The 277,934-nt window shown below is 56.7% G+C and overlaps 6 protein-coding genes across 8 annotated transcripts; 2 read left to right on the forward strand and 4 right to left on the reverse strand.

Moving 5' to 3' along the window:
* The first annotated feature begins 3,502 nt into the window (after positions 1 to 3,502).
* Positions 3,503 to 68,923, forward strand: PLCH2 (phospholipase C eta 2). Of its 2 annotated transcripts, XM_055419376.2 has the most exons (23): positions 3,503 to 3,945; positions 5,654 to 5,813; positions 44,730 to 44,876; positions 47,088 to 47,341; positions 47,538 to 47,666; positions 50,947 to 51,117; positions 53,043 to 53,136; positions 53,298 to 53,501; positions 53,731 to 53,851; positions 55,510 to 55,681; positions 56,063 to 56,170; positions 57,184 to 57,342; positions 59,981 to 60,067; positions 60,421 to 60,503; positions 60,867 to 60,964; positions 61,259 to 61,441; positions 61,825 to 61,932; positions 62,427 to 62,551; positions 62,630 to 62,714; positions 63,075 to 63,221; positions 63,587 to 63,666; positions 65,738 to 66,035; positions 67,526 to 68,923. In XM_055419376.2, the coding sequence occupies exons 2-23, from the start codon at positions 5,735 to 5,737 to the stop codon at positions 68,809 to 68,811; spliced, it is 4,218 nt and encodes a 1,405-aa protein (XP_055275351.2). In that variant the 5' UTR covers positions 3,503 to 3,945; positions 5,654 to 5,734; the 3' UTR covers positions 68,812 to 68,923. The 2 variants fall into 2 exon arrangements, with proteins under 2 accessions (XP_055275351.2, XP_088701529.1); XM_088845403.1 differs by lacking the exons at positions 3,503 to 3,945; positions 5,654 to 5,813; positions 44,730 to 44,876; positions 47,088 to 47,341 and having other exon boundaries at positions 47,533 to 47,666; positions 47,845 to 51,117; positions 62,427 to 62,714.
* A 124-nt stretch (positions 68,924 to 69,047) lies between these two features.
* Positions 69,048 to 86,966, reverse strand: PANK4 (pantothenate kinase 4 (inactive)). Its single transcript, XM_055419377.2, has 19 exons — positions 86,833 to 86,966; positions 82,830 to 82,912; positions 82,407 to 82,621; positions 81,819 to 82,002; positions 81,395 to 81,487; positions 80,898 to 81,051; positions 80,631 to 80,812; positions 80,033 to 80,114; positions 79,267 to 79,367; positions 77,032 to 77,187; positions 76,206 to 76,318; positions 75,883 to 75,970; positions 75,021 to 75,172; positions 74,022 to 74,077; positions 73,846 to 73,895; positions 73,336 to 73,440; positions 72,908 to 73,008; positions 72,732 to 72,800; positions 69,048 to 72,118 (listed from the first exon to the last, which is right to left on the reverse strand). Exons 1-19 carry the CDS (start codon positions 86,954 to 86,956, stop codon positions 71,905 to 71,907), a joined length of 2,322 nt encoding a protein of 773 aa, XP_055275352.2. The 5' UTR covers positions 86,957 to 86,966; the 3' UTR covers positions 69,048 to 71,904.
* Positions 86,967 to 89,833: 2,867 nt separating this feature from the next.
* On the reverse strand, positions 89,834 to 90,823 carry HES5 (hes family bHLH transcription factor 5). Its single transcript, XM_055419398.2, has 3 exons — positions 90,584 to 90,823; positions 90,327 to 90,492; positions 89,834 to 90,111 (listed from the first exon to the last, which is right to left on the reverse strand). Exons 1-3 carry the CDS (start codon positions 90,821 to 90,823, stop codon positions 89,834 to 89,836), a joined length of 684 nt encoding a protein of 227 aa, XP_055275373.2.
* Positions 90,824 to 120,301: 29,478 nt separating this feature from the next.
* PRXL2B (peroxiredoxin like 2B) lies at positions 120,302 to 123,431 on the forward strand. The gene is made up of 7 exons (XM_055418818.1): positions 120,302 to 120,460; positions 120,660 to 120,864; positions 121,567 to 121,618; positions 122,170 to 122,233; positions 122,314 to 122,389; positions 122,671 to 122,789; positions 123,285 to 123,431. Exons 1-7 carry the CDS (start codon positions 120,398 to 120,400, stop codon positions 123,309 to 123,311), a joined length of 606 nt encoding a protein of 201 aa, XP_055274793.1. The 5' UTR covers positions 120,302 to 120,397; the 3' UTR covers positions 123,312 to 123,431.
* Positions 123,432 to 124,777: 1,346 nt separating this feature from the next.
* MMEL1 (membrane metalloendopeptidase like 1) lies at positions 124,778 to 164,261 on the reverse strand. 2 transcript variants are annotated; one of them, XM_088845049.1, is made up of 24 exons: positions 164,229 to 164,261; positions 162,154 to 162,316; positions 145,950 to 146,027; positions 145,221 to 145,280; positions 143,872 to 144,033; positions 143,637 to 143,717; positions 141,595 to 141,690; positions 141,096 to 141,214; positions 140,559 to 140,624; positions 139,126 to 139,323; positions 138,957 to 139,046; positions 130,952 to 131,088; positions 130,504 to 130,597; positions 129,118 to 129,246; positions 128,643 to 128,741; positions 128,132 to 128,215; positions 127,615 to 127,718; positions 127,274 to 127,332; positions 126,942 to 127,061; positions 126,336 to 126,469; positions 126,172 to 126,237; positions 125,487 to 125,582; positions 124,950 to 125,026; positions 124,778 to 124,877 (listed from the first exon to the last, which is right to left on the reverse strand). In XM_088845049.1, the coding sequence occupies exons 1-24, from the start codon at positions 164,259 to 164,261 to the stop codon at positions 124,778 to 124,780; spliced, it is 2,445 nt and encodes an 814-aa protein (XP_088701175.1). The 2 variants fall into 2 exon arrangements, with proteins under 2 accessions (XP_088701175.1, XP_055274794.2); XM_055418819.2 differs by lacking the exon at positions 164,229 to 164,261 and having other exon boundaries at positions 139,126 to 139,260; positions 162,154 to 162,394.
* Positions 164,262 to 168,840: 4,579 nt separating this feature from the next.
* TTC34 (tetratricopeptide repeat domain 34) lies at positions 168,841 to 192,338 on the reverse strand. Its single transcript, XM_055418820.2, has 8 exons — positions 191,530 to 192,338; positions 183,769 to 184,603; positions 182,122 to 182,347; positions 180,793 to 180,997; positions 179,959 to 180,125; positions 174,920 to 175,190; positions 173,903 to 174,117; positions 168,841 to 171,053 (listed from the first exon to the last, which is right to left on the reverse strand). The coding sequence occupies exons 1-8, from the start codon at positions 192,308 to 192,310 to the stop codon at positions 170,526 to 170,528; spliced, it is 3,228 nt and encodes a 1,075-aa protein (XP_055274795.2). The 5' UTR covers positions 192,311 to 192,338; the 3' UTR covers positions 168,841 to 170,525.
* Between the last annotated feature and the right edge of the window lie 85,596 nt (positions 192,339 to 277,934).

Here is a 277,934-nt window from a genome sequence, read left to right on the forward strand (position 1 = left end):
AATAACCAAAAAGGTCCTAATGTACATCACAGGGAACTCTGCTCAGTGTTTTGTGGCAGCATGGATGGGAGGGGAGTCTGGGGGAGAATGGATCCTGGGGGAGAATGGATACATGTGTTTGTATGGCTGAGTCCCTTTGCTGTCCACCTGAAACTTTATAGTCAGAGCTATGGTTTTTCCAGTAGTCATGTACGAATGTGAGAGTTGGACCGTAAGGAAGGCTGAGTGCTGAACAATTGATGCTTTTGAATTATGGTGCTGGAGAAGTCTCTTGAGAGTCCCTTGGACAGCAAGGAGATCAACCCAGTCAGTCCTAAAGGAAATCAACCCTGAATATTCACTGGGAGGACTGATCCTGAAGCTGAAGCTCTAATTCTTTGGCCACCTGATGCGAAGAGCCAACTCACTGGAAAAGATCCTGATGCTGGGAAAGACTGAAGGCAGGAGGAGAAGGGGATGACAGAGGATGAGATGGCTGGATGACATCACTGACTCAATGGACAGGAGTTTGAGCAAACTCCAGGAGATGGTGAAGGACAGGGAAGCCTGACATGCTGCAGTTCATGGGGTCACAAAGAGTAGGACACGACTTAGCGACTGAACAACCACAACAATATGTATGCCTCAGTCCCTTCACTGTCCACCTGAAATTTTCACAACGTTAATTGGCTATTCTCCAATACAAAATAAAACATTAAAAACAAAAAAAATCAAATTACGTAAACCACATAAGTTATATAAAAACACAAGCAATCAACACTCAAAATTTAGCAGTTCCTAATTATTCACTTCTTACTATAGATAGGATCTGTGTCTGTTCCTTCTAAGGACTGGCAATCCCAGGGGATGGAATGTGCCCATTTCTTCCTGACTCGTTGCTCCTGAATCTCACGGTTGTAGCTTGAAATTGGCCGAGGCGGGTGCACTTAGAGCTCAGACATCTGCGAGCCTGACCCGCAGGGCGTTCCTCCCCTGAGAGCTGGTGGTCAGGCTTGACCTTCACACCCGGGGTTATGAGCTCCTGACAGTTTCCACAAAGAACATAAAAGTGATCATTTAAAACAGTAGCTATGGGGGACTTCCCGGGTGGTCCAGTGGTTAAGAATCTGCCTTGCAGTGCACGGGGATGTGGGTTCAATCCCTGGTCAAGGAACTAGGATCCCTCATGCTGCAGGGGGCAGCTAAGCCTGTGCACTGCGATTGGAGCAAGCCCCTGCACAGGGCATGGAAGACCCAGCACAGCAAAAAAAAAAAAGTAAAGTTATGGATGGAGTGTTACTAAAAATAACAATGAACACATTGCATGTTAACATAAATAACATTTTATGAAAATAACTATGTTTTTCCAAACAAAAAATTCAGGGAGAAGAGTGACATTTTTTACATTGTTGCAAATCTCCGTAATGTTTGGGTAGAGAAGAAAAGACAGCTCCATCTGCCCTACTGGTTTTGGTAAAGAATTCAAAGAAATCTGATTCGGATGTCTGTGTGCTAGTTCAGTTGAGTTCAGTTCAGTCGCTCAGTCATGTCCAACTCTTTGGGGCCCCAAGGACTGTAGCTTGCCAGGCTTCTCTGTCCATGGGATTTCCCAGGCAGGAATACTAGAGTGAGTAGCCATTTCTTGCTCCAAGGGATCTTCCCGACCCAGGGATCGAACCCATGTCTCCTTCATTGGCAGGCGGATTCTTTACCAACTGTACTGCGGCGGAAGCCCAGGTAACAGTGGGTATTCTTCAATGAGTTGCCAAAATGGAACCAATGAGAGCTTCTTTAGGAAGCTGATATGTGAAAGCTGCAGCCAAGGGGAACTTCTCTGGTGGTCCAGCGGTTAAGAACCCGCCTGCCAATGCAGGGGACATGGGTTTGATCCCTAGTCAGAGAACTAAGGCCCCATGTGCAGCAGGGCAACTAAGCCACAACACAGGATCCCTCGTGCCATGACTAAGATCTGATGCAGCCAGACAGATAAATAAGTATATTTTTAAAAAGCTGTAACTGTATCAGCGGCCATCAGGAATGCTGTTCCACCAGTACCCACTGGTCCGGTTTTCACTCGCAAAGGGTCTTCACCATGATTTTGGACTATCTTGTTTTGGTCATTTGGGAAATACTCATTTGATGGATTTTCCACGTGTTGACACGTTTCATTAGATCATATGAACACCACCAATCTCATGAGAAAAAGCCATCACTGATGAGAAACTGTCAGACCCACAGTGGTGGGTACGAGTTCTTCCCAAAAGCTGATGTTCACTTAAGCTCTGACTTTTAGCGTTGGTGGCAGCTCTTGTCATTTCATTTCTTTTCCTCTGAAGTGGTGGACTCACTCCGTTTGTTTTTGAGAGCAGCTGGTAGATGTCTGCACACCCATACGGCAGGGCCAGCTGTTCTTCCAGGTAAAACGCGGTGTCTGTGGGCTGCATCCGTGGCCAGTTCAGGGGCGGCAGCTTTGCGTGCACATGGGAGCCCTTTGTCGTCGTCTTGAACAGAAAATTAGAAAGATGCGAACCAAAAGCTGAGGTTTCACGGGGTATGTTGTTCTTACTGCTCTGTTGAGGGCGTGCTCAGGGAAACAGCCTTTGTTTTATTCAATCCTGAGCACGCGGTGACGCAGGGCATGAGGACATGGCCCCGCAGCCTTGATACGTGCAGAGCTAGCACTATCCCCTGCCCCCATTGGTGCACACATCTGCTCAGAGAAGGAGAGGGAATCATGAGAACAGTTCTGACCTTGTGGGCCCCTGAAAGGTTCTGGGCACCCTGGGGTTCCGTGGGCCGCACTTTGGGAAGCGGTGCTCAGGGGCATGGCCTTGGTCGGCTGCCCCTCTGATCTCTGCTCCTTCGTTTTGCTGCTGTGCTCTCCCTCACCATGCATGTCTCTCCCATGAGAGGTCTCTCTTCTTCCTTCTGATGTGTTGTTCCAAGTGTGTGACCTCCAGCACCCCCGCCCCAGTCCCTTGGGGCCAGGAGGGGTTTTCTCTGTGGCAGAGTGGCTGGGTCCCAGGCTGCACACATGGGTCCTGCCTGAGTGATCCCCGCTCATACCCAGGACTTGCCCTCAACTGAAGCCCTTCCCTCCTGTCTCCGGGTGAGGGTCCTGCTCCATGAAGCCCCTGGACCCAGACGTGTGGGTTCATCACCTGGTCACTCCTGCCTAGCCTGGGGGTCAGGGCACAGGCCCAGATAGGCTGGAGGGTGGCCAGCCAAGCCAACGTGCACAGACAGCCATGCCCACACCCAGACCAGCAGACTCCCCTACCTACAGTGGCCAATGCCCAGCCATGGCTGCCAAGTAGCTCTTACTGGTGCGTCAACTGTGTACCCACCCTCCCGCCCTGTCCCGGCTGGCCTCTGAGGGGCAGGGGTCCAGTGGGCCTCGTGGCCCTGTCCCCACCCACTCAGCCTGATTCTTAATGACATCATGCTGACTGCACACCCGTGGGCAGCGGCCAGTTCCCAGCCTGATGCTGACAACTGAGCTGGGGTCTGGGCAGAGGCCGGAGGCCTGAGTTGGGAGGTGCCCCCTCCTTAGCTGGGGGTCAGCCTGTGAGAGGAGGAAGGGCCGAGCTGGGGACCCTCCCCACGGGGGGCTGGGGTGGCTGGAATGAAGGGCACCACCAGGGCCCTGGCATGGCTCGGGGGCAGGGCTGGCAGTGAAGGCTCAAGGCGCCGGTGCTGACCTCACAGTCCTCCACAGCCTCGCCTTGGCGCGCAGTGGGTGCTGCTGCCTAATTAGGTTCTGCTGTGCCAGCCTGAGCCCCACGCCCGGCCCCGCTCCGGCAGACGTGTCCGGGCACAGCTCCTGGGCTCCCGCCGCGGCAGGAAGCACAGGCCTGCTTGGATCCCCAGCAGCAGCCGGCACGGCGGCTGGAGCAGCACCCGCCTCTCGGGCTGTGTGGCCAAGGGGCCGTGGGGGTCCAGTCGCCCCGGAGAAGCTACCTGCAGGTGAGCCAGGGGTCTGGGCCGTGGCAAGGGGGGCCCAGGATGGGAGGTAGGCCTGTGGAGGGCGAGGGTGGGCCCAGCCCGGCTAGGGTGGACGAGGCCTCTGGGCTGGATGAGGCCTCTGGGCTGGACGGAGGGCTGTGTGGCATTCCCCCTGTGCTCATGGGACGAGCAGGACCCTGGGGAACTCCTGGGGGAGCAGGGAGGGGATGAGCAAGACGGGTGGGGAACCCTGGCAGTTGAGTGTGGGGATTGGCAGATTATTCCGGGGGAGGGGCTGATGCTGATCCTGGGGTGGGGGCGAGGCAAGAGGAGAGCCTGGGACGGGGGTGAAGCCTGCCGGAGTGAGGAGGGGCCCTTCTTCCCCGGGGGGCCGGAGAAGGAACAGAAAGTAGGGCTGCTCTGAGGGGCCCTTGGGAGATGCTGCCCCCACCCTCAGCTGTTTTTTTGCCCCTTGGGCAGAGCGTGGCTCCCAGGGTCTGAGAGCCTAGGTGTCCCAATATCCCTCCCAGGGCCAGGCCTCAGAAGCTCTGTCCTGTGCGCATCAGGAGGGCTCCAGAGCCCAGTGGCCAAGGCCCCCATCTTGGCCTCTGTGGTCTCTCTGTGCCCCCAGGGAGGAGGCTCAGAGGAGGGAGTGGGCACTGAGGAAGCCTATGGAAGGACATGGGCAGGCGAGTGAGGAGCTAGGTAGATGCAGGGGAGGTGGGGGGAGCAGCAGAGGGGCCTGAACAGAGGCCCGGGTGCAACAGAGCCTCTGTGGAGGCTTCAAGGAGGCTGGGTGGCGCCTGGACCCAGCCAGCCCAGGGGCAGGGGCAGCCTGAGAGGCCAGCATGGCCTTGAGCCACTGCCCAGACTGAGTGGTGGCTGGGAGGGCCCGAGACCACAGACCTGGGGGTGACAGTGCAGTGGGACCTAAGGGCTGGAGAAAGGGCAGAGGGGGGCCCAGCTGTGTCTTAGGCTACCCCTGTGGTCTGTGGGGCCCCTGTGTGGCCAGGGCATCGAGCACTATCTACAGCAGAAGGGGGTGGCTGGTTTCTGTAAAAACACCCCCTGTTTTGCCTTTGAAATGTATCGAGCTGTGGGACAAGTCCCAGCAGAGAGATGCAGTCACACTCGGGTGATGAGGCCACTGGTACGGTCCCGGCCTCTGGCTGCACCTGTGCGTGTATGTGCACGCTCAGTCGTGTCCGGCTCCATGCGACCCCGTGGGCTGTAGCCCGCTAGGCTCCTCCGTCCATGGGATTTTCCAGGCAAGCATCCTGGAGTGAGTTGCTATTTCCTTCTTCAGGGGATCTTCCCCACCCAGGGATCAAACCCACGTCTCCTGCATCTCCTGAACTGGCAGGTGGATTCTTTACCACTGAGTCCCCTGGGAAGCCCTTGGCTGTACCGGCTCCTCTCCCAAAGCCTTGATACTCTGGGGCCGGGGGTGGGGGTGGGGGTGGCAGGGTCGCCCTCCTGCCTGACTCCCGCCAGGCTGCCCTGCACCCTGCCCTGGAGAGGGAGTGGGGCTGGACTGCTGTTCAGCCGCCTCCTGCCCTCCTGCCCCAGCATTGACCTGGACGGCTGGACAGGCCTCTCCCCACCAGCCCCGTGACCCCTGCCTCTTGAGGTGTGGTGAGGGGCAGGCCCAGACTTCATCTGGGCAGGGGAAGGGGCGGGGGCCCTCGGGCAGAGGGACCTCAGTGTAGCCCCTCCCTGCCTCCTGCAGATGGCCGGCCTCAGCTAGTAATCCAGGCCAGCCCCGCCTCTCACTTGCTGCCCCACCTCCAAGAGCCAAGGTCCCTCTGCGATGGCGCCCTCGCCCGAGGACCAGGGCCCTGATCTGGAGAGCAGACGGTCTTTCCTGAGCACCAACATCGTACCCGTGGGTGAGTGCGGTCTCCAGCCAGATGCTGATGTGGTTCTGGGCTCACCCGGCAGGTGTGATGTCCTGATTCCACCCGAGGAAAGGGTCAGGCCTGCTCCTCTGGAATGGTGTGGGGTGCCGTGGGCTGCCAGAAGTGGGACCTCTTCTGGGACAGGGGAAGCAGCACAAGCAGACTTATTAGAAAGACAGCTTGGGGGCGGCCAGCGCTCTCTCTGGCTCCGTCTGGCTTGGTCAGACCCCTGCGAGCCCTGTGCTGGCTTGGGGGTCCTCAGCTGGTCTGGGCCTCCTACGACCACACCACTAGTCCTGGCCCTTGGTGTGAATTTCCTGGTGTCCTGTGGCCTGTTGGCTGGGACACTTGTGGCCTCGGAAGTGGGTTGTGTGGTTTGAAGAGCCCGCTATCTTCTCGATTTTAAAAACCACGGGAGATTAGTATCCAGACTGGAAAGTACACAGACCTCATGGGCATAGCTGGGCGCGGTCATGCAGCGGGAACTATGGGCTCCACCTGCCCCCACACCCCAGCTCTCCAGTCTTCCCATGTCCATCACCCAACATCTGTCTGCTGCATCTCGACTTTCAACTTTCGGATTCGCGCAGGTGTGTGGGTGGACCTGGCCAGGTGTGAGCCCTTGCCTGAGGGGAGGGTGGGCGCCCGGTGGTGCCCTGCTCCTCCCTGGGCCGCCCAGGCTCCACATCCCGCCAGACAGACCGTGCCCGCAGCGCTCCATGTGGCAGACTTACAGGGGGTGGGGCTTGTCCCCTCCCTGCCCAGGGTGGTTGGCTGCTGTCTGCCCTGAGGTCCAGCATGCTGGGCTGAGTTGAGGTTGCCACAGCATGTGTGCCGTCCCTGCTCTGGGCCTGCCAGCCCCGAGCCAGGAGCTGCAGGATGAGGGGGTGCTGAGCCCACCTGGGAGGAGGGTGGGTGGGCCACAGGGGCAGTACTCGAGGGCCTGGCACACTGCATCTCGGCAGTATTTCCTTCTCAGGTATGTGGCTGGCCTGGTGCCCGGGGGGCAGTCTCTCGCCCACCCAGAGGGAGAGACCCTGGGGTGCAGATTTCTGGCTGGTTGGCTGGGCCCTCTGCTGTGCAGCTTGTCTGTCTCTGCCTGTTGTTGGGGGGCGGGGGGCTCTTCCTGGCGATTCCTTGGCAGACACAGCAGCTCAGGGACCCTGACTCTCCTGGGATGTCCTGGGTGGGATCTGCACGGTGCCTGGCTAGCACCGGGCCGTGGGCATGATGACGGGTTTGTGTCTCAGTGGGGCGTGCCTGCATGTGTGTGTGTGTGTGTGTGTGTGTGCTTGTGCAGATGAGGGCCTGCTCTTCCTGGGGGGCCATGCCCTCAGCAGGGCGCATGGAGCTGAGAGTGTGTGCTTACTTGTGGGCGTTACACTCCCTGTCCCCCCACCTTGGGCCCCGAGGGAGCCGCCCACCTCATTCCTCCACATTCCCTGGATGCGCCCAGACAAGCCTTCTCCGCCTGAGGGGGTGTCTGCTCGGCGGTCCCCTGCCTGGGCTCAGGGCCTGTCTTTCACCTCAGTCTGGGATGGACACCCAAGGAAGGAGTGCTTGGACAGGGGAGCGGAGGAGAGAGGAGGCCTCTGGGCCCCTGGCAGTTCTGGCTGTTGGGAGGGGCTGTGATGTTGAGGAAAGGGGGCCCCACCCTCAGACTGATGCCCTCCCCCTGCTCCCAGCCCCCCCATGCTCTCCTGTCTACCCCACGCCTGGCGTGCTGATGCTGACGTCAGGCTAGGTCCTGTGCTGGGTGTGGGGCTGAGGGCAGGGCTGGCTGGGTTGGGCAGGGGCCTGATCTGGCCTGGAAGTCCTTCCAGAAGGTCCTGAGGCAGCCCTGGTGAGCACGGGAGGGGAGGAGAAACCCGTGGGCTGGGTGACAGGCTCAGAGCCGGCGAAGCAGGCCAGTGTGTCCTGGAGGCTGTCTGGGATGGTCAGGAGGCTCCTTCTCGCCTTGGACTGAAGCATGTCTGGGCTCCTGTGGGCCACAGTGGCTGCCCTGGCCAGGCCAGTTCTGTCCCCAAGTGGGAACCAGTGGGGTGGGTGGGGCAGAGGCACCCTGGAAATTGGGGCCTGCGGGCTGCTCTGGAGTCCTGGTTGCTCGGGTTGTGGGGCCAGTGACCCACCTGGTGCCCACTCGGTGCCACCCACACTGGACTTGCGTCCATGGTGTCCACGATGGGGGCAGGCCCTGCTCCAGCCCGGGCAGTGCATGTGGCTGGCATGGCTCATGTTCTGTGGCTCTCATCTGCGACCACACGCACCAGCTCCTACTGGGCCTGGGCAGGTGGACAGGGTGGGGCCAGGCCCCATCCCAACAGCGTGGTCTCCTACCCAGGTTCTCCTGCATTTAGAGTTACTTAATCCCATGCAACAGGCAGGAGAGTGGAAATGAGCTGCCCTGAGGTTATGGATCTGGGGGTGCTGTGGGAGGGGCTTGAGGTGTGGGTCTGGCCCCCCACTGCCCCTGGGCTTGCAATGCTGGGGCAGTGGAGTGGGTGTCCTTGCTGACCTGGGGCCGGAGGGTCTGTGGCGGCTGTAGCCTCTGGGCCATCAGGCTGGGGGTGGGGACTGGAGTGAGTCTACACGGCAGGAGCGTGAACTCTTGGGGCTTCAAAGTGTGTTCAGACTGCCTGCTTTACCTGGGAGTTGGTTCCCCCTGTGCTGGCCTTGCTGTTTCTTTTCTGCCGAGGGCAAAAGCAGGACTTGCTGGAGGAGATGGTCTGGAGGCACAGAGCACACCCTTCCCTGAACCTCTGTGTGCAGGCTCTGGCTGCTGCAGGTCACCACCTGTGCCTCTCTTGCCCTCACTCTCCTGCTCCTTCCTGTTGAGCCCCGCCCTGGGAGCCTAGACCTGCGGCTCCCTTCTAACCTTCGCATCTTCTTCCAGAGCATGGACTTTATTGGCTGCCTCATTATGGTGGACGTGGTGCCTCGGCCACCACCCAGCACTTAGCGAGCCTGTGATCGCTGGCAGTTATGCAGGCATCTCAGAGTCTGCGCCTCTGGTTGTTTCCTTGGAGGTGCTGTGTGCTTGGCATCCAAGCTCTTGAAGCTCCCACCTTCAGCTTCCTGGGCAGCCTTGGCATCTGGTGCACTTGCTCCGGCCTCCCCGGCTGCATTTCCTTGCTTAGTGCGGGGCCATGGACTTTTCTGGAGGAGGCAGGACTCATGGACTCGCCTTCAGGACGATCTGCATCTGGGCAAAGTGACTGTGGCTCCCTGGACAGCAGCAGCTTTGGGCTCCTTCATTCTCTGGACACCCCTGGGGGCCTCTGGGCAGAGCCACGCTCCTCTCATGAAGAGTCCTTATCCTCAGGAATCCAGAATGCAGCCTGGTTTAGAGAAGCAAAACCAAACACTGCCTGTGAGTAGGCGAAGCAGACGTTATAAAGTCCAAGTACTGTGAGCTCATCCGCTTCCCTCAGGTGCTCACTTGCGGCCTATTAACTCTTGGTTTACACACAGTTTCTAACAGGTGGCCCAGAGGGTGAGCAGGCCAACTGGACTCCCCAGTCTTAGAGAGTGTGGTGGGGGTGTTTCCTCTAGTAAATGCCCCGCCCAAGCAAGTAGAGGAGCCCTCGACTGCAGGGTTTCCTGGCCAGGTGGAGAGAACCTTTCTGATCATGTCTGATCCTGCAGGCCCCACTTCCTGATGCCATGTGCACTGACGCTTCTTGTCTTCATGAATCCTGGGCTGGTTGTGTGGATGAAGCCATGAGTTGTTTTGGTCCTGGGCATCCACCCAGGGCCTGGGTGTAGAGGGATACCCCAGCCTCTACACCTGGGATGGCATGGGGGTCCCCCATGCTCAGAGCTTCTGCACAGGGGAGATTTCTTCTGGCAAGTGTGGACCCTGCAGCTCCCAACTACCCACGCACCAGAAACCCAGCACACATCAGAGCTGGGCCAGGCCCTGGGACACAGACCTGGCTGTGACGGTGGGTGGGGAGGCAGACAGCCCCAGACCATCCTGCCGGGTTTACAGAGGGGCGGGCACCCCAGGGTGGCGTGGAAAGGGGGCCAGACCACTGAACTTTGATCAGGAGAAGGGAAGGGGCCGCGGCAGGTAGAAGCAGGGGATGGAGTGGCCGGTCCAGTGTGTGCGGCCAGTGGACAGTCGGGGGCTGCAGCTAGGACCCTGGGAGCTGCTTCCTGTGGGAGGAAACCTGGTCTTAGGCGTTTCCAGAGTGAGGCCCGGGGAGCAGGGAGCCTCATGCACTGGACACAGGACACCTCTGAGTTGACCAATGCTGGTGGCTCACTCTGCAAGCACCGTACCCAACCATCCTGGCCAGAGGAAGCCAGCCAGGCCAGTAGCAAGCTCAGCAGAAGTTGTTTGGGTTTTGCTGAGGCCGGAGGGTGTATGAATGTGTTTGTGAGGTGAGGGGTCTTAGGGGTGGCAGGTTGGGAGCTCTCTGCAGGGATGGTGAGGGGGTGGGTCCAATCTCTCCGGAGTCTGGCTAGATGAGGAGAGGTGAGGCAGGAAGGACACCCTTCAGGTGGGAGCGGGTATGGGGGTGAGGGGCATGAAGTCCTGCTTGGCCCCTCCCAGGACCTACTCTGGAGCCCAGGGCCCAGGGCTTCTTTCCTCCCACTGGGCTGGGCAGCCATGTGGGCAGGGGACAGCTAGCTCTCAGCATGTGCAGGAACAGAACTCCAGACCCGAGCCGGTGGGAGAGGGAGAATGTAGTCCAGACCTGGCCCTTGGATGACAGCTTCAGGGTCTGCTTTTCATCCAGCTGGCCACAAGTTGGGCACCTGGGCGGCAGCAGGGTGCCACTCCGCCCAGTTCAGACCCCCTGCTCTCTGAGCATAGTTGCCCACCCCAGAGACTTGAGGTCCACTCTCCACTCCCACCAGGAGTCACCCCACTCAAGATGCCCAGGCCCCGTTCCTGGCCGGGTGCACCATGGACATCCCAAGGCCAGTCAGATGGCTCTGCCCGAATCTCACACTTGTCAGCGTGAGAATTTGATGTCAGCTCAGTTTGAGAGGACAGCACTGCACCCCACGGTCCAGGAGCCCAAGTCCTGCTCCTCAACGTCTCGGGTCCCCACACTTTTCTCCATGCCCGTGGCCCTGCCCGTCTGAGCCACCTGGGTGTCCACATCTGCCTAACAAGGCCTGCAGCCAGACCTCCTGTTGCACAGCCTCCCATCTCCCCTCTCCTGGCCCCTCCCCACTAACCACCTGTCTTACTTATCTTCTGGACCTGACCTGAGAACACCTCCTCACTTTTGTCTCTAAGACCCTCTGTGATCTGGCCCCTGCATCCCTTTCCTATCTCACACCCTCCAGCCCTTCTCCCTCTGCTCAGTCCCTCCCCTCTAAGGATCCCTCCTGCTGTGCTCCCTTCAGGAAGCTGCCTAGTGTCAGCTGTGACAGTTTTCATCAACCAGGATGCAAGGCGAGTTGGTTAGCTCATGCTGGTCAGTGGGCAGAGGCCTCCAGGGCAGGGGTCTTGGGATGGGGGCCCACTGAATTCCCAGTCATCCCACTGGGTACCCTGGGGACTCACAAAGAGTGTCTGTCAGTGGTTACAGGACTGAAGGAACAAACAAGTGAGGGAATGGATGAATGGGCTGGCTGCTGCATGGGAGCCATATTTGGCTCATAAGAGTGGTGGGTGGAATAGGCCAGAGGCTTGGGCATGGGGTAAGAAGAGGGGCAGACAGACCCCAGTGTCTCCTGGTCCAGAGACCCCCTGGGGTGGCCCTGGGGAGGGTCCCTCTGCTAGGACCACCCTCCTGTGCTCTGGCTACCATCTCCTTCTGTCCCACTGTCTAAGGCACACTCCCCTCCCCCACCCATCTACCTCCTTGTCACCCAGGTCCTTCCCTGCCACTCCCGAGCCAGTGACCCCCGGCTAGGTGAGAAGGCAGTGGTGGGCACTGAGGGTGGGTTGGGGTGCCTTCAGGGAAGACGGGGAGGGTGCTGTGCTTCTCCACCCTGTCCTGTTCCCCACCCAGGGTCAAGAGAGGGCACCTCCAGCCACCCCTGGCGTGGGCAGGTAAAGGACTCTGCCCTCCCCTCCACACCCCAGCCCAGCCCCATCCATACCTCCTCCCTGGCCTGCTGACCTTCACGTTCATGCTGCCGTGAGCTGCAGCCGCCGACTGTTTTCTCTCCAGCTGACCTCCGCTCCTGCTCCAGAAGCAGCCCTCTGCCCCACCCCTGCCTGCCCACCTGCCTCCCACCCTTCCTGTCCACAGGCCCTTGCAGGTCCCAGGACTTGAGAGCCTCTGCTGGGGGAGTTGCTCATGTGCTCTACCTCCTTCATCCAGATGCGGACTGTGCTGCCCAACCCAGGGGTTCAGGCTGGCCTGGCCCTGTGGATGGCCACATTATACACGGCTTGGACCAGGCTCCTTGAGTCCTGACCCAGCTCAGGCGCCTTCCCTGTCCTGCCAGACCCAGATGGAAGTGCTCACCCTTGCCAATGAAAAAAAGCGCTTTGGGGGCCAAATACCTGGTCTCTGGCCGGGGAGGCCTGGGGCAGGTGGTTTCCTCTTCCTGCACCTCAGCTCCCTCTCCAAGGAAAATCAGGGTCAGGAATCGATGGTTCCTAAGGGCTGGCAGAGCCTGTAGAGACCACCAGCCCATCAGAGATCCCCCTAGTCAGCATCACCTTGGGGCAGCAAAGTTCCCCGGGGGGTCTGGGGGCAGCTCACCCACTCCCCTTCTGGTGCCCATGGAGATGGCTGGTTGCCACCCAGGCCAGCCCTGGCCCAGCCAGGGCTGCCCCCTGCACTGTGTGTGGAGGCGGGAGATGGGTGAGCTGGCTCTGATCCTGCACGTTGTCTTGAGTTCTGATGGAGAACGAGATGTCTTAAGACCAGATGCTGGTGAAAACTGAAACACTTTCTAAATTTAGCGGGTGAGAATTGCACATTCACCCAATTACGCTTATTGATCTGGTAAGTGTGCTCTTGCTCTGCCCATGGCGTGCACTGTGCCTCTCGCCGCCTCTACGTGTGTGTCTCTGGGCCTCTGCCCTCAGGGGTGACCTTGGGCTCTCACCTGGACCACCTGCTGCTCCCAGAGCCAGGCAATGCTGCCCATGGGGATGGTTTCCAGGTGCCTGGAGTAGCGGGTCAGTCTGGAGAGCAGATGTGCCTGAAGCCTCCTGCAGCCAGAAAGGCTGGTGTGTTTGGGGGAGCAGTGGGCACAGGGTGCCCTGCCTGCAGGGCCCTCATCATCTTGATGGAGACAGACTAGAAACAAGGGCAAAGCCCCTGTGACATCTCAAGGGAAGTTCTGTGTGGCAGTCCCAGAGGGAGTGAGCCTGGAGGATGAGGGAACCAGGGAAGGCTTCCTGGAGGAGGGGTCTCACTCCAGGCCTTGGGAGCCAGGTGGGAGGAGTGGAGGCCAGTGGGTGGGGCCCCTGGGCACCAGGCTGAGCGGTCTGTGTTGAGTGACAGGAGAGCAGAGACCCTGAGGGTTTGGAGCCAGAGCAGCCCACTCAGGCCCGTGTAGGAGAAGCAGGGGTAGGGTGCTGGGAGGGAGGCCCTGAGGCCAGAGGGGGTGATGGGGAGGCCTGCATAGCAGCCAGCCAGGGACACATGGGTAAGGAAGGGTGGCCGGGGGGGTCTCAGTGGGGGCACAGCTGGGTGAGGAGAGAGCAGGCTGACCATCCTGGCTGCTGAGGCTGCCCCCAGAGGATCTGGAGGGCATGTCCACACAGACACCACATGCTGAGTGCAGTAGGGGTGTCCACACAGACCCCGCATACGTGTGAGGCAGGTGAATCCACGCAGACAGCCCATGCTTTGTGCAGCCTCCTCGTTTGGAGGCCCTGAGTCCCAGAGCTTCTGTGGTCCTCTTTGGGGATTCTTGGAGTCTCTGGCTCTGGATGGAGCCTTCTTTCAAGGCTTCCAATTTGCATTTAAGTTTTGGCTTCCTGTGGGAGCAAGCCCAATTTCCCTGTCTCATTGTTACCATTGGTTTTTGCATGTCTGGGTGTCTCCGTGTCTCTCTGTCCCTGGGTCCTGGGCTCTCAGTTGTGTCCTCTGGGCATGGAGGGTGCACCCTTGTGGGGGGTGGCGGCATGCCCTGACTGCTGCCTCTGTAGCTCTGGATGCAGCTCTCTGACTGGAAGTGCTGGGTGGTCTCTGTCTGCAGTTTGCAGCCCAGTGGGAGAGTCATGCCTGGGAGAGCCTGAGCAGAGGCTGCCAGAGCTAGGTTAGCCCCAAGCACTTACCTGGTTGCAGCTCCTAGTGCATGTGTGCAGGGGGAGCTGGGAGCAGGAGTTCAGCCCTTGTCCAGTGCATCGGGAAAGCAGAAACCCTTGGGAGATGGGCTGGCCCTGGCCGGTGCCAGCATGCTATCTCTTAGGGGTCAGCGAGGCCCTGCCTGGGAGGGATCTTGAGGCCCACCCCATGGTCTGTGGCACATCATGGCACCTACCATGCAGCCTGGGGACAGTTGGGCCTCTCCAGGCTGCAGGAGTCTATAAAAAACCTTAGAGACCAATGGGTCTTATATTCAGGGAAACTGAGGCCCAGAGAGGGGAGGGGTTGAACTGAGGTTACATCTGCCTGGGTCTGTGGGGAGCTGGGACCTGAGCCTGAATCTTGTCTCCTGTCATTACTAGAACAGGGCTGGCAGGCGGGATCTTGGCCTCTCTGGACAAGGGTGCCTGGCTGGACCTGTTCTCTGACCAGCCTGTCCCTGCCTCCTCCACTGCAGTAGAAAGGGGCAATGGGGGACTCTCAGGAAGCCTGATCTGGCTGGGAGGTCCCACGAAGGAGAGACCAGGGTCCAGAGCCTGTGTGTCACTGCTTAGGGGGCCCCCAAGGACCTGAAACTGACAAGGAGTGTGCTGGGGCAGCTGCTAGGGAGTGTTGTCCTTTGTGGAGGGCAGGCAGTGGGCAGTTCCCACTGCTGCCCCTGGTGTCCAGGCTCTTTTCTGACTGCGGGGGGAGGGGGCGAGTGTCCCAGTTTCCAAGACAGCGGCAGTTAAGCACCCCTCCTCCGACTGAGGGCCCTCGGCCCCCTGATGTGAGCTGCGGGTGGGGGGGGGTGCCTGGTGTCCTGCCCAGGAACCGCTCTGGGGCTGGGCCGCTATCCCTCCCCCACCAGCTCAGGCACTCCTGCAGGTTTCTGCACGTGCCACCTTACGCCTTGGGTGAGGGGTGGCCCAGGTCCCTGCTTCAAGCACCAGGGTGGTGGTGGATGGCAGTGTGGCGGGAGGGCAACGCCTGGCACACACCCCGTCTCACGGAGCCGAGCTGCGGGCCGGCTCCACAAGTGCGCTGCCTCAGGATGGGGAAGCGGTTCTCGGCCCCGCCCCTTCCCGGTCCCGCGGCCCGGGCCTACCCGAGGCCCGGAGGGGGACGTGGGGGCGGGGCGGGGAGGCTGCCTGCGCGTCCTTGCCCGGAATGTGTTATACTTTGGCCGGGCCCGCGTGGGGCCGGCCGGTTGGCCCCACTATGCGCCCGGCGCCCAGCGCTCTGCGCTCCGGCTCCACGGCCCGCGCCCGCAGCTCTGCGCCGGCCGCGAGCCCGCGCCCCCGGCCCCCTCCCCGCGCTGGGCGGGCAGGGGGTGTGGTGCGGGAGGCACGAGTGACAGCGCTCTCCTCGCGCGGCGCCTCCACGGGGCGCAGTGTCAGCGCGCCGAGCCCGCCGCGCGCACAGCCCGCCGCGGGCTTCCGATTCGGCGGGGCGATGCCGCCCGAGCCTGAGCCCCAGCCCCAGCCTGAGCCCCAGCCCCAGCCCGAGCCCAGGGCCGGCCGCTGACAGCGCCCCAGCCCGGACTGCCGCGGCCCCCCGCCGCCGCCGCCGCTTCGGAGACAATGGATGCGGGAGCCGCCCCGCGGAAGCACAGTAGGTGCCGCGCCGCTCCTGTTGCTGCGCCCCGGGCTCCGTGGACGCGCGGGGGCGCCGCTGCCCTGGGCGGCGGGTCCGGGCCCCAGCGGGGAGGGGGCGCGAGCGGCTCCCCTCATGCCGGCCTCCGCCGCCGCCTGGTGGGTCGAGCTGCTTCTGAGGTCCAGACCTCGGCGAGGGGTCCCTGATCTTGGAGGGGTCGGGCCAGGGTATGGGTGTAGGATGGCACGGGAAAGGTCCTGGGCTCTCTTGGAGGCTGCAGGTGCGGGCTGCGGGATCTGGGGGCTGCCCCCTGCAAACTTTCCTGCCCTGGCTGGGGATGGATGTCTGAGCTGAGACTGCGCCCCCAGAGCCCTGGTCCAGAGGCCACGTTCTCTAGCTGGGTGTGGACGGCACAATAGGGGCCCTGCCTTTTGGGTGCTGGGTGGACATTGCGCAGAGAGGGGGCTGGCATGTCTCCTGGGGCTGCAGGTGCCGCTTCTGGCCTCCGGCCAGCCTCTCCCAGTGCTGGCAAGCTGGGGTGCATGTGGTGAGCACTGCTGTGGCTGGCAGGACACAGCCAGGCTCAGGGAAAGCTCTGCCCAGGTGGTCTGCTGGTGGGGGTGGGAGAAGCAGGCCTTCCTGGGGCCCGGGGCCTGCAAGTGGAGCTAGGGGGCCAGCGTCATTTTGGGGATGTGGACACCTCTGTAGCTGTCAGAGGGAAGAAGCCAGGAAGCAGAAGGCCTTCCCACCCCTTTTTTCCACCCTGTCCTGCTCAGGGACCCTTGAGCTGCAAAGAGTGACCACAGACCCCCTGCCCAGGCTGGCCTTTCCCCGTGGCCTTCTCCACCCCTGAAAATGTGCTGGCTCTGTGTCCTCTCTGTTCCTTTGTGCCTGACCCCTGAGAGGTGACACTGGGGCACCTGGGGCCTGAAGACTGCACTCACAGCAGCATTTCTGATCAGCCAGGGTCCTCTGAGCCCACAGCCCAGTCAGAGAGCTGCAGCCCCAGAGGGGGTTCACAGAGGTCAGAGGTCATAATTTCCTCTTCTGGGTGGTAAGAATAGGAGCCAGCTGGCCTGTCTCCCCTAGGATTCTGGGATAAGCAGCCCCCCCCACCAGTCCCATTATATTCCCCCTGCATTTAACCCATAGCCACATCCTCTGTGCAGCCCTGTGGGGAGGATCAGGGGTTCCAGAAAGTGTGGGGAGGCAGGTGGAGTGTGTGCCTTTGGACCGTGTCTGAAGGGTCCCCACGGCCCCCTTTCCCAAGGTCCAACAGCTCGGTGGCGCTGCCCTGGCCTATGCCTGATCAGAGGCTGTGACCCTGTGCCCATGGTGGGAGAGGGCTCATCCTTTCTCAGGCCAGGCAGTGTGTGCTGTGCCTGGGGTGCCCTGGCCGGAGAGGGGGTTTCTGCTGGCCTTGACCTCGACCTCTTGTATGAGGTGTGTCCAGGGAGTGCAGTGAGCCCAAGGCTGGGCGGGGGTCCCCTGGGGTTGGGCCTGTCACCCAGCCACCGGCAGAGCTGATGCAGCTGCTGTCAGGAGGCCGCTGGGGGCACTTGGGAGAACGACCAGCAGGCTGGCAGCAACCCCTCCTGGGGGTGGCCAGGCAGGGTCTCCCTCAGCTGGCACTTGGGGCAGGTCTGTGGGATCCCTTAGGTGCCAGAGGGGCCAGTGGGTAGGAGAGATGCCTGCAGACCCTCTAGGAGGTTCCTCGAGGCCCTCACTCCGTGCAGCTGAGAGCTCAGCTTACATAATCCCCCACCCTGCACACAGGTTGCCGTAAGCGGCAGCAGCCAGGTTTGACAATATGAGTTGTAATTGGATTTTAATTTTTAATGTCTGCAGTTGATGAAGAGCTGTGGGCCAATTTGTATATATTCTGCTATCTTGCACTTATTTGGACTACTTCATTAGCTGGTAACTATCCTGCCCGCCCTGCCGGCTGTTCCCTGGAAGGAAGGGAGTCTGGGCTCGGGACCCACGGGTGGCCTGCCACCTGCTCCCCTCTTGTCACTGCTGGGTCGACTGTCCCCTACCCTGTCCTGCACCCATGTCCACTGTCGCCCCCAGGCACGGCACGCTGGGAACCGCTGGGAAAGGGCAGCCCTCAGGGGCTCAGGGCACATACCTACTGAACCTGCAGATTTCTTGTGACCCAGCAGGACTTTTGACCCCAAAGGCCACTGGACAGACAGGGCCCTGGGCCTTCTAGGGCTCTACCTGTCCCTCCCAACTGCCAGACCCATCCTGGGAGCCAGGGTTGGGGTGGGAGTCAGGACTCCACTGCCCCAGTCTCCCAGGTGCTGGGGGTGGGCATGCCCTGGGGTGTCGCTGAGCTTCCAGACAGACCCTGGCCCTGGGCAGCAGCAGGACCTACATGCCATCGACTCCACCCCCTGCCGCAGCTCTAGGGGTCCTGGGAGGCAGGACGGCCTTCTCCCTGCACTGCCCGCCCTCCGGATTATTCTTAGGTCTGTTGTGTAACAGGCCCGCATCCACAGAACGGGGAGGGAGGGCTCCTGGGAGATGTCTCCAGCGCAGCCGCCAGCTAGCCAGTTTGTCCCTTTGCAGCCCAGCACAAAGGGACAAAGGAGGCCGCCTGCCTACCCAGCCCGGCCCGACCAGGGGAAAGGGCCCCGGCCCAAGGGCATGTGCTCCCTGGGGCTCATCTGGCCTGGGTCTATGGTAGTTTCCAGCCCCTGCAGCTGTGTGTGTATGTGTGTGTGCATCCCTCTGGGGCAGAGTGGTCTGGGGGTCCACTCTGCTCCCAGTCTGTCCCCTGAGGCCCTTCTTCCTGCTTCTTCCCCGCTCTGTGCTCCCAGCAGCCTCTGGGGTTGATCGCAGGGTCTCCACCCCCGCAGATCACAGCAGACTCTTCATGCCTCTTTTTGCAGCTCCTGCTCCGCATCAGACAGGTTGGGCTGGGGGTTCCAGGAGGCTCAGGCTGAATGGCAAACAAGCCCATCCAGGCGGCCCTGAAAATGTGTGGGGAAAGCCCCAAAAGGATCCCCTCGCCTTCATCCTGTGGGGTCAGCAGCCACTTCACTGCCTCAATCCCTGTGGGGCCTGCGGAGACGTGCATGGACCCTGGCTTTTGTGCAGGGTCTCACTCCCAGACCCCGGGGAAGAGGGTGAATGGCTGGCATGTTGGGGGCACCCGCCATGGGTCCGTCCCACAAGTTAATGGGACCAAGCAGCTGGATGGGTGTGGGGAGTGCAGAGACACGTGAGCCGGACAGGAAGTGTGAGGGAGGGAGGCGGGAATCGCCTGTGGGTGGGTTGAGGGGTGGGCTATGACCTTGGGCTTCGTTATGACTGAGACCTCAACCCCAGGAGGCAGGAGGGCAGGGAGGGCGGTGGTAGGGGTAGGCTCTGAAATGCCCCTGCCCTCTCATGCAGGGAGGGAGAGCTTGGGGGAAACTGACTTGAGTGAGGCACCGGTTCTCCTGCCTGGCCTGCCCTGGTCCCTGAGCTGCCTCTGTCCTCCGAGTCCTTCTTTAAAGGGGCTCCCTGCCAGGGTGGGAGGTTCCTGGGCCTAAGACCGCTGTGGTCCTCGTCCTGGTGGCTCCCAGACAGTCAGACCCCTGCAGAGGCCTCAAGAAGGGGTCTCATTTCCTGAGCCCAGAGGGCAGCATGAGTGCCCTGGGGCTTCTGGAACAAATGACCACAGACTGGGGGACTTCAAATTCCTGGTGCTATTCTCACACATCCTGGAGGTGGGAAGTCTGAGGTCAAGGTGTTGGCAGGAGCTCGCTCCCTCTGAAGCCTGCAGCTGCATCCTCCAGCATCGGCCTCTGTCCTCACTCGGCCCGGTCCTCTGTGCGTGCTGTCCCCCCTCTTCTTATAAGGACACTTGTTGGATGTAGGTGCCCTTGGGTAATCCAGGATGGTCTTGTCTCAAGATCTTTAACCTGATTACATCTGCAAAGATTTTTTTCCAAATAAGATCTGGGATGTAGACACATCTTTTGGGGGCCACCATTTAGCACCCCACATTGGTCGTGTTGTCTGTCTCCTGTACCCACGGGTGGACACCAGTGAGCCAGAGCCTGGATCTCACCACTCTGGGCCCCCCAGGCTGAGGATGGGGCTGGCGTGGGGTTCTCTGACACATGAGCAGGGCTGCTCAGCTGTGGAGCCCTGCCTGGCTGCCTCCTGGTTTCTGACACCCCCGTCTCTCCTTGGCTGAGGGACGGTGATGCGAACTGACTCCAGAGGCTCCTGAGGGGAGGTGCGGAGGGGGCCCTGGAGGTCCTGGTCTCCTGGAGGGTGTGGAGGCTGGGTGGGTCCTGGGCAGGGGCTTCATCCTCTTAGTGAATGGCTGCTCCCAGATCCCACCGGCCACTCGTCACAGCACCCTCTGCGGGGGTCTCCCAAATGCCCCCACATCAGAGCCTGACCCCTGCAGCCAGCGGTTTGGGGGCTCTAGTGTCTCAGTCAGCTGCTCTGACCAGGCCCTTCTGGCCCTGGTGTGGCCCCTTGCAGCCCCAGAACTGTGTGAAGCGGGCTTTAGGTGTTAGCTGAAAGCATGGAAAACACAGACTCAAGAGAGTTATGGGCTACTAAATACATGTTATAAACAGGATACCAGGTCAGAGGTGTGTGGAGACCAGGTCCGCAGGTAGCTCTGCTTCCTGGAAGCACCGTCTGCTCTGGGCTGGCCCTCCCAGGACAGTTGGGATGAGGGGTGGGAGGGCCCCACCCCAGAGTGGGAAGGCCTGGGTCAGCTCCAGTTCTCCAGCCCCTCTGGGGCCTCGGGCAGGGACTCAACCTCAGTGTCTTCACCTGTGAAATGGGGAAGTAATAGCCTGCAGTGCAGTAAAGAAGTTGTGTGTGTGTGTAGCTCTCTGCCCCACCCCAGCGGGGACCCCCTTGCCACCACCCCCAACTCGACTCTTGCCTGAAGAACCGCCCTCCTCGGCCTCTGCTGCTTTCGAGTGCCTAGAGCTGAGCGATGGCTGCTGGTAGCCTGCAGGTCTTGGTACTTGGGTGAGCGCGGCCACTTCTCTGTACCCAGAGCTCAGCGGAGCCTAGCCTCCACCAGGACCCCTTCCCGGGGTGGAGCTGAGGGCCTGGCTCTCCATCTGGAGTGAAGCCGGGGCCTCTTGCACCTCCCGCCTCCCAGGAGACCTTCTGTGTCCTCGAGGCTCCCTTCCTTCCTGGGTGGCCTTTCAGCATAGGGTGTTGCTCTGGGACAGTCACCAAATGGCCCGTTTTTCTAGGAGCTCCCGATCACCTTTCTGAGCAGCGAGGACAAGGGCCTCCTGCGAGGCCTGGTGCAGTCTTCAGAAAACGGAGAGGGGCAAATCTACAGCCTGGTCCTGAGCCCCACCGTCTCCCAGAATTCCCGGATCTGCAGCTCCCCGGGCTGTGGGTTCCTGGGCCGGATGCTAGTTCCCCAAGCTCAGCGTCCTAACCTGTCATACTGGATGTGGGTGATGGCAGGGTGTGAGTTAACCTGTAGCCAAGGTGAGGAGCCTGCCAGAAGGTGGCGATCACTCCACTCGAGCTGGGGCTTCCTTGCTCTCCCCAGTGGTCATGGATTCCTGTCGCTCGGCCCCTGGAAGCAGGACCCAGGGTGCCAGGCAGCAGTTGGTGGACAGGGCCTAGTGGTCCAGGATGGAGGCCTCTGTTGGCCTCCACATCGCCAAGGGGCCACAGCCTCCCAACCCCCCAGGTCCCACCATCTCTGGATGGAGGCTTGCCCCCAGCTCCTCTGGGGGTCTGGAGCCCAGAGCTGTGTGCGCTCAGAGGGGTCATCATCCCCCACAGTTATTTGAAGGGATGTCCATGGGTTGCAGCCTTCTGCAACAGGCCAGAAACTGTCACCAAGAATATGGCTTATGAAGATGGCTTTGCGGGCAGTGCTGGCCATATACTCCTGCTCCCAGGAAGCCCCCTGCCCCTTCCTGGTAGCTTCTCTTCAGCCCCAGGAACTGGCTCCGTGGGTCAAAGCTCACCCCTGGAGCCGTAACCCTCACCGTTCCTCAGGAGAAGGGCCACGGGCAGCCCTGTGGGTTGGCGGTGTGGGACCCTTACCCAGTGCAAGTGTCGCCTGGAGAGGGTGCCCTGCACTCGGAGCAGAGAGTTCTCCTGTAGCTGTGGGTCGACCCTCAGTGGATGACCTCTGCCTCCTATGTCCATGGACTCTGGGCCCCCAGCCTGGCCCCTGTCCCCCACCGGGGCTGCCGGGAGGTGATGATCCAGGCTGAGCTGGGAGGAGGCGCTGGCACCCGGCACTCCCTGTACCAGTGTCTGTTCACACAGAAAACACGTTCCGAGCCTGGGATCTTGTCACCCTCCAGAAATGCCAAACCTGGGCAGTGGGGGCTGTGTTCCCTGCAGCCTGGAGGGCAGGCTGAGCAGGGCCCCTCTGGGAGGAGGCACCCCTGGGGACCCCGTGGGACCGTGTCAGTCACTGTCTCAGCCCCAGGCGCTGTGTCCACCCGGGTTTGCGAAAGGAGAGGTGAGCCCAGGGGACAGCTGGGCTTGGGTGCTGGATGGAGCCTTCAGGGAGCAAATGGGAGCTTCCCAGAGCAGTGCTGGGCTGGGGTCCCCGGGACCCACCCTGCGTGCAGGAGAGCAGCCTGGTGGGGGGATTTAATCTCAGTTTAGAGGAAGCGCTGACCTGGAGTGATCCCTGGGGAGAGGGCCGGCCCGAGTGGGATGTGAGGCGCGCCCCGCCTCATGTCGCCTCCCCCACCTCGCCCTCCCCTCCTGCCTGGAGAGACACCTAAATAATCCCCGTTTGGGGAGGCTTGGCCAGGGCTCTCCAGTCAGGTCCAGGGATCTTGTCCCTCCATCTATGTCTTGGGAAACCCCCTTATGTGTGTTTTTTCCAGGCCTAGAGACCTTGGTCCTGTTATTGCCCTATTTAAAAGTTGAGGACATGGAGGCTGGGTGGGGTGACCTGCCAGAGTTCTAGGGCATCAGGTGGAGGTGGAGGTAAGGCCCGTGGTGGCTGGTTAACTAGGACAGTCTGTGCACACAGTAGGCACTTACTGGGTGCTGGTTCCTCTTCCTTTCATGGAAGGAGTCATGGGGACCGGTCATGCTGGCTGTGGTGTGGGGGTTGGGACCACTGCTCCTGGCACAAACAGGACCCTCCACCTTCGGTGCTGCCCTCTGTCTTTCCCCCAACCAGGAGGAGAGCCATGCCCCGGGATCCAGTCCTGCTGTCCTGCTGGGGTTCTCATTCCTGTGCACGCTGCCCCCTGGGGTGCTGTCGTCCCACTCCTGCTGACCCCAGCAGTGGGCCCTGCCTGGGCGTGCATGTCCCCCTCCCCCAGCTGGGGTGGCTGCTGCAGCTGCCAGCGTCCCAAGGACTGTGGCCCACACTGGCCCACGGGTTGCTGGGAAAGCCCTTTCTGCATTCCTCAGGTGGGGAGGGGTAGCAAAGGGAGCCCCCAGCCCCCGGTGAGCCCGAGGCTTGGAGTCCTCCACACCCAGCACCACCTGAGCCTTTCTAGGGAGTGGGGGAGGCAGTGAGCATGGGATCCAGTCTGCTGGGGTCCGCTCCCCCAGGGGTGCAGGAGGGGATGGTTGGGAGCCCCACCCCAGGTCCGGGCACCTTAGCAGCATGCAGTGCCTGTAGGCCGTCTGCTGCAGAGCAGACCCCGTGACCACAGAGCGTTTCTGAGCAACCGCTTTCCAGGCCAGGCCAGGCCGTGGCCCACTTCTCAGCTGCAGCCGGATTGGCGCAGCCGAATTCCAGAGCAGCAGGTGGCTGTCCACCCCGGCCCTCGGGCAGCAGCAAGGGCTGGGCTCCAGCGAACCTCTGCTTACCTAGATGGGCTTGGGGGTGGGAGGCGGGCAGGGGATCTGCTTCCCCAGAGCAAAGCCAGCCTGTGCCCCTCTGGGCGAAGCTACGTCCTGAGGGACTGAGCAGATGGATGTCACTGTGGCCTGTCCCTATTGCTGTCATCCTTCCAGCCTGTGGGGTGTGGCCTGTGTGGCGACCCCCACCTCAGGATGGCTCAGTGAGGGGTCATTCCATGGAGGCTCCGAGTGTCCAAGTCCCAGCCCCTCATTCTGCCGGGACTGGATCGGCAATGCCCTGGGTGGGCCTGGCCCCTTTACTGGGAGCAGGTGGCTTGATGGCTGACCTAACCTTCCTGGGAATCTTGCAGTCGTGATCCTGGGATGTGGGGACCATAAGGGGCCTTGGAGCGCCCATCACGGATGAGGCCCCTGAGTTGGGGGAGGGAAGGATTTGGGCACCAGTGAGCTTCTCCTGACATTCAGGGGGATCTGGGTTGGCCTCTGCAGTGTCTGGGCCCTGCTGGCCTCTCATGAAGAGCTGCTAGACGGGGTTTCTCAGGTGCAGCCCTGGGGCTGTGGGTGCAGGGAGCCGGCCAGGCCTAGGACCAGTGGGCATCTGGGACAGGGCACCAGAGGCCGAGTCAGCGTCTCCTCCACCTGCCTCAGGCAGACATGCATCCGGCCTGGGAGAGGCCCACTGCCCCCCAGCAGAGTCGAGGATAGCCCCCTGAAAGGCCACCTGTACCTCCCTTGGCCGTGGTGGGCATTGGCTGCCCCTTGGGATGGCGGGGGTGGTGGCAAAGGAGAGCAGGCGGGGGCTGAGGGCCCAAGATGGGGCCGGGCTGGGTCGGGGAAGGTGGAGGTCCAGGCAGCCATGCCTTCCAGCAGAGGCGAGCTCGCCCAGGGTGCTGCTCCCATTACTGGCCTCCCCGCTGGGGTAGGTAGCATCATCCCACGAGGTCTCAGGGGCAGGGTTGGGAAAGGCTGGGGGTCAGAGCCGCAGTCAGGAGTGCAAGAGCACGTTCGGGTGCTCTGTCCATCCGTCTACCCATGCTGCTGCCTGGGGGCTCCTGGCAGCCCCTGGGGGGAGGACAGGGTCCCCCTCCTGCCTGTGGCCCCATCTCCACCCCTTACCTGCTGTGGGTGGGGCAGGCGTCCTCGAAGCAGGTTTGTGTGTGTTTGCATGTGCGTGTTTAGAGTATTTTTAAAGCAACTCTGCAGCTGTGCTCGGCTCGGCTGTATTCTCCGGTGGGTGCTTGGCACGTGGCGCATTGTGGGGTTATTTTGGGCTTGGCATTATTGGGAGTTTTATTCTGTGTCTGTAAGAAAACAGCATCAACACAGGCTGAGTTGGGGGGTACTTGGTGCATCTTAGGAAGCGGAGCCCAGAGTGAGATGGGGCCCTCGGGGGCTATAAGAGGGGCAGGGCTGGCGTCTCCCTGGGCCTGCCCACTACCTCTGCCCCATGGGTTCTGACGGCCCTGCCCGGCGAGTCCTTCCATGGTCCACCTCGCAGGGGCTGCTCTGCAGAGACCTGCCGGCTAGAGCTGGATGGCCGAGGAGCCGGACAGGACAGGCTCTGGCTGGTGCCCGGTTCTGGGGGACTTTTCTCAGGAAGATGGATAGGGACCGATAGAGGCCCAGGGAGGGTCAGTATGACCAGAGGGGGACATTAGGCACAGGAAGGCCACCAGCCCATAACTCTCGGGTCTGTAGCCACAGTCGGGGTCAGCCAGCCTCCTGACTAGAAGATACATCAGACCACAGCGCCAGACCCCTACTAGCCTTTGACCTCCTCTGCCTGCTGCCCAGGACAGAACAGGAGTGGGGTGGGGGCTGCTGGGACACCCCTCATAGAAAGACACATGAAGAGCCACAGCTGGTCTCTAGGACACACCCCCACCCCAAGTCATGCAGCAAGGCCCACCCGGCCCCACCAGTCCAGCAAGCCCATCACACACCCCACCTCTGGGGTACCTGCTCCCACCCCATCAAGGCCCCATGCTGCATCTGTGGCCCCCCGCCGCAGAAGCTGGGGTTGTCCTGTTGGTGGGGGACACGTGGCTGAGTGCTTAATCCTGACCTTGTGTTCTCTATCACGTGCTCTCCCGTCTCCTCAAAAAGACCTAAATTGCCCCCTTGCACTCAGCTGTGCCTGAAAAAGCCCTGGGAGGTGACTCAGCTGTCACCACTGGGCCCCACTCCTGGTGACACACGAGGTCACTGGGGCTGCTTGGCCCATCTGAAACCCGCAGGCTGGTCAGGTGGGGGCCCAGGCAGCGCCCCAGCAGTTGGCCTCCCATGGAGCCCAGACTGCATTTGTGAGTGCCCCTTGGCCCTGCAGGGCGGGAGGGAAGATGGAAGGGCAGGGTGCTGGTCCATGTGGAGGACCGGGCTGAAAGCCGCCACCACCTCTGGTGCCTTCCCCTCACTTGGGCTTGTCCAGGGGTCTGGGTGGGAGGAGGGCCTTGGCTTGCAGCCCACCTAGTCCTCAGAGGACAACCCCTCACATCCTTCCCGGGCTGGGGGAGGGCTGTGCTCAGTGGGTGGAGAGTGGGTCCCAGGGCCATATCAGCTCCCAGGTGGGAAAAGACCGTGGGGTTTGCCCCCATAACTGGGGCACCACAGGGTGGTCGGCACCATCCCTGGGCCTTTGCTTTGGGTCCTCTGTCCAGCCTGGGTCCCTGGCTGCTGTCCCCTTTTCTAAGGAGCCATCTCCAGGCTATTGCAGTGGCTTTTGGTCCTACCCTGATGGTCATCACAGTGGTCAGTCCTTACCCAGGTGGTCTGGGGATAGGACACTCACAGATCTCTCAGAATGGGCCAGGCGGGGCCACCCTTGGAAGCCATCCTGGACCGACGGGCTGGTGGCTTCATCCTAGGCGAACAGGAGTGCGGTCTGGCCCTGAGGGGCTGTTCTGGGTCAGCCCGCCCCGGCTTTCTGGAACTCCAACCTGCGATCGGTTGGCTGGTTGCCCACTTGGTGGTCAGGGGCAGGTGCAGCCATGGGGTGGGGGCTGTGAGGGACCTGGGGTTTGGGGGGCCTTGTGCCTTGGCAGCCCTGAGAGCTGTGATATGGGGTTCCTGACCCCTCTGCCCTCTTTGCCAGCTGCCAACAGTGGGTCACTCAGAAGTATGAGGCTCAGCTGCTTCCTGGGGAACCATGGTCTGCTGAAGTAGGGGATGCCCCATTCTTGAACCTACTGGATGACTTCCCACCCCTGAGGGGCACCAGGGGATTGCAGGTGGTCAGTGAGGACTCCCTGGAGGAGGCAGCTTTCCTTGGAGTGACTAGCCAGAGGCTGACCAGCGTTCCTTCTGTGTCGAGGTGGCACCTGCAGAGGTGGGTGAGTGGGGCTGTTCCCATCCCCACTGCGAGGTGCTGGGGGCTGCTCCCCACCTCTTCTTGAACACCCCCAGTGACTCACCCACCGGATAGGCCAACCCTCTTGCTTTTCTTTTTTTTGTGCCCTAAGAGAAAATAAACATTTGCCTGTGTAGCACTTGATGGCTGCGGGGGCCCACACAATTGCAGGGGGCTGGGGTGCACAGGGTGGGGGGACAGCAGGAGGCCAAGGGCATGGCACCTGGGCTGCAGTGCTCTGTCTGTCCGGGGCTTGATGCCCTGGGCTGTGGGTGTAAATGCATGTGGAGGGAACCTGGGTGGCGATCACCATGTGGCAGGGGAATGACCTGTCACCACCCCAGGTTGTTGTCCCTGGGAGCCTGAAAGCAAGGAAGAGGAGACTGCCTAGGGTCGAGGCTCAGGGAAGCTGAGCAGGAAGCTAATGGACACAGGGGCCCAGACTGCCTGTTCTGTGGGCAGTGTCCGCTGCACAGAGTAGTGAGAGGGGCCCCTCCACATCCCACCAGGCCCTGAACCCTCAGCTGCCTGGTGGGACCCCTGGTCCATTTGGATCTTGGTGTCTGTCTGAACGTGAGGAGAAGTATGATTTCCAGGTGCTCTGATCCTGACTTGTGTGTTCATACCTCCACCAGCTGGGTGTTCACACCTTCCCCCAGCTGTGTGTTCACACCTCCCCCCAGCTGTGTGTTCACACCTTTCCCAGCTGTGTGTTCACACCTCCCCCAGCTCTGTGTTCACACCTTCCCCCAGCTGTGTGTTTACACCTCCCCTGACCTGTGTGTTCACACTTCCCCTGACCTGTGTGTTCACACCCCCCAGCTATGTGTCCCCACCTCCCCCCAGCTGTGTATTCACACCTCTCCCAGCTGGGTTTTCACACCCCCCACTCATCTCTTGAGCTGTGTTCACACCCCCTTCCTGAACTGTGTTCACTCTCCTAGCTGTGCTCACACTTGTTCCCAGACACACTTCACCCCTCTTTCTCAGGGCATTGCCCACTCCTCTGAAGGAGAAGGGTAATGATTAGGGCCCCATGGGAGAGTTGGACTGTGAAGAAAGCTGGTCACCAAAGAATTGATGCTTTTGAACTGTGGTGCTGGAGAAGACTCTTGAGAGTCCTTTGGACTGCAAGGAGATCCAACCAGTCCATTCTAAAGGAGATCAATCCTGGGTGTTCATTGGAAGGACTGATGCTAAAGCTGAAATTCCAATACTTTGGCCACCTTGTGCGACGGGTTGACTCACTGGAAAAGACTCTGATGCTGGGAGGCGTTGGGGGCAGGAGGAGAAGGGGACGACAGAGAATGAGATGGCTGGATGGCATCACCGACTTGATGGACATGAGTTTGAGTGAACTCCGGGAGTTGGTGATGGACAGGGAGGCCTGGCATGCTGTGATTCATGGGGTCGCAAAGAGTAGGACACGACTGAGCGACTGAACTGAACTGAACTCCAGTGTGGGGCAGGGGTGTGGAGGGACAGTGGGTCTGTTTGGCACTGGCTGAGGCCTCCTGGGCAGACTTGTGCTCTCAAAAACTGGTGCCCCCCCATAGACCCGTCTTCATGGGACAGTCCCGATTTCATTCCCCGCATCTGCCTCCTGTGTCCCTGGAGGCTTGCTGGGTTTGAATGCTTGTGTGGATGCAAGCATTGTCCTGCTGGTGGAAAGCAGATTGTCTGGAGTGTCATTGTGCTAATGGCTAACTCCTTGCTCTGGGGCCCCCTTTCCAGTGACTGGGGTGGCCCTTGGCCAGTGGTCAGGATTTGGTGACACACAGGGTGTCCTTGCCCACACGCTGACCATGGCTTTGTAGGGACCTGGCTTCTCTTTGTAAAGGGTCAGTCCTGAAGGCCCCTTGTGGTCTGTGTCTGGACCAAGTTCAGCATGTGCTGCGGGAAAACTGGGAATCTGGCGGGTGCTGCAAGTTTGCAGGGCGCTCTCCATGTGCCTGGAGCCCCTGGGGCTAAACCATGAGCCCTTCCCTCCTGGCCATGTCCCAGTGGCCTCACCTTCCCTCTACAAGTCATCAGGACAGACTCCACCCTTATCGTAAACCCTTTCTAATTCGCTTATTCAGTTTTGTGCTTGGAGACGCATGTGCTAGTGCCCAAGATTTTTAAATGGTTTCCATCCTACCAATGAACGCCCAGCAAGTGGCCGTCTGGATATAGCAATGGAGTAAATTTAGAAATAATTTGTACATGAAATTGCACCTCCGGGAAGACCGGGGCAGGCAGCGTTTAGAGGACGGTTTCAGGCCAGCGCCAGTGACAGGACTGTCTGTTCGTCCTTGGCGGGAGCGGGGTGGGAGCTGATGGCCAAGGAGGGGTCCACTAACCCCCCACCACTCACCCCCCTCTGGCTCCTCTGTGCCCTGAGCTGGGTCCTGGGCCCAGAACTCATCTCACCGTGGTGAACGTGGTTCAGCTGAAATCTCTGCTTCTGTTCTGGCCTTGTGCCCTCAGCCCCCTCTCTGCCTGGTCTGGGCCCAGCCTGAGGAGTGGCTCCCCACCCCTGTCAGGGCGCCCCCTGCATAGTGCAGTGACCTGTCCTCTCCCAGGGTTTGCAAAAGTTGCTAGGCTCCAGGGGTCCCCTACTCTGCATACCCAACCCAGGGCTCCCCAAAGGACCTGGGACTGCTGGCCACTCCACCTTCCCTGAACTGCAAGCTCCCTGAGGGTGTGGGCTGCTTTCACTTCACTCATCACTCCCTCCCCAGTCCCAAGCACAATGCCTGGCACATAGCAGGTGCTTAATAAACATTGGCTGTTGGCTGGGGTGAGGGTCATGATTAGGAGGGTAATGATTAGGGCCCCACTAACTCCAGTGTGGGGTAGGGGTGTGGAGGGACAGTGGGTCTGTTTGGCACTGGAACAGGTGCAGTGTGTGTCAGTGGAACAGGTCAGGGGAAGGGCGAGGAAGGACAGCCCAGGGACACGGGTGGCCGAATGTGGCCGGAGCATGGGGATGCGTGCCACCTGTGCCTCTCTGGCCCAGGAGGATGTCCAAGGCTTGTGGGCCTAGTGGCCAAAGGCTGGGCTTGGCATGCACGTGCTTCTAATTTCAAAGATGTGTGTAGTTTTAGTTGATGCAAGTGGCCAAGTGGCTTTCCGCCCCCGTGCCCAGGGGCACACGGGTGCCAAGATGGTGCATAGCCTGGCGAAGCTGAAGGGGACGCCCAGGTCCTGGGGGCTGGCCCAGTCTGCTACGAGGTCAATGGTAGGCTGCTTCTGGGGTGTTGGGGTTGCCTTGGGTGGGCTGGGCCGGCGGCTCTGCGGCCACATTTAGCCTGGAAACCAGTCCACTGTCTTGGTGCCAGGCAGCCATGGCTCTGCCCAGCTCTGCATGAGGGCGCAGAATCTAGGTCAGGTTGGTGCAGGGCGGCAGCGCCGGGCAGTGAGGGCAGTGCTATTCCCGCGGGCTGTGTCTGGGGGTCCGCGGAAGCCTGGGGCTGGGCTCTGACCCAGTGACCTCACCAGACCCCTCTGGTGATCTGGGCACAAGGCTGTCCCAGGGGAAGGGTGAGTGGATGTGTGTCAAGGCTGCAGAGCCCCTGCCCAAGTGGGGACCGGGCCCCTGGGCAGCTGGGGGCCTCCCCGTGAGGGTGTAGCCTTGGCCATGCAGGCAGAGCCTTCCGGGAACCCCTCCTTCCTCCCCCGTCTGTGTCCTCCTCTTTCTGCCAGTCTGTTTTTCCTGCCTCCTCCCACGGGTTGACCTGAGGTCCTAGGGATCTGGCCATATTGGGGCCTTGGCCTCCATCCTGCCCAGTGACCCTTGAGCAGGCTGTGGCGACGGGAACCTCCCTGGTCAGTGGGACTCCACCTCCCCTGTTGCCCCCTGAATCCACCAACCTCAAACCCAGCCCCTCCTTGCTGTGTGTGACTCTGTCCCTCTCCTGCCTGGAGATAGAGCGATGATATTTCTTTCGAAGGGTCGCCTGGCTCCGCCGGGCTTGGAGCCCCAAAAGGCAGGTTCATGCCCTTGTAGGGGGCTGACGGGGTTGCCAGGCCCAGAGCAGCACCCTTCCCACCCAGGACATCTACATCGGGGTCTCCTGGGATGTTCACCCTGTACCCCACGATTCTGTTCAGTACCTGGTTCCTTGGGTCCCACTTTCTCAGTCATCTTCCCAGATGCTCTCTGGAGCTTGGCCTGAGCTGGCCGCATACCTCACTGCTACCTCACACGCTGCCCCCATCTCCTCCCATGGCCTGTGGTCACTCTGGGCAGCTGTGGCCACTCCAGGCAGCTTGGTCAGGCTGATTGCCCTTGTTCAGGCCTCTCTAGCCAGGCCAAGTACTCCTCTGTGACCGCAACCTCAGGCCCAAGCCCTGGGCTCAGCTCATCACAGGGGTGATCCCACGAGGGGATCAGGGCCTGAGGGAGCAGGAAATCTTCATAGGGGGCTATCTTGGGCCCCAGACAGAGGGGCTGACCCCTGCCTGGCCTCCGTGTGTCACTTGCCTCTGCCTCCCTAGCTACTTCCCAAGGTAGGATGTTGCTCAGCCCGAACTGGTGTGTTGAGTGCGTATCTAAGATGGTGGGGTGCATCAGGTCACCCATGAAGGCCTCCCAGGCTTCTCAGTCCCTTAACAGAAGCCGTAACGTTTACAGAACTCTCAAACCAGCCAAGAAAGCGACACTAAATTGGCTTCATTGTTGAATAATTAATAAAACTTCCCCGGTGCCGCTGCTGGGCTGTGTGTCACTCCCAGCGGCGGGGCTGTCAGTACCGCCTTGTTGCCCAAGGGGCCGCCTTTCCATCTTTAAACAAGCGCTCGACTCCTTGCAGAGGTGATTAAGACATGCGTGTGCGCGCTGGGCCACGGTGCCCACACTGGAGGCGGCAGCAGGGACCAGTGTGACTGTTGGGATGACCCATCTGGAAGGGGTGCTGCCTGGGTCAGGGCCTGGGTCCTGGTCTCTGCTCTGCCTCTGCCTGGCTGTGAACCCTGGGCGAGACCCCTCTGCTTGGTTTTCCTTGTGGAAAAGAAGAGAGGTTGGACCTGGTGCCTTGAGGGCCCTGCTAACTGGGACATTCTGAAGCAGCCTTGGAGAAGCAGAATCAGGGACCCTCTCTGCTGTGCGCTGGTTCCCTGGTGCCCGTGGGCCCTCAGCAGAGCCTCACAGGCAACCGGGCTGTGGCCGCACCCTGGTGTCCTGCAGAGGGTCCTGGGGCACATCTCCCTGGAGGTTCATGTAGGAGTCGGAAGCCGGAACCTTGAGGTGCCCCGTGAAGGTTTCTGAGGGTTTCTCACTCCACCAGTGGGAAGGCGATTCCTCAAGGCTGTCTGCTCCTGAGGGCTGTCCAGCTCCGTGGCCGCTGCAGCCCTGGCTGCCCAGCTGTCCTGCGGCCCAGGCACTGCTCAGGGCTGGGCTCCTCCCACGGTGGCCCCCAAGAGGGGCTGGGCTCGCCCCATGGTGGCCCCTGGCTCAGGGCTGGGCTCTTCTCACAGTGGCCTCCACGAGGGGTGTTGCACTTGGACCTATGGCACAAGATGACCTGGTTGCAGCTGCGACCCCACCTGGTGCCCACTGCTTCTCCCTGCCCTCTAGACCTTCATCCGTGGCCTCAGCTGTGGCTCCACGCTGGCCACCCCCTCAGAACTGCTGGAACTTCCTCAGTTACAGATGGGGAAGCTGAGGCCGGAGGGTCAGGTAGAGGCTGCCACAGGCTGTGCACAGGGGTGCCCACCATCCCGGGCACACACATGTGCGTTCACATAGGCCCTGGTCATGGCCCAGGTCTCCAACCTTGCTCAGGGACAGGGCTGCCTGATGCATTCTGGGGGATCAGAGGTGTAGGACCTCTTCTGGCAGGACCACAGGACAGGGGCTGTGCCCTCTCCCTTAAGTTAACCGTGAAACTCTTAAGTGGGAGGTGGGTTTCAGGTTGTGGAAGGGCACTGGTGGGCCGTGGGAGCTGGGGACCAGGTTCTGCCCTCTGAGACCCTGGGTGGCCCCGCCCCTCTCCGAGTCTCTGTCAAGTCTTTAGAGCCTCCCACGCCCAGCAGAGACAGAGCTAGGTGGAGACACTGTAGGGTCAGGGGTGATGGCAGTATACACACACGACACCGAGCAGGAGGTGACCCATGGTGCGTGTCGTGGGGGGATCAGGGCCAGCTCAGGTCTGGTCAGGGAGCCTGAGGCGGGGAGGATGGGCTCAGCAGGGTCCTGAGGTGGCCCTGGCTATCAGGAGCTGGTAGTGAGTGGCTGCCCTCGTCCAGAGCCTGTTCCTGGGGGCACATGTGCAGTGTTTCCAGTTCGGGTAGGGAAACCAAGGTGACACGTGAGGTATGCCCAACTTGCAGGCCTGCCTGGAAACCAAGGACTCTGGGTCCAAGGCGCAGGCTGGCACCAGTGTCTTAGGGCACAGTCTCCTGGCTCTCCCGGCAGTGCTTGGGAACCGAAGTTTGGACCCAGCCTGAGCTGACAGCCAGATCCAGCCTCAGACTAGCCCCTGCTGGACACAGGGTTTTAGAGCTGGGACACGACCCCGCCCCCAAGAGTGGGGCAGAGAGGTCACAGTGCTGAGCTTGGTCCTCCTCAACTGTTCTGACCTGCGGGGCCAAATGCACCGCCCAGCTCTGGGCGTCCAGGTCTGGGCTCTGTCCCCAGGGCTTGGGAAGCCCCTTCTTCCTTGTAACCCCAGGCCTGAGCAAGGCCCTTGGTTCCCCAGTCAACCCAAAGCAGGTTGAGGCAGCCGGGCCTGATCCCAAAGCAGGAGTGTCACACATTGGAGGGGGGCAGGGGAGAGAGCAGTGCACCCAGCCTGGAGGACAGAATTGAGCTCAAGGGTACAAGCCACCCACCCCAGGCTCAGGCAGTGGCCCTGTGCCCACTCCCCATCTCCTGACTGTCCTCCTGTTTGCTTCTTCAAACAAGAAGGAAATCAAACTCCTGAACTGGGGGCTGGTGGCCCTTCTTCCACGTGCATCCCCACCCACACTAGCCAGGCCACATCACATGCTCCCAAAGGCAGAATTTTGCTTAAATGCCCAGAAAGGAGATTTAGGAGATCAGAATCTTAAGCAAATTAACATGTGCAGCAGGCAGCTTTTAATCACCGCCTTTAATCGCAGGCCCCAGTAGCGGAAATCATCTCGCTGGGCTGAGCTCAGTGGGCGGGGCTGGCGACACCGATGGATTATTCATTAGAACCTGAACTTGAGTTTCATCCGGCTGCTCCGCAGGGGAGGGCTAAGGGGCCTTTGGTCCACTCCAGGGAGACGTGCTGGGCTTTCCGGAACCCCTCCCCCAGAGCCCTGTGGTTCCCTGACACCCCTGCCCCACCCATCCCCCACCTGGCGCGTTCTCCATCTCAGGTCTGCCTTTGGTTTAGACTGTCATCTCCTCTCCCTTGTTCCCCCTTTCCTGCCCCAGTTTCTCCCCTTCTGAGAGTTTGAGGCTGCTGGCCCATCCCCAGTGGGGACTGGACTTACCAAGCCCAGGTGTGGCTGCTGGACTGCCTCTCCCCGCTTTGCTCCCTGCCCTCTCAGGGGGCTAGGCAGGTGACCCTGGGCCCTCCCTGGGTAGGGTCCAGTTGGTGGCGACAGTCCATGTGGCTCCATTCCCCATCCGTACTTGGGGGCCTTGCCTGGCAGGAAGCCATCAGCCCCTGGGGAGGCAGTGGCTCAGAGAGCCCCGAGGAACCCCCAGTCCTCCTGCTCAGGCCCTTTGCCTGCCTGACCCCAGGCCAGGCTCCCTCATCCCTGTAAACCTCCCCAGGATGCCCCTGGGCTGTGGGTCAGCCCTGCCAGACAGGGCTTCGGGCAGAAGCAGCAGCTTTCAAAGCAGCACCCGAGGGAGAGAAACCCCTTGTGTTGATCTGGGAAGTGTTGTTTCCCTGCGATGGTGCTACAGCAAGTCAAACTGGAGTGCTGCCGGAGAGGCAGGCTTTGCTGGGGGTCGGGGCTGAGGTGGGGGCACTGCTCCACACTTGTCCTCCTGAGACTGTGCCCGTGCTTGGCTCCTGGCAGGGCCTGCCCCAGGCAGCATGCTAGGGGACTATTCTCTGGTACCCCACAGCCCCACCACCTCCCAGACCCCACAGACTTCAATAGGCAGGGGAGGGGACAGGAGGGATTTGGCTGCTAAGAGATGGGGCTGTCACCAGGGGCTCATGGACCCCCACTGTTGTCATCCTGCACAACCCCCACCAGGACAACCAGTGAAATGTCACCCCTGAAGTGCTGAACCTTCATGGAGGCCCCTTGTGGGGTGGGGTGACTTGTCCTGGATCCAGCCCACCTGCCTGGGAGGGGGCTGTGCAGTGATGTGGGGGATGCCAGCTGGGACCACATTTGGCTCCTGGGGGAGTTGCATGCAGCTGCCCCTTCTGGTAGGAGGGCTGGCCTGGAGGATGGGAGTGAGGTCAGGGACAGCCAGGGGTGGTGCCCAGAGCCTCTGCTGGAGAAGTGCCTCCCTCACGCCAACACCCACCCCCACCCCTGCCCGGGGTGCTCTGTCCCACCCTCTGTGGTTCCCAGCCTGGCTGTGGCAGTGGCAGTGAAGGGTTAAGGCAGGCGGGGCTCCTGCGGGAGGGGCGGTCCCGGCAGCAGCGGCAGTTCTGGCAGCACTCAGCTTGGTTGATCGTTGATCGGGCATGGGCGCGCAAGAGCACAAGGTTCTGACTCACGGGGCCAGCACGCTGCCTGGGGACCCCTCAAGCTGTTTCAGTAGCGGTGGGAGTGGTGCCTGTAGACCATGGAAGCACCTGGGGACCCCAGCGGGCTCAGCCTGGACCAAGGTAAGGGGTCGGGAGGGGCTGGAGAAAGGCTGCGGTCAGCTCCGTGGGGAGCCAAGGACCGGGTGCTGAGATGCCCATTGGTGACCCTCTGACCTCACGTGGGCAATGCTTGACTCCCAACCACCCCCCACTCTGATCGAAGATCTCTGGGGCGACCCTATTCACATCAACACCCGTACATCCCTCCCTCTGCTTGCCCCTTGGCCCACGTTGTCCCTATTTGTGCTGGCATCCCACTCCCATGGGCAGTGGGAAGAGGTGCCCAGCAGAACCAACACAGTCCCCAGCTGCCAGCCTGCCCCCAGTGGGCAGCAGCCTTGGTAGGGGGGCAAATCTGGGGTGTCCTGACCTGAAGGACCCTGGGGCTGAGCCTGTTCACCCCTGCCCCCATCCAGGGTGGTGGAGGCAGCCCCAAGCCTCTGTCAGCACCATGGACAGGGAAACGGTAGCCTCTGCCAGAGGCACCTGCCCATGTCGCTGAACTCTGGCACCTATGTGGGCGATTTCCTGCTCAAATCTGTCATGCTGTGTTGATCTGGGGGCCTGGGCACTACCCCGGGCAGACAGCACAGGTCAGCAGGGGTGGCAGGAGTCCTCTGAGGCTGCCCGGAGCTGCCTGGCACAAGGAGCTTGAGTGTAGAGGGGCCAAGTGCTGGGTGTCGGGGTCTATCCTGCAGGGATGTGATGGAAAGAACTTCTCCAAAGAGGGTCTCTGTGTGTCCCCAGTATAGCACTTAGTCTGGACCAGGGGTGGGAGAGGCACGGAGGGAAGGGGGCCAGCCCCACGGCTGCAGCAGGAGTGACTCTGGCCAGACAACACAAGAACTGGGATTCTAAGTTAAGGGCTGGGATTCCAAGGACAGCAGGAGCAGCCTTCTGGTGACTTGTCTGGATCCGGTTGTTCTAGACCCAGTTTGTTCTGCCCTCTGATTGGCATGAGCATGAGGGAGGGCTGCGGGGGGAGCCTTGGAGAGCCTGTGTAGAAGTCAGGGACTTTATTGCCAGCAGACTGAACATGGGTCCCTGGTGGTGCCTCTGATGAGCTGTGTGACCTCAAGCAAGGCACTGGCCCTCTCTGAGCCTCTCGTGGAAGAGAAGGACAGCATGGGATTGCCCTCATAGGGTGGCCTTGAGAAGAGGGTGCCTGGCCTGTGTGGCTACTCCAGGATTGCCTGTCCCCTCTCCTGCCCCTCCCCTCCCCAGCTAAGTTACCTTTTATGAATGGAGAACAGTGTGACTGGTGGTACAGATGGAATGGTGGTACAGTTCCCGGCCTGGCTGTGTGCTCATGCCACCCTGGGAGCACCCACTCCCTGATCATAGCTCCCAGTGCAGGGCAGGGCTCCCATGGGTGGGTGGTCCCTGGGGAGGTTCTGACCCAGCGTGTTCCTGCCAGTCTGACCTGTGGGGAGCTCTGGCCTGGCCCAGCATCCATCAGAGCCTCTGGGTGCAGGGTGCTCACCTGCAGACCGTGTGGACGTGGCTACTGCCATGTGGCCCCAAGGCCTCAAGGTCGAGGTAGCCCCGACACAGCCAGAGTCTGCCACCAGTGAGGGAAGAGCCTGGTCCTGGGAGGGGAGTGGGCTGTCAGCAGCAGGACCCACTGAGAACCCACCCTCCGTGCCCCATCCTCTGGGCAGAGGGCTCAACCAGCTCAAGTAGGGGACACGCAGCATGGCCCTTCTCTGCTGGGATCCCTCCCGGGGAGAGAACAGCCTCAAACGTGCAGCCAAGGATGGAGCAGATGGCTGGAGTCTTGGGTCCAGCTTCCATCTGCATGGCTAATGAGCGGATGGCAGTGGTTTGGGGCTCCTGGAAAGTCAGTGGCCTGGCCCCCTCCGGGAAGTGCTCCTCTCCTGGGGTGGGGGCGGGTGGTTGAGGGGCTCGAGGTCCCTCCTGTGCCGAGCCCAGGCTGGCTCCACGCTCACTGAGGGCTGTGGTGGGAGGGGCGTTGAGGAGGGGGATGAGTAATCAGAAACGTCTGTTTCTACCCGGGACTTCACTTTCTGCTCCGCTATGTGGGCTCCCCCCGGCTGGACGGCCTTCCTGTGTGGGGCAGGCTGGTGGGCGTGGGCCTCCAGGTGGGACAGCGGGCTCCCTCCCCAGGACAGGCTGCTTCCTCACTCCTGGGAAGTGTGGGGAGAGGAAGTGGGCTGAGGTTTCCACCCACGCTGGGCAGTCTGCGCGGAGGGGCCCAAGGTGGTGCCTCGTGCACTGGCTGGTCAGCCAAGGGGGGAGGTGAGCTGCTCTGAGTCCACCTGCTCCCATTGCATCAGGGTCCCTGGACCCCCCTAGCTCTGTGTCCCAAGGGTGGGGAACACAGGCATGGTGGCCCAGGAAGTGTCTGAGCCATGAGGAAGTCACCCCCCACCAAGTCCCGGGGGGTTTCCTCAGCCTGCTCAGATCCAAGGACCCACAGACAGGCTTCCAGCTGACTCAGGGTGGTCTCTATTTCACATTGAACAGGACCCAGCCTGGCCCAGGCCTTGGCCTGCCTCAGCCAAGCTCTGTTTCCTTCCGAAACTCCTCCTGGAGGTCAGGGCCCAGTGGTGGACCTGCCAGTGGGCCAGGATCAGTGTCCTCCTCGGTCAGCGAGTGGTATGAGTATGGGGTCCACCGGGCCCCCAGGGTGGGAGGCAGGAGTGGGCTGTTGGGTCAGCTCCCGGTGGGGAGGTTGGGCAGCTTCAGGAAGTCAGACTCTGGGGGCCCGCCCGATCCTGGGGCATCTTCTCGGTGCCCAGGCCCCAGGGCTCTCGAGGAAGCCACCTGGAGGTGGCCGGTGCCCTGGCTGGGAAGCGTGGCTGGGCTGGGGGATGGGCCCGGGCATCCTCTGTTTCTTGGCTCCTTCGTGGCTCTGTGCCCACTCTGCCTGGTGGCCATCCAGCCCCACCAGCTGCTGTGCGGCCTCCCCACGAGGCCTGGGTGTGTATGGGGTGGGGGCAGGACTGGCTCGCCAGTACACAAGGACCTCTCCCTTGGAGCCGCCCCTCCCCAGCCTAGCAGGAGTTTCCTCTCCTCCCCCCAGTCAGACCAGGTTCCATCTGGTGACTTTTCAGGAAAGTGCCCCCCTCCAGTGCTGCTGTGAGCTGCTCTCTCCCCCTCCAGCAGTTCCCGGTGGCTCCCCAGGGCCCATCCTGATGCATGCTGGCCAACATGGCGTCCAGCCTTGACTAGTGATGCCATGAGGGGACTCGGGAGCACCCAGAACACGGGCACTGGGGCGCCTTTGAGGGCTGGAGGTCATGAACTCTGCTAGCAGTCCTCTCCTGAAATCTGTAGAATGCGATGAGTGCCACTATAACCGGGCAGGGGACCTGAGGCTGGCACTGTCCCTGGCTGGTGCGAGGTGACCCTGGCTCTGCTGCGTGGGCAGAGGGAGGCTGAATGTTGGAAACCCCCGGCCCCTGTGGTGCTCAGACGGCTCCAGGACAGTGTGGGCACACACTGTGTGGGAAGGGGCTTCTCCAGGGGGCAGGTGCAGGGCACTGGACACCCCCTGCCCCAGAAAGTGTCCTGTCCACCGTATCCACTGCCACAGGAGGTTGTGGGACAGCTGTGGACAGCTTTGACCCCCGTGAGTGCTTCAGCTCCATCTCTCTGTTGGTCGGTGGACAGAAATTCCCGTGGGCCCTCCTGGGACTGATCCTGGCAGGAACTTGGGCCACCAGCTGCAGAGGGAGCAGGGTGGTGGGGAGGCTGCTGCTGTCCCCACCCCGAGCAGGAGCACCAAGGGTCTCTGGGCAGGTGGAAGGGACAAGCTCAGCCCAACTGGCCTGCTGGATGGATCAAGACTGGCCGTCAGTCTGTCCCCATCCTCTAGGACACTCTGGATTCCCAGCTTCCTGAGATCCAGTGCATAGGCCAGCAGAGGGTGGGTAGTCAGAAACAGCCCAAGATGGCAGAGCAGAGCCTGGCCACTCACCCCCTGCCCCCTCCGACCCTCCTCGCTGCCCAGCTGGGTGAGACACCAGGACCAGGCCCCCGCCCACCAAAGGCTCCTCTTTCTGCTGGAGGATGGAGCTGCCTGCCTGTGGGAGGGGCCCTGCGGGAGGAAAAGGGCACGGCCTGGTGACAGTGTCTCCCTCCCCGGCAGCTGCCCCCGCCACCAGCCCTCAGCCCTACCCCAGGACTGTCGGGGGCCAGGCCCAGGCCTTGCTGACCTGGTGAAGTGACCTTTCAACTCCACTGCCTGGTGTGGACCCCTCAGGCCAGCCTGGGCTCTGTACCCCCAGGCCCTCAGCATAGCTTCCCCGAGGTCTCGCCTGGGAGGGTGGACTTGAAGGCGCCAGCTCACACTGCCTGGTAAAATAAAAATAGTTGGGGAGGAGGCTCCCAGACGTGCGGGGGGATGCGCTGCTTCTAGACGTTTAAATAATCTCCGCCATATGTGAGTGGGCCCATCCCTCCCTCCTGGAGGCGCTGGCCAGGGGCTGAGGCCCCGTGGGCGCTGGAGCCCGGCATACTGGCCCTGTCCTCCTTCCCCTTCTCCAGCCGAGCACTGTCTGAGCGCCCACTGCATGCTGAACTGGGCCCACCATGCAGTGTGGGGAGAGGGTGGAGGGCTGAGGACCCAGTGGGGGCCTGCAGTGGGGGCAGGGCCAGTGCAGCCTTGGGCCCGTGTGTCCCTCTGTCGCTGACCACTCTGAGCAGAGTGGTCGCAGGAATGGGCTGTTCAAAGGTTCTTCAAGAAAGCACAGAAGCCTCAGAGGAGGGAGGGGCTGGAGGCAGGCAAGCAGGAGGGGAGATACAGGTTTGCCCCCGAAAGGCGAGCGGACAAGGCAGGTGTCCCACATGGAGAACCTGGGTGCCGGAAGGGTCCGTGTGCATGCGCGCGCGTGTGTGTGTGCGCTCGCGCCAGGAAGACTGTGGGTGTAATTTGTGGGTTTTGTTGGAAGATTAAATTGATTTTCCAGTCTTCCCAAGAGGGTGGTGGAGGTGCTGGCTGCCGTGTTAGGACAAGATCAATCTTGGCTGTAAAAACAAAATTAAGCCAGAGCCGCCCAACTTCTGACTGGACCGCGAGGGCACTCCCTTCTTGGAGCAGCAGCCGCCCGTGTCTCCTGGCCGCCGTCCTCTTCAGGGCTTGGGGAAGGAAGGAGCGAAGGGCTGGGGGCCGCCTTCTGACAGCCGGGGGAACAAAGGCAGAGGACAAGTGAGGCTCCTGAGGCCTCCACTTCCTGGTGGGTGCCGCAGCCAGGCGTCCCGGCCAGCAGTCCTGCTGTGGGGCAGCAACTGAGGTGGGGCGGGCCCCTGGGGCCTCTCCTCCAGGGGTTGTTGTGGGATCAAGGGCACTGTGCTGTCTCCCGGCCTCAGGAGGTGCCCTGTCCCCCTGTCTGCTGTGGCCTCTGGCCAAGGTTCCCCAGGGCTGCAGCTGGAGGTGGTGGTGCTGCCTCAGGAGGCTGAGCCTTAGAAGGTTGGACAGCCGGGCCAGTTGCAGGCGCCATGTCACCTCCTGGAGCTGGCTTGGTGGCCTGGGCCCTGTGCCCATCCACACTCGAGTGCCAAGTCCCAGCCAGTGCAGGGGCAGAGCAGGACAGGCCTGGACTTCCCTGCCCAGGAGGTGGGGATTGCAGAGGTGAATACACACGGTCGTGTCAGTAGCTGCAAGGTGGATGAGGAGCCTTGAAAGAGTCCCCGGGGTCACAGGACAGTGGACTCCAAACAGTGGAGGGGGTTTCTCAGGTCCTGGGCCCCAAGTGTGACTCAGGGAGTGAAGGGTGGGACTGGCTCAGGCGACTGTGTGGACGTGGAGTCCCAGATGGTGTTGCCAGCCTTGTGCCCTTGCGGGAGGTGAGAAGCAGGGGACCCAGGCCTCCTGGTTTGGTGGACTGAGCCTCTTGGGCTTGGGGCCTGTCATGGCTCCAGCCCAGCTTGGCAATTAACTGGGGCACAGCTTTTGCACCTTGTGCGCTCAGGTGCACCATGGGGGTGATGCTGCGCTCCTGGGTGGAGGCTCCCCTCCGTGTCCTACAGCCTTGGGGCATTCCTGGCTTTGCACAGTGGCTGCAGTCCTGTGCCCACCTGTCTCATGGAGCATCAGGGGTGGTGTGGGTCCCCTGGGCGGTAGAGGAGCCCTGGCTTCAGAGCCCAGAGTGAGGCTGGATTAGCCCGACCTCATCTGCCTGGTCAGTGCAGGATTATGGTCCGGGGCAGCCATGAAGATTCAGGGAGTCTGGGATGCGGGAGTTGTGCCCTCTCCCAGAGGCCCTGCCCAGGAAGACAGGGACCCAAGGCCCCCAGGTGGTGGTAGGAGACCCTTGATCAGCTGAGAGCTCAAGGGCGTGACCTGAGTGGGGAGCCTTGGAAGGGGTGGAAGGGGAGGGCACCCCAAGACTGGGGCCAGTGAGGCTCCCCATTGAGCCAATGAGGACCCCAGCGAGTGTCCCAGGCTGCCTGGTTTCCGGTGCCCTCTGTCCCCGTCTCTGTGGCCCAGGCCTGGCCCTGACTGTCTGTGCTGGGGAGGGAAGGCTGACGCACTGCCCAGGAGCCGTGGGGTTTATGGCAATGAGGACTCAAGGGTGCCGGCCCAGCACTGTTGCTATCCCTGCGGGCCTAGGCGGGGGCGCAGGGTGCCTGGGGCTAATGGGACAGAGGCAGGAGGAACGTGAAGTCCTCCCCGAGGTCAGCTGCAGTGACTCAGTGGGGTTCTGACCTCCGGCCTGTGCCCCATTGTCTGCCAAACTGGCCTGCCCCGGGAGCCCCAGACCCCCGATGGTCCCTGGCTCATGAGAGGAGGGTGTGCCGCCTGCTCCACCTCTCCTGCTGCCCCAGAGCTGCCCACAGAGCAGTCGGCTCCTTCTGGGCCTGGTTGCCCCGAGCCGCCCTTGTCTGGGCCTGAGCTGGCTGGCCTTGACTAGGCCTTGTGTCTGGTCAGCAGGCAGAGGCTGGTCCTTCCTGGGCCCAGCCCTCTTCCCTCAGGACAGGTCGGTCATGAGCCAGGCAGCTGACCCTGGCCACCCCAGCCTCCGGGGCAAGCCCTCCCGCATGGGAAGTGGGGGGACACTGCCTCTGGGGGGCCTGAGAGTGTGCTTCAGTGGGTGGTCCCGTGAGGATCATCACCCCAGGCCTCACAGCTGTGTTCTCCGGGTCCCCAGGGAGGCCACCCATCTGTCCTGCCTGTCCCTACTCAGCCGGTTGTAGGGGCTGGTGACTTGGGGCCTCGGACAACACTGCCAGTCCCTGCCGGTCCCCAGCTGGGAGTTCCCTTGGCCTAAATCCTCTGGCCAGCTGGGCCAGATCCAGGCTTGGATTAGCGCAGGGGATTGGGCAGAGGGTGGGCAGGGCGGGCAGCGGCGCTGCGGCTCTTCCACCTCCAGACTCTGGGTTGCTGCTTCTCCCAGGACCCCTCCGTGGCCCTGGAAGGGGGGCGGACTGGCACAGGGGCCATCAGAGACAGCAGGTGACAGTCAGGCCAATGCCAGAGGTGCCTGGGAGCAGCCCTGCGGGGGAGCTAGAGGCCAGCGAAGAGGGAAAGAGGGAGCCGAGGAGAGAAGGGGGCCCCGTGGAGCCCCGGGGCTGCCCGCCACCACCTGACCCACTGCCTAGGTAGGGTGGGGGGCTCTGGCCCTCCCTGGCTTCCGTGAGCCCACCCCGGCCATCATCGGGGCATGTCCGTCCCCTGGCCGCTTACCCCCAGCCGGACCAAGGGAACTGTGGCCTGCCTGGCGGAGGCCCTCCTCTGGGTCGGCGGGAGCGTGGCTGTGTCCCCGCAGTGGCAGCTTGGCCCACTAGGTAAGGGGGCTGGCCTGTCTGGTTGGTCGTCTGGGGCGGGGACTGGTCTGCTCCTCCCTGCCAGGGCCCCGCCCAGCCCCAGGGTCACTGGAATCAGGAGGGTGGGGCTGTTCCTCTGGGTGTGAAAAGCCTGGGAGCTCCCACCACCCCCCATGCAAACCTGTAACCTCCTGACCGCTCGGTTTCCCTCTGAGGGTCTTGGGGCTCTGACAGCATCCCCTGGTCTGCCTCTCTGACCCCCCCATCTCGGGGTCTGGAGGCTGAACCCCAGGTGGGCAGTGGGGAAGGAAGGGGTGGGGGAGTCAGGGGCAAGGAGGGGCCGAGGGCATGGCCCTGGTGGATGTGCTGGCTGGACACTCTCTGATGGGGTCCCTGGTACTTTGGGGTCAGTGGCACCTTCAGCTCCAGTGGGGCGAGGCCAGCATGCTGGGGTCAGACATGTCGGCCCTGAGAGGCCGACAGAGTTGGTGCCCTTGACTTCAGTGAGACTGGGGGGGATGGGACAGTAGAGTCTGTCCCAGTGGGGCTGGCCTGTGGAGGGCCCCATCCAGGGTGGTCCATTCCACCGGGTCTCTGTCCAACTGGGGGAGTGGGGCCTGGCCCAGTTGTTCTAGGCCCCTGGACCGTCCCTGTCCTCACCCCCAGCTTCCTTCCTCTACCTGCTACCATGTCCCCATGGCCACGCCGTCCCCTCACCTCCACCTCTCAGCAGAGCCCACTGCCCTGTGTACCTGTCCCCACCGTGTGCCCCCACCCCCCCTGCAGCCCACCATGCCTGCAGCTCAAGAACAGAGGTTGGCTTCCTCTGAGAAGTTCCCACTGCTTGATCCCTTGGGGCTGGCACTGCCACAGGCCTCCACACCACCTGAGGGTCCCTCATCAGGGGACCTCGTGGGTTAATGACTTGGTGCTTCCCCAGAGGGCACCTCCTGGTCCTGGGCCTTCTGTAAGCAGCTGTGAAGGGCCCAAGGGGGGCCAGGATGGTCCTATCCCTGGGACTTCAGGAGCCTGCTACCTCTTCAGCCCTGGGGGCCACTGTCCTGGCCAGTATCCCCTCCCCTCGGACATGGGAGAGGTGCAGGCTGCAGACAGGAGGCTGAATGGATGGAGGAGGAAGCGGGTGGGGAAGCAGTTAGGCCCTGTGAGGAAGGTGAGGCTCAGCACCTTCCAGGACTTGTGCCCTTGGGTGCACCCTTGGCCTCATGGAGCCTGGCTGGGCAGAGCTGGTCCGAACTCTGTGTGGACTCTGGCTACTGAGCAGGGTCCCAGATTGGATCTGTGACCTGGGCCAACACCTGGCGTCACAGGCAGCCCTAGAGGAGTCTGAGTTTGGTGCCCTGATGGGTGGGGGTTAGTCTCTGCACCCCATGAGCACTTGGGGATGCACCTGAGGCTGCGGTGAGCAGGGGGCTGCCGCAGCACTCACCGTGCTCCATCTGTCTCTGTGTCAATCTGTCTGTGTGGTGGCTCGGTGGGCCTCCAGTGGAGCGATGTATGAGTGCCATGCAGGCGGGGACGCAGATGGTGAAGCTCCGGGGCAGCTCCAAGGGCCTGGTCCGCTTCTACTTCCTGGACGAGCATCGCTCCTGCATCCGCTGGCGGCCCTCACGCAAGAATGAGAAGGCCAAGAGTGAGTGGGGCAGTCCTGGGGCAGGGGTGGGGGCAGGAGACCCTCCCAGAGCAGCCACTGGACAGTGGGAGGGGCAGCAAGTCCCTGAGCCCTGAAAGTCCCCAGGCCTGGAACACGGCCTCAGCTGGCCTTGGAGAGCTGCGGTGGCCTCTGGATGCAGTGGGGGAGGGAGGGCCCCGGCCTGCTGTCCACCCAGCAGATCCTCTGGGACTCCGTGGAGACTGGGTGGCACCCATGCCCAGTCCTGCGCTGGGTGCTGGGAGGGGCTAAGAGGCAAAAGGACCTTTAGTCTGGCCCCCTGGGCACCCTGAGGACAGGACCTGGTGCCCAGTGCTGGCCCAGGCAACCTGGGGCGTGAGCAGCTGGCAGGGGCATGGAGGCTGCAGGGCTGTCTGGATGGGTCAGGAGGGTAATGAGCTGTGAGGATTTGCGCAGGGACCTTGCTGGGGGTCCTGGGAGTCAGGGAGGGACACGTGAGCCCTTGCAGGTGACAGAGGGGATTTTGCTGCCCCTCTTCTGGCTCTGGCAGCTGGAGAGAAGCAGATGTGCCAGGGCAGGCCCTGAGCCCAGTGGTTGCTACAGGAGCTGCTGCCACCACAGGGCCCAGGAGAGACACACCGTTGAGCCCCCTGGGAGGGCATCTTGGAGGAAGGGGCTGGGACTGTTCTGTGGGCCCCAGGGAGGTGGAGTCACCGTGAGCCGTGCAGGCAGGAGCCTCTACACTCCATCGGGAGGCGCTGTTCTGGCGCTGGGCTTGCTGTGGGAACTTAGCCCATGTGACTCTGGTCTTTGGGTGTGAGGTCGTGACACCACCTGATGGTAGGATAACTTCATGTCATGCTGAGTGACGAGAAGGACACCAGATGGCAAATAGAGGGGAGAGGTGGACAGGGTCATGGTGGCCCCTCTGGGGAGGGGGTGGTAGGTCAAGGCTTAGGATGGGGGAGACCAGCTGACTCTGGCCTTGGAGGGGTCCCTGGGAGAGAGGAATGGGGTGGGAGGCAGCTGTTTCCTGACTGTCAGCATCCCCTAATCTGGGGGCTCCGAACCCCTGCTTCCTCACCAAGGACATGTGAGCCACAGGGAGCTGGATGGAGAAGCAGGCAGGATAGGCCCCCTCCAGGCAGGGGATGCAGGGGAAGCAGGAGCCCCCAGGGAGGGGGCAGTGGGGGCAGAGGACAGAGAAGTGAGTCCACCCTTCACAGTGTAAGTCGGGGAGGCCCACCATTACTGCACTAGATATGGTAATGCCCGGAGTGGTGCCTAGCCCACCTCCGGGAGCAGGCACCAGGCGCTAGGGGTAAGGGCAGCAGGGGCCAGGTGGAGCGTGCGATGCTGGGGGTCCCTGGCTGTGCTGACTTCAGGGCACCTGCTCCCTGAGGAGCTGCTGGCTACCTGTGCCCTGGTATCTGTGAAAGGACCCTGCTGAGGGCACAGGAACAGATCCTAAGGATGACTTCTGAGCTCATCTCTTCCTGAGGATTCAGTCTCTGAACACAGGCTCCACGGAGCTCCAGGCGCTATGGCCAGTAATGAAATTCTTCCTGCAGCCTGATCTGGCACACGCCAAGTGGGACCCCCCCACCCCTGGCTCCCACCTGCTGGCGCCAGAGTTTACCACAGAGATTGTCGCAGGCTCTCGGCCGTGCTGGCCAGCAATTGCCTTCCCAGGATGAGAGGCAACTGGCCAGAGCTTGACAGATGGAATTGGCTTGTCTGGTTCTCCTCACTCTGGACGCAGAGAACAGACCCAGGGTGGCTGACGGGGGGAAGTCAGCCCTTCTCTTGGGGAAGATGGACCTCTTTCACGGCCAGAGGGAAGGCAGGCAGACCCCAGGGTCAGAGTGGAGGGGAAGAGGCAAGCTCACCAGCCCCAGCATATCTGTGATTTTTCCTTCTCCCCAACAGTGGGAAAGACTTCCCTGATGCTGGGAAAGATTGAGGGCAGGAGGAGAAGGGGGCAGCAGAGGATGAGATGGTTGGATAATATCACTGACTCAGTGGACATGAGTTAGAGCAAACTCCAGGAGATAGTGAAGGACAAGGAAGCCTGGGGTACTGTAGTCCTTGGGGTTGCAAAGAATCAGACACGACCAAGCTACAGAACAGCAACACCCCAAGGGACCCTTGAAATGCCCCCTCCCCTAGCCTCAGACAGGAGGGAAACCCTGGGGAGGGCTGTGACCCTGCTGCAACCCCCTACCTCTGCAGTCTCCATCGACTCCATCCAGGAGGTAAGCGAGGGGCGGCAGTCGGAGATCTTCCAGCGCTACCCTGACGGCAGCTTCGACCCCAACTGCTGCTTCAGCATCTACCATGGCAGCCACCGGGAGTCGCTGGACCTGGTCTCACCCAGCGGCGACGAGGCACGCACCTGGGTCACGGGCCTGCGCTACCTCATGGCCGGCATCAGCGATGAGGACAGCCTGGCCCGCCGCCAGCGCACCCGGGACCAATATCCTCGCGTGCGGCGGGCGGGAGGGCCCCAGGACGCACCCTCACTGTCCACCCCGGTGGGCTCCCCACCCCAGCTGGCTCATGTGTTTGGGGAAAGAGGCACTTGGATGGGGTCCTTCACGCCTTCCTGCCTGGGAACGGGAGGGGAGGGGAGGTATGGCTGGCCCTGCTGGAGCCACGTTGGTCCCTAACTTGGCCCCAAAGTGGCTGAAGCAGACATTTGATGAGGCCGACAAGAATGGAGACGGCAGCCTGAGCATCGGCGAGGTTCTGCAGCTGCTGCACAAGCTAAACGTGAACCTGCCTCGGCAGAGGGTGAAGCAGATGTTCAAGGTAAGCCCAGACCCAGGTGTGTGTCGGGAGCAACCCCACCCTGTCCAAGCTGCAGAGGGTCCTGGACAGTGCTGTCTGAGCTGAAGCAAATAGCGAGGCAGCAGCTGGTCTAAACCTTTGGGAGGTGGTCAGTCAGATACCCCAAGTTGCTGCCTCTGGCTGTGCTGGTTCCCTGCAGCAGCTCCTGGGGCCTCCCCTGGCCGATGGACTGGGCACGTGGCAGGTGCCTGGCCGGCAAAGGAAAACACTCACAGGACCTGAACCCTCATCCCACCCCACCCCACGACTCCCCAGCCCCGATGGGGGGCAGAAGCCCTGCCTTGCAGGCAGCAGCGCTGGTCACCCACCGCCTTCCCTGTGGTCTGCTGCCACTGCTGTTAGCAGTTATGAAAATGCATCCTCAGCTGAGTGGCTGCCTTTATTGTCTGTAATGAGTTTCTCTCTTTCCGGATCCCTTGCTGGGATGGGGGAGGAAGGCAGGTGGTGTCAGCAGGTCCTGGTTCTGGGTGGGGCTGGGCCAGCAAAGCCTGCCCTCACTCAGGACTCGCTGTCTCACTGCTGGTGGGGAAAGGGTTCTGTGAGCTTGAAAGAGGCACCATGCCCCAACACACATCACTCATGCATACACACATGCACACAGACACACATGCATTCACACACATGCGTGTGCACATACATGCACACGTGCACAGAGACACGCATGTGCACACACACGTGCACGCGCACACGCACAGCCAGCTGCCCCTCCAGGCGCAAGCCCTGGCAGCTCCCTCCTGGGCTCCTGTGATGGACAGGAGGTCATGCTCGGCTGGAGCGAGGGGAGCTGGCCAGCTCAGAGTGTGTGGGTCTGTGTAAAGATCAGGGGTGGGAGGGGGGCGTGGTGAGCTGGATGATCTCAGATGCTGGTTGAGGACTGGGGGTCTCACGTGGCCCATCCTGAAGGCCCAGTGGGAACCGAGCCTGCCTGGGCAGTGAGGGACTGGCAGGTGACTCAGGCTTGCCACACCCCCAGCCCGTTCTCTGCCTGCTCTGCCTCTGGGAGCAGCTCGGGGCTCAGTCCCTTCCAGAACATGAGGCTGTGCCAGGGGCCAGGCAACAGGGCTCAGATCAGCCACGGAGGCAGGATGAAAGATGAGTGCCCCTCATGGAGTGGGCACAGGCTTCTGGCACCTTAAGGTCAAGTCCTGGCTTGAAAACCCCCCTGCTGGGAGCTCCAGGGAGCCCACACCTCCAGCCCCTCTGGGCACAAGAGGGGCCCACGCAGAGCCCCCTGAGCAGCCCCAGGCCAGGTGGTGTCTGGGCACTGTCTAGACCTGGAGAGGTGGACCGGCAAGAGAGAAGGACTGGCAAGGATCTGGAGAGAGTCCAGTGGGGGCTGTCACCAAGAATGCTGACCTCAGACCCTGGGCAGCTCTGCCCCCAGTGGCTGTTGTCCCCCGTGTCCCCTGAGTACCTGGGGCTCCTGGCCCATCTGTGTGGGGCCCTATGTGGGCACTTGGGGGCCCAGGGAAAGAGGGCTGACCTCCAGCTAGGCAGAGCCACTCTGATAATTAACATCAATTTTATTGTCGAGAAATCTCAATATTGTTTCTACTGCCTGGAACTGCCCTAATCAAAGGATAGATCTGTGTGGTGGGTAAAGAGAGGCTTGAGCATAATTTTGTTAAGTCTAAAATAACAGTGGAATGTGGGTGAGGCCGGTGTGACCCCTGGGCCTCCTGCATGATGAGCACCCTGCGTGGCTCCAGGCCTGGCTCAGCAGCGTGGTTCTGGCCAGCGTGTGCTTTCAGCCACAGAAGTTTCCTTTTGTGGAGAGGAGAGCAGCCGCGGGACCACGTTGGGAGGCATTCTTTGGGCCCAGGGGTCGGGGCCATCCCTTTGGGCCCGGAGGGCCTTATCATCTCAAAGGGTTTTCAGTCGTGCCTTGGGCGTGATGCCCAGCTCAGAGCCCGCAGGGAGGCCAGATGACCCTGTGGATGGACGCTCAGCATATGGGCATCTCTGCCAGCTCCAGCCTTGGTCCCAGGAAGGGCTCCCAGCCTGGCTCTATCCCCAAGAGGCCCTTTGACTTGCAGGGTGTGTCCTGCCAGCTCTGAGATGCAGGGCCACCCTCAAACCGGACAGACATGGGGTCCTCACCTGCATCTGCTGGCCTCAGCACAGGTGACTCTGGTCTGTGTCCTGTTCCAGTCATGTCATGGGCACCCCATCTGGGTGACTGGTTCTGGAGTGAGACAGGTTTGCTGGGCACCCACCTTGGTGCCAGGCCACAGGGTCAGGAGAGGCAGGGCCAGACTTCCCGAGAGCCCCACTCTCTCTGGGCTCGGGGACTTGGGGGTGGATGTGACCCCCTGGCTTGTGAGTGATTCTCCTGATTCAGAGGGGCCTCCTTCCAGCCATCCCAGGTGGTGTGGCCACAGGAGGAAAGACGTGCAGACTGAGCGCCGGGCTGGTGAGCACTGCTGTCCATGGTGCTGAACCTGGTGTCTGTTTTTGCCAGGCAGTCACCTCCCCCACCCCAACCGACAGGCCAAGGACCCGACCTCAGCACTCACGGCCTGACTGCCCCGTAGCACCTCTGGCATCCTCTGGGCAGCTTAGACTTCATTACTGAGTGCCCTTGTCCTCTGAGTCTGCCCCTGGCGTTGACTCTTGGTGTCCCCAGAGTCTGACATTTCAGTGCGTGCTTCCTGAGCTAGTGGATTCATGAAGGAGCCTGTGGTCTCATTAGCAGCCCAGTGGGCTTGCCTGGGGCGGGGGTTCCTGTGGGTATTGTGTGAGCTGTTCGCTGAGAAAAGTGAGGACATTGGCTGAGATCAGGGGCCTGTCATCTCTGCTGAAGAGATGCTGATAGAGGCTGAAGTCGGGGATTTCTGCATGCCTAGTGGCCCTGTGCTTTTCTAATCAATGGATACCAACTGTGATTACACATCACAGCCCAGTATGGGCACTGGGTGGATGTTGTTGGCTGAAGGTGGGGGGATGTTGCCGGGTTCAGGTGCAGGTTGACTTTGGAAGGCTAGGAAAGGAGCAAGTAGGGTGAGATCTGTGTTAATGGATCACATGGTGGCTTCTTGGTGGGAGAGGCAGAGTGAGGATGCTGCTGTAGGGCTTGGGGAGCACTATGAGCCCTCCACGAGCCTGTGATACAGGCAGTGACGTTGGGAGGCGAAAGGTGATTCTTGACTCAGGGTTGCCTTAGGAGTCGGGGGCTTGAAGGCCCCCTCTCGGTCGAGGCCCAGGATGGGACATGAGGGGCCGCAGAGACATTGCATTACAGGAGGCAGACACGGATGACCACCAGGGGACACTAGGCTTTGAGGAGTTCTGTGCCTTCTACAAGATGATGTCCACACGCCGGGACCTCTACCTGCTCATGCTTACCTACAGCAACCACAAGGACCACCTGGACGCCACTGACTTGCTGCGCTTCCTGGAGGTGGAGCAGAAGGTGAGGGCTCCCCAGCAGGAGCAAGGCTCCTGGTCGAGGTGGCCTCCCCTCAGCCTCCCTGGGCATTTGAGACTGTCCACAGTGTGGGAGAAGAGTGGGCACCAGCCTGGCATTTGAGGCCCATATACTGGACCGGCCCAGGCTCTCATTGGCCACCCCGCCGCCAGGCAGGTGGGGAAGGAGGGCAGCTCAGCTATGACCGTGCCCCAGCCCAGAGCTTGATCACAGCCCCGACTTTAGCGTCGAGCATCTCCTGGCCTAGGTTCCATGACCCAGCCTTCCCACCTGGGCTCACACCTCCAGGGTTCTGTGCCCATTGCCAACTCACTCAACATTTGTCCAGCAGACATGTGGGTGCCTGTGGGGGCCAGCCGAGTATGCCTGCCCACTGTCCTAGACTCCAGGCAGCTCCATCCCTCCAAGAGGCATTGCCTAACTAAAGCTCAGGGTCCAGAAACTCAGGGGTCTGCGTGGAGGCCAGGTGCTGCCCGCTCTGGTGGACAGAGGCCGGAAGTCTGTGGAGGGGGAGAGGAAGGTCAGCATCCTCTGAGGAGATAGCACTCACCAGGGGGGTGGAGAATAGGGGTACTCAGACACAGACCACATAGGCACTGCCCCAAGCCTGGTGGGAGAAGGTCATGGGGACCAGGGTCAAGGCCTGTAACTTCCCAGGACTCTTGCAGAGCCACTTTTGGGGTAACTTTCAGGCCCCAGCTGCCTTGCCTTTCTGGGGTCAGACTCCCTGGCCCCAGGACTGCTCAGGGCCCTCATCCCACCTGCCTCACGTGCAGTGTTGGCTCATGGTGATGGGCTGGGGGTGACCACCACTGGGAAGGGCGGGGGGCTGGGTATTGGGAACCAGGAGCGGCTGTGGCCTCATCCTGGGTCTGGGTGGTGGTCACCTTGGACCTCTTGCCAGTGTCCTAACCCTGGGAGCTGCCCCCGCACTGAGCTCCTGGGTCCCCTCCCCCCCACTGCCATCATGCTCTTTGCTGAAGCCTCCCTCCTGCCCTGCTGATGGGGACACTGGGTTCACCCAGGCAGGAGAGGTGGGTACCAGGCTGGCTGAGGGCAGTGTTGTCATGAGGCTGAGGGGCAACTGTCCCAACAGCTGACATACTTGGGGGTGGAGGGAGGGAATGGGACCCAATGTGGGAAGGGCAGCACTGACCTCATTCTCCCTGACCTTTGCCCTAAGCTTTCCACAACTCTCCCTACAGTCTGGGACCCAGATCAGCTGGATGATTTGGCCTCCTGGGTCTGCAGCTGCTCCAAGCTCTGACCCCATCTGTCCACTCCACTATCCATACCTGCCCCAGATTCCTGGGGGTGTCAGGAAGCCCTGCTGCTGGGCCTGTCTCCAAGAGCTGGGGGTTCCTGGGGGCTGCCCTGTGGGGCCCTAAGAATCGCTCAGCCTCTGACATGGGGCCACCTGGGCTTGGCTGTTGTGTGCAACTTTCTTGAGAGGGACTTGGGCAGATGGCAGGAGGGGCCAGGTGAGCCCCCTCCTCTCCTCCAAGATGGGACACGGCCCTGGCCCTCCTACACCTTCTCATACCAGGCCTCACTCCTGCTAGCCCACCCTGGGGTCCTGAGACCCCCAGCACGGAGTCAGTGGGGGATGGCCCAGCTGATGAGGCCAAAGACCCTTCCCCTAGCAGGGATCCTCAGCCAGTGCCAGCTCTTCCAAAGCCAGGGGACCCTCTATCTTCTGCTGGCCATCGAGTCCCAAGTCTTGTGACACTAGGGGTGGCCAGTGAGCCCCCTGGTGGGGGGAGCACTCTACAAGGAGCAGAGTCTCAGCCCTGCCATGTCAGCCCCTGGGCGATGCAGCAGTAGAGGTGGGGTGGGAGGGTTGGCCGTGGTGGAGGAGGACGAGGGGCTGCCTGAGGCCAGGTTGGCCTCAAGCCCCTGCTCTGGCCTAGATGACGGATGTGACCCTTGAGAGCTGCCGCGACATCATTGAGCAGTTTGAACCCTGCCCAGAGAACAAGAGTAAAGGGGCAATGGGCATTGACGGTGAGTGGGTGCCACACTGGCCCAGCTGTGCTGCCAGGCCAGTGGGGTGCCAAGGGGGCCACATGCCATGAGGACGGGTGGTCTCAAGATGAGCCCAGGGCGGGACTGGCACGCGGGGGCTAAACCCCTCACTGCCCTTCCACCCGTGCTCCCCCCCACAGGCTTCACCAACTATACGCGGAGCCCCGCCGGCGACATCTTCAACCCAGAGCACCACGGTGTGCACCAGGACATGACGCGGCCGCTGAGCCACTACTTCATCACCTCGTCGCACAACACCTACCTCGTGGGCGACCAGCTTATGTCCCAGTCCAGGGCAGACATGTACGCCTGGGTCCTGCAGGCCGGCTGCCGCTGTGTGGAGGGTGAGTGCTGGGCTCTGGGACCCTGCACCTCCGCTCGGCCCTGGGGGCCAGGCCTTGGCCATGGGCCGGCCTCTCCGAGGAGCCCTGTGTCTGGCAGGGGCTGGCATAGGTCTCTCTTGGTGTTAACTGCGGAGCAAGAAGACTGCCTCCAGTTAGAGCCCATGGGCTGTGGGTCCTTGCGCCTTGGTGGTCCAGTCCCTGGAACCCACTGAGGTCTGCCTGCCTGCAGTGGACTGCTGGGATGGGCCTGATGGGGAGCCCATCGTGCACCATGGCTACACACTGACCTCCAAGATCCTCTTCAAAGATGTCATTGAAACCATCAACAAGTATGCCTTCATCAAGAATGAGTGAGTGACTGGGACTGGGGGGCTGGCCCGGGGGGCGTAGGTGGGGGAGGGAATCAAGGGGTTCTTCCTGCCCCTCCCCCACATCCTTTCTGGGGAGCAGTGGTTGTAGTGGCCGAGGGGCTGATTTCGGGCTTTCTTGTTGAGGATGAGGGGCAGGAAAGGGGTGGAGGAGGGGCGAGGCGGTGGGTGCAATAGCAGCACGGGCTGGGAGGGGCGTGTGTGTCAGCAACCCCACCCCCACACACTTGGTGGCAACACCAGGTGTCAGACGCCTCCAGCAGTGGCTCTGGCACTGACTGTCCTTAAGAAGCTACTCTGCGTCCAGACTCACTTTGCTGTCACTCAGCTGTGGCTATAGACACTTGAACAAAATCCAGTTTAGTTTCTGAAAATAGAAGACCGCCTCCCCACACTGTTAGTTACCCCAAATCAGCCAGGCTCGCAGGCGAGGGAAGAGCTAATTGAATGAAGAGGAGAAGGAGACTGACTTAAGAACTAGAAACAGAGGGGTTCCTCGGGGAGGACCTGGCCCAGGCTCTGTCTCGGAAAGGGGTGGGCATAGGGGGCCCTCTGCAGCATAGCCTGGCCTCTGGAACTGCAGGTGCAGGGGCATCCTGGGCAGTGGGGCTGGGACGCACATGTCTCCTGAATCTGCCAAAGAGCCAGGGGCCTGCTGGGGTCTCGGGATGGGGCTCATACCTCCTAGGCCAGCATCATGTTTACAGGCATTTGGTTCCTGCCTGAGAACTGAGGAGAGAATCACCTTTGCCCCGGGCCCTGCCTCCCTGATTCACAGGATTCACCCATCTCTTGCTCTAGTTTGTGACTTCTAGGTTCGGGTCACTTACATTTTCTAAAAGGATTATGTTGCCTTTTGGCAAAAATCCAAGTAACTGTGCACATGACTGAAAAGAATAAATCAAACAACTGAAGAGCCTATTACTAAAAGGCCGACACTGCTCTCCTTACCTGCACCACGCAGGTCATAGCTGTGCCAGGCTGTGTCTCCCTCCTTATTGGGCCAACACTGGGCCCCAGGGCCACACGCCAGACAGTGTCTCCAGGATCTCGGTGGTTGGGAATCTTTCTCACAGTCTGTCCATTGCTCCACATTGCACCTCAGTTCAGTTCACATCATTGTTTGACCCCATTTTATGACTTGCTTGAACGTTTCCTTTTGTTTTTCCTGGAGTTTCTAATTGCCTTTGATTTTTTTCTTATGGGGAGAAGAAGTACATGCCTTCTTTGCCCACCCTCAAGGTCCCCTCGTTCCTATCCTCCATACTCAGTTGCTTTTTTAAAAAATATTTTATTTATTTATTTTTGGTTGCACTGGCTGGATTCTCTTGTTCCAGTACACAGGCTCTAGGGCGCTCAGGCTTCAGTAGTTGTGGCTTGTGGGCTTAGTTGCCCAAGGCATGTGGAATCTTCCCAGACCAGAGACTGAGCCCATATCCTCTGCATTGGCAGGTGGATTTTTAACCCCTGGGCCACAGGGGAGAGGCTTCACCCTCCCAGAGTGGCTGGCAGCCACATCTCTCCTGGGCTCCTGTGAAGACCCCCCTCCTCATGCAGTGCTGCAGGTGACCTGCGGTCCTACACGGTGGGACCCGGCCTTCCCCCAGCCTCACCCTGCTCCTTCCACCTTGGGGCCACAGGTACCCAGTGATCCTGTCCATCGAGAACCACTGCAGTGTCGTCCAGCAGAAGAAGATGGCCCAGTATCTAACCGACATTCTTGGGGACAAGCTGGACCTGTCCTCAGTGAGCAGCGAGGATGCCACCACGCTGCCCTCTCCCCAGGTGCTCAAGGGCAAGATCCTGGTGAAGGTGAGACCCTGCCTGCCCTTCCCGGCGCCAGCATCCTGCTGAGCCTCTGACCTCCGACCTCTGACCTAGGGTCAGGGTAGGGCAGGGCCCTGCTCCAGACCGGCTGCGGTTCCACAGCGTCTGTAATAGATTCGAGGGGTCAGGACAAGACCTGCCCCTGCCCTGGCCTCCCATCTCCCCAGGGAGGTCCATCAGCCTGGGGCCCTCGGCATGCACACAGGGCATGTCCCCTCCGTGATGCTGCTGCAGGGCTGGCCCTGCCGCTGGCCCGAGTGACAAGCAAGCTTGGGAAAGGCGCTCACCCTTAGCTGCTGCTCCTGTGGGTACTGGCCTCCTAGCACTTCCCGCAGGGCCCCTCTCATGGCATACCTGCCCCCTCAGGGCAAGAAGCTCCCAGCCAACATCAGCGAGGATGCTGAGGAGGGCGAGGTGTCTGATGAGGACAGCGCGGATGAGATCGATGAGGACTGCAAGCTCCTCAACGGGGATGTGAGTGAGGAGGGGGGCCCTTCTTCCCAGCTGGGGGAGCCACAGCCCTGAAGGGCCAGCTCATGGCCTGGTTGTGGGATGGAGGCAGCAGGGATAGAGGGGCATGGGGCAGCTTGAGGGTAAGCTACACAGCTGCCAGGCTGCTGGGCATGCAGTTGGCCTGGGCCACAGGGGGCCCCCCTGCCCAGCCACCTCCCCACAGGATACAACCCCGAGTTGCCAGGGAGCAACTGTCACCTCTTTTCCCAGCATCGTGAGGCTGGGGCAGTGCTGAGAGGCTGAGGAGTCAGCCTGGAGCAGCAGAGGAGTAGGCCATGGGGAGGTGGTCATGGGGAGGTAGGGGGGCCTCTAATTAGCATCCTCCCTTTTCTGGGCGATGCTGAGGTATTATTTCTCCCTGAGGGGCCATCGGATGAGAAAGCAATTGTGCGGAGCTCCCAGCCCTGCTGGCTAATTGTTTTAGAAAGCCCTGAGGCAGTGGATTCTTCACGCCCTGGGTGGGCCTGCGCATTTCCCTGCCTGGCCCGAGGCGATGGTAAACCCTACATCTACACTGGCCCCCTTGCACCCACTGTACCCTGGGTGTGGGGGTGCCCAGATACCCTGCCGCACTGGGGCTGCTCCCCACCCCTATTCATCTCCTCCAGTGGCTGGTGGTTGGTCCCCGATCTTGAGCCGCCCCGAGCGCATAGTGGTGGCTGGGTGCCCGTGACTCGTCTGCGGGTCCCACGGCAGCGTGGTGCAGCTGAAGGAGGCGGGCGTTGGCATCAGACGGGCCTGGGCCTGCTGGCACCGTCTGGGGCCCCAGGACAAATTGCACGCCTACTGCGCACCCCGGGGGGAGCAGGGTGGGGGTGAGGACCAGCACGGTGCAGGAGTGAGCGTGTGGTCAGGGCCAAGTGTGAGAGGAGGGGTGGGGTGGGCCTGGCTCTGCTGAGACCCCGGAGGCTGTCCACACTGCTGCCCGCAGGCTGCAGATGGAGGCTGATGAACTGGCTGGCTGCCTCTCGCAGGCCTCCACCAACCGGAAACGTGTGGAAAACATTGCCAAGAGGAAACTGGATTCCCTAATGAAGGAGTCCAAGATTCGGGACTGTGAGGACCCCAGCGACTTCACTGTGTCCACGCTGCCCCCACCTGGCAAACTTGGGCACAAGGCAGAGGCCAAAAAGGTGAGAGCCCTGAGGCTATGAGGGGGGTTGCCTGTAGCTGGGAGAGGGGCTGGCACGTGAGGTCTCTGCACACCCATACACACACCTGCACACATACACCTGCACATTCACTGCACACACACACCTGCACACTCACCTGCACGCACACACACCTACATCTGCACACACACACACCCCCATGCGCACATACACTGCCCTGGTGCATATATCCACCCTGGGTCCTCCAGGAGCTCACACCTGGGTCTTCCGAGTCTCATCTTGAGAGATCTGCAGCCGTCAGTGTCACAAGGCAGATGACCACAGTGGGGCTGCCCCATTGGTATGGCTGACAGTTTGTCCATAGAGGTCTGTGGGCATTCCTCTAGCCCCCACCCTCCCCACCTGTGGGCAGGAGCGGATGGCAGCCCCCGAGGCACCTCTCGCTCCTCCCAGAAGAGGATTTGGGCGTGGCCTCGGGGGTCTGGTGGTGACTGGGAGGGGCTCAGAGCCCAGTGAATCCTGGCAGCTGTCCAGCTGCCCCCTGCCTGGAGGCCCCCAGCATCACAGGGAAGCGCAGCTGAGCTCTGGGAAGTACCTTTGCAGGGAGAACAGTGTGGGGGCTGTCAGGGCAGATGTAAAGCCTGGGGGCCAGGCTGGGCTGGCCAGGACCAGCGGCTCTGGTGCCGTCTGGAGGGACCGGCGGACACTGGAGGAGGGTCACATCAGCAGAGTGGCCCGGGGGAACCCCATGGGGGCTGTGATGGGCCAGGTGGCTGGCTCTAGGCTAGGAGGGTGCCAGTTGGTCCTGCAGACCCCATTGTGTGAGACAGGACACGTCTGGCTCTGTGTGGTAGTGGGGGCTGACGTGGCCCTGCTGCCCACACCCCCGCTGCCGAGGATGGAGAGGGGTGCCATCTCCCTGCCAAACTGGGCACCAGGGGAGGGGGTGGGTGACAGTCGAGTCCAGCTCTGGCCGCAGCACCTTTTCAGGATGCTGGGCCAGCACGTACCTCTCTGCTCTGGGCCTAGATTCAGGGGGACTGCTGTGCTGGGTGACCATGGGGTTTCAGGCAAGGGTTAAAGAGCCAAGAAGTGTGTCAGCTTTGCTGGCTGCAAACACTGTGAACACGCCTCTGCCAGCTCATGGGTTTCCTGAAAGCCTCCATTACCCAGGGTCTGTGGCTTGGGCTTTGCACCAGCGCACCTCCATGTAGCCTGCCAACTGGTGGGAGACAGAACTCCCTGGTGGGTGGAGGAAGGGACTGGGGTCAGGAGAGCAGTGGAGTTGGTTGTGGGGTGACTCCCGGGAGCCTCCTGAGACTGCGGGCAGTGTCTCCAGCCAGGTGTCCCCTCTCTAGCACGTGAGCAGAGAAGGCATCCAGGGGGATGGACCTGTGGCTGTCCCTGCCCTGCTTTGCTGGGCCTGAGGGCCTCCTGTCCCTTGCTCCAGCTCCAGGCTCCCTGCCTGGTGACCAGAACCCAGACCTGAAGGGCTCCTCCACTCATCCGCTGGGTGAGGCCAGTGGACTGAGGGAGGAACATGTGCAGGGGCACCCCCAGGGGTGTGTGTACAAGGTCATACACAGGGTGTGTAGGTCTGGCTGAAACCCTTCCCTGACAGGATACATTGGCTGCAAAACCAGCTCCTGCCATGGTGTGGTAGGCACACCCTGAACAAAGCTGGGAGGGTTGTGGGGGCATCTGTGGAAGGGGCTGGGGAGGCAGCTGGTGGTGGCTGCAGCGAGTGGCCTCAGGGACACGGGCACAAGCTTCCAGCTACTCCAGGAGTGTAACTGAGCTTCAGCATGGGCTTCCCTAGATGTCTCAGCAGGTAAAGCATCCACCCGCAATGCAGGAGACCTGGGTTCGATCCCTGGGTTGGGAAGATCCCCTGGAGAAGGGAATGGCTACCCACTCCGGTATTCTGGCCTGGAGAATTCCATGGGCTGTATAGTCCATATTGTAGCCAAGAGTCAGACACGACAGAGTGACTTTCACTTTCATGGATGACAGCTTTGGGCTTCAATGACAGATGACAGAGGTGGACAGGCCACAGTGCTGCCAGGACTGGGCCCCCTCCTGGTGAAGGGGGCAGGGGCTGGGAGGGGAGCTGCCCACACGTTTGTTCTGTAAATGGTGGTGAGGAGACTCAGTCCTGTGGCTTCAGGAGACCCGCTGCAACCCCAAGTGCAAGCATTGGACGGCCACAGCCCTGGGGACTGTCTAAAGAGGTAACACCTCTGCCGCTGTGAGAAGCAGGTCAGGGCTCCTGAGCTTGGGATCCTTGAACGAGGATTACATTAGCAGGCACTCCACGGAATATTCCAGACACACTGATGGTATTCATTATGCAATCACCATCCATGGGGAAGAATCAGAACTGGGCACTTAATGAGTTTGGAGTGGGACATTGTGGGGAGCTGATTTGGCCAGGCCCCTGCTCCTGGCAGCCTCCTCTGTGTACCCCATGTGGGTGGGGACTGTGCCTCCCGAGGGCCTGGGGCAGCGGCCAGCCCAAGGCCCAGCTACCTCCTTCCTCCAGGCCCCTCTCAGCTCCCCCTGTTCCAGGAAGGAGCCACTGGGAGGAGCTGCCTGCCCATGCCCCGTGGCCTGGTCTGAGGCTGGGCTCACTCGGCCCCCTGTCTGTCTCTGCTTCTAGTTCGAGGAGGACGTGGAGATCGGGGAGGAGCCCGGAACCAGCCGTCGGAACAGCCGGCTCCTCGTGGGCAGCTTCTCCAAGCGCAAGGTCTGCCCGGCCCCCAGGCAGGGAGCCTGCCCCTGTGTCCCCCAGCCAGAGGTGGGGAGGGCGCTTCTCCAGCCCTGAGGGTCCCTGGGATTCCTGGCTGCCTTCTCAGGCTGCAGGTGCCAGGTGTGGAGCCTTGGTCAGGGCTGGATGGAGCAGGTGTCTCGATGGTCCTCCCTTGGTAAACAGTGGCCAATGCCCAGAGCTCAGGTCCTCCAGGGCCCAGGTTGAGCAGGGCACTGCAGAGGAGGGGCAGACCTAGCTGTCGCGTGGGCACCAGGGCCCCAGGTCAGCAGGTCCTTCCTTCCCCAAGCCTGAGGCTTCACCCTTTTTGACTCTGCCCTCCTTCTGCACAGAAAAAGAGCAGCAAGCTGAAGAAGGCGGCCAGTGTGGAGGAGGGGGATGAGGACCTGGACTCCCAAGGCAGCCAGAGCCGGGGGTCAGTGCCCATCTCCATCCTTGGCTCTTGAAGAGATGGCTGCGTGGAAAGTGCTGAGGCCGTTGTTCTGGCAACAGCAGGCGTCAGATGCTCAGGCTCAGAGGGGGCATGGAGGCCCAAGGCAGGGACCCCAGGGTGCAGAGCCGGCAGCTCCCTGTGCTCATTTCCTTGGGATTGGTCAGGGTCGATGCTCTTCCGTGGGTTCAGCACCTGCCCCCGCCCCCAGCGTCACCTCTCAGTGCATCCCATGTGTGACCCGAGCCCTGGAATACACGGGCACAGTGGGCGCCTGATGGACGCTCCCCAGAGCTTCAAGGGGAGGAGTGCGACCCAGGTCCGGACCCCAACAACCCCCTCCCACAGGGCCGCTAGGCAGAAGAAGACTATGAAGCTGTCTCGGGCCCTCTCAGACCTGGTCAAGTACACCAAGTCTGTGGGCACCCACGACGTGGAGACGGAGGGTGAGGGGTCGCTAAAAGTGGGGCCCTGGGAGAGGTGGGGCCATTAGGATGGAGGCGTCGGGGCAGGGCAAGGCCCTGGGGGTCCTCGGGCCGGGGCCATTGGGGCGGGGCCGTGGAGGGGGTGGGGCCATTGAGGGCAGGGCCCGGGGAGGGGCGGGGCCCTGGAGGTGGGCGGTGCCACGGAGGGGCAGGGTCACTGAGGGCAGGGCCCGGTGAGGGGCAGGGGCATTGGGACGGAGTCCAGTGGGGGTGCTCCCATACCCGGTGCCCTGACGGTGTCCGTTCGGCCCACAGTGGCGTCCAGCTGGCAGGTGTCCTCCTTCAGCGAGACCAAAGCTCAGCAGATCTTGCAGCAGAAGCCGGCGCAGTACTTGCGCTTCAACCAGCACCAGCTCTCGCGCATCTACCCCTCCTCCTACCGTGTGGACTCCAGCAACTACAACCCGCAGCCCTTCTGGAACGCCGGCTGCCAGATGGGTGGGTGCCTGGGCCCTGGGGCGGCAGAGACGGCTGGGGAGGCGAGGAGGATGTGGCCGGGTACTCTGCAGTCGCTCCGCTTAGCTCCCTCGCCCCTGACTCGGGAGAATCTTGGAGGTATCCAGTCACTCTCACCAGGATGGCACTGGTGGGGGTCCCGGGGGTGGGGGCCTTAGAACCCCAGGGTAAGGTGGTGAAAAACCCAGTCTGGCCAAGCTCTGCCCCTGTGTAGGGGCCACTGTGCAGGCTCTAGGAAAGTCCTGCCGGGTCGCAGGGCCCTGGTTGTGCCAGTGTGACCCTGGCAGACTTGGGCTCACTGGCAGTGCGGAGATGGGACGCGTGCAGCCCGTGCTGACCTGGCCACCCCGCGTCCTTCCTGGCAGTCGCCCTGAACTACCAGTCAGAGGGGCGGATGCTGCAGCTGAACCGGGCCAAGTTCAGCGCCAATGGCAGCTGCGGCTACGTGCTCAAGCCTCAGTGCATGTGCCAGGGTGAGGACACGGCCCTGGAACCCCCACCCTGCCGGGATCTGGAGCCCCTCCCCAGCCCGCCCCTACACGAAGGTCCCCGGGTGAGGCACCCTTGAGCAAGGTTGGCTGGGCACTTGCTCCTCCTCCTCAGACAGACACCTCAGCTTCTCCTGTATGTGCTGAAAGCAACCTGTGGGTCTTTTCCTGCTGTCACCCTGGACCCTATCACCGGGTACCCAGTCACCCATCCAGAGGCAGTGTGGCCTTGCACCCACACTGAGCCCCTGTGGTTCACTCATGGAGGAAACGAGCCGGGCGCACATCACGGGGTGGTCACAGAGGTGACCGGCCCCTCAGCACCCCTGCAGTGGAGTGCTGCCTCCCCTTCCCCTCCTGCACCTGGGATTCTGTCCAGTCGATGGGGGAGAGGTGGGAGTGGGTGCCCTGGGGCTGCCCTAGCGAGCCGGTGGGGGGCTCACCCTGCCTGCTCATCCTCTTGCCCCGGCCCCCCACAGGCATCTTCAACCCTAACTCGGAGGACCCCCTGCCCGGGCAGCTCAAGAAGCAGTTGGTGCTGCGGATCATCAGTGGTCAGCAGCTGCCCAAGCCGCGGGACTCGATGCTGGGGGACCGAGGGGAGGTAGGCGGGAGGGCCTGGGCAGGCGGGAGGACCTGGCTGTTGGCCTGGCCTGCGGTGCTACCCTGCCCTGTGTACCAGATCATCGACCCCTTCGTGGAGGTGGAGGTCATTGGGCTCCCGGTGGACTGCAGCAAGGAGCAGACCCGCGTGGTGGACGACAATGGTGAGAATGTGGGCGGGGTGGGGGTGCAGGAGGGGCGTGGGCACCCAGAGGCCAGTCTGTGCCCCCAGGCCCCATCACAGCTCCTGTGCTGGTGATGCTGGTCTGACCAGTTAGAGAAGGGCCAGGGCTGCAGCCTGTAACTCATCTAACTGCCCAGGCTGCCCCCTCGGTGGGGAGCCCAGTGACAGCCACCTGGCCTTCCAGCGTTGCTTCTCTGTGCCAGTGGCCAGCCCAGGAGAAGCTGCTGGGAGAGGGTGTGGGCCCAGGTGGCCTCCGGGTTGGAGCTGTGATGGGGATAGGCCTGCCTGAGAGGTGGGGATGGGACTGAGGTGACAGACACCTCCTCCTGGTGGCCTCCAGGATTCAACCCCATGTGGGAGGAGACCCTGGTGTTCACGGTGCACATGCCTGAGATAGCGCTTGTACGCTTCCTCGTCTGGGACCACGACCCCATTGGGCGTGACTTCATCGGCCAAAGGACGCTGGCCTTCAGCAGCATGATGCCAGGTGCGCAGGGGGCTGGTGAGGGTGGGGGAGGGCAGAGCCTGGGGCCAGCGCCCCTACTGTGCATCCCCTGAGGGCCAGCAGAGGGCTGTAGGAGGGGGCGAGTTGGCATCTGCCTCACCTGGGCCTTTGACACCGAGAGTGCTGAGGAGGAGGGTTCAAGGCCACAGCACTGTGTGGCTGGATGGGGGAAGGGAGCTCTAACCTCAGCTCCCAGAGGAGGGAAAGATCCTTGGAGCTGAGGCAGTCCTGGGAGGCTTCCTGAAGGAAGCAGAGTCCCCAGGACCTGGCTTGTGGGTTGTAATCAGGGCCTTGGGACCTTTAATTAGAGTGTGGGCCCGGGGTGAGCATGCGCCCGGCTGTTTCAGGCTATCGGCACGTGTACCTGGAGGGGATGGAAGAGGCCTCGCTCTTTGTCCATGTGGCCGTCAGTGACATCTGTGGTAAGGTGAGTGCCACCTACAAGGTCACTTGTCGTAAGGGGCATACCAGCCCAGCCCACCCCACCCCCTCCATCCCTGTCCCTGGTGGATATCTTGATGGGCCTGTGTCTCTGTCTAGGAAGGGGTTGGCGGGGCTCCCGATGCACCTCCGCCAGCCCTGCCTCCATGTCTGCCGGGATGTGGGAGCCATGGTCCTTCCCAGGCACCCCTGGTCCCTCCCGTCTCCCCTGAGCCCCCCTCGGCTGCTTGGGGCCCCCAGTTCTCTGTCCGTCCTTGAAGGCGTCTGCCTGGCTTTGCCCCCTGTCTCCCCCTCACCCCAGCACACTTACCCCAGGAGAGGGTCTGCTCCCACTTCCCCAGTGTGCAGAGCCCAGGGGTCCCCGGTTCTGTGTCCGGGGCCCAGCGGGGCTGTAGGAGGTGGACTGTCAGGCACACATGGGGGTCTGCGCGTCTCCCGGCACTAACCATCTCTCTCCTGCCTCGCTCCTCGGCTGCGGGTGCTGCCGGCGGGCGCCCGCAGGCCTCCCAGCTCCTTCGTGCGCCCGTGGCCGCCCTGTCTGTCCTGTGTCTCCGTGTCCTCGCTGCTCGGCTGCTGTCGGTGTCTCACGGCCTCACTCTGTCTCTTTGGTCTTGCAGTGGGCTTCTGTGTGTCCAAAGTCTACTTTTAGGAGCACAGCTCTGTTAGGAGCTCGAAGGTACCCCAGCGCGGGGGCGGCGTGGCCTGCCCGCCCCCACCTGCATGTCCAGGCCACCCCGTTAGCATCTGTGATTCTTGGTAGCATCTTGCAGACTGTCAACTCATGTGATGTGGGTCGGGATGTGGTTCTGGGTCCCCTGGGCCATCCTCAAGCACAGAGCAGCATTTACGAGGGAGGTCCAGGACTTCAGCCAGGCCTCCCGTGTGTCTGCCCCGAGGTCCGGCCCATCTCTTCCTGCCCCACCCTAGGTCCTCTAGCTGCCGGCCCTCCTGGCACCTGTGCTCTTCCCTCCCGCTCCTTCTGTGTACACTGCCCCCCAACTGCCTGCGTGCCTCCCTGATCTCTCTGTGCCTCAATGCCCCGTGCTGGGGGCAGGGAGGAGGGGAGAGGCCCCAGGGACCAGGAGCTCTGAGCTTGAATTCTGGACCTTCCTCTAAATGACTTTCTCGCCAACTCTGACCAAATTGCTCTGGATTTGGGATCTTGAATCAGGCAGCTGATTCAAGTGCTGGCCACTAACGCCTTCACCCTGAAGTGCCCCGTGTTGTGGGCACCGTGACTGTTTGCAGGGTTTCTGCATGCGAGGACCCAGTTGGCCTGTCCGGTGTTGACCGAGGTACTTGCCAGCTGGTCCTGGGGACCCTGGCTGCCCTCTGCAGGCAGGGAGGCTTTGGGGAGAGGCCTTGCAGGGACTTCCTGGGCCCGGCTGCCCGTGAAGGCCCTGGGCCAGCATTGGTTCAGGGGGCACCAAGCGAGCGTGGGCCCTGCTCCTGAGGCCCTGTGACCAGAGAGCAGGGCAAGACTGGAAGCATGGCCTGGCAGGAGCCCAGAAAGGCCTCCTGGTAGAGGCAGCACCTCCAGGCAGTGGGCCGGGCAGGGGCCTGGGCGAGAGCACGGGGCTGCACCTGGCTGTGCTTGCTGCCTCGGCCACAGTGCCTGGGGTGGGTAAATGGGACCAGGGCTGCTCCATTGGGTTCTCATCCTGAGGCGCTCTGCACCAGCCCTGTGCCAGCCTGCCCTCAGAGCTGGGGGCTGAGGGCTGGAGGGGTGCAACGTGCCGTGGGCATGGGGCTGGGGCCCAGGTCTCTGCTTAGGAGACCCTCCAGCCCTTCCTGGGACACTTGCCCTGAGACCTGCCGCCCCTCCGCCAGCGCCCACTTACTCCACTTGGTACAGGCTGGGTTGAGGCCGCAGATGCAGTCGCCGCTGACCCTGGTAGAGATGCCCCGGAGATCCTCCTCCTTAAGCTCGGCCCCGAGTGGTGCCCCAAATCAAGTTGGTCCCTCAGGTTGCACCCTCTGGAGCTCAGCTGGACGGAGCTGGGCGGTCTCCAGCCCCCAGTGTCCGGCTGTCCCCTATGTGTCTCCTTCTCTTGCAGGTCAAGCAGGCTCTGGGCCTAAAAGGCCTGTTCCTCCGAGGCCCAAAGCCCGGCTCCCTGGACAGTCATGCTGCTGGGCGGCCCCTGCCCCGGCCCTCCGTTAGCCAGCGGCTCCTGCGGCGCACGGCCAGCGCCCCGACCAAGAGTCAGAAGCCAGGCCGCAAGGCCTTCCCAGAGCTGGTCCTGGGCCTGCAGGACACGGGCTCTGAGGGGGAGGCCGGAGATGTGGCACCCTCCAGCCCTGGCCCCACCCCGGAGGCCCCAACCCGGGAGGAGCTGGGCAGTCGCAGCCCCCGAGGTAAGGCGCCAGCAGAGAGGAGTCCAGAGCAGGGGCAGCCCCCGCGGGTGCCTGCAGGCCCTGGGCCAGCCGGGATGGCTGCCACCTGCATGAAGTGTGTGGTGGGCTCCTGTGCTGGTGAGGATGCTGAGGGCCTGCTCAGGGGGCGGCTGCCCAGCCCGGGGCCCGAGGGCAGGCATTCGGCCATCAGCCAGCAGCCCCGTGCCTGGGAGGACTCTCTGAGGGCCTCCCACACTGCCCCTGGGAGAAGCAGAGGGGCCCCCAAGGGCTCCAGGGCCCGGCAGCCCGGGCCGGGCAGCAGCGGCTCCGTGTCCTCGGACTCCAGCAGCCCGGGCAGCCCCGAGGGGGCCACCCGCTGGCCCGAGGGTGCCCGCAGGCAGGCAGGGGCCCTGCAGAGGGAGATGAACGCCCTGTTCATTCAAAAGCTGGAGGAGATTAGAAGTAAATCCCCCGTGTTCTCCACCGGTAAGACCAGACGCTCCTTGGCAGCGTACCCGTGCTGGCCCCGCCCCGTCCTGCATGGCCTGGCCGGCATCCTGCTGTGCTTCAGTGTCCAGAACCGTGGCCTTTATGTGCTCTCTGTGTCCCATCAGCTGGTCCTGCGGGCCCCACTGCCCCCAGCTCCCTGTGTGCCCATGACGTGGCCCGCGGGCCTGACACCTCTGAGGTTGGGAAGTGACCCCAGGGTGGGAACTGGGGAGTCTGAGCTGGGACCTGCTTGCCGAGGCCCGGAGGCCCAAGCGTGGCCTCTGGAAACTAGCTCCAGTGCCAGGCCCAGCCTCCCTCCTTGACCTGACTGCCAGGACCTGGGGGCAGTTTCCATGCCTTTCTCCCGCCTCTCCCCAGCCCTGGCCTGCACTGCAGTCCTCTGGGAAGACTGGCCTGGGCTCCTGGAAGGGGCTCGGAGCTTTGATACTAGGGCTTCAGCTTGCAAAGTGTGAGGGGAGTAGATTGCAGATGACCCTCACCCTAGGGACGGGAACACACGTGTGAGCAGCGCTGCTTTGGACTCTCTCCTTGCCCCTGCCCTCAGGGGTGGTCATGACAGACCTCTTTGTGGCCCCTGCTCACAGGGAGTGGACCCTGGTCACAGGGAGTGGACCCAACCTGGGGAGGGTGCGCTAGAAGCTGAGCCTCCCTCCTGCACGTGCCCAGCCTCCCCTCCTGTGTCCATGGCCAGCCCCACACCTGCTGACCACCCTGTTCTCCTTTCTGTCCCCACGCTGCCTCCCTAGTTAGGAACTGAGAGCAGCCGAGTGCCAGGTAACGGGGCCCGGCCCCCGTGTGCCCTGCTGCCCTGGCCTAGGGGGACCCCTGCCTATGGGCAGAGAACCCAGTTCCTTCCCCAGCAGCAGTAGAACCAGAGGGTGGGCTGGAGGGAGGAGGGCGTGGGGGCAGCTGTATGCACGTGGAGGGGCCTGAATGCAGGCGTCCTGTAGGCATGAAGCCCTGGGCCACTCCTGACACAGGCCTCTCCCTCTCCCCCACAGAGCCCCGCCCCTTCTCCATGCAGAGGTCGGTCTCCTCACTGTGCAGCCTGGAAACCATTGCCGAGGAGCCAGCCCTGGGTCCCGGCCCCCTACTGCCAGGGGCAACCCCCCACAGCCATGCCCCTGGAGGGTCCCAGTGCTCTGCAGGGCCCGGCGCCCACTCGGCGAGCCCCCCAAGGGTGGCTCTGGGAGCTCCCAGGCTCCTCCAGCTCCGGACAGGGAGCCAAGCGAGTGGTGAGCCAGCCCCGGGAAGCAGGCAGTGGGCATGCAGCACTGGGGGCCCTGCTGGGGCCTGCAAGGGGGCCCCCAGCGGCCATATAGAAGGCAAGGGCCACCCCCGGGCTCTGGGCCACGTGCCCAGAAGGGCCAAGAGCGAGGGGCAGGTGCCTTCGGAGTCTCTGGGTGGACGGTGGCCCCTGGCTGGGCCCTGCCCTGCCGTGTCGTTGGACGCCACTGGCGGGGACCGGCTATGGCAGCGGCTGGAGCCAGGCAGCCACCGCGGCAGCGTGTCCTCGTCCTCCAGCCTGTCGTCCAGTGACACGGTCATCGAGCTCACCCTGCCGGGCCTGGGCCTGGGCCTGGGCTGTGACAGCCTTGCAGGGACCCTGGCAGGACGTCTGCCCCTGCGGCCCTGCTCAGCCCCAGTCGCCCGCTTGGACACACCCGTTGTGACCAAGAGCAAATCCAACCCCAACCTGCGGGCTGCCGGCCAGCTGCCTGTGGGTTCAGACGGGCTGCAGCCCCTGACCCTGGCCCCAGGGCCACCCTGGCGCCGCCTCCCCCTGGCAGGCCTCCCGGACTGCACTGTGGCTGCCAAGTCTAAGAGCCTCGGGGACCTGACTGCGGACGACTTTGCTCCCCGAGTAGAAAGCCTGGGCCGCAGCCTGGGCCTGGCTGGAGAGAGGCCGGCCAGGCGGAGAGTGCAGCCGGATGCCCTGACAGAGCAGCTGCGCTGGCTCACGGGGTTCCAGCAGGCTGGGGACATCACGTCACCTACCAGCCTGGGCCCCGCTGGGGAGGGGTTGGCGGGCGCCCCGGGTTTCCTGCGGCGCTCCTCCTCCCGTAGCCAGAGCCGCGTGCGTGCCATTGCCAGCCGGGCCCGCCAGGCTCAGGAGCGGCAGCAGCGGCTGCGGGGTCCACGGGGGCCCCCGGAGGAGGAGCGGGGCACCCCTGAAGGCGCCTGCTCCGTGGGCCAAGAGGGTTGTGGGGATGTGCTGGCCCCCACCAAGGGCGCCACCCACCAGCCCTTAGGTGCTGCCACCACCGGCCTTCTGCTCCGATTCTGACCAGCCTGGGTGCCCACTGCTCCCCCGCCCCCCCCGCCTCACTGAAGTCCGGGCCTTGGCAGGCCAGTGTTTGCTCAGGATGGGAGGCTGTCCACCTGTTCCTGGTGTGGCTGTGCCCCTTAGCCCCTGCCCCTCCTCCCGGGGAGGAAGGGACCCCTGTCCCAGGACCGGGTAAAGCTTCCATGACCTTTTAAGATTTACGAACACATAGAGGGATATTTAAAATTTTTAGAGACAAAAGTTTCTACAATATGAAAATGGTGCCGTGTCTCTTCCCACTGTTCCCAGTCTCAGCCGTGTGGCGTGTGCGGGCGCGCGTCTGCCCAGTCCTGCTGTGCCAGGCCTGGTGTGCTTGTCAGGCACCCAGGGTGACCAGAGCATGGCCGTCCCCACAGACTGCTGGCTGGCTCTGCACAAACCCTGCTCTATACGGGACGTTGTATACGCTTGTAAACTCCTGAACACAACTCCAATAAACACATCTGTGCTTGCCCATGTGGGGTCCTGGCCCACTCCCTCTCTGACCGCGTACCCAGTGTTCCTGTCCCCTTACCTCTGTCCATGGATGGCTTGGCTGGACTTTGCCTGGGGCCAGGGCCACAACCCCAACTACCCTGTAGCCTGCCTCCCAACCCAAGCCCTGCTTGTCTTGTCGGGGGCAGACGTTGGCTCTGCTGGGCACCCCAGACTGAGGTCCCCAGAGAAGTTCTGCGCACACGTTTCCAGAACTGCTCCTCCCTGGAGAAGCTGGGGAGCTGGCGGGGTCATAAGGAGGTCTGTCCACTCTTCCTGCTGAGAATCTGGCTGGCACAGGAGCCAGCTGAGAATCTGGCTGGCACAGGAGCCAGCTGAGGTGTCAAGCCCCTCTGCAAGGGACAGTGCTCCTGGGGTACTGGGGTGGCCCTGCCCAGGCTCAGCTTGGGGAGGCCATGGGCCTGCACCAGGACCAGCTCTGCGGTCTGGGCTGAGGCCCTGGAGGCCATGAGTGCCAGAACAGTGTCTGAAAGGCTGGGTGCTGGTGGGTGTGGATGACCTGGGGTGGGTGTTCTCTTGCCATGTCCCTCGTAGGCCCCAGGGACCTGTGATGGTCACTTGCCCTCATTCAGCAAAAGCCTGGGGGTGGGCAGCTGTATTGGCTCTACTTTCCTCCCCCCAGGCCCTATCAGGCCCCTGGGAACTGGCAAGGCTGCCTCCATCCTCTGGTTGGTCAGAGAGGCTCAGCCTGTGGAGCTGGAGCCCAGCCTCAGGAGGCAGGGGGCTCCAAGGCAGGGCGTCTGGGCTCCCAGGGTCTCTGGAACAGTGGGGGTGTGGGCATGGAGGGACACAGCCCGGGCAATCTATGGGGCTTGTTCAGTCCCAAGTGGGCACTGCCTCTGTGGCCAGTTAACTTCCACAGGCTGCCCTCGGCTCCCGAAGGCCCAGGGCCTTTCTGCTCCAGCTGAGAAAGGGAATGGGAATCGCAGGAGGAGCAACGGGCGGAGCAGGTGCTCAGAGCCCTGAAGCCCTCTCACTGTGCGGCCCCTCAGGCTGCCCTGGCCTGTCCAGTGATGCTCAGGGGCCCAGCCGGACAGGTGGGAAGACCTGTAAGGAGTCATGACCCAGGCCAAGTGGGGCTCTGATCAGACCCCTGGAGCCCTGCTGGGTGTCTGGGCCGGGCGCCCTCTGCACAGGGAGCCCCAGACCAGCCAGGACAGTGCTGCCCTCCCACCAGGGAGAAGGGGAAGACAAGGGGCGGCCTGGGCAGAAGAGGGGCCAGGGCAGACCTTAGAAAGGTAGCCACAAGAAGCTGAGCCGTGCCAGGGGTTGGGGGGAGTGTTGGGGTAGAGGTGGGGGAGCCCTGGAGGAAAGGGCCTCTCAGGGACCACACAGTGGGCAGGCCTGGCTGGGCCTTCTGCTCCCCCTGGTGGCCACTCACCGGAAAGTCGGCTCTTCTTTGCTGACCCAGTAAGAGCTCTGAGGTCCACCCAGGAGCAGGGCCAGCACGCAGGTCACCTGGGGTGGCTGCTGAGATGCAAGACACGTCGTACACCTTGGGTTCAGTGTAGGTCCCAGACCACTGAGCTGAGGCTCCTGGAATGGGGCACAGGGCCCCGGCTTCCCAGGCCCAGCAGCACAGGTGTGAGGGGGTCTTGGGGAAAGGGGACTGCGCCCCGGTCCCTGCAGGGACAGCCTTGCTGGCCTTCCTCATTCAGCCCGTCCTCACATTGCTGGATTCTCCAGCCACCCCGGGTGCTGGGCAGTTGGTCCTCCCCAGTGCGGAGGGCTGTTCTGAGGCCGGAGCCGTGGCAGCAGGGCCTCACGTCTCTTCACTCCCGAGACCCTGGCACACGCAGGCAGCCTCGCAGCTCCTCCACACCCACTTCTCCTGCAGCGACCCAACATCTACAGCTCATGTCCAGTGCAGCCTGAGGGACAGGTCCAGAGGGAGAGGAGTACCCCCAGAGCCGGGCAGAGCTCTGAGCCAGGACATCCACATGGTCAGAGGTGCTCTGAGCAGGAGAACGGACCCATCACTAAGCCCAAGGGCCCTAGAGGGTCCTTGAAGCCAGGGCCTCCTCTCAGCGGGCTCCTGAGTCAGGAGAGCTGCTCAGAGCCCAGTCTGTCCCTGGGGCCATGGAAGGCAGGCGTGGGGGGAGGTCTTCTCCAGACACGCTGGAGGCCACCTAGGGAGAGACCCCACTGCTGGGCTCCCCAGGAGGGTAGAAGGGCCCCTGTCACAGGAAACAGCAACGGCAGAGGCACTCTGTTCTCACTCTGGAAACTCTATTTGCTGTGCCCCGACCTTGGCATCCTGTCAGAGGCAGATATTTATATATATTTATATATGTATGTATATATATATAAAAGATTATTTAACAGTTAAATAGATTCCAATACGAATGTCTCATGGGACAAAAGTTGTGTCTCCCACCACGAACACGGCAGCATTAAAGGAACACTGAGCCCAAGGCCACGAGCACCGGGCCCACCCCGGCACACCTGGCTCCGAGTCACTGAAGCACAATATAAATATTTTGATTTGAACACAGTTCCCTGTTGCAGTCGAAATACATTCCTGACGCTTGACCAGCAGAGCAGCCCGGGGGCCGCGCCTCACTCAGCTGGGACCTCATACTTGAAGATGACGCTGAAGAGCTGGCCGCCCAGCCGCTCAGCCAGCCAGGAGTTCTTGATGACGGCCAGCTTGAGGCTTTCGCAGCACAGCGCCGCGTGGTAGTTGGTGTGGACGGCACGGCCCATGCCCTCGATGACCACCAGGTCAGCACCACGCTCCCGCACCAGCACGGCCAGCCCCTTGTCCAGGCGGCTTTGGGGAGGAAGGAGGCAGTGAGGGAGGCATAGGCAGGGGCCTCGAGCCCTGCACTGTCACACCCTGCCTCCTGCCAAAGGCAGTGACCCTGAGCCCACCAACTTTGTGGGCCCTGAGTCCAGCCTGCTCCCCAGACAACCAGCCAGGCAGTCGCCCTCCCAAGACCTGGGGAATCAAGGCCTTGGGGACCTGTGACAGCTGCGCTCTCATTTCTACAAGGCAGCTTGTCCTGAAAACTGGGCCTCTGTGACACTTTTCTATTTGCATAGGGTTTTACTGTCCCCTCCACCCAGGGATGGATGAAGTCGACACCAGAGAGGTGTCACAACAAGAGATGGAGAGGCTGACACCCAGAGCCCAGACATATCGCCTTTACGTGGGTGGCGCCATCTTCTAGGAGCCCTGGAGGGAGAGCTCTACAGCCATGAACTGATTATCTGAGGACAACTACCCCCGGTGGGGAGACGGCCCCGCCACTTACAGGGGGACAAAGGGCCCCTGCTCCCTCCGCCCACCCTCCCAGGTCCCCTGCCACAGGGCTGCGGCCGGCCCTGCTGACTTCTGCCGTGCCCAGGGGGTCCAGGGGGCCTGGGAGTGGAGGGCCATTTACCTGAGGTCCAGGCATGGGGAGCTGGAGCCGGTCTGCACCAGCAGGAGCCTCTCTTCTCTGAGCGCCGAGCTGCCAAGCACAGGGGTTGGCACTGTGAGGATGCTCCCAGAAGCTGCCCCACCGCGCCCCACCCCTGCCTCCTCGGGCTGCCGGGCCCAGTCTCCCACCCAGCTTACTGGATGACGGGGTCCATGGCCGCAATGCGCTCGGCCACGATGAGGGACTCGCTGTAGGTCACGTCGTTCAAGGCGGGTCCTGAGTTGCACGCCAGGATGACCTGTGGCAGGACGCCCAGCTCTTTAGCAACCATGACGGTGCTGGGCCAACCTGGGCTCACCTGCCCGCCCCGCACCCCCCGCCCTGGGGGGCTGCTGGCCAAGAGCTTCTGGCGACCTCTCACAGCCTGGACAGCTCTAAGGTCAGGCTGACCAAGGTCGGGCTGACATAAGCCCTGGAACCCGACACGTGGGGTCTCTTCCTCTCCTCCCACCCTGCCGCCGCCTCCCTGGCACCTACCTGCGCACCGAGGAGCCCAGGGCAACGCCAAACCCACCGGGCGCAGGCGCGCGGGGCAAGGGTCCTGCCACGTGGCCCCCACACTCACCTCCGTCCCTCTAGAGAGAAGCTCCCTGACAAAGGGGAAGACTCCCAAAATGACGTCTACTCCACTGTTATCTGCGAAAATTAAGGCACATTTGTGAGGGGGCCCCTGTAAGACAAAACCAGGACGTTCAGTTGGGAACAGGCGCGTCCAAGCGTTCCAGACACCTCCACAGTCCACTCCCCACGGCCGGGCAAGGGCTGCCAGGTCTGCCAGTGCCGGGGGCACGGGACAGCCCAGGCCTCTTCCAGAACAGCTGGCCTGAAGGACCTCTGAGCTGAGGCCAGCCACCTCATGTCTCCTGTGGGAGTCAGGCTCGGAGCAGGGAAGTCACCTTGTATTCCCAGCTTGGGGGCTGGGGGAGACTCTAGGGAGCCCTTGGCTTACCCCGGGTCCCCACCCTGGGCAGCTCTATGCCCATCCCCTGCACTGCCTCCCGTCCTGTGAACCCCGCTCAGCCCCCTGCCCCCAGCCCCCGAGGGCAGAGGACAGAGGTGTGGCAGCTCCGTGTACCTTCAGTCTCTGGAGCCATTTGCTGTAGGAGTCCACAAGCCAGGGCCGCTCTGTGGGAACAGGGGTGAGGTCACCTGCTGCCCGTTTCTCACCTGCCCCCAGCTTGGTTGGGACGCGTGGCCCCTGCTACTCTCCCCCAAGTCCCCGCACCAGAGGCAAGCCCTGGGTGCCCCTACCTTGCAGCTTCTTTTTCGCCTCCTCGAACCCAAACTGTGGGTCAGATTCAAGGACACTGCACAGGGAGGAAGACACAGTCACCCGAAGTCCAGACCTTAGCTTAGCCCTGACCTCAGCCCCTGACCTCAGCTCCCTGACCTTAGCCTCTGACCTCAGCTCCGTTCTCTGATCTTAGCCCCCGACTTCAGCTCCCTGACCTTAGGCCCGAGACCTCAGCTTCCTGATCTTAGCCCCTGAACTCAGCCCTTGACCTCAGACCCCCAACATCAGCCTCCCTGACCTCAGCCCCGACCTCAGCCCTGGTTGCCCGTGGCCCCGAGCTGGACGAGCACATGGTAACCATCACTGCTGCCGCGTCCTCCGGGGACAGGGAGGTGGTGCAGGAACCTCTGTGCTGCAGCCGTAGTCCAGGCCCTGGGCAATGCTGGCAACCAGCCTCACCCCAAAGTACTGCCCAAGGGGCAGCCAGGGATGTGGGCAGGGAGGGAGGCGGCGGCTCTCCTAGGAGCCCGGGTCCAGGAGCACCCAGGGGTGGACCAGGTAAGGCCCTTGCATGGAACTGCTGCTTCTGTGGAGATGGAGGCGAGCCCAGGGAAGGCACTGAACGAGGGATGGGGGTCCTGGGAGACGCACCCCATGACCCAGGGCTGCTGAACCTGGTCAGGGACTTGCTTCCTCCACACACCCTATACCATCTCTACCTAATCTACATGGTCACAGTAAATGTGGAGTTTCCCACTGAAAAAAACCCACACGCCTGCTCTCCTATGGATGGCAAGGCTGACCCCTGTGCCTGTCCCGTCCACTCCCGAGACCACAGGTGTCCAGCAGGGCCTGAGCTGTACCCCATCTGCTGAGACCCACTGCTGGTGGGCCAAGCTGAGCCAGCTGAGGCTGGGGTTGGGACCACCCAGGGTCACATGTGGCCGAGGGGCTGCAGCTCTGAGCCTGAGCTAGAAAGAAGGGGCGGGACAGGCCAGGGGTAGGGAGGCACCTACTCAGAGACGGCTTTTGCACCCCAGTCAAAGACGTTGCCAGCCAGCAGCCCCTTCACCAAGGCCAGCTGCCTCTCCTCCCAGTCCAGTGCATCCAGGGCACTGACCACCCTCTGGAAACACTTCAGCGCCACACCATTGTCCTTCTGCTTCACCTGTGGGGAGACGCGCGTGAAGACACGGGCCAGCCTCCCCCAGCCCCCGGCACCTTGCTGGGACCTGCAGGAATACCACCAACCATGGGCCTGCCCTAGGGGACAGGAGACCAAACAAACCCAGGCCACGTCAGTTTAAGAACGGCACTGACTCAGAACAGAGAGGGTGAGGAGAGCCGGGGCGACGGTGTTGGTGCAGCTTTCAACCGCACCCTGGGGGCTGAGGCCCAGATGCTCATGGGCACTGCTCATCGGAGAAATCCTCAGCACCCAGATCCCGTCCCAGACCCCCGTGTGCTGGGGAGGGGCTGCGGGGGCAGAAGCTCGTGTGTCATGCTGGCCCTTGACCCTGCCTTCTGCTCTGGGGCATGTGGCCTCCTGGTCAAAGAGCCCAAGGAGGTGCCTCCAGGCCGCCCACCAGGCCCTGGAAGGCTTGTCAGCAGGACGGACATCCTCAGGCACCAACTTGGGAGCGTCCAGGCCGACCTCAGGAGGCGCCATCGCCCACACCCATACCAGCTGCTCATCAGACCCATGACTCTGCCCTGCTGAGGTAGTTACCATGCTGCCTGCTGATGCTGCTGACAGGCCGCCCAGGGCTTCTAGGGGATGAGGCCTCACCAGGGTGACTCCAGGGCGCAGCCTGTTGCCAGGACCCCACACCTCCCCATAAGCACGCACCCGCCCATCCACGAGATGGCAGTGCTTACCTTGGAATAGGGGTCTGGGAAGTTAAACTCATTCAGACAGTGCTCTCTCGTGTCCAGGAGGCTGCGCACAGTCAGGGTCCCATAAGCGCTGGGGACAGAGCCAGGTGGAAGGTGGCTGAGAGGGCTGGACAGCCGAGTACCTGCCCATCGCGCCCTCCACCCCCAGAGACATCCTCAAGGTGTCAGATGCCAACAGGAGAAGCCCAGGAAGCCAGTGGGTGGTGAGGCTGAGTAGGCACCAGGCTGTGCTTAGGGCCCCCAAGCATAGGGGAAGGGCACCCGGCTTCCGGAACCTGGCCTGGGCGGCTGCGGGGGCCACTCACAAGGGCTGGTGTCGCAGCGTCTGCAGCTTGTTCCAGTACTTCTGCCGGAACTTCTCGGCCCTCTCGGCTGCGTCCACAGAGCCCGGTTGGCTTGCCACAGCACGTTTCACGACCTATCAAGGACAGGGTGGCCAGCGGTGCTTAGGGCAGCCCCAAGCCCATGGATGGCAAGCTCACCAGCACGCCATGGCAGCTAGTGGGGGCTTCCCCTGCCACTTGGAAATGGGGTCGCCACTGGCCTGACCCAAAGCTCATGTTCATGTCCTCCGATATGATCCCTGGGGCCCACCAGCCACCAGCTCCTATCTGGCCGAAGGGACAGGCAATTCTGGACCATCTTCAGAGTCTGTGTGGGCAGGGTGGGACCCTCACACTGAGGACAGACCCCACAGGCCTCTCTCAAGGGCTCCATGGAGAAAGAGGTGCTCCTAGTGGGGCTCTGTGGCCTTGAGACGTGACTAGCCTGAGTCCAGGGTCCAGCCCCTGCTGTTCCTGTGCCTCTGCAACCCGCCTGCCTTCTCAGGGAACATGGGTTGCCAGGCTAGTATACGAGGATGAGCTTCGCTGACACTGCGTCCCAACCAGATACGACACAGAGCCACGTTTTTTGAACTATAAACAATGCCTCAAATAAACGGCTCCTAGAAAAGTCCCTGTCCTTCACCGTGCTTCTCACAACCCCTTGGGAACCCAAGGCGTTCAGAGATGGCCATGTTCAAAGGCTCACAGTCACCTTTCCTGATGGTTGGGTGTCTTACTCCTGGGTGGATATCCAGCTCCGTCCCCATCCCTCACCCCACCCCATCCCACCGGCTCTGGTCCTCACCCCGTCCAGGGCCTCCTCAAAGCAGGTGAGCCAGTACTTGCGGGCCAGGGCGTCGTCTGTGAGGTCGACCGTGTCGGGCACATAGGAGGATGGGTCCAGGAGGAGAGGCAGGTTGACCAGTGGCCTCTCCAGCCGGTCCATTTCCAGCAAGTCAAACTGGAAGGATGAGAAGCAGGTAGGTCCGTCAGCCATGTCTTTTCAGAAAAATCAAAACCTGCTCCTGCAAGTTCAAGAACTGGTTTCTCTACACAAAGGGAAGCTGTCCCATGGTAAGTGGACAGCCCCGTTCCCCCATCTCTGGGCCCCTCACGTCCTCTCTCGGGTGGGTGTCCCCTCCACTTGTCTGGGGCCTGAGCCTGATGCCCTGACCTCCTGGACACCCTCCGTCTTCCTGCTGCACCCTGTGTGCTGTGCTCTAAGCTCAGGACCCTGTGCACACAGCCACCTGTCTGGTCCTCACCTCTCCTACTGGGGGCGCCACTGCCACCGTTCTCACTCCCTGCCCAGGGGGCCTGTCCTGCAGCTCCTGCCCAGAGCCAGTTCTCCAGCAAGGACACTGCCCCTTCCCGAGGCCCCAGTGCCGAGCCACTGCTCCCACTATGCTCTGAGAGGGCCTGCACACTTGAGGCTGATGCCAGTATCATGAGAATAAAGGGTTCTATGTACTCGGCCCTGACCTCAGATGAGAACTGGGGTGGGCAGCCACTCCGAGGCCACACGAGTGAGCTCGGGTTTGCCCGCCAGGTGCCCCCACAACCCTCCAGGTAGCTGCCCACCTAGGAGCGCTTCTGACTGGCCCACTAATGGGTTGGGGCAGCAGGCGTGCTTGGAGCCAGGGACGGTCGGGATGAGAAGATACACCCCATGAGGGAAAGACTGGTTTCGAGGATGCCCCTGAACGCGTGTTCAGCAGAGTAAAAGCTGCTGTGTTCCCAAGGGGATCAAAGGTGGCGGCCTCCAGCTGGGCCGGCCTGCAAGGGCTCCCCCACCTCCCTGATGGGTGGGAGCTCAGATCTGAGCTGGACCTCATCTAGGCCACGGATACTCAGAGAAGCGGCTCCAGGACACAGTGAGGATCCCCACACCCACCTGCAAGGTTGCAGGGACCCCCGCACACCAGGTGGGCACAGGTCCTGGAGGGTGATTGTGTGCACGTCAGGGCTGGCTGGAGGGTTTCTAGCCTTCCCACCTGCCCACTTAGTTTTACAACCTGTAGAGCAGGGATTTGCATTGCCTGCCCTTCGAGAATCAGAAACGGGGCTGGAGGATGTTGGGCCTTCCTCTGAAAATCAGTCACAGCTCTGACCAGGCCTGGGCCTCACCACCCCTGCCCCAGGCACCTGTGCTCAGAAAGGACCCAGCTACCCTGCATGGCTGGGCTGGGTGTGAAGGACGCAGAGTAGAGCATGGGCCTCGCATGGGAACCAGGGCTGCCGCATGTGGGGGGCTCCCCCAGGAAAGAGACGTGGATGAGGCACATTCTCACCATGTTTATGCCATCTTTTTAGAAACGGCATCCACAACTGAAAAGCAATCTTCCCTCCAAATAGCCCACAGGCTTGTCCTGAAGGAGGCGTCCCAACCCACATGCCCAGACCCAGCTCCTGCAGGCTCGGCCTGTCCTCCTGCCCCACGTGGTTCTCACAACCACTCCTGGGCTATTTGGGATGTGCTCTCAACAGCCAGCAACAGTGTTCAAACAGCGTCCTGGGCCAGGGTGGGCCATGTGGGACCACCCAGTCCCACCTGGAAGCCCCACTCCACATCAGCTCCATAGGCCTCAGCCCATGGGGAGACTGAGCAACAGGCAATATTTCCCAAGGACAGCAGGCTCCGCTGCCCGGGACTGCCGTGGAGCTGTCGTGCAGAGAACGTGACCTAAGAGCAGGGGCCCCTCTGGGTTTTCACTTGATTGCACTGTGAGCGGGCCAGAATCCTGGGAGAGATCCCCAGGCTCCCTAAACTTTATCTTTGCTCTGGAAACACAGGGTGGACTGCATGGCTCTGGGGCTCCAGCTAAATGTCTGAAAAAGCTGAGATGTTAAAGAAGAAAGGAGGAAAGTCAGCTGCAGATACAAACGTCACTCTTCAGCCCCAGAGTATGTGGTTTGAGACTAGCCTGCACCAGGAAGGGGCAGGATTGAGCCTGGCTGCAGCAGCACAGAGCCTCTCTTGGGGACCACTGAGCCCGCAGAGGCAGCGCGTGGGACCCAGGGCCCCTGAGCCTGTACTCACGGTGCCACTCCTTGCCCGCTGGGTGGGGCAGAGCTCGGGCGATGAGCTCATGAGCCCGGAGCTGCCAGCGTAGTTTTCTCCCCAGCTGTACTGGTTCGGGTCTGCAGGACAAGAGACCCAACGTCAGGGGGCGAACAGCTCGGCAAGCTACAAGCCGGGGGTGGCTGGGCCACATCTGTGAGGACCAGCCACTGAAGGTCTCCCTGACGCCAGGCAAGTCGGGGGGTTTGTTCTGCTGTGCTATTTCTCATGGGCTCAGAGACCTGGCAAGATAATCACTAAGACCTTTCCAAGCTTCTGAAAGGTCTCCCTGGTTTATCTCATCTCACGTAGAAACTGGACTCAGGGTCACAGTGAAGGTCAGCCCATGCCACTCTGATTGGCACTGATCCCAAAGAAGCCTGCCCTGCGCTTCTGGGGACAGAATCACACCTGCGATTCCTTCACGTGTCCTTCAAAGAGGACAGACCGGAAGCACATCTCAACAGCTGGAGAGACGGTGGCAAGGGGCCAAAGGGTGCAGGAGGGCCAACGTCAGGTGTGTGGAGCCTCTGCATGAAGCTCGCCATGCACGAGGACCCTGTGGGCTGATTACATGGCACCCACATGAGTTGGTTTCACTGGCTCTTCAGGGATCACAGGAAAGGTTCCTGTCACTACTGGGAGGGGCCCACGAAGCCCCTACATTCCACTCACAGCCTCCCCAAAACCTCCCTTTCTGGTATTGCTGGACACGGGCCAGGACCCATAGTCGGGCTGGACTCACTGTCTTGCTCGGCTCCTTTGAGAAAGGCTCCGATGGCGCCCAGGTAGCCTTCGTGCCTCAGGAATAGCGCCTGGACCTCCCCCTGCCACAGAAATACCCCTGAAGTCAGCCTCGCACATGCAGTGCTTGGCCCAAGAACACATATCCACCTGAGGCAGGAGGCCTCCCTCCCAACATGGTGAAGGCTGCCCACAGTGCACTGGCCCCCGGGACTGTACGCACACATGGAATTTAAAACCCCACTGCCTACAACGTGTGGAGTGTCTTCCTCAAAAACAGACAGCCACCCAGTTTCCTGTGCTTGCCAAGTACAATGCGCCCCCGCAGTGCCCCAGCCTCAAAGCTCACTCACCCAGAGCTCTCAGTGAGAGGCAGTCCCTGGACCTCACCCTTAGCAACACGCCAAACTCAGGGACGGCCATGGTGCCCCAAACACAGGACGCCCAAAGCGAGCGGGTGGGAAGGGGCTGGGGGCTGGGATTTGGGGGCACTCAGCTTCTGGTCCTGCCTCGCTGTCCTCTCCCCTCAGGCCTGCTAGTTTTAGAGACACTGTAGAGGGGAGGCCGGGCAGAGCCAGGAAGGCAGCGGAGCTTGTTACCTTGGAGAAGAAGTTGATGCTGTAGGTGATGGTGCGCATGGTGACCGGATGGCCGCGAATGAAAAAGCCGCCGAAGTACACGCGGTCCAGGCAGTGGAGCCTGGCGTAGAGGCAGGCAAGCTGCCCGATGTCATTGCTGATCATGTGCAGCAGGCTCTTGGCCATGTCCTCCTTGGAGAACTCTGGGGGACGGAAGCAGCGCGCTGGGCAGGCAGCCGGGCGGGCACCATGCGCCGCGGTGAGCGAGAGTAGGCGCGGGGCCGGTACCTTGGTCCGCAGTGGCAGACTTCCCAAAGCTGCTGGCGATGAGGTTGCCGCTTAGCCCCAGGGTCTCGTGGGACCCTCCGTAGATGTCCTGAACCAGCATGTCCACGTTTGTGTGCTGGCCTCTGGAGGCCAGCTGCAGCAACTCATCAAACTTCTGGGGGACAAAGCAGATGGGGCTGTCAGGGACCGCAAGCTGGGGAAGATCCCCCGCCAGCCCCACAGCATGTGAAGGATGCCAGCTGCCAACTGGGGCCCTCTCAAGACATGGCCCTGGGGGCGCGGGGGGACGGGAGGTGGGCACCCTCTTTGGAGCACCCAACTGGGTGATGCTCTGGCCACTCAGATGCCCATCCTCCTGAGACTAAGTAACAGGAAGAGGCCAAGGGGAGAGCCACTTGCACACAACCCCCGCTAAGCACAGGCCCCAACCTCACAGCCTCCAGCCTTCTCTGGAGGGAACTGGAGCTGGAAGCATCCAACTCCAGTAGCCAAAATACCTTCGTCTTGGTGAGCAGAGCCCCAAGCCCCCAGAAGGTGCCACCTCCGATGGAGCTGCCGCCAATCCACTCGAACCTGTCCTCTGTCTCCACCTGCAGCAGAACAATGGCAGGTGCGTCAGCAAGTAGGCCCCTAGCCACCAGGTCCTGTGGCCAGCAGATGTGGCGACTCGGGGTATTCTCTACCCAGGTGACAGTCCTCCTGGAGGCCAAGTCTGGGGATGCTTGGCAGGTGCTCATGGTGGAAGTAGAGATGCCACCTCCCCATAGACAGCCAGTGTCCAGCACTCTGCCTGTGGCCCATGAACACCGGAGCCAGGCCCAAGTGTGTCCATGTCCCTATGCCCAGCACAGCTCTGACACATAGCCAGGACTCGACATGCCACTGTGGAAGCCCCATCCTCTTCCACAAGCCAGGCCGCACCTTCACGATAGAGACCCCTGAGCCGATATTGACCAGGAGATATGGGAAGATGTTGGGGTGGTTCGTCTGAAACCGGAACTCGGGGTCGGAGTCTTTCTGGTACACGAAGGCTTCGTGTGGGATGTTCTTCAGCACAAAGTTGCAGCCCTTGATCAGGCAGGTCATCACGTCCTCCTTGTCAACCCTGAGAGGGAGGGGCCCGCTCAATGGAGTTGGTGTGCCCATGGACCCGAGAGCCTCCATCCAGTGGGCCAGGGAGCCTCATGTCACCATGGGAGCAGGTAGACTTGGTCTTGGGGTTCCCCTCCCTTTCTTTCTGCCCTCATCCCCACCGTGCAGTTCCCTTCCTGAAGTTTGGCCACCCAAATCCCGCTGCAGCTGGCCCAGAGCCTGATCTCAGGCCCATGGCCCCCTGGCAGCTCCCTAAAGCCTCACTGTGGTTGTGGGCTTTCAGGAATCCCCAGAGCAGGGAGGAGAGGGTGTATAGCAGCTGGGCCACTGTGGTCATTACTTCAGAGCCTGACCCATGAGCTGAGGCCAACCAGCCTCTGAGCTCTCACCGCACCCCATCCCGAGGTCCACACTTACTTCAGCTGAAGCTTTTCTTCGATGAGGTCTTTGAACTTGTATGCCCCGCCCCCAGTTGCCTGGATGACCTTGGTCTCGGTGTTGACGAGGTGGTCTTTAATGAAGTCCAGGCAGGCTTCTATGTAGGTGTTTTCGAACTTTACAAAGTGCAGCCTGGCGGTTACCTCCTCTTGGACAGAGATCTCGTAGGGTGGCTCGTGGTCCTGCTCTGTATCCTGGGGAGAAGTTGGGGGACCGTGTGTGTGCACTGCCTTGGGGAGGGGGCAATGATGAGACACAGCCCCGAGCACCCCCCAGCAGTGCCGACGCAGGTGGGAGCCAGGGGCATGAGTCGGGGCAGAAAGGAAGCTGAGCTAGGAGGCACAGAGGTGTGTCATCATTCAACACTGCCAGGGCCTGCCCAGGCCCCTCCCAGAAGCTCACCTTGCCGGAGTAGTCGAAGGACCGCACCTTGGCGACTTTGTGTTGCACGGTGGAGTAGTAGGCCAGCTTGGTCAGTGACCCGCCTGCGGGGGAGACACGGACACGGCAGATTCAGGAGCAGCTGGAAGGGACCTGAGGCTGCCCCTCCACAGGCCCTCCTCTGCCAGACCCGGGTCCTGCCCACGAGGTGTTTGGTGCTACTTGAAAAGCCTGCAGGGTACCAAACAGAGGAAGGGAGTGAACTGTGAGACTCCAACCCTTTGCCTTCCTTGAAAAGAAAGGTCTGTTCTTCCTCGGAGCCCAGCTGAAGTGGAAACTGTCTGTCTCTCCTTGAGGAGCAAAGAGACAGGGCTGCTTCTGGGTAACCTCGGTGACTGCTGTTTAGGAAAATTTGGTTTCAAGCTTTGATCATGAGGATGAACCAAAGGAAAAAGCTGACGAATCTACTGTTTTCACTGAAAAGCACACACTTGACAGTCCATGGAGAAGCGGTGGAGGCGGCGCTAAAAGGAGCATTTCTCAGAGTGGACAGGTGGACGAGGGACTGTTTTCACCAGGAACGTGGAAGGATGGGCCCCGGGAGCAGAGGCCCGAGGCCTGGACTCGCCAGGGAGATCGGCAGCAGGACTCGTTAACGCCCCTGGCATGTGATCAAGAATGGAACATCAGGAAGCAGATGACGCCTTTGGGCAAGTTAAAAAGATGCCCAGAGTGGTCCTTTCTGGAGTCAGAGAGGAGACATCAGGGAGGCTCCAGGTGATGCAGGGCTGTGAAAGCAGCCAACCACACACAGAGTAGAGAGAGGCAAAGGCTCAGCTCTGCAAAGCGACTTCAGAACAAACTGTGTTTCTCAGAAGGCCTGACAAAAATAAGGAGGAAGCCCTTGTCGTGACAGGAAGGTTAAAATCATCAGCAACCATTGTTTTGTGACACAACACCAAGGGAGCATACCGGAAACGCTCAAGTCACAACATGCATCTGGAAACACCTCAGCACCTGAGGGCCACGGCTCTCTCAGGTAACGAAAATCAAAGACCCATTTCTGAGACCAAGCGCACTGTCCTGGTCAGAGCCACCCGCATGACAGCATGGACAGGGCCTCCAGAGACATCCTGTGAGCCAGTCTCATCAGGCACGGACCGGCCCACGTCCAGTTACTGAATCCACTGTCCTGGGCTTGCTCCCATGCTGAGGCCATGAGCTTAAGACAGAGAACTTGGCTTTAAGCCTCCTTATCCCTCCTCCCTGCCCCCAATCCCAGCTTGGCCTGCAGCACCTTTCACTGAAATGCCTGTTGCCGGATTCACCTCTGTGAACAAATCCTTTCCTAAAAAGAGGCAATACAGGACCTCCCTGGAGGTCCAGTGGTTAAGACTGCTCTCCCCGGTTCAGTCAATCCCTGATTGGGGAACTAAGATACTACATGCCACATGGCATGGCCAAAAAAAAAAAAAAAAACCACACACACACCGGCAAACGCAAAGGGATGAAGACCTATTTGACAAGCTCATCAGAAGTTACTATCAACAAACTCTGGTCACAGAAATCCAACTGCAGATGGTGTGTTCTCCAGGTCAGCTACAAATCACAACCATGACTGCGATGGTGTGTGGCGGGCCCTGGGGTGGGTGAGCTGGGTTCTGTGCACTGCACACCATGTGCACCAAGTGGGAGAAGCCTGGCTCTGCCCAGACTTGTTGCCCAGCCCCGCTGAGAGCAGCAGAAGTGGTCAGCAGTGTGGGCGCAGCCTTTGCTGGTTGAGCCCAGATGTGCTCACAAGGCAGCATGCAGGAGTCTGCTGGGACCAGGAGATCCCGTCTGCTCTCAGGTCCCCTGGGATTAGAGTGCACATCAACCTGTCCTCCCCCCAGCTCCACATGCCACACCAGACAAGGGCAGTGACCAGGTGCACCCACACAGCACTGCGCTCTCTGGTGGAGACCATGGGTGCTCCAGGCCTCCCACGCCTCCCCCACCTTGGGGCCCACAGCATCCCTGACTGATTGGAGGAACCTGAGCCAAGACCCGTTCATCCAGATCCTTGGGGGTCTGGCGTGCAGCAGTCCCTCCGCTCTAGGCACCCAGAGGTGCAGGCCATTGCTGCGCACATTCCCGCCCTGTGGCCCCTTCCACTTCACCCAAGGAACCCTCCCTCCGCCCAGAAGAAACCTGGAGTCAGAGCTTCCCTGGTGGCACAGTGGATAAGAATCCACGTCTAGGAGACACAGGTTCGGTCCCTGGTCTGAGAAGATCCCATGTGCTGAGGAGCAACTCAGCCTGTGAGCCACCATGACTGAGCTGGCCCTCTGCAGTGAGCTGCAACTAACTACTGAAGCCTGAGCACCCCAGAGCCCATGATCTGCAACAAGGAAGGTCACCACAGTGAGAAGCCTGCAACTAGAGAAAGCCCGTGCAGCAACACAGACTGAGTGCAGCCAAAACTAAAAAAAAACAAAAAAAAACCCTGGAGTCAAATCAGCTTCAAGTATGTGTTGATACAAAGCCTCCCTGAGGCTTTCGAAGCAGGGACTCCACCAGTATTCAGGGGTGCCCACCACAGAGAGGAAGGGGCTCTCTGAGGACCCTGCAGCTGAGCCCTCCTGGACGGAGAGGCTTGGGGAAGGGAGACAAAAGGGGGAGCTTGCTTGTAAACCGAACACTGACAAGCACTCTGGCTTTGCAGATTCCTGCCTGAGGACCACTGCCCCAAGTGGTTCTTCACCAGCTAGCTGCACTAGCAAAAGTCAGTCCTTACTAGCAATGAACATGTCCTTACCAGAGACAGAGGACCCAGACCTGAGGTGGCGGTGGTGGGGTGGTGGCGGATTTCAGAGAGGAAATAAATACAAACACTGGAAACATCTGTTTGGGTCTGCCAAGGAACCTTGATTAGGGAGGACAGGCAGGCACTCCTCCCTTTGCAGAGGCAAGCTGGGGCCACACCAAACAACCGAGGTAAGACTTGTGGCCAGGAACTTTTTGGGAGCACTTCAGAAACATTAGGTGCAGACTGGCTGGAGCAGAACTCCCAAAGCTGGGGCAGCAGTACCAAGTCTAGAAGCTCAGAGCACAGGGCCAGTGGATTGGGGTCACCTCCGGAGTGAGCAGGGCTCAGAGGACAGGGCTCACTCGAGCCCCCAGCCTGGGCCTCCGCTCACCGTCTTCCAGGCCAACGTTCAGCAGGGCACCGTTCTGGCAAGTCTCCCCCAAGGAGGAAGAGCTCCCTCTCACAGAGCTGCCCAGGCCTGCCCTCTGCCAGGATCCGCCCGGCCTCGCGCTTTGCAGGTTGGGACTCAAGGCGCTCCCCACTTCCCTGGATGCCCCCCACCCAAGCCCCTGATTCCAGGGACTCCCAAAGACGGGGGGCGGGGCGGCCCAACCCCTCCGGGGAGAATCGCAGGGTCCGTCCCAGCATTTACTGAGCGGCCATGCCTGGCCAGGAGCGTGGGGGTCCCGGGCGCTCAGGCTGCAGCCCGGACTGGCCACTGACCAGCCGGGTCTTCGCGCCTCAGCGACCGCATCTGAGAAATCGGTCGCCGGTAGGCTTCAGCCCGTCGGGGAGGGAGGAGGGCCCCGTGGGGGGCGGGTCCTCCAAAACCCTGGCACCAGATACTGGGTCCCCGATCTCCCGCCAGCGTGGAGACGCCCCGCGCGGCTGCCGAAGCCCACCCCACCCCCGCTCCGAGGCGGGGTGCCAGAGCTGCCGCCCGGCGGCTTCTCCCTCAGGACTGCGAGCCCCGGCATGCGCTGCTCCGGCCACGCGGCGCCTGCTGGGAGCTGCAGTCCGGTCGCCGCGGCAAGGGCGCGCGCCGGCATCCCACAAACTACAAGGACCGACAGGCTGTACGCGCCGGCCGCCGCGACCACATGGCCCGATAGGCCGTGCGGCGCCAGCGGCCCGCGCCCCGCCCTTCGTCCTTGCCGCCACCCCGGCCCGCCGGCCCCGCCGCCCGCGCCCACGCCTGCCCACGCCGCCCCGCTCCCTGTGCCAGCCCGCGGCGACCTATGTCTATGGCGAAGCGCTTGGCGTTCTCCAGGTTGCGGAAGATCTCGTCGGGGGGTAGCGTGATGCTCTTGTCCAGGCTGTCCCCGCTGCTCCCGCTGCCGCTCGCTCCACACTCCGCCATTTTGAAAGTGCCCGGCCAGCCTCATCAGCCATGGAGATATATGCGCATATATTTGACTGCTAAACGCCTCCCGCGCATAGATTATGCTAATGAGCCCCGCGCCGGCCCCGCCCCTCCCGCCGCCGCCGCCGCCGCAGCCGCAGCGATGAAGGCTTGAGGGAGGACACAGGCCGGCGGGCGCGGGTCTTAAGAAAGAGGATAGCGAGGCAACTGAACACAAAACCTCTGGGCTGTCGTCGTCTCTGTTCTTTCACTGAGCTAGCCGGCTGCTGACCTCGTGTGATAAGAACTAGTGCAAAGAGGGCACCTGGAACGTGCAGACCACCAGAGAGACCAACTCCTGCGGGCGAAGGCGCTTGTGACCCCACCAGACTGGTTCCCTAGGGGCACAGGCCCGTCACTGCCAAAAATTCCATGCAAACGGGGGGAGTTGGGTACCTTGCTCTCTAGGAGCCCCTCCCCCACCCCACCGGGGTGGGAGATACCCTTGCAGCTGGGCAAGTGTGTTTTGATGGCGAGATCCTCAGAGTGCAGGGGCAAGCATCTTCCTCGTGAAGATGGAGTCTGTGGGAGATTGCAGGAAAGCTCCCAGATGGTGTTGGGGATAGACTTCAGTGCCCGTCTCTGGAAACCCTGGAAGGCTTGGAGACTCTTAAGGGAAGTATACCCCGTAAAGGCAGTGGGAGCTTTGCAAAAGAGCCCAGTGTTGGAAGCAGACAGTGTGCCAGGTGCCTTTGGCACCTGCCTCCTAGACTCCTGGGCCAGTTACTTTGGGTTTCGACCTCAGCCTCCGTCTGAGCATGCCACTGGCTGCCTGGCAAGGCCCATTGGAACACAGAGCTGTGAGCAGCACAGACTCAGAGCTCCAGGGTGATTCAGGCAGGGCTTCAGGAGAGGGAGGCAGCCTTGCAGGCCAGCCTGGCCAGGAAGCACACCCACACGACCATTCAAACATGTGTCTGCTCAGTTCAGTTCAGTTCAGTCGCTCAGTCGTGTCCGACTCTCCGCGACCCCATGAATCACAGCACGCCAGGCCTCCCTGTCCATCACCAACTCCCGGAGTACACTCAAACTCATGTCCACAGAGTCGGTGATGCCATCCAGCCATCTCATTCTCCGTCGTCCCCTTCTCCTCCCGCCCCCAACCTTTCCCAGCATCAGAGTCTTTTCCAGTGAGTCAACTCGTCTCATGAGGTGGCCAAAGTATTGGAGTTTCAGCTTTAGCATCAGTCCCTCCAATGAACATCCAGGATTGATCTCCTACACAAACAATAAACGTGTGGGTGTGGGAGGGGCTGCTCCCAGGGCTCAGCAGGGACCCGAGGGCAGAGCAGCACTGTGCTCCTCTGGAAGGGGTGCTGTGGACCTCCCCTCCAGAGTGGACAGAAAGGTTGGAAGGAGGGGCCAAGAGAGGTGCTGAGAAGGAAGGAGGGCTGGCGGGCCTGGGTGCTTTTGGGTCTCTGCAGACTCAACCAACACCCCGTGCCTGCCTAAAAATAGACAGCTGCCCTTTCTGAGGCGAGGGCCGGCCCTCCTGTTGCCAGCACTGCCTGTCTCACACCTGGTGAGCGGTCAACTTGCAGGGAGGCAGGCCGGCCACCTCTGGGCTGGCCAGGAAGGTGCCCCAGGGGCTGGTCCAGGGACACAGGGGCTCCAGGTGTGCGGAGAGGACCGTGGTGGAAAACGTCTCTTGTGTTTGGCACAACTAAACCCCTTTGCAGCGAGAGTGCTGCAGGCTGTGGGGTCCCTCTTAGGACTCCACTCCCACCCCCACCTGCAGGGAGCTAGTGAGAGGTCTAAGGCAGGAACCCAGGCCCCCCCTCACCATTCCCCTTACTGCACAAGGGGACCCAAGGTGTTCAGAGACCCTCTCCCCTCCAGCCTGCCTCTCCCTTGCTTCCCTGCCTCTCAGTCACTTCCTGCCCCACCTACTTGTCCCCTCACTCCTCATTCCCAGCTTCTCTTACCCCCGTTCGTCAACCCTGCTTCCTAGCACCCCTGCTTCTCCTCTGCTTCTCCTCCTCCCTCCCTCCTTAGCCTGAGCCCAGCCCTTCTTCGGGTGTCCAGGAGGTCTTTGGCAAGGACAGCACCCACCTGTGGCTGCATATATCACAATAGTGTCTACTCTCTTTCATCCCTGCCGACCTGCCTGCCAAGGACATGTGTGAGGCGCAGAGACAGATCGCGAGGGGGCTGAACAGTCGGATTTTATTATCAGTCTCCAGAGCAGTCCTGTGGTTCCCACATGACCAAGAGTTCAAATTCTGAGTACAAAGTTGTGCCCACGTGCACCCACCCACACGGAAATCCTTTAAGGATCATGGCGGAGAAGCCCACCCGCCCCGCGCAGCCCACTGTGAGCCCCGACCAGACAACCAAGCAGATGTAGGGCTTTTTGGCCTGGCTCTGCCCAGCCCTATGCCCATCATGGCTGACGCTCTCCTTCCTATGAGGATACACCTTGAGTTCTGCCTTCACAAAAGGCAAATGCGGCCCGGCAGCACCGGATCTGAGAAAGCCCTCTACACACAGCTCAGGGCACCGGCTGGCCGAGCCCCGCCATCTACAAATATCATAGAACCCCGGCAGTGGGGACTTCCCAGAAGTCACTTGCTGAAATGCAAACATAGAGCAACCCCATAGGGTCAGACATTTGGCAGAAGACTGGGCCCGATTGTCCTAAATGACAAGGACTCTGCACGCATTCTCTGAGAATGACTCTCCTGCTGGCCGGCCAGCCTGGAGAGAGAGCCTTCCGGAGAAGGGGTGCATCCAAGCCTGAGGCCACACAGCCGATGCGAAGGCTCTTCCCCTGCCAGAGGAACGCCCCGGCCCTCTTGTCCTCTGGGCTAGGCGGCCACCTGCGGGTCTCGCCGGTCACCAAGGCCGCCAGAGGCCACAGGCAGGCTGTCGCGCAGCGGCGGCAGTGGCGGCCTTGGCCGGGGCAGCTGCGGGCGCGGGGCTGGGCGCCTTGGGCTCCTTGGCGGGCGCTGCGGTTGCGGCCGGGGGTCGCTGGAAATGGTACAGCAGCTTCATCTGCGTGTCGCTGGCCGCGTGCAGCGTCAGGAACTGCACGGCCTCCTGCAGGCACCACGAGTAGCCTTCGCTGTAGTCCTGGTGCAAGCTCTTGGGGCCGGCGGCGGCGGCGGCGAAGGCTGCGGGGACCGGGGCAGCAGTGAGCGGGGGCCGGGGGCCGGGGACAGCGGTGAGCTGGGACCGCGGTGAGCCGGGGCGCGGGGAGCAGTGTAGCGGGCAACGGGGCCAGGGGCGCAGGGAGGCGGGCAGCGGTGAGCGGGGCGCCGGTGAGCGGGGTCAGGGAGCGCCGGGCGGCCGGTCGCGCGGCCCGACTCCTGGACGCAGGGCGGCTCACCTTTGCTGTGTTTCAGGTAACTGACGGCCATCTCAAGGATGTCGGCCTTCTCCAGCTTGGAGTTGGGCTGGTGGCGCGCGAACTCCTGCTCCAGCAGCAGCTTCAACTGCTCGATGCTGCTGTTGATGCGGTCGCGGCGCATCTTCTCCACCACCGGTTTCCGCAGCTGCAGGCGGGAGGAGGGGGCGTCAGCCGGGCTCGGGCCACGCCGGCGCGGGGGCCGCGAGGACCGCGCGCCAGGCCGGCCGCGCACTTACTCGGTTTTTCTCTTTGGGGCTGAGCAGCTCCACGGCCACGGTGCTGGGAGCCATGCCTGGCGCGGGGAAAAGCGAGGCAGCAAGGCGGCAGGGAGCGGAGCTGGCGCGTCCCGGGCTGGCGCGGACCCCGGCCCCTATATAGGCGCGGGCGGCGGGCTGGCGCCTGGGGCCCGGGTGCCGCGGCCGTTCCCACACTCCGCGGCCAATGACGGCGCGGGCCGCACAAAGGCGCCGGCCCATTAGCGCACGCTAAATTGCCTGTGAATTGGCGCGGGCACAATGGGCGCTCCCCGAGGAGCAGGTGGGCCGCGCGGCACAATGTCCGGGCTGTGGGAACGCGCTCGCCCTCATTAGCATCCCGGGGCCTGATGCTGGGAGCCCCGCGCCTCAATATGCTGCCTTTTCCCAGGCCGCAGGGAGGAGGGCGGGGGGCAGGAAGGAGCGGCGCCCTCGCCGCCCCTCGCCTCCCCAGCCCCCTTCTCGCCCTACAGCCCCCTCCCCAGCGACTCAGCCCTGCTGGCTTGCAGAGGCCAGGAGCGCAGATACGGAGAAAGCTCTAGAATGTACAAGTGCGGCAGCTTCCAGAGGGCTGGGCACCCTCCCAGGCAGGGACCTGCTGCCCTCAGGGGAGGGGGAACGGAGGAAGCAGATACAGCCACCTCCCTCTGCTCAGGTGGAAGAGGGGCTCTCAGCATCAGACATACTGGTGTATGTGGCAAGTCCCCAGACTGTCACCTGGGACATGTGACTTAAGAGCAGGAAAATGGGCTGCTGCGCCTCCTAGGCTGGGCTTTGGGTAGCTTCAGGGAGCCAGAGTCCCTGAGATGCCTTCCAGGAGCTTCTGCGCCCCCTCCTCTGGGGAGCTAAGGCTTATCAGGCTGTAGCTTCTGGGGTGCTCTGAACTGACAGGTGGCCGCCATGGCCCCACCCCACCCCCATCTGGATGGGAGTCCGACCCTGGCTGTCACAGTGGCTCCAGGCATGCTCCTTACAGGTGTGTGGTCACTGCTCCCATGGGACAGGGGGGAAAACCTCAGCCACATGCTGTCCTATTTCAGCCCTGGGGGCACCTGTAAGGTCTGCTGTCCTTAAGCATTTTGCCAGTGGTGGGGAAGGGGTGCCAGGAGGCAGACATGAGGCCCCTGCCTGGAGCCCACACCAATGCTGTACCAGCTCAGACCCACTAGCGGAACCACTGATCCTGGTCCCTGGTCAGCCCAGCTGAGGGCCAGTGATGACTTGGGCGCCAGCCCCACCCTGGGTCCCTAGGGGAGTGGCTGCTTGGAACAACCCCCTCCACCCAGAACAGTCACTGTCCCCTGATTCTCTGCAGTCAGGAATCCCGTTCTGTAGGGACTGAGCGAGGGGGTGGGGCTGGGACTGCCTTCTAGGGGCAGGACAGGATCCAGGAAGGTCCAAGGGGGAGCAGGGCTTCAGCCCTGCTGATACAGTTGGCATCAGGACGCATTAGCTGGAGTTCAAATCCAGGAGCACAGTTCCCTGGACAGCAGCCATGTCTGAGTGTGACTAGGAATCTCAGGGCCCTAACAAAGGTCTTGGCAGGGACTTGCAGCTTTGAGTAGCCTGCTTGGTGGACCTGCTCAAGAAGTCCACAGCACAGGAAGCCTTTGGTGACCCAGAGAGGGGCCCATCCAGGAAGCAGGAAGATAGTGGGCAGGCTTGGCTTGGACTCAGCCCAAGACAGCCTTGAGAGCCCCTGGTCACCCCTGGGATGGATTAGGTGAGGGGCTCTGGGGGTGGAAATGTCAGGTGACTTTGGATCGAGATAGAAGACAGCCCAACTTCACCCTTTGGCACCTGCTTCTCCCCTGAAGCTCCTCTCCTGAAGGGGACACAGGTCCAGGTTGGCTGTGGGAGGCAGGTGACCCTGAGGTTCCAGCCTTGGGCCTGGGCTCCTCTTTGAGCAGGGGGACCCCTGCCACAGATATCTGGCCATATCTGGTTGATGCCAAAGGGCAGAGGGTACCTGGGCAAAATGGGGGTGGGTGTGCAGAGGGCACGTGCTCTGTACTTTGCTCCACAGCCCATTTGGCAGCTCCCACAGGCTAAAAGCGGGACCTGGTGACGCTCAGCCAAAGTAGGGCTTGTGCTGGGTGACTGGCCTGCTTATGGACTCCCTGGGGGCCAGGTTGTGGATGGAGAGCAGAGTGGCTGAGTCTCCTGTGTCCCCATTCCCACACCCTGCCAGCCCAGCACCCGGTGCCAAGGAGGAGCTTGGCCAGGAAAAGGGAACGCAGGAGTAAGGGGTGGACCCTGGCTGCAGCCCCCACCTGAGCACACATATGCCTGACTGCCCGGCTGCTGGCAGTGGCGCCCCAGAGTCCTGCCCAGAGCTGAGAGCAGCACCCAAGCTGGGACCTGTTCCCTGCCCCCTGGCTTCAGAGGGGCAGTTGGCTGGGGCGTGTGCCTTGCCCTGGCTGCCTCCCCCAAGCCACCTTTCGGCCCAGAGGAGACACGTGCCAGCAGAAGTGGTCCGGCCCCCACCACCCCAACTGCATGCCCACCTGCAGTGGGCCAGGGTGGAGGTGAGGGTAGCGGGTGGTCTATGGGGGAGCTGCCTTCTCCCTCCCTCCACCCCCTCCCCCTGACAGGAGCAGCTTTGATCCAATTTTGAGTTGTGGGAAATATGAAATGAATGGTGTTAAATCTCAGCCCGGCCGGATGAAAGGCTCGCTGGCTCCCTCCCCGCGTGTGGGCCAGATGGCAGCGCGGCCTCCGAGGCACACGCCTGGCCTTTGTGGGCCGCTTAACACTGTGAATGGGGCCAAAGTGTGGGAAAGTCGCTGGGCTCCTGGCTCACACGTCCGAGGTGAGTGGCCCAGCAGCCTGGGGGGGCTGCCGAGGAGGGAGGGTTTGGGGGCAGGGGGAAAACCCAGGGCTGTGCCTGGCTGGCAGTCTTAGCTCAGAGGCAGGGTGTGGAGGGGGTCAGATCCTCCACCTTGGCAGCCCCCAGCAGCTGGGGAGGAGAGAGGGGAGCTTGTCTTGCCGCCATCCTGGAGAGCTCACCAAGTCTGGGGTGGGGTGTCTGGGAACAACCACTGAGTCCTGTGGGGACTCAGGCCAAACACACTAGCTGGGTGTGATTATGTTAGAATTCGGTAATCTAGGACCACAACCCATTTCTAAGTAACCCACGCCTCAAGTCCACCCCTCCCAGGCTGACTGCAAAGCCAAGAGCACCATGGAAGGGGGCGAGCTCCAGGGGCATTTGCTCCCCGTGTCCAGGGAGGTCTTCTCGTTGGGAAGGCAAATGGTGCAAGCGGTGTGGAAAACAGTGTGGCAGTTCCTCCAAAGTTAAACAGAATCACCACGTGGCCTGGCAATTCCACTCGTGCTCTGTACCCAAAATAATTGAAAGCAGGGTCTCAAAGAAACCCTTGAACACACATGTTCACAGCAGCATATTCACAATTACCGAGAGGTAGAAACAACCTGTGTCCATCAGTGGATGAATGAATAAACAAAATGTGGTTCATCTATATGACAGAATATGATCCAGCCTTCAACAGGGAGGAGGTCCTGACACCTGTTCCAATGTGGATGGACCTTAGGACACGAAGCTGAGTGAAACAAACCAGACACAGGGGGACACATCCTATGTGATTCCACTTCTCTGAGGTCCCCGGAGGAGTCAAAGACACAGAGACACAATGTAGGAGTGTGGGGGCCGGGGGAGGGGGAAGGTGTGGGGAGTGAGTGAGTGATGAGGACGGAGCTTTGATTTGGGAAGGTGAGAACATTCTGGAGACATGGGGACGGCTGCACAACAATGTGAATGTGCTCAGTGCCACTGAGCCGTGCACTCAAAAATGGTTGAGACAGTACTCTAATGTTATGTGTATTTTACCACAGTTTTAAAATATATATAAACAAGGAGGACTCCACACATTCACTCCCGCCCAGCCTTGTATTTGACCCCAGGCGACTCTGCCCCGATCTCCCAGTGCCCTGCAGGCAGGACTGGTCTGAAGGGGACACTGCCATACCCACTGGCCTCTGCCCAGCTCCAGACTGCCCCTCCACCCTGCCTGGGGCCAGATTGCCTAACAGGTTGTGCTGTCCACAGGGCCTTATGAAGCCCCAGTGTCTCAGGTACAGGAGGGTTTCCTCCGTGGCATGTGGGGAGTGGGTAGGCTGGGGCAGGTAAGGAGCAAGGCTGGTCTTCTGGGAAAGCAGAGATTCCACCATCCACAGTGGTGCCCCCACATCGAGGGCCACCACAAGGACCCCAGGCTGTGCACAGGGCAGAGATGGGTGCCCCCTGGGGTTGTTCTATTGGTTCCAGCGAGTCCCTGGCCAGCCCTCCATCACCACCTGGACCACCTGCTGTGACCCCTGAGAGAGCACCCAGGGCAGCAGGGAGGTGCCTGGCTCATCTCCCCAGGTGTGAAAGGACAAGGCTGCCACTCAGAGTCACCCCCAACCAGGCAGGCCCCTGGGGGCCCTGCAGGGTCTTCAGGCTGCTGAGTCTGTCTAGGGGTGGAGAGGGCACTGGGGTCTCTCTGTGGGGATCCAAGCGGTGCTCGATGGGGATAACAGTTTCAGTTTTTCAGCATCTACTAAGCACCACACAAGGAACAAGAATTTGCCTTCTTAGGACTGCCCAGGGAGGGGACTGTCCCTTCCCTGTTTGCCAGGCAGCAACCAGGGGGGTCACAGAGGTTAAATCTTGCCCATGGTCCCATGAACTCAGGGACAGCTGACATGATGGTGATGGTGGTGAGTCCACATTTTTGAGCATTTATTACTAGGTCCAAGGCGAGGAGAGCCCATAGGCACATCGAGAGGTTGCTGAGGCCACATGGAGGGTGAGGGTGGGAGCTGGGACTTGGACCTGCAGAGGTGGGGTTGGGGAGGGGAAGGAGTGCAGAATCAGGGCTGGGGGCCTGGGGCGCGGATGTGAGTGGAGCCTGCTGTGGAGATGGGACTGGGGAGAGGCAACATATTTCCCCTTCCCTTAACCCCGGGTGTGTGCGAAGGGGCACGTTGATCGCTCCCTGGATCCCCTGGCTGCAGCCATGCTCCAGATGGCGGGTGGCCAGGACTCGACAAAGGGGGGCCACAGCTCCCAGGCAGGCTGCGAGGCATGCGGGCTGCCTTTGTGGCTTGAAGGCAGAGGGTCCGGAATGTGGGAACCTCTGACTGCATGGGTGCACTGTGGTGGAGGTGCTCTGGGGGAGGAGTGCTCTGAGGTGCGGGAGCACCCAGCCCTCCACTGTCTGCTCTCCTCCACCCTAGCTGCCCGCACCCCCAGAACCAGACCAGAGAGCTGGATGTGATAGGAGACTCTTCTCCCCTCTTCCCACTGTGGATGCTTCCCTCTCCTTCCCTGGGTCTGGGTCAGCAGACACATGGATGATGTACCTGGCCTGTGAGGGGACTGAGGAATGGCCCCTGTCCTGGGGCTGGAGCAGGGCTAAAATTGGGGCTGGGAGAACTTACACGTAGGAGGTCACCTTGAGGGAGTATTTAGCCTACCATGTGGTTGCAGGGAAGAAAGAAAGTCCACCTGACATTAGCAGAGAGGTGGGGGGAAGCTTCCCAAATGCTGACAGTTTGGGGCCAGAAACTTAGTTTTTCTTCTGTCTGCTTTCTTCAGATTTTCTGGAAGGAGCATCAACTGCTTGTATAATTTCTGAACGGGCACATTTAGGCTTGCCTGGGGCCCCAGGGAGCATGGGGCGTCTTTGGGAAAGCTTGAGATACTGACATTTTTTAGAAGAGACCTGGGTTTAGAGGGCTGAAGAGAAAGGTGGGGATACCAAGGGAGGACTTCCTGGAGGAGGTGGTGCCCAAGGAGGTCCTTGAAGGGAGACTGGCTGTGTGCCTGGTAAGGAATTCTGAGAAGCTTTAGCCAGGTAAAGAGACTGGACTTGGGGGTGAGCAGAAGCAGGGATGGGAAGTTTCCAGGTCTGGTTGGAGGAGGCTTTCCCATGTGTGTGCCATGCATGTGTGCCCTGGCATGCACGACCATGGATGTGCAGCCATGCCTGGGCTCTGGAGGTAAAGGGCCTGGCACTGCCCCCAGCCCCTCAGCTTGGCTGGCTTCCCTTGGTGGGTCAGCATGTGTATGCACCTCAGGCATCCTCTCCTCCCTCCTCCGGCCTGGCATTAGGGGCCCCAACTGAAGGAGGACCGAGTTGGGCTGGATGCTACTCTGGGCGCCCCCTCCTGAAGCAGGTGAACTCGGGGCCCCGGGTGGGTGTGGGAAGACCTTGTCTGTTAGCAGCCCCCATCCTCACTGTCTGGGGGTCAGTGCCCTCCCCAGGGCGGCACCATGGCTCGCCCAGGCCTCCAGCAACATATAGAGGCAGGAAAGATTATCCCCATCTCACAGGGGAAACTGAAGTGTTGAGAGTGCCATGGTCCACCAGCACCCTATCTGGGGCTGGGCCGTGGTGCCAGGCCACATGGCGGGTCAGTCAGCCCCCTGAGCCCAGAAGGGGCTGAGGGTTCAGGGTGTCTGGGGAGGGGCCTCTCCCCAACCACGACACTCAGAGCTCAGGACCAGCGCTCCTGGGTTATGCTGGACCTGGGAGGTGGACTGGAAGTCCAGGGATGGCAGGTGAGGGGATGCTTTCAAACAGCAGGAAACCCGAGGCCCGGTGTGGAGGGGGCACACAGATGCCACTTCTTGTCCCTCAGCCTGGAGCCCCCATAATAGAGGCCAGGTTGCAGAAAGGCAGCCCCCAGCCCTCTCCCCAGGGCAGTTGGGGATCCACAGACAGCTTCTTGGCCAGTTCTGGGTGCTGCTGGGCGGGCATTCCAGGGGGTACCCCCTTCTGCTCCAGGACAGAAAGCAGGCTGCAGGGGGTGATTTGGGAAGGGGGGGGTCTGCCATACTCTCTCCACATCTCCTCCTCAAGTCAACCTGGAGGCCAGGCCACCCCAGCTCACAGGGCACTAAAGTAAAGCCGGCATTTCCTGAGTGCCCACCGCATGCCGAGCCCCAGAGGAGAGGCCTGGTGTCTGCTTCTGGGATCCATGGATGATTATTATCATGTCCATTGCACAGATGAGGAAACGGAGGCTTCAAAAGAGGAGGGGTCTGGCCCAAGGCCGCAGACTGAGCCAGACAGCCGGGGCCCTGCAGCTCCTCCTGCCCACAGGTCAGAGTGGGCAGCAGCTCCAGGGGCTGAAGCAGGGGCTGGTGGCTTTGTCTTCTGCTCTCCTCTCTACCACCCTTCGCTCCCTCTGGTCTCGCTCCTGTGCCTTAAGGCCACAGAGCCCCTGCCCAAGCCTGCTTCTGGGGGTCAGGCTCTCAGCAGTGCCTTGCAGCTTCTCCCTAGGCTCAAAGTTCTCCAGGCTGGGTGCCCAGAGACCCACTGAGACCCTCATCCAAAGTGGGGTGGTTTCCAGGGGCACTGCTGGGGGAAAGAATGCCCTTCTCGGCCCTCACCCCGGGGGCTGGGTGGGACCAAGTTGCCCATCCTGTGGTGGGGCAAGTCTGCCGCCAGCTCCCAGTTTCTGGGGTCTGTACTGCCCCTGCCTGTACAGACCCCCCCCCCCCCACCCAGAAGATGGTCTCCTTCCCTTTGGCATTTCAGTAGTACACTGGGGGGAGCTGGTTTTGGGGGAGGAGGGACTGGGCGGGTTGGGCACAGGGTGTGTCCAGACAGGCTGGGCTCTGCTCTTGCCTTCTGTGCCTTGCTTTACCTGTGTAGGATGGGCTTTCTCTGCCAAGACCCCTTTCTCTGCCAGGGGCACTGGCTCCAGGTTGCTGGCGCTAACTGAGGGTGTCTGGGCCAGGTCATAAACCTGATAACTGGGTCACATTCTGAGATCCCAGAGCTTGGACCCTCCCCAGAAATTGCCCTTGGATGGCTGCCTGGCCTCCCCGATCCCTTACCCCCTTCTCTCATCTCATCAAGGTTATGCTCTATCCTGGGGTTGAAGCAAGGCATCCACAGATCTGAGGGACCCCTGCATTCCATGAAGGGGTGGGGGGTCAGCCAGGGACTGTAGACTTGGGGACCCCCTCCCCCGGATTTTGCGGACCAAACAGGCCCCAGGTTCCTAAAAGAGCTTCGCTGCAGACTTGGCAGACAGGAGCACAGACCCGGGGTTTCCATCAGCCCTTACTTCCTGGGCTTCAGTTTTCCAGGTGTAAGGTGGTGGCTGGGGGTGGGGGGGCCGTCACAGGGGGGTGGCCACAGGGACGCGCGGAGGTGGGCGGTGGGAAAGCGCGGGAGCCGCGTGTCTCACGGCGCCTCGGGATTAGGGGCCGCGCGGGCCCACGTGGCCGCGCCCCGCCCCCGCCCCGCGAGGCCAGGGCAGGGCCAGGTCGCTGTCCCCAGCTGGTTAAAAACCCCGCGGTGTCAGAGAGCAGCTCGTTCCCAACCTCTGAAAGGCAGACAAGCCCTTTATTGCTCTATTATAACGCGGAGCCAGATGGTCTTTTGGGAGTTGCCCCCCCTCGCCCCCCGCGGCCGCCCTCATTCATTCAGGGGCAGACCCCGGCGCTAATGCCGCCGGGAGGCTGGGGGCGGGGGAGCCGGCACGCTTCCGCGGCCGCCGCGCAGTGTGGGAACCGCCGGGCAGTGCGGACCCACGGCCCGCCCGCGGGAGGGGCTCGGATGGGCACGCACGGAGCTCCCGCGGGGCTCGCAGGCCGGGCCGGGCAGGGCCGGGCGGGGAGGGAGGACTCCTGGCGGCCCTCACCGGGTAGCCTGAACCCAACCGTACCTCGGTCTCCTCATCTGTAAAGCAGGGAGGATGCCTGCGCCCACCTACTAGGTTTTGGAGTGCTGGATAGGGGCGGGCCGCAGCCTTCCGCCATTTTCATGCCTTCCGAGAAGAGCGCTGTTACATGTTTATTTAAATCCTTGAAAAAAACATCCAAAGAAGAAAAATATTTTGAGACACGTGAAAATGAGATGAAATTCAAATTTCAGCATCCAGAAATAAAATTTTACTGGACCACAGCCAGGCAATCTCTCTGCTATTAATATGAGGAGTGCTGCCTTCCTGGATGGAGGCAGACCAGAGTGGATGAACCACAGGCCCCTAAACCCTGACATATTTACTGTAGGGCAGGTTCGCTCACTTGCAGTCAGGAACGGCACCCACCACACCGTCGCTGTGTTAACTGCTATCCTTACCACCAGCACCCCCATGCGTGCAGGTTCCTCTGTCCATGGGATTCTCCAGGCAAGAATACTTGAGTGGGTTCCCATGCCCTCCTCCAGGGAATCTTCCTGATTCAGGGATCACCCCAGGGATCGAATTCCAGTCTCTTAAGTCTCCTGCATTGGCAGGTGGATTCTTTACCACTAGTTCCACCTGGGAAGCCCTCATGTCCCTTGTACAGGTAAGCAAACTGAGGCCCAGTTTGTGGCTGAGACCAGACTGGACCCTGGGGTAGGGCAGATGGGGCAGCAGAAAGCACCATGGTGGTCACTCAGCTCCTAGACCCCACTTTCATGTCTTCCACTGCCCGAGGGGGCTCTTCCCCTTCGCACCCATTGGAAAGAGTCCATGCCCCCCAGCACAGATGCTGTTGTGCACCACAGAGAAGATCCGTTTTGTGCTAAAAGCACCCAGCTCCGCTCCCCCTCCTTCCCGGGCTAAAGTTAATCCTCACATGGCTGCCCCCATGGGCTCATTGGGGGCCCTAGGCTGGCCTGTCCAACCCCTTCCTCCACCAGCAGTCCAGCTCTGGACCTCAGTGTCCCCACTGATGGTCGGATTGGTCTTGCTGATCTGTAAGGTGCTCCCCTGCCTTGTGCTTAGGTCAATGGGGGCTTGAGGGATGGGAAATACAGGGGACAGCAGCTCAGAGGATGGGGGCTTTAGTCAGGCCCAATGGGGCCTGCTTACTGTTGGATCAATTATGGGGGGATGCCAAAGAGACCTGCAGTTCTGGGCCACTGAGTTTGGAAATCCTTTCTCTTTGCCTCACTGGGCTGACCCAGCCCCATCCCCCTATCCTATGATGGCTGAAAGGAGAAAAGAATCCAGCTCTGCTGGTACTGTCCCAGCCGGGACCCTCTGCTCCCAGGTATTATGGGGATCACAGATGTGAGGCTCCACATCCTTCTTGGTCATTCTTCCCTGATCCCTGGACACTCAGTTCCTTCCCAACCCCCCACAGGATCCCTGCCCTGACGCCAAACTACTTTATCATCATTCTCTCTGGGTACCTGCTGGCTCCCACCTCCTGCAGACCCCACGTTATAACTGGCAGTCAGAGCCCAATGCCAGGGGCTCCAGGCTTCCAGCCCATTGAGGGGACCCTTCAGTGAGGCTCAGCAGTAGCCCAGGGCATACTTGGTGCTCCCTGAGCCACTGGGCTGGGGAGTCTCCTTGGACCCACTCAGTGGGGCAGTAGACACGATGTCTGGTTCACAGGTGAAGGCAAGTGTGGCCAAACCAGTCTTGGGCTCCTGGCCAGCCAAAAGCTTAGGGGAGGGGGCAAGATCAAGCCTGCCCACCCCCAGCTACTTAAAGTTTTGGTTAAATGCCAGGCAGAGTGCCCAGAGCCTGGCCATGGGGTCTCCGCTCAGGTAGAGGTGAGGGCTACCTTCTCTGGTTGCCCCCAGGTCTGGCAGTGACCCCATCTTCGGTATCCCATCTCTAGCCTCTGGGACTCAGACGGCTGGTCTCAACCACAGGTGTCCAGCAGGCGGCCTCCTGGGTTCACCCAGTAGCTCTGGGCCCCATGGGGCAGCTCCCCCCTACACTGGAGCTCCTAGGTTTCCCTGTGTATGGAACAAGACAGGGGGAACCCCAGTGGTCTCGCCAGCCCTGTGGACCCCCTTCGTCGGATGCTACTTGAGAAAGCCAGGGGGCCTGTGGACAGGGAGCTTGTGCTGCCCAAGGCTGATGCCGGCTCTTGGCTCTGGGGCTTTTTCTGAGCCGCCGCCCCGCAGCCCTGCCCACCCCCAGTCCGCGGGAATTTGGGCGGGAGGCCCACTCCGGGTGGCTTCCCACACCCCGCCCCCTGCTGGGGACATTCATCCGGCACAAAAGGCGCGTGCCCGGCGACAAACTCATTCACACGGGCCGCCGGGCTTTGTGTGCGGGGCTGCGGACCCAGAGGCCATCTGGGGAGCAGTCGTCCCAGCAGGGCGGGGCCCTGGGCTGCCTTTGAAGGTTGAGGAAGCGGCAGCGGCTGGAAGGCCACACATCTGGCCTGGCATCACCTTCCTGTCCCACAGCCCCCAGGGTGTCCCATGCATGGCCCAGCCTGGCACTGCTAGGATGATGAGGGGGCAAGGGGGGCGCCTGCCTCCCCTCCCCAGGCCTTAGGATTGCTACCCCTTGGATGCACCTATCAGAGAGCCTCTGGGGGCAGCATGGCCTCAGGACAAGGCTGTGGGCTCAGGACTGAAACCCAGGCACTGCGACTACTATTACCACTTAGTAGTAGACCTCGGTTTCTTCATCTGTAAAATGGGACTAACAACAGTCCACCGCAGGACCATGCTGAGGACGAAGGGAAGGGATAAAGGCAGAGTATTCAGGTGGCCATGCAGGCACTGCTGGTACTAATGCTTTTGTTTCCACCCACCCCACTTGGTTCCATTTCTTGGGTTGGTGATCCCTGCCCACACCAGGGCTGCGTGAAAGCCACCTGATGGAACAGGAAAAGGCCGGGTGCAGGGCCAAGGAGCACCCAGGACGATGTGACCTCAGCAGTAGCAGGGCTGGTCTGTCCTCTGTCCAGTAGAGCACAGGTGGGCCTGCCTCCCTCTCAGGATTCCAAGCAATTCCAGGGAGAAGCTGCATGTTCTGCTCAGTCTGCATGCCATAGGCGCTAAGTAAGTGTGCCCCGCTATCCCCATTCAGGTCCCCTGACCTCCACCCTGTGCCTGCCCTGAGTCAGCCCAGCGTGGGCACAGCCCCAAGCATACCCTTCTGCTGACCAGCCCCTGAAGGGTGAGGGACCTGGACAATCCGAGGGGAGAGCCCCTAGGGGCAGTGTGGGGGTGCTCCCTGAGAGCCTCACCTCATGTGGCAGGCGGTTCTCAGCCTGGCAGCTGGACGGCTGGGGGCAGGGAGCAGGGCATCAGGGTTCCCCCCCCACCCCGCCCCGCTCAGGGATCCTTCCTGTCCAAGGGGCTGTAGGGCCAGGGCTTGGCTGACAGGACCTCTGCGGAGGCGCCCTGCCCCCACCCCCGCCGGGAGGGATGTCCTTGAGAGGGTGTCCTGCAGGCCCCGAGATAATCCCTGCCTTTGAGAGGCTGTGAGAGGCTGGCCGCGGACTTTCCCACAGCCCCACATAAAGGCCGGCCGCCAGCTGCTCTCCCACAAAAGGCTCCCAGCCTTTCAGGGCCCGGCGGCGGGCGGGGTGAGCAGAGGCGCAGTGCAGCCTACCTGGCCACCCCCAGGCAGAGCTTGCAACCATGGGGGCGGCGCCTGCCCATTGCCCACTGGGGACTGGGAGGTCCCTGGGGCTGGGCACTTGGGAGAGCCCTATGGGGCCACTCAGGCCAGCCATCTGCCCCTCCCCTCCCTCTGCTGGCATGATTCTCGGGCCTGTCACTCATCCTTGGCTTTCTCCCTCAGACCGGCACACTCCTGCTGCTGTGCCTGCCTTGCCACTGGGCTGCCCTCTCCCGCTCCCCCACTGGCCTCAGATCACCCATCACCCGCTGGCACACTGCCTTGCTGCTTTCTCGCTTCCTTTACTTAGACACCCTCACCTGCCCCAACCCCATTCTGCCACACCATGCAGGTGACAAGAGGGAGACATGGTGAAGGCAGAAGGCTGGGCGCAGCTTCCACCTTGACCTCAGCTTCCTCATCTGAGATGTGGGACAGCACTGCCACTTCCCTGGGCTGGTGTAAGAGCCCCCTAAATTCAGATGTTTCAAAATACCAAGTCCTGGAGGAAGCAGGGGGTGCGGTAAGGGAGGAGGGGAGACAGGGTACCTGGCCTCAGGAATTAACTGCCCAGTGCACATCAGACAAGGACCAGCCTGGGGAGGCCAGGGGAGCTTCCTGGAGGAGGTGGCAGCTGGAGGCTGGCAGGGGGAAGTGTGGGAACTCCCAGGGGCAGAGGCAATGCCCTCTCAGTGCAACCCAGCTGGTAGGACCTTTTTCTGATTCAGGCCGTGTCTTTCTGGGGCTCCACATTCTGGGGACCCTGCACCAATTGTCGTCCAGTGAGGATGGCCTTCTCCAGAAGGTCCCCTGTCTGGGAGAGCTCCTGGTCAGGTGTGAGCCACTGGAAAGGTTCATAGGACGGACCAAATGTGTCACCAGTGGACAGACAGCAACCAGAATGTGGCCAGTGGGGACACCTGTCCTCAGTGTCCGGGAAGAAACTGATCCGTATGCCAAGACCCCAGAGAGGGACTCTTTCCCTGGTCCTGAGTCCTGCAAGGCTGCTGGCCACTGGGGGCCGGGCCATGGGGCTTTGAGGACTGGTATCAGGAGCAGAGATATCCAGCTTGCGCCCACGTGTCCCCCAGCACCCCGCCCACACCCCCACCTGCTGGGGGCGGAGGCACTTCCTTATCCTAGCCACCGGCCTCTGGCATCCAAGCTTCGTCCAGCTCCGACCTCCGATTGGCTGCTGAGTGAGCGTGGGGAGGTGGGGAACCGTGTCTGCCCTTGGGCCCCCTACCCTTGTCCCAACCCGGTCCCATAAAAGCACCGCCTCTACCGCCTTCCTGCCGCCCTCCTGCACCAGGCGCCCCAGCCCTTGGCGTGACCCCGTGAGTACCCCCAGAGTGAACCCAGATCCGGGTCTGGTGAGACTGCAGCGCAGGGCATCCCCGGGGGTCACTTCAGGGTCCAGCGGACACCTCGCTACCGCTCTGCTCTCCCTCCTGTTCGAGCAGTTTGCGAGGCGCTAGGTCAGGTCAGAGCCGGGGAAGGGACGTGCTGGAGATGACTGTGGTACCATCCCTGGTGTGCTTTGCGTCTGTCCTGGCGAGGGTCGCGGAGGGGTGTCACCCAAACCCGGAGGTCGGGCCCCAGACAGCCCTCGCTCCCCCGCGCAGTCCCCAGCTGGGCTCACTCTCCCTGACACTGTTCACACTGCGGATGGATCCAGGGAAAGCGTGGCCTGCGGCCTCCGAGAAGCCTCCCGGGCCTCTCCCTGCACCAAGTGAGGATGGAGACCTAGGTGGAGCTGAAGAGCGACTTGCGGAAGAACCCCCGCCCCCGCCGCCCCAGAGCCTCTTGCGCAGGCACTCCCCTCTCTCTAGGGTGCGAATGCGGCCCAGATCGGGGCTTAGCCGTGATGGCCAGGTGCAGTAATCCTCCCGAAGAAGGCAATGTGGTTCCCCTACTTTTCCCGCCAAGGCTGAGCAGCCCGGCCTGCCACTGTCCGCTGTGGGCTGTGCCCAGGCCTTCACCTTGAAGAGGAGTCCTGGGGACAAGGGATTTGTATATTACAAAGGCGGTAAACGATCAAGTTTGTCCATGGCAGGGACTGGGGTGGGGCCGGGGTGGGTGTGCCTGGTCATCCCAGCCGGGCCCTGCAGCTCCATCTCTCCTTCTTTCAGGCTGGAGAGGACTAGATGCTTTATGTTAGAGCAGAAGTGAGGTGGTGGCGTGCTGTGCCCTTGAAGGGCATGCCCACCTGCTGGATATCAGTGGGCTAAGGGGCACATGCCATCCCCTTGGGATACAGGGGTATGCATTGCAGAGGTGCAGGGTTCATACCATGTCTTTCTCAGAACTGGACCACGTGGAGCTTGAATAAAGGTCCTGGTCTGCAGACTTCACCTGGGTCTCTGCCCCACCCTCAAGCGGACCACCACCCCTGAGATTTGGGGTCCCTGCCCAGGGCATGGGGAGGGGTCTGGGCCTCCAGGGTTGGGGCATTGTGCCAGGGTGTCCTGGGCTGGATCCCTGCCCTGCTGACCTCTTCCCTGGAACCATGGTCATTGCCCAGTCTACTCCCTCAGCCTCTAAGGACAAAGAAGACCCTCTGTCTTCTGGGGCCTCCCTGAGCCAGGCCTCCTAGGGGGAGCCTCCTGTCTCTGTGAACTCCCTGTGGTGCCCACGATGTGGGTTCTGAGCCAGAGCGACATTGTCCCCAGTTCATAGCAGAGCGTTCCTAGTGTGACCCTGCTGACCCAGGGACCCTGCCAAGGACACACCGGGAATTGGGTGGGGGTGGGCTGGCGCCTCTCAGCAGTGAAGGCTGCCCCTAACATCCCTCGCTCCCTTTCCGCGGTGGCCGCCCAACGTTACTGAGCAGAGTAAGGACTGGGGCTCCCCCAGGTACCTCTTCGTGGGCCCCTCAATCTTGCCCCCATTTGTTCCCTACGATTAGAGCCCCCTCCTCCCTTGGCGGCAAGGCTGAGAAGTCACGGGTCCTGGGCCCAGCCCGTGTCCCGCACTGAACCGGTATGGGAGGGGACGCGGGGTCACAATCTTAAAGGGAGTGTGGCACCAGGCTTCTTCCCCCGGCCCGCCGCTCCCCTGATCCTTGACTAAAGCCCATCCAGGAAAGACCCGGGCACAGATCTGGGGTTTGCTGCCCCCTGGCGTCTCCTGGCCTGGTCCTGCCGCTTGGCGGCTCCCTGAAGGGAAGGGGCTCTAAGTTTCTTCGCTTCCCAGCACAGGTGGAGGTGGAGGGTTCCTGGGCCCAAGCCTGCCCCAGGCCGGGTGCGGACAGACAGCCAGGGGCCGCCCCCCTTGGGCGGGGCTTCATTCAAACTCTGGAAAAGGGGTGGGGCTATGCGGAGAGCAAGCGGAAGTCAGAGAAGGTGGTCAGCGGGCAGAGTTGGTGACCACAGCAGCAGGCAGCAGCCTTGTGGATGGCGCTGCTGCCTCTGTGCCTGGAGTGGCTCCAGATGATGGGGTTGTGAGCCATCCCCCACCCCAATGAAGATTTCCACCTCTGAGCCCCCTGCTGCACACTCAGGGCTCCAGTTACTCCCCTACCAGCAGGTCACTCCTCTGGGGGAGGGGGCAGCCACCAATGGGCCATCCCTTTGCCCCATTCCCCAGTATCCAGTAGGTGTTTAATAAATGTGGGTTACACAGAGCTTGGTCTCCTGGAGGCCTGAGGAGCCTGGACTCAGGGTAAGGCCCGCTGGCTCAGAGCCCTCCAGTTTCCCTATCAGAGGTGGGCCGGGACCCTCAGCTGTGCAGCGGGTGACCGCCTGGTCCCTTGGCCCTGGAGGGCCCCCCTCCCTGCCAGCCTATCTGGGGACCTTGGCCCAGGGGTGGGGCTGGGGCCGTGGACACGGTCCTCTGCTTCCGGGTCAGTTGGGCAGTTGGTTAGCGTGGGTGGCTGGCGAATCCAGGGAGCCAATCTGTCACGTGTCAGATATCTCAGCAGCAGAATGTGGGGGACAGGTTGACCACGTCCATGTCACAGGCAGTGGAGACTCAGGGCTGCCTCACAAGTGCTGCTCAAAAAGGCAAGAACGCATGAGTTGGGGGTGGGGAGCCTCTCACCAGGCTGTGGCCACACACCTTTCCCCTCATGTCCCAGGTTTTCTTTGTGAAATGAAGCCTGTGACCACGCTGAAACAAAGGAGACAGGCCGGGGTGAGCATCTTTTTAATGTCCTGATAACAGTTTTGGGGAAGGACATGATCATGGTTCACATTTAAAAAGGAAACCATAGCTCTTGAAGGTGGACAACACCAGCTCCCAGGCCCCGGGGCCCCACCCTCCAGTGTCACCTCCTGGAGGCAGTTCCTTTTTATGGCCAAGGAAGGAAGCTGGAGCAACACCCCGGGGTGGCACCTCAAAGGTGCAGGGTCCATGGTCCAGGAGCCTGGCCAACTGGCCAACTCTTCCTGCACATAGCGTGCAGACCTTTAGTTCACATGCTTCCCTTTTATTTATATTCTCTTAGTTGAACATTTTGTTTGGAGATAATTCACAGGGAATTGTGCGAAACAACACAGAAGGAGCTCATGCACCCTTCACCGTCAGTAAACACCTCACAAAATTATAGTGCAGGGGGACTTCCCTGGCTGGCCAGTGGTTAAGAATCCATGCTTTCATTGCAGGGGTGAGGGGGCATGGGTTTGATCCCTGGTCTCGCATGCTGCATGGCACAGTTGGGGGTGGGGGGACCAACTATAGTACAGGGATCAGAATGACTCCCTTCCTTGGAGTCATTCGGTGCTTGTCCCTTGACGTCAGCTTGTCACGTAGCATCATGTCCTCAAGGTTCATCCACACTGTGGCAGGTGCCAGAGCTTTATCCCCTCCCTTGTATGGGGATGCCATTCTTCTGTGGCTGGACTCCCGGGTGTCTTCCACCCTTTGGTGACAAAGGTGACTAACTCTGTTGTGCCACGTGAGTGTACAGAGTGCTGGACATGGCTCCGGGGGCAGGAGTAGACCTGATTCATTTCTGAATCCCACAGTCCAGGGCTGAAGAGTGGGGGGTGCAGCAGGCAAGAAATACCTGATGTGGCTTCCTTCTGGGGACAGTATGGGGCTCCCAGGGCTGTCCTGGTCACCTGACCTTGACCAGCAGTGAATGTTAATCTGTGTCCTCATCAGCCTTTTTCTCGTAAAAGTGAAACATGCAGTTCCCACAACTTACAGCCTGCAGAAGAGGATAGAGGAGAAAGTGGAGGTTGTCTGTGGCAGAAAGCCCAGAAGCTTTATCAGGCAAATGGGCTTATGGTGGGTGCCTTCCCTGAAAAACGGTGTCCCCACCCAGGGGGATTTGATGAGGAGTTTTACAGCAGTGGTTCAGGGGCGGGATTGCTAATAAGGATCAGGGTGCGGGCCGGGCCTGCACTCCTTTAATCTGGCCTCAGTTGCTCTTTTCCATTGTCCCCTTCCTTCCCTGATTAGCAACTGTCTGAATCTGCTCTTTGGAACTCAGGAAAGGTCATAGAGGCTGGAATTTATTCCTTACAAACAAGAAATGGTAGACACAGAAAGGCTTCTGTGCCTGGGAGTCCCAGAGGCTCTGATAGGTTTCACTGTCAGGGACAGGGTAAGTCGCTGATGGCGCATCTCAGTACATCCCGCTGAGCAGGTGGAGCGAGGCTGGAGCTGAGGCTGAGGCAGGAAGGAGCAGCAGTCACTGCGTCAGCAGGGTCACTTCTGTGGCCTGACTGCGACTGTGTTCCGTCTGCGGTCACACCTGGTTGGTGTTGTCTTTGCGGGCATTGGCTGTGATGTGCTGTTGTTGTGTTCACTGGGAGGGCAGCGAGGCAGGCAAGCAGCTATCCTCGGCCTCACTGTTATCCGTCGGGTTTGTTCTGAATCTCTGCTCGGTGCCAGGTGCTGGGGACACAGACAGCACTGAACGAGGGAGAAAGTCCATGGCCCTCGGGGACTGCATTCTGCACTGCGTCTGTTTGCCCTGAGTCCCATCTACTCTGGATTCATGTGTTGAAGTGCTGACCCCCCAGCATGGCTGCGTCTGGAGACAGGCTCTCAGGAGGTGGGTAGAAGGGAGGGGCGCTGGTCCCAGGGGACTGGTGTGCTCCTAAGAAGAGAGACGTGGGGGATGTGGGTGAGGACGTGGCAAGAAGGCGGCCATCTGCGAGCCAAGGAGGGAGGCCTCAGGCCGACCCTGGACACCTTGATCTCAGACCTCCAGCCTCTAGACCTGTGAGAAATGATTTTTCCGTGTTTAAACCCTCCAGACTCAGGTACATTGCCATGGCAGCCCTCACCACTAGCCCCGCCCCCTTCCAGGCAGGCCGCAGCCCCATCCAAGCATCCCTGATCTCTGTCACTTGTGGTGATGTCTGTCTGCTCCTGGATTTCACATCAGTGCGGTCATGCAGCCTGGCTCTTCACTCAGCATCGTGACTGCAGGTCTGATGCTGTGTGCACCAAGTCTCACTGTCTTATTGCTGAGTAGGGTCCCATTGTACGAATATGCCACGCTTTGTGTGTCTACTCACCTATCTGGGTGGTTTCCGGCTCTTGGTGATTACTGGGAAAGCTGCTCTGAACTTCTGTAAACAAGTTCTGATGTGGACGTGTGTGTGGGCTAGGTTGCTTCAGTCGTGTCTGACTCTGCCACCCTGTGGACTGTATGTCGCCCTCCAGCCACCTCTGTCCATGGGATCCTCCAGGCAAGAATACTGGAGTGGGTTGCCATGCCTTCCTCCAGGGGATCTCCTCAACCCAGGGATCAAACAAGCATCTCAGATCTCCAGCATCGGCTGACGGGTTCTTTACCACTAGGACCACCTGGGAAGACCTCTGGTGTGGACATGTCTTCTCATTTCTCTTCCTTATTTACCCAGGAGGGGAATTGCCTGGTCCTGTGTTAGGTGTGTCTGTAAGTTCATAACGACTTGCTAATCTGTGGCCCAAAGTGGCCGTTCCACGTTCCATTCGTCCCTGGGAGTGCTGAGATTCCCAATGGCTTTGTGTTCTTGTCAGCATTTGGTCAGATGTTAATCTTGGCTGTTCCGTTGGTTTCAGTTTGGGTTTCCCTGTTGACTCATGATGTTGCACCCCTTTGCCAGTGCTCTCTATGCCTCTTCTCGGGTTTGAAGGTTTTGTTCGAATCTCTGCAGATTGGATTGTCTTACTGTAACAGTTCACTGGTGGCTCAGATAGTAAAGAATCCACCTGCAATTCAGGAGACCTGGGTTTGATCTCTGGATTGGGAAGATCCCCTGGAGGAGGGCATGACAACCCACTCCAGTATTCTTACCTGGAGAATCCCCGTGGACAGAGGAGCCTGAAGGGCTATAGTCCATGGGTTCTCAAAGAGTCAACGACTAAGCGCAGACCCTGTGACAGTTTTATCTTTTGGCTCCGAGATGTGAATGTATGTGATGTATTTTTTCCCTGCAGGTGGCTTGCCTTTGCTCCAGCCCCTCTACAGGTTGGGCCATGGCCAGCAGCGTCGCCACCCCCTCCAGATCTCACCAAGAGTGGACCCGGCCACACCGCTTAGCACACATTCTTCCTCATTGTACACATTTCTCACCTTGTCTCCCGGACTCCCAGGGCTCCTATTCATCCTTCAGAGCCCTGCCTGGCATCTGCTGCCCAGAAGTGAGCCTTCACCACATGAAGCTACTTGGACTTTTTAAAAATTTTTATTTTTTTAAAAAAAGATTTACTTATATTTTTGGCTGTTCTGCGTCTTTGTTGCTGTGCACTGGGTTTGTCTAGTTGCAGCAAGTGAGGGCTACTCTACTTGCTGTGTGAGAGCTTTCCATTGAAGTGGTTTCTCTTGTTTTGGAGCATGGGCTGTAGGTGCTCAGGCTCAGTAGTTGTGGCTCGTGGGCTTAGTTGCTTCACGGCACATGGGATCTTTCTTGACCCGGGACTGAACCTGTGTCCCCTGCACTGGCAGCGGACTTTTAACCACCAGGCCACCACAGAAGCCTTACTTTGACTTTTAGACTTCATTTCCTCACTAGACCAGGAGCCCAGGAGGCCATCCAAGACCTTGCAACCCAATGCTGGGGTGTAGTGGGGAGGGGGCAGGGCAGGGGGAGGATGGTCCAGCCAGCAGTGCGGCTCCCCATTCGGGCTTCGACTCGCTAATGCATGTGGGTAATGTTGGAGCAGTCCAAGAGGGAGCTGGAAAAGAATTTCCAGACACAGAGCATTTCAGAAGGGAGTGAGTTTATTAAGAACAAAGAACAGAAATAACGTGGGCACTGCGAGCACAGTGGGCTGACCTCTTGACAAACCAGGGAAAAGGGACAGTTTTTGTGGGTTAATAGCCAATTGTTATAGCAAAATTCCTGCTGGACGGTTGGCGTTAGGTGATTGGTTGGGGAGCTATAGGGGCATCTTTGCCTAATGCGGAGTCAGGAAGCTCCTTAGTGATCATCAGGGGCTTTTGGCAACAGTTACAAAGGGGCTCAGTCAGTTTCAGAGGTGACCTTGGTTCTGGGCTCTGCTTCTGTGGCCTTGGGGGGAGGCCACAACAGGTAAGTCCTGCTCCTCGCTGTGCCTCAGTTTCCCTGCCTGCCCGGCATGGGCAGGGTGAATGAAATGATCTCTGAGGATGTATCAGATGTGGGGGAGAGTCAGGATGTTGGGGTTCCCCCACCTGGAGGAGCACCCAGGAAATGGGAGGACAGTAAAGGCGTGGGAAGGAGCAGAGGAGGTGCTAGTGCCCCAGACCAGGCCCTAGGCCCCTGCCATACTATTGGGTGTCCAGAATATTCTAAAGCACTACTCAGAGTCCATCATGGCCAAGCCAAGGCGGCAAGGGGGTGCAGCCTTCACTGGAAACCCCCAGGTGCCTGCAGGCAGTGGGGAGACAGTGTCTGAGTAAATAGTGGGGCAGGAGCCCAATCTGATGTACCCTCCTGGGGGATGAGAGCTGTGCTGATGGGCATCTCACAGGGGCTCCCAAGCCGCTGGGTTGAATGCCCTCCACGCTGCCTCCAACCCCTGGAGTCCATGGGGTTGGGGGCCAGCTCTAGCCTCTGAGCTCTGGAAGCTTTGTGGAACAGGAAGGTGGTCAATCCCCGCCCCACCCCCATGACTGAAGCCCTGCTGTATCCCAGGCTCTCCTCCTCAGGCTCCCCTAGAAATGGAAGTAGGTGGTGACCATGAGCATGTGGTGGATGCTAGCCAGTTCTGCCAGCAGAATTCCTGCCTGGGGAGAACTGGGAAAAACTGGCTGACCCATGTGCCTGCAGCCTGGGGATGTGACCTTCCCGTGGAGTCCTGCCCTCCCAGCATCCTGCTCTGTGGGAGGCGGGGCTCCTCACACCCTCCTTCTGCAGCCCAGAGGTCCCTGCCCCTAGGCCTACTCCCTGTCCATCTGAGGACTGCCGAGGAGCTGAAAAGCCTGGGTGGGGACAGCCCCAAGACCCACTGGATGGGAAGATTGGGGTTCGGGTTTGAGCACAGTTGGCTGGGGTTGCGGGGGAGACTCTGGGCAAGACCTGTCCCTTTCTGAGCCCCATCTCCCCTTCAGCGAAGTGGAGCAAAACTGTCCAGTCCAGCCCTTTTCCAGAGACGGGTGGGGGCGGACACAGAGGGGAGCCCCTGTGATCATCAGAGATGGCTCAGTGCACCTCATGGGTCCTCCAGCGGTTGGGAAGGAGCCACCCTCTGCAGAGCTGAGGGAAACGGGGTAAACAGCCAGAACCACAGCCTGGCAGAGGCGGGGACACGCACTGGGCACACTGCATGGGGGCTGCCGGTGTGTCTCTGGAGGACTGGTTACCGTTTCTGCAGAGTCTGAGACAGGTAGGGGGGAAGCCAAGCTGAGCTCCTTTGGTGGGCTCAGTGTTGTGGGGAGGAACAGGTGGGCTCTCTGGGGGTCAGAGCAAGGGAAGGCGCAGATGACCTTTGGGGGTCACCTGCTTCTATAGGAATTCTAATGCATGAGGGAGGGTCCAGGAAGCTGGTTCCCTGGGTGAGGCAGAGGGAGGATCTGTGATTGTGGGGGGCCTCACCTCTCCACTTACATGTCCCTCCCCTTGTGGCTCAACCAGTAAAGAGAACTTCTGCAATGCAAGAGACCTGGGTTCAATCCTTGGGTCGGGAAGATCCCCTGGAGAAGGGCATGGCAACCCACTCAGTATTCTTGCCGGCGAATCCCATGGACAGAGGAGCCTGGCGGGATAAAGTCCATGGTGTCGCAGAGAGTCAGACACGACTGAGCGACTGACATTCACTTTCACTTTCCCTCCTTTGGCCTGGTCAGCTCCTGCCGCCCACACAGGCCGCACCCCTCCCAGCCTGACACTGGTCTCCCCACTTCTCCCCTGAGCATAACCTGCACCTGACTGAGCTGTCACCGAGGGGCCTGCTCCCCCGGCAGCTGTGGGCCCAGGGAACACTGGGGACTGGGGAGCAAACCCTTCCTGTCTCAGGTGACCAACACCTGTGTGGCTTTCCAGGGCACTGCAGCCAGGGTCTGAAGTGTCCTGAGGGGGGACATGGAGCCTCTGCGAGATGGAGTCCACCACTGTGGTGCCCGGGGCCCAAGGCTGACACTGGGAGCCTGGTGAGACCCCTGAGCTTCTGCCTGTCCCACTAGCCAGCCCTATCCCCACTCCTGCCCCTTGGGTGTGCCCCAGTGACCCCCTCCCTCCCCAGTCCCTGCCTGGGCCATGTCCCTGTCCTGACCTCACTTGGCCTCTGTTCCCCAGTATCCAGATCTCCTGAACTGACCCATGTTGCTGGTGCCCAGTCCCCCTGACCTCAGGAGAACCAGACCCACCCTCAGCAGAAGACTCCTCTGTGGGCCCCTCCCCAACAGCTCCACTCAGGGGTCTCAGGTGACCCCACTGCAGGTAAGGGTGCTTCCTGGCCTGGCTGCACTTTGCTGGAATGTGCTATGGGGTGGGGCCCTGTGGCCAGCACCCATCTCCACCCCCAGCTGGCAGCCAGTCCTGGGTGATAAGCCCAGATACTCCTGCAGCTGGGTGGAGACCATCTTCTTCTGGCCAGTATGGCTCCCCTGCCAGTCCCATTGTCACTTCTCAGGGAGGACCCTGACGGCCAGGCAGAACCCACTCTGGAACTAGGACCTCCGGTGGGGCTTCTCCCAGCCTCCGGCCCAGAGCAGTCTGTCTCTCCTGCCAGCTGGGCCCGCTGAGCCCCAAGCCCAGCGCAGGCCTGCAGGGAGGCTGATGGGCTGTCCAGCCTGGAGGGCCTTGGGATCCCTGGGGGTGGGGTTCCTACTCTGCCACAGGGAAGCTGCGGCCTGAGCAGGGCAGTCATACTCAGCCATTCCCGGAGCTGGTCCTGGGGTGGCATTTCTGCAGAGCATGGTCAGTGCCGTCTCCCTTAGGCGCTGTACCTCCTCCTCCCACATCGCTGTGCCCTGGTGATGACCCTGGGCAAAGAGGAGGAGATGGGGGCTGAGTGCTGCCCAAGAGCAGCCCTGGAGGGACCTCCTCTGAGGGAGTTTCTGGGGGTCACTATGGGCTGAGGGCAGACACCCCACCCCTCCCGGTCCAGGAGTTCCTCCATTCACAGCACCCACCAGCAGCAGCATGAAGCTCCTGACACAGACAGGGGGCACAGATAGGGGCTCCCTCTGTGGCTCCCATTCTTTCCCCCAAGATTCTCACAGCCGCACTGCACAGGGGACATGGCCTGGGTACCTGCCAGTTCATTTGTGGCCAGAACCTGTGGCTCAGAGTGGCCCCTGTGAGAGAACCAGGCCCCAAGAAGGCCTGACATTCTTGAAGAATGATCTGACATACCCCAGCAGGCTCACTGTGGGGCCAGGAAGAACTCAGGTGCCTTTAGGTTCCTGTGGGTGGGTTGAACCTGCCGGAAGTATCCAGGTGGCCGTGGTGGGTGGGCTCCCTTCAGCCCTGTCAGCCCTGAGTGCCCTGGACCCCTGGGCAGCAGGGTACCAGGTGAAGCAGCCACGGGGGAAGTTGCCTGGTAGGCTGTGTGTTCCCTTCTCCCTGGGGAAGTCCACCATCCCCCTCAATGCCTGATCGAGGGTCTGCAGTGCCGTCTGTGACCCAGGTAGGAAGCTGACCCTAACCCCAAAATCCTGCTGCCAACTGATGCACGCCCTTATTCCAGGCAGATGTGCTTCAGCACAGAGGGTACCACATGTGGCTGCCACCAAGATCACTTCTGTGATAGCAGGAATGGAGATGACTGTCCTGGGGCTGGCCCCACGCCATCTGCAGAGCAGGCCAGAGGTCTCAGGAGAGAGGTGCGCTGGAGGGGCTGGGCACTCTGATCCCCAGGTCTCTGGCCAGTGCAAGAGCAGCCTAGTCCCCTGAAACCCTCTGAAGACACAGACCCCAGACCCAAGCCTGAGGTAGCAAGCCCAGCTCCCTGTCCTGACCTGGGTCCTTGGGCCCCTCTGCCTTCCCTCTTGTTGCTCAGGCACTGAGTGGTAGGACAGGCTGTGAAAACTGCCCTCCTGGGATCTTCTCTCCTGACAGGCCCCTGGAGGAGTGCCTGCCCCAGACCCAGTAGGTGGTCCCCGTGGTCTTAGCCCCATGTTCCTGGGAGGTAAGGGCCCTCCCCAAGCAGAAAGCCCACAGGTCTCACCCTGGCTGCTCCCCGTTATGTGCCAGCATCCAGAAGACGTCACCTGCACTCTGGGCTCACACACACACATCACCCCAGCAGAGAGAGCCAGAGCCAGCAGGTACCGGTTTCCTGGAGGTGGATGATGGCCCTTCCGTGGAGAAGATGCAGAGGGGTGCTGCTGCCCCTCCTGTGGTTCTGAGGTCAGGGCTGGGGGAGGGCTCCAGGGGTCCTATAAGGGAGGTTCTGGAGGTGAAGACCCCTCTCCTGCAGTGGAACACCCCCACAGGCTGACCCCTGGCCCCCGAGCTGGCCTGGGTGCTCAGAGACTCTGGAGGGAGCCTGGGGTCACTGGGCGGGGGGGGGGGGGACTGCCGCAGTGAGGGAGTCTGAGGGTCCTCTTTCCCCACCCTGCATCCCCTTCCTCTTCCTAGGTCTGTCCCTCCGTCTGCGGCGTTGGCTCCAACAGTTTCCATCCCTGACACGGTTCTCTCCACACTCCTCCTCCTCTGGGCCTGTCTCTCTCCCACTCTGGGTCTTGAGGCCTCACTGTCCTCTCTTTCTTGCCCTCCCCTTTCCCGTCTCTCCTTCCTCACTCCATCCTATTCTTCCTCCTCCAGCTCCCTCCTCTCGTCCCTACCCCCACCTGCCACCCTCCACCCCAGCATGGGGGCCAGAAAGTCAGATAGACCTGCGTTCACACCCGGAGCTGCCCACTAACCACGTCATCCAGGCCACTGCCTCCGCCTCTCTGAGCCCAGGTGTGGGGTGGGGACCCTTGTGGACACATGAGCCTCAGTCCATCCAGCTGCTTTATTCAGGGAAGAAAATCAATGGATAAAGAGCTTGATGTGAAATAGGAAATTTACACAGTCTCGACATGTCTCCTGGAGCAGGCTCATTGCTAGGATGTGTCCTTGCTTCTCATGACTTCCCAGAAAGTTTGAGGAGAAACAGAGTTCTAGAATCTCAAGTCATCTCGCCCCAAATATATCTTTTTAAAAATTAATAAGTCTTGGTCATGCTAGGTCTTTGTTGCCGCACAGGCTTTCTTGGGGTGTGGTGAGCAGGTGGCTCGTCTGGGTTGCAGAGCTCAGACTTCTCACTGCAGTGGTGGAGCATGGGCTCTGGGCACAAGGGTTTCTGTGGTTGTGGCTACCAGGCTCTAGAGGGCGGGCTCAGTAGCAGTGGTGCACAGGCTTAGTTGCTCCACGGCACGTGAAATCTTCCTGGACCAGGGATCGAACCTGTGTCTCCTGCATTGGCAGGTAGATTCTTTACCATTGAGCCCCTAGGGAAGTCCCAAATATATCTTTCAATAACAGAGGGGAATTCTCTGGTGGTCCAGAGGTTAGAACTCGGGGCTTTCATTGCTGTGGGCCCTGGTTGGAGACCTAAGGGGGCTTCCTGGTTGGCTTTGACAGTAAAGAATCTGCCTGCAGTGCAGGAGACCTGGGTTCGATCCTTGGGTTGGGAAGATCTCCTGGAGGAGGAAATGGCAACCCACTCTAGTATTCTTGCCTGAGAAATCCCATGGACAGAGGACCCTGGCAGGCTACAGTCCGTGGGGTCCCAAGAGTTGGACATGACTTAGCAACTAAACCACCAGAGGAGCCTGGTGGACTACTATCCATGGGGTCCTAAAGAGTTGGACATGACTGAGTGACTAACGCTTTCACTTTTTCTGGGGAACTAAGATCCTGCAAACTTCATGGCCAAAACCCAACCAACCAACAAAACAAAGAAACAAACATAACAAAACAGGAAATGGAGCTGAACATGACTCTAGTTTAGAAATCCCTTCCAAATGTGATATCCCTATGAGGCTGCATTCAGGCCCATCCCGTCCATTCCAGCCCCAGGAGGGAGGGGTCCACAGGCCCTTCCTCCGGATGAACTCAGGGGGCAGGGGAACAGGGGGGTGTGGTGCCATGAGGGGCTGGTGGCTGCCGCCTCACAGGGCTGGCTCAGTGCTTGCGCTGCTCAGGGGTGAGGGGAGGGCTCAGGCCGCCTGTGGCTGATGGGGAGGTGGGTGGTGGTGGGGTCAAGCCCTTTGAGTAGTAGCCCCTTTCTCTGCAGGGTGGAGTCTGAAGCAAGCTCAGGAGGGGTCCCACCAGCTCCCCTTGCCTCCACACTTGGGCCTGGGTGACCTGAAGCCCCCAGCAGGCACGATCAGAGATACCTCAGGTGTCCGTGTCCTGGCCCCTTTGTCAGCAGGTTGGTCCTTCCCAGTGACCTCGGTTGCTGTGTCCTCCAAAGCCCCTGCAGTGACATCCAGCAGGGTTTGCAGCTCTCGGGGAGCTGTGTCCACTTTTTATCCTGTGGGATACATTCATTAGGCTCGGCCCAGCTCCAGCCTCCAGGTGTCTCAGGGCCCCTGTTCCAAAGGAGGAGTTGGGTCTCTCTTTCCAGGTTTGCAGGTAGGGCTGTAGACAAAGGGCCCAGGAGCACCAGAGGCCTGGGAGCTTCTGCCCATCCAAGTAGCATCCCCTGAATTGAGGGGACAGGAATTATCACCTGGAGAGAGACTCTGCCTCTGTTGGGTCTCCTGTGAAACAGATACACCTGTCAGGAGGGGCCAAGCAAAGATGGAGGCCTCTCCCCAAGAAACTGACCCTTTCAGAGACAGGTGAGGCCAGGGGGACAGGGCTGCATGCTAACCTGATCCTCAATGGCCCAGGGCACATGAAGAGATACAGGGGCAACCCTGCCCACTTCCTCACTGCCAATCCCTGGTGCCTAGCTTGCCCCAATCTGACCATCAGGCACAGAGTAGCGGGTCAGCACTTCAGCGAGGAGGGTCCCTCCACCTTTCAAGGAGGACATTGGGTGCTGCCTGGCCGGCCTACTTGGAGCCTGGCACCCGGGCGACCCAGGGTGAGGACATAGCAAGGATGTGCTGACAAGCCCCGAGATGACTGCTGACCTCCCTGATCTGGCTGTCATTGCTGAGAGTCTGCTCCTCTTCGGGTGTGCATGGGGCTTCTTAAAGGCCAGAGCTGGGTCTACGCAGCCCAGGTCCTGGTGTCCAGCTGGGACCTGGCGCAGACGAGGAGCCCAGGGCAGGGCAGGAAAGAGAAGGGAATAAATGAACAAACCGATAAAGGAGTGAAGCACACCTGGGCTCTTGGTGGGGACACAGCCCTGCTCACAGGACTGCTACATCTTTATCCCAGTGCCTCTCCCAGCTGCTTACAGCCTGCCCTGTGCCCCCACTGCCCTCTCAGGGTGGACAGGAGCTCCAAGTCCATGGCAGTGAGTGGGCATCGGGGAGGCAGAGAGCTCCCTGGGTAGAGGCTTCTGCATCCTGTCCCCCCTGCCATCGAGAGACCCCACGACGCAGTGGCTCTGGCTCCTTGGGAGGTCCGCATTCCCAAGGGGCAAGGAATGCTGGGGAGACTCTTGGGGTCTGCCTCCTCTGGGTCTGAGGGATGGAGCTTGGAAAGTCTCTGGGCTGTAACTCCTGGGGACCTGAGCCCGGATGGCTCACAGCTTTGTTCACCAGGTGGCTTTCTGGTTTTCAGGCCTGGTCAGTGTATCATTTCAAGTCCCAGACAATAAACGCTCCAGGAGGAACGTTGTGCTGTTGGTCCCAGGGCTTGCTTCTGTCTCAGAAGGGCTGCTTCACCCTGGAGAGACGAGAGGTGGGGTATGGAGCAACACACGTGGCACCTGAGTGCCTGATGCCCAGAGACCCCTGAGGTACCATGGCCTCCGGGGTTGCACTCCTGGATTCGGAACTGTGACATTTCCTGTTGTTTCTCCTTCCTTGGTGGACAAAGGGCTCCCTGCCACTGTTAGTCTCTGCATGGCCTTTCCTTCCTGCCTTCAATACCCAGGAAATAAAATCCTTCTCTTTTTGACATAGTAACTCAATTTTGGGGCCCGGACTTCCAGCCACCCCAGCACCCTCATCCTTCCAGGCCCAGCAGCAGGTTCGAGGCAGCAGCAGTCATCTTGGGCCTTCGTGTTCCCCCTGTTGGTTGGGGGCCCTGTGGAATACAATGAAGTAGCAAGAGGGGGCGCCCCTCTTCCCAAACCCCAGGTGGGCTGCTGGCTGTCGCTTCCTTCTCCAGCCGAGTCTGGGGCCTGGAGCCGCCAGAAACCGCAGACTCTCCGCGGGGGTCAGCGGACACCCAGGTGGGACTCCGCTGCCCGGCTTGCCTTGGCTCCATCTCTCAGCCTCCGTGCTAAGGGCCCTCGCTGGTAAAACTGAGCGATACTGGAAGGCGTCGCAAGGCTGTCGTGAGGAATGACAAATTCACAAGGCACCTAGCAAACTGCTGTTGGTTCTTTCAGGTCTATTTTACCCAAGGTTTTGGGGTTAAAGCAGATGTTTAGTTGGCATGATAATGGACAACTGTCATGGACTTTCAAGATACGTTTTATTTTAGTCTTGTTAGACCACGGAAAAACTAGGCCCTTGGGCTACCCTCGGACTCCTCCACCAGATGGGACCCCACCGGGATCCCAGGACCCTGGCCGCTCCGCCCCTTATTTTTCCGCACACTAGGATCGAGACCGCTGATCCGGGTAGGGTGCTACACTCTGCCCCGGCGCGCCGCGTGCCTTCGGCCGGGTTGCCAAGCTCCGCTTGCTACCAGCAGCACCTTTGGCTGGGGGGCTCATGCATATACAAAATCTGAGCACTAACAGGTACTAAGCCGGCCCGACCCTGCTTAGCATCCGAGATCAGACGAGATCGGGCGAGTCCAAGGTGGCATGGCGGCAGACACAAAATACAGAGACTATTTTGCATACGAGCCGCTGCAGTAGGCGGGGCCAGGGCGGAGCGAGGAGGGGCAGGGAGGAGCCGGGCCACGGCTCTCCCAAAGTGGGGCGGGGCGACGTCTGGGGCGTGCCCGCGGCGGAGGCGAGTTGCGCGCTGGACTGTAGGCGGAGAGGCCTGGTGGGGACCCGGGCTCGCGGCTGAGATCTGGGGCGGCCGGCGCCATGAGCACCGTGGACCTTGCCCGCGTTGGCGCGTGTATCCTGAAGCACGCGATCACCGGGGAGGTGAGGCTGGGTGGGCTCAGGGCGGTGGGTGCGCCCCGGCACCTGGCAGCGGCATCCGAGTCCCGCGTCTGGGCGGGGGGCGGTGGGGGTGGGGATCTGGGCGCGCTGGCTGGACGTGAGCGGCCCTGGCGCGGGGCTCGGGGTGTGGACGTGCTCGCAGGCCGTGGTCTGGCGGCGCTCCTTACCCGCCCGCACGCAGGCCGTAGAGCTGCGGAGCCTGTGGCAGGAGCAGGCGTGCGTGGTGGCCGGCTTGCGGCGCTTCGGCTGCATGGTGTGTCGTTGGATCGCCCGGGACCTCAGCAACCTCAAGGGGCTCCTGGACCAGCACGGCGTGCGCCTGGTGGGCGTGGGGCCGGAGGCCGTGGGCCTGCAGGAGTTTCTGGATGGTGGCTACTTCGCGGGAGGTGCCTGCGCTCCCCACCCTCCTCCCCCAGCACCGACCCCTCAACTGCCCAACCGCCCTGAGACCCCTCTCCTCCTCAGACTCGGGGCATTCGCCTGCCTCCTCCTCGTCCAGCCCTGAGCCTTCTCTCTGCAGGAGGGGTTTTGACGTGCTCCTGTGTCCTCTCCCCTCCCCTCCCCTCCCCCTTCCTCCCTTTCCCTTCCCCTTCCTCCTCCAGCTGTTGCCCTTACCTGCCTGCCCAGCCATGATGTTCCTCCCACTGTGGAGGGCTCAGTGGTGACTCTGGCCTGGAATCAAGACCAGAAGTCTTTACTGTGTCCTCTGCCAGCCTCCTACCTCCCCAGGAGCCTGATCCTGAACTTCCTCGGATGTTTCCCCACAAGCCCAGTAGGAGTGGCTGGGCCTAAAGCCCAGACCGCACCTGCTCCCACCCCACCCCTCTGGCCCACCTCTCTCTCCAACCTGTGATGTGCCCTCACAGAGTCCTGCTCCTCCCTTTTCCCCCTGTCCCCTCTGGGCCTCTGCCCTTCCTGTTAACAGTGAGGACACTCAGCCCTGTTCTGTCTCTCCTGGTCATGGGTGGCTGAGCTGGGCACCAGGGGTGGGCAGAGGGCCGGATACAGGAGAGTGAGCCCCCGGGGTGGGGGGTTGTGGGGGAGGGAAGACAGGACAGGGGCACACAACTGTGGTCTCTGCTTTCCAGAGCTCTACCTGGACGAGAGCAAGCAGTTTTACAAGGAGCTGGGCTTCAAGCGGTGAGCTGGGAGCTCCGGGCTTCACTGCTGCCCTCTTCTTCTGCCTGCCACCCTCTCCTTGGCCAAGCGGACTCTGGGGGCATCCACTGCTCCAGTCAGCCCTATCAGGCTCTCTCGGGTGCCTGTGTCTGTTATGGGCTATAGGTTAGGCTTCTCACCCAGGACTTCTCCCTAGCTGGCTGCAGCAGGGGCCTGGGCCTAGGGTGCCAGTCAGGGGCCCCTCAACCACCTTGGGTGCCTTGCTCCAGGCTGGCTGCCTTGTCTGATTGGCGGTGCCAGCTGAGCCAGATCCCCAGACTCACCCTGTCCACACTCCCCACACCCTCTGTGGGGCCCTAGGCCTGCCAGCCCGGGCTCTGGCAGCTGCTCCTGGGGCTGGGCCAGTTGCTGGCCTGGATGCCCCATGTCCCCTGAGCCCCTGGCGAGTTGGGGTGGGGCTTGCTTGTGGGAACTGGTGGGTGCGTCTTGTGGAGTCAGGGTCGGGGGCAGGCTCTGGGGCCCGGTCTTTGGTGCAGAGTCGGAGCCTGCACAAACCAGCTGTGTCTTGGCAGGTACAACAGCTTGAGCATCCTGCCGGCTGCCCTGGGGAAGCCTGTTCGTGATGTGGCCGCCAAGGTTTGTGAGGGCCAGGGTTGTATGGGGCTGGGGTGCAGGGCTTCTGTTGAGGGCTTACCTGGGCTCCTCCCCTCCTCCAGGCCAAGGCTGTCGGCATCCAGGGGAATTTGTCCGGGGATCTGCTGCAGAGCGGAGGGCTGCTGGTGGTTGCCAAAGGTGGGCTAGAGCACGGGTGTCAGGAGTCAATGTGTGGTCACGGGGTGGGGATTGCAGGGCCACATGCTTAGGTGGGAAGGTCTTGCTGAACTTGACTCTGCCCTGACCCTTCCTCCCTCCCTCCGGCTTGTTAATCAGTTTTCCTCTTTGCAGTGTGGCCCAGCTCTCAGCGTCCTCTTAGCTGGGCAGGGTGTGGCCAGAGCAGCTCACGCATCTCCCTAACCAGGTGGGGTGGTGGCTTCACAGGGGCACCCTGACCTCTCCACCCCCACCTGCTGCAGGTGGTGATAAAGTGCTGCTGCACTTTGTCCAGAAGTCCCCGGGTGACCACGCTCCGCCGGAGAGCATCCTGCAGGCCTTGGGCATCTCTGCAGAGGTTGGCCCCAGTGAGCCGCCCCAGGTGAGCCCAGGCCTGGGGTGGGCACTGCATTAAGAATGCCTCTCCCCCCAAATTCCCCAGGGTTGCGCACTTGATGTGGCCAGACTTTGAGCTGGACCTGGATGGCTTTAGGTGATTCTGTGCCCATGGCAGCCCCAGGATGTCACTGTCGCCTGCCCCACTTTGTGGTGATGGGCCAGGGGCAGGGTGGTTGTACGGGCAGGCACAGCAGGGCCTCTCTGGAGGACAGGGGGTCACTCAGGGGCTGCAGAGAAGAGGAGTGGCCTGTCCTCTCAGCCCAGGAGGGCTGGGGTTGTCCCAGGTGACTGTAGCCCATATTAGCATGGTTCTGGTGGCCGACCTTCTGTGCTCCACGTGGAGGGGACTGTCCAGCATGCTTCTCCTCCTACTTGGGCCTTAGACCCCCCTGGAGGGTCTATGGCCCTGGAGGGTGGGATGAGTGGCTCTTGGCCCCAGGGGCATGGCCAGCCTGATGGGCCCCTGCTGCCTCCACAGTGTGATGAAGAGGCATGCTCGAGGTGAAGGTCCCAGGAGGTGTCGCCTGCCCTGGGCACACTGGGAGCTGGATGTGAGCAGACTCCAGAATCTCTGGGTGCCCTGGTCTGTGAGCAGCGATGAGCATTAAACTGCAGTTTCCCGGCAGCGTTTCTTCATTGCCTCTGAATGTTGTGCTCAGCAGCTGGGGCCTTGATCACTGATGGTTTCATCTGGGCCGGCGGGTGGTCGTGCATCCTGAGGCTTCACTTTCCCCGCTAGGAGAGCCACTTACCCTGGTGGGTTGGTGGTGGTGGACATGCCCCTGGCAGTTTTTCTGAAGACCCTGGGCCTTTGGTGCCTGAAGGTCAGGGGTCTGCAAACAGGCCCAGGGTGTGGGAGATGAGGGTGGGGTGGGCTCCATCTGATAGGCAACACCCCAGGTGGGAGGCCAGCCTGGAAGGCTCGGGGTCAGAGTTCATGTCTGGTGGGAGCTAGTTGGGTTCTCGGGAGCACTGCTGGACAGCTGGGGACTTGTAGGGAAGCCCTCCTGGGGGAAGGCCTTGCTTAGAGAAGGTGTAGCTCCCTGAGGCCCCGTCACATGGGGGTGACCAGCACCTCAAAGTTGACAGGTACAGAGCAGAACTCCTGTCCTGCTCACCTTCAGGGGCTCTCATCTGAGTCCAGATGAGTTTCTCAGCAGCCCCACCGTGTCGCCTGGTCTGGGCCTGGACAACCACAGGGGCATTCTGGCTGTTCTCCCTGTCCACCCGACCCCCTCACCCAGCCTCTCTGTAGTCATTTGAAACTCAGGGCACGTGACAAGCTTTAACCCCTCACCGGCTTCCAGTTCCACAAACCCCCACATCCAGATAGTGGGGTGCAGCTTGCATCCCCTCTGCCCCATCGCCCACCTTAGTTCCTTCCCGAGTCAGGGGCATCGCCTTGTGGTGGGCATTCGGGGGCATCGTGGTCACTGCTGTGCGTCAGCACAAGGACCCTGGGGGTCTGTCAGGAGCGCCCTGCCACGTTCCCACTCGGTCTCCAGCTGTCAGTGGCAGGTGCAGCGGGAGAGGGGGCACTTTATCGGGTACTATCACCCTGACGGCTTGCCCTGGGCCCTGCTACACAGACAAGGCAGCCGCTTCTTTAAAGCGTTTACTTAGCTGAAGTCTGAAGCTCGTGGACATCTGAGGAGGACGCGCTTTGGAGAGCGGGCGGAAGACGGATAACCGGATAACCGCGTCTACAGGGCTGCGGTGGGCGGCGGAGACCCTCGCGGGCGGGCGCAGAGGCGGCGCTGGGCAGGGCGGCGCTCACCTCCGGTTGTCTGAGGCGCCAGCTGCGGTCCAGGCCCGGTGCGGAGGCCGCGCGCGGCGCGGGTGGGTCAGCTGCTGGCTGCGGGGTCCCCGCCGGCGGCACTGTCTCCGCGCGGATGGGACGCCTCGGGGCGGCGGGTGGGACGCCTCGGGTCGGCGGGTGGGCGTGGGCCGCGCAGCGCGGCTCGGCCTTGGCTACCAGACGCGGCATCGCACCTTTGGGTGCATGGGGGAGCCATTGGCACAGTGGAACGCGTCTGCGAAGGCGCCCAGGTTCTGCAGCGAGCCCAGCACCCTGCGGGTGGACGGAGGGGCCTGAGACAGCGCCGGCCTGGGCGCGGGGCGCGGGGACGCCAGGGCCACTTGCCTGTACTTCAGGGGACTGTGGACGTCAGTCTTGATGGACTGGATGGCGAACTCTGGGCGGTAGGATCCGCACCACACCTGTGGGCGCATGAGGGGCGTGGCTGCGGAACTGGGGAAGGGGCGGGGGTGGGGTGCAGGGCTAAGGAGGACCAGAGGGGGTGCCCCCCCAACCTCCGCCACGTCCCAGCACAGCCCGGGGAGGCGGGGCTCCCCTAGGGCTGTGGCAGTGCGGGAGTGTGGTCTCCTTCAGCTAGGCACAGAGGAGTTCCGCCAGGACCCCCTGCTCCTTGGATGGGGAGAGGGAAGGCAGCCGGTTGCCCCCTCCCTCCACAGCTACATCTGAATCTTCTGCAGCCCCAGCTCCCCTGATGTCCTTTCCCTCCAGGAAGCCCTCTTGGCCCATTAGTTCTGGTTCTGCCCAGTTTGCCAGCCCACAGTGTCCCTGGAGGCACCCTATAGTGAGGGCTCACCAAGGATAGGAGGTGGGAGCCAGTTCCCAGCAGTGGGGGTGGGGGTGGGGTGGGGAACTGACTCCCACCTGCGCATAGTTGATGAAGAACAGTTGCTGGTAGGTCAGTTCCAGGCCTGGCAGCTGCTGATCCTTGCCGCCTTCTGCTACCCACTTCAGGTAAGCCTGCAGGCACCAAACGGGTGCTGGGCCAGGGCCTGCCCTCCCGGGGGCAGCACCAGCCTGGTCAGGACTCCTGGTCCTTGGCTTGGGGCAGGATGGAGGTCTGGCTTCCAGGCCTCCCCTGGTGGTGGTCCTGCCTCTGCAGCGTGGAGCTTCTGAGCACCCCAGAGACCATCTGAGCACAGAGCCTGGTTGGGCTCTGTGGGGGTTCACTGCCCAGGCAGCCTGCCCCACAAATGAGCTCCTGACACCCAGTGCCCAAGACTGTCAGTGCAAGGGTGTCGCTGAGGCCGGAAGGTGTGCAGTGACTGTCCCTGTCTTATTTGGCAGTGGACAGTGGTCTCCTCTGCTGAGTGCAGAGGCCTCAGCTAAGATTGGAGTGCAGTGAGGGCCAAGTGGCTATGGTACTTGCCCACCTGTGGCCAGCAGGCTCCCCCATGGCTCTGCTGCCTCCCTGTCAGATGAAGAAGGGTCCCAGGATACACCTGGACTTGGGCAGGGGACAGCCCCGGCCACACTGAGGGGCCTGTGCCTGCCTGGGCCTGACCACTCCCTTCTCCCACTTCCTCCGGGGGGCCCTACTTGGACCCACCTTGTATGCCTGCCGCACCCCTCCATTGTCGGCGATGTTTTCCCCGAGTGTGCTGAAGCCATTCACCTATAGGCGGGAGACAGGATCAGTGGGAGCACTTGGGCTGCCCTCCTCCGCCCTCCCCCAGGCCAGGGCTGCGGCATGGTCTGGGGGTGGCCACTCACGTTCTGGTCATCAGCCAGGTCCCAGGAATAGTTGCCATACTGGTAGACCATGCACTCTGACTGATCCCTGAAGTGCTGGGCGGAGAAGTTGCTCCACCAATCCAGCATGTTCCCGTTCTTGTCGAAGTTCCGGCCTGAACGGGGAGGTTAGGGGAGGGGTAGGCTACCCACGATCCCCAGCCTGCCCAGCACCAGCCTCTCCCCCACGTTCTCCTGGAATCCCCATGTCTGGGCTCACATGAGCAGAGAATGGGCCCTGGCTCGGAGCTGCTCAGGCCCTGGGGGACAGAAGGCTTCAGTGGTGTCCATGACACCCCCAAGGTCAGGGCCTGGGGTCTCTCTCAGGGGACTAGTGACTAGTGACCCTGAGACTAGTGACCCTTGCTGTGATGTCCAAACTCTCCAAACCCCAGGGGAGGGAGTGCATGGACCATGGGGGCCCGGGGCTGCCCTCAGAAGGTCTGGGTAGGCTAGGCCTAGGGGACGGCCAGCCTCCTGGGTAGCAGCTTGAGGGCCCTGGAAGCAGGTGGGGGTTCCCCCAGGCAGCGGTGGGAGGAGTGAGTGTGTGACTGGAGGTGCAGCATGGCACCCCGGACAGCCCCCTACCATTGTCATCAAAGCCGTGGGTGATCTCGTGCCCGATCACCATCCCGATGCCCCCGAAGTTCAAGGCCTGCGGCTGCTCCTTGCTAAAAAAAGGGGGCTGGAGGATCCCGGCGGGGAACACTGTGAGAGGTCAGGGGTGGGGGGAGATAAAGTAAGCTTTAGGTGAGCATACCTGTGTGCCGGGCTCTGGGTGGGCACATCAAGAGGTCCTGCCATTTAACCCCATGGCCGGGGAGGTAGAGGTTATGACTCCCCATTTTACAGAGGAGAAAAACCAAGGCTCAGAAGGCGGGAGGGCAGGACTAGAGGAGCAGGGTGGAGAGGGAACGTACCAATCTGGTTTCGGTTTGGAGAGTAGAAGGCGTTGACCACGGCAGCCCCGATGATCCAGCTGTGGAAGACAGGTGCATTGTTCAGAGCCCAGTTCTCCTGGGCTTTCCCTCCACGCCCCTCTACGTGGCTGACCAAAGCCCACTCTGATGCATGCACAGTGGTCACGTCACGGGTCTGGCACTGCCAATGGCCAGGGCTGGGGCTGGGCCAGTCTGAACACCTGGTCTCCTCATGGATCCCCACAAACAGAGGGCAGATGCAAGGGGCTCGGAGCCAGACCACTGCCCTCCCCAGCTGGCCTGGCGCCTGGCCCATCCCACCCCACACCATCCCCACTCACAGGTTCTGGTCCACCTTCTCCCTAAGCTTCCTGAGGCTCCGCTGGGCGCCAGCCTTCAGATTCTGCAGTCCGTTCTCGAAGTACAGGTGCTCTGAGAAGTTCAGCTATAGGAGAGAGGTGGTCATTTCTGGACACGTGTGCGGGGTCCTGGAGGGGCTGGCGGGGAAGGGAGGTCAAGGACGGCTACAGACTGGCCTCAGGACTCGCCAGGCAGTCCTGCATGTGGCTCACAGGCTCTGGGTGCAGGTGGACTAAGGGCCAACCTTGGCTCTGTGTGTTTACCCGGCAAGGTCTGAGACCCTCCTGGCCTCAGTTTCCCCACTGGTAATGGAAGGTGATGCTGGAGCCCTGGCACATGGCCAGATGATTAAGTTAGGAGGGGTCCACCCCTGGTAGTTGAGGGCAAAGGTCCCCTGGGCTGGTTCAGGGGCAAGTTGGGCTGGGGTGAGGGGACAGGTGGGGCTCTCGAGGGCCCCCGGCCTGGGGGTGGACCGGGGGGCCCCACTGGAATACGCACGTTGGAATACTCCTCATCCAGATGTTTGTTCCCCTCCTCCAGGATGTAGTCAGGGTATCCGATCTGCTCCCGGATGTTCATGGCCTGGGGAGGAGAGGGGGCAATCCATGCCCACCCCGCCATGGGCATCCTGGTTCTGCCACCACCGTGTGGGTCAGGGGCTAAGGGACTTGGCTTTCCTTGCAGGCTGGGGGGAGGCTAATGGGGACAGAACGTGGAAGGGCTTGACTAGAGACTGATCTCACCACCGACCTTCATCCAGCTGCCAGGCGGGTTCTGCGGTGGGGGTAGGGCCGAGCTGCCACGCTGCCCTCTGTCACGCGGGCCCAGAGGGACCCCTGCTTCTTGCAGCCATGGCCGCCCCCCCTTGCTGGGGATACCTCGTCTCTGTCCAGAGCCCCTTCCTGAGCGAGCCCCACCGCCCGCTCATTGCCCTGTCTCTGAAGTGGGTGTGGTGATGGTCACCCCATGGCCCTCACACTGGGGCCGCCCTCCCTGGCCTCCTTCCCACCTTCTCCTGGGCCTTCTTCTTGGATGACTCATCCATCCAGCTCAGCTCATCCAGAGTGTCCACGAACACTGCCCGCACCTTGTTAATGAGCTCTTTGACCTGCAGGAGTGCATGGCCCTGGTGCCTGGGGGGACCAGTACTGGGTCTCTGCAGGGGGCTGGTACCTCCGAATGTGGAGGGGATTTGGGGTGGGATCCACCCCCCGAGCTCTTTGTCCAGGGTGGGCCTTCCGACCTCCTGGGCAGGGTCCCCATGGCTGCATTTTGTCTGGGGTGGGCCTGTGGCTTGCCAGGCCCAGGACTCATGCCTCGTACAACTTGTCCCCCCTCCCAGGAAGGCCAGCAGGGCTGGGGGTGGGGCTGATGGTTCTATGGGGGGCACAACTTTCCCAAATCCCCGTGTGTGACCTGACCAGGGGTCAGGAGGTCCCCGCGGGAGGCTGCACTGGGCCCAGGGCGGGCCGTGGCGCACCCACCGCGTCCTTGCTGTCGCCGGGGAAGGCCTCCTTGACGTAGAGCGAGCCCACGGCGCTCTCCATGTTGCTGTTGACGTAGCTGACGCACTCCCGCCAGCGAGCCTCCTCCACCGTCGTGCCATAGAGTGCCTGGCGTGGTTCACGCCGTCATCACGTTTACCAACACCTACTCTCCTGGCCTCGGCCCCAGGGTGCCCAGGGACCACTGGGTTACACGGGGGAACTCAGACACTCCCTTTGAACCCTGACCCCCGGGGGTGGGCAGACAGGGTGTGTGGCTTGGAGGGTGGGGCTCCCAGCTCAGGCCCGCCCATGGAGGCCGGGGGCCCTCCTTGTCTCCTGTCCCTGGCCTGACTATCTGCTCTCCAGGAGTCCAGTCCCACCCAAAGCACAGGGTGGCGTTGACCTTGGTAGCCTTGTCTAGCTCAACCGTGAGCCGCCAGCTGCCTGGGGCTCCGTTTTCCCATCTCCAAAGTGATGATGAGAATGCTTGTGGTCCTCAGGGACACAGGGCATAGCCCACCAGGCTCCTCTGTCCATGGGATTCTCCTGGCAAGAATACTGGAGTGGGTTGCCATTCCCTTCTCCAGGGGAATCTTCCCGACTCAGGGACTGAACCCAGGTATCCCGCATTACGGGCAAATTCTTTACCATCTAAGCCACTAGGAAACTGCCTGGCTATACTTTTCCAATCTCCAAAGTGGCGGTGAGAATGTTTGCTGTCCTTGGGGACACAGAGCACAAGATGGAAACGTTTCCCCCATCAGATTTCCGGCCCCGAGTCCCGACCAGCCTGGAGCTCTGGCCTCGCATCTAGCCCGACACTTCAGGGCTGTGGGGTGTCCTGACCCCAAATCACTCTGACTCAGCCTCTCTCCACTGAGCTTCAGGCTCCACTCTCTTCCCCAGCTTAGCTGCCCCAACCTGGCTACCACTTTTAACATCCCCGGGGCTCTCGGTACCTGTGGAACCTGAGAGCTGCTCTGGCCCATGACTGCCGGCCCCCCACCTCATCTCCCTCCTTCCCCCACGTGACCCTGGGGTTGCTGCCCCAAGACCTCTGCACTGGCTGTTTCTGCACTTGGGGAATCTGGCCGCGGTTTTTTCATGCCTGGGTCATCTTGCCTGAAGGTCTCTACTGTCTAATGGAGAGGCCCTCCCTGACCTCATCCCTTCCTTTGCATCTTACTTGCTGGTTTTAAAGAGCAGATCAAGGTTTATTCAGCTGGCCCAAGAGGACCAGTGCCTCGTCAGCCTCAATCGTGGCTCTGACCCCAGGGTGGACTTTGGTGCTTGGCCCATGGCAGGTGGTCAGTGTCCTAAAGGGACAAGTGGCAGGCCAGGTTTGGCGTACGGGGAGAGCCACGGGGGTGGGGTGTCACTCACCTTGCGGTAGCTTGCACGCGCTTCCTTAAACCGCTGGCTCAGGCTGCTGATGCGGTCCAGCACCAGGCGCCAAATCAGGTAGTTCTGCATGGTCCTAGGGTAGGAGGCACAGGGAAGTGGATGGAACAGGTGGGTGATGCTTGCCCAGGGAGGAGAAGAGGCTTCCGGCCCTTGGACAGCAGGCTCCACACCACGCAGGGAGTTCAAGGTGGTGGAGGAAACATCCAAGATGACCCCCGCATACATCCTGCCTGCCCCTGGGTGCCTCAAGGAGGGGTTTGCATCTCTAATGGAAGGTTCCATTGGCCACGAGCATTTACCCCCATCATGTCCCTCACGCCTCAGAGTGATGCTTTATTGGGTCCTTTCCTGAGAAGAGGAGCTGTTAGGGAGGAGGAGAGAGCGGGGGAAAGATGCTGAGGCCTCTTGGGGCCTTCCTTGGCCCTACCTGGGTGAGTAGACATCGATGATGCCTTCAAGATTCTGGAGGTAGGGGATGCCATAGACCACCACTTCTTCATTAGGCAGCAGATTGATTTTGACAGAGGATAGCACGGATTGTATGAAGAGAGTCCAGTTAAATCCCTGGGTACAGAGGGATGGGGAGAAAGAAGGGGAGGTGGAAAGATAGATGCAGTTCTTAGGCATCCAAGAAACCCACCCCTACCAGACAGTATTCTGGTGGAGAAGGTGGGTTTCCTGGTGGCTCAGATGGTAAAGAATCTGCCTGCAATGAGGGAGACCTGGGTTTGATCCCTGGGTCAGGAAGATTCCCTGAAGAAGGGAATGGCAACCCACTCCAGTATTCTTGCCTGGAGAATTCCATGGGCAGAAGAGCTACAGTCCTTGGGGTTGCAAAGAGTTGGACACGACTGACTAACATGTTCACTTTTTCAAGGAGAAGGTGCAGGTAATCAGAATCAGGAAAAAGGTGGATGACATTATTGCAAGCCTTAAAATGGTGAGAAGAGATTATGTCATATATTTGAAAACTCAAGTACAATGGAAGAATTCCTGGAAAAACACACTTCGCAAGGATGAAAGAAATAAAAAAAAGTTTTATGTGTAATAATCTGGATGTGTGCATGGCTCAGTCGTGCCCAACTTTTGCAGCCCATGGATTATAGCCTGCCAGGCTCCTCTGTCGATGAAATTTTTCAGGCAAGAATACTGGACTGGGTTGGTTGCCATTTCCTATCCCAGGGGATATTCTCAACCCAGGGATTGAACCCATGTCTCTGGAGTCTCCTACACTGGCAGACAGATTCTTTACCAGTGAGCCACCTGGGAAGCCCAAAGACATACAAAGGTAGTAAACTGGATATTTAATTAAAATATTTTCACATAGAATTTTCCAGACTTATCTGGTTTTTCCGGTGGATACTGACATTTAGGGAAGACATACTGTCAATTTTACTCAAACTTTTCAGAGAAGGGAAAAAGAAAAAATTGTTTGAACTTGATTTATAAGATGAAGAATAATTTTAATATCGAATAAGGATATTACTAGAAAAGAAAACAATAGGCCAGGGACCTGCCAGGCAGTCCAGTGGTTGAGACTTTGCCTTCAGAAGCAGGGGATGTGGATTCAAAACCTGGTTGGGGAGCTCAGATCCCACATGCTTCCCAACCAAGGAATCAAAGCATATAACAGAAGAAATATTGTAGCGTGTTCAATAAAGACTTTAAAAAGTGGTTCACATCAAAACATTAAAAAAAAATATTAAAAATGCAATTAGAATTCATCCATACCGGTATAAAATTATAATGCAACACAGTCAAATTAGATTTACTCAAGGAATACAAGTGTGGTGTAACATTTGAAAATCAAATCAATGTTATTCTCTATGATAACTGAATACAGAAGAAAGATCACATGGTAATTTCAGTAGAGGCAGAAAAGTTGTTCAAAAATGGACTATCTATTCATAATAAAGACTCTGAGCAAATTAGGAATAGGAGGTAAGTTCCATAATCTAATGAAATGATCTATACAACAGGCTAAAGAATGCTGAGTGCCAAAGAATTAATGCTTTTGAACCGTGATGTTGAAGAAGACTCTTGAGAGTCCCTTGGACTGCAAGAAGCTCAAAGCAGTCAATCCTAAAGGAAATCAATTCTGAATATTCATTGGAAGGACTGATGCTGAAGCTGAAGCTCCAAAACTTTGGCCATCTAATGCGAAGAACTAACTCGTTAGAAAAGACCCTGATCCTGGGAAAGGTTAAAGGCAGGAGGAGAAGGGGACGACAGAGGATGAGTTGGTTGGATGGCATCACTGACTCAATGGACATGAATTTGAGCAAGCTCCAGAAGATGGTGAAGAACAGGAAGTCTGGAGTGCTACAGTCCATGGTGTTGCAAAGAGTTGGACACGACTGAGTGATTGAACAACGAATACAACAGAAACAGTGACAACAAATAAAACCCCACTCTACAGCAAACCAAATTAAGTGAAAGCTTGCAAAACGTTGCAAGCTTTTCTTCTGAGATCAGGAAGGAAACTAGATATCTACTGTTATGATTTTAGCATGATGCTAGAAGTCCTAGCCAGTTCAATAAGATAAGAAAAAAATAAAATCAGTAAGGATTGAAGAGGAAAAAACACATTTTTCATAAAGGACATGATTCTGTGTATATAAAATATGAAAGGATAAACTATTGGAACTACTACGTGCTCTGAGTAAAACTGCTATATACAAAGTATTTTTATTAATGTATACCAGGAACAAGCAAGATATATTACAAAATGATACCATTTGCAATGACATTTGAAAAACCTAGGAATAAATCTATTGAAAGATATGTAAGGCCTTGACATATAAAACTATAAAACTTACTGAGAGAAACAAGAGAAAACATAAATATATAGAAATAAATATATGGACGGTTCATGGATCAGAAGATTTCAACTTTGTAAAGATGTTGATCTTCCCCCAAATTGACACTTAGATTTGAAGCAATCCCTATCAAAATCTCAGCAGCTTTGTGTGTGTGTGTGTTTGTGTGTGTGTATGTGTGTGTGTGTATATGTGTGTGTAATTGGTTAGCTGACTCTGAATCTTGTAAGAAACGTAAACGTTCAAGAATAATCAATTTGATCTTGAAGAACAGAGTTGGTAGACATCAAAACTTAGCACAAAGCTGTAGCAACAAAGGCAATGGGTGCTGGCATGTCAATAAGCAGAGACCAGTGGAACAGAGGAGAGTTCAGAGATAACACACGCAGGTACAAACACACAGACACAGACGTGCACGCAGAGGCACACAAAGACACTTAGTCTTTAACACAGCGCAGTGGCTGCTGATGGAGTCTTTTCAGTAAATGGTGCTAGATCATCTGGATGGCCACAGGGAGGAAACAGTTCCTTCTCACTCTATATAAAAAATCAGGACTTCCTTGGTGCTGCAGTGGATAAGAATCCTGCCAGTGCAGGGGACTTGGGTTCGATCCCTGGTCTGGGAAGATTTCACACACTGTGGAGCAACTAAGCCCATGCACCGCAACTACTAAACTCATGTGCTGCAACTACTGAAGCCTGCAAGCCTAGAGCCTGAGCTTCGCAGCAAGAGAAGCCACTGCAATGAGAAGCCCACGCACTGCAGTGAAGAGCAGCCCCCACTCCCTGCAACTGGGGAAAGCCTGCTCAAAGCAATGAAGACCCAGAACAACCAAAAAGAAATAAATAAGTAAAATAAATCACCTCAAGGTAGACTTCAACCTAAACGACCTGGACAGTCAAAGATTTCTTAAGCAGAATGCAAAGAAGGCTAGATATAGAGACAGTATCCATCCAACTTTGATAAATTGATAAACTGGACTGTTTTAAACATCCTTAATAAAAAAGAACCAGTATGAGAATAAAATATCAGTCTACCTGTTGGAGAGGACATTCGATACACAGAAACTGACCCAGGCATCACATCTAGTGTCTGTAAACCAGCAAGAAGAAGGCAGAGGTGGGAAGAGACTTGAACAGACACTTAGGAAAAGGGGGTCATCGCTGGTCAGATGGTGTGGAGTAGTTCAGTTCAGTTCAGTTCAGTCCCACAGTCGTGTCTGACTCTTTGTGACCCCATGAATCACAGCACGCCAGGCCTCCCTGTCCATCATTAACTCCTGGAGTTCACTCAGACTCACGTCCATCGAATCGGTGATGCCATCCAGCCATCTCATTCTCTGTCGTCCCCTTCTCCTTCTGCCCCCAATCCCTCCCATCATCAGAGTCTTTTCCAGTGAGTCAACTCTTCGCATGAGGTGGCCAAAGTATTGGAGTTCCATCTTTAGCATCAGTCCTTCCAATGAATACCCAGGACTAATCTCCTTTAGAATGGACTAGTTGGATCTCCTTGCAGTACAAGGGACTCTCAAGAGTCTTCTCCAACACCACGGTTCAAAAGCATCAATTCTTCGGTGATCAGCTTTCTTCACAGTCCGACTCTCACATCCATACATGACCACAGGAAAAACCATAGCCTTGACTAGACGGACCTTGGTTGGCAAAGTAATGTCTCTGCTTTTTAATATGCTATCTAGGTTGGTCATAACTTTCCTTCCAAGGAGTAAGCATCTTTTAATTTCATGGCTGCAATCAGCATCCGCAGTGATTTTGGAGCCCAAAAAAATAAAGTCTGACACTATTTCCACTGTTTCCCCATCTATTTCCCATGAAGTGATGGGACCAGATGCCATGATCTTAGGTTTCTGAATGTTGAGCTTTAAGTCAACTTTTTCACTCTCCTCTTTCACTTTTATCAAGAGGCTTTTGAGTTCCTCTTCACTTTCTGCCATAAGGGTGGTGTCATCTGCATATCTGAAGTTATTGATATTTTTCCCAGCAATCTTGATTCCAGCTTGTGCTTCTTCCAGCCCAGCGTTCCTCAAGATGTACTCTGCATATAAGTTAAATAAACAGGGTGACAATAAACAGCCTTGAGGTACTCCTTTTCCTATTTGGAACCAGTCTATTGTTCCATGTCCAGTTCTAACTGTTGCTTCCTGACCTGCATATAGATTTCTCAAGAGGCAGGTCAGGTGGTCTGGTATTCCCATCTCTTTCAGAATTTTCCACACTTTATTGTGATCCACACAGTGAAAGGTTTTGGCATAGTCAATGAAGCAGAAATAGATGTTTTCCTGGAACTCTCTTGCTTTTCCCATGATCCAGCGGATGTTGGCAATTTGATCTCTGGTTCCTCTGCCTTTTCTAAAACCAGCTTGAACATCTGGAAGTTCACGGTTCATGTATTGCTGAAGCCTGGCTTGGAGAATTTTGAGCATGACTTTACTAGCGTGTGAGATGAGTGCAATTGTGCGGTAGTTTGAGCATTCTTTGGCATTGCCTTTCTTTGGGATTGGAATGAAAACTGACCTTTTCCAGTCCTATGGCCACTGCTGAGTTTTCCAAATTTGTTGGCATATTGAGTGCAGCACTTTCACAGCATCATCTTTCAGGATTTGAAATAGCTCAGTTGGAATTCCATCACCTCCACTAGCTTTGTTCATAATGATGCTTCCTAAGGCCCATTTGACTTCACATTCCAAGATGTCTGGCTCTAGGTGAATGATCACACCATCGTGATTATCTTGGTCATGAAGATCTTTTTTGTACAGTTCTTCTGTGTATTCTTGCCATCTCTTCTTAATATCTTCTGCTTCTGTTAGGTTCATACTATTTCTGTCCTTTATTGAGCCCATCTTTGCATGAAATATTCCCTTGGTATCTCTAATTTTCTTGAAGAGATCTCTAGTCTTTCCTATTCTGTTGTTTTCCTCTATTTCTTTGCATTGATCACTGAGGAAGGGTTTCTTATCTCTCCTTGCTATTCTTTGGAACTCTGCATTCAGATGCTTTTATCTTTCCTTTTCTCCTTTGCATTTTGCTTCTCTTCTTTTCACAGCTATTTGTAAGGCCTCCCCAGACAGCCATTTATCTTTTTTGCATTTCTTTTCCATGGGGATGGTCTTAGTCCCTGTCTCCTGTACAATGTCATGAACCTCCGTCCAGAGTTCATCAGGCACTCTATCTATCAGATCTAGTCCCTTAAATCTATTTCTCACTTCCACTGTATAATCATAAGGGATTTGATTTAGGTCATATCTGAATGGTCTAGTGGTTTTCCCTACTTTCTTCAATTTAAGTCTGAATTTGGCAATAAGGAGTTTTGAAATCAGATTGATTATATTCTTTGCAGCCAAAGATGGAGAAGCTGTATACAGTTAGCAAAAACAAGACCAGGAACTGACTGTGGCTCAGATCATGAACTCCTTATTGCCAAATTCAGACTTAAATTGAAGAAAGTAGGGAAAACCACTAGACCATTCAGATATGACCTAAATCAAATCCCTTATGATTATACAGTGGAGTAGTTCAGGGAACATCAAATCCAACTCAGACAGAATTCCACAGAACATCCCTGGACGGGCTAAGACAGAAGGAATGGGCACACCCAAGCACCAGAGGGAGTGTACATGGGTATGATGGCTTTGGAATGACCTGTGTCCTACTGCACCCCTGGGTGGTTGCCTGACAGAGATGCTTGTGTGTGTGTACTAAAAGACGTGCAAGAGAATGAGTGCAGCAACATCACTCAGAAAAGTCCAGAACTGGAACTGACCCAGAGGTGCAGCAAGAGTACAAAAGATGTGCAAACTGTCGTGTGTTCTTAGGATCGATTGTATAGCCATCAGGATGAGTGGGAGGTCGCTGCTGCCCTGGTGAGGTGAGATGTTGACTCGCCCAGGGAATGTGGAACAAGGCAGCCGGTGCAAGTGTGTGGTGGGAGAAGGGTGGCGCTGCTTCAGGGGAAGGCAGGACGGGGGCTGTGTGGGTGTGCTCACACGTGACAGTGCTAAGCTTAACAATCCCATTATCATCCAGACATTCTGAGCTTTGGTTTCCTGGACGTGCCCCCTGCTCTTCCCCGGGCCGTCTCCTGGGCAACTTCTGGCCATCTTCAGTTCTGTTCCTCTAACTTCCCATGTTGAGTCCATTTGTAAGTCCTGCCCCATCTCCCTTCCAAATTAACCCAAAAGCCAGTCTCTCGACACTTCGCTGCCGCTGGTCCCAGGCTGCCACCTGTCTGGGTTGTGCATCAGCCTCCTGACCTGCCTCTCTGCTCTGGCCCTCGGTCCCCTCCCTGTGCCCTCAGCAGCCAGGTCCTCTTCTCTGTGAGCCAAGTCCTGTCCCATCACAGCCAGAGCCTTCAGAACGGCCCCAGAGGCCTGACACGGTCCACCCTTCCCCCTTGGCCTCCACTTGCCCCCAGACATCCCGCAACCCTGGCCTCAGGACCCCAGCGCACGCTGTACCTCTGTCCCCACCTAGCTGGCCCTCTGACATACTTTGCAGGCCACCTCTCTTTTTCCTGACCTGAGTTCCAGGCAGGGGCTGCCTTCTTCATTCATGGATGGAGCTAGTGCCAGAGCAGGGCTGGCCCTGAAAGTGCCCGCTGGGCAGTGGGTTGTGGGTGAGGGGTGTCACAGCAGGCCGTGGCTGAGAGCCGGGAAGGAAGAGTAGGATTGAGCGCCATGGGGCCTTCCAGACCACCAGGTGCAGAGCCCCAGGCAGGGCCTCTCCTGAGTCCTGTCTTGTTCCCTGAGCCCCTCGTGTTCCGTGGCTCCAACACTCAGGTTTTCTGGTCAGAGGAAGGAAATGTCTGCCTCTGTCTTCCTCCCGCTGACTTGGTTCTGTTCCCAGATGCACCCTCCTCTGACTTGGGCCTCAGTTGCTGCCTTCAGTTGGCAATGGCTAGAAAGGTCTTCCTGTCCCTCCTCCCACTGGGAGAGGCCCCTCTGATTGCTCAGGGTGGTCAGAGCAGGCTGAGGGTGAATTGGGGGTGGGGAAGGGCCCAAAGCTGATTTCCCCTCTTCCTAGGCTGGGCTGCCTCTCCCCAGCCCCTGGCGCTGAGCATGAAGCTTGGCCAATGGGGAAGGAGGATTGGAGGGTCAGGCCACAGTGGGGGTCCCGAGCTGGGCCTGGGGACAGAAAACCCCAGGTGCGGGTCTGCCCGACTCAGCCAGGTGAGTCCACAACCCCTACCAGGCGTTTCCCGCTCAGAAAACTGGGGATTTGCAGCAGCCACCTCATGGGAGGGTAGCCCCCCCATCCACAGACAGCCAGCTGACATCTGTTGTCCCGGTGTGAAGGTGTCCCCGTTGAGTGACCGGTCCCACGGCCTCTCTCGGGGGAAGAGGGGTGTATCTAGGGGTCTCATGGCTCCTCTCTAAGGGTGTATCTGGGGGGTCCCATGGCCCCTCTCGGGGGTGTCTTGAGGTTTAGACTGTCCTGGTGTGGAAGTATCCCTGTTGGGTGTATCTAGGGGTCCCATGGCCCCTCTCGAGGGGGTGTATGGCCCTTCTTGGGGGGTGTATGTGGGGGGGTCCCACGGCCCCTTTTGGGGGGTGTATTGAGGCTAAGAGGAGAGGCAGGCGGGTGGGGGGCGGGGCTCACCTTTAGACCGAACCTGTTCTGGAGCTGCTCCAGGTCCATCCTGTGGTACAGGGCGGTGACGTCATGGCGCTCCTCCTGGGGGACTGTGGCCTGCAGCAGGGTGGGTGGTCATAGGGGCCGGCTTGGCCGGCCGGTCCCCCCGCATCCCCCGCCCGGGGCGCGGCCTCACGTTGGCCAGCTGCGTCTCCAGCTCCAGCACCTGGGCCATGTCTTCCTGCACCAGGTCGCTGTTCTCGGGGAGGTTCAAGTCCGCCCGCAGCATCGTGGCCACCGACACCATGAACTGCAGGTAGGCTTCCCGCACCTGGACCAAAGGACGCAGGACAAAGTCTGGTGGCCTCGGCTGCCTTGGCCCCCATGGTGCTCTCTGTGGGGGTGGGGTGGGCATATGACAGAGAGCAGCCCTCACCCGGACAGGTGTTCCAGACGGCTTGTGCTCCCAGAACAGGGCCCTCAGCGCTGGGGCTCACGCTCCCCATCAAAGCTGGGTGGGGGGCTGCAAGCTGTGTGGATGGCGCCTGTGGGACCTGCACCAGGCACTCAGGGCCGGGCTTCCCGCTCCATCCCTCCTGTGTGTGGCCAGGGCCTGAGACCTAATCCGGAGGACCGCACAGCCACATGTGAAGTGCGGGGCACACAGTAGGTGCTGGAAAAGGCCCAGGGTTCAAGGGGGCTGTCCCAGCCAGGCTGGCCTCAGCTGGGCACTGGGAATCAGTCCTGAGGACGTGTGCCTGTCTTGGACCTGCCTTTTTTGTTCCATCATTTGTGGGCGGGAACCACAGAGGCCTCCTCCTCCCAGTTGCTTGGTGTCAGGCTGGGCTAGTGCCCACAGGCTAGTGTTGGTGGGCTCGGCTCCCTGGCTGCCTGGTGTGAGCCCATCCACATGCTCCAGTTCCTGCTGCTCTGAGCTGGGTTCCTTGGTCTGATCTCCCAACCTACGGCCCCTCCACAGGTCCTGCTTTTGGTCACCCTTGTCCTTTCTCTTAGCTGGTCCCATCCTTCACAGCTTAGCTCACAGCCTGCCTCTTGCGGGAGGCCCACCATATTGCTTCTGGGTTGTGGGTCATGTCACCTCCTGCCTTCCCAGCCCACTCCCAGTCTTTCCTCTCCAACTTCCCCCTCTTCCCCTCGCTGGCCCTGTCATTGCCACTGTTTGGTTCCCCATTTCTCTCCTGCATGCACAAGCAGGACAACTCAGGGAGCAGACTTAGGGCCTAGTTGGTGGTTGTGTTCAGATCTCTACAGGCCCTAAGCTGGCCGCATGGACTCTAGTCCTGCCCTGGCAAGGGGGCAGGCAGGGTATGCCCCTCAGGGCTGCGGGGCTGAACTGATTGCCAAGCCTGGCTCCAGGGGTCTAGGGGCACCCCTGCAACAGTGACAAAGGCAGGGGTCCATGTCTGCATGTCCAGCCCTCAGCACCGGGATTGAGCAATGCAGGCGCCCACAAAGGCTAGCTGTAGGACAAGGGTGGGGCAGACACACAGGGAGCTGGGCCTCAAGGGGCCCTCAAGTGACATGCAGGGGGCACCTGGAGCAGAGGGGGCAGGCAGGGAAGTGCCGGGGGTACAGGGCTGATCCAGCATCGGGCAGCCCCTGACTCACCTTCTGGTTGTTGCCCTCCTTGAAGTAGTACTCTCGGGACGGCATGCCCAGGGTGGGTTGGTCTATCTGCAGACAGAGCGTGGGAACCTGGGTGCGGAGCTAGATCCCCAGCTTCGCTACTCCCCCAGACTGTACCTGGCGGGAACCTGAGCTCCATGTGGAGTGCATGCAGGCACCAGCTCCAACTCCTGCCCTGGGATGGACTGTGGGTGGGCTGAGGGGAGGTCCACCTGCAGGGCCTTGGGCACCCTCTCCCGCCCCCCAAAGTGAGGGCACATTCCACACGGGTCCTCTGTGGCCTTCTAGCTGTGGCCAGTGGTAGCTCTCTAGGGTCAGACTTTCTGAGCTGGTACCAAAGACCTGGACAGAGTGTCCCAAAGACCAGCTCAGCACATGGGCTTACTCCTGGTCAGGACCTGGGTCCCAGAAACCCAGATGGTCCCCTGGACTGCAGGTGTAGATGACAGCAGGGCCCCAGAGCACACCAGGCCCACCCGGCCCTGTGGAGCCCCGTCTCCCCGCCCCCTTGGCTCGTACGTAGATGATGTGCCGGCTGGAGTTCTGGTCGTCGTTCCAGATGAAGAGGTCGATGAGCACCCGCCGGTTGAACTGTGCGTTCATCACGGCCAGCTGCTGTTCCAACTCCCACTGGGGGCCTGAGGGTCAGTGCCTCATGCTGGAGACCCACCAGCCTTGGGGTCTAGTCCAGCCCGTTGTCTGATGGGGAATCCCAGAACTTGGGGGTGTAGGGGACCCTGGCTTGTGGCAACCAGCACATCAGTGGGCCTTGGAAGGGGGCTTGGGGTCGCCCTTCCCCACATTGTCCACAGGGAACAACAGTGCGGGAAGCAGAGCCTGCCCTGAGAGCTGGAGCCCTGGGTCTCTCCTTAGGGCTCTGGAAGGGATGCCACTCTGTAGAGCTGGAAGGGACCGGATGCCCAGAGACCATTAGCAGCTGTTGCACACTCCCCAGCTCGGGCCTAGAAGGCCTCGGCTCCAAGGAGCCCCAGGCCCAGGGCCACTTGCCCTGCCTTACCTACGCTCTTGTTCCACTTGTCCATGGCCACTGGCCAGCCTCCTACCACCTCCAGGATGTTCAGCAGGGGCTGTGAGTCTCGCTTCTCTATCTCACCTGAAAGGGGAGGGAGTGGTCACTCACCCGATGCCCAAGGGGTGTGTGTATGTGTGTGACGCCTGCTGCACACCCAGGTATGCTGGCGCCCAGCACTAAGTCCGACCCTCCCTACACAGACTCTGCAGAATGGGACATATGGGGCCCTGGAAAGAGCAGAGACGGGACACAGGTGGGGAGGGGCCCAGGGTTGATGAAAGACCAGGTGCCACCAGGACAAAGGTATTGGGGGCTGTGACCTGGAGCAGGTGGGACTCAAGAGGCCAGGCAGCACTCTGGGCAGGGGTGGGGACCAACTTGATGGTGGGGAAGCCCTCGGGCCCTCCAATCCCAGCATCGGGTGGCTGAACTGCTGACAGAGCTTGACACACAACCTCCCAGTGTGGTGGTTCAGGAAGCTTGGGAGAACCTGGTCAAGAATCAGTGTAGGTGGGAGTAGAGAGGCCTGGGGAGTAAGCAGAGGCTTCAGGGTGGGGAGGGACTGGCCAGTCACTTGATCTGGACGGGCTTGAGAGCCAGCTGGTGTGGGAGCGGTCAAGGGGAGGGGGGCCAGGGTCTGGGGCAGTGAGAAGTATGGTATCCCTCGTGGCTGGTGAGGGCACACAGGGTTTGCTTTCTTGGGTCCCAAGCTGAGAGCAGGTTCAAAACTTAGGGAGTCCTGGCAGCCTTGGGTTGGTTGTGACAAGAGTCACTGACTTCCTGGGCTGGTTCCCATAGGTGATGGACTGGCCACCAGGCTGCAGGCTGTGGGTCACGCCTGTACTTTTATACTCAGTCTGGCATTATCCTTTTGAATATTTGGTCTCTCAGGTCAGAAATTCTATACATGTGGGAACCTAGGACACCTCCTTCACCTGGCAGGTGCCGGCCAGACCAGATCAGGTGGCCTCTGTTTCCATGGGAAGGAGGGAGCTCACCACCAGAGACTGCACAGAGACACCCAGATAAGCTGGGGTCCCCACAAGTCCCACTCTCAGGTACACCGGGAACAAGCCCCTCCTTCCAGAGACCTCGGGGAAACAGCCAGCCCTGAACCCTAGCACCGAGGAGCTATCCCCAGAGCAGCCAAAAGCATGGGCTAGGCTTGAAAGCCCAAGGCAGGGGGCCAAGGGGAGATGGCTGGAGGGCCCCAAGTGTGTGACTCCTCTTAATAGGGACCAGCGTCCCGAGAAATCCCCCAATACCCCCCAACATACAGACAGGCATACACATATTCACACAAATCACACAGACACATATACATATACATACACATACACACAAAGACACATACACATATACACACAAGCAGACAAAGACACACACACAAACACATAAGCCTATACACACAGACACATATGCGTGTGTATATAGACACATGCACACATTTACACAGACACACACAAAAACAATACACATATCCACATATATATGTATACACACATACACACAAATGCATAAATACAGACATACATACCCCAATACACATTCAAATGTATACACACACATTCCTACACATGCATATATACGCAAGCACACACACAATAGACATACATCTACATCTATGCACACACATAGAGAAGGACCTCAAGGCGGTTGGAAGCAGGGGCTCCAGCTCTCGTGTGTGTTAGTCGCTCAGTCCTATCTGACTCTTTGAGATTCCATGGACTGTAGCCCCCAGGCTCCTCTGTCCATGGGATTCTCCAGACAAGAACACTGGAGTGGGTTGTCATTTCCTTCTCCCTCCTGCCTGAACACGTGTTGCCCACAAGGGTCAGGGTGTGAGCTGGTTCTGGGTAGCTGGCAGTTAGCCTGTGCTCACAGGAAGCATGGACCCTATGGTCTGGCGGGGGGTGGGGCACACGGTCCCCCCAGTTGAGTTTGGAGTGGTGCCCTGTCCCTTGCTCTGCTGAGAGCCGTGGGGTCCTAGAACAGGGTCCTGCAGGGCGGCCCCATTGGTCACTCACTCTCATTCATGCAGGAGCGGTAGAGCATCTTGGCCTTCTGTACGGCCGGCCGGTCTTTTGTGGTGGCGTTCTCCAGCACCGCTGTGGGCAGAGAAGCCGAACAGAGGCCTCAGGTGACTGCTGGTGGGCGGGAAGGGTCAAAGTCCCAGCCCAGGGTGAGGGTTCATCCCAAGGGACTCCCTCTCCCCAGCCCGCTGGCCATCCCCCTGCTCCCCATGGTGGAGGCTGTGCTCACCTTTGAGGATGATCTCCAGCTCGTCCCGAAGGATGTCGAAGACGCTGTAGCGCGAGTTGGTCTCAGGGATCACGTGGCGCCGCAGCCAGCCCCCGCATGCGTACTGGTAGAAGTCGTCACATGGCTCCATGGACGGGTCCATGTTCTGGAGGATCCTGGCAGCTGTTTGTCCCCAGGGGGTGCAGAGGGAGAGGGGAGACCCGGTGTGGACGGCCCGATGGGCAGTCAGATATTCAGTCACAGCCAAGTGCCCTCGGGAGCGTTAGTCACCCTGGGACCTCAAGGCGGTTGGAAGCAGGGGCTCCAGCTCTCGTGTGTGTTAGTCGCTCAGTCCTATCTGACTCTTTGAGATTCCATGGACTGTAGCCCCCAGGCTCCTCTGTCCATGGGATTCTCCAGACAAGAACACTGGAGTGGGTTGTCATTTCCTTCTCCAGGGGATCTTCCCAACTCAGGAATTGAACCCAGGTCTCCCACATTGCAGGCAGATTCTTTATCATCTGAGCCAGCAGGGAAGCCCCCTGCTTATCCAGTTATCAGCCACACAACCTTGGACCCCTGTTGACTGCTCTGATCCTCCCCTTCCACATTTGCAAATCTGTGTTGCTGGTGGTCCGAGCCCACCTGGCTTGCAGCAAGTGCTTGACACTGGCCCTGCCCCAGAGCCCTGTGACGGGTCACTGTGTCCGTGCGGGATGGTGGCTGTCATCCACCAAGGGGCTTCATTTCCTGTTGGAGGGCTGTCTTTGCCTCCAGAACCCCAAGTGGCAGGGACAGTGGTGGGATGCTTTCAGCTGGGCTGGCCAGGCTGGAACCCCACCCAGGACCCTCCCTCACCTTCTGTTTTATGTGGCTGGGACCTCACAGGAGGCAGTACTACAGGGATCTCTCCACAGCCCCAGTGTGGGCCGAAGAATCACATTTCTGATTTTTAAAATAGTGTTTCTTTGTACCATTTTCACTGTGTTTTATCTGCAAATAGCTGCACATGGCACCCAATTTTAAGATGAATTCCTGGGAGAAAACTTGAGAGTGTGTGTTTGTGTGATCTTCTTTCTGTAAATACGAAAAGGAGCATGTGGGGTCCCTGTGCTAGCTTTGCTGTGGTCACAAGGGCCTCAGCAGGCAGGGAGCAGCTTCCCCGGGCAGCACAGGGTGAGACACCCACAGAGGAGTCCCTGCCTGTGTTCACAGCCGGGTCTGCCCACCAGCCCAGCGCCGTGTGTGTGTGTGTGTGTGTATGTGTGTATATATGTGTGTGTGACTCCTCCTGGCCTTGGGCAGTGCCTACACCACCATCACCGCCACCCCCCTACCCGGGGCAATGCTCGGCAGGAAGGCGGGCTTACCTGCCATCACGCAGCCAGGGGTGGTGCAGGTCTCGACCTTGTTCTTGGAGGTTTTGATCTCTGCAGGTAAGGAGTGATGAGCGTGAGTGCAGGACGAGGATGTTTAGCTGCCAGTGGGGCAGGCAGGGGTGGGCGGGGCACCCGTGGGGTGGGGATGGCTGAAGTGGGCAGGGTCAAGCTTCAAAGTCATCCCACACCCACGTGGTCCCGCCTGGACCTTAAGTGAGGGTGAGCTCACTCTGGCTTGACCCCTGTAGTGATCCTGGAGCCCCTTTACACCCTCTGAGTCCCCTCTGAGGGCTGAAGCCAGCTGTGGTGCCCTCCACCCTGTGGGCCCAGCCATCTCTCACCCATGAGCTGTCACCTCCTCTAGGCAGTCTGCTTGTGCTGCCCTGTCACTGCACGCCCCTACTCTTTCCCAACTCTCAACCCCCACCATCTGGCCATGTCCGTGGAGCAGCTCCCAGTAGGGCTGCGGTGTGACTCCTGCCGGTCCCCAGGCTTGGGGAAACATCCTGTATCTAGCAGGTGCTCACGACTGCATCCCTACCACTGCCTCCCCCCACCTCCCAGACACTGTGTCCTGGGCAGGACCACCCTCCTGCTGCACACTCCAGCTTGCAGTGGAACCCGGCCTGGCTATAGACTCCCCAGCCATGCTGGTGGCCTGGCCCATGGGGGTGCAGATTCCTAGCCCCCTCCCCGTGTTGAGAGGGGAGGCGGGACTACCTCGGGGTGCTCGTTTTACAGTGTTCTTCTCTTCCTTGGAGAAGCAAAGCCGGCTAGAAAAGAGTGGCAGCCGCTTCCCTGGGGAGAAACACAGCACTCAGCTCTGGGGTAGTAGGGCCTGTCTGGGGCAGCACAGGCATTTTCCTGCAGCAATGGGGGGCGGAATCGTGCATGGGGTGGTGGCCCCTGCCCCCTTTATGGGGGCAGGTCACCAGTCAATCAAGACAGGGGCTCCAGCAGAACTCAAATCTGAGTGGAGGGGGCGGGGCTCCCTTGGCTTGCCAGTCTCTCTCTCCAGGCCCACCGGCCTGGCCCCCCTCTCCTGCAGCCAGACCCACAGGGGTCCTGAGGCAGGACCTCTTCCCCTAATGAAGTGCCTTCTGACATCCTCCTTGACCGGGAGATCATGGGCCTCACCCAGGTCAGGGGAGGCAGCTTCTGGGGTCTGCTAAGGCAGGGACAATGCACTCCTTTAGGGTGAAAGGATGTCCTCTCGCGGAGCGGGAGGTAACTTCCTGACCCACTCCACACCCTCAGCTCCAGCCCCGCCACTTTTCCTGGCAGCTGAGAGTGCAAAGCTGCTCTCCATCATTTGTCTACTACGTGTGAGGGGCCACTGCTTGGTCAGCATCGGCCTGAAGGGGTTGTGAGAAGGACGGGCCAGTGGCAGGAAAGGGGTGGTTCTGGCCACCTTCCCCACCAGGGAGACACATGGAGGACCTTGTCCAGGTCAAGGCTGTGAGCACTACAACTGTGGGGGCTGCTGGAGGCCTAGACATGCTGGGGTCCCCTGGGGGCTGTGATCGGGGATGGGGTAGGGAGTTTCCCCGCCACCTGTTTCTTCGTCCGTGAGTCTAACTTGTGTTAATATTATCAACCAGTCGCACAGATCAGAAACAGAAACGCAGTGCTGAGTGCGTGTGACATCTGTATGCCCCATGGGCATGTGCCAGTTACAAAAACCCACAGGGCTTCCAGACAACGGCTACGCCTTTGTGGAAGAGTGGACTAGCTATCTGAGCTCTGGCCAAAGAGACAGTGGTGAGTTGGGGGTGGCAGGGAGGACAGGGAGGAAGAGGCCTTTGCTTCTGATTAGGGCGCAGATTGTGGCTCCCACCTGAATAAGGACAGCAAGGTGGAGAAGCAACATGAGAATTTTAGAAAGCAGCAGAGAGCTGAAGACAGAAAGAAACCCAAATAAATTCCACAAAGAGCCACGCCTTCCTGGGACCAGAGGGACCTGTGGCTGTTTCACCTGTGCCTGGGGCAGGAGGAAGGGCTGGGGGAGGGGCAGGAGGAGGAGCATGCCTCCTACAGAGTGGAAGGATTTGTAACAAGCCCTTTGCACCTGCTGGGTAAAGAATCCACCTGCAAAGCAGGAAACACAAGAGATGCAGTTTTAATCCCTGGGTCAGGAAGATCTCCTGGAGAAGGGAATGGCAACCCACTCCAGTATTCTTGCCTGAAAAGTCTCACGGACTACAGTCCATGGGGTCCCAGAGAGTTGGACACGACTGAGTGACTAAGCATGCATGCCTGCATTGCATTTGCCCTTGGGCTGGTGGGAGGGATACTGGGTTCCAAGGAGCCCCCATCATACAAGGCTCTGTTTCTTTCTCTGGGGCCTCCCTTAAACACTGCAGTGATGCAGATGAAGGCAAAGCCAGGGAAGGAAAGCTGGGAGAAATCCTCCCCCATGAGGAAGCAGGCAAATGTGACCCATAACCAAGAAAATAAAAGCCCAAAGTGGATTTGTTGGTGAACAGATATCAGAGTTATTTAACTTCTATGCAGAGTATATCATGCAAAATGCCAGGCTGGATGAATCACAAGCTGGAATAAGGATTGCTGGGATAAATATCACCAACCTCAGATATGCAGATGATATCACTCTAATGGCAGAAAATGAAGAGGAACTAAAGAGCCTCTTGATGAGGGTGAAAGAGGAGAGTGAAAAAGCTGGCTTAAAACTCAACATTCTAAAAATGAAGATCATGGCATCCAGTCCTATCACTTCATGGCAAATAGATGGGGAAAATTTGGAAACAGTGACAGATAAATATCACAGATAAAAAAATAAAAATATTTATTTTTGTGGGCTCTAAAATCACTGTGGATGGTGACTACAGCCACGAAATTAAAAGATGCTTGCTCCTTAGAAGAAAAACTATGACAAACCTAGACAGTGTATTCAAAAGCAGAGACATTTCTTTGCTGACAAAGGTTCATATAATCAAAGCTATGGTTTTTCCAGTAGTCATGCAAGGATGTGAGAGTTGAACTATAAAGAAATCTGAGCACCAAAGAATTGATGCTTTTGAACTGTGGTGTTGGAGAAGACTCTTGGGAGTCCCTTAGACTGTAAGGAGATCAAACCAGTCAATCCTAAAGGAAATCCAACCTGAATATTCATTCGAAGGACTGATGCTGAAGTTGAAGCTCCAATACTTTGGCCACCTGATGGGAAGAGCCAACTCACTGGAAAAGACCCTGCATAGTATACACTCTCTGGTATAAAGATCAATGCAACAAAATAGAGGGTCCAGAAATGAACCCACACAAATATAGTCAACTGACATTTGACAGAGGCACAAAGGCAACTCAATGGAGAAAGTATAGACATTCAATAAATGTTTCAAAATGAACAACTGGACATTCACATACAAAACAAACCAAAAAATTAGACACAGGCCTTATACCTTACACAAAAATTAACTCAAAATGAACCATAGAGATAAATATAATATACACAGTTTTAACATTTCTCGAAGTAGATGGGAGAAAATCTACATGACCTTGGTTTGGTGATGACCTTTAAAATAGGACACAAACAGTGTGATCCAGGAAAGAAAATACTTGACGAGTGAGACTTAAAGAATTAAACTGAGACTTGAGAATTAAAATGGAAAACTTCTGCTCTGTGAAAATCTTGCTAAGAATGAAAATATGAGCCACAAGCTGAGAGAAAAAATTTGCAAACACGTATTTGATGAAAGGTATCCAAAAGTTACAAAGAACTCTTAAAACTCAAAAGTAAGAGAACGTAAAAGTTATGAAGACACCTAACCAAAGAAAATACACAGTTGAAAAGTAAACATGTGAAAAGATGCTTAACATCATTTTTCGGTAGGGAATGTACATTAAAACAACAGTGAGGTAGCATAACATACCTATTTGAATGGACAAAATAAGCAACTGATGATATCAACTGCTAGTGAGGGTACTGAGCACCTGGAACTCTCACTCATTGCTGGTGGGGGTGAAAAATGCTACAGTTGGAACTGTTGTCTTAGAAGACAGTTTGCCAGTTTCTTACAAAACCATAGTCTTACAACATGACCAGCAACTCCATTCCTAGGTGGCTACACAACTGACTTCAAAACTTACGTCTATGCAAAAACCTAAATGTGAATATCTACAGCAGCTTTATCTACAACTTCAAAAAACCAGAAGCAACCCTGATGTCCTTCAGTAGGATAGTGAATAAACTGCATTACATTTATTGAATGGAATAAAAAGGAAAAAGCTATCAAGTCACAAAAAGATGTGAATGAATCTTAAGTTGTATATTGCTAAGTGAAAGAAGCCAGATTGAAAAAGCTACATACGTTGATTCCAATTATGTGACATTACAGGAAAACAAAGCTATAGTGAAAGGAAACAATGATTGCCAGGGATTAGGTGGAAGGTATGAAGTAGAGGTGGTGCTGGTGGATGCAGGAGAGGTGAAGCACAGGGAAATTTAGGGCAGTGAAACTATTCTTTCTAATACTGTAATGGTGGACATATTAAACACTTGCAAAAACCCACAGAACTTTATACCAGAGAGTGTAAACACTGATGCATATACATTTTTAAAAGACCATTTAGAAGGTCAGGAGACCCCAGGATGAAGTGCAGCATGAGAATTTAAATATATCACAGTGCATGCAGGAACCTCACTGAAAGGGGTGGGGGCAAAACATGCCGAGCTCACTCACCTTGGAAGTGAGTAGACTCCATAAGACTGAAGGCAAAAGAGCTGTATGTGGTACTGTGCTCTAGTTGATTAAGTTCTCCCCCATGGGAAGACACGTGAACAGCTCTGAAACCATGATACGAGTATGTTGGAACTGAGTAAGTAGGCAAGTAAATAACAGAAGGCCAGGTGCATGAGTGCTGCAAGAGGAGTTACAGATAAACGAGGAGGGGGGCAGAAGGATCGAATGATCCATGTGGTCATGGATTAGAGGTGGGGACATCAGAATAAATTCATGTTAGCTTACATACACAGACAGATACATATACAAATGCTTATAGATAAAATGAAAGACATTAGCTTACAGACCCCAAAACTGCAATATATCTTAAATAGGACAAATACAAAAAAACTGCATGTAGCAGCATTAAAATCAAACTACTAAGAACTACACAGAGAGAGAGACATTTGTAAAAGCAGCCAGAGGAGAAAAGACTTCAATTCATGGGAGCTACAAAAAGAGTGGGGCTTCCCTGGTGACTCAGTGGTAAAAACTCTGACTGCCAATGCAGGAGATGTGGGTTCAATCCCTGGGTTGGGTAGATTCCCGGGAGAAGGAAATGGCAACCTGCTCCAGTATTCTTATCTGGGAAATCCCATGAACAGAAGAGCTTGCTGGGCTATAGTCGATAGGGTCGCAAAGAGTTGGACACAACTTAACAACTAAATGACAGTGACAATAAGATTAATGGCTGGCTTCTCATCACAAATAATGTGGTCAGGAGATGATGGAATGAAACCTTGAATGGATGCATGAAGAAAACGAACTATCAACTTAGAATTCTATATTCAGCAAAAATTTAGTTAAGTGAAAATGAAATAAAGGTATCTCAGGTAAAAATTGAGAGAATTTGTCTCCATTACAGATGCACTCACTACAACAAACATTGGGTTGGCCAAAAAGTTCATTCGGGCATTCTGTAGCATCTCACAAATGAACTTTCTGGCCTACCCAATACTAAAGAAAGGATTCCTACAGGAAGAACACGTAACCAGTTGGAAGCACAGGTTTGTGGGAAGGAATGAAAGGAAAGCACAGAGTAAATGGGGTGAATGAAGCATCACGGGGACCCAAACAGTGCGTCTGTCTGAGATGCTGCCTCTCTAGTCAGACAAAACCAGAACCTATGACCAGCACTGTGTAGGTAAGTTCACTTCTTCTCCATGCTGTGTCCCCCTCTCATTTCCTCCACTGCATTCCCAGCACAGGCTGCTGTAACTTTCTGAGTGGGGAACATTCCTCGGGTAAGTTCATTTGATGCTACAGCTCAAGAATTGCCCGAGGATGCAGTGGGATATTGACAGAACATTTTTGAAATGGAATAAGGCAAGACCACTGTGTTTGTGCACGTCACTTTTAACTTACACCACCTCATTTGTGTCACCACCTCCACTCTCCTGATGAGAAAACCAGCCGGCATGCGAGGTCATGCACCTATGGCCAGTCACTAGTGAGTGGGCAAGTCTGGCCTTCCAGCCCCCATATTCTCATTCAAAATTTGTTCTTCTGAGCAAGAGAAAAAGCAAATCAGCAAGGGTTTGACACAAAAGCTGAAAAGGAATGAAGTCTTCCTCTAAATATAAAATAATATCAATGGACACAAGCAAACAGACCCTCAAAAAGGATATTTCCCCATTGATTCCAGAAAGAAGTAGCCTTCTTTATACCAAATTGACATGTGTCCATTCTTTGTTCTTTTTTATATATGCTTGAATAACTTCTGTAATATACCAATTATTTTCATACAGACTTTCTACATTAAAAAATAACTAACTTTTCCTTTGAATGATCTATTCTCCTAAAGTTTGGCCTTGATGTGAATAATTTGTTACCTCTTTCTGTCTCTCTGCTCTTCCTGTTTCTGTCTCTGTATCTAATAAAAGAGGGCAAAGAAGAACTTTATTGGGTGGAAAACAACTGTCCTCTCTGGAGAATGTATAATCCCAGGCCGATTGTCATGCAGCTATGGAGCATGAGTCTACATGTTCCTGTGGTCAAGGAAACCTCAAGCTGAGAAATTAATTTTAGGCTGGTAGTGTCTCCAGGTGCCTGATGGAGATAAACACAAATATTCACTGGAGGAAAACTTAGCTCAAGTAACAAAGGATTCTCATCAGTTCAGTTCAGTTCAGTTCAGTAGCTCAGTCGTGTCCGACTCTTTGCGACCCCATGAATCATAGCACGCCAGGCCTCCCTGTCCATCACCAACTCCTGGAGTTCACTCAAACTCATGTCCATCGAGTTGGTGATGCCATCCAGCCATCTCATTCTCTGTCGTCCCCATCTCCTCCCACCCCCAATCCCTCCCAGCATCAGACTCTTTTCCAGTGAGTCAACTCGTCGCATGAGGTGGCCAAAGTATTGGAGTTTCAGCTTTAGCATCAGTCCTTCCAATGAACACCCAGGATTGATCTCCTCTAGAATGGACTGGTTGGATCTCCTTGCAGTCCAAGGGACTCTCAAGAGTCTTCTCCAGCACCACAGTTCAAAAGCATCAATTCTTTGGCGTTCAGCTTTCTTCACAGTCCAACTCTCACATCCATACATGACCACGGGAAAAACCATAGCCTTGACTAGACGGACCTTGGTTGGCAAAGTAATGTCTCTGCTTTTTAATATGCTATCTAGGTTGGTCATAACTTTCCTTCCAAGGAGTAAGCGTCTTTTAATTTCCTGGCTGCAATCAGCATCTGCAGCGATTTTGGAGCCCCCAAAGTCTGACACTGTTTCCACTGTTTCCCCATCTATTTCCCATGAAGTGATGGGACCTGGTGCCATGATCTTAGTTTTCTGAATGTTGAGCTTCAAGCCAAACTTTTCACTCTCCTCTTTCACTTTCATCAAGAGGCCTTTGAGTTCCTCTTCACTTTCTGCCGTAAGGGTGGTGTCATCTGCATATCTGAGGTTATTGATATTTCTCCCGGCAATCTTGATTCCAGCTTGTGCTTCTTCCAGCCCAAAGCCAAATTGAACATGGACTTAGGTTTATGAAAAGATCAGCTTCCGTGAGTGAGGAACAGCTGACAGCAGGACTAGAACCCCAAGGATTCATATTTTGGATCATCTGATCCAGAATGTGTGGAGGCTGGCATCACGGGCCCAAACCTTGACATCTCTCTGCCTCTATGCCTTAGTAGCTGCTGCTCCCGAGGAGGCAGAAACTATGTCCTCCCTCTCTTCAATGCGGGTTTGCCCCTGTAGCTTTGGTAATGATGTGTTCCAGTTGTGAGGCTAGGCCCTAAGTGTGCTCCTACTTGTCTCCATGAATTTCTACTTGGAGAAGGGTGTGCTTGCTTGTCCTCACAAAAAGATGAAGTTCATTGTACAGAGCTGCCCCAGCTGAGCCTGACCTACATTAGGTGAGCTGCCCCCAGCCCATTGATGAATGTGTGTCATGATAAATAACTGTTGTTTTAAGCCCCTGAGTATGGGGGCAATTTGTTAGGCAGCAGTAGCTAGCTGATGTAGAAATAACTCAAGAATGTTTGAAATATTAAAAAAAAAGAAAAAAATCAATTTGGAAAAGAATCACTTGGAAATTATAGAAATAAAAAATGTAATTGTTGAAATTAAATTAAAAAAATCCAAAATGGATGGGTCAAGTGGAAGATACAAGAGAACTGAAGAGAGATTTAGTGAATGTAGTTCTAAAGAATTTACCCACCATGTGGGGAAAAAATCAAAGAGATGAAAATTTTCTCTAAAAGATATATGGAAGGTAGAGTGAGAAAAACTGGGTGCATACATAATCAGAATTTAAGAAGGAGAAAAAAAGATCACGCGGGAGCATGTGTGTGCACTTGTGCCAAGTCATTTCAGTCACGTCTTACTCTCTGTGACCCCATGGACTATGGCCCACCAGACTCTGTCCATGGAATTCTCCAGGCAAGAATACTGGAGTGGGTTGCCATGCCCTCCTCCAGGGGATCCTCCCTACTCAGGGAATGAACACATGTCTCTTATGTCTCTTTCATTGGCAGGTGGGTTGTTTACCTCTAGTGCCACCTGGGAAGTCACAATATTAAAAATACGGTAGCAACAAGTTTCCAAAATTAATAAATGTTAATGTTCAGATTCAAGAATCACAACAGACCCAAAACAGAATAAATAGAGTCCCATAGTTAGGTGCCTCATGGTAAAAATGCAGAATGCCAAGGGGAAAACATTTCAGTGGGGAAAAAGTTCATCTGACAAGAAGGACAACTCATAACAGCAGCAGTGGAAGTCAGAGACAGTGAAGCTAAATATTCAGGATACTGAGTCTATAACTAAGTCCAGATTTTTTAACCAGTCCAGATTTTTTAAACTATTACTGAAGGATGAGTACCAAATAAAGTCATATTCAAATAAACAAAACTAAGGTTTGCATTAGGAAAGAGTATTTCAAAGCTTTGTTTCCTAAACCTGCTTGATCACAGGAAAGGCCTAACATGCTGGTTATATATAGTACAGTTTCAGAGGTCTTACCTTATAAGATTTCTTGGTTTTTCCCAGATGGAGGCCTGTTATGGACTAAATGTTTGTCTATCCCTCCCCACTTCCTATTAATGTGTTGAAGCCTTCACCCCCAATGTGACTGCATTTGGTGATGGCAGTCAGGAGGTGATGAAGGTTAAATGAGGCCATGTGGTGGGGTCCTGATCCAGTAGGGCTGGTGCCTTATAAGAAGAGGCAGCTACCCCAGAAGTGACCCTCTCTGCCACATGAGGGCATAGTGAGAAGGTGTCTGTCCACAAGCCAAGAAGAGTCCTCACTGGGAACTGAATTGGCCGGTATCCCAACCTTGGACTCTTAGACTCCAGAATTTGGGGAAATAGATTTCTGTTGTTGAAGTCACCCCAACTATGGTATTTTTTTATGGTGGCCCAAGCAGTAATAGTTAGAACCAGGCATGGAACAACTGAGTGGTTCAAAATTGAGAAAAGAGTATGACAAGGCAGTATATTGTCACCCTGCTTATTTATTTTCAATGCAGAATACATCATACAAAATGCAGGGCTGGATGAATCATAAGCTGGAATCAAGATTGCTGGCAGAAATATCGACAACCTCAGATATGCAGATGATACCACCCTAACTGTAGAACATGAAGAAGAACTAAAGAGCCTCTTGATGAAGGTGAAAGAGGAAGTGAAAAAGCTGGCTTAAAACTCAGTATTCAAAAAACTAAGATCATGGCAACCCATCCCACTACTTCATGGTAAATAGAAGGGGAAAAAGTGGAAACAGTAGCAGATTTTATTTTCTTGGGCTCCAAAATCACTGTGGACAGTGAATACAGCAATGAAATTAAAAGATGCTTGCTCCTTAGAAGGAAAGCTATAAGAAACCCATACAGTGTATTAAAAACAGAGGCATTATTTTGTCGACAAAGGTCTATCTAGTCAAAGCTATGGTTTTTCCAGTAGTTATGTATGGACATGAGAGTTGGACCATAAAGAAGGCTGAGTGCCAAAGAATTGATGCTTTTGAATTATGGTGTTTGAGAAGACTCTCGAGAGTCTGTTGGACTGCAAGGAGATAAAACCAGTCAATCCTAAAGGAAATCAGTCCCGAATATTCATTGGAAGGACTGATGCTGAAGCTGAAGCTCTAATACTCTGACCACCTGATGTGAAGAGCCCAGTCACTGGGAAAAAACCCTGATGCTGGGAAAGAGTGAAGGCAAGAGGAGATGGGGATGACGAGAAGGCAAGAGGACAAGATGTCTGGATGGCATCACTGACTCGATGGACATGAGTTTGAGCAAGCTCTGGAAGAAGGTGAAGGACAGGGAAGCCTGGTGTGCTGCAGCCCGTGGGGTCACAAAGAGTTGGACACAGCTTACTGACTGAACAGCAAGCAGATTGAGATGGGGCCAGAGGTTCCTGGGCAGACAACTGCCCCAGGTTCCTCTGATTATCAAGCAAGTTCAGCAAACACCACCCTAATCGGTGCTCCCCAAATTTAAGTGCAGAGGATCCCCTGGGGATTAGGTGCAGGTCCTCATTGAGCAGGCCTAGGGTGGGCCCTGTTTCTGAATTTCTAACTAACTCCCAGGTGACACACTGTCTGTGGACACACTGTGAACAGGAGACTCCAAAAGCATGTACTTCAGAAAGAAGGAAAACTACTTCATAAGGGCTGCTGGAGAAGTAGGAAGGGTGATGAGCAAAGAAACTGGTAAGGACGTGGAAAATCTAAATTAAACTGATGGTATTAGAGAATGTTGCCTGTGTGCAATGAATAAAAAATTAGGTGGAAGCCACGGACTTATCCACAACAATATGTGATCAGGGTGGAGGACAAGAAGAGTAAAACTATTTTAAATGCTTCTGTTGTTTGGGAGAAACATGAAGATACTAACTAACTGAGTAAGTCAAATATGCACATAAAGATTTAAGGTATATTAGTTTAGCTTTCTGCTTATGACATCAAATGCCACAATAAAACATAATTTCCTTTGTAACAACAGGAAAAATCCAGACAGTCTACAGAAATCAATACTTTTCTGGAGACCTTCTAGGACCTGAGGTCAGAAGGGGACCCAGAAAACAGAGTGACAAGCCCCACCCAGCAGAGATGGGACTGTTATTGCTTTGACAGGCCCCAGGAGGAATAAGAGACAGTCACCATACAAGTGGCAAAGTAAGAAGAAATCAGCTAACGTTTTACTGAATTCTTTTTTTTAAGGTCTGAAGTGTTCTTTTTAAAACTATTTTTGGCTGTGCTGGGTCTTTGTTGCTGCATGGGCTTTCTCTAGTTGTGGTGAGTGGGAGCTACTCTTTGTCGAGGTGCACGAGCTTCTCGTTGCAGTGGCTTCTCTTGTTGCAGAGCACTGGCTCTAGGCTTCAGTAGTCGTGGCACGTGGGCTCGGTAGTTGCATTTCCCGGGCTCTAGAGCACAGGCTCAATAGTTGTGGCACACGAGCTTAATTGCTCTGTGGCATGTGGGATCTTCCTGGATCAGGGATTGAGCCCGTATCTCCTGCGTTGGCAGGCAGACTCTTTACCACGGATCCACCATGGGAGCCCCTTAATGAGTTCTTGAAGGCCAAGTGTGAGTTAGCTAGTGTGGAACAGCTGGAGCTTCAACACATGGGGATTTTGCACTCATTCACCAGCTATTTCCATGGATCCTTACCAGGTGTTGATGAGAAGATTGGGGCAGTTCTCAGAAGGCCAGAGAGTTCCCCTCAGTGGCACAGGCATGCAGGAGATTATCTGTTTCTGCCGTGGTGCCTGCACTTGGTGTCTCATGTTTGCTTGGACTCTCCTCTTGTGGGAGGCAAGAACTTTACACCACTGGCAGGAAGGGCAGTAAACCTTTTCACCCCCCAGGGACCAGGTGAAAATCTACTGGTCTGGAGGAGGAAAGTCTGATGTAAAAATCCTCTGCTCATGGAAGAGGCAAAGGAGAGCCCTGTGGGCCCAGGATCTTAGCTGAGGTCTGCTGCTACTAGGTAAGGGGGAGGGGACTCAGGGATACGGCAAAGTTTGATGGACATGGGGATCAGGGCAGGGATGCTGTGACAGCTCCACTCCAAGACTGAGCCCGTGCCGGGACACCAGAGCTCCCCCCAACCCCGCCCTGCCAGCATAAGCCAAGCACTAAAGAGCAAGGGCAACCTACCACCTGTGGAGGGACAGAGGCATGGAGAGAACCCGTCTGTGTCACACACATCTAGGGACTGCTGATTGCTGAGGCTGGAGCAGGAGCAAAGTGGGGCCAGAGGTTCCTTCTCTAAGCACAGGTAATCATCACTCACAGCAGGAGAAAGGGGAAGTCTGCGGGGCACCGAGGGTGAAAACAAAGCCTCAAATCAGCTGACTCCTGACTAGATGGATTCAACCACTCAAAAAAGACTGACAGGACAGGTGTGCTTATTGCTGGGTACAAGTACTGTTTATTCCAGTCTCTGCTCTTTCTTTAGATGTTCAGCATTCGGTAAAAATGTGTGACACACACATACGCACAGGGAAGAAAAAGCAATCCACTGCCATGAGATAAATTAATCAATAAAACTAGACTTAGAGATAGCTCAGATACTGTCATTATCAGAAAAAGATTTCAGAATAATTATGATTAATATGCTAAAGGATCTAATGGAAAAGGTGGATAATATTCATGAACAGATAAGAAATTTCAGCAAAGAGATGGAAGCTATAAAAAAGTGGAAAATGGGAAACATAAGAAATAAAAAGCATGCTATTAGAGATGAACTTAGAATTTCTTTAACTGGCTGACCAGTCCAGATACAGCTGAGGAAAGAGACAGTGAACCTGGAGATTAATTAAGGTCAAACTCTTCAAACTGTATCACAGAGAGTAAAAGAATGAACAAAATCTGAACTGGGCATCCAAATACTGTGGGATAATATCACACCATCCTACAGACATGTATGCAGAGTCTGAGGAGGGTGGAAGAAGCAAGAGAAAAATGACAGTCCTTAAACAAGATTGCTATTAATAAGAAAACCAAAAATAACAAGGAAAGGAAATATAATCCAGTTAGTCTTCATAGCTCAGCTATGAAAAATACTTACTCAGTAGAACTATTGTAGTGATGAATATGGATTTATCAAAGGCAGTGATGTAGCTATACTGGGGGTGGCTTAAGGAGCCAAATCTGCCTCCAGTTTGGGATGTCAATAATAATACTGATAGAGGATCAATGACAAATCTAACGTTCTATTACGAAATCTGATCATAATATCATGATAGACATTTTTCTAAGTGTTTTTGATGTATTAAATCATTGAACCCTCAAGTAAGCCTCTAACTATGTTATGTTCCATTTTACAGATAAGGAAACTGGAGCACAAAGGTGTGATGAAAACCCTCCAAGGTCACATAGCTGGGATTGGGGAGGCTGGCAAGCCCACCAGCCTGTCAGACTTCGGAGCCTGGGTATTAACCACAACCTTATAGTGTCTCCCTGTGATCTAGCAACGACAGTAAAGAGAGGAGTCCAGAGATGAAGTTTAGACATCCCAGTCCAGGGGTTGGCAGTACTTTTCTGTAAAAGGCCAGATAAATATTTTAGCCTTTGTGAGTCACATACAGACTCTGTCTCACCTACACAATTTAGTTCTTGTAGCATGAAAGCATCCACAGGCAATATCCAAGTGAATGGACACAGCTGTGTTCCAATAAAACTTTATTTAGAAAAACAAGCAATGGGCCAGAGGTGTACAACCTCTGCACTAGACAATGAATATGACAGCTTCTGAGAAGCATAATTCCAGGATGGGCAGGAGTGTAGCCCTGGGACTGTATTTGCTACTGTAAATTTTATTTTAAAAAGTTGCTTTTATGAAAAAAGCTTACCTATAACTTTTGAAAACATATTAAAATGAAAAAATCTGAGATAACCTTTAAAAGGATTAGAAATATAAAACTTTCAAGCTAGTTGAGGTAAAATGGAGTGAAAAATAATAGCCCAATCCGAAAGAAGGTGAGAAAAAAGAAAAAAGGCATCGAAGCACAAAAGAACACAACAGAAAAAAACATACATTTTTGTGTGAATAGACATAGACTAAATCCTCCAGGTAGAAGGCAGAGACCAAAATCCACCTATACACGATTCCAAAAGACACACACGTAAAGCTAAAGAGACAAAGTTTCAAAGGAAAAGAATGGAGGAAATACAGAGCAAATGCTGACTCAGATCAGATGAGACAGAATTAAAAAAATATATATTAAGGCAAAAGGCACCTTAAGACATAAAGGGGCACTACACCATTATACAGACTTCGCTTGTGGCTCAGCTATTAAAGAATCTGCCTGCAATGTGGGAGACCTGAGTTCGATCCCTGGTTGGAAAGATCTCCTGGAGAAAGAAAAGGCTTCCCACTCCAGTGTTCTGGCCTAGAGAATTCCACAGACTCTATAGTCCACGGGGTGGCAAAAAATCTGACACAAGTGAGTGACTTTCACTTTCACACCATTACACTGAGTGAAGATACACTGATTCTAAATTTGCATCCATATAATAATGTAGCTTTTTTTTTTTTTGGCCATGCCCTTGATATTGAAAGCATGGAATCCTAACGATAGGACTGTCAGGGAATTTCCTTAATGTAGCCTGCCAGTGCAGGAGACTGAAGAGATTTGTGTTCGATCCCTGACTTGGGAAGATACCCTGAAGAAGAGAATGGCAATCCACTGTGGTGTTCTTGCCTGGAGAATCCCATGGACAGAGGAGCCTGGTGGGCTAAAGTCCATGGGGTTGCACAGAGTTGGACATGGCTGAAGTGACATAGCACACAGCACAGAGGGTCTTAAAACAGGCAATTTAATACTTGACATAACTACAAGGAAAATTGAAAGTTCTCTAGGGCGAAGTTTTAGTACACACATCTTTCAATAATTAAAAGATCAAGAAAATGGAAAGGAACCAATATATAGATTTGATTGACCTAATAGATGTACTAAGCCTCATCTGTGTCTCCACTTTCACCTAATGGCGATTGGGTGTATTCCACATGCACACGTGGATGATTTATAAAACTGACCTTGTATTGGCCCTAAAGCAAGTCTCAGCAAATACCAGTGAATCAGTATCATGTAAACCATGGTTTCCGATGACAATTCAATTAAGTTAGAGATCAATTACAAAAGGCAACTAAGAAAAAATTCTCCACACATCTAGAATTTTAAAAGAGAGATTTCTAAGTAATTCATGAATCAATGAAAAGAAAAAAAAAACAAAACAGTGGATGAGAAAGTACTTAAGAATAAGCAATAACACAGCATATAAACCCTTCCACAGGCTCTATCAGGACCTGAGGCAGAGACTGGCCATGGGTCATTTGTGGGGGTAGGGGAGGACACAGGAACCCTGGCAGAGACCCCACTTGTATCTAGGGAACCAAGAGGAGAAGGGAAGGCCATTGCAGTCAGGGTGGGCTCACACTTCTCAGTACTGCCTAGATGAGGACTGGGGTGGGGTGGGTTGAGGGGTCAGCCCAGTCCCCAGGAAGCCCCTCAGCCGAGTTTCTGCAGCCCAGTAGCTGTGAACAGAGGTTCTCTGGGGTCTCTCTGAGAGCTCTGTGATGCGGTGCCCATCTACTCTGACAGAAGACCCAGGGTGGCCAGAGACCGAAGCAGCTGGCAGGGTCTAGCCGGGCACCTGGTCAGGCAGGAGCAGCCCTGGGGGGAGAGGGGATTTCCACTACATCTGAGGGTGGTGCCCACTTCTTGTTCAGGGAAACAGCACTGCCCAGCAATGTCTGGATGGTCCCACAGCAGTGCAGGTGGCTCCAGTCAGTGAAGGAACATTCTAGTACAAAGACTGCCACTGCGCTATTGTTGAGGGTGCGGGGACGGGGGTGGAGATGGTGTCTTTTCCTGCAGATCCTCCTGAGTCCTGAGCCTGCTGCCCACCCACCCGCCTGCAGGAGGAACCTAGAGCACCTCCCAGCTGGCGTCCACCTATTGCTGATGCCCCTTGGGGCAGCAATGTGCTCCAGTGAGGAGAGTTCACACCCCAGGGTTTGACCTGGGCTACCTGGTGCCCAGGTGCAGACACGTGAGCGCCTTCCCTTGTTTTGCATGCCTCGTGACCCCAGGAAGGGACAGTTTGTGTTCCAGCAGGACGCTCTCGCTCCTCCACCTCTCTAGGACCCCAACCCGCTCCCACCCTCCCCCGCAAGGTTCGAAAAGCAGAGCCTGAGATGCCATGAGGCTGGGGAACCCGGGCCGTCAGGGGCCGGGGAGGCGCATCCCAGCGAGGTCCCTGCGGGCGGCAGACGAGGAGGCGGCAGGTGAGCGCGGCGGCCGGCGGATGCTGCGCCGCGAGTCCCAGTGCTGGAGCGCGGGCTCCTGCTGCTGGGCCGGCCGGGAACTGCAGCGCTCTGTGCGGCAGCGGAGGGGAGGGGGCGCGCGGATGGGGCTGGGGACAGGGTCTACCGCTTCTCGGGAGTCCGGCAGAGGCCCGCCGAGTCAGAGCCAGCCTGGTGCCAGCCCGCGCCTAGGCAGAGCCTTCCAGAAGGGTCCCGGTCCCCACAGGTCTGTGCCCCTCGTCTCCAGGCTGTAGCACAGCCGGGCCGCCCCCGGCGCCCCGCGCAGACCCCGCCTGCCCTGCGGGTCAGGCAGGCTCGTCCGAGTGGGCGGGCGCGCAGACTTTCCGGAGGTCGGGTGCGGACGAGCGCGGTGAGCAGGGTGCCGGTGGCCCGTCCGGGGGAAGGGGGCGCCCCCACTCACCTCTGCTGTCGGCGTAGAGGAGGCCCAGGGTGACCAGGGCGCCGGTCACCAGGAGCAGCAGCAGCAGCAGCCCCGCCTCCAGGAAGCCTCGGTGCTTCTGCCCGAAGCGGCTGGCGATCTCCACCATCCCCACTGGGCTCTCGGGCTTGCCCATCGCAAGTCTCTAGACGGGGAAAGAGCACAGCAGAGGAGCCCCAAGGCCAAGGCAGGGGCGGCGTCCACCCGGGGTGGGGCGTCAGGGCAGCGGGGGCTGGGTGTGGCGCTGGGGAGGCCCTGCCCGAGGCTGGAGGGTGCTCGGCCCTTTTTTCCATCCTAGGTCCTGCTCCTGAGGGCTCTCCTCCCTCTCCCAGGGAGTCTGAGTGCTGGACACCGGGAGTGGGGCAGGCCTGGCCCTGGCCCGTAGGCAGTCCCTTTTTGAGGTTGGCCTCTCAAAGTCTGCTTTCGGGCAGAGATTGGTCTGGGGTCGCTCAGCTCACAGGTTGGGGTGGGCACGCAGGACCCAGGAGACCCAGCTCCCAAGTTGTCGAGGGGCTTCTGCAGCGGATCCTGCCTGGGGCTCTTGTCCTGATTTGGGGGGATGTCCTGGAGCTGTGGGCCCCCTGCATCAAGGACACCCTCTGGGAGGTGGCTTGGGCCACTGAGCTCCCTGCTCACTGATCCTGCCTGGAACCCAAGAGGTCTGGGGGGAGGCGAGAATGACTGTGGTGACCAGGCAAGCCAAGACAGGACACGGCAGGGCAGCTTCAGCAGTTGTCCCCCCACCCTGTCACTACAGAGGGGACGCTTTCTCCAGCCGGCCAGGTGGTGACAGCCAGGCTTCGAGCATCATGGAGGACACCCGGGGCTGCAGCTGTGGGCAGGAGAGGGTGCACTGCCCGGGTCAGTGAGGACAGTTCACAGAGGGCTGCATGAGTCCCCTGTGCATGTGAGTGTACGTGGGGATGCACACGTCTGTGTGTGTGTCTGTGTGTGTGTGTGTGAGTGCATGGGATGAGTGTGTGAACATGCACGTGTGCATGTACACATGTGCAAATGCTCCTGGGTGTATGTGTGTGTGCGCTTATGTGCATGCCTCTGTTGCTGGCACTCAGGGCCAAGAAAGGTGCCTGGGTCCCCGGGGAAAGTGGGCTGCCCTCCCAGCTTCAGTCCTCACATGAGCTCACACTCCTGATGTCGGGACTGGGGCCCAGTCTACACCAGCACAGAGGACAGACCCAGTCCCGCCTGCTGGCAGGTAAGCAGGTTGCCCATGATTGGTTAGCTGTTCTCAACGCCGACACGTGTCCAGACTCACTGGGGGGTTAGGGGTGGGGGATGGGTCTCTCAGCCCTCTGACATCACTGCCACACAACCCAACCAGGGAGGAGCAGCCAGGCCTCCATCACTTCTCTCTGCTCCCCTCCCCTTCTGGAAGTCCCTGCTTGAGGTCCCCTTAACAGGGCCTTCCTGGGTCTGGCCCACCCCCAGGCCTGAACTGCTTCATCACCTCACCTGTGGTTCAGCCTCTACAGTCCTTATTTCCATTCCCATTGCCCATCTCCCCATTGGGGGTGTCAGTGTGGGGGTCACAGGGCTCCTTCTACCTGGTCCTCAGGACCTGGGTGGGTGCCCACGATCCTGGAGGCTTCCACTGACTTGAAAGAATGAACGAAAGGATGAGTCAGGCTGACTGATCTGATCCCAACTTAGCACCTGTGGCCCTGGTTTCGCCAGCGTCTTCTTTCTCTAGTGATTAGATCAGATCTAATCACTCAGTTAGTCCACTTCACTGTGTCCTGCTGACTTCAGGGGACTCCGCATAACAAAGGTCGGCATGCAGTAAAAACTCTCACTGAGGACTGAGGACAAAGCCGGGTACCGACAGGGGGAGAAGCTGGGGACCCCGCCTCCCTGGGGACACGGTCATGGCATCTTCAGGCCTCCGTGGCCAGCTGGGCAGACAGGGGTCCTTACAGGAGTTGGGGGGCTGTGCTGGGCTGCTTGACCTGGGCAATGGGCTGGTGCTTGGAGGATGTTCTCCTGGCTGCGCTGCCCAGGAAAGCTGGCCTGGCAGGCAGGCCCTTCTCTCAGCTCACCTTTGAGTCACTCAGCGCAGCCACCACAGACATGTCTCAGAAGGCAGAGTCAGGAGGGCTCCCAGGGGTGGGAGACAGTGGCTCCAGGTGGGGCCAGGAGAGGCTGGTGCGCTTCCGGCCTCCTTTGTGATGCGGGCATGGGTTCTCTGGAGGCGGACCCCCTCCTGCTCACAGTTGGCAAGTTCCATCTGGGTTTGGTGTGGGGGAGGGGCCAAGAGCTGCTCTGGGGGCTCTAGGCTCCCTGCTGAGTGAGTGAAGTCCCTCGAGGCTGAGGGTCCCACATCTTGCCTTTCCTCCATCCTTCCTGTCCCCTGGGTTCAAAGGGGCCACACGGCTCCTGGGAAGGAAGGCCAAGCCCTTCTCCTTACCCTGCTCACCTTGGCGGAGAGGTTGGAACCCACCCTGGTCACGGGGTTCCTTTCTCTTTTGTCTCCAGGGAGGGTCCAGTTGAGGGTGGTGGGTTCTGGGGGCCTTGGCGGGCTGTGAGGGGAGTAGGCATCCCTGCTTATCATGATAGGGTGGGGGTGGGGCCACCAGGGAGGGTCCCCACTCAGAGACACTGACCCCCAGAAGGCATGTGGCCCTGACTGGGGGAACAGGAGAGGGCCTCTGGGGTTGGCAGGGGCACCCCAGTGCTTCAGTGTTAGTTAGACACCCCTGGCCCATGATGGGGCCAGAGTTGGGGGCTCTGGGTAACGGAGGCCCCAGTCAGAACCCAGATGTCCCTTCTCCAGGCCTGACTTGGTCACCAGCATGGTTCTGCTTCCATTTCAGATTCTCACAGATGGAGGGATCCCCTTGGGCTCCTGGGACTCTGTAAGAGTGTCCAAGGCTGGGGCCAGGCCACAGAGCCAGCGTAAACAACTGCTCACTCCATCCCCTCACCAGAAGACCCACCCTGGGTCCTGTTGGAATGTTCCAGTCCACGTTCCGGTGGTCTCTCAGGTTGGCCCCTGCGCTGGGGGGAGGGCCATGCTTCAGGGGCTTAGATTCCAGAAACCAGTCCTAGCCCCCAGGCAGGGCTCGCCTCAGCCCGCTGGTTGTCCTGGCAGAGCCCCAACCAAAGGCCCAGAGACCCAGCCTGAGCGAGGAGCTACTCAGGCTGCTGGTCTGAATGGGGACAAGGCCAAGGTCAGGGGACTGAGAAACTGGAACTGCCCTTCCCGGGAGCCAGGGCTGGGTCAGGGTCCAGCCTGCTGGCTAGAGATTCCTTCCCAGAGTGTGCTGGCTCTGGGGACCCAGGCTCTGTGCCATCCAGCGAGAGGATCCCCCTCCCGACCCAAGGCCACCTGGATGCAGGGACTGTCTGGTCTCTGAGCTCAGATGCACTTTCCCACTCTCGCTGCCCCGTTCAGGGTCCTCCCTGCCTGTAGCTCTATCAATGAAAAAATCTGCATGAGCAAGGGGCCTGGGGCCTGGTCTTGACTCCTGGTGGGCACTGCACTGATGCCAGCTGGTTCTGGGGGAACCCAGCATAGTGGTACTTGCCCTCCAAGAGAATCTGGAAAAGGGGGGGCCCACAGGCCAAGGACCTACAGACCCCCAGCCAAGTCCCTGGATGGGCCGTGACCTGCCTGCCTTGAACACAACCCCCCCCAAGGTGGACTTTAGTCCTTTCTCCTAGATGAGCTCAAGGGCCAGTGTGGGCTCCCTGTCCACCCCTCCCCGTCTCTTGGGCAGTAGTTGTGGGAGGTGTGGGCAGGGAGTGGGGCACCCCTCCCCTCCCCAGTCCTGGGACCAGGGCAGGTCTAGAGGGCGTAGCCTCTGGCCCTGGGGCTGCCCTCAGACCCTGCAGACACCTGCCCTTTACTGCTGGGTCCCGTCCTTCCCTGCCCCATGCCCTTGGGACAGGTGGTTTGGGGCAGGTCCTATCCTCTGCCCAAAGCCCAGCGTCCCCTGGCAGGCATGTCTGTGGGCCTCAGCCCGAGGGAAACAGACCTTCCCTGGGTCTGCCCGCCCACGCTCCAGGCAGGCAGGAGGTGATCCCCTTGGAGAAGACAGGCTGGCTGGAAGAGGTTAAGTATTTTGAGGCAGTTGGAAAGCTGAGCTGAGAGGTGGGCCTCTGGGAGAGCCCTGCACACTGTCCTGCTCTCTGCCTCCTGGAGTCAAGTGATAGGCATCCTAGACAGGAGGAGGGGGCGAGGTGGTCTGACTCTGCCCCAGGTCTCCCATCACCGAGCCCTGCCCCCAGCCCCAACAGCTGGAACATCAGACCCCTCCTCTATATGATTTGTCTTGGAGTCAGACAAGAGGACAGATGTGTGGTGCCTGGCACAACTGTGTGGTTGGGAAACACCTGGCGGGGGTGGGGGTGAGGGGCAGGTGCAGAGGAGCTGATGGGGTGGGGCCAGTCATCTGTCTTGGAACTCAGGCTGCTGCTTTTGTGATCCCTAGTTATTTTACTCCCGTATCCCCTGATGCTAGGAGACTGAAGGCTAAAGGAGAAAGGGGCGGCAGAGGATGAGATGGTTAGATAGCATTACTGACTCAATGGACATGAGTTTGAGCAAACTCTGGGAATAGTGGAGGACAGGGAAGCCTGGTGTGCTGCAGTCTATGGGGTTGCAAAGAGCCGGACACAAGTCAGCGACCAAATTAACAGCATAATTAAGACCCTCATAACTAACTGTTCTTTAAATTCTCGCTATTTAAATCACTCGTGTGGTTTCTGTCTCCTAAGTGGACCCTAATGACACATGAATTGGCCACTAGGAATGGCCCCAGGAGGTGCCCCCAAACATGGAGTTTGGGAACCAGCCTGCTTGTATCCTTGGGCCTGACCGTGGGACTGAGCGCTTGGGAGACGTGACTCATGGCAGCGGCTTTAGGAGTGACTGAGCTACCACCATGCTCGGCTGTGAAGTGACAACTGAATCTGGGCCCAGGGAGCAAGGGCTGCATGCTGCTATGGATGAGCAGCTCCAAGGTCCCTGGTGTCCTGCACACTCACGTGGAGACGACAGGAGCTCAGGTCTGGGCTCAGCTCCACCACAGCCCTGAGAGGCCCTCCTGTCTCACAAGCACAGGGCCGACAAGGCTGATAGACAGACACAACATCTGCTCCTGTGAATAGTACAATCAGTGCTGGGACTTTCACGGCCTCCCCAAGTTTCTTAGGAGAAAGTTCAGGCACTGATTGGGAAGGATTAGGACCCTGAAACTAGGAATGGGATGTCTGGTTGGCCTCAGATGGGGCTGAGAACCTTGAACCCCTGGGGCCTCTGAGCCCCTCCCATGTCCAAGGAGACAAGCCCCTTTCACTACAAACCCTGCGAGAACCTCCTGTGGACCAGATACTTAGAAGCTGCTCATTCCACTCGACGTCCATAGTTAGCCCCCAGACCCACAAGTAGGTCCAATCTCTGCATGCTCAGGGTGGGGGCGAGTACAGGGTCCAACCCAGAATAAAACAACTTACAGTAATAGATCCAAACAACTTCAAGACATAATTAATCGATGCCAAGAATCCTGGGGATTATGCAGGGATGGGTCAGGGGTGTCCGACCACAGTGGAGGGAGCACAGCACTGAGCTGGGCTGGTACCATTCACATAGGCACACCAGCCAGAGATTCTGAATTGGTGTGTTGGCCATGGGCTTCCCTGGGGTTCAGCAGGGAAGAATCTGCCGGCCAAAGCAGGAGATGCAAGAGACATGGGTTGGATCCCTGGGTTGGGATGATTGCCTGGAGGAGATGGCAAGGAAATGGCAATAATTCCAGTATTCTTGCCTGGCACATCCACGGGACAGACGAACCTGCTGGACCAATGAAGCTGAGATGCCAGAACCTCTCCTGTGTAATGTAGAGGAAGGAACCCAAGGGTGCAGGGAGGTGACACGTTGGAGAGGACTTATCATTCGTGACCTGTGCTTCTGATGCAGCCCCCGGTAGGGCCACAGAACTTACTTTAAGTATTTCTGTGGTTAACTATACAAACACATTTCCTGATTTTGAAAAACCCTTGCATTCCCATGTAGTTGCTGTCAAACGTTTTGTTGAATTCAGGTTTGTTGGCACTTAGTGTTTCTGAACTGATAATTTGTAAATGAAATGGGTTTGTGGCTTTCATTTGGTTGAGATTATGCTTTCTAAAACAAACAAAAAAAACTTGGAAGGGAACTATATTTGGTATTTTGTAATAAACTATAATGGAAAAGGATAGAAAAAAAGAATATAGATATATACATATATATGTGTAACGGAATCTCTTTGCTGAGCCCCAGAAACTAACACAGTATTGTAAACCAACTATCCTTCAACAGAAAAAAATAACTTGGAAGCTTTTCTTCTTTTTCTTGGCTGTGAAGGAGTTTAAAGCAGTTATGAGCTGACTGTTCTTTAAAGGCTGGCAGATCTCCCTGACACCATCTGGAACTGGAGCTGTTTTTGGGGAAGCTCCCTAACCACCTTCTCTTTCTCTCCACGATAATTGTCCTGTGCAATTGTTACATCTACTCTGAAGTCAGTTCAGTTAAATAATATTTTCCTAGGAACCAACACATTTTATCCAGGTCTTCAAATTTATTTGCATAGAGTTGAGAAAAGTGATGTCTTATGATTCTTTAAATTTCCTGTGTGTTGTTTTTACTTCTAAAAATTTTGTGGCTTTGTGCCTTTCCTGTCTTTCCAGATTAAGTCAGCTACTGGTTCATCTGTTTGATTTTCGAAGAACCGTGTTTTGGATTTTTGAGTTCTTTCCCTTTTCTATTCCTAATTCATTAACTTCTGTTTCCTGTTATTCATCCCTGCCTGTTAATTTCCTCTATTTCACTGTCCTTTTTAAACTTCTCAAGTTTAGGATGCACTTCATTTTGCAAGTTTAGTGATGCACTTAGGGCGTGTACTTTCCTTTGGGCACTGCAACCCATAGGAGCTCCCCTGGACTGCTTTTTTTTTTTTTTTTACTATTTTTCCAATATTCTGCAATTCCAGTTTTGATTTCTTTTTGGATCCAAGAGGTGTTTCACCTGCAGGGAATTTTAAAACATCAATTTACAGCTTTATTGTCTTGAGAGTAGGTAATACTCTCTGTACCACATCATAAACATTTCTTGGTAACCTCAGACTTTGAGAAAACAAGGTGCAGCCTGTGTTCTCAGGGGGACAATCGATTTATATTGAAACCACCTGATCATTCTGCTATGATGGAGGCCATCCAGGGCCTGTGAGTTCTTGTCCACTTGGGCGCCGTGGCAGGAGGCTGGGATATGGCCTCACATGGACCTGCAGATGTGGTAACAACCCCCAGCCCATGTGGAAGTGGATGGGGAGGACTTGGGGTGGGGGTCTCTGCCAGCTCAGCAGTGAGGAGATGGGGGTGGGAGACTGGCTGGGGGCTCTTTGAAGGCTATCAGCTCCTGGGAAGCTGTGGTGAGTCAGACATCTGGAAGCTCACTGTGATCTCTGGCCTTGAGTGGACAGATGAAGGCAGGATATCTTGGGGGGAGGAGAGCAAATGTACCCTCTGTCCCTTGCTTTACTCGATGGCCTGTCCATCAGTTGTGTTCATGAACAGGAGAGAAAAACTGCACAACTTGGACCTGGCTTCTTTGAAACCTGCAGCAATGGGTCCAGGGCTGGACTTCTCCACTCCCTCCAGGAGAAGTTTTCCAAGCCAACTGTGGTGGGGGTGAGTAAGTTTAATTATGGAGGAAGCACCTGTACATCCAACAGAAGATTGGATGCCAAGTAGAGGCCTGGCTGCTCTGCTCATCGGGGGCCCCTTGGGGCAGGTGTCTCTACTTGGCAAGGAAGGGAGGCCATATCATCCTCCCAAGGTGCTGGCTTCCTTGGAGAACAACCTTGATGAAAGCATAAGTTTTGGGCCCAGCTTGAGAGTTTTTTGCCCTTGAGGGGCTCCAGGCCCTGCAGGAGGCCTGGCCAGAGGTCAGGCCAGGGTCAAGGGCTGCTCCACATCTGGAGAAGAGTTTCCTGGCTGGCACCATCTCCCCAGGGCTATGAGGGGTCAGCCTGAAACCCACTCAACCTGCAGGTCCCAAGTCAAGGATAAGGAACAGGACTTCTCACTGAGGCCCAAACCCTACATGTGGGCCAAGAGGGCCCCAGCTTTGAGGACCAGGTCGCCGTTCAGGGAAGAGGCTCTGAGTTTCCTAGGATGGTTGCTCCAGGCAGGTGGGGAGCTCTCTCTTCTGCTTCCTGAGGCTGGCCATCTGCCAACCCACCCAGGACTAGGAAGAGGGAGAGGGTGGGGGAGCACCTCTTTGAGCAACCTCCCTAGGGGCTGGACAAAGAATGACGACGACAGGCTGGCCCCACAGCTGGGCCTGGGGAGTCTGGTCAGTGGAGCCGGCAGCCAGAGGATGCTTCCTTCCGGATTCTCGCCTTCAGCCTCTTCAGGCCACTGTGCTCTGGGTCCAACAGGAGGCCAGCCTCGGCCACTGTCCAGGCCTCACTGTAGCGTTGCTCAACCAGGCAACACCGTGCCTGGCGCAAGAGTATGTGGGTGGCTGGAGCCCGGCCTGGCCGCTCCCACAGACTGCTCTGGGCCTGGGTGGGTGCCAGATGGAGGGCCTGGGCGAAGGCCCCCGCAGCCCCAGCCTCATCCCCCAGACCCAGCAGCAGGAGGCCCCGGGAGCAGAAGTCCTCCACCTGTGTCTGGAGGTCACTTTCCCTCGAGCCCTCTTGGAGCACGTGGTCTAGGTCCCCAAGTGCCCGGCTAAACTCCCGCAGCTCGGCCAGGCAAGTGGCCCGACGGCGCAGGTGACAGGTGCTGCTGCCTCCCGCCAGGACGGCCAGCGAGCAGTAGCCCAGCGCCTGGCGGGGCTGTCCCAAGTTCAGGAGGGTGTCAGCTTCGTGGACTGCGGCCTGCACAGAGGGGACAGAGGGAGGGAGGTCAGGCCATCCCCTCTGAGCCCTGCACAGCCAGCCGCCACTCTCTCCCCCATGCAGATGCTGTTTGCTTCTTCTGGGGGTTAGTGTATGGAGGCACAGGGCAGTGACTACCCCCTTGCAATCCCTTCACCCTGCTTGGGTGTCCTCCTGCTTCTCACAGCCCTACTGTCCCACCTGCGGTCCCAGCTCCTCTTACCTGGGTGACCTCCTTTCTTCCCTCTGCTCCTCCCCCTCTGATGGGACTTTGGCCAGCCTCTCCCCTCCCCACAAGGCTGCCCAGCCCCAGGACAGCGGCGAATGCCTCTCTGCCCAGGCTGTTCCTGGAGCCCTTTCCTGGACCCCAGATCAGAAAGGCAGGGTCTGCTCTGTGCTAGGGCTCTTCTTACTTCACTAACCAACCAGCTGCTCCCACAGGCCCAGGGGAGCCAGAGTCAAGGCCAGGGACACACTCTGCAGGCGCCCCCGGTGTGTTCAGGAAGGCTGTGGTGGACTCTCTCTCTGCCCCATGGATGCAGCAGGGCAGGGCCAGAGGTCAGAGGGTGCTGTCCATCCTAGTACTCTTTCCCTGGAGACTGCTGGACTGAAGCCCTGGCCGCCCCCATCTGGGTGGAGCAGCTCCAAGGGCCAATGTCACCCCTCTACCCCCAAGGCTGACTTTCCTTATCTGAGTGTGGCGGAAGCCCACTCTTCAGACCTGCCCAAATGCCTTACGTCCCCTTGCCAACTGCCCCGGATAGATCCGCTTGCCTCCCTTGGCTCCTCCTGATCTCAAAAACCCACAGTGGCTCCCCAAGGCCTGATGGGGAACAAACCAGACGCTGCCTCTCCCGCTGTCTCTCCCTCTCCCATGCAGCCAGGTGATACCAACGCCCCCCGCCCCCGCCTCTCCCCAGGAAAGCACAGTGCACCCAGCATATGAGCGCGTGTTCTTGTCTTCCCGGCCGTGCCAGAGGATCGGCGACTCTGTTTCTCGGTGCAGTGCCCTCTCTACGGGGGAGGTCAAGAGCATCAGCAAGAGAGTCAAACCCCCGCGCGGCCCAGGGAAAGTATTCCACCTCTTCTTGCTTCATCTACGGGTTCTGCGAAATAGGAGAGGAAAGTGACAAGCCGCCACCAGTCGCGCAGGCGTAGTACCGCCGGAAACGGAGCGCCACTACTTCTGTCTTACTTCCGGGTTGGCCCGCGTCGCCCAGCAACGGGCCAGCGTCTCACGAATTCTCGCAGCAGCGAAACCTGTCTCCAGGCGGCCCGGCCCAGCGCTCATCTCTGGGCCCAGCCCTTCTAAGAACTCAAAGACACACCTTTGCCCAGCCCTGTCTTGTGAACTCCGAGAGCTCAACCTAGCTCCCTTCTCCTAGCTCACAGCCCTCCTCCCCTTCCTCTGGGCTCTGAGACTAGCCTAGGACCCGCCTCTGAGATCTCTGGGCTTCGCAGCCGCCCCTCTGGTTCTCGGTCCTGATAACACGCTCCTTGGTAGGCTCAGGGCATCCTTGATTTGTTCTTTGACTTCCCTTGTAGCTCAACTGGTAAAGAATCTGCCTGCAATGCGGGAGACCTGGGTTCGATCTCTGCGTTGGGAAGATCCTCTGGAGAAGGGAAAGGCTACCCACTCTAGTATCCTGGCCTGGAGAATTCAGTCCATGGGGGTGCAAAGACACGACTGAGCGACTTTCACTATCGGTTTTGGCCTGCTCAGCTCTACAAGGGCCGCCCCCCTACATTGCCCCTGGCTCCCATAGCTCTTTCTGTCTCTAATGCCCATCCAGCCAACTTCCATATTGACCCCGCGTTGAAACCCCTAGTGTGGTTCTGTTTTCCTGATGGACCTGGAGTGACAGAGCCTGTGGAAGCATAAAGAGGTGAAATTCTTGCCCCAGGTTGTGCAGGGATTCTTGACTGGCCTGCTGATGCTCTTGGCTTCTACCACCTACCGATCCCTTCACTGCCCACCCCGTCCCCTGCTCCCTCAAAAAAAAAAAAAAGGTTAAATTCAGCCACTACAGGGAAATCCATTCTGCTGTCTGCATTCCCCCAGTCCACCTCCTGTACATGCCTGGCTGCTTCTGCCTCCAGCAGGTGAAGGGAGGGGCCCTTCGCTCTGCCCCCACCCTCTCCTCATGCCCCTTCCCCTACACTCTACACCGGCTGCATTTTGATCACCTATTTCTTGAACACTCCCAATTCTTTCCTGCCTCCAGTCTTTTGCCTTGGCCTCTGTATTGCCATGGCGGTCTCACCTCCAGAGCTGCCTCGCAAACCCACTGCTCTGTCTCATGGTCTTCCTACACTTTTACCCTTTGAAGTAAACACCACCCCCCCACTGTGGTACCCCCCTGAGATGCAAGGGCCATGCTGCTGGCAGTGGCTCCACCCAGGGCCTGATGGAATGTGCTTTTACCTCCTTGTCAAATGAGCAGCTGAAGGAAAAATCCCCTACCCAAATAGCCCCAGCCCAACCTCCCTTCAGGGGCCCTTTCGGTTCACTAAGGGTTCACCTGCTTGCTCTCTGGATGGACATCCCTCACCTGGCCTAACCAGGGGGTTGGGGCGGGGTTCCATTGAGGGCCAAGTGTTCCTGTCTGGCTCAATCTGGCTCTGAGGATACCGTCCCCTCCCTCTTCTCAACCCCGAGTCAGCTTATATGTTTCACACAAAGAAGACACCCTGGGGGTGTCAGGGCTTGAGCTGGCCAGACCCGGGTGCCTTCTCCTGATCAGGTGCAGGGGGCTTGTAGCGCTGTCCAGGGCCCTGGACCTGGGGGTCTCACACCCCAGGTGCTGGAGAGGGGCTGGGCTGGGGACTCTGAGGGGTGCTGTGCCCACCTGGGTGAGGCTCTGCCTCTCTGAAGCCTCCAGGAGACACAGCAGGAAGCCGAGGTCCTGGGCATCCATCTCTGCAAGGCACTGCAGGTCCTGTGCAGCGGCCACCACATCCCCCTTCTTGAGCCGGAGCAGCCCACGCCGGGCGCGGGCTGCCTCTGATGGAGGGGTGGGGTGCAGGACTTTTTGCAGATGGGCACCGGCCTCGTCAAAGCTGCCTGTCAGGGATTGGGGAAGGACAGTCACGGTGGGGCTGGGGCGGTGGTTGTGGGGGACACTAGGAGGCTCCCTACAGCATTTCTTGTTCAGTTCTGGCTCTGGGAGTGGCTGGTTAATGGAAGGCCTTAGTCCCAGAAGGAAGGAGCAGTGAACAGAGGGGCAAAGTGACACCTTGTTGGTCACATGGATTCACCTGATGACCGAGCCCCCCACCAAGGGGGTGTCATTAAACTCTATGACCCCCAGGTGGAGCAGCAGGACTTGGAGTTCCCTCACCATAGTCACTGCAAGGACCTGCTTTCTCTCCTGAGTAGGGCTGCATGGGATCAGAGCAGGCTCTGGGGTCCCCGAAGGCCTCGGTGGGGGCACCTCACAGGCTTGGAAGTGATGATGACATGCCCGGGAAATGCAGGCTGCAGAGAGATCTCCCTGTTCAATTTAGTGCTGAAACATTCTCAGGATTTTGCAGTAAAGACTGATGTTTTGGTACATGTGGGACTAAGACAGTCTCACCCAGAACAGGGCAGTCTGTAAACATCCGAATAAATGCATGAGTTAAAGAGGAAGCCTAAGCATCTGAGCCTTTCACAAAACCCAAAATCATGGCTTCATCTCATCTCCCGGTGGACAAAGTTGCACAGGGGACCCACATGGGAACAGGTCACAAGTTCTGGGACTCAGGGTGGGAAGTACCTTAGATGCCACTGAGTCCAGTGTCTCTTTCTCCCATTTTACAAAAAAGAGTCCAGGATGGGAGAAGTAGGGACAATGCTCACATCCCGTGTCTGGGCAGACACATACCCACCGCAGCGAGCGCATCTGCCAGAAGCATGTGCCAGAGGGGCTGCCTGGCATCAATTTCAATCAGTGCCTTCCCTGCAGCCAGGAGGTTCTGGGCGTCCTTGTCACTGAGGCGGGCCCCTGTGTCTGGCAGCTGACTCAGGAGGGCCCGGCAGCGAGAGGAGAGGCTCTGGGTAATGAGGTCCTGGGCCTCCGGCTTCAGAGAGCGAATCTCGGGAACTGCAGTTTTCGGGCTGAGCCTCAGAGCGGAGAGGATGTCGTCCACAGCCTCCTGCAAGGGGGGGAGGGCAGGGTGGGTGGCAGAAGTCATCCCATATTTGTTGTGTTCTTCTCAGTGCCCTAGTGCTGGGGACACCAGAATGGGCGGATGGCCCGGTCCCTGCCCTTTCCCCATGGGGTGAGTGTCAGTCAACAGGAGGGCCTGTAGGTGAGCTGTCAAGGCAGCATGTGGTGAAGTTACAGCAATGGTATCAGAGTTCTGGACAGGGGTGATGGTCTGGAGCTCCAGAAGGGCCATGCTGATCAAGAGCCCGCTATGGCACAGAGCGGGGCTTGGGCTGGCAGCAGAAGGGCCAGAGGCCAGGGGCTGAGTCTGTAGCTCGGAGGTGAGGAGGGGAAGAGGAGTCTGGAGGCCCTGATGGTGCTGCGAAGCACATGAGGTCCAGGGAGGCTGGGTCCTTTAGGGACCCTTGACCCTGGTGAGTCATTTGCATCTGACCTCTGACCTGGCCAACAGTCAGGAGCCATGAAACCACCCTCAGGTCCATCCTCCTGTTGGTTTTCTAGTTGTCCTTTTCTTTGTACTTTGATGTCTTTGCCCCTCCTTTCTACCTTCTTTTAGGTTAATTGAAAAGGTTCATTATTTTATTTTAGTTCCTCCTTTAACCACTTTACTCTGCCTCTTTTTAGGAATTTCCTGACTGCCCGGTGGTTAGGACTCTACATTCTACTTAAGGGGCACAGGTTTGATCTCTGGTCAGGGACCTATGATCCCGCAAGCTGCGCTGTGGCCAAAACAAAAACACAACACAACAAAACAAGAAACTCTGCCTCTCTTTAACATTCTCCAGCTGTTGTCCTATAGGTTACAAAGTCGCTTGCTCAGTTGCTCAGTCACGTCCAATTCTTTTGACCCTATGGACTGTGTAGCCAGCCAGGCTGCTCTGTCCATGGGGTTTTTCAGGCAATAATACTGCAGTGGCTTGCCATTTCTTCCTCCAGGGGATCTTCTCGACCCAGGGATTGAACCTGCGTTTCCTGCATTGGCCACTGAGCCACCTGGGAAGCCCAAAGGTACAAAATGTGTCTCTAGAAATGCCACCCCATTGTCTTCTGGCCTCCATTGTTTCTATGAAAATTCAGTCATTGGTCATGCTTTCTGTTGCTCAGTTGTCTCCGACTCTGCAACCCCATGGACTGCAGCACGCCAGGCTTCCCTGTCCTTCACTATCTCCCGGGGTTTGCTCAAAGTCATGTCCATTGAGTTCGACTGCTACTGTTGTTCTACTATATGTAGTATTTCTTTTTCTCTCTGGCTGCCTTGAATATGTTCTGTTTATCTTTTGTGTTCAGAAATTTGATCAAGGTGTGCCCAAGTGTGTCTCTCTTTGTGTTTATCATCTTGGGATTTGTTGAGCTTCTTGTAAAATTTTTGGGCATTATTTCTTCAAATACTTTTACAACAACATATACATGTATTAATATAAATACATGCACATATATTTGTCCCATTGTTTCTCCTCTGGGACTATAGTTATACATATGTTGGACTGCTTGATATCATCCCAGAGGTCACTGAAACTCCCTTCATTAAGAAGAAAATCGTTTCCCCCACTCTGTTCTTCAGACTGGATAATTTCTACTGGTCCATCCTTAATTTTACTAACCTTTTCTTTGGCAGTTTCCAACCGGCTGTTAAGCCCATCTGGTAAATTAAAAAATTTAGATACACCTTTCAGCTCCAGAATTTCCACTTGATTCTTCTCTATAGTTTCTGTTTCTCTGCTATGATTTTTCATCTGTTCACTCATTATGAAAAATTTTTCTTGACATTCTTCACATGTTTATAATCCCTGTTTTAACACCCTTATCTATTAATTTCAGGAGAAGGCACTGGCAACCCACTCCAGTACTCTTGCTTGGAAAATACCATGGACAGAGGAGCCTGGTAGGCTGCAGTCCATGGGGTCGCTGAGTCAGACACAACTGAACGACTTCACTTTAACTTTTCACTTTCATGCATTGGAGAAGGAAATGGCAACCCACTCCAGTGTTCATGCCTGGAGAATCCCAGGGACAGGGGAGCCTGGTGGGCTGCCATCTGTGGGGTCACACAGAGTCAGACATGACTGAAGCACCTTAGCAGCAGCAGCAGCAGCTATTAATTTTAACATTTGCACCACCTCAAGTTCTATTTCTAATGAGTACTTAGTTTTCTGATTATTGGTCACATTTCCTGGTTCTCTGTGTGTTCAGCAGTTTTTTGATTTTGGGCTAGAAGTTGTGGATAGTACATGGTAGAGTCTGGATTATGTCACCGTCTCATAAAGGAGGTTGTGTTTTATTCTGGTGGCTCATTTTGGTTCTGTTAGATTTGGTTTTGTTCCTTGTGAGGGCAGATACATTACAGTTTTGAACTTAGTCGTAAAATATGACCTTGACTTGGCCTCCCTCGTGGTTCAGTGGTAAAAAAATCTGCCTGTCAAGCAGGAGACATTGATTCAATCCCTGGATTGGAAAGGTCCCCTGAAGAAGGAAATGGCCACCCACTCCAGTATTCTCACCTGGGAAATCCCATGGACAGAGGAGCCTGGCGGGTTACAGTTCATTGGGTCACAAGAGTCGAACATGACTGAAGTGACTAAAAACATGACCTTTACTTAGGACATGGTCTCAGCTGAGTGCCTAAGGTATTCAGAAAAGTCTCTGCTCTGGTGGGGTCAGGATTCCAACATCTGCCACCTGTGAGCTCTGTGGGGCCCCTGCATGTGCAGATCAGCTCAGACAAGAACCCACCTGGAATCCTATGAAGACTTCTCCCCTCTGCATAGCCCCAGTTTCTCCATTGCCCTTCGTTGCAAATTTCAGCTACTGCACCAGCCAGGAAGCCCAGGCTCAGCAAGCCGACTGCCCCACCTCCTGGTGAGTAACAGGAAAGGCTCCACAGGCAGAAAGTCAGGTTTTTGTGGGGCTCCCCTGGGGCTCCCCTTTTGTGGTTTTCCTTCTCTCAGGGATGGCAGGTCTTCACTGTCTGTTGTCCAGGGCGTGAAGACAGTTGTCATGTATTTTATCTAGGTATTTTGTTTTCAGAAGCCCAGTATCTATTACCTCTTCTAGCCACACACTTTTAAAGTCCAGGAACGGGGTTCTCCTGGAGCAAGTGTGTGGGGGACAAGGTGTTAGAGAGACAGAGTCCTTCGATGGCTGGATGAAAGTACGGTCCTCTCTAATCCTCCCTAGACCGTGACCTGGATCCTACCTGACCCTGGTGCTGGCCAGTAGTAAACCTATTGGCTGGTTACCTTTGCAAGAAAAAAGTCCAATTCTGTGCTGGCTCATGGAATTCCAGCTACCACCCATGCAGCCCTCACTGAGGACCAGGTACCAGGCTGAATGGGGCTTCCCAGGGGGCGCAGTTGTAAGGAATCTACCTGCCAATGCAGGAGGGGCAAGAGGTGTGGATTTGACCCCTGGGCCAGGAAGGTCCCCTGGAGTAGGATATGGCAACCCACCCCAGTATTCTTGCTTGGAAAATTCCATGAACAGAGGAACCTGGCAGACTACAGTCCATAGGGTCTCAAAGAGTCGGACGTGGCTGAGCACACTCGCATGCACCAGGCTGAGTATCTGACAGCCTTGAATAAGCACTTCCACCTCAAGGCTGAGGATCTGATGACCTTGAACAAGCATTCCCCATTTTACTGGTGTTGAAACAAAGCTCAGAGATGTTTCAGGATTTGCTCAGAAAGTTAGAGGTGGGAGAGAAGGGTTCTGGATTCTGGACCCTCGCAGGCTGACTCAGAGCTTCTCAGTGAAAGGCTGGAGGGCTTGTGGGCACTTGACCTCAGCCCATCTCCAGGAGGAGGAAGTTCAGGGGGGACAAGGTGGGGCAGCTTCTGCTTAGAGATGTTTCTGAGGCACCTCTCAGGGGAGCTGCTGGTATGTGGGGAGCACCCAGGGGTGTGGTTCCAGGGGTCCGCCTCCTGGTTGAGTCCCATCTCTGTTTAGTGGGCTCATCTCTGAGAACCCAGGTGCTTTCCCAGTACAGGAAGGGGCCTGCAGAGGGCTGGGTTCCAAACCACACGTGCGTGCCCAGGCTGGAACAGACACCAGTTGCCAGTGCCCTTGGGGGAAACGCGATACCCTGGCAGGCAGAAGCACTGTCTTCAGATGCTCTCATTCCAGTGGTATCTTGGATGGATCACTTTTCCTTGTCTTCTGGGACTCCTGTCCTTAAGGAATTCAGAAACCTGGCAGGCTGGTTACCTCTAGGCTATACTTTGACCCAGAGAAGCATCAGAGCAGACAGTTGGTTTCAGTTTCTCACCCATGACATCGCTCTTGGCTGCAAAGTGCCCTTGTCCAGGGCTGTTTGGCTGTGGCTGCTTCTGAACATAGCTTCTCTGTGGAAAGTACCTTCCCTGGGCCTGGCAGTGGAATACCTCCCACCCCCGCCCCTGCATGCCAACTACCCGAAACCACAGGTCCTGTATAGACAGCTTAGGGTGGCACCCAAGAGGCAGCCAAGGTCTCTTTACTCTAAGGTAGGGTCCCCCAGTAAGCCTGAGGCTTTGCATATCTATCCACACTGATGGATGCTGGGAGCACAGGGACTCTTCAGATGAGAGCGAAAGGCTACCTGAAACCAGGGATGTGATGGTGAGGCTCTGTGAGCCCCAGAGTGGGCGGGGATTTGATGCATGTGTCACACTCGATGCCTGGCCTTGCGTCCTCTCTCGTGGGGGGCTGAGAAGGAGGGCAGTGCCTCTCCTGAGCACCACCAGCTGCCCTGTCCCAAGTGGGGAGCGTGGGGCTGGTACCTTCTGCTCATCCAAGGCCAGGTGCAGGAGTGCCCGGCCACACAGCGCCTGTGTGTTCCCTGGCTCAGTCCTCAGCACGGAGGTGAAGTCGAACATGGCTGTCTTCTTCTGGCCCAGGAAGCCATAACAGCGGGCTCGGGCGAGCAGGGACTCAGTGGCTTGATTTCCTGAAGGAAAGGGGCGTGGCATCAGGATGTGACCTCTGCCGGGCACGGCCAGGTTCAGCATTTCTGCCCTCACCCAGCAGTTTCTGCACCCTCCCTGGTGCCCAAAGGGTTGGGGGAAGAGGTGCACCAGCTCTGGGGTCACCTGGGGAGCTCACAGACTGCTGGGCACCCAGACAGCCTGGGGAGCAGTCTAGATTGGCCTGGGGCCCCTGGCTGTGGAACACAGCTTGGCTCTGGGAGCCCAACCTGGATGGGTGGTGTTTGGGAGGGTTGGTGGACAATCAGAGGGGGCTTCCTAGAGGAGGGGGCACTGCAGCTGCATCTCAGGTGAGATGAGGGGAGGTACAAGGGGGGAGGAATCTGAGCAGCTGGTCATGGAATAGCTGCAGGCATGAAAGTGCCAGCTTGGTCCCCCTACCCTCAGGGCCTGGATGTGTGGTATGGAGCCCAGGATACAGGGGAGGGTCCCAGCTCAGGCCCCAGCTGGCTGGGCCCTCTCCTAGGCCTTAGCATGAAGGTGACCAGGGGTCATGAAACACCCGTGAACCAAGCATGTGCTCAGACCGCTGGTGCCTGACAACACCTCTTCTCCACATGGCACAGGCTCCCCTTATCCCCAGGTACCTGGCAGAATGGGGGTGGGAGGAGGGGGGTGGGAGGCTCTTACCTGAGGCAAAGATGGCCAGAGAGAGGTAGGCGATGGCCTCCCTGGTGTGGGCCCTGCCTTCGGCCCCTCCGGGTCGTGCCCGCAGGATGGCCAGGGCCCTCGTGTGGCAGTGGCCCCAGAGCAGCTGCCGGTCCTCGTGACAGAAGACAGCTAGGGTGGACTGGAGGCAGGCTGTGTCCCCGGACTGCACCACCTTCTTCACCAGCTGCAAGGGAAGGGGTGTCACCGTTGGGTCCTCTCTGAGGCCCGCCCAGACAGCTCCACCCCCATCCTCAGCGCAGGGGCGTGGCTCAGGGATGAGGCTTGCAGGGGCGTGGCAGGCAAAGGCGTGGCTCTCGGGGGAGGGACTTCGGGCTGGCGGGGTGGTGGTGGTGGTGGTGGTGGTGGTGATGGTCTTAGCCTCTTTGAGCCGCGCCTCCTCCTCCATTACCGGCAGGCAGAGATCTGGCCTTACGGACCTGCGCACAGCAGGCCTGAGAAGTTCAGGGAAAGCGGGCTTCAAACTAATAAAAGTGACAGAGGCCCGGGGAGTCCTTCAGAAGGCACCAGGAGGGACCCTGGGACCTGTCCCTGCTCTGGGCGGAGTGAGTGGGGAGGGGGCGGGACATAACTTCACAGAGACCCACCCGATGCTGCCCCTGCCCGCTGCACATGTGTGGACGCCGGTCCCAGAGAAGGACAGGCAGGACCCAGAGCATCCTTCCCTCCCACACTTATGGCCCAACTCAGGGCGACCAGAGCCCAAAACAGGCCAGAGCGGAAGAAGGAGGATGACAGGTTCCACAGCCCTGCTCCAAAGTCTGACAGCTCTTCCCTGGGAACATGATCTTCTGCCCTCAGAGGACCTGAGGAAGGCAAAGTCACACTGCTCCTGGGAGCTGAGTGGTCTCCGAGGGAAGAGAGCAGGGCTGGAGAGTCTGGGGGCTCTTCCACCCTGGACAGCGTCACCAGCAAGCCTAGTTTACTTGGGAGATTTGGGACTAAGCTCCGCTGATACTCAGCTCATGGCTTTTTCTTCATAACAACAAAAGCAAATACAGAGCACTACTGCATGATGGAGGTCGGCTGGGCCCTGGGGTACCTGCTGCAGCTAATTCTCATGAGAACCTGGAAGGCCAGGGTACAGTTGAGGAGACTGAAGGTCAGAGAGGTGAGGACCTGCTGGAGGTGGCAGAACCGGGGCTGAGACAAGCTGTGCCTGGGACAAGCTGGGGCTGGGACAAGTCTGGGTGCAAGGTGCTGAATGAGGGGCCAGTGGGGGCCTGGTACCCTCCATAGCACTGTGCCCAGTGTTGAGCTGCCCTGCGTGGCCTGCTGGGGCCCTCTTACCTGGTTGGCGTCATAGGAGAATCCCCTCCGGAGCTGCAGCAGGGCCAGCCGCGCCAGCACAGGGGCCGCCTGAGGCCTCCGGGAGAGGGTCACCAGCAGGGCCTTGTGGGCGTCGTCCAGGCGGCCCAGGCGGTACAGGGCGTCAGCTGCCAGGAGGCACGAAGCCTCATCCTCCGTGTCCAGTTCCATCAGGAGTGTGGCCAGCTGGTGCACGCCGTGGGCATCCCTGTGGAGAGAGCGGCTGGGGGAGAGCTGACCCTTCCCTACACCCCTTCCATCTGCCCAGGAGGTGGGATGCAGACAAATCCTACTTCCTGCACCTTGTCCAGGCAGCTCCCTTCCTGCTGCATCTCAGAGACCAGGTTTCTGCTGGAGGGTGCCGGCTCATGCTGGCTGCAGAGCCCGGAGCTGCCCTTTCTGACCCTCTTCCGCCCTATGGGGCAGGCATTTCACAGATGAGGAAGTGAGGCTGTATGCTGACCCCCAGCATACATTCTGCCCATTCTGCCCTAGTTTTCTTTTCTGCAAAAACAGGTAAAAGTGTTGGCGTTGCAGGGCTCAGGTGTGTGGTCCACAGAGCTAGATAACGCCCAGGCTGCACTTGGAATGACCCTGGGGCCCTCTTGGGAATGAGCTTGAGCTCCTACTGGGACACAGCTCAAGCCTGGAATTGACGGTTCCCAAGAGAACAGATATAAAGGGCTCCCAATCTCTTACAAGAAAATTCCTCCTCACCAGCAAATCAAAGTGATGCAAATGAAGGAATTGGGGCCGAGAAAGCCAGTGTGTGTGTGTGTGTGTGTGTGTGTATTTGTGTGTGTGTGTATTTGTGTGTGTGTTTGTGTGTATGTGTGTGTGGTGTAGGGATGAGGATGCTGACATCAAACATACCAGGCTCCCCCAGCTCAGTGTTGTTAGTTTTGCTAAAACACCTTCTCACCACCTCCCAGCAACCAGAGAAATGCCAATCAAAACATCTGCAGGTTCACCTACTGGGCTGCCAAATAAATTTGCAGAAGGAGCATCAGGACTGGAGCGTGTAGCCTGTGGGCAGGTGGGCAGTTCCAAGGTCAAGGGCCTCACAGGGAGCTGTGCCCTCTGACCCCAGAGATCAGCTTCTGTCAAATCTTTAGGGAAGACTAATCCAAGACTGGATGTTACCTGGGTAGCCTTATAACTAATTGCAGAGGAGTTGGAAATGCCCAAAGCCCTGATGGGATGTTCACAGGATGAGCTACCAGGCTGTGAGAAAGGTAAGTAGCAGCAGAAGAAATGTTCATGATCCAGTGAGTAAAAACGTGGGTTATATTTGCATATTAAGCATAAGTTCAGTTTTGTGAACTCTATTTTATATGTACAAAGAGAAACAAGGGAATGCAAACAGTGGGATGCTGGGTAAGTTCTGTTTTTTTCATTTCCATTTTTGAGTTTCTAATTTGCTAAGTGCATAATGTATCTGCCCTTTGGGACCAAGCGTCCAAGATCTGGGCCCCAGGACTAAACCCCCCACCAGGGCCTTAGGGAAATCACCCAGCAACTCCCTGCCTCGGTTTACTCATCTATAAATTAGTACACACACCCGGACTACCTTGGAGCAGACCAGAATGAAGCAGCAGCCCCTGGTGGGTGTGCGGGGCTAGTGTTTACCCTTCCTGCACAGCGGGGCTGTCTGTCTCCGCGGCCTTAGTCCGGCGGCCCCGCCAGCTCTTGGGTCCCGGCTCTGACCTCCGCTGCAGCATCTTGCGGCCCTCCTCGCGCAGCACGGTCAGCAGCAGCCCTCGTTGGTTCCAGGGCACGTAGGTCTTGGTGACGAGCAGAGTTTCCTCGGGGCCTAGGCGGCAGGCGGTAACATAGTCCAGTGCGCCCAGGAAGGCGCTGCCCGCCAGCACTCGCAGCAGCCCGCGGCCGCACAGAGCGCGCACGCAGCCGCTCAGGTGCGGCGGGCCCAGCTCCACCACCGCCTGGAAGTCCTCCTGGGCGCTCCCCGAGTCGCCAGAGTGTAGCGCGCAGAAGCCGCGCAGCGCCATCAGGGGCGCGCGGTCCCCGGCACGGTCCCCGCTGCGCGAGGGCCGCAGCAAGCGCTCGCACAGCGCGCGGGCGCCCGCCGCGTCCCCTGCCAGCAGCAGGCACTCGGCCAGTCGGGCGCCCAGTGCCGGGCGCGCCCCGGGCGGGGCGACTCGACACAGGACCCGGAGCGCGCGGGTCACCGGGACCAGCAGCTCACGGCCAGAGTCCTCGCGGAGCTCGGGGCGACTCCGCACGGTCTCCTGGAAGTGGGAGAAGCCCAGGTCCGCAGCCTCCTGCACTTGGGCGTGCAAGCGCTCCCGGTCCCCGGCGGAGAGCACGGCCTCGAACTGCCTCCGAGCCCCAGAGGGGCTCTCGCGGAAGGCCCGGTGCAGGTCCCGAAGCAGGTCTTGGGCCCCGCTGTCTAGGAAAAAGGTCGCTGCAGCGCGGGTGACCAACAGGGTGGCCAGACGCTCACCTGGGGAGAGAACAGAGACATTGGTTCTGTCTGTTATGTCCTCCAGGGGAGCCACCTGTAGACTCCAACCCTCCAGTGGAGGACCCTCTGAGGCATCTCATGCCAAGTCCCCAGAGTCTCTCGGTGGCCAAGGACCCGACATGAAGAGGATGAGGGCTGTCTGGAGGCCGGGAGTCTCTCAGACGGTTCCTGGACTCTAGAACACAGGCTCAAGAGTTGTGGCACACCGGCTTAGTTGCTCTGAGGCATATGGGATCTTCCTGGATCAGGGATTGAACCTGTGTCTCCTGCATTGGAGGTGGGTTCTTTACCACTGAGCCACCAGGGAACCCCGGGGTCAATTTCTGTTGACTTCTTTATCTCCTGACTGTAGCTCACCTTTTCTTTTTGTTTCTTTGCATGTTTAGTAATTTTAAAAATTGTACACTAGCCATCTGGTTGATTTTTTGTAGAGACTCTGGGTTCAGTTATGTTTCTTTAAAGAAAATTGAATTTTGTTTTAGCAGGCAATGAGTGTTCATTGGAAGGACTGATGTTGAAGCTGAAACTCCAATACTTTGGCCACCTGATGTGAAGAGCTGACTCATTTGAAAAGACCCTGATGCTGGGAAAGATTGAGGGCAGGAGGAGAAGGGGACGACAGAGGATGAGATGGTTGGCTGGCATCACCGACTCAATGGGAGATGAGTTTGAGTAGACTCCGGGAGTTGGTGATGGACAGGGAGGCCTGGCGTGCTGTGATCTGTGGGGTCACAAAGAGTCGGACACGACTGAGTGACTGAACTGAACTGAAACTGGCTAGGATCAAACTCCAAATTCTGTCTTCTCAAGTGGGCAGCAGCTGAAAATCCCATTTAGTTCTTGCAGCTTCCAGCTGTTACTTTTTCAGGCCACCCAGTTTCTCTTGAGTGTGCAGGTCAGTGGACAGCAAAGGATTTAAGTGGATTTAATACACAGGTTTAATCTCCTTGCAAGGAGGCCAAACCAGTCATTCTTAAAGGAAACCAACCCCAAATATTCACTGAAAGGACTGATGCTGAAACTGAAACTCCAATACTTTGGTCACCTGATATGAAGAACTGACTCACTGGAAAAGACCCTGATGCTGGGAAAGATTGAAGGCAAGAGGAGAAGGGGACGACAGAGGATGAGGTGGTTGGATGGCATCACTGACTGGATGGACATGACTTTGAGCAAGTTCTTGGAGTTGATGATGGACAGGGAAGCCTGGTGTGCTGTAGTCCATGGGGCCATGACTCAGTGACTGAACAATGAAGAACAGCAATACATGGATTTGGGGTCTTATCTCTTTTCCTCCCTGAATGTGGCTCTCTCCTTTTTAGCATTTCCCCTCTAACTTTGCAGCTACTTTTCTCATCCTTAGTTTCTGTCATGTGACATCTCAAATGAGTAAAATGGTAAATTTCTGTCCTACGTGGATTGAGGAGTCAAAAAGCTGCAAAACTACAAATCTCACCTTGTGTAGTCTTCATCTTTTACAGTCAGTCTCTGGCTTCTGCCTGCATTTGGTCACTGTTCAACTGCCAAATATTTTCATTTTATATTTTGCCCCAATTTTATAATTATCTGTGGGACACACAGTTTAGTCCAGCTAGTTCAACATTATTGAAATCTAGAATCTTTTATTGTTAGATTAAAAAATTTTGACAATCTGGTGGTGAGGGGATATAACATGCTATAATGTTACCACTGTTGTTTTAATTTTCATTTTCCTGATTGCTGGTGAGGCTCGTTTATTTAAAAATACTTTCCTGCCAATCTGGTGGGTAGAGAAAGTGGTATCTCATTGTTTTAATTTGCATTTGTATCATTACTATGATGTTGAATATTTTCCACATGTTTATTAGCCATCTGTGTTTTCTCTTTTGGGAAATGCATTTGCCAGTTCTTGTACTGGATTTTTTCTCCCTTACGGATATGTAGGAATTCTTCAAATACTCTGGGTACTCATCTTTTACCCACTGAATATTTTGCAAATATTTTCTGTCTGTTGTTGATTGTCCTCTCATTTTCTACAATTATGGGCAAAATAGAAGTTTAAAAATTTCAATTCAATCAAATGTATCAAATTTTTCTTTATTGTTTCCATTACTTTTGCGTCTTAAGAAGCCTAGGTGTACACAGAACTTTAAGATATTCTCTCATATTTTCTTTTAGAAAATGTAAAGCTTAGCTGTTAACACAATTCGCCTGGAATTTACTTTTTTTTTTTTTTGCATGGTTTGAGGTAGAGAATCAGTACTATGCATAAATCACGGCCCTCTTTTTTCCCCTGTAGCTTTGCAATGCTCACTCTCATATATTAAGTTCCAGATAATTATAGGTCTGTTTCTGGCCTCTCTAATTTGTTTTATTAGTTCATCTGTTCCTTAAGTCTGTATTGATCAGCATAGCTTTGTACTAACTAGTAGAGAAAATCCCATACCACTGCTTCTTCTCCATCTTCTCCCCTCCCCACTCCCCTTCGCTTTCTGCTCTTACTCCTTCTTCTTTGTCTTGTCTATTTTTGGTCCTTTGCTCTTCTACTATCATATCAAATATTTCCAGCAGTAGACACTGGCTGTCTCTCTGCTTTCAGAGGCATTATTTATTCTCTTTTAATAAATTTTTACAGTGTCCTCCATAAAGTCATATGACTCACTGAAATAAATTATTTTCTTTTGCTACAGTAAAAGGTGTACTTTAAAACCATTAAGCTACTTTTTATTGTTGGTATCTGTAAACAGAAATACTTTTTGTATCTCCTGTTCAATTCTACTCCTGTATCTAATACATTTTTGTTGTTTCTGTTGGGGTCTCTACATAGCTAATCATGTTGTCTGAAATAATGGTTGCTTTATCGCTTTCTTTCTAGACTTATTATTTCCCCTTATTGCATTGGCTAGCATCTCTAGTGCAGTGTTGTATAAATGGGGGAGCGGGCAGCCACCACATTCTTGGTTCTAAAATATCACCACTAAGTATGATATTTTGGTAGGTTTTGATAGATTTTATCTTTTCCAATTAAGTAAGTTTTCTTCTATTCCTAGTTGTTTAAATTTTGGAGATGTTAAATATTATAAAATACTTTATCCTAATTTTTCCCTAATTTCTTTTTTCTTCCATTAATGAATGTTGTAAATTATATTATTATGGAAACATAAGCTTATAAGTCCTGTATTATTTAAGTCAGTTTTAAGTCAGTTTTGGTTAAAGGATACATCAAAAACCAATGCTTTGACTCAGTATGCAGTTGTATCAGCCACTGTTGCCGTGTAACAAATTGCCACAAAACCTAGTGACTTAAAGCAACAACTGTTTTCTATTTGCCATGATTCTTCTTCAGTTTGGGCTGAACTGGCAGTTCTGTTGGTCTTATCAGGGATCACTTCTGTGGCTGAAGCCATCTGGTGGCTTGACTGGGCGGGCAGGTGTAAGGTGGCCTCACTCACATATCTGGGGTTTTGGTGTTGGCCAGGGGCTGAGCCTCCCTCGTGGTGTGTGCCCTCGTGATTCACTAGTTACCTTCCGTGCATGGCACTGGGGAGGTTCCAGGAGGATGGAGATGGAGCCTGGCTCCCAGAACCACACAGCATCACTTCCACTGTTTTCTGCTGGTCCCAGCTGATCTCAAGGCCAAGCCAGCTCTGCTTCCACGCCAGGTGAACCATGGCTGTCTCTCACCTACCCCAGTCGTTCTTAATGAGGAATCTTGAACAGACAGGAGATGGCTGCCGGGGACTTTCCAAAGATAAGCAGTCGGGAACTTCGAGCCCTGGGAGATGTGACTCTTGTTCTGTTTCTTGTCCTCATGCACTGAGTGTCCTTGTACTGTCGTTGCTGTTCAGTCGCTAAGTCATGTCCAATTCTGCGACCCCATGAACTGCAGCACGCCAGGCTCTCCTGTCCTTCACTCTCTCCCAGAGTTTTCTCAGATTCATGTCCATTGAATTGGTGATGCCGTCCAACCATCTCATCCTCTGTTGCCCCTGTCTCCTCCTGCCCTCAATCTTTCCCAGCATCAGGGTCTTTTCCAATGAGTCGGCTCTTCACACCAGGTAGACAAAGTATTGGAGCTTCAGCTTCAGTATCAGTCCTTCCAACGAATATTCAGGATTGATTTTCTTTAGGATTGACTGGTTTGATCTCCTTGCAGTCCAAGGGACTCTCAAGAGTCTTCTCCAGCACTACTATTCCCTGTATCTCCACCTACTAAGAAGGACTGAGGATATTCCCAAATATGGAAGACTTTGTTCAATGTTTCCAGGGACTTTGGATAAGTAGCCTTGAGAATAGAATGTGTTTGTTATAGGAATCTGCATTTGTAAAAAGTCTGTTATAGCAAAATGTATTCATTCACATAGTAAGCCATGCTTGTGAGGCTGTGATAAGGTTGCTCCCAGTGACATAAGTGATTTTGGCCTAATTAAGGTGGTGATTTGTAGGGAAGGTTCTCCTGTCCATGTCAGAGCCCAGGCAGGACAGACAGCTTCCTGCCGTCTCTAGTGGGTGGGGAAGTTTTTCTAGAACATGTTTCTTGAGGCTGCAGCCCATTGGAGCTTCTGGATTTCTGTAGGGGCTCTGTTTTTTTTGTGCTCAGTTGTTTCAGTCGTGTCCAACTCTTTGCAACCCAGTAGACTGTAGCCTGCCAAGCTCCTCTGCCATCGGATTCTCCAGGCAAGAATACTGGAGTGGGTTGCCATTTCCTTCTTCAGGGGGTCTTCCCATCTCAAGAATTGAATCCAGATCTCTGCATTGCAGGCGGATTCTTTACTGATTGAGCCACCAGGTAACCCCGATACATCAGGTTGTCACTGGCTCTTCGGACCAACTGGCTATAAGTCAGAGGTTCCTCTGAACCCCTCTTTGTTCAGTTGCTCACTCCTGTCCAACTCTTTGTGACTACATGGACTGTAGCCCGCCAGGCCCCTCTGTCCACGGAATTCTCCAGTCAAGAATACTGGAGGGGGTTGCCATGCGCTCCTCCAGGGCATCTTCCTGACCCAGGGATCGAACCTGAATCTTCTGCACTGCAGCAGAGGCAAAGCCTCGGGTGCTGCCTGAGGCACCTGCAGGGGCTCTACTGGCCATTAAAGTGAAAGACCTGCCCCTCACCCCGGGAGTTGCTGAACGATCCCAGCTCACAGGTCACTGTGTATTTGTGCTTTGGGCACCAAGGGCCTCCTATTCAGGATTCTGTTGTGACTCTGTTGAGCATTTTAAGGTCATTGACAGTAGGAGGACTGCAGGGCGTCTGCTCTGGCATATTCCTAGAAAGAAATCTGCTCACTTTTCAGTTCTGCCTGGTTCCTGTCTCACCTTGGTATCACCAGGAGCCTCGCAGGCACACTGGACAGACATGCCCCACCCCCTCTGCATGGATTCGGCAGAGGCAGCTTTTTATCTCATAAACGCAGGTGTCATCACCCTGCAGGCTCCCGAGTTCCCTCCTTCTTCTTGTTCTCCTGTCCCCTTTGCTGGGTCCTCTTTTGTGGGGAGCAGTGTGGTGGGTAGTTAGGAGCACACGAGGGCCAAATTCCAGCCTCTGTGAACACTCCGTGTGCCCTAGGTGGCCCCATCGGTGGAGTGGATATGCCTGCACCCAGCTTCCAGCGGTGCTGTGCAGTGTGGTGTGAAAATGCTTCTCATACCAGAACAATGGGTCCGCCCATTGAGTGGCAGCTCCCGGCCCCCGCCTCTAGGTGTCCAGCTGCCCCACTCTGTCCTGGGGGCTCTCCCAATCTGGACCATGACCATCAATCTCTTCCTTGTGTGGATGATCCCCAAACACCTTGAGACCGTGACCCCGGGATCTCAAGGCTCATGTGTCCAGCTGCTTAACGACACATCCAATTTATGGACTCAAGGAACATTTTGGAAGAACTTAGTGGGTGATTGGAGGGCACTTAGTGGTGACACCATTTTCAGGGTTTGAAACACAATTTCATTGAATCTGCCCAGTAACCTTCAGAAGTGGGTATGACCACCACTCCCACATGTGTACAGGGAGGCCAGTGGGTGGCAGGGAGTTGGGAGTGGGGTGGCAGGCTGGTGTGTGGCTCCCGGGTGCTCCCAACCACGGCCCCACTACTTCCGCCCCCACCAGAGGGAAGACCCAGCAAAGGGGCCGGGCAGGAGCAGCATCTTAAACTGGGGGTGTCTCCAGCCCCTGAGGCCCCCTTTCCTGTCCGCTCTTCTCTGTCCTCTGCCTTCCGGCTCGTGAAGGTGAACTCTTAAAGTCATCCTCGATCCTTCCCTGTGCCCCCCTCCTCCCCCCGTCACTACATCTGGCCAGTCTTATCATTTCTGTCTCAGTGATAACTCAGACCTGGATCGCATCCAGCCTCTGGCAGTTTCTCTTCTCAGTCTGGCCCCCAGGGCACATTCTGTGCCCAGCAGACAGAGACTTGGAAAATGCAACTCAGAGCACCTCACTCCAGTTTAAAACCTCCCTGACTTCTTGCTGCTCTGAGGAGAAAATCCAAAGTCCTCAGCCTGAGGGCTTAGCTGTGGCTACTGCCTTTAGAGCCTTTTGTTGCCCTCTGCCCCCACCCACCACCCCCTGCCAGCCATGCTGTATCCATTCAGTGGCATGGACACCCCAAGTTCTTTCTGACATTCTGTTTCTGCTGCCAATCCTTCAGTCTCAGCTCAAATGATGCCTCCTCCAAGAAGCCTTCCCTGACCAGCAGGCTAAAACAGCACCTTGCATAGTCAAACAGTGCTTTCTCAAAGCACAGATTTCCTTTTCTTGGTGCTCTGTAAGCACCTGTCCATGCTTCTTGGCCTGTCCGTTTTGTCACTGTGGTGTCCCCAACGCCAGCACAACCCCCACCCCTACCATAAGCAGGACTTAACCATGCAGTGAAGCGACAGCAGGAGTGACTTTTGGCCTGGTCCTTGGCGGGTGTGGAGCGCATGCCTACCTTGGGGTTTGCAACCTGTTGGGGTGGCCTCCAGGGCCCGGCTGCAGGCTGCCCAGCAGTCCTCATACCTGCCATGCTGGAGCAGGGCTTCAGGTGACAAGGTGATGCTCCAGATGCCCCCAGGATCCAGGGCTGCAAGGAGTCCCTGGCAGTTCGTCACCTGTTGGCTGGCACCATCCCCAGCCTCCTGATGCTCTGAGATGTAGTTCTGGAGGGCTCTGACTAGAGCTGGGAGGTAGGGCTGCTGATGCATGTGAACGAAGGCCACGGTCCGGTTGGCGCTCTCCACAAAGGCCTGGAGGTAGTCGGCCACTCCGCTGTGAACCTGTGTTCTGGACAGGACCCAGGCCAGGGCGCGGGTCAGCCGCAACTCCAGGCTCTGCTGGGAGTGGGCGTCCAGCAGGACCCCGCAGCGCCGCACCACTTCCCCGTGGTGCCCGTGTGCCAGCAGGCCAGCCAGGGAGTGCAGGGCCGCCACGGGGTGGTCAGGGCAGAGGGTGGCCAGGAAGGCACAGGCCAGGGTCCCTGTCAGGGAGACCACCGCCATGCCGTCCCAGTGGATGGCTGGGATCTGGCTGTCACCTCGGCACCAGGCCTCTAGGGTGGCCACCACAGATGAGCCCCGGGTCTCGGGCAGGGTGGCTCGGACGCTCCGCAAGGCTGAGGGACTGTGGCAGCTGAAGGCAGCCAGGTAGAAGGCGGTGGCCAGCGGGGTCTCCCTCAGGGCCAGGTGCCGGTCACCCTCTCGGCAGAGGCAGGCCGCGAGCTCCTGGGCCGACATCACGCCCGCACCTCCGGTGGGCCCATGGCCATCCTCACAGCACCTGGAGGGGGAGTATGGTTAGTGCATAGGTGACCCACCTGGCCTACGGGCCCCCCAGTACTGCTTCAGGGCTGCCCCCTGCCCCTTCCCACTGAGACCTCACGGTCAGCGTGGAGCCCCCGAATGAAGACAGGGTGAATTCAGCCACCAAGGGGTGTCTGGGGTGCCTGCCCCGCAGGCGTCTCCACTGGGCTGGGGCACATCTCCCAGGCCAGGCCCCCAGTCGCTGTTTGCCTCCAGGCCTCAGTTTCCTCCTCTGCAGAGGGGGCCATGACCCCGCTCAGTAATCAACACTCAATGGACATCTGACTTCAGTGTATCCACTTGGGAAGGAATCGGGCAACCTGAGGGGTCAGGGACCTCTGGCCCTCACTCCAGCTGCTGCCCCTCCTAGCACAGAGCTGCTCGGGAAGGTGGGCCTCCCACCGCCAATCTGGGTCACACGGGCATCCCCTATGCCTTCTCAGGGCTCTGAGTTTCCACTGACCTCCCAGCCTCAAAGGACTACAGCCCTGACCACCTCCCACACCTGGCAAGGTGGGGGGAGGGGGTGGTGCAGGTAGGGCTGGGGTGGTGAGGGGCACTTGGCCAGCTCTTGGGTGGGGTGGGGAGCCACGCTGGTGAGGGGGTAGTTCTTGAGGTCAGTTCCAAGACCAGTCCTGCCAAAGGCCTCTCTCTGTCCCCAAACCTTCCCACCTGAAGAATGGCCCACTGGCTGGGGATTTCTCTCCTGGTTCTCCAAGTGCCCGCAAACAAGTCCCCCACCTAATGTTTGCTCTCTGACACACGCCGAGACACAGACACATACCCGTGTGCACACACGCACGCACTCATGCATATGCACACACACGGCACACACGTAGGTGGTTCCCAACGTGCACACGCGCTCACACTCGCCTGTGCTCCGAGGCTGTGCGGGGTGCGCGGGGAAGGCAAAGGCGCGCCACCCAGACTTGGGGGCGGCCAGGAGCAGGGGCGGTGGACGCGGCTCCAGAGGAGGGTCCGCGGATCTGGGCTCTCAGAGGCGCCCGGGGTCGAGAGGGCGGGTCCGTTTCCCTGGAGACTGTCAACAGCCCGGCGGTCTGGCGGCTCAGCGGCGCCCCCAGCGGCCCGGGGTGCTCCCGCCCCGGACCCCGCCCTCTGTGGCCCCTAGCCGCCGCCTCCAGACCAGGCTGGGCTAGGGTAGGGGACCTCTGGACGCTGGGGAGGAGCTGCCCGCAGTAGGGCGCACCTCCAGACCCATCCCTTCACAGGCGGGGAAGGAGCTCCGCGGAGGCGGGTGGGCCTGGGGGCCCCTGCCATCCCCAGAACTCTGCCTTGCTGCTTTAGTGCCCCTTTCTGCCGTCCATGCCCCTCCTGCAGGGTGCTTCCGAGGAAACCGGCCCCCAGGTCACCTGTCCACCTGGGCTCCTGTGGACTCCCTCCCTATAGTCTACTCTCTGCTGAGCAAACAGACCAGACCTCCCTCCCCACCACACCCTGTCCCAGAAGAGGGCCTGCCCCCTCCTTGAGATGAGGCCTGGAAGGTGGCCCTAAGGGGCTGTGAAATGCCCTGCTGGCCCAGGATCAGCTGGACTGTAGTGGAGGAAGGCCGGTAGCATCGGCGGATATTTTAGGAGTCTGCCCCCTCCCAATAGGGAGGGGGTTGGGTGGGAGGAGGCAGCAGAGGTGGGCAGGGCAGAGCTGGACTGAGGCTGTTGTCCTGGAGTCTGAGACGTTGCACCTTGCCCTGGTGGGGCCCCTGGGGATGTGGATGAGTTGCACCTCCCTGGAGGGGTGGTCCTGTTTAGGGTGAGGGCCCCTCCTAACTCAACATGCCAAGGTTCCCAGATGCCAGGCTCATCCCTGTCCTTGTGGGGCTCAGGGGACCAGGTGGAGTGACCACTAGGGCACTGGGTGCTGTGGGGCAGGGATGTCTTCCTCAGGGTCCTGGCCCCTGGGGAGTGGCCCCCCAGCCTGATAGGGGGTCTCCCAGGGAAGAGGCGGATTCTGGGCTCTAAGTCTGCAAGGGTCAGGCAGCTGTGGTCAGCATGGCCTGGCCTCCCTGTCTGGCTCCTGGCCTGCTCTTCAGCTCCTTGACATTCACAAAGGCACGGCACCCAAATGAGTGAGTGGGGACCCAGCGGTGACAGTTTATGGAGAGATTTCCTGTGACTTTGATTACTTTCATTTTATTACCCTAATTAGGCGAGCCAGTAATGGAGCGGGGCTGTCGCAGAGCTGTGGGGAGGGCCTGGGGCGTGGAGGCGCAGTGCTGCCTGACATCCTCCATCACATTAGCCTGAAGGGTCCCCCGAACTTCTGCCCTGGCGCACGGTGCCCGCAGGCCCTTGGGCACTGGCCAGATGAGCCCAGTGATCTTGGTGGGCTGGAAGCTGTGATGGGTGCCCCCACCTGGGAGAAGTGCATCTGGATACAGGTAACCTCAGGGCACCTTTGGGATACAGAACCAGGAGCAGTTATCTTGTATGCAGAAATGTGTTGCTTTAGGTGCCAGTGTGACCACTGAATTCAAAAGGAAGGCGTTTTTTGTCTGCATCAGCGGGTTCTCACTGTTTCTGACTGGCGTCCAATTGGAGGTGATTCTGGGCACTTGTCCTTTGCACCGCTGTGGCCCTTAAAACCCTGACAGGCCAGGCCACATCTTTGTGGGGAGTGTGCGACTCTTCCACAGGTTTAGGGTGTGCGTGGGGTGTTATTGTGATGGAAGTGCCGAGGCTCCAACTGAACACTCTTGGGCTTGCCCCGCAGAGCCAGAAATGGAGCAGGTGTCAACACTGGGCCTGCAACCCCTAGCATCATCACTGCCCACCACAGGACGTGGGCTCTGTCCACCAGCTGCCCCAGGGGATGTGGTCAGACCTGGGCGGGTTAAGGGGTGCTGCCCAGTCCCCTGCAGAACTCCCTACGCTCCCCAAGATGGCCATGAGACAGCTGCCCCGAGGGACATGGGCAATGCCGTCTCTGTCCCAGTGTTAGCATGTGGCTGCTTTTCTGGGTCCATCCTAGTCACACCACTGACTGGGATGAGGGCTGCCAACTGGAGAGAGCCCTGAGCCCCCATTTCCAGAACCATCTTCGGTTTGAGCAGGGGCACGGCAGAGAAGTTGGAAATAGGAGGAGTTGGTGAAAGTGGTTGGGTGGTGATGGCTTTGCAACTGACCTTGTATTTATGTGAGTTTTGCCTCGTGTGAGGTGGGGTGTGATGAGTGCTCCAGACCCTTTTAGTAGGGAGACGCAGAGCAGTGGAGTTGCTTGCCCGGGGACCAGCTCCCTAGGCCCAACCAGAGCTCAATTTGAATTTTCAGGAGCCCCTCCCCCGGGGTTCCTCTAAGAGGAACTTGCGGGGGCATTGGTTTACCCATCAGCTCCACTGAAGCAGGTGCTGGTCCATTCCCTGCCTGTATACCTGCCTCTCCAAGGTCAGGTCTGATCCCAGCACTGGGCCCAGAAATCATGAGGCAGTGCCGGGTATGTTCTGCTCCTACTGTGGCCCTGCCTGCAGACCCCGCTGTGACCCCTGGAGGACAGCGGGTTGGAGGCTGCTCCTCCTCTGCCGTCAGGGAGACTGGGCTTCCATGCCTGGGCCTCCTGAAGCCTGTGGGCTGCCTCCACCACTCTGCCTCCAAGCGGGGGCCTTGACACACCCCAGAAGGCAAACTGGTTTTGTGCTCCCCTGGCCATTAGGGAGGAGGGGCCAGGCATTCCTCCACCTGTCTCCCTGGGAGCTACCCTGGAGACCCCTAGCCTACTGACTCCCTCACACCTGCCCGCTCCTCCCCAGACACCAGCTAGGAAGGTGGGCTCCTGGGGGCTCTGCCAACCTCAGTTAGAAAGTGCAGCTCTTAGCAACAGTGTGTGACTACTCCCAACGCCCCCAAAAGTGACTGTGGGTTCTCGGGGTGACTGCCTCTCTCCCTAGGAGCAGCTCTAGTCATCTCTCTGGACTCAGTGGTCCCCAGCATCCTGGGCTCCCCAGGGTGGTCTCCCAGGGTGTGTGAGCCACCCAGAACCCCCTAGCTGCCAAGGTTCAGGGCACCATCAGCCCTCTGTATAGCCCCCCCCGTCAGCCCCAAGAGGCTTACCTGTGGAGTAGCGGCCAAGTGCACCAGTGCACTGGTGGGGAACACCAGCAGGGTCCCAGGGACCAGGGTAAGTGAGAGTCTGGTTCTCACCAGATGAAATTTCAGCTTCTCATCCCTGCCACCTGTGGGCAGGAACTGTAGGCAGAGCACTCCTCTAGAGTCTGGAACCTGGAGCCTGGGGAAGGGGGAGACCCACTGGCCTGGACTCCTCCCTCCACTGGCCTCATCCTGAGCTTCCCGAAGGCCCGGCAGCCCTCAGACTGGCACAGGGGCCACACCTGTTCTGTGCATCACCCTTCATCAATAATGCAGTGGGGGAGGCGCATCCCCTTATCCACTGCCCACCTGTCTCTTAATCTCAATTACAGTGGCTTCGACTTGCCAAGGCCACCTCTGCCTTCCGGGCACTAGAGTGGGTGAAGCTTGTGTTTAGGAAGGAGCAGGTGTGCGATGTCGAGGTCCTAGGCTTTTGGGGATGGGGCCCCTTTTTAATCAGGGAGACTTCTGGGGCTCCCCTAAACCCACACCTCCTGCCCATGGGACCTGCCCTGCCCAGTACCCTGGTCATTCAGCCAAGTCATACTGGTCCCCTTGTTGTGCCTGCCCGCCCTCCCTGCCCCGCACCGGCATACTCCTCTCACTCCCCACAAGTCTGTTCCTGCCCCAGGGCCTTTGCACTCCCCTCACTTCCTTCTCTGACTCACTTCATCTGAAGTGACTCCCTGTTCCCCTCTGTTCCCTTGCCTGCTTCACTGCCCGGCACTGTCCACGTGTCTGTTATTGGATTTTGTTGTTGGAATGTTGGATCCAGGAGGGTGGGGTTGCCACAGCCCAGCAGGTACCTACCTGACAGGTGGGAGGGGGGGAAGGACGGAAGGGTAAGGCCAGACCCGGCTCCCAGAGAGGCAGCTGGCCTCGTGTCACAGAGCTCCCCACATTCGACAACCTTAAACAGGCATCAGCTGCTGTGGCTGCGAGAGCAGATTCTGAGGAACCAGCTCCTGAAAAGCAAGAAGTGTGGGAAGTTCACTCTTCTCCAAAGCCACCCAACTTTATCCTTTGCCTTTTGCTTTCGTCCAAAGCTTTTAGCCATCAGGGAATGGGGGAGATTGATGGGCTGAGTCCGTTGGCTGGTTTGTGCACAGAGCCTGTATTGGTTTCAACTAACCAAGTTTATCAACCAGGCACGGAATCATTAATCACACAGAAAAATAACACAGCGAAATGACTTTTCAAAATGTCGTTGGTATAATTATCAGCTTGCCCATTACACTAAATGCCGCCATTTATATCTGCGATGCTTAAGTATGCAAACAGTAATTAACGTGGTAATGAACTGGGGGCCCCAGAGCCTCCCCTCCCCGAGCTAATTTGCATGTTAATTATCATTAGCAACCAGGGAAACAAGTTATAAACAGCCTAATTAGCAGCCGGATCATTTTTACAAGAAATTGCCATGCACTTTGACATGCGAGCAAGCGTTAGATTAATGGAGTCGGGCTGAGCTGCCCTCCTAGGGGGAGGGGGTGCCCTCTTGGAGTCGGCACCACGGTACCACATTGGATGCATTGCAGCTCATTGGAGGGGGTGCCCAGAGTCTCAGGATGGCCACCGGCCCTATCCAGGGCATGGTCCCCTCCTTCTTAGTTGTGGTCTCAGAACGGACAGGAAGAGCCAGGGATCTGGCGGAGTCAGGTGTGACCAGGGTGGGGATCACCATTAAAGAAAATATCCCTCTGACAAACAGTAAGGAAACGTTCATTCTGGACTGCTGCAGCCAGGGAGAGGAGTCGGGCTCCTGTAACAGGACAAGGGGGTTATAACCCAGGAGCAGGACTGGGGCGTGAGTGGATGGAAATTAGAAGAGCAGCCGTCAAGGGGAGGGGGCTCTTGCTGAAGGCGGACCAGGGTGTTCAGGGTCGGGGGGAGGTGATTGATCAGGTAGGGAGGTCATATGCTCCTGAGGCCGGGGGCGTTCTCCCCTAACTGACTAAGCAGCTTTCCTGCTCACCCTGGGTGTGGCAGGCTGAAGGTAGGGCCCAAGGATGAGGCCCAGTGGAGGATGGGGCTCCAGGAGTCTGCCTGTCTGGGATCCGGTCAAAAGGAGAGTCCATGTTCTCCAGGTTTGCACCAGCTCCTGTGGGGACCTGCAGCTCCTCGGCTAGCACCAGGTCTGGTTGTGGATCCCGCTCTGCACTGCTCTGCTTCTGGTGCCTTATGCCCCTCCCCTACAGAACAGCCCTGTGAGCGGGTGGCTGTGGTGTCTGGAGAGCCCTGGCTCACCTCTCTGACTGTACCACTCTCCAAGGGGGGTTCCTGCCTCAGGACCTTTGCACCTGCCTCTCTTGTCTCCCAAAGTCCCCACCCTCCAGACGCTGGTTTGGCTTGCTTGTGCCCTTCTGTTAGAACTCTGTTAAGATTCTCATCTTCAGAGAGACTGCCCACTGCCCTATCCAGAACCCAGCCGGTCACGCATTGTACTGTCTGTCTCACTAGCTGAAAGGTCAGCTCACCAGGTCAAGGAGGTTCCCTGGACCCCTATCTTCCTAGCCCCTGGTACAGCCTGGCACATGGCAGGACTCAGGGAATTCTGGAGAGCTGGGGTCAAAAATGACTGAATGTTAGTCCTGAGCAGGTGTGGCCTCAATAGTAAGGAGTTTATGCTTCACGAGTCAAATCTCTGTCCAACAACTTGACTCTGCCATTGGGGCACAGAGGTGGCCACAGGCAGTCAGCACGTGGTGGACGGGCTGTGCTGATAAAACTGATTTGACACCAAATCTCATTATTTCCCTGAGTCACAAATTATTACTCTTATTTTTTAAAAAATATTTTCCAACCATTAAAGAGTGTATAAACCATCATTAGTTCAAAAGACCAGAGAGTAGGCAAGATTTGGGCATTCTTCCATGTTTTCCTTTCCATATGGACTTAAAAATCTGATTGGTTCTGGAACTTCCCTGGTGGTCCAGTGGTCCAGTGCAGGGGGGTTGCAGGTTTGATTCCTGGTCATGAAGCTAAGGTCCCACATGCCTTGCAGCCAAAAAAAATCACAACATAAACAGAAGCAATATTAAACAAATTTGGTAAGGACTTTAAAAATGGTCCATGTTAAGAAATGTTTAAAGATCGGTTCCAGGAAAAACTTGGATGGCATTTTAGGGGGATTGAAATTTTTTTGGATTGGAGTAGAACTGATTTACAATGTTGTGTTAGTTTCTGGTGGACAGCAAAGTGATTCAGTTATGCATATATATGTATCTGTTCTTTCCCAGATTCTTTTCCATTGTAGGTTATTACAAGATATTAAATATAGTTCCCTGTGCTATACAGTGAGTGAAAGTTGCTCAGTTGTGTTCAGTTCTTTGCGACCCCATGGACTATGCAGTTCAAGGAATTCTCCAGGCTAGAATACTGGAGTGGGTAGCCTTTCCTTTCTCCAGGGGATCTTCCCAACCCAGGGATCGAACCCAGGTCTCCCTCATTGCAGGAGGATTCTTTACCAGCTGAGTTAGGTGATTTTTATTAATTGTATTGATTAGTTAGGAAGCCTGGCCAATTTCATCTAGCTCTCGCATGCTTCTGAATCACCCTCAGCTACTTAATCTTTTCCTGTTGCTACTTTACAGACGTTCTCTTCCACTGTAGCTTCAGGTGGTTGTTTGCCTGTGAAAGAACCACGTTTCTTTGTGTTAATTCTGGCTCTGGTCACGTGGCTGATGTTTCCTGTTGGTTTAGAACCACCTTTCACTGATTCAGAGGATTTTCCCGGTGCCGAATTGCGACACTGGAAGTGACTGGCTTTCCTTCCTCTTCTTGTTTAGTTGCTCAGTCGTGTTCTATACTTTGTGACCCCATGGACTGTAGCCCTCTGGTTGCCTCTGTCCATGGGGATTCTCCAGGCAAGAATACTGGAGTGGGTTGTCATGCCCTTCTACAGAGGATCTTCCTGACCCAGGGACTGAACCCATGTCTCCTGTATTGGCTGGTGAATTCTTTACTGCTGAGCCACCTAACGCCTCCTGCCCGGGCATCACCTGAGCACTGTCTGGGGCTGACTAGTGGTGATGCAGCTTTCCAGTCTGGCCCTGTCAGCGATGACCCTGTCGGGGGGTCACTCTGGCCCCAGCCTCTGGGTTCTGCACCTGCTGCTTCAGATGCCCCCAGACATCTTGGAATGTGAAGTCAAGTGGGCCTTAGAAAGCATCACTACTAACAAAGCTAGTGGAGGTGATGGAATTCCAGTTGAGCTATTTCAAGTCTTGAAAGATGATACTGTGAAAGTGCTGCACTCAATATGCCAGCAGATTTGGAATACTCAGCAGTGGCCACAGGACTGGAAGAGGTCAGTCTTCATTCCAATCCCAAAGAAAGGCAATGCCAAAGAATGCTCAAACTACTGCACAATTGCACTCATCTCACACGCTAGTAAAGTCATGCTCAAAATTCTCCAAGCCAGGCTTCAGCAGTATGTAAACCGTGAATTCCCAGATGTTCAAGCAGGTTTTAGAAAAGGCAGAGGCACCAGAGATCAAATTGCCAACATCCGCTGGATCATGGAGGAAGCAAGTGAGTTCCAGAAAAACATCTATTTCTGCTTCATTGACTATGCCAAAGCCTTTGCCTGTGTCGATCACAATAAACTGTGGAACATTCTGAAAGAGATGGGAATCCCAGACCACCTGACCTGCCTCTTGAGAAACCTGTATGCAGGTCAGGAAGCAACAGTTAGAACTGGACATGGAACAACAGACTGGTTCCAAATAGGAAAAGGTGTACGTCAAGGTTGTATATTGTCACCTTGCTTATTTAACTTATATGCAGAGTACATCATGAGGAACGCTGGGCTGGAAGAAGCACAAGCTGGAATCAAGATTGCTGGGAGAAATATCAATAACCTCAGATATGCAGATGACACTACCCTTATGGCAGAAAGTGAAGAGGAACTCAAAAGCCTCTTGATGAAAGTGAAAGAGGAGAGTGAAAAGGTTGGCTTGAAGCTCAACATTCAGAAAACAAAGATCATGGCATCTGGTCCCATCACTTCATGGGAAATAGGGGGAAAAACAGTGGAAACAGTGTCAGACTTTATTTTTTTGGGCTCCAAAATCACTGCAGATGCTGATTGCAGCCATGAAATTAAAAGATGCTTGCTCCTTGGAAGGAATCTTATGACCAACCTTGATAGTATATTAAAAAGCAGAGACATTACTTTGCCAACCAAGGTCCGTCTAGTCAAGGCAATGGTTTTTCCCGTGGTCATGTATGGATGTGAGAGTTGGACTGTGAAGAAGGCTGATCGCCGAAGAATCGATGCTTTTGAACTGTGGTGTTGGAGAAGACTCTTGAGAGTCCCTTGTGCTGCAAGGAGATCCAACCATTCCATTCTAAAGGAGATCAATCCTGGATGTTCATTGGAGGGACTGATGCTAAAGCTGAAACTGCAATACTTTGGCCACCTCATGCGACGAGTTGACTCACTGGAAAAGACTCTGATGCTGGGAAAGGTTGGGGGCGGGAGGAGAAGGGGACGACAGAGAATGAGATGGCTGGATGGCATCACCGACTCTGTGGACATGAGTTTGAGTGTACTCCGGGAGTTGGTGATGGACAGGGAGGCCTGGCGTGCTGTGATTCATGGGGTCGCGGAGAGTCGGACACGACTGAGCGACTGATCTGATCTGATCTGATTCTCTGTGCAGACCTTCTGGCCACACCTGCTCTTTTCCCAGCCACAGAGATGTGGGCTCTGACCCCTCCTGGCACTGGAGTGCCTCCTGCAGGGTGGTGCCCAGAGTCTGCAGAAATGGACACTCCCAGGGTCAGGGGAGCTGAGATGGCCATCTCACCAACTCAATGGACATGAGTTTGAGCAAGCTCCAGGAGATGGTGAACGACAGGGAAGCCTGGCCTGTTGCAGTCCATGGGTGAGGAACACGGGGGCCTGGCCTGGTGACCGCCCACCCCACTGCTCTCACCAGTGCTCCCAGGTGAGGTAACAGCTGCAGAGCCTCACTTTTAGGCTGCTTTTTCTCTGGGGCCCAGACCAATGCGGTCCTGGACTACAGACCCTCAGGAGGGGGTGTTAGAACTGACCCTTTATTAGTCTGGGGCTCGCTGGGGAGTGGGGCGGTGGTACCACCACACTGCAGCCCCTTCCTGTGGCTAAGGCTCTCACCTGGGGTCCAGATGCAGTGGAAGGCAAGGTGCTGGGTGTGCAGTAACCGTGACCACGACCTGAGCGAGTGTGACAGTGGCTGATGGCCTCCCTGTCCTGTGCTGAGATCCTCAGGGAGATAAGACAGTGGGCTTGGGGGGCTGACGGATGGCAGGGTTGTGGGAGGGGAGGGACGCTGTCTTGCCCGGTCCCCTGGAAGCTGTGGGCAGACTCTGCTGAAAGCAGCCTAATCATGGGCAGCAGGGCTGCAATGGTGGCCGTGTGCTCGGCCTCCGAGGGTTCCCTTTAACAGGGAAGGTCCTGATAGCGGAGGAACAGGTAGGTCCAGATCGCGCAGAGAACTGGGCTGGGGACGTGCTGTGGGTGTGCTGGAGGCTCTTAACCTGAGGGCCCCTGGTCCTCCTGGCAGCAGAAGTGGGCCCCCACTCTGCAGAGGAACACAGGCCCCTCCTCTGCCACCGGAGATCTCAGGAGACCTCAGCTGGACACCCCCTCTCCTGGGGCTCATCCCTATTGTCTGGGGTGGGCTCAGCACTGCCCCAGAGGGATGTGGAAAGAATTGCAAGGCTGGCCAATGTATAGGATGGTGGACCATGTGGGCGTGGACCCTGCAAATGCTGGGCTGGGCGTGTGGATGGGGCTGTCTGCCCATGTGGGTGTTCTGCAGCTTCAGAGTCCATGCTGTCAGAGTCTGTTGGGCGTTTCCTTGGAGCGTGTGAGGTGAAGATGCTGGGACTCACTCGTGTGGTCCTGACGGGGAGGCTCTGGGCAGCAGGGATGTTAGGACGCCCCCAGGAAGTGCTGTTCTCTACAGCGACCAGGACAAAGGGGTGGGTGGGGGGAACGAGAGAGCCGTTAAGGAGAACTGCTCACTGAGTGTAATGGTGGAGTCACGTCCTCCCAAAGGATGGGCTGGAGTCAAACTCGCCCTCCCCCCACCTCAGCGTGTGACTGTATTTGTAGATAAGATCTTATTGGAGGTAACTGGGTGAAAAGGAGGTTGTGAGGGTGGGCCCCAATCCCATAGGACTGTCCTTGTAAAAAGCGGTGAATTTGGACCTAGACACACACAGGGGGGCCTCACGTGAACGTGGAGGAGAGGAATCAGGGTGATGCATCTACAAGCCACAGAACAGAACGCCGAGGGTTGCCAGAAGCCTTGGAAGCAGGGGAGAGCTTGGACAAGATTCTTCCTCAAGGGGAACCAGCCGTGCAAACACCTGGGTCTCACTCAGACTCTCAGGCTCCAGACCGTGAGAAAGTCAAGTCCCGTTTAAGCCACCAGAGAACAGACGTGCTGAAGCTCTGAGTGGGGATGGGGGCCAGGGTTGACAAGAAGCTTCTTCCCTCAGGGAACCAGTGATGGGGGAGGCTCTGGACCATCCCTGTTGGTGCAGCTGGGGCTCTGCTGCTGCTGCCGCCATCCTAGCTCTGGGCCTCGATGCTGGTGGAAACTCCAGAGCTGGGAGGCAGGGCCACGTCAGCTCCCAGAATGAGAAGCTTTAGCTCCCCTCTTAGTGCCCTGAAGGAGGGCTGGTCCTCTGGAGAGGGGACCCCCGGCACCACTCCTAATATGTATAAGGCACTCAGCTGTTGGTGGGGTGGGGTGGGGTGTGGGGACACTGTTGCCCCCAGCACTTGGGGCCTCCATTTGTTGCCCCTGATCAGCCTCTTGGTCTGCAGGGTGTCAAGGGGCCCTGCCCTCCAGGCAGGGAACCAGTACAGAGGGCGCCTTGGCCACCATAGAGGTGGCCTTCCCTGAGGTCTTGCAGATGTGATCTGTTGTTGTTCAGTTGCTTAATTGTGTCCGACTCTTTGGGACCCCATGGACTGCAGCAGGCCAGGCTTCTCTGTCCTTCACCATCTCCTGGAGCTTGCTCAAACTCATGTCCATTGAGTTGGTGATGCCATCCAACCACCTCATCCTCTGCCAGCCCCTTCTCCTCCTGCTCTCAATCTTTCCCAGCATCAAGGTCTTTTCCAATGAGTAAGTTCTTCGAATCAGGTGGCCAAAGGATTGGAGCTTCAGCTTCAGCATCAATCCTTCCAAAGAATATTCAGGACTGATTTCCTTTAGGATGGACTGGTTTGATCTCCTTGCAGTCCAAGGGACTGTCAAGAGTCTTCTCTACACCACAGCTCAAAAACATGAATTCTTCAGCACTCAGCCTTCTTTATGGTCCAACTCTCATATCCATGCATGACTACTGGAAAAACCATAGCTTTGACTAGACGGACCTGGGAAGACATTAAAAACAGGAGGGTCTCTGGGGGTGGAAACAGGAGCCTGGACCACAGGGATCAGACTTGGCAGCTGCACTGGGTCAGGTTTGCTGATCACTGATCTGTTTAATGGGAGGTCTTCAGGTCAGGGGAGCCCTGGTCCAGACACAGTCCCTCCACGAGGTCCTGGATTTGAAGCAGGAGCCCAGGATTGAAGGGACATTGTGGGGCATTTGCAGGCATCAGGGAAGCAGATGTTTGTGACCAGGTGTTGGGATAGGCGGTGGTCTTTCCCCACTACTGCTTGCTCCCTCCCACCACACCTGCTTCCCAGTGAGGGAGTGGCTTTCTTCCCCAAGACATCACGTGTGACCACATGCCAAGCTTTGGAAAATGGGATGTGAGCACACATGCCTTGTGGCTCCATCAGGAGGAGCTGAAACAGGATGTGCTTTGCCCCTCATCCTGAGAGAGTTAATTCTTTGGTAGGTTGATAAGGAGTCAGGGGCCCTCAAGGAGGAGGAAGGGACAAACCTTTTTTGTTGGTCACATATTTCTTGGTCACGTTCCGTGGGGACTGCAGGCTGACTGCACGTGTGCTCCACCTCCCTCAGTGAAGTACCCAAGTCAGGAGGATGGACAAGCTCTGTTCGTAGGGGGCTTGGGAAAGGAGGGGAACAGATAATTGTGAACAAAAGATCAGTCATCAACAGGGGTTACATGAAAACAAGGTAACACGGTGAATACAGGCTTAAATGCAATTAGACGTGCTTTCTCACTGCAAGAATTCTCAGAACATTTAATAGGCTGTTTGGTATGTTCCCAAAGGGCACTCTGGAACAAAGTCTCTTACAGGTACCTTTAATCAGAACCATCCCCCTGACCCACAGGACTTACTGACATGCTGCCAAGCCCACCTGGGAGATGCTACAAAGGGTGAGTTTGGAACAGACTTCGGGCACAGAAGAATTGCCGCGTTTGAACTGTGGTGCTAGAGAAGACTCTTGAGAGTTCCTTGGACTGCAAGGAGGTCAAACAGTCAATCCTAAAGGAAACCAACTCTGAATATTCATTGGAAGGACTGATGCTGAGGCTGAAGCTCCAATACTTGATGAGAAGCACCGACTCACAGGAAAAGACCCTGATGCTGGGAAAGACCGAAGGCAAAAGAAAAAGGGGGTGGCAGAGGATGAGATGGTTGGATGGCATCAATGACTCAATGGACATGAGTTTGAGCAAGCTCCGGGAGATGGTGTGAGACAGAGAAGTCTGGCATGCTGCCGTCCACGGGGCCGCCAAGACTAAAACAGAACTTAGAGACCGAACAACAGGCAGCTTGGGGTATTGTGGGTTTGGTTTCAGACCGTGGCAATAGAGCAACTGTTGCAATAAAGCAAGTCACGCGCACTGTTTGGTTTCCTAGTATGTATAAAATTTATGTTTATATCACACTGTCATCTACTAAATGTGCAATAGCATCATGTATAAAAATATAGCATACGTACCTTAACCAAAAAATATTTTATTGCTGAAAAATACTAAATGATTGCAACAGTAGCATCAAAGGTCACACAACAAATATAATAATAATGAAAAAGTTTGAAGTGTTTCAAGAATTCCCCAAATGTGACTCAGAGACACCAAGTGATCAAACGCTGTTGGATAAAGGGTGTTGATAGACTTGCTTGGCACAAGGAAGCCACCAACCTTCAGTCTGTATAAAAACCCGCGGTGCCTGCGAAGCTTAGTGCAGCCAGGAGGGCCTGTGCCCAGTGACGACATGATTATACAGAGACGTTGGGTGCAGCTGTGTCGGCAGGGTCTGAAGCCAAGGGAGGTGGCAGAATCCAGAACGGTTTATTTCCTGTGGGAGCTGGGGTCCTGCCCCCTGGGGCAAGGGCTGGGTGAGAGGCTGTGTCACGGCTGAAGGGCGTGACAATGGCATCCAGGGTCTGTGAGGGACGACATGATGGTGTCCAGGATCCATTGCTTCAGCTCAGAAGATGCTTCTGTGTCCCCAGAGGGGCAGCGAAGGTGACTGGTCACTCTGGCTTCAGAAACAGCCCAGCCCAGCATCTCAGTGGCTCACAACAGCTGTTTCTTTCTTGGCTGTATCACACGAGGGCTTGGTTGACCCCAGCTCTGCTGGGCTCTGCTGGTCTTGACCTACTGGATTCCAGGAGCACAGTCAGTCCTAGGCTGAGCCGGAGTGGCCGGCTTCCCCAAGGGTGCTGAGTGATGACTGGATTTAAACCCGTGGGCCTGGTCTGTGATTCCAACCCTTTTTAGGACTGGAGCCTGCCATGGGGCGGCTATAAAAAGCTTGGTCACTCAGATCATGAGAAAGGTCACTTGGGAGTGGGCAAGTCATGGTTCCCTGGTGAGTAACCATCCCTGTCCCCTTGGAGATCAGGAATCCAGCAAGGAGACGACAGTAAAGAGAAACTACCCACAGTAGTTTATTGTTAAATTTGGAGATAATTACTTTTCGGTATATTAAATACTTGCAATATTTAGGAGAATCTGGGATATTCAATTACCCAACAGACTAGCCTTTGTAATTTTAAGTTGAATGACATAGGGCAACTTCACTAAGTGTGAACAGTATTTTAATTTGAAGAGGCTATTTTAATTTGAAGATTTTTCTATATTTATCAGTTTAATTTATTGGGATTATATGGGTTCAGCTCTGTTCAGTTCAGTCGCTCAGTGGTGTCCGATTCTTTGCGACCCCATGGACTGCAGCACACCAGTCTTCCCTGTCCATCACCAACTCCTGGAGCTTACTCAAACTCATATCCATCGAGTCAGTGAGGCCATTCAACCACCTCATCCTCTGTCGTCCCCTTCTCCTCCTGCCTTCAATCTTTCCCAGCATCAGGGTCTTTTCCAATGAGTCAGTTCTTCCCATCAAGTGGCCAAAGTATTGGAGTTTCAGCTTCAGCATCAGTCCTTCCAATGAATATTCAGGACTGATTTCCTTTAGGATGGACTGGTTTGATCTCCTTGCAGTCCAAGGGACTCTCAAGAGTCTTCTCCAACACCACAGGTCAAAAGCATCAATTCTTCAGTGCTCAGCTTTCTTTATAGTCTAACTCTCACATCCATACATGACTACTGGAAAAACCATAGCTCTGTCTAGATGGACCTTTGTCAGCAAAGTAATGTCTCTGCTTTTTAATATGCTGTCTAGGTTGGTGATAGCTTTTCTCCCAAGGAACAAGCGTCTTTTAATTTCAAGGCTGCAGTCACCATCTGCAGTGATTTTGGAGCCCAAGAAAATAAGGTCTGTCACTGTTTCCATTGTTTCCCCATCTATTTGCCATGAAGTGATGGGACCGGATGCTCTGATCTTAGTTTTCTGAATGTTGAGCTTTAAGCTGACGTTTTCCACTCCTCTTTCACTTTCATCAAGAGGGTTTTTCTTCTTCGCTTTCTGCTATAAGGGTGGTTATCATCTGCGTATCTGAGCTTATTGATATTTCTCCCGGCAACCTTGTTTCCAGCTTGTTCTTCATCCAGCCCAGCGTTTCTCATGATGTACTCTGCATATAAGTTAAATAAGCAGGGTGACAATATACAGCCTTCATGTACTCCTTTCTCGATTTGGAACCAGTCTGTTGTTCCATGTTCAGTTCTAACTGTTGCTTCTTAACCTGCATACACAGATTTCTCAGGAGGCAGGTAAGGTGGTCTGCTATTCCCATCTCTTGAAGAATTTGTCACAGTTTGTTGTGAACCACACAGTCAAAGGCTTTGGTGTAGTCAATAAAGCATAAGTAGATGTTTTTCTGGAACTCTCTTGCTTTTTCGATAATCCAGTGGATGTTGGCAATTTGATCTCTGGTTCCTCTGCCTTTTCTAAATCCAGCTTGAATGTATATGAGTTATTTAACAAATAATTGGAGGAGGTTTGTTTCATCTTAATGTGGAAGTATTTCAAGAGGAAATGCAATTTACTCCATTGTTCATTGTTCAGTCACTAAGCTGTGTCTGACTTTTTGCACCCCATGGACTGCAGCACGCCAGGCTTCCCTATTCACCACCAACTCCCGGAGTTCACTCAAACTCATGTCCATCGAGTCGGTGATGCCATCCAACCATCTCATCCTCTTGCCCTTTCTCCTCTGCCCTCAGTCTTTCCCAGGATCAGGGTCTTTTCCACTGAGTCAGCTCTTTGCATCAAGTGGCCAAAGTATTGAAGCTTCAGCTTCAGCATCAGTCCTTCCAATGAATATTTAGGCTTGATTTCCTTTCGGATTGACCGGTTTGATCTCCTGGCTGAGCACTCCCTTATCAATGTCTAAAATGTTTATAGAAATTTAATAACTATCCCTTCTTTAAAAATTATGGTAGTGGGGTTCTTCCCTGGTGGTCTAATGGTTAAGAATCCACTGTCAATACACAGGACATGGGTCTGACTCCTGATCCAGGAAGACCTCACAGTCTCGGAGCAACTTACTCGTGCACCACAACTCCTAAAATCTATGTGCCCTAGAGCCTGTGCTCTGGAACCAAAGAAGCCAACGCAACGAGAGGCCTGAGCGCCATGATGAAGAGCAGCCCTGCTTGCCGCAACTACCGAAAGCCCGCCTGCAGCAATCAAGACCCAATGTGACTAAAAATGATAAACAAATTTTAAAAAATTATGGTTGCAATTTTAAAGTAAGGTACAGAATAGTAAGGTTTCTCTGTGTTACTCAGATCTTAAGAAACAGCTGGATTTTAACTTTCTAAGGATGAGACCACTGGGCTAGATGGCTGTGGCATGGAGTGGAGGTGGGTGGGGACTAAAACAAAGTATCTGATAAAAAAAGTTAATGTCATGTAGGAACAGCTGGACAAAAGCTCTTTCTGTGTCTCAATACTTTAGAAAACGATGAGGAGGCTCCTATTTCTCCAAATATCTGTCTCTGACCCTTCTTCTCAAAGGGAACCCATCTGTTATCAGTCAGCTGCAGCTGTGTAACAAACCACCCCAATACTCATGGCTTAAAATCATTGCTGGCTATCGTTCATGTCTCTTTGGTCTGCAGTGGGTCAGGTAAGGACCCGGCAGGCCGGGCTGGCTCCCCGCACCCCGTGCTCAAGGGTTGACTGGCTACAAACTGGTCACCTCATCCTCCTCCACAGGCCAGTCTGAGCTGTTCTTGGAGCAGAAGTAGGGTGAACAGAGAGGCAGAGAGAAAGAACAGATTTCCCAGTCTGCTTTGGACTAGCGTACTGCTGCATTGCTCAGCCTGGTCCAAAGGGTGGAGGCAGAACTCCACCCCTGAGATGCTTGCAACACAGGCTTGCTAACGAGGCATTGGGGGCACAGGATAGGGCTAAGTTCTGTGGACTCTGAGACACTCTGTTTTTTAAAAAATTTTATTTTTAATTAGAGGATAATCACAATATTGTTATGTTTTCTGCCATACACCAACATGAATCAGTCACAGGTATACATCATTCTCCCTCCTCCTAAACTGCCCTCTCATCTCGTCCTCATCCCACCCACTAGGTCATCACAGAGCACCAGCTTTGAGTTCCCTGCATCATACGGCACTTTCTGTTTTTAAGGAACTGCTCTTGGTGTGCTGGCAACAAGCCATCATGGTCATTTAGAGTTTTCTGTTTGTTACCTGGGTCTTGTGTGTTCTGCATGGAGATCCTCATGAGACTATAAATTTATGGATCCCTCTGCCACCTGGTACAAACTTCACCTTGCTGGGGCTGGGGCTGGAATTCCTCCTGTACATGCTTTCCACGGCCATGTGGCTGTGGACTGTAGCTCCCATGGGCAGTCCATCTAGACTTCTGAGAAGCTCTGTGCAGAGTTCATAAACCCAGCACTTGAACCATTGACTCTGATCTCATGATGTGAAAGGTGAGGTGTGGAATTTTCAGAAAGACTGAAATCATGGCAGTATACCGGCACATCTTCTAGCGTCTTGGGTCTTAAATGTAGCATGGTATTATGGTATGCCAAGATACGTGTCCTGGAGAGCAGGGGTGGCTTTCCTGGGCCGAGCCTGCTGGTCATTGGAGCTCCTGCCTGCGGCTGTTGCTCCCCCGAGAAGCCCTAACAGTGCTTTCCCACGTCCCTAGGGATTAGGCCCAGCCTCCCCTCTAAGTCTACAGGCTCTCTCCTGCTGTGGCAGCTCTGACCTTGACTCCATAACCCTGTGGTGCGCCAGAGTGTCTGAGTGATTTTTGTTCTCAAACAAAACCCTCTCTTGAGCTTGTCTGGGCAGATGGGGGTGCATCACCCATCTCTTCTGGGGGTCCCCACCCTACAGTGTTGCAGAAGCCTCCAGGCCTTTCCTAACTCAGAGCTGGGGCTGCATGTGCTGCCCTCTGTTCTGACAGGCCCTTGGGAGCTGACTGGGGGCCTTGCTGCCACAAGCGGGGTCCTCAAGACCCCCTTAATGTGCACTGCAGAGTTCCAGGCCCCCCTCAACACTTCCTCTGCCCTTCTTCCTCCTCATCTGGATGCCCTGAGCTTCTCAGAGCACCGGCAACGCAGACTTTGTGTACGTGTGTGTGTACATGTGTGTGAATCAGCATATGTGTGTCTGCAGGTGAGTATGTGGGGCTGTATTTGTGTATGTGTGCATAGGTTGTACATGTGAGTGTGTGCAAGTGTGTAGGTGTGAGTGTGTGCTGCATTCAGTACACCTGTATATATATACTCATGTGGGCGCATGCACACAAGTGTGGAGGTGTGCATTTGGGTGTGGACCTAGATATGTGTGTCTGTACACAAGTGAATGTATCCAGGTATGTGTGAATGTGTGTGTGCCATGTGTGAGTATGTGTGTTCCCAAGTGTGGGCCATTGTACCTGTGAGAGTACACAAGTATGCGTGCAGACAGACACCTCAGGCTGAGTAAGAGCTCACACCTATGCTTGTAGCCATGACCCTGAACTCACGAGAGCCGAGAGGCTCACAAACATCTCCGTGTGGAGGGTTTTCTGGGGGTGAAAATGGGGTGTCTGTCCTGGTCCCCACCCATGCACACAGGCAAGGCTGGAGTGCTAGGACAGGGTCTGGGGCCTGGGGACCAGGGAGCCCGGCTGGAGGTGGGTCCTGGGAACAAGGGGCTATGGGTCTTGGGGTTGGAGGTCTGGTGGGTGGGGTTCGGGGGACAAGGGGTTATGGTAGAGGTCAGAAGGCTGGGAGGCTGGGGGCCGGGGTGTCAGGAGGCCTGCGGGTGTGGTGACCTCACACCCCCAGGGACCTGGGCCTCTGGGAGGGTGGGATGGGGTCAGCCTTGGAGGTGCAGCCTGGCTGGAGCCATGGCCATGTTCTGCTGCAGCCCTGCCAGCAGCGATGGTGCAGTGGACAGAAATGGCCCAGCTTTTCCCGTCAGGACAGATAAACAGTAAGCCTGCTGTTTATTTTTGCCGAGACCACCGGCTCCTCGCTCCAGAATTGAGGGAATTGCCCAGGACGTGATGAAAGAAGCTCTTCGTCTGCCTGGGGCGGCGGGTCCTGCTGGCCGCCCGCTGGACCTGGTGTCTGGGGGATGTGAGTATGTGGTGGGGACTTGGGACTTGAAACCTCTGAGCCCGGTTCAATATTGGCTCCAGGGAGCAGCACAGCCAGGCTGGGGCACCAGGGAAGGGGTACTGGGCCTCTGGGTGCCTCTGGTAATGGGGGCGGCGCTAGACACTGGCTGGTGGGGTCAGGGCCTTGAACGCAGAGCCCACATAGGTGAGGGCTTGGGGAGGCATGCAGAACAGGGGTCGACTGAGCTGTTGAGGGGCCAGAGAGGGGGTTCTGGGGGAGGTCCAGCAAAAGGCAGAAAGGAGGCTGCGGGGCGACCCATGGGCCTGCAGCAGGTGCTTCTCCCTTGCCTGTCCTGCCCCACCTGGGCTTCTGGCCCTGCCCACAGCTGCTGGGGATGGCATCTCAGGGGTGGGAGGGTGGCGTCTGGGGCCCACCCACTGGGGTCCACCCCTGCCCCTGCTCCCTGTCCCCACTCCCCTCCTTCTCAAGCACCCCAGACCAGCAGCCCCCCAACCACGACGTGCCAGAGAGAAGAGTTACGGATCCGACCGGCAGGTGACTGGGGGCTTCACACATGTGTCTCCACCTGGGTAGTGGGTGGAGGACGATTGGCGACCCAGACGCCTGTGAGGTTCTCCCACCCTGTTGGGGGAAGGGGTGGGTGGCAGTGGCCTCTGGAGAGAGGGCCCCTACCCGCTCGAGCAAGCCTCATCTCGGATCGCTGTGTCTCCCCTTGCACTTGGTTTCCTTACCAATACAACAATCTAACTACGACCCCTCTAGGCTGTGGGGGTGGGGGTCAGGGAGAACACAACCCCTCCCCGGGACAGCTCAGTGCTGCCCTGATCGTGGTGAGCGCTTGGAAGATGCTGGCTCTGTCCACTGTGGTCAGCGCTGAGCCTTAAGGGACCACGTCTGCAGCTCTGTTCAGCCTAAGGGGTCAGCCTTCTGAGCCCCTTAGTGCAAGGCCTGACCCCGTCAAAGCGGCGGCCGGATTCCCTCGCATGGTCATTGCACACAGTCACCAGCAGAGTGCGCCTGCGCTCCACACACAGCTTGGTCCTCCCAGCGGAGGCCGCCTGGGGTGTGCGGGAGGCTGGGTGGGGAGCCCGCCTTGGACATGGACACGCAAAGGTGGGAGTGGGGTTGGGGTGGGGTTTTGCCTTCTGCAGGGACTCGGAGCTTGGGGCCTTGGACCTGGTCTCTGAGATGTCACCATGAATGGGGTGGGAGGGGCAGGGGTGAGGGGCTGCTGGCCCTATGCCCTCCTGGCTGGCCTGCCTTTCAAGCATCCACGCTTGGCCCTTCGGAGCTAATTCTGGTGGATGGTGCACAGAGAGGCGTCTGGGCCACCCTACAGCTGCTCCACAGCACTGGGGGTGGGGAGGGAGTCGGAGGCAGGCGGGCCAGGGGCTTGCTCAGGGCCACACAGTCTGCAGCTCTTATGGGGTCTCAGACTGAAAACCGAGTTGGCAGCCAGGTCCAGGTTCTAACCATGGGGGTGGTCCAGGGATGGAAGAGGGGTTCTGACCTCTAACACCCACAGAGATGGCTTTTCTGCTCCATCTTGTTCTGAGCTCAGAGTCTCAGTTCCATGAGAACCAGCGTTGGTCCAACATACCTGGGGTGCGGTGGAGGGGGGCTCACTCACTGTGGCAAGCTCCACCTGGTCTGAGAGCAGCCACTCCTCCTGGCTGAGGCTGGGTGGACAGAGGCCTAGGGATGCCCCACAGATGGGGGGAGGGCACCCAGCCTGTCTGCTGTGAGGCTGGTACCATTAGCACAGAAGAGCCCAGGTGACCGGCAGGCTCTGAGACCTGGGTGACACAGGCATGTGACCTGCCTCCAGCCGAGGGCAGCAACAGCCTCCACTGAAGTAAGCCGAGATGGGAGCAAGTTGTCCTTTAAAGTTGGCTGGGACGCCCTGCAGTGAGCAGAAATTAGTATCCCTCCCCGGTCCAGAGCTGATGGGGTGGGGCTGGAACTTTTGGAAATCATCACAGAAAAACATTTGGACCCTGAGACCCCACTGCTGGGAATGCATGCAAACGTGGGAAAGCATGGGGGGTCACTGAGAACTCGGATGTCCCTCAAAGGGTTATTTGTGAGGCCCCCCAAAACGGCCAGCACTGAAGGAATAGCTAAAGAATCACTACATAATCATAACATGAAATTCTTTTTAAAAAGCAGAGACATCACTTTGCTGACAAAGGTCCATATAGTCAAAGCTGTGGTTTTTCCAGTAGTCATGTACGGATGCGAGAGTTGGACCATAAAGAAGGCTAAGTGCCAAATAATTGATGCTTGTGAATTGTGTTGCAGAAGACTCTTGAGAGTCCCTTGGACAACAAGGAGATCAAATCAGTCAATCCTAAAGGAAATCAGTCCTGAATATTCATTGGAAGGACTGATGCTGAAGTTGAAGCTCCAATACTTTGACCACCTGATGGGAAGAGCTGATTCATTGGAAAAGACCCTGATGCTGAGAAAGATTGAAGGCAAAAGGAGAAGTGGACAGCAGAGGATGAGATGGTTAGATACAATTACTGACTCAATGGACATGAGTTTGAGCAAACTCCAGGAGATAGTGAAAGACAGAGGAAACTGGTGTGCTTCAGTCCATGGGGTCACAAAGAGTCGGAAACAACTTAGGAATTGAACAGCAACAACAAAATGAGTCCTATTAAGAGGAAAAAAATCAGGATGTGTGTATTACTTGCCTGTAGCTGCTGTAACAAATCACCATGAACCCAGTGTCTTAAAATAGCACATGCTTGTTATCTTAGAATATTGGTGGTCAGATCCTATAGGTGTGGATGAACTTGGGTCCCTCCTGGGACCCCAGGGAGATGTCTGCTTCCCCACATGTCCAGCTTCTAGAGGCACCTGCACTCCTTGGCTCATGGCCCCATCCTGCACCTTGAAAGCCAGAAGCTCAGCATCTCCCAGTCTCTATTTCCACCCCCACCCCTCCCTTTCAACCCTCACTCTCCTGCCTCCCTCTCATAAGGACCCCAGTGACCACATTCAGTTCAGTTCAGTCACTCAGTCGTGTCTGACTCTTTGCGACTCCATGGACTGCAGCGCGCCAGGCCTCCCTGTCCATCACCAACTCCCGGAGCTTGCTCAAACTCATGTCCATTGAGTCGGTGATGCCATCCAACCATTTCATCCTCTGTTGTCCCCTTCTCCTCCTGCCTTCAATCTTTCCCATCTTTTCCAGTGAGTCAGTTCTTCCCATCAGGTGGCCAAAGTATTGCAGTTTCAGCTTCAGCATCAGTCCTTCCAGTGAATATTCAGGACTGATTTCTCTTAGGATTGACTGGTTGGATCTCCTTGCAGTCCAAGGGACTCTCAAGAGTCTTCTCCAACACCTCAGTTCAAAAGCATCAATTCTTCTGTGTTCAGATTTCTTTATGGTTCAACTCTCGCATCCATACATGACTACTGGAAAAACCATAGCTTTGACTAGATGGACCTTTTTCAGCAAACTAATGTCTCTGCTTTTTAATATGCTGTCTAGGTTTGTCATAGCTTTTCTTCCAAGGAGCAAGCGTCTTTTAATTTCATGGCTGCAGTCACCATCTGCCGTGATTTTGGAGCCCGAGAAAATGCTCTCACCTTCCTGCGTCCCCCTCTGACCCTCACCCTCCTGCCCCCTCTCAATAGGACCCCAGTGAGCACATTCGGGCCATCTAATTAATCCAGGATGATCCCCCCGCCTTCTCAAGTTCCTTAACTTCATCTCATCTGTCAAATTCTGTCACCAGGGTGACGGTTGATTTTATGTGCCAGCCTGGCTGGGCCATGGGGTGCCCGGACATTGGGTCAAACGTGAATCTGGGGTGTCCATGAGTGTGTGTCTGGGTGAGATTAGTATTTCAGGTGGCAGACGGGGTCCTCCATAACGTGGGTGGCCCTGGTCAGTCAGCTGAGCCCTGGAGAGAACCAAAGGCTGACCCTTCCCTGGGGGGAGGGAGCTCCTGTTCCTGATGACCTTTGACCAGAGACTGCACTAACACATTGCCCTCCTGGGTCTCCGGCTTGCTGACCTTGGGATTTTCATCATCATCAAGTGGGCTAATTTCTTGTAATAAACTCTTTCCATGTGCACATCCTTTTGGCCCAGTTTTTCTAGAAAACCCTGATATACACCAGGTGAGCTGACACCGCAGGTTCTGAGGACGTGAGTCTTTGGGGGCCGTTGTTGAGCTGACCGCATGGGACGCTATCATCATGACTGTGTCAGAAAACGCTGGAACTGGGCTCATCCCTGGGTGCCGGGGCTGCACCTGACTGTCCCCCTTCTTTCTATGTTCTGGGGTGTTTGGTCCTTCTGTTCTAATTGTAGTTCAGTCGCTCAGTCAGGTCTGACTCTGCGATCCCATGGACTGCAGCGCTGTAGGCTTCCCTGTCCTTCACTATCTCCTGGAGCTTGCTCAAACTCATGTCCATTGAGTCAGTGACGCCATCCAACCATCTCATCCTCTGTTGCCCCCTTCTCCTGCCTCCCTCAGTCTTTCCCAGCTTCAGACTTTTCCAATCAGTCGGCTCTTCACATCAAGTGAACAGAGTATAAAGTATTGTCCCAGTGGGAAGACTAAATGCAGGTGGAGCATCCTGACCAAAGGGGATGCAAATACTGGGACCCGGTGGGTGGGACAGCCTTGCATGTAGGGCTGCCCCCAGGAGCACCTGCCTCCCCTGAGCCCCAGCTAAGCCTCCCCCAGGCCTCGAGTCAGGACCCTCTGGAGTCAATGTGGTTCATTCTGCCTACAGAGGGTCCCTGTGGGCCCAGGGACCAGGAGACCCGTGCGGATGATGCCCTGAGGGATGCTGGGAGAGGAAGCTTGGACCTGCTTCCTGGGGTGAGGGGCTCCCACTGCATCTGAGCCCCGGGCCAGGAGCCAGGGCTGTGTGTGGTGGGGCTTCCCCAGGGGAGGGGGACGTCTCTGGTCCACAGGGTGACTCCAGCTGTGGGGGACATGAGTGTGGTCACCTGCCTTCTTGATCTCAAGCCGCTGCGCGAGGGGCATCTCTGGGGCCCAGCGCTGCTGTAACAAACACCGAGGACCTGGAGGCTTCAAGGGAGCTGTGTCCTGGAGTCTGGACGGCGGAGGTCAGTGTCTCGGGGCTGGTTTCTTCCTTGTTCTCACAGCCTGTCACTGGAACATCTTCTTCTTCGGGGTCACCTGCCACCAGGCAGAGGCTGGGCGGGCAGAGAAGGGCACTTGCCAAGGGGGTGTAAGTGAAAGCACTTTTGGGGCCAGAACAATTCCTTTCACCTTCGAGGGGTTGTTTAGGTTCTCTGAGCATCCTTGCCTCTGGGGCCAGCTTTTCCTCTGAAAGTCCCCTTCCTGTGGCCTTGGGTGGAGAGGTTCTCTGACTGGTGACTCCGCAGGCTGCATCTGTGGGGAGCAAGGTGGGCAGGCTTGCTGCCCTGGGCTGAGCATGTGCCTGTGTGTCCAGGAAATTCATGAAGTGCTGACTCCATGGAGCAGAGTAGAAAGCCTGCCGGATGCTGCTTCCAAGCCCTTCAGGTGGTGAGTGGTACATCAAGGTGTCACTAGGAGGGGCAGTTTAGTAGACTCTTTGAGACCCTGTGGACTGCAGCACGCCAGGCTTCCCTGTCCATCACCAACTCCTGGAGCTCACTCAAACTCATGTCCATTCAGTCAGTGATGCCATCCAATCATCTCATCCTCTGTCGTCCCCTTCTCCTCCTGCCCTCAATCTCTCCCAGCATCAGGGTCTTTTCCAATGAGTTTCTTCTTCTCATCAGGTTGCCAGAGTGTTGGAGTTTCAGCTTCAGAACCAGTCCTTCCAATGAATATTCAGGACTGATTTCCTTTAGGATTGACTGGTTTGATCTCCTTGCAGTCCAAGGGAGTCTCAAGAGTCTTCTCCAACACCACAGGTCAAAAGCATCAGTTCTTTCTTGCTCAGCTTTCTTTATGGTCCAACTCTCACATCCATACTTGATTACTGGAAAAACCATAGCTTTGACTAGATAGATCTTTGTCAGCAAAGTAATATCTCTGCTTTTTAATATGCTGTCTAGGTTTGTCATAGCTTTTCTTCCAAGGAGCAAGCATGTTTTAATTTCATGGCTGCAGTAACTATCTTCAGTGATTTTGGAGCCCAAGAAAATGAAGTTTCTCACTGTTTCCACTGTTTCCCCATCTATTTGCCATGAAGTGATGGGACTGGATGCCATGATCTTAGTTTTCTGAAGGTTGAGTTTTAAGCCAGCTTTTTCACTCTCCTCTTTCACTTTCATCAAGAGGCTCTTTAGTTCTTCAGTTTCTGCCATAAGGGTGGTGAAATAAGTAGGAAAAGTAGGAGGGGGACACAGCCCACATAACTGGGGTGCATAGGGACCACAAGGTCTCAGGGGGTAAGGAGGTGCTGGCTTCCAGCAGCAGGTGGGTGGCCTTTTCTTTCCTGGGTGCACCCCTCCCTGTCCTCACCTATGGGGAGCCCTTCTCCCTGAGCCAAAGCTGCTGCCTCACGCCTGCTAATGAGCCTGGATTTGAGAGTGTGTCCCTGACTCCCCAAACCCTGTCCTACTGGGATTAATGAGGGTTTTGAGGAAAGGTTCTTTGAGCCCCAGTTTCCTAGGCTGTCTACACTGCCTGGGGTCCATCACATGGTCAGCTGAGGTTTAGGTAGTGTAGACTGGGCTTGTGGCTGTCCCTCTCTTGGGTCAGCTGGGGAGCTCTTGATCTCATTCTTGAGGAGCTGCTGGGGTACCTGGGGTTGAGGATGCATGTCTGAGGTTAGGGCGAGGTGGTGGAGGCCTGACAGGCCGGGCCCCAACTGGGCAGAGGGTGGTCTGAGCTTTGGGGTGGTGGAGGTGGGATCCCTAGCTGGAGCCCCACTAAGGTGAGTACACTGCCCCCAAGAAAGTTTGTCTGCTGGTGACCCTCACCCTGTCTCCTGGGCCATACATGGTATGTGTGGGATCTGGATTGGGGACTCTCCCTCCCCTCTCTGCTCTGGGAGTCCCAGCTGCATGCTTGACCTCTGCTGGGAATGGCCGGCACACTTCCACCTTGGGGAAGCCAGACTCCTAACTGTGCTGTGTGTGCAGGCTGGACCGGAGGGGCCAGGTCCCAGGCCTCCAGATAAGTCAGGTGGCTGTGGGCCAACCTCAGGGTCCCCAAGAAGGACACACTGCTCTCCCACCTCTTGTTCCCTCTGGGAGCACCCACGTTCGTTCTGGTTGGACAGGACGAGGCACAAAGGATGCCCTTGGGATGGTCCCCACGTCTCCAGGTGGATGAAGGGACACTGAGACTTGCTGGCTCTGGAGGAAAGGGTGTGAGTGCAGAGAGGAGAAGGGGAGAGGGAGGGGGAGGAGGGAGAGGAGGAAGGAGGGGGAGGGGAAGGGGAGGAAGAGGGTGGGGGAAGGAAGGGGAGGAGGAGTCTGTGGGTCTGAGGGTCCCTCAGCCTCGCCGCTTCCCCCATCTGTTGCTCAGCAGCACGTGTTGAGCCTCCCATGAGCTGGACACTAGACTGGAAGTCCTTGCTCCTTGCTCGCCACGTTTGCCCAGCTATCCCAGGCCTGAAGGAAAGGCCATCCCTGCTCTGTCCACCCTTCTCTGGAACCCCCAAAGGATCCCAGGGACATTTTGCCTTGGTGTCTGGGAGAAGGGGCTCAGGTGGCCCAAAGTGCTAGGACAGTGGCTGTGGGGACCCTGTAAGGGACATGCTTGCAGGTCAGGGAGGACTCTGAGGCCTTGGGAAGAGGAGGAGGGTCACTTGAGGTCACCCAGTGGGACCATCGGGGCCTGAGCCTGGACCCCGCTTCTCCCCTCTCAGAGGAGGGGAGTGAGCACTTCTGTGCTGTTCTTGGGTCTCTCTCTCACCACCCAGGCCCACTCGAGTCCCTGGGGAGCAGTGGAAGTCCCTGGGCAGGGGGTCCCTGGGTGGGGGTCTGGGCGGGGTCCCCTCCAGGACTGGCACCATCACAGGGGCTCCTTTAACTAGCTGCACGTGTGTGCCCGGCTGGCTTCCTGCGCATTATGTCCATGCCCAGAGCACGGATACTTTCTGGCGACGAAGAACTTGGCCCTTTTCCCCATGTGCCTGCCATGGGGGTCCCCACCCGGCAGCAGCGAGAGTCTTGGCATCTGAGTTTGCCAAACGCAGCTGGGGAAGCACAGGGGGTGGCCCTTGGGCTGGGTGCACCCAGATTTGGGTGCAAATGTCCTGGTGGGGATGGTGGCGTGGACGGAGAGGTGGCTGGTGGAGGGACCATTAACTACCAGGTAACAGATTTGATTAATTTTGTGCCTGGAGGGTTTTTTTTTTTTTCTCTTTTCCCAAAGAATCAGAGAAAACAAAATATTTTTCTAATTAAATAAATCTACGGTGCACGCTAATGGAGGCCGTCTGTGGGTTTGTGACAGGGCGGGGGAGACGTGGAATAATGATTTTATTTTTTCATTAAATAGAATTATAGGCAGTTACTCAAAGCAACGCTGAGCCTAATTGAAAGAAACCCATTTCTTCTTAATTTACTTTCACGGTTTTGGATGATAAAAGAGTGTGTTCGTTGGAAAATTAAATAAAAAACACACCACGAGGAAAGGGATCTGTTTAGGTGCATTATTAGGGTCCTCCTGGCTTTGTGTAGTGGTCAGCAGGCCCAGGTGAGAGGCGGGGTACTCAGCCTGTGAGGTTCTGCTTAAAGGTCTGTGGGTTACAGGAGGCTTGACGGCATCGAGACCCCAAGACCACCAGGCTCTGTGGGGTCCCGGCTTCCCTCGCTGGGAGCCTGGCACACGCTGTCCTGCAAAGCACAGACTGTCTGCAGTCTGTCCCAGGCGGCCCCTCCCCTCCGACTTCCCTGGGGTTTGGACCTTCCTCCCAGACCTACTCTGCCCATCAGAACCCTCGAGAAGTGGACTGGCCTGGAAGCATGAGGCCACTCATTGGTCTTGCTCTGGGTATGGGCACACCTTGGTTACCATCATCTCTGCTCCATCTCCTGGAAGGCCTCCCGCCTCCAGGGTCTGTGCTGACCTTGACCCATCTCGCTCGCTCATCAATGCTCCACCTCCTCCAGGAAGCACCCTCTGACCAGTCCCTCCCCACGGCTCATCCTGCTGTGCCCACCTCTGGGTGCACCCCGCCCCCATCCCTGCCACGGGCATTGAAAGAGGATGCAGTAAGCTCCTACTGTGTACAGGGGAGCCGTTCCGGGTCTGGGGTGGGGGTTTCTGCTTAGCCTGCTTCGGTGGCCGAGGGCACCCAGTTTGGGGCGTCTGAGCTTCCTGGGATGCGAGGAGCACCCTGTGTCCACACTGTCCACGGGGCGGCCACGACTCCGAAGAGCAGATGAGCATTTGCAATGCAGTAGGCATGACTCTGGAGCTAGATTTTAAATTGTATTTATTTTAGTTAGCTCAGATTGAAATCGCCGTGGTGGCTGGTGGCTACCATATCACGCGGTAGTCCTCCTGCGTTAGATACAACCTTCTGACACGTGGTGGCAGTCCCCAGTCTCTGTGACACACACACCCCCCTTCCGTGCTCAGTTTTGGGGGCAAACAGCATTTCCTGGGTGAGAGGAATATGCAGTCAGACAAGCGTGAGGATATTTATTTTTAATAAATATTGTATTTTCGAAAACATAATGCGAAGTTCAGAATATACAACACTCTCCAGTGAGAAGCAAGGTCCCCCCACCCCCCCACCCCGCCCCGTCTGCTTGTTTGCTTCTCTCTTAATCCCTTGGGTCACAACCAACGGGAGGGCTGGCACTTTCCGGATCCCCATGGCTGAGTGGCCAGTTCAGTTCAGTTTAGTTGCTCAGTCGTGTCCGACTCTTTGTGACCCTATGAATCACAGCATGCCACATCACAATTAAAACTGATGGCGAGGGCCTCTCCTAGGTCAGGGTCGAGTAGGGCTTCAGCCTCCTTTGAAATCAGGTCTGCTCCTGGACGCCACGGACAGATGGATAGTGCTACCTCCCAAGGGCCTCATTGGGGTTTCTCTGGGCATTTCTGTTCGTGAACCCCTGTCCTGTTTGGGCTTTCAGCTGCCAGACATAGAGTCCCTGGCCAGGGCTCACCCGAGGTCACGGGCCCTAGGGAGGGAGGAGCTGCTGCCGCAGCCCTTGGGCACCTGCCTCCCACTCCCTCCCACACCCTCGGCCCTGAGCTCCCCCCGCCCCACCCTGCTCCCCTCCGCCCTTGAAGCCGGGTCCTGGGGCTGGGAGCAGGCCTGACCCCCTGCAGGAGGGCCTGTCAGTGCTGCTGTGGCCACACAGTCACCTCTAGGGGAGGTCACCCCCTGGGGCCAGTAGGCTGGGAAGCTCTGTTTCCACTCATGGCTTCTGCTACTTTTTACACTAACTGCTTCTCAGGCCGGACCCAGTGGCCATGGATAATGGTTCCCGTCTGTCTGCGAGCTTCCAGGCTGCTTCCCCTGCAGCCCCTCCCTCTCTAGCCTGCACCCACCGGATGCCCGGAGCCCCTTAACCACACTGCTTCTGTCCCATGGAGGCGGCTGGGGAAGGCAGCACGGGGTCCTCACATCAGCCACTTAAACTCACAGGACCCAGGCTGGGCCTACCTTAGTCAGGGGCCCCCTGTGTTCTCCCCAAGCCCCTGGCAGGAGGCGGACACTGCACAGAAGCTCCTTATGCAGGGCTTCCGTGGCCACCACAGGCACTGTTAGGCATCTGCTGTGTCCAGTTCTGTGCTGGATCCTGAGGCTGGGGTTGGCTGCATGAGCGTGGCCAGGAGCTGAGCAGCTGAGTCTGTGTTCTCACTTCCTTTCTAAGGAGACCATGGAGGGTCTCCAGGCCACCCCATCCCCGGTTCTGTTTCCCACAAGAAATTCTGATGAATGGCCAGGTTTCTCCTTACACACCCGCCATGATTACATCCTGACTCAGGGCCCAGTGGGTGGAAGGGTTCTGGCTCTGTCCCAGCTCAGCAGAGAAGCACGTGCGGATCGATTAGTGATGCCTGCCATGGGCATGGGCTGGAGAGGGAACCCCAGCAGAGCCCCAGGAATCTCTCCCAGCTCTTGGCCTTCACTGCCTTTGAGCTGCTGACCCTGGATGCTGCTGGGATGCCCACTCTGCAGCTGGGTCACCAGGTCCTTTCATCACAGCAGTATCTTCCCCAAAGCGTTCATTGATTTCACTGACCCCGCAACATGTATCCTTGGGCACCTTGTGCAGAATGAAGCTGTGTGTGTTGGGGTGTTGTCGGGGGCGAGATCAGGGAGGCAAGAGTGTGATGTGAGGTTTGCTGGTTGGCTAGCAAGTGGGAGAGGTCCCTCTACCTGAGCTGAAGTGTGAGCTTCAGCCTGGCCTTGAAGCCATACTTGGGGGCTCTGAACCCCACGTGCTCTGCCCAGAGGTGCTAGGGAGGTAACAGCCATGATGGTTAGTGCCCTCCCCTTTCTGGAGCCTTCTGCCAATATCCCCAGAGCCCGCCCCGTCCTGCTGGACCCGGGCTTCTGAGGGGTGGGACGTGGGTCTCTTGCCACAGCCTTAATAAGGGTGAGGATGGCCGAGGGGCCCAGATAGCAAACCAGGGACTCTTTGCTCCCCATGAGCTCCCCTCAAGATGAGCGAGGAGGAAGGCTTTAGGGGCCTTGGTGCCCCAGTCTCATCAGCACACCCTCCTTGTGGCCTTAGAGCCCTGGGGTGAGGTTGACCCCACAGGAGCACAGTGAGGGGGCTCATGGGGCCTTGTGGGGGCATGACAGATGGGGCGGCCATCCTGCTGGGCCGTGATGAACGTCCCTCTCTGTCGCAGGCTCTCTTTGGACTCTAATACTCCTCGAAGGTGAAGGCCCATTTTTCCCCTGTAATCACAGCATTAAACTTTAATGTCCAGTATTAATAAAACATACTCTCCCTAATAGAGCCAGCGGGTGTGACGATGGTCCCTGGGTGACTGTCTCTAACGCTATCCTGGCGGCCGGGGGCTGGGGGCAGCACTGGGGGACAGCCTGACCCCCCTCTCCCGTTGGCTGCACCAGGTCTCCTGGACAAACTCAGGGCGGGGGGCAGGATTCTCTGAGTGGTTGGGTAGGGGGCTGTGGCCTTCTGGGGTCACGGGTGGGTCTGTGTGCAGCTGGCAAGAGCATTCTCACCATTTGGGATGAGCATTCTCACCATTTTGTTTCTCCACGTCGGACTTTGTTTTGTGTATTTCATGTTCCTTAAGATGTCATCACGTATCACATGCACCATTTCAGAGCACAGTTAGGTTCACCTCTTGCTGATGGGTATTCTTATGGCCCCCAAATCCACCCCATGGGCATGTGCAGAACTGTGAAAATTTTGAGTCACAGGTCACGTGTCCCTGGCTGAACTTCAGCTCTCACTGGACAAGGGTCCTTCCTGTGAGTTGATTATCTGGTGCTGTTCTCCACCTTTCTGTGCTTTCCTTGGGTGATTTTGCTATTTAAGGTCTTCCCAGGTGGTACAGTGGTAAGGAATTTGCCTGCCGATGCAGGAGATGCAAGAGATGTGGATTTAATCCCTGGGCAGAAACGATCCCCTGGAGGAGGAAACGGCAATCCACTCCAGTATTCTTGCCTGGAAAATCCCATGAACAGAGGAACATGGCAGGCTACAGTCCACGGGGTCGCAAAGAGTCGGACATGACTAAGCACGATCGCATGCTGTTTAAAGTGGCGCCTCCTGGTGCTGGGGCGCTGTGCGGCCTGTGTGGGGCCTCGTGCGGGCTGACTGTGCACAGACACGAGAGGGACATTGATCTAGCTGTGACCCATGTGCCAGCCAGGCAGTGACAGCACCCAGTACCCGGCAGGTAACCCTATAACCACCTTCAACGGGCAGGTCCAGTCCCTCCTAGAGACCTGGGCCTGCGTGAATGGGGATTCAGGCCTCTCCTCCACCTCCTGTGGAGCCAGGAGGGGTCAGCGCCCTCACTCAGCCTGTCCTGGCCAGAGGGTGCGAGGAGGGAGGCAGGACCCTTGAGTCTGCAGGCTGACAGTGGGCTGAGGGGTTGAGTATCGCTGCCCTCATCGCCCCCAGGCCATGAGGTTTAAGGTGTTTATGGAGGCAGAGGGGGCCAGGAAGCAGGGGACAAAGAGGCTTTGGCAGGAGTAGCGGCCAAAGGACAGGAAACCCTCTCGGAAAATCTGGACGTGGCTCTTGGTTCCCTGGAGGAAGGGCAGCGGGGAGGAGAACGGGGGCTTTGTGTGCACGGCCCCCTCCCAGAGCCGCGCCCTGGCAGTTTGTGGCTCCCCGCCTGCATTCCACCACCTGGAGCCTTCCAGAAGCTCGGCCTCCTGGCTGGAGTCAGGCTGTGTGGTTGGGGCATGAGACCCTGGGGACACCAGAGGCTCCAATTCCAAGATTGTGGATTTGGAGACTGGGTTTCAAGGCTGTGCCCTGGGGCCACTAAGGGACTGGTGGGTGGGGAAGGGCGGGGGATGGGGCTGGAGTTGGGCTGTGGTGGGGATGGTAGGCCAGGGGGTCCAGCACCTAGGGGGCCATTTGGAATCAAGCCAAAGCTCCAAGGACCTGTGAGGTCATGCAGAAAAATCAAAGTTAAGGGGATCTCACTGAGCATGGTGTTGGCCCCCAGTCTCTTAAATCTCACCATACGGTTTGAAACATCAAGTGGGTGGTCATTTTGGACTATTTTCAAACCAGAGTGGCCCCACACCTGGCCAGGCTGCCCCTCCCAGTCCGGGCCCCCAGTTCTGCCACCCTGGGCCCCGAATGTCAAAACCACACAGTCCTGTAAAACCTGTTCTCGCCCCTCTGCCGCACCCCCAGCCCCCAACCCCTGAGCACTGTTAGCCTGTTCCCTTCTCTCTTGGCCTCAGACCTGGGTTCCTGCAGGACTCTCCTTGGGCCACGGGTGGTCCCCAGCCACCTCCAGGGGTCTTTAGGCTGCGTGGCGGTTTCAGATGAAAAAGTGAAGAAGTGGAAAGGTTCCCATACATTCACCAATGTGAAGTTTAAGATTAATTATGATTTCCTCAGAAATCCCATTATGCAAATCATAATCATTTTCTTCTGAAGGCTGCACGGGGGCATGGGGCCACAGTGTCCCCAGATGTGTCTCCCTCCCCTCAAGGCATTATCTGTTATGGAACTTTGTCATCTATGACCAGGAGCCCTTGAAGCTTTGGCCTCTTTTTCCAAAAAGCTCAGGGACCTCCAGGCAAATACAATTGTGTGTCTATTTTTTTTCTTTCCTCAGAACAACTGCAAAATGCTTTTCAGGTTTAAGTGGAAGAATTGTGTTGCCAAAGGCTGACAAGAGATGAAAATGCCAGTGAAATCTGCATAGAAGAAGCGTGCTGGCCCATTGCAGAGGTCTTAGGCAGAACCACAAAGCTGGCATAAGCTCCTGCCCTGCTGCCTCCCAGGCACATGGGGGTTCGTGCTCGGGGGTCTTCGAGGCTGCTGTGGGGCAGGGGGCAGCTGGTGGCCCAGGTGGCCCAGGTGACTGGGAGTGCCTCTAACCCTTTGTTTTGGTGTCTCTGGGAGCTCCTCATGGCAGGAGGGACACGTCACCTCACCGTCACTATTTGTGAATGCTGCTGGGGGGCCCGCCAAAGTCGTGTGCCCCATACAGAGGCAATGACCACGGTGCATTTCAGTGCAGAGGACGGAGCTGGCGACCATCCCCTTCTGGTCATACTGCAGAGCTGAAGTCATGTCCAAGAGGTCTGAGCGCAGTCCCTGTGGTCACAAGCGGTTCTCTCTTCTACATGCTGGCTCCTCGACTCGGGCCAGTGCCACGCTGCTCTGTGGAGTGACTCCATCACGCTGATGAATCTGAATCCCATGATCCCCGCGTGTGCATGGGGAATACACAGAGCACCTCGCCGGCGTCACTGTTGCACCTCCTTTCCCAAGACAACTTCTGCCGTGACCTCCCAAGGCACACACTGGTTTTGCCTCCTTCTGAACTTTACGTACGTGGTACTTTACGTACGTGAACTTTATGTGCTTTACACTCATGTTCTCTTTCGTCTCAGGTTTCTTCCATTTGACATTAATCCACGCATGCAGGGCTGACAACTGCTGCCTTTCTCTCATCTTAGAGTTGCCACGGCCTCTGTCCTCCTACTGCCAGCGGACACTTGGACCGTGCCTACCTTGGGCTACTGCTGGCTGTGTGGCTTTGAGCACTGTGTATGTGTCGTTTGGTGGACATGTCCGTGGAGCACCCCCATGGAGTAAAGTAGCTGGATCACAGTGTACATGTAGGTTCGGCTTCAGTAAATACTGTGTCTCAGTTTTCCAGGGTTGCACCGATTTCCAGGGGCTCCACGGCCTCAGCAACAATGGTGTCGCCAGTCTTGTATTTTAGCCATTCTGGTAGGCGTGTAGGGGTGTCCCGTGGTGCTTTTAATTTGCATTTCCCTGATGAGTAATGACATTTCAGGGTGATTTTTTTTTTTCGATGGCTTCTAGGATAAATTTTGCGAAATGCCTGTTCAAATCTTTTATCTGTTTTTTGATTATTGGGTGTCTTTTTTTTTTTTTTTCTTACTGATTTGCAGAAGGTCAGTATTTGCTCTGGATATGAGTTCTGGATATATGCTTAGTCTGTGGTTTGTTTTCATACTTTCCTGACTTATGGTCTGTGTTTATGTGTTCTCCGAGAGAAATCTTTGCCTACCCCAAAGCCATGTGAATTTTCTCCCAAGCTGTCTTCTGGGAATTTGTTGTTTAATCTTTCATACGTAGAATTCACACTGTCCCATGAACTGGTATATAACAGTGGTGTGAGGTAGGGATCCAGACTCATTTTCTTTGTGTATTGCTTCCCAGGAGACTCAGCCCTTTTGCTTGAAAAGCTATCCTCCCCCATCTACAGTGCAGCGTCACTTTTATCCTATGCCAGGTGACCAGGTCTGTCTCCTGGGTTTATGTGATCATCTTTGTACAACACCACAATTCCGTAGTTATTGTAGCATAATGACAAATGTTGCCATTGGGTACTGAAGCCCTCTACATGGTTCTTCTGTAAGATTTTCTTGCTATTCCTGATCTTTTTCATTTCCATATATACTTTAAAACTGGCTTATCAACTTCCGCCAATAACTTGTTGGAATTTCAAAATTAATACTGAATTCATGTGTTAATTTGGAGATAATTGACATCTTTACAATATTGTATCTTGACACAAAACCTAAACCCTACATTTATTTAGGTTCACCTTTATCTTTTAAGAATTTTTTTCTTCTAGTTTTACTGAGATATAACTGACATAGAGGAAAACAATAGAATGGGAAAGACTAGAGATCTTTTCAAGAAAATTAGAGATACCAAGGGAACATTTCATGCAAAGATGGGCACAATAAAGGACAGAAATGGTATGGACCTAACAGAAGCAGAAGATATTAAGAAGAGGTGGCAACAATACACAGAACTATACAAAGAAGATCTTCATGACCCAGATAACCACGATGGTGTGCTCACTCATCTAGAGCCAGACATCCTGGAATGCGAAGTCAAGTGGGCCTTAGGAAGCATCATCACTACAAACAAAGCTAGTGGAGGCGATGAAATTCCAGTTGAGTTATTTCAAATCCTAAATGATGCTGTTAAAGTGATGCACTCAATATACCAGCAAATTTGGAAAGCTCAGCAGTGGCCACAGGACTGGAAAAAGTCAGTTTTCATTCAAATCCCAAAGAAAGGCAATGACAAAGAATGTTAAAACTATGGCACAATTGCACTCATCTCACACACTAGCACAGTAATGCTCAAAATTCTCCAAGCCAGGCTTCAACAGTACGTGAACCGTGAATTTCCAGATATGCAAGCTGGATTTAGAAAAGGCAGAGGAACCAGAGATCAAATTGTCAACATTTGTTGAATCATTGAAAAGCAAGAGAGTTCCAGAAAAACATCTACTTCTGCTTTATTGACTATGCCAAAGCCTTTGACTGTGTGGATCACAACAAACTGTGGAAAATTCTTCAAGAGATGGGAATACCAGACTACCTTACCTGCCTCCTGAGAAATCTGTATGCAGGTCAGGAAGTAACATTTATAACTGGACATGGAACAGCTGACCGGTTCCAAATCGGGAAAGGAGTTTGTCAAGGCTGTATGTTGTCACCCTGCTTATTTAACTTATATGCAGAGTACATCATGTGAAATGTTGGGCTGGATGAATCACAGGCTGGAATCAAGATTGCTGGGAGAAATATCAATAACCTCAGATATGCAGATGACATCATCCTTATGGCATAAAACGAAGAAGAACTAAAGAGCCTCTTGATGAAAGTGAAAGAGGAGAGTGAAAAAACTGGCTTAAAGCTCAACATTCAGAAAACTAAGATCATGGCATCTGGTCCCATCACTTCATGGCAAATATATGGGGAAACAATGGAAACAGTGAGAAACTTCAATTTCTTGGGCTCCAAAATCATGTGGATGGTGACTGCAACCATGAAATTAAAAGAAGCTTGCTCCCTGGAAGAAAAGCTATGACAAACCTAGACAGCATATTAAAAAGCAGAGACATTACTTTGCCAACAAAGATCCATTTCGTCAAAGCTATGGTTTTTCCAGTAGTCATGTAAGGATGTGAGAGTTGGACTATTAAGAAAGTTGTGTGCTGAAGAATTGATGCTTTTGAACTGTGGTGTTGGAGAAGACTCTTGAGAGTTGCTTGGACTGCAAGGAGATCCAATCAGTCCATCCTAAATGAAATTAGTCCTGAATATTCATTGGAAGGACTGATGATGAAGCAGAAACTCCAATATTTTGGCCACCTGATGGGAAGAAGTGACTCATTGGAAAAGATCCTGATGCTGGGAAAGATTGAAGGCGGGAGGACAAGGGGACGACAGAGAATGGGATGGTTGGATGGCATCACTGACTGGATGGACATGAGTTTAAGCAAGCTCTGGGAGTTGATGATGGACAGGGAAGCCTGATGTGCTGCAGTCCATGGGGTTGCGAAGAGTTGGACATGACTGGTGACTGGATTAACTGAACTGACATACAGCACTGTATAAATTTAAGATATACAGCATGATGATGATATAATTTATAGACATCATGAAGTGATAATCACAATTAGTGAATACTCATGATCTCATATAGATACAAAATTAAAGATATAGAAAAAATATTTACTCACAACAACTTTCATAAATATATATAGCAGCATTAATATCATGTTATATAGTACATGTTTAGTACTTATCATTGTATTTATCTAATAAATAAGATAAATTTGTGCCTTTTATCCAATTCCTCCTCTCTCCATCACAGATCTGATCTCTGAGTTTATTTGTTTTCAAAATATAATTGACTTACAACTCTAAGTTAGTTCCTATTATACAACTTAGTATTCAATATTTCTATGTTTCAAATGATCACAGATATGCCTAGTTATGATCTGTGACCATATAAAGATATTACATAGTTAATTGACCATATTCCTCACACTTAATACTTGAGATCCACTTATTTTGTAACTGACAGTGTGTAAATTTCAATGTCTCTCCCCTATTTCTCTCCTCTCCCTATACCACCCCATCTGCCAACCACCTGTTAGTTTTCTGTATCTATGAGTGTGTTTCTCTTTAGTTATGCTTGTTCATTTTTGTTTTTAGATTCCCCATATAAGTGAAATCATATACTGTTTGTGCTTCTTCATCGCACTTATTTCACTTATCATAATACCCTCTAGGTTCATCTATGTTCTCCCAAATGGCACTATTTCATTCTTTTTTTAATGACTGAGTAATACGCCATTGTATATATGTACCACATCTTTATCCATTCCTCTGTTGATGGACATCTAGGTTGATTCCATATCTTAGCTATTGTAAATAGTGCTGGGGTGCACGTATCTTTTCTATTTAGTGTTTTTGTTTTCTTCAGACAAATACCCAGGAATGGAATTGCTGGATCATATGGTAGTTCTACGTGATTGAATGGCATCATTGACTCAATGGACATGAGTTTGAGCAAACTCCAGGAGACAGTGAAGGACAGGGAAGCCTGGTATGCTGCAGCCATGAAGTCAGAAAGAGTCGGACATGACTGGGCAACTGAACAGCAATGGCAGTTCTATTTTTAATTTATTGAGGAATCTCCATACTGTTTTCCACAGTGGCTGCACCAGTTTACATTTCTACCAACAGAGCAGGAGGGTTCCCTTTTCTCCACGTTCATCATTGCCTTTTTAAAGCAATGTTTTGTAGTTTTCTGTGAGATGTGTTGTACCTGTGAGATAAGTATTTGACTTTTGGTTGTTTTAGTTTCCAATTGTTTATTGCTCCTGTAAGCCCTGGCCTGCACATGGGAACCCCCACCCTGCCCACTCCCTAACTATCATATGTTCCCAGGCCAGTCTTCTTTTCCAGATCTTTCAAGCCATTTTCAGACCAGCCTGGGATCTAACCCTGTACTCCTAAGAAAGTCTCATTAATATAAGTTATAAACTTCCTCATATTAAAACTTAATGTTGAGGGCTTTCCTTGTAGCTCAGTCAGTGAAGAATCTGACTGCAACGCGGAAGACCCAGGTTCAATTCCTGGGTTGGGAAGATCCCCTGGAGAAGGAAATGGCAACCCACTCTGGCATTCTTGCCTGGAGAATCCCATGAACAGAAGAGCCTGGCAGGCTACAGTCCATGGGGGTCACAGAAACTTAGTATTAAAGAAGCTTAAAGCTCAATATTAAAAAAATAAGATCATGGCATATGGTCCTATCACTTCATGGCAAATAGATGGGGAGAAAGTAGAATCAGTGATAGGTTTTCTCTTCTTGGGCTCTAAAATCACTGCAGATGGTGACTGCAGCCATGAAATTAGAAGACACTGGCTTCTTGGAAGGAAAGCTATGACAAACCTAATGAAAAGTGAAAGTGAAATTCGCTCAGTCGTGTCCAACTCTTTGTGATCCCGTGGATTATACAGTCCATGGAATTCTCCAGGCCAGAATATTGGAGTGGGTAGATGTTCCCTTCTCCAGGGGATCTTCCCCACCCAGACAGTGTATTAAAAAAGCAAAGACATCCCTTTTCCCTCAAAGGTCTGTATAGTCAAAGCTATGGTCTTTTCAGCAGTCATGTATGGATGTGAGAGTAGGATCATAAGGAAGGCAGAGTGCCCAATAATTGATGCTTTCGAACTATGGTGCTGGAGAAGACTCTTGAGAGTGACTTGGACAGCAAGGAGATCAAACCAATCAGTCCTAAAGGAAATCAACCCTGAATACTCACTGGAAAGAATGACGCTGAAGTTGAAGCTCTAATGCTTTGGCCACCTGATATGAAGAGCCGACTCATTGGAAAAGACCCTGATGCTGGGAAAGAGTGAAGGCAAAAGGAGAAGAGGGAAACAGAGGATGAGATGGTTGGGTGCCATCGTTGATTCAATGGACATGAACTTGGGCAGACTCCAGGAGATAGTGAGGCATAGGCGTGCCTGACGTGCTTCAGTCCATGGGGTCACAAAGAGTCAGGCATAACTTAGTGACTGAACAACAACAAACCTTCTCGTATTCTTTAGGGATGTGTGTGTGATCAGCAGTATCTGTATCCTGGACCAGATTTTACATGCGATTCAGGTGGTCCATCTCGTTTCTTCACTAGCTTATAGAAGATTTTATTTTTATATATTGACCTTGGACCCAGTGACCACAATGAATTTACTTACTTATGGTTTATCTGTGAATCCTTTAAGATTGCTTGCATATAAAATCACATTGTCTGCAAATAATAAATGTTTTACTTCTTCCCTTCCAACCAGATGCTTTTAATTTCTTTTTCTTGATGTATTGCACTGGCTGAGATCGGCAGTATAAGCTTAATAGAAAAAGAAGGAACAGACATTTTTGTTTCATTTCTAATAGCAGGGAAACCTTTGCTGCAAAGTGTAAAACATGTTCTAGGCTTTTTGCAGATGCTCTTTGTCAGTTAAAGCAGTTCCCTTTTAATGTTTTATGATAATTCTTCTTATTGTGAACATTTCCTAGCATTCTGCTGCTGCTAAGTCACTTCAGTCATGTCCAACTCTGTGTGACCCCATAGACGGCAGCCCACCAGGCTCCCCCGTCTCTGGGATTCTCCAGGCAAGAACACTGGAGTGGGTTGCCATTTCCTTCTCCAATGTGTGAAAGTGAAAAGTGAAAGTGAAGTCGCTCAGTCATGTCTGACTCGTAGCGACCCCATGGACTGCAGCCCACCAGGCTCCTCCTAGCATTCTAGTTATCTTTAATTGACTTCTAGCCTAATTCCACTGTGATCAGTGATGAATATCTGTATATTTTGGAAACCTCACGTGACTCCCCCTCATCCTGTCCCTGCCCTTGAAGTTTGTGAGGTCTGTGTTCTGCCCCAGGAGATGATAAATTTTGGTTAATATTTCTTATGTACTTAGATAAAATGTGTATCCTGCAGTTTGGGGGTAAAATGTTGTATATTTATAATTGGGTGTCATCTAAATTCATGTTTCAAACTGTCTATATTCTTACTGAATGTCTGCTTTTTCTATCAATTATAGGCTTAGGCAGATGAACGGTTTCCCATTACAGCGATAATTTTGCCAATTTTTCCTTTTCTCTCACTTGTTTCCTTACATGTTTTGAAATTAGTTGTATTTATTGGTGTCACATATATTTAAAATGACTGTGCTTCCCTGAGGGAGTGATTATCTTTGCCTTCATTGTTTGTCCCCCTTTATCTCTTGTCCAGTTTCTGCCCTTGATGTTTGCTTTGTCTGGTATTTTTGCACTAAAAGCACCAGCTTTCTTTGGATTATTTTTATAGGGCACAGATTTTTTACATCCTTTTCATTTTGAGTTTTTGCATCTTTATAATCAAAGTATATCACAAGCAGTATACAGTTGGTTGTTTTTTACATACAGTTTGACAATCTTTATCTTTTTAAAAAACATGTATTTTCATTTATTTATTTATTTTACTGCAATGCATCTTAGTTGTGGCATACAGAATCTTCAGTCTTCCTTGTGGTATGTGGGATCTCTAGTTTTGGCATGCAAACTCATATTTTATGGCATGTGGGATCCAGTTCCCTGACCAGGGATTAAACCTGGGTCCCGTACATTGTAAGGCAAAGTCTTAAACATTGGACCACCAGGGAAAGTCCCATAATCTTTATCTTTTAATTGGAACACTTAGTACTTTTATGTACAATATAATCAGTGATAGTTTGAGGGTTTATCGTTACCATCTGAGTATCAGATTTTCTCTTGGGAATATATGTTTTTTGATCCCCTTCCCCTTGTTTCAGTTCAGTTGCTCAGTTGTATCTGACTCTTTGTGACCCCATGGCCTGCAGCACGCCAGTCCATCACCAACTCCTGGAGCTTGCTCAAACTCATGTCCATTGAGTCGGTGATGCCATCCAACCATCTCATCCTCTGTAGTCCCCTTCTCCTCCTGTCTTCAATCTTTCCCAGCATCAGGGTCTGTTCCAGTGAGTCAGTCCCTTTGTTTCAGTTCAGTTCAGTTCAGTTCAGTCGTGTCCGACTCTTTGCGACCCCATGAATCACAGCACGCCAGGCCTCCCTGTCCATCCCTTTGTTTACTGCCATTTTATTTCTTTCTCTCTCTCTGACTTTTTTACTGTTATTTAATCGCTAAGTAATGTATGACTCTTTCGAGACCCCAATGAGTGTAGCCTGCTCTTCTGTCCGTGGGATTCCCCAGCAAGAATTATGGAGTGGGTTGCCATTTCCTTCTCCAGGGGATCTTCCCAGACCAGGGATCGAACCCGAGTCTCCTGCATCTCCTTCATTACAGGCAGATTCTTTGCCGCCGAATCACCTGAGAAGTCCCTGTTGACTTGTTAGACATCATCTATTCTATTCTTCTTTTAGTTGTTACCCTAAAGATGGAAACATGCGTGCTTCATCTATTAGCTCTAGTGCAACTGAGTACCATGTTCAGTTCAGTTCAGTTGCTCAGTCGTGTCCGACTCTCCGCGACCCCATGAATCACAGCACGCCAGGCCTCCCTGTCCATCACCAACTCCCGGAGTTCACTCAAACTCATGTCCACAGAGTCGGTGATGCCATCCAGCCATCTCATTCTCCGTCGTCCCCTTCTCCTCCCGCCCCCAACCTTTCCCAGCGTCAGAGTCTTTTCCAGTGAGTCAACTCGTCGCATGAGGTGGCCAAACATGTAGGTACCTTCAAATCTTCTGACCCTCTCTTGCAGCTTGTGTGATTGCTGTGATATATGTTAATTCTCTATATATTTGAAACCCTGTGAGTGAGGATCACTATTGTTTTATATAGAAAAGACTCATTTGTGTTTATTCTCTTAGCAGCATCCTTTCTGTGCATGTAATTGTCTCATGAATTCATTTCTCCAGGTTGGGATAATTTTCCTTTTGTCTGAGAACTGTTTAATATTTATGCGTGTGTGTTGTTGCCATGTCAATTTTTTCAGTTTGTGTCTGCAAAATTTTTTTTGGCCTTCCTTAAAAAAACAGCTTTATTGAGCTTTATTTACATACCACTAAATTTGTGTTTTAAATACACAAGTCGCTGAATTTTAGTATATTTGCAGAGTTGTACAACCGTCACCACAAGCTAATATTAGAACATTTCCATCACCTTTGACAGAAACCTCCTGCCTATTTAAAATTACTCCTCTAGTGTTTCCCCGGTGATCCAGTGGCTAAGACTCCAAGCTCCCAATGCAGGGGGCCCAGATTCGATCCCCAGTTGGGAGCACTACATCCCATATTCTGCAACTAAAATATACTGCATTCCACAGCTAAGACATGGTGCAGTGAAAGAAAGAGAGAGAATGAAATACAAAAAACAAACAAACAAAAAACCTTACTTATCTTAAAAAACCTAACTTGTCTTTAAAAAACTAATGAAGTCACCCTTAGTTGCCTCTTCCAGCTCTCGGCAGCCACTAATCTACTTTGTGTCTCTTAACATTTGACTTTTTGGGACATTTTGTGTAAATGGAGTCACACAATATGTACCCTTTTGTGTCTGGCTTCTCTTAATGAGCATAATATTTTTAAGGTTCATTTATGTTGTAGTGTGCATTAGTACTTTTTATGGCTTAATATACCCATTATAATGATAGACCACATTTTGTTTATCATTCGATAGTCAATGGACATTTGAATTGCCTCCTTTTTTAGGGATTTTGTGTATAAAGCGGCTAGAATGCTTGTGTATAGGTTTTGTGTGGGTGTATGTTTTCATTTCTCTCGGGCATACAACTAGGAGTGGAACTGCTGGGTTAGTCTGTGTTTAAATTTTTAAGGAATTGTTGGCCTTTAATTTCAAAGTTATTTTCGCTTATATCACAATTCTAATTGGTAGTTATTTTATCTTAGCACTTCATAACTATTACCGTGTCTTCTGTCATTTCTGTTAAAAAGTCTGCTGTCAGTCCTATGAAGGCATTTTTCCCCAATTCTAGAATTTCTATATATGATTGTTCATGGAGTCCAAATTTCTGGTGGAATTTTTCTATTTTCTTAAATATATATTTGTTAAGCCTTTTCTGATAACTCCACTATCTGGATCACCTACGGGTCTGTTTCTATTGCCTGTTTTTATTTTTCCTCTCTTGGTTATGCCCAGGGTATCAGTTTCCTGGGGCTGCTGTAATGAATTGCTACAAACCAGTGGGGGAAGTGCCAAAAACCAACAATATCTTATTCTTTCACAGTCCTGGGGGCCAGAGGTTCAAAATCAAAGTGGAGACAGGGTAGCATTCTCTCCAGGAGCTTTAGTGTCAGTTCTGTTTCTTGCCTCTTTAGGCTTCTGGTGGCTGCTTCCCTCCAGTCTCTGTTTCCACGGCCACATGGCACAAGCATTTTCCTCTCGTGTGTCTGGAATATATGTGCTCCAGGGTATAAAGCTATGTTGGGAGGAGAATTGGCCACCTGTAAGTTATAATGGAATGGAAAATGTATGATACAGGCATACATGCTTAGTTGCTTCAGTCCTGTCCAACTCTTTGCAACCCCATGGACTGTAGCCCACAAGGCTCCTCAGTCCACGGGATTCCCCAGGCAAGAATACTGGAGTGGGTTGCCATTCCCTTCTCTAGGGAATCTTCCTGACCCAGTGATCGAATCCATGTCTCCTGCATTTTAGGCAGAATTTTTTTTTACCAACTCAGCCACCAAAATCTGTGATACTGTATAATAAATATATTATAAAATTAAAATTATTTTAATCCTGAGCAAGAAACAGTTATTTCTTTATAAAACTGAACTGTGTTGCATATGATTCAACTACCAAAGGTAGGTCTTTTCCCTTTTGTTTAATTGAGAAATAAGTTGATAGGAAATATGGAGCATATTTGAGAAGGACATCTCAACTCTGCAATGGATTGTGGAGAACTGTGTTGAAGAGGGCCTGAGAATTCTTTGGCCTTGACCTCTCTGTTCATTTTACCCACTCTTCCCAATATCACATCCAACATGGTGAGATACACTTTATGGTGGCAGGGGTTCCAGACTCTGGCTACCTCTCTCCTAGTCATTCCCACCCCACCCCACCAATAACTCACCTGTGCCTTGGTTTCTTCAATTTGAAACTGGGGGAATGCTAAGAAACCTGCTGATGGGCTTGTTGTAGGGATTAAATGTGGGCAGAACATTAGGAGAACAGGCTCTCAACATAGGGTAAATAGGGTAAATAGCAAAAGACAGCAAATCATTTCTTCATAATTCTAGGTCTTCTTTTTATATGAATATCCAAAGTCTTCCTTCAGTTCAGTTCAGTTGCTCAGTCGTGTCCAGCTCTTTGTGACCCCATGGACTGCAGCATGCCAGGCTTCCCTGTCCATCACCAACTCCCAGAGCTTGCTCAAACTCATGTCCATTGAGTTGGTGATCCATCCATACGGCAAAAGGCAATGGCAAACCACTTCAGTCTTCTTGCCTTGAGAACCCCATGAACTGTATAAAAAGGAAAAAAATCTACCTTCAGAACTGCCAAACCCATCTACCATTCTTGGGGACCTGTAGTGAAAACAAACTTCTAATTTAATGGAAAGAAAGGGTTAGAAAAGACGAAAAGCATGTAAGCACCTGCCTGCTACCTCCAGCCCAGGTTGCTATCTCATGTAAGCACCCGCTGCTCCCCTGACCCACCTGGCTGCAATCCAGGCCACCAGGCCCTCCTGGGCCTCCTCCTCCACTGCTAATAGCTTCACCCCTCCCTCATTGGTCTATCTTAGTGGTGGTTTCGACCGCGTGAAATCTTCACGGTGTAGACATGGGCTTAATCAGGGTCCATCAGGAATCTGTGTTGTGGAGCACAAAGTTGAAACAGGACCCCAGAGCATCCCGGGTGGGGGGCTTGGTTCTCAGTTCACTTGAGTGAACTTCTTTCTTTTCCACTTGAGCCAGGCATGCCCAGATCCTCCAACACGATGCTCGCCTCAGAGACTCCCAGGACTGGGGTGAGGCCAGGAGGCATCTCATCTCAGGGATGGTGGGGGTAATCACTGGAAATGTGAAGTTTAAGTCTGTGTATCACCCAGGATCACCAGGTTATTGGAGGCTTTAAAAGTAAGCCATAAATCCCCCTGACAACACAGCCTGGGTTTGTTTCTTCCTCATGTCACAGTCCCATGAGACAAGGGAGGGTCTCCTTGGTAAGGGTCCCAGGTAGTCTCAGGGACCCAGGCTGCTTCCTTCCGCAGCACGTCTTGTGGGCCCTTGCTTCTGCCCTATGTATCAGGGTAGGGACCAGAGGAATCAGGGCTCTGCCGGCTGCCCTCCCTTCCTGCACCTCCTCCCGCCCCTGCCGTCATCTGGATTGCTATTGGCTGGACCCTGTCACGTGACCAGCCTGGGCTGGGGCTCAGTGATGAACAGTAGTTCCTGCTACTCTTTGCTTTGTGTTTTTTAACCAGAAAGTGCTGCTCTGCTGGCCATGGTGACATAAGCTTTCGGCTCAAGGAGAGGAGAGGGCATGTTCCCAGATTCCCAAAGAAGGAGGAAAAAGATCAACACCAGCAAGAAATGAGCTGGGCTTCCCTGGGGGTCCAGTGGTTAAGAATTTGCCTGCCAATGCAGAGGACGTGGGTTTGAGCCACGGTCTGGGAAGATTTCACAGGCTATGGAGCAACAAAGGCTGTGCTCCAGAGGCCATGCCCAGCAACGAGAGAAGCCACTTCTATGAGAAGCCTGCACACTGCAACTCGGGAGAGCCCCTGCTTGCTGCAACTGGAGAAAACCCCCACAGCAACAAAGACCCAGTGCAGCCATAAAAGAACACACTTATTTAAAAAAAGGGAAACGGGCTGAACTGTGTCCGCCCGCAGATTCTTATGTTGAAGCCCTGAATCCTCAGTATCTCAGGTGTGTGTCAGTCACTCAGTGGTGTCCGATTGTGACTCTATGGACTGTAGTCCACCAGGCTCCTCTGTCCATGGAATTCTCCAGGCAAGGACACTGGAATGAGTTGCCATTTCCTTCTCCAGTGGGTCTTCCTGACCCAGGGATTAAAACCAGGTCTCCTGCATTGAGGTGGATGCTTTACCATCTGAGTTACTAGGAAAGCCCTTAAGGTTAACTAACTGGAGAAGGTAGCCTTTCCCTTCCCCAGGGAATCTTCCCAACCCAGGGATCGAACCCAGGTATCCCACATTGCAGGTGGATTCTTTACCAGTTGAGCCACAAGGGAAGCAGTGTCTCAGGATGTGACCATATTTGGAGCTGGGGTTTTTACAGAGGTGATTAAGTTAAAGGAGGTCATTAGGGTGAGCCCTGATCTAATGTGACTGGTGAACTAATGGGGAGAAGAGGTCAGAACACAGGCCCACATGGAGGGACAACCATATGAGGACACAGGGAGAAGACAGCCATCTACACATCAGGGAGAGAGGACTCAGGAGAAACCAGTGTGCTGACACATTAATACTGGACTCAGGAATTAATGACAGAATGGATTTCTGTTGTTTAAGCCACCTGATCTGTTGTACTTTTCTTATGGAAGCCTGAGCAGACAAGTACACACCACTGATGCTGACGTAAGATACATCAATTGTGAAATGTACATCCTGTTCATGTCTGCTGAAAAAAGTTTGCCATTGTTCATCAGGAAATATATTTTTAAAAAGAACCATGAGCCCATGGCTGTGATGCCTCCATGGCACCATCTCCTGGAGAGAATGTTCTTAGCCGGTGAAAAATGGGTGCTCCCCAGATCTGGTTCCCCTCACCTTGTGACTGGTTGTTATTCTAAAGAACAGGAAGCAGGTACTCACAGGCATCTTCACGTTGACTGGGGGAAGAATCATCACCCTGACTTTGCTGTTGTGCCTTGGGTCTCCTGGCCATGCAGTGTCCTGAGCTGAGCCTGACCCAGCCCTGGCATCCAGCCAGCCCAGTGCCCGGCTTGGCTTTGTCTCAGTGCTTAGGATGGGGCCTGTTCTGAGTCAGGTCTGTATGATATTTGCTCCCTGAATGAAAGAGCCACAGTGTTCCAGACCCCAAGCTTATCTAACTCCACCCCAACCCTGTTTATTTGTTCAGTTGCTCAGTCATGTCTCATTGTTTGTGACCCCATGGATGCAGCACGCCAGGATTCCCTGTCCTTCATGATCTCACTCAGTTTACTCAAACTCATGTCCATTGAGTCAGTGATGCTATCCAACCATCTCATCCTTTGTCAACCCCTTCTCCTGCCCTCAATCTTTCCCAGGGTCAGGTCTTTTCCAGTGACTCAGCTCTTCCCATTAGGTGGCCAAAGAATTGGAGCTTCAGCTTCAGCCTCAGTCCTTCCAATGAATATTTGAGGCTTGATTTCCTTTAGGATTGACTGATTTGATCTCCTTGCTGTCCAAGGGAATCTCAAGAGTTTTCTTGGGCACCACAGTTCAAAAGCATCACTTCATCGGCTCTCAGCTTTCTCTATGGTCCAACTCTCATATCTATACATGGCTACTGGAAAAACCATAGTTTTGACTATGCAGACCTTTGTCAGCAAAGTGATGTCTCTACTTTTTAATACACTGTCCAGGTTTGTTATAGCTTTCTTTCAAGGAGCAAGTGTCCTTTAATTTCATGGCTGCAGTCACTGTCGACAGTGATTTTGGAGCCCAAGAAAATAAAATCTGTCACTGTTTCCACTTTCCCCCCATCTATTTGCCATGAAGTGATGGGACTGGATGCCATGATCTTAGTTTTTTGAAAGATAAGTTTTAAGCCAGCTTTTTCACTCACTTCTTTCACCCTTATCAAGAGGCTCTTTAGTTCTTTGTTTTCTGCCATTAGTGTAGTATCATCTGCATATCTGAATGATCCTATTATCTAGCCATGAAGCAGGCTGGCTGAGACCAACAGAATCTCTGTCCACGGAGACAAGTGTCTTGGGCAGAGGCTTGGGGCCAACTCAGCAGGAGGGGCTGACGCTCCATAGGATACAGGCATGGCCTCCCTGAAGCCTGGTTCCTACTCTGCTGCCCCCACCCCAGCTGCAGATAATCCAGTTTTTTTTCTCTTGCACCCAGTGGTCCTTCGAGAATTGAAGAAACCAGCATTTGCTCCACCAAGGGTGAACAGAACTATCCCAGTTTTAAAACAGAAAGTCCTGCCTGCTGGGGACCCCTCAGTCCTAGATGAATTGGCTTGCTGTTTCCCCCGAGTCAGCTTCTCTGGTTCATCACCATACAGACTGCGGTCTGGGCCCCTGCCCCTCCTGTCCTCTTATCTCTGGACATGTTCTGGAGCCTAGAGCTGCCCCAGGCACTGGAGGGCCCAGCCCTGTCCTGGGCCCTGTAGAGGGAAAGAGCCCTTGCCCTTCTGACTGCTTCCCATCCTTTGGGTCCATCTTGATGTCACCTTCTCAGAATGGCTTTCTGCCCCCTGAAGACGTTATCCTGTTATTCTCTCACCAAACTCTGCCTCTTTTCCTCTTGGCCTCACCACGACACATGCCAAATACACCTGTTCTCACTGTTTCCTCATCTTCAGTCTTGTTCCATGACTGTGGGCATCACAGGTCTGTTTTTCCATCCTTGTCACCAGCTCGAAGCACGGGGCTGGTGTTCTGAGGCATCTGGCCTGTACTTGAGGGGTGGGGGCATGAACCCTGAGCCACCTTGGGCAACCCTGAGCAAGTCGTGGCTTCTCAGAACAAGCCCCCCTGCTTCTTATCCCAATCAAGCTGTAGTCATTCCCATCTCTCCGGAAACTTCTCTCCATCCTTTGCAGACAATCCTTTCTCACCCTCCACCTTAGGCCACCCCGGGTCTGATTCCTATCACTATAGATTCATTTTGATTCTTCTAGAGTTTTACATATGCTTGTGTGCTAAGTTGCTTCAGTCATGTCCAACTCCCTGTGACGCTATGGGCCATAGCCCGTCAGTCTTCTCTGTCCATGGGATTCTCCAGGCAAGGATACTGGAGTGGGTTGCCATGCCCTCCTCCATTGGATCCTCCTCATCCAGGGATCAAACCTGCATCTCCTGTGTCTCCTGCATTGCAGGCAGATTCTTTACTGCTGAACCACCTGGGAAGCCCTTCGATTATGTATAGATACACTGTATTCATTTTATGTAACCATCCATCCTATCTATTGTATATACCCATTGTTTGTATCAATGTATTATTTGCATTGTATGTTACCTATTGCACAGCCCACTCATTGCATCTATTGCATGCATCTACCATATACTCAAGGCTTCCCTCATAGTTCAGTCGGTAAAGAATCTGCCTGTGATGCAGGAGACCCGGGTTTGATCCCTGGGTTGGGAAGATGCCCTGGAGAAGAAAATGGCAACCCATTCCAGTATTCTTGCCTGGAGAATCCCATAGCAGAGGAGTCAGGCAGGCTACAGTCCAAGGAGTTTCAAGAGTTGGACACGACCTGGTGACTAAATCACTCACCATATACTCAGAGACTCATGTCCACTGCATGTATCCATTATATGGATGGAACTCAGGCTATCATTCCCTTGTTGATGGACTTCTGGGTAATTTCCATTGTGGGGCTACTATACATACATTTAGCTTGAACGTTCACTTACAAGTCCCTGGGAAGACACATGTTTTCACTTCTTCAGTAAATACCTAGGCATGGAATAGCTGGATCCTATGGTGCAAAGAAATAGAGGAAAACAATAGAATGGGAAAGACTAGAGATCTCTTCAAGAAAATTAGAGATACCAAGGGAACATTTCATGCAAAGATTGGCACAATAGAGGACAAAAATGGTATGGACCTAACAGAAGCAGAAGATATTAAGAAGAGGTGGCAAGACTATCCAGAAGAACTATACAAAGGAGATCTTCATGACCCAGATAACCACGATGGTGTGATCACTCACCTAGAGCCAGACATCCTGGAATGTGAAATCAAGTGGGCCTTAGGAAGCATCACTACAGCAAGCTAGTGGAACTGATGGAATGCCAGCTGAGCTATTTCAAATCCTTAAAGATGATGTTGTGAAAGTGCTGCACTCAATATGCTAGCAAATTTGCACAACTCAACAGTGGCCACAGGACTGGAAAAGGTCAGTTTTCATTTCAATCCCAAAGAGAAGCAATGCCAAAGAATGTTCAAACTACCACACAATTGCACTCATCTCACACGCTAGCAAAGTAAATGCTCAAAATTCTCCAAGCCGGGCTTCAACGGTATGTGAACCGTGAATTTCCAGATGTTCAATCTGGATTTAGAAAAGGCAGAGGAAACAGATCAAATTGTTAACATTTGTTGAATCATTGAAAAAGCAAGAGAGTTCCAGAAAAACATCTACTTCTGCTTTATTGACTATACCAAAGCCTTTGACTGTGTGGATCACAACAAACTGTGGCAAATTCCTCAAGTGATGGGAATACCATCCATCCCATCTTACCTGCCTCCTGAGAAATCTGTATGCAGGTCAAGAAGTCACAGTTAGCACCAGACATGGAACAACAGACTGGTTCCAGTTGGGAAAGGAGTATGTAAAGGCTGTATACTGTCACCCTGCTTATTTAACTTATATGCAGAGTACATCATGAGAAATGCTGGGCTGGATGAAGCACAAGCTGGAATCAAGATTGCCGGGAGAAATATCAATAACTTCAGATATGCCGATGACACCACCCTTATGGCAGAAAGTGAAGAAGAACTAAAGACCCTGTTGATGAAAGTGAAAGAGGAGAGTGAAAAAGCTGGCTTAAAACTCAGCATTCAGAAAACTAAGATCATGGCATCCAGTCCCATCAGTTCATGGCAAATAGATGGAGAAACAATGGAAACCGTGACAGACTTTGTTTTCTTGGGCTCCAAAATCACTGCAGTTGGTGACTGAAGCCATGAAATTAAAAGATGCTTCCTCCTTGGAAGAAAAGCTATGACCAACTTAGGCAGCATATTAAAAAGCAGAGACATTACTTTGCCAACAAAGGTCCGTCTAGTCAAAGCTATGGTTTTTCCAATAGTCATGTACAGATGTGAGAGTTGGACTATAAAGAAAACTGAGCGCCAAAGAATTGATGCTTTTGAACTGTGGTGTTGGAGAAGACTCTTGAGAGTCTCTTGGACAGCAAGGAGATCAAACCAATCAATCCTAAAGGAAATCAGTCCTGAATTCCTTTCCTGAATTTGGAAAGACTGATGCTGGAGTTGAAACTCCAATACTTTGGCCACCTGATGCAAAGAACTGACTCACTGGAAAAGACCCCGATTCTGGGAAAGTTTGAAGGCAGGAGGAGAAGGGGATGACAGAGGATGAGATGGTTGGATGGGATCACCAACTCAATGGAGATGAGCTTGAGTAAGCTCTGGCAGTTGGTGATGGACAGGGAAGCCTGGTGTGCTGCAGACCGTTCTTTGCAGAATTAGCCTGATTCTGCAAAGAATCAGACATGACTAAGTGACTGAACTGATGGTGCTTCCCTGGTGGCTTGGATGGTAAAGAATCTGCCTGCAATACAGGAGACCCGGCATCAATCCCTGGATTGGGAAGATCCCCTGGAGAAGGCAATGGCAACCCACTGCAGTATGCTTACCTGGAGAATCCCATTGACAGAGGAGCCTGGCAGGGTACAGTCCACGGGGTCACAGAGAGTCAGACATGACTGAGTGACCACCCTTTCAGTTTCATGGAAATTTAGGCTTAACTTGAAAGGCAACTGTCAGATGGTTCAAGAATGGCTGTACCACGTCAGCTGAGTTCCGGCTGCTCGACATCCTTGCCAGCACTCGGCATGCTCAGTCTCTTTGACTTTAGCTGTTCTGACATTTTATTTTATGTTTATGATCATTATTTTTCTCTTCTGCTTTCGAGCAGGATCTGAGTCTTCCTATCCTTCTCTTTGGTCTCCTCATGAATGTGACATCAGCTCAGTGCTGGGGCTGGGATGCTAAGATACAGCTCAAGGAGGGGTCTGGCCCTCCTGTTGGGGACTCACCCCCTCTGGGAGCTGAGACTTGCTTTCAGGAGATGACTCTTGGGATCCCTGGTCTGTACTATCTCCTGCCTGGAGGAGGCAGGTAAGGTGCTGAGCCCAAAGGCCACAAAAGGCTCCAATAGAGAATGGGAGGAGGGGAATGACTTTGGTAGGGGACCACGTGTGTCCTGCTCAGGTCCAGGGCAAGGTAATGCCATGTTGGACATTCTCTGAGTCAGTCCTGACCTTTCCTGCACTGGGAGTAGAGCTGCAGGGACAGGTGAGAGAGCCAGGCTTGGAGCAGATTCCTGCGTTAGTTCATGGGCTTCTGTGAAGGGGCAGCTGTGGGAAGGGGAATAGAAATGCACGAGGAGGAATCAGCTCTCCAGGTTTGGGTCCAGCACCTAATGCAGTGGCATGGCGGGTGCTGGAGACAGAGTGGGGCCAGGCAGTGAGTCCCTCAGGGCTCACCCGGGTGGCAGTGTCATTTGGTCCAGGAAGCTGGGACTTTGAGGAACTGGCTCGGCACAGCCTGTGATTTGAGGCACTACATCCTGTCCTGAAGGACAGAGGTGCACATAGCCTTCCAGGGGAGCGTGTTGTAGGGGGGGGTCCCATCTAGAGGCGCCTTGGTTGGGATTTTCCTACAGGGATATACTTCCTGCTCCATGGACTATTCTAGAAAAGCTATGGCTGCCAGTCAGCATGTGTGTGTGTGTATGTGTGTGTGTGGAGGTGGGTGAGAGATTCATACCAAGCTAGAAGCTGGCCACAAAGCAAGGTAAAAGACAGCAGACCCTCACTCGCGACCCTGCAATGTGGCAGGCAGAAGCTTGGGCCTCTGCTCGGAGCTCTGGTGTCTGTGGCTTAGCTGGGGCCCCAGCTGGTCTGTAACAAGTGGAGGGGGCTGTCCCTCCTGCCTGCCCCCTCCCCACCTAGTCCCCAGCAGCGCGGCCCATTTCATCTTTTCTCTTTCCTAGACTCCGGGGTTGGGGACTTGCCTTCATTAAGTAATGATTATTTCAGTTTCCCTTTAAAAAAATTAATCAGAGACATCCCAGCTGCCAATGGAGGTCTGATCGGCTGCGATAACCAGTGTGCCCACCCGGCAGTGATGGGATTCCAGCCCCAAGCACGGAAACTTGACATTCTTGACAGCCTGGAAATGTAGGATTTCCGTTTGGCTTGTGGTAACACTGAGGCAGCCCCAGAGACCCTGTCTCCTGCTTGGCAGCAGCAGTATCCCTGCCACCGGGGGCTGGCTGGGGTGAGCAGATTCAGCAGCGGGGCGTCCTTCCCTGTTGAGCTGCCCTGCTCCCCCTTTCCCTCTCTGCCCTTCCAGGAAGCTTCCAGAACCCTCCTTGACTCTGGCCCACGGGCCAGGGGCTGTGGAGCCTGGGCCCCCAGCCAGCCTCCTCAGCTCCCCCTCTGCCCACGGAACTCACCGTTTCTGCGCTATCGTGCCCTCTATCGCCTTTGTGCAAAACGTAATCCACAAAATGCTTTCGTGGTAACCTTATCCGTCGCAGCCGGCGATAGCATCTCGCGGCCCCGTGACAGGCAGGAACTCGCAAGCATGGAGTTAATAATGCAGACTTTCAGAAAAGGAGGCTGGCAGAGGGGGCCGCGGCCGGGAATAAAAGGGGCCGGTGTGGCCGTAATTGGGACCATGTGAACTTCCTCGGAGGAGGATTAGGGGGAAGAGACAGGCCTTGCCCGCGAAGATTAGTTTCAATTAGATGGGCTGGAGGCGAAAGGCCGGGCTGGGTGGAAGATTAAAACAAGAAGGGGAAAGTTTCCGTGGCAGTGGCTCCGGGCCTGCAGCGCCCAGCGAGATCTGCTAATTGAAGGCAAAGCGTGCATGGCGTTCTTTCGGAAGAACGCGCGTTAATTGATTCGATGCCGGCTCTGCTTCGAGGCCTTTCCCCGGCTTGCCCCACCCCCACGCCCTTTCCAGATATTCATTTGTGTTGGAAACCACTTGGGGTGGGGCGGGCTACAGTGCCCAGCTGGCTGGGGATAGCAGGGGGCAGTGGTACCCAGGCTGCCCTCACTGGACACCGGCCCTGTCACTGGGGCTCCTTCCTTGGCAGCAGTGTTGATGCTGCTACAGGGTCTGGAGGGCAGGGAGGGCATCTTCCTTCCTTCCTGCTTTCTTTCCTTCCAGGCTGGGCAGAGGTGGGGGGATCTGGTCCTAACTGGTGGGTTGCAGTCCTGCCCTCTGCCCTGGTCCCCGGAGAGGCTCAGTGCTCTACGGTGGACCCTCCGCATGGTGTCCTGAGACTGGTGCTGTGTCCTGGCCTGGGAGCTGGAGGCAGGTGCCAGGTGTGGCTGGGGTGTTTTCTTGCATGTAGGGGGGCAAACCCAGCTGCTTCCTGGAACTTCCTGGGGCTGCTCCCCTCCAGGCCTTCAAGCACGTAGTGTGCGCGTGTGTTTTATAAATCCTTCCCATTGTAATGACAGCTAAATTATGGAAAATGCATTTTCACAGCTGGTGAGAAAAGCCATTAGCATTAATCAAGGACCAACCTCGTTGGGGATTCTCGGACTGAGTTTGTTGGTGAAGTTATGGACGTGCTCAACAGTCATTAATGGGATTCGTTTGAAATGGGGGCTGATCATTCATCTTTACACAGGGCTTGGGGAGCCTCCTTGCTTGGAGCCGGGGGCTGGGCTCACCGTGGGGCACCTTGAGGTCGCACGTCCTCCACCCTTCCCTGGGTGGGGAGGCCTCTGGTTTGGGGGACCCACTCACAACTGAGAGTCACCTTTGTCTCCGGAGCCAGGGGATGCAGTCCTGGTGACGTCTGTGGCCGCTTTGGTCCCCTAGCAGGGGAGGCATCAGTGGAGGTCCTCATGGTCCTGGCATCAGCTAGATCCACTCACTGAATGTGTGGCTGGAGCCTCGGTGTCCTTTAAGCCCAGGGTGCTTGCCAGTCCTTCAGATCCTCTGGGTCCCTGCAGCCTCTGACCTCAGTCTCCCTGGAGAACCTGTCATCCAGTGCATAGTAGGTGCTAAGAGGTGCTGGGGAGTGGATTGTGAATAGTCAAGCCATTGGCAAGTTCTAGATTTTGAACAGTGGCTCCATTAAGGCCCTGTGCTGGGGGTAATTTAAAAAAATTTTGATTTTTGAATACTTTTAGGTGAAATTTGTTTTATTATAAAAATTTATAAAATAATTTTATTTTCGAGCAGAAAATTTAGAGTCTAGGGTTCCTGTGCAGCCCTCTTTCTGGGATACTTTCCAACTCCTCGTCCCTCCAGCGTAATTGCCAGAGGAACACTGGATGGGCTGAGGCTGATGGGGCTTCTCCATGACCATCCCCACCCTGCCACCCTGCCACCCTGTTAACATCACCACGAACACATGTCGGGGATGATCCCGGCAAGACTTGGCAAGGGACCTCAGGCTCTACCCCAAGTCACCTGTTACTGTCCCACTCTGTGCCAGGACAGAGCCCCATCCAGGCACTGGTCAGTGTATTGTCTCCTAGTCTCATCAGGCCTGTGACAGCCCTGGGTCTTCTCTTGTTTTCTATGACTTTGTCAATCTCGAGGAAGATTGGTTGGCCAGGTGTCTGGAGGGTGTCCCCATTTTGGGCTTATCTGATGTTTTTATCAAGGTTAGATGGGGGCTGTGGGTTTTGGGAAGAACATCCCTGAGATGTGGTGCCCCCGTCACATCGTGGGGGCCCTAGGGTCACATGACATCACAGGGGCTGTTGACCTGGATCTTCTGGTTAATTAAGGCAGTGTCTGCCAGGTGTCAACTCTGTAAGGTTAGCACTGGGAGGGGCAGAGTCTAAACCCTATCTCCTGTGCGGCGTGTCCACACGTGGTGTTTCTTAGCCAAAACCATTTGTCCGTTCCCTTTATCTTTCTGTCCTTCCCTTCCTCCCTCCTCTTTCTTCCTTTTCTCTTGCTTCTGTTGAGGCAGTCTGAGAACAGGTTGGAAAAGAATTTCCAGACACAGTGCTCTTCAGAAGGGAGTGAGTTTATGAAGAACAAACAGCAGAGATACTGTGGGCACTGCGAGCACAGCAGGCCTGGCAGACCAGGAGGAGTTGACAATTTTCATGGGTTAGTAGCCAATTTTTGTAGCCTTGAGACAAAGAAAAGTCCTGCTGGGAGGGTGGCATTAGGTGATCGGTTAGGGTGCTGTATGGTGACTATCAGCGTGGACATCTTTGCCTTATTTGGGGTCAGGAAGCCTGCAGGTGATCATCAGGGGCTTTTGGCAGCAGTTATAACGGGGCTCGGTCAGCCCCGGAGGTGACCTTGGTTCTGGGCTCCGCTTCTGTGGCCTTGGTGTGAGACCTCACACCTGTGGCCTCGTGGTAGGACTCAATACCTTTCCTTCCTCCCTCTCTTTTTCTTTCTTTCCTTTAATCATTTGTATCAGTGTGAACTCATAGACATCTGCTTTATACTTTCAGTTACAATCCAATATTGTGGCATTTGTTTTGTGGCTCAAGCTTTTCCAGCTTTGGCTGTTGGCGGCTCATTCAGTTGACCCCATGTCCCTCTGACCTGCCCCATATTTGTGTTTTTTGAGCACTTGCTTATCCTCTGCACTGTGAAGTGCTCCAGGCATATCCAGTTCTCTGAGGACACCCGGTTCCTTTATTGGAGAGAGAATTAGAAGCCAAGATTTGGGTGCTGTGGTGTTTGTAGCTGCTTGTGTCACTGCTGTGCCTCTCAGCAGACAGAACTAGGTAAGCTATGAATGTGTACCCACCGTGTATACACACACGTGTACTAACCTATGTACACACACGTGTACTAAGCCTTATCCATGTGTGTACATATACATGTGCTGTGTGCTCAGTCACTCAACTGCGTCTGACTCTTTGCAACCCCATGAACTACACAGTCCATGGAATTCTCCAGGCCAGAATACTGGAGTGGGTAGCCTTTCCCTTCTCCAGGGGATCTACCCAACCCAGGGATCAAACCCAGGTCTCCCACATTGCAGGTGGATTCTTTGCCAGCTGAGTCACCATGGAAGCCTGTATACTATAAATGTATACATATATGTATGTATATGTATACATGTATACTAGCCCTCATATACGTTCATGTGTGTACTAACTCATGAATATACATGTGACTGTAGCTGTGAGGGTGGTTTTTAAAGGGCTGTGGAGAGACCTGGACTTGCCCTGAGAGAGTTGGGGGCAGACAGTCCAGTACAATATATGCTGAGGGTCAGGGAGTCAGGGGTGACTCTGCAGGTGGGTCTTCAAGCTGACCTTTGAGGGACAGGTTGGGGGAAGAGGTGAGTGTGATGCAGTTTCTGAGGGACAGAGAGGGCCAGGACTATGAAGACCTTCCTGGGTTCAATGAGAGGACCTCTTTAGTCCCGTGAATTAGGGAAGAGCTGGGCCTGAGTGGCCTCCACCTCCGTGGGCCTGGCCATTTCAGAGCGGCTCAGTCACTGTCCTCTGCCCAGAGAGGGCAGCAGCAGTGGCATCAGCTCCAACCCTGATGTGGGTGCTGGTTCCTGTGGGAGGGGTGGCACCCTGAATTCCTGGGTTTGGCGGGCACCAGGGCCCCCTGGGGCTCAAGACAAGCCTGGATGCAGGGCTAGGGGCTAGGAGGCAGTGTCCTGAGTCGGGGCCTCGCCTGGGGTCCTGGCTTGGCCACCTGCCCCTGCTTGGCCTTGGACAAATAGTCAGATGTCTTCTCGCCTCCGTCTCCTCGTGGGCAGATGGGGTGATGGGATGGGGAGGGCAGGGCAGGGCACAGGGTGAAGTGTAACCATCGGGCACACAGTTGGTGTCACTGTAACCAGCTCTGCTCCGGGCATGGTGGTGTTTCCTGCTTTTGGCTGACTGTGAGGGGAGGAGAGGGTCTGCACCATGCCCGGGACCCCCACACGGCTGGTTCCCGCTCTCCATGCCATTCTGTTTCAGGGTGGGTAGGAGAGGTGGTTGGCCACACAGCTGGGGATGCGGGCATCACAGCCATAGCACCTCCTCCAGAGGCCACCCCTCCCAGCACTGTGGGAGTCTGGAGGGCTTGTGGCCAGGTGCACAAGCCATCTGTAGGCATCGTGGGTTCAGGAACCACCAGGACTGCGTCTCTCTTGGGGACACCACTTCCCTTCTAAGTGGGGAGGCTGGGAGGCTCAGGAGAAGGAGATGGCTTGTGCATTGGTGGCTATGAGCTTCCTGGAGGCCCCAGGCATGGGCTCGAGTCCCTGGGACCATGATATGACCCTGCGAGAGAACTGGGCCCTTCAGGGGACACCTTCCCCTTCTCCCTAACTGAAGATGGGTTTCCTGGTTCAGCTTCTTCCTCAACCATCTTCCATTAACAACCAAACCCATTACATGGGTCTTCCCTCCTGTGTGTGGGACAGGGCCAAGTCCTCACTGCTGAGTTCTCACTGCCCCCCCGGCATCAGAAATCACACTTCTGTCTCCCTTTCCTGTGTTCCACCCCCATCCCATCCAGCACTAGGGCAGTGTTCCTGTCTCGGAAGTTGCTTCCCACCCCCAGGAGAGTTGGGGATGGTCTGAGGGGGAGCAGCAGGAGGACCCCTTCCTCTGGGCAGGTGGAGTTGACAAGGGCTGGGGGAGTGGGGAGGGCCCAGGGGTGACAGACCCTGGTCCTGGGTGAGGTGACCCTGGAGGGAATGTGGGGGTTCTGGGGTCTGCCTTGACATCTTAGCTTTTAGTGATGTGGCCCTTTCCTCTAAGGGTTCAGGCCCAGGCAGCCCCTTTCCTGGTGGTGGAGGTTGGTGCTCGCTCAGGGACTCTAGCTCCCGAGGGCTCCCTTGGGCCAAAGATACCCTGCTCCCTCTGAGGGTCAGCGGAAAAACATCTTGGCCTCCCTGGGAGCTGGTGGAAGGAGCCCTGGGCACAGACCAGCCTCCCTGCTTTGGGGGAAGAGGGTCTCGGTGGTCCAACCTGTTGGGGCCGCCTGAAACCCTCAGCACAGCCCCTGCATGCCGACCCTCTTCTTTTGAAGGCCAGCATGGCTGTTGGCAGGTGGGGCTGGCCCTCTGACCATCCAGATGCCCTTCACCAACTGCCTTCCAGTCCCCTGCCCCCCCACCAAAGGACCATCTCGTTGCAGCTGGGCCTGCGGAGGGTGGGTGACCCCACATGAAACCCAGCCGTAGGTCACCCCCCTGAATGCCCACAGGGGGAGCCCGGAAGTCCGGAAGCCCCCTGCCCATCCCTCCCCACATGGAGCTGGGAGGCCAGCCATATCTGTGTGCAGAGTCAGAGGACGTGGGCGGGCCCAGCCTGTGGGACAGGTGTTTTCTGGGGCAACGATCTCCCTCCGTCATCTACTCTCCATAAACCTGGGCGTCTGCCCCGAGAGACTGGAGCTGGCCTGCCATGAGGGCATTGATTTCGTTACCAGGCAGGGCTGAGATATGCGTTGCTGCCCCCTGGGGTGATGTTCACTCCAGTTGGTGCCGCAATTCACACCCAGGATGTCTGGGCGCTGGGCTGGTCCTCACCCACCTCCGGATCCTGGATGCCCAGCGGACCCTGAGTGTGGGGGCGGTGGCCCCTTGGCTGAGTGCACATGCTGGGAGCAGATTTCATTTGTTAAATTTGGTGTGAACTTATAGGCGCGATTGATGGGGGATTTTAAAGGTTCTTGTTCATTTGGGGCTGAAACAACCGTGTGTCAAGCTTTGAGCTGCGAATTCTTCAAAGTAAACGCAGTAATGATCAATTTATTAGTGATCGCCAGCAATAAATACCTGATTACCCCATCTGGAGAGTCGGCTCTTGGCGCTGTGGGTGTGGGCTGATTGCTGGGTAAGGGGTGATGGCCTTGTGGCCCTGTCTCCCCAGGCCGCTCCCTCCTGGGCTGAGTGCCTCAGTCTTAGGGTAAGCTGACAGAACTGGGGTCTCCACCAGTGACCCACAAAACACTTCCCAGCGAGAAGAAGTCTGAGGGAGGCAGTTGGGGAGGTTTAAGAAGGAGATTCTCATCAGGCTGGGACCCTTGAGGGTGGGGTCAGCTTGTATTGCTGGAGCCAGCAACCTGGGCCCCTCTAAAACCTCCTTCTGTGGGTGGGTATGGGGGTGAATGCTTGTGGGGGTTCACACGCAGGGATCAGCAGGCCGGCTGTCCAGCTAAGACGGGTCACCTGGTAGACCCTCAGAAGGAAGAGTTGGGGGCTTCAGTCCCTGAAGCATCGGGGGCCTGCAGTTCTCTTATGGGGCCTTGACTGTGACTGTAGACCCGGCATGGGGTCTCTGCTTACCTTCCCAACACCATGGCACCCACCTCCCCAAAGTTTTGATGAAATCTATGATTTGTACAGAGGACTGTTCAGGTCCAGCAGGAGGGAGAGAGGGGAGCAGGCCAGGAGTCACCAGCTCTGCCTCCCGGCAGTGAGGGACAGCCCAGATGCCCTGCAGTGGGCGACTCGGGGACCTGCCCCTGGGTGGCTCTGCCCCCGCCCCATCCTGTGACCTGAGGAGCAAACCTGGAAGCCAGTCAAGTGTGGTGCACCCGAACCAGAGGCACCCACTGGCTGACCACTCATAGCGAATCTGTGCTTGGAAAGGGGGGCTGCCCTGGATTTGCCCCTCCTCTGGCCAGGCCACCCCAGATGCGATCCCTGATCCGTTCTGGTGCCCAAGCCCCCATCCCAGTGGGGGCCTTTCCTGCGCTTCCTCCCCAGGCAGGCTTTCAGTCACGGGGGTGGGGCTGCGGACTCCAGCATTTCCCTGAATTGAGACAGACTAGTTTCCCCAGGAAGAGAAATGGATATCAACAAACTTCCATTCTGAAGATCAAACGCTTCCTCCCGCCCGCCCGCCCCAAGGACTTCTCACAGCCTCCCCGTTGCCCCTGCCCCCAGCCCTGCATGTGGGCACTCAGGGTAAGGAGGGTGGGGTGTGGAGGGGTGGGAGCCGGGCTGGCTGGACAGGTGAGGGGCTGTCCATGGCCCTGTGCCCTCGACCCAAAGCCATGTCCATCAGGGCTTCTGAAATCCTGCCCCAGGAAAGGCCTGACCAGGTAGGGCAGGAATCAGTGTCTCCATCCTTGGAGCTGGCTGGCCTGTGGGGTTCGGTGACAGCACCTCCTGCAGCGTGGCACCTGAGGATCCTGGGTGGCTCAGCACAACACGTGGTTCTGAAGCCAGTGACCAGGATTTTTTGCTTAAAGTCTGCTCCAGGGATGTGCCCCCCTGCCCCTGGTCCTGCCCCTCCTCCCACCTTAGGGATCAGAGCATTTAGCATCTCCCATCACGGCTGTTTAGAGACCCACTGAGTGCAGTGGGGGGGGGGTTTCTCCACACCCCCAATCTGTGAGCCTCTATTAAGCAGGTGCAGAAAGTGCTCAAGTTGTGCCCCTCCTACGGAAGGCTCAGGGTCTCACTGGCACAAGCTAGGCAGGGGTGTGGGTGGGGCTCTTGCCCACAGGAAGGTCCCCAGGGACAACGGCGGAGGTGATGGGCACTAGGGCAGCCCGGATCCAGATGAAGGGCTCCTTGGTCTCCCCACTGCCCTGCACCCCCAGCTGGGCTTCTCCTGGGCTGTGTCCAGCTTGGCAAAGCCAGACCCCACCCTCTGCAAATGGGGCTCTGGGGACAGGTGGGAGCTGCCAGACCCCTTCGGGTCTTGGGTTCTGAGTAGGATGAAGAGGTGCCCTTGTAATCAGGGTGGGTGATGACACCTGTGGGGGCCCTGGACAGGCCAAGGTAAGGAAGGGGCAAGTGGGTGCTGACTGAGGATGCGGGAAGATGCAGACGTGGCCCCGGGAGGAGGCCTCCAAAGGGGGCTCGAGAGTCTCTCGTGAGACAGAGGTGGCCGCTCCAAGATCGCACGGGCACTGGGGCCAGGCTGGCTTCAACCCAGGAGTGTCCCCCTCGATGGAGCCAGGGGAGTGGCGGCATGGCTGCAATTCAGGGATGAGAGATGACAGGGAAGTGTCGGGAGGAGAGACGGAGATAGACGGAGGTAGAGGCAGAAATAGAGAAACAGAGAGAGGCAGAGGATGCGGCGGGATGCTGCCAAAATGGTGGTCCTGAGACCCTCACTTAGGGTCAGCGCCGCCCCAACCCTCCTCAGCACTCCCAGCCCCTCTTGGTCTGGACTGGGGCTCTGGACAGGCTTCCCTAGAGAGATGGTGGAAAGCCAGATGCCCCGGGATCTAATGTGCAGGGAGAGCGGCCTGAGCGGTGAGGTTGGAGGGGTGTCCAGGGCCTCAGCCAGTCCCTCCCACGCTGGGCCTGAGTCTGGCCCTGGTTCTGTTGCAGCGGCTGGAGTAGTTAGTGACTGCTGTGATGGTGACCTTGGCCAGGCCTCCCTAGAGTGAGGCTCCACCGTGAGCTGGGATGAGGGACTGGTTCCAGAACTTCACGCCCAGCCCTGTGCACCCCCAGCTGTGTCTCACTACTGAGGAAGCCCAGGGTCTGAGGGAGGGGTGACCTCTGGGGAGCCCAGCCACAGGTGGTCATCTGGGCCAGGTGTGCGGGATCCCGCCCAGCCCATGGTGACGCGCTAGATGGTACCCTGTTCCTACTCCTCAACCTGGTGCCCTGACAACAGGCGGTGTCACCGACTCAATGGACATGACTTTGAGCAAACTCCAGGACAATGGTGAAGGACGGAAGCCTGGCATGCTGCAGTCCATGGGTTTGCAGAGAGTCAGACATGACTGAGCGACTGAACAACAATTCAGCTGTCACCTCCACCCTATGAGGATCAGAGAGGCATGGATGTGCTCAGGGGCCCAGCTTTACATGGAGGGATGGGACCCTGCTAAGCGGGCGTCTCCATGGGGGGCTCGTACACCCACAGCCCCTCCGCCCAATGCTGCTGCCTGCCCGCAGGTTGACGGATTAGCGCGGCCGCCTGGCCCGGCTGGGCGCCCTCACCCCTTCCTAGCTGGGAAGAGACGGCAGGCTCTGTTTATTTAGACTTTTCCTGAAGCTGACAGCTTGAATCAGCCTAATTTACCTGAAGTATACCAACCGTCCTTGTATTTATTTTACGACATTTCACCGGCGTAACTCAATCCCCGCCCTCCGCTGTCTTGTGACCTGGCCCAGGATGCATCTGTCTCCCATCCCCGCTGCCTGCCTCATGCTTCAAGGACACAGAGAGGCTTCCAGGGGAGAGCTGGGGGGCAGGATTATGGGGGGGTAGCCCTGACAACAGCGCAGGAGGTGCCATGTGCCTCTGGATTCAGGGTGAAGCCAAGTCTCCGGTGCCCTGTGAGAGGGGGAGGAGATGTTGCCCCTTGGAGCGGGGGGAGTCCCAGAGAGTGGCTCAGTTTGGCTCCCTGATCCTCATGTCATTTGCTGAGCTTCCCTCACGCTCAAAACTCGGGGCTGAGCTCTCCATTATCCTATTTTGCAGGAAGGAAAGTCCCTCACCCAGGGTCAGGCATGGCCGGTCTCAGAGCTGGGTGCCGTCCTGGGCCAGGCTGCTCTGGACAGCTCGGATGGCTCACAGGGTTGCGCTGCCTAGGTTCAGGACACCAGCCAGTGGGCAGACTAGACAATCTCCCTCAGGGATTGGGCAGGGCTGCTGGGGTCACTTACATGGGAGGAGGCACCACCTAGCTGGAGAAGGCTGTGCCCTGGACCCGGGAGTGCCAACTCAAGAATCAGCTCTGGGAGCAGGGAGGAGGTGCCCGGAGATGCTGGTCACCCTGGACCTCTGTAGAGGAGGAGCAGGATGCTCTGCACGCTCCCCTCCCCCAGGGCAGTGGTCACCCACCTCGGCCCAGGCAGCCCGGGACAAGCTCATTAGAGGGGACTTGGAAGGCCGGACGGACGTGGGGACACGTGTTCATGGCCTGACTCCACAGATGCTTCTGAGAACAGGTCTGGGCTGGTCCTGGCAATGGGACACAGCCGCTGATCAGAAGGCCCTTGCCTCATATTCACCCTAGTCGGGGGGCTGCCAGGACCAGGCAAACCACAAATGGATGCACACTTTGCAGAGGAGAGTTGACAGAAACAAAATAGAGCCCAGGTCAGCGGGGTGATCCCTGAGTCATGAGGAAGGGCTTCCTGGAGGAAGAGGCGTCTGTGTTGAGGCCAGGATGCAGAGGGTGAGCCTCCACTGGAAGGTCTGGGCGAGAGTTTTGGGTTGGGGGGAGAAGCTGGTGCAAAGGCCCTGGGGTGGGCCTAATCCTGGTGTTGGAAGAACAGGGTCTTTTTCCCTTAAAGTGTTAAACACAAACCCCAGAGCCGCCTGCTTCCCAGGAGCAGTGGTTCTGATGTGAGGGGGGGTGCTCTGTTCATGGCTCGGCTCAAAGCCAAAGCCAAGGAGAGGCTGTCCCACTTTACCCCCACATCCCTCTGTGAACACTCCCAAGGAGCCCTGGAGGCCGTGCTCACCACAAGTGTGAAGAGGGCCTGCGACCCTGGGGAGCTGGGGGTGGGAGCTACCGTGGGGAAGGGGGCAGAGGCTCTCAAATCACAAGGCCTAGGATTCCGCCAGGCCTGCCTTTTACTCTGAGGGCCGTGAACTGAGCCCCTCCCCTGCAATGGGGCAGAGGTCAGCAGCGGCGGGAGGGCCCGGGTCCTGGGTGGACACGTCTGGCCGGTGTGCGAGCGGCCCTCTGTGAGTGCGCTCCCCCCGGGAAGGGGCCACGGCTGTACCAGGCCATACATCTCTGTCAAGATCTCTATGAATAAATTAACCTTTTTAAAGATTAGTGCACTCTAATACCTCAGGGTTTTTTAAACAGAACAAATGCTAAAAATATTTTGACAGAGCTTGCCGAGTTTGCACTTGGCTCATCAACAGAGCTGGAACCCCATCCCCCGCCCCCAGAGAGAGGTGTCGCCCAGAGGAGTTGCGGGGGGCGGGGAGCAGGTGGTGGCCACCCCAGGGGTCTGTCATATGGTCTCTGTGTGGAGAGAGACAGGGTCGGGGGGATGGCACCAGTGCCCCTGGCCTCATGGTTCTGGCTGGCTGGGCCTGCTTTTGTGGGCCAGGAGGAGGTGAGCATTAGAGCCTGTGACTGGGGTGGGGGTGTCCTGCCTGCAGGAGTGGAGTGAGGGAGGGAGGTGGTCTCAGGCTGGGCTCAGCATGTGTGGAGACCTGGAACTGAGAAACAGACTTAGGGGAGCGTGGGAGTGCGGGGCGAGGTCTGGGCTGTGGGTGTCCAGGAGTGCAATGGGTTAGGGTCTCTGAGCTGGGCACTTGGATGCAGGTCAAGGAAGCTGACTCTCGGCCTCACCCAGAGAAGCCCCCGGAGGCTCTGGAGGAGGGGTGACCAGGCAGAACTAAGAGAAGGCATCCCAAGAGTGGTGGCCTGGGTGGTCCCGGTGAGGCTGAGGCCTGAGCTGGGGGCAGAGTCCCCAGAGGGGAGGGGAGGAATCAGGGGGACCCCAGACCCCAAGTTGTCTCTGGGCTCCTGGGACATATTGCTTTTCTTCTGTTGGTCCTCAGCGCCCAGAACCAGACCGGCCCTAGTAGGTGCTTGTTACCCACACTGGGGTGGGCTGGATCCCCATGGCCCCTTGAGCCGGAGTGCTCTCTCTTGCCCCAACCCCGCCCCACTGTGGGTCCCAAGGGCCCAGCAATGCAAAGCTAAGTCCTTGCTCTGATAGGCGCAGGGAGGAGGCCGCTTGCCCGGCAGCAGCAGGAACCTCTCCCTCATCAGCAGGTTAGTGGGAGGGGGACCCTCTTCAGCTGAGCTGGAGCTCTGAGGGGCTCAGGCTGGTCAGAGGGTCCTGGGGTCCTCTCTTCACTGCTGGGAATTATGTCCAAGGACTGGGCTTTGCAGGGCAAGGAGGGCTCTGTCCTCACACCTGCCCCGTGTGGACAGCTGGCCTCTGCCCTCAGGAGTGGGCTGACCCATGGTGAGCAGGGGTGGGGACTAATAGCCCCTTCTCGGCCTCTGTGAAGCCCTTTGGGCTCTCAGCCTTCATAGCTCTCTGCCTGCATTTCAATCTGGCTTGGCCCCATCCTGGCCTGGCATTATTGTGACCCCTTTGTAAAGAAAGTGAGGTTCTGGGTCTCACCTGTCAGGAGGTAGCCAAGCCTGGACTGGGATCCCTCCTGCCTCTCACCCTGCCAGCTGCCTCTGGCCCTGGCCCTCCCTGGGTTTTTGGGTCTCTTGGATGTGGACTTCCCTCCCACTTCTTCCCTCACCCCTGGGTATCCAGCCAGCTCTTCTGCCTTCACTTAAATGCCTCTTCCTCCAGGAAGCCTTCCCTGATCCCCTGAGGCTGAGTTAGTTCTGCTGTATCTTGAAGACTTCCCAGGCCTTCCTCTCTTAGAAGATGCCCTTCCTGGACATGCTTTTCTGGAGGGAAGCCTTGGGCCTGGTCACTGCCCAGGTCCCCTCTGTGAGGCAGGCAGGTCCAGAGTGCTGGCCTGGTCTGGGGTCAGGAGGAGTCCTATCACAGAAACCATCTGGGAACAGGGACTGGGCAGCCAGGCAGAGGTGAAGCAATGGCAATCTTCCCCCAGGGGGTCCTACCTGGGGAGGGGCAGGTATATGGGAAGTGAGGTGTACCTTGTGTGAGCCCCCTGACCTACTGCTCACCTCTGGGTCAGGGACCCAGGTCCAACCTTGGCTTCCCTCGGGGAGGGATCTCTGGGAGCCCAGGGCTATGAGCCGCTGCGTCCCACCCTGTGAATGGGAGAGCATCCCTCCTGGGCAGCACCGTCACAATCCTGACCTCCGCTGGGCAGGGCAGATCTTGGTAGGGCAGAGGGCTCGGCCTTCCTTTTGGAGGGATGGGTCATGGTCCAGCCTGACTGTCCCTGTGTTTGCTTTGGGGAGGAATCCTGGTCTTTTCCATGGCCCCTGGGCTTCTGGTCCAAGGCGTTGCCCAGTCCCCTCCTCCAGGTGCTGAAATGCCACCTTAGCTTGAAACTTAATTTTGCCCTGAGAACCCCCTGGGCACCACCCTAGGGAGGTTTTCTGGTCCTGAAATGTATGGTGCCCCGGGCTTCCCTGGTGGTCAAGGGGTAAGAATCCACCTGCTAAAGCAAGGTACAAGCATTCATTCCCTGGTCCGGGCAGATCCCACATGACTCGGGGCAACTGGGCCCGTGAGCCACAACAACTGCAGCCTGTGCTCTAGAGCCCATGTTCCACAAGAGGAGTCACTGTGATGAGAAGTCCACGAAGTGCAGCTCGAGAGTAACCCCCACTCGCCACAACCAGAGAAAGCCCGAGTGTAGCAACTTAGACTCAGCACAGCCAAAAAAAAAAAAATTGGTACAGCCTTAAAAAAGGAACATGGCACCCCAAATTGCCGTGTTATTTACTAGGTGATGTGATGTTAGGGAACACGGCTTCCAGCTTGCTCCAAGGACCTCCTCAGCCTTCATGCCTGGGCCTAACCTGTCCAGCAACACCTATCCCTGCCGTCCGTCTGTCTGTCTGCTGGCCCTTCTGTCTGGATAGGAGCCTGAGGTTGGATTTCCTGCTTTTCTGAAGGTGCCCCGGGCCAAGCTCAGCATTCCTTCCCCAGGATGACTGTCCATGGAGGTGAAGGCCTGCCTGTTCTTCCATTTCCGCCTTCTCCAGGAAGCCCTCTGGAAACCCTGAGACTGGACCCTCCTCCTTGAGTCCCTGCACCAGCTGAGGGGCTGCTGAGTTTTCTCCTGTGTGAGGGCAACCCCTCCATGCCCCTGTTTGGCAGCCCAGCCTCCACCCAGGCCTGGGTCAGAGCGGGGACTTGGATACAAGGATTGGGGGATGATGGGGGATGCAAGCCTGTGATGAAATACAGGTCAGCCATCAACACCTATGCCCCAGCACTGCCCTGGCATTCATGCTGTGCTCAGAGCCGGGCTCGCAAGCCAGGTGCTGGGCTGTGCTCTGTGGGGACCCTCAGGTCCCTTGGCTTCCTTGTTCTGCATGGGGGTGACAGTCAGTCTGTGTTGGGGTGGTGCAAGTCTTAGTAACACATGTAAAGGGCCAGTGTGAAGCTTTCATTTATGACAAAAGCCAACATAATTTCATTCTGAATATTTTATTTTGAAAATCATATGGAAAGTGACCAGGCCCTCCTGAAGGGCCTTTGGTACTAGGGACTCGGGGTAGGGGGTAGGTGGTGACGATAGTGGGGCTGGCAGGAGGGACAGATGAAGAAAGCACAGACCCCACCCCTGAGTGGCTCAGAGCAGGAGGGAGCAGCCAGGGTTGGGGAGTTAAGTCAAGGAGGCTGCTTGGAGGAGGCAGCATCTGGGCTCAGAGCAGCCTCCAGGTTTCCTCCTATGGCCTCTGTTTTGGTCTCCTTCCATCAGGATGATTAACCCCCAGATGCAGAGGAAGGACCCCCTTTGCTGGGTGGAGTTCAGAGATGTAGGTGAGGGCGGGGCGGGGGAGGGAGGTGGACACAGGACACTGCTGAGGAGGTGACCCAGGCATCAGTGTTTCCAGGATGGAGGGGCCCCAGGGCCGGTTCCGTGAGGGACGTGTGCGCCGGAGAGGGGCTGGTTAGAGATTCTTGAGTCCATAGATTTCTGCTCCTGTGACTTCATGGTTCCAGTGCTACCAGCTGGTCTCAGAGTGACCACTGAGCTCAAGCCTCCTGACAGTAAAAGTCCTGAAGACTCGACATTAGTGAGATGGGGCGCTGGGATCTCAGAGACCCCTGGGGGAACAGGGAAGACACTGTCTTCCCCTGGGGAACCCCTGGGGACTTTCCATTATTTGAATTTGTGGGATGACTGGGAGGGAATGGTCCTGGGGGATCTGGGGGTGGACATCCAGCTGGATCTGGTCAGGTGGCCCTGGCTGGGCCCACCTGGGGTCCATCCCTGTCTGGAGGCAGGACCACACTTTCCTGACCCACTGGCTGTGCCTGTTGTCTGTCCATCTGTGCGGGCTCCTGGCCTCTGTGGGCAACTGGGTTCTGCAATGGAAGAGCCTGATGGGTCCTGCAGGGTGGGGATCACGGGGCTCCTGCTGGCACCCCAGTCACCCAGCCCCATCTGGGACTGATAGGACAGATGAAGCTCTCATGAAAGGTGATTCAACCAGCTTTGGACCAAATCCTGAAATTTGCTTCCCAGGATCTCTATTTATAGAACCTCCTTCTCCTCACTGGGGTCGGTCAGTCATCCACACTCTTTCAGGAGTTTATAACGCTTTTATTAAATTTAGAGCTGGCCGCGGTTTTAATTCAGAGTGAAAACTCTGAACTGTGGGGGAGACTCGGAATTGGTTTCAGGGTGACTGCCAGCAAGCGTGTTTCCAGTGGTTACCCCGGAGATGGCCCTGGTGGGTCTGGGAGCCCTGACCTCAGACTTTCCGGAACCCTCTCGCAAAGCTGCTTGGGCAGCTTCCTGACTCCTGGCGCGTCTGTCCCTTGGGTAGCTGGTGGGTTTACAAGCCTGAGTCCAGTAGCTCTTGGGGAAGTGGCAGCTCTGGGCTCTGTTAGCTTTGCCTTTGCATTTGCAGGAGCTGCCTAAGGCTGGCTTCTGAGTTCTTGGTGCTGCGGCCAGGAAGGTGAGCGGAGGCCTGGAGGGTGAGTGGGGCCCGTGGCCTGCTGGGGACGGGGCAGCTGGTGGACTCCTGACTGCCTTGCCCTGCATCATGCTCTCTGAGAGTCTGTGTCTGTTTTTCTAAGTCAGTCTCTTTGGAGCAACGTTGTGATGGGGTCCGAGCCCTGGGCATCCGAGGCACTAGGAAGGGGTGGAATCAGCCTGGGGCTGTGTTATTCCCTCCCGGCTTCCCTTCTCTTCCCAGACTTTCAAATGATTACTGAACACTGCGTCGGTCCCTGGACCACCTATGTCCAAGCTCCCCTGGGAGAATGGCTTTCCAGCCCATTGTCGAGCCGCAGTGGCTGGGGGTGGTTGGTGGGCAGCAGGAGGTGGTCAGAGGTTGGGCAGACAGCCACTGGCCAGTGCTGCTGGGAGTTGGTCCCAGAGCTCCGACCCTGGGAACCTGTGGCGGCTGAAGGACCTCACGGCAGGAAGGAGCTCCGAGGGACCCGCTCCCGGCCAGTAGGTGGTGTTCCCGGACTGCTTTCCCGGCCTCTGCTCTGCCTGTAGCCGGCCGCCCGCACCTCGGGCAAGCTGGGCACATCTGGAAATGTTTGGTTTGATAGAGTGTCGCTTTACATTGCAGAAATGAGCGTAAGCGGTTTCTTGACCCACCAAGTGAGAAATGTGATCTGGGTTTTACTGCCGACCCTTTAAATAAAAAACAGATCGCTTATTAAACCATTATCTATTGGGGATGAGGAGGGGCCCATGTGGACCACGCTTGGTGAGGATGGAAACGGATGAGGCGGGCGGGTGGGGCACAGGTCACTCCCAGGGGACAAAGGGATGCTGGCACTTATTGCCCATCCCGTCTGCCCCTTTGCCAGCTGCTAGAGGAGTTGAAGCAGGGCAGGAGAGACTGACTTGGCCTGCACGGCTGATGCCGAGGCCAGGGGTCCCCACAGCCCCCACAGAGGGCTTGAGCCTGACTGGGCCCGAGGGCAGCCTTACCTACTGCTGAAGTGCTGTGGACGTAGGCACTTCTGCTCCTATGGGGTCTCTGTGACCTTGGCCTTGAGTGCTTTGCTCTTGGGGAGCTATAGTGTCTGGGCTGTGGGCGTGGTACACAGTATTCAGGGTCCCAGCCCTTCTGCACTGCAGGCATCTTTATAGAGGGGGACCTGGCTTCCCCTCCAGCTTGTGCCAGGGTCCCAGCCTGCCCGGGAACAGCCCAAGTGTGGTGGATAATGGCTCTCACCTCTACAGGGAGTTTCCCGTTTGAACTCTTTTTTTCCCTTGGACTGGGCGTGCTCTGATATCACCTCCTGTCTTTGTCCTGCAGTATTTTCAGTAAATGAACCCCAATCCTGGCAGCAGGGAAAGTCCTTAGTCAACTGACCAGAGGCTACTCAGGTCACCCGAGTGCTGTCCCTGGGACACATGGTACGTGAGCTGGTCCTCCTCGCCCCGTGGCTCCGGGTTTCCTAAGCTGGAATCAGAGGCGGCATGGAGAAAACAGTCAGGCTGGCTCAGCCAGGGAGGGTCGGGGTGACACGGAGGATAGCCTTGGGACCGCCAGGAGGACCAAGGCAGAGTGGATGGGAGGGGGTGCGGTCCAGGGAGACTGGGGGAACATGGAGGTGTGATGACAGGGTTGACAAGATGAAGGCGAGGGAAGGTGTGAGGGAAGGGGCGAGGGAAGGCAAGGGAAGAGTCACAGGAAAGGACGGAACTGCAGTGGCCGGGCCCCGCCCTGGGGTCTGCTCTGCTGCAGTTCCCAGGGGTCTGGTGCTCCTGGGCCTGGGCGCAGGTTCTGTGCTAGGGAGGCAGGAGGACTCGGGAAGATGCCCTGGTGCTGCGAGCTGCCTGGGTGGGAAGGACTCGCTGAGGGGGACCTCTGGGTGGGCGGCAGAGTACGGGCACTCACCTGTGCATGTGGGCTGTCATTACTGGGGTTGTTGCTCTCATTCTGTAAACTCTGTGGGTGCAGAGGCCTGAGCTTGGGGCATCTCAGAGACCCAAGAGGGACCCCTCAACTTAACCCGGGGATTCTTTCCGACAGCAAGGCTTGAGGAGGTGGGCCCTCGGTGCTGGCATTGGTGGTCCAGGTGGGGCCAGGTCTCAGGGCTCAGCAAGGGGGGCAGGCAGGAAGGGAGCGGGCTTAGAGGTGCTGAGGGACTCTGCAGTGGGGGCAGCATCCATTGGCCTCTGAGGGATTTATCAAGTTCTGAACTCGGGCACTGCCGACGTGGCTGTGATGCTCATAAAGCCTGCCTTTCAGTTCAAGGCAGTGGTGGGGGGAGGTACTAGCCCCTGCTGTGCTGAGGAGGAGAGGGAGGTCTCAGAGGGTCAGTGACTGGCCCAGGGTCACACAGCCAGCAAGTGACAACCTAAAATGTGGAGCCACAGTGCAGCTGCAGTGCAGGGTCCCAGGGTTGGGCAGGCTGTAGTCAGGGGCCCTGAGTCTCATCCCAAACAGGCCTTGCTGCTGGGGCTGCAGAGATAGGAGGGGAATGTGGCTTCTGCAGCCATGGTGGCCACAGGGTCGTGCCTGCTGCCCTCTGGCCATGGGGGCACTTGGCTCCGCAGTGCCCACCTGGGCTGGCTGCACTTACCTTGCCACGGCCTGCTGCCCACAGTGGATTGGCTGGCATAGATTTATCTCCGCTGTCACAGCCAATAGAAATATGGCGCTGCCCGAGTGGCTGTGTTGTTACAGTGACAGCCATGATTGGTCGCCTGCGTGATGAATGGTCAATGCTTCACATGGCCGGGAGCTGGGCCGTCCCCGTGGTGGACCTCAGGGGCCGCTCTTGACCTTGAGTGGGGTCTCCAGCGGCAACAGGGTGGGTGGGTGGGGGGGGTGCTAGGTCTCCCAGCACTGGTGAGGGCTGTGACTTGGTGGCCTGTGGAGCACCTAGGCCTGGGGTGGCGGGGACAGGGTCTCCAGGTGACAGCCTGGACGTAGGGTTACATATGACTCATATAGAGATGGGGGTCCCAGCTCAGGGGGGCCAAGGTCTGGGTTTGTGCTAAGATGGGAGGCTCCCCAGCTCTGCCTCTGTGTGGAATGCAGGATTGTTGGAGCCGGTCAGGATGGATGGCTCTGGGCCCCTGGGTGCATGTAGACCCCAATGGAGCCTGGTGGGTCTGCTCCGATTTGCTCTGCAGAGAATAGCACTCCTATGGAACCAGCCACTGTGGGCTGGAGGCTGGGGAATGCTGGGTGCCCATGAGATGTGCTGTGTTCACAGGTTGGCTGGCGCTGCAGAGGGGACAAAGATGTCATGTGTGGCCCTGGATGCCCCTCTGCGCCCTCTGCGCCCCTCTGGACTGGACAAACAGCCTGCTGTGTCCCGTCCAGGGGTGCTCTCACATGCCCATGGTGAAATGGGGTGCAGGGAAGTGCTGGTGCGGCTTGTTCAGAATAAGCCCTCCCTTGAGGCCTCGGAGAGTTGCCGCAGAATGAGGGCTGGGGATGTGGCACCTTGGAGTCTGGGTCCAGGCTGGAGGTGGGGGTCTGCTAGGTGAGCCATAGAGCTGGTCCTAGATTCCAGCCAGGTGGCAGTGTGGGGGTGGCCAGAGGAGGTGGAGAGACCACTGTCCACAGGGCAATGCGGTACCTGGTGCCTACCCATGGAGAAGCCCCGCATAGAGCCCCCCCCAACTCCATGCTTCCCAGGGGAGAAGAATGGAGAGCCCCTCTTGTGGGCTGAGGTCCAGGGAGATGGGCACGGAGGACAGATGTGCTCCAGGGTGACCTTGGGCAGAAGGGTGGTATGCCACGTGGTCAGCACAGCCCGAGGATTGGGGCCTTCTTGGTGGAGTTGCTGCCTCTCAGGGCGTGGGTGTGAACAGAGGGCCGAGGGAGCTGTGAACCAGGCAGGGAAGGGTATCCTTGGAGGAGGGAACGACCTTGGTAAAGGTGCTGGGCTGAGAGAGGCCTCACACCCCGCCATGACCCCTGACGCAGGCAGGGTTTGGCCAGCAGACCTGTGAGCTGAGGGGGTAGAACAGGACTCTTGGAGGTCTGAAGTCCGCCCCTTGGCCTCGTGGTCACACTGGGCTGATTTTCAGCTGCCTTGTCCTAACTCTCCTTTGCCCCATGTGACATGACCGTGGAGGCCCACTTAGAGCGGGAACTGGATGGGTTTCTTCACGAGGGAATCCCAGGGAAACAGTAGGTGCTAAATAAATGTTGGATGCACAGATGGAATGGGAAGAGGCAGCTGTCCCATGGCTATGTGACCTCTCCACCCTGGGCAGGCTCCTGGATGGAGTTGGTCCCAGGCTTTGGTTCAGCAGGCTTACACAGTGATGCACACATACATGTGCACACACGTGGCAGGTCCGGGAGACCCTGCCCACGTAGCCTCACCTGTCCCCCTCCCCACTGGCATCTCCTTCTCGTAGAACCCCCACCCCGAAAACCTGTTCTGGCTCAGCCACCTGCGGGGTTAGGTGCTGAGCACAGTCAGGACGTGTGTTCTTTTTCAGTGGCTCAATCATGATTGACTCTTTGGGACCCCATGGACTGCAGCACGCCAGGCTTCCCTGTCCTTCACTATCTCCCAGAGTTTGCTCAAACTCATGTCCGTTGAGTCAGTGATGCCATCCAACCATCTCATCCTCTGTCACGCTCTTCTCCTCCTGCCCTCAATCTTTCCCAGTATCGGGGTATTTTCCAGTGAGTCGGCTCTTCGATTGCATCAGATGGCCAAAGTATGGAGCTTCAGCTTCAGCATCAGTCCTTCCAATGAATATTCAGGATTGATTTCCTTTAGAATTAACTGGTTTGGTCTTCTTGATGTCCAAGGCACTCTCAAGAGTTAGGGAGTGTGTGTGCTAGGCTGCTTCAGTCATGTCTGACTATTTGCAACCCCATAGACTGCATCCCTCCAGGTTTCTCTGACAACGGGATTCTCCAGGCAAGAACACTGGGAGGGAGTCAGGGTAGATTATTCTAATTAGAACGTGTCTGTTTGGAGAGAAATTGTATCCAGAGGGCTCCCGGGGTAGTTGTGGAGAGGTTCCACTCCTCAGCGATGGAAAATGGAAGAGACCAAGGGGATTTAGTTGAGGGAAACTGCTGGGGGAGTGGGTCAGTGGAAGAGTGTGTGGGTGCTCTGTGGCAGCTTGTTTGCATCTGGGAGGGAGGGTGGGCATCATGGGGCAGTGGGTGGGGGGCATGGGCCTGGTAGAGGGATCCCAGGCCAGGCAGGGAGCAGGGACATCCACCTTCTGGGAGCCTCCCCTCCTCGGGGGATGGGAAATCAGCAGCAGCTGAAATCAGAGAGGCCCTGGGGAACTCTCTCTGCACAGCAGGGTGTCTCCTGCCCCACCTCCGCCAACTATGGGCCCAGGCAACCCCGACCAGTCCCCCTGCCTGGGGCCCTAGCAGGCGGAGCCCGGTGGGGAGATCCCGGGCACCATGCAGGGCAGAGATGGAAGACCTGCTGGCTGTTCCTGGGAAGGCTTCTGGAGATGTGATGATTCTGGGACCACCAGCAGGGATCTTCTCCCCTACATGGTCCTGCCTGCTTCCCCCAGGGAATTCTGTGATGAAATTGCATTGCTGCAGCCTCTTCAGGACCAGAGTTGCCAAGACTCTGGGGAGTGTGTCCCCACCCCTTCCTGAGGCCGGGCTGGGTACCCAGGGCAGCATGTAGGCCATGCTCTCGGACCACCGCCCCACACCTCTTGGCCCGCCCACGACGGTGAGCCTCAACACGGGCCCTGATCCTGCTGTCTCCCTGGGCCGGACCCATACAGCTGCCCAACAAGTGTGTGCTGAATGAGAGTTCCGGAATGGCCCGGGGGTCTTTGTCCCTCGTGTGTGAAATGCTGCTCCCAGACCGGGGTTTGGGGGTGGGGTGGGGAGGGATTCTGAAGAGACAGGACATGGACATGTCAGTGCCGTGAGCTCAGAGGGCGCCTGACCTTTGACTTCCACCCTCCTGTGTTACTGAGGGGCCCCGAGGGACATGGGGGGCTGTGTGGGGCCCACTGACCCTACCTTGTCTGGCACAGCACAGCTGCCTCAGGGGCCCAGGGCCTCATGGGGTCTGCTCCAAAGCACATCCTGCCCTTCCCGCTCAGCAGCCCTGGGTTTCATGACCTCCAGGTCCTCCCAGCTCCGGAAAGCCTCCGACATGAAGCCCCTCCCTGCAGTGAGAGCCAGCCAGGCCTCTGCTTCCGTCGTGTGTTTCCACACTTCACAGTTCCATGGGCAGGAGTGGGAGTCAGATGGACAAGGTCTGGGGAGAGACTCCAGGCAGTGCCATCCAGCCTGACCATCCCCTGGCCAGGCTAGATTGCAGCTTGGCTGGCAGAGCTTTGCTGGGTGAGGTACCCCAGGGGCACAGGGTCATTGCCCCAGGGCCCAGAGCCCACCTGGTCCACCCCATGTTGCTGTGGACATAGCACCTTCTCGAGAGGTGCATGACCGTGTAGGAGATGGAAGGTGGCTGTCTTCCTTGAGGCCTCTCTGACCGTGTGTCCATTTGAGCCGGTCTGAGGGGGCTCTTGGTTCACCGGGGTGGCAGAGCCTGTTGCCCTCGGGGGAGGGGGACACTTCGGGTCAGGCAGTCCACCCGTCAGCTGTGGGCACCTCGATTTACTGCCCCTGCCCCTTTAACGGCCTCCTTGGGCTGGAGCTGCGAGCCCCTCCCGGCCGCTGCCCGAGCGGCTGAGCTTGGGAAAATCTATTACGGCCGAGTCATTAATCTGGGGCTGCCGCCGCGGGCGCTTTCGGGCCTCTATTTAATGGGTTGCTTCCTGAGCTCCGGAGCCGTGCTGCTCGCCTCTCTTGATCAGCTTTGTTTAATTATCAAAATATTTGATGCAGAAAATTGACATTAGTTTTGAAGGTTCTGCCCTCCTCCCCCTACCCGGCTCCCGGCGACACCGAGTGCCTCGCCTGAAATAGCATGGGCCGCCCAGCCTGTGCTCGGCCAGGTGGACGCGGAGCTCCTGCAGAGCCAATGCGGGTATGAGGCTGGGCGCTGGGGTGCACTTGGCCACATCTGACCCCCATCCCCGTGTTTCTCCAGTGTCCCGGGGGGATGGGTGTGTGTGTGTCCCACAGTTAAGGGCAGAGATGGGGAACCCTGGAGCTGGGAACTCCCATCCCTTCCTGCACACCCCTGAGCTGTGGGTCTGCCAGGGCTGCCCCTGACCGTCAGCAGCCCAGGGCCCCAAGCTCTCGGCAGATGGCAGCACTGGGTGACGACCACTGTACTGCCGTCTGGATCGTTGTCAGCACATTGGCAGAGCCCCGTGGGGCCCAGTCGGGCAGGGGCAGCCCCCCACCCCTGCGAGAGCAGAGTCCCTCCTTAAGGGATGAAGTACAGGAAGGTCCTCTCAGCCAGCTGCCTGGGGATGAACCCATGAATACCGGCTCACGCACCCTTGGGGCTGCTGTTTCTCCCTTGCCTTCTGCCTGCAGCACCCAGAGTCTAAGGCCTCAGCCCGGAGCAGCCACGCTGTCCTCTTGGCACATGTTTCATGTACACTGCAGCCCATGTGTGCAGTCCCGTGCCTTCTGTATGCCCACGCACGTGTGCCCCACATGTGTGCCTGTGTGAGTCTTGTATGTGTGCATGTATTTTCTCCTTGTGTGTGTGACCACATGTGTGTGTGCACGTATATGTCTGTACCTGCCCGGCGGGGCACACACACATACATGTGCCTACATATGCTCACAGGTTAACCAGGGGCAATTAGTGCCAGCCTCGAGGAAGCCTACCCCTTAATTTCTCACTGGCCCCACCCATACTGCCTGATTCCTGGCTTTGTATCCATCCCTCTGTGTGAGAGTCCTTACTTCCATAAGGCATCAGCCACCAGATTTGGCTTCTTGGTCCAGTGGTCACTTGGTGCTGGGGGCAGTGGACTCCACGCGGGCTTTGAACGGGGGCTGGGGTATGAACATGCCTGGGGAGAAGTATTGGCCCAGGTTCACCAACAGCTGGATCAGCAGACTCAAAACTCATTTATTTGTTTGCTCGTGGCTCCTCAGTCTTGGCTGCACAGGCCGGCATTTGTCCTTAGATACGGCTGGTTTTCAGATGTCAGATAATTTCCCAAACAGAAAGTAGTTTCAAGGTTGAGAAGGTACCATTATGGAAAACAAGTGGCGGTCAAGCTCAGATGGTGGGTTTCACTTGCAATAAATGTCCCCCAGCAAGGCTTGAGACCAGGGGCCAGGGCCCTTAGGGAGGGGTAGCGATTATGCCTCATGTCCACCTTCAGGGAAAGGGCGACAAGGGACAGGCATGGTCGTGTGGACAGCAGCCTGGCTCCCAAGCAGGGAAGTGCAGGATGGCTGTGGCACCCGATGTGGCCCCTCCAGTTAAAGCCCCATCACTTCTCTCTTTGCACCACTGTGGCTGATGGAACACGAGTCCTTGCAGAAGTCTGGAACAATGCTGCCCTGGTCTGTCCCTGTCTTGATGCCCCCTTTCTGGGTCTCCCAGGGGAATCCTGACCTGCCTTCACCACTGCCTTGTGGGTCCCCGCCACCCGTCATGTCTGCCTTGCCACTTCCACACCAGGGGTTCCAAGAGGGTATTTAGCATGGGGAACTTTGTTTTCTGGGGGATGGGGTTCTGGGCTCTGGGAACAGGAGCAAGGAAGGCCTCCTCTTCTGTACTGGGTGGATGCTTTTCCATCAAAATATTTCTAAGAATTTTTGCTGACTTCTGTGTGATAGGATAGGGCTTCCCAGGTGGCACTAGTGGCAAAGAACTCTCTTGCCAATGCAGGAAATGCAATCTTCCTGACCCCTGGGTCAGGAAGATCCCCTGGAGGAGGGCATGGCAACCACTCCAGTATTCTTGTCTGGAGAACCCCATGGACACAGGAGCCTGGTGGGCTATAGTCCATGGGGTCGCATGGACTGGGACAGGACTGAAGTGACATAGCATGCGTGCGCATGAGACAGGGTGGGAGTTCAGGGGAACCCTGAAGTCTGTGGGAACTCACAGGGCAGGAACAGGGCTGAGGAAGGTGTGTAGGGAAGCCTGGAGCAGTGTCCTGAAAACCTTATGGCTAGTTTCCTGGGTTGTCAGAACCCGGGACCACAGACTAGGGGGCTTGAAATAAGAGCGGTTGATAACTCTCACAGCCTGGAAGTCAGGGGTCTGAAATGAGGGAGTGGGCAAGGCTGGATGTCCTCCAGAGGCTCTGGTGGGAGCAGGGTCCTTTTCGCCTCTTCCAACTCCTGGGGCTCCGGGTGTTCCTGGCTTGCGGCTGCCTCCCTCCAGCCCCCGCCCCCACTGTCACATGGCCATCTTCTTCCTGCCTGTCTCCTCTTCTCATAAGGACACCAACTGTTGGAATATATGTTGCTGTTCAGTTGCTAAGTTGTGTCCGACTCTGCAACCCCATGGACTGCAGCACTCCAGGCTCCCCTGTCCTTCATTATCTCCGGGAGTTTGCTCAAACTTATGTCCACTGAGTCAGCGATGCCATCCGACAATCTCATCCTCTGTCATCCCCTTCTCCTCCTGCCTTCAATTTTTCCCGGTGTCAGGGTCTTTTCCAATGAGGTGACTCTTCAAGTCAGGTGGTGGAAGTTTTGGACCTTCACCTTCAGCATCATTCCTTCCAATAAAGGTTGATTTCCTTTAGGATTGTCCTTGTAGTCCAATGGACTCTCAAGAGTCTTCTCTAACACCACAGTTCGAAAACATCATCCTAAATGCAGGATAATTTCATCTTAAAATCCTTAACCAAGTTCACCGGTAAGACCTGATTCTCAAAAAAGGCCGCATTTTGGGGCTTGGGATGGGTAGACGTGGATTGGGAGGGACAGTGTTCGACTAACCACATGTGAGAAGCAGTTTCCCTGTTTTTATCGAGAACCTTGGCGGGGCAGGGCCATCTGTGTGGTGACCGACCTGGAGTAATGGCTCTCCCTTCAGAGAAGTGCCCAGCTGGGCGCCAGCACTTCCCGCAGAAGGGTCAGGGCCCAGGAGGACTCTTCCAGGGCTGGGCTGTGTGGGGCTGCCCCGGCCCGAAGGGCCTTGTTTGCCTGGATGCCTGGAGTAGGGAGGCGGCAGTAGGGGCTCTGCTGTGTTCACTGGGGCATCTATTATTGATACGTGTGAACACATAGAGACCACTCTTAAATCTTTGTTGAACTGAGCAGGGGGCGGGGGTGTGAATGAACAAACGAATAAATAACCATGGTAACGACCTGCCACCCCCGCCCCTGGCTCCCTGGTCTTTGATCTCATTATTCTGGACCGTGCTTGGGGGAGGAGGGCAGGTGAGACACGCAGGAAGACATTGCATTTTCTCTGTGAAGGCGCTGGCTTGCTGAGTAGGGGTGGGGAGGCTGCCCTCCCTCCACGCCCAGTGTGATACCCTGAGCCCCTCTGTGGAGTGGAGGCTTGGGGCTGCTGCCTTGGGCTGTGGTGAGGGGGTCTTCAAATGGGGGCAGCGGGATATTGGGAGGCTGTGCTTGTCTGTCCCTTAAAGGGATGGCCTCTGTGGCCACCTAGGGGATGGTGGGTGGGTCCCATTGCCCTGGCTGCCTGGACACTCAGGGGTTAAGCGTCCTCACACATCAGCACTGGTGCCCAGGGCCATCGTTTTCATATATATTTGTTTGTGGTCAGAAGTCGTCACAGACCATGGCTGCGTGACCTTGACTTTCCCTGACACACAATTATTACCGCCCCAGGGACCCATTTTCTGTGCGGCCGCCCACTGATCTGGCCAAACACAGGTCTCAGCCGTCCTGCTGCCCCTTGGCTGGTTTCTTCCCGTCGTTCCACCCTCGGCTGAAGACCTTGCCATCCCCGGGCCAAGGGCCTGCCCATGGCCCAGCACCCCCACCCCAGATCTCCCCCTAAGATCCATCCTTTGAGGTCCTGTGTGTCTCGTATGGCCTGACCCTCAGCTCCAGGCATGTCGATTAGCCCCACAGAACCTGAGCTAAACCAGACCCCTCTCTCCCAGCACCTTTGCTGCTGTCCAGAAGTGACTTCCCTGGTTAATATTACACTGGGGTGGGGTCTCCTCATGAGGGCTGAGGATGGGGAGAAGGGAGAGGGGAGAAGGGACACCTGGTCACCTATTGGCCTGCACTCCCACACTGGTCCAGATCTGTGCCTGGTGCCCACTGGGACAGCACGTTCTGGGGGCAGTGGCCCCCCCTCGCCGCTAGTTCCCCAGTGCAACCTTGGAGGTGCAGGGCCAGAGAAGTCAGGGCTGCCCTGGACTCACCACTGCGGTCCTGACCTCAGCCCCTGGGTGCCCCCAGGCCTGGACTCTGAGCCCAGGTCAGCCCCTGCCCCCTCAGGCCTGCAGGGAACCACTGAGTGCACCATCTGCCCGCCTCCCACCCCCAACATTTGAAGCCCAGGCCAGCCCTGTGCTGGGGGCAGGTGGAGACCTCTGACGTCAGATTCTCTTTGACGAGTGGCTGCTGGGGAGGGAGGGCTCCTCTCACTTCCATCCCCACCTGCATGATGTTCTGACAGGTCCAGTGAAAAGTCCCTCAGTCCCTCCAGCAAGGGGACTCGGGGTGAAAGGTGCCCTAATTATTCCACTGGCCCGTGGGGGAGTCTCCCTCCCCACCCCATTTCCACTGTGGGATCCCAGGGAAAGGGGCTCCCCATGGCCGCTGCCCAGGGGTCAAAGGTCAAAGGGGCAGGCTGTGACCCCTCTCCAGGGAGCCCAGGCTCCAAGTGTTCCCCCTCTGGACACTCCTCCTCCTCTGTATCCCCAAATGCCTTCTCACCTGAGGTCATGACCCCTGCTGGTTACCTTGGGGTAGACCCTGAGCCTTCACTCCTGCCCCTGTTCCTGTGAGCACCCCAGCCCCCATACCCCAGGGGGAATTTATCCCTGCCCCAAACATCCCTCCAGACCTTCCTAAACTCTTGGTGGCCCCCACCACCCTGGAGCCCAGCATGGAGGTCCCTGCCCCACCCCCACCCCCGGCATCACCCTGTTGCTGAGTCCTGACGTCCCCTCTGCTGCTTGCTCACTGTCCAGGTGTCACTTCCCCAGACACTGCCACCCTCCTCTGTGGAACACCCTCCAGCCCCGACCTTGGCCAGACCACTCAGCTGGCCACCAAAATGGGCAGGGCCTCGGCCTCTGCTGGGCTTCTGGGGACTCTGTGCTGGGCGGGGGTGAGCCCAGCCCCTGTGAGCCTCATCCCTACCACGTCTCAGAGGCCTTATAGCCCACCTGGCGATGGCTCTGCGTCCCCATGGCTCTGTGTCCCCACGGCTCTCCCTGGGACAGTCCTTCCCTCCTGGCACCACTGGGTCCAACCAGCATGTGTTCAGATACCATCCTAGAGCCTCCAGCACCCGACCCGACTCTGCCCATGTTGCCCCAAGAGCGGGATTGGCCTGGGCACTCTAGTCTCCACCTCTCATGACTCCCTGGCTTAAACACGCCTCAGCACACTCACGTCGAGGGCCCCTGCGTGCGTGGGGCTGTGCCAGCTGTGGAATCTGTGTGCCCCGAGTCTGGGCCCACCCCTGCCCCTACTGAGGGGCATGTGGTATGTGAAGGCCCCAGGGCCCAGATCAGGGGATCCTCCAGGCTCCAGAAACGAGAGGCATCTAGGTGGACCTGGTGGGGGGGCAGCCTTTTGCCAGGAGCAGTGGGAGGACAGGTGTCCTGAGGGCGGGACAACAGGTGGCCAGCCCGGGGCCAGGAGGGCAGTCTGGCCGGCGGCAGGGTGGACCGTGTCCTCCAGGCTGCTTCTCGGTGGAGCATGTGCACTGCACAGGCCTCTGAAGACAGGCGAGGGAGTTGAGTGGAGGCAGCCAGTGCCCCCGGGAGGGCAGCAGGGACAGGGCTCTGGGGCTCTTGTAGGAGGGGCGCCTGTCCTGTTTCTGTACCTGGTGTTCACCCGCAGGACTCACTCCCGGCCTCGTCTGTGTGCGTCAGCCACCTGTGCTGTGTAACAGAGCGGCTGGAAACAACTCACATCTAGCGCCTTGGTTCCCAAAGGTCAGGAGTCCAGCCTGGACTGCTGGGTCCTCTGCTCAGGGTAGCGCCAGGTGTCTGCCAGGCTGCACTCTCATCTGTGGGCTCAACCGGGGGCAGGAGCCGTTTTCTGCTCATTCTGGGTGCTGATGGCGTTCACTTCCCTGCGGTCGTAGGACAGGTTCTTGTCTTCCTGCTGGCTGGATACTAAGGTCTACTCTCAGCTCCTAGAGGCCACCCACAGCCGTGGCCCACGGGTCTCTCCCAGCCGCTCACGTTTCCAAGGCTGGTGGGTCAAGGTCACTCCCGGCAGCTGGGATGAATCTTTCTTGCCTACATCATCTGATCAAGGTACTGGCTCCAGCACCTTTCTCATATTCTATTGAAAGGATTACTCACTCAGCCGTATCTGACTCAGCCCACCGGGCTCCTATCCATGGAATTCTCCAGGAAAGAATACTGGAGTGGGTAGCCATTGCCTATTCCAGGGGGTCTTCCTGACCCAGGGACTGAGTCCATGTCTTTTGTGTCTCCTGTATTTCAGGCAGATTCTTTATTATCTGAGCTACCAGGAAAGCCCCATGTTCTATTGGACAGAAGCAAGTCACAGGTTCTGCTTTTCCTCAAGAGGAGGGTGTGACTCAGGGTGGGTCTGGCATCCCCAGCCGCACCCCAGATGCCAGATTTGGGGAAGAGTCACCACTGCTGGGTTCCAAGGAGCTTGACCAGAGGGCCCAGGGTGAAAGTGGGGCTGGACACAGAGGTGATGGGGGTGGAGGTGGGAGGGCAACTCCCAGGCTCCTGCATCTCTGCCTAGCAGACACCACCTCCCCTGAGGGAAGGGGAAGGGTGTCATCTGTGCCCCCAACACCCAGGGCAATAACAGGATGTCATCAATGCAGACAGTTTTTCTGGGTGGGATGGCCATGGGTCCTGTGGTATAGTCTGCAGTGCAGTGTGCCAGGGACCCCACATACAGGGCAAGGTCTCCCTGCACTGGGAGGTATCCAGAGCTTCGGCAGAGTGACCGAACCTTCCCTTGGTCCCCGTGCTTTGAGGCAGGACAGGAAGCGGTCTTGGGGCCTGGCTGCACACTGAATCAAGTGCGGGGCTTCCTGCTTGGCCATCTCAGCTTCACACTCTCTCCAGTCCCCAGCCCTCTCTCGGGGCTCCAGGAGGTGCAGAAGGTCGTTTCTTGTCAGGCGTCAGGCCATGTTGGGAATCTTGGGCACTGCGGGTTCAGGGTCATGAGGGCTCCTCGGGGGAAAGTGTTCTTTTCAGGCAGCCTTAGGGGCCTTCAGAGTCTCCCCAGGGGCTGCCCGCAGTGCAGGAGACCTGGTTTCAGTCCCTGGGTTGAGTAGATTCCCTGGAGAAGGAAATGGCAACCCTCTCCACTATTCTTGCCTGGAGAATTCCATGAACAGAGGAGCCTGGTGAGCTACAGTCCATGGGGTCGCAAAGAGCTGGGCACGACTGAGCGACTAACACTCGGAAGGGGGCTGTGTGTGGAGGTGGAGTGGGGACACTCCTTTAGGAGTCCCTGAATCAGGCACAGTAGGGGGCCCTTCCCTGTCCCCTCTCTGGGCCCTGAGGACAGTTCGGGGGCAATGCTGGCAAGGTGTGGATGGTGCTGGCCACAGTCCCGATGTTGGGTCCAGCAGGTTTCTGATGCTCAGGTGAGGCTGTGAAGGCTCAGGTGGGCGGCTGGATGTTTAGGGCCATGCCTGTGGGTGGGCCTTGATGCGAGGCTCTCTGTGTGGACAGGGGAGGCACAAGTCTGGGCCCTGGGGACCCCACATGAAGAGGCAGGGGTCTAAGAACTGACGAAGGGACCCAGAAGGGGTGGCCAGGCCAAGCAGAGTGGGCGTCTTGAAGCCGTCAGTCCTGGGGGCCAAACTGTG

This window comes from Moschus berezovskii, chromosome 17, assembly GCF_049115385.1.
Source record: "Moschus berezovskii isolate FMDL1 chromosome 17, NW_MosBer_1.0, whole genome shotgun sequence".
In the NCBI taxonomy this organism is placed as follows: Eukaryota; Metazoa; Chordata; class Mammalia; order Artiodactyla; family Moschidae; genus Moschus; species Moschus berezovskii.

Excerpts from the sequence above, each read along its gene's own strand:
- PLCH2 (XM_055419376.2), top strand. The coding sequence starts at position 5,735 with ATGGCGCCCTCGCCCGAGGACCAGGGCCCTGATCTGGAGAGCAGACGG. Across the intron at positions 61,442-61,824 it reads GAACGCCGGCTGCCAGATGG|TCGCCCTGAACTACCAGTCA; the intron begins GTGGGTGCCTGG and ends CCTTCCTGGCAG. Across the intron at positions 66,036-67,525 it reads GGGCAGTCGCAGCCCCCGAG|AGCCCCGCCCCTTCTCCATG; the intron begins GTAAGGCGCCAG and ends TCTCCCCCACAG.
- PANK4 (XM_055419377.2), bottom strand. The coding sequence starts at position 86,956 with ATGGCGGAGTGTGGAGCGAGCGGCAGCGGGAGCAGCGGGGACAGCCTG. Across the intron at positions 82,003-82,406 it reads GAAGAAAAGCTTCAGCTGAA|GGTTGACAAGGAGGACGTGA; the intron begins GTAAGTGTGGAC and ends CCTCCCTCTCAG. Across the intron at positions 81,488-81,818 it reads CAGGGGTCTCTATCGTGAAG|GTGGAGACAGAGGACAGGTT; the intron begins GTGCGGCCTGGC and ends GTTCTGCTGCAG.
- HES5 (XM_055419398.2), bottom strand. The coding sequence starts at position 90,823 with ATGGGCCGGCGCCTTTGTGCGGCCCGCGCCGTCATTGGCCGCGGAGTG. Across the intron at positions 90,493-90,583 it reads GCCCCAAAGAGAAAAACCGA|CTGCGGAAACCGGTGGTGGA; the intron begins GTAAGTGCGCGG and ends TCCCGCCTGCAG. Across the intron at positions 90,112-90,326 it reads TTACCTGAAACACAGCAAAG|CCTTCGCCGCCGCCGCCGCC; the intron begins GTGAGCCGCCCT and ends CGGTCCCCGCAG.
- PRXL2B (XM_055418818.1), top strand. The coding sequence starts at position 120,398 with ATGAGCACCGTGGACCTTGCCCGCGTTGGCGCGTGTATCCTGAAGCAC. Across the intron at positions 122,234-122,313 it reads TTCGTGATGTGGCCGCCAAG|GCCAAGGCTGTCGGCATCCA; the intron begins GTTTGTGAGGGC and ends CCCCTCCTCCAG. Across the intron at positions 122,390-122,670 it reads GCTGCTGGTGGTTGCCAAAG|GTGGTGATAAAGTGCTGCTG; the intron begins GTGGGCTAGAGC and ends CACCTGCTGCAG.
- MMEL1 (XM_088845049.1), bottom strand. The coding sequence starts at position 164,261 with ATGTCTGTGGTGGCTGCGCTGAGTGACTCAAAG. Across the intron at positions 144,034-145,220 it reads CCCTGGCTGCGTGATGGCAG|CTGCCAGGATCCTCCAGAAC; the intron begins GTAAGCCCGCCT and ends GGGGACAAACAG. Across the intron at positions 139,324-140,558 it reads AGGAGGGCAACAACCAGAAG|AGAGCACCATGGGGGCCAAG; the intron begins GTGAGTCAGGGG and ends CCACCCCCACAG.
- TTC34 (XM_055418820.2), bottom strand. The coding sequence starts at position 192,310 with ATGTCGGCCCAGGAGCTCGCGGCCTGCCTCTGCCGAGAGGGTGACCGG. Across the intron at positions 184,604-191,529 it reads AACAGGTTGCAAACCCCAAG|GTGAGCGTCTGGCCACCCTG; the intron begins GTAGGCATGCGC and ends TTCTCTCCCCAG. Across the intron at positions 180,126-180,792 it reads TCTGGCCATCTTTGCCTCAG|GAAATCAAGCCACTGAGTCC; the intron begins GTAAGAGCCTCC and ends CCTTTCCTTCAG.